Here is a 233,623-nt window from a genome sequence, read left to right on the forward strand (position 1 = left end):
AGTCATGACACCCTAAATTCTACCATAATATGTGCTCTGTGGGTTGGTCCTTCTACGTTCACAGACAATCTGGTGAAATCTCAGCGCATTCGGTTGTGCCGGTAATTTATAATCAAATATTTTTTAAACAAGTGAGCGGCCTATTGGTCGGACCACACTGGCGCGCTCGCTAGCCGTGACGTAACGATTCGCTTTCTCCGTGAGCTTCTAATATGGTAATTACTAATATTACTAATATAGTAATGTAATATTAAATATAATAATATAATAATTTTAATATAGTAATTGCAACGGCTGCATCTATGAGTGGCGAGAAAGCAAGTGTAGGTATTTTTCCTCTCACATTATTCTGGTCCTTTTCATTACGCCTCCCGCCCCGCCACGGTGGTCTAGTGGCTAAGGTACTCGGCTGCTGACCCGCAGGTCGCGGGATCGAATCTGGGCTGCGGCGGCTGCATTTCCGATGGAGGCCGAAATGTCGTAGGCCCGTGTGCTCAGATTTGGGTGCAGTTAAAGAACCCCAGGTGGTCGAAATTTCCGGAGCCCTCCACTACGGTGTCTCTCATAATCAAATGGTTGTTTTGGGACGTTAAACCCCACGAATCAATCAATCAATCATTACGCCTCCCAGATTATACACAAATAGTTGAAGTGCAATTAACGGCCGTTATACTAGCTCTGCGTAAACTTCCTGCAACTCATTCGACAGCTCTGATAGCGAGTGACTCGTATTCCCTGTGTTCATTTTTATCATCGTCGTCACCATCAGCAGTAATAGAAATTTTTAAATCATTAATCCCAGAAAACATTCGTCTAGTGCGAATGATATGGGTGCCAGGCCACCAAAGTATACTTATAAATGAGATGGCTGATTCACTCGCGCGAGCATCCCTTGATCTTCCGGTTGTGCCAATCATGCCTCTTGCAGATTATGTAACAGCAGCGAGGTTCAGAAAACTTTTCCTTCTTGAAGTATCATCAAAAATTACGATACCGAATCCAAATTTCTCGAACCTGCACTTTGCATGGAATAATAAATGATGTCTCACGCGTAAATTAGAAGTCTTCATAACAAAATTACATTGCCGTGTACCACCTTTTAATTTATACCTAAACTGGTCTGGTCCGGTGCCATCCCCTCTGTGCTCAAGCTGTAATGAACCCGAAAATATCGACCCTTTTCTTCTCACATGTCACCGTTTTAAAAATCAAAGAAAAAAACAGTTTCGAAATTTTGTTAAAAAAAACTAGGAATATCACTTACTACTCCTAATACTTTGTCCTTTGGGGCTGCTTCATTTGGACTCAGTGACAAGAACATCTGCGGGGCTCTCTGCGAATTCCTATGTAACACAAAATTACCTTACTGAGCCATTGATCAGCTCTCAATTTTTACTAGCCAATCTAACATTTAATATTTAACTATTACACTGTAATGACTCAACCATCAGAACAATTTTATATAACCATTACAAATCAGTTATTCAACAATTTCTGGGATTTCTTTTCTATACTTTTTTTCACACTGCGCCAAATTAATACTGCCAAGTCAAAACAAAGTAATCTTATTTCCCTAGCCTGAATAATCTTAAGGCTTTGACTCACATTAACTGTCGGCTTCTTGGCCAATCCCCCTTAGTGCGTGATAGCCAAAAAAAAAGGTTCAAGCAAGCAAGCAAGCTTCTGCGTGGTGTGCAGTACGGAGGGCAATCGTGTTTCATGGTCAGCTGCGCTTGCAATTGAGTTGTTTCAGCGTTGTGCAATGTGCCACTGAAACTGAATTACTTGCAGCGGTTGAAGCTATGCCACCGCGTCGCCCATGCTGCGCTGCGGGGTGTCAGAGCGTACAGAGCAGGGACAGTACTGTGTCCTTCAAGTTCCCTAAAGAGCTCGACAAACGCAAGGCTTGGAAGATAAACGTTTGCACGAAGGACTTGTGCGCAAGTGACGCATCTGTTTTATGCTCGGCGCACTTCATGGAAGACAGCTACAATAATGGTCAGCGTATTCTCGGTGAGTTCGGTAGACCAGTGAAAAAGCCGAGGCTGTGGCCGGATGCTGTGCCGACCGTGTTTTCGCACCGTCCCGTCCTCCAAGCTAAGCGTCTCCTAATCGTTAAGCTCGCTTGTCAACCTGGCACGCTTGAAATAAAGCTACTTGCCACAGCGGAAGGCCGTCAGCAACGTCTGCCACAACACCAAGGTCGTTGGCGTTTGGGTTTGCCCCGCCTTCGCCGCTTTCTTTGTCGCTCGAGCTGGTCGCTATGTTGTCGAAATCAAAATGCGCAGCGTACACGGAGCCATCGCCACTTCTGCTGCTCGATGAGTCATTGCCCGAATCTTGAGCTTACGATGGTGCCGACGACACGGAGATGGCACCGGTACCACTACGCAACTTTTTCGACACGTGTGGATCTCGCGACAAGCGACACTCGGAACACAGTGAACACCCTGACCACGTGCCAAAGGGGCCGTTTGGTAGCAGACGACGGCACTACTACCAACGGTTTGTAACGTCACGCACGCCACGGCAAATGGCAGTCGCCGGCGGTGGGCGGAGTTTACAGCCGAAGACGTCTACGGCGTATTTTGGGCTGAAAAAATCTTTCACAGTCCAGTTTTCACACGGGCTATATTAAAAAGACGTCCACCATAGGTAGATTCCACCGTCCACCATTTTGGTGGATTATGGTGCTGGAAATGTTGGTGACACATGGTGTATGGTGGCATATAGTGGAGCGGATGGTGGATGGCGCGCTCCAGCCAGCAATGCTGGAGCGCGAAGCAGCGTCAGAACCACCGTGACTAGCTGCCACTAAAGAAATTATAAAAATAAATGTATAAACAACCCGTAAAAATATATAAAAACCCGTGAAAGGAAGTGCTGCAGCGCGGAATCGAACCTGCCACCTTCGGACTCCCAACTGAGCACACCAACCACTTCGCCAAGCAGCCAGATGACAACTTTGGTGAAGAAGTAGTCAACTCACAAACTCACTGTTCAACTTCAGTTCTGTTTGTCACTTACTCGAGATGAACGGGATCTGCACCTGCTACTAAAATTTGCACATTCGATAAACACGAACGACTGCTGCCTGTAACGATTGCTACAGTGATAATGGCAACAACGCTATGTTTTTGTTACAATTTACAACCAGAACAAAAAAAAAAGCTCAGTGGACTGAGCAGCAGGTGGAGTTTATCGGCAGTTACTGCCAAGTTTAATATCCGTTTCTCGCTCCTTCCAAGGAGCAACCTCTCTTCAGGCTCTATGACGCTTCCATGCTCATTCGATAGACACACTCACACAATTGATTGAGATGTTTTTCGCGCAACGCACAGCACAGTCGTGCAGCGCACCGCTGTTGCTCTGTCGTAGGGAACAACTACATAACGGCTTGTCCAAAACGAATGCAGGGCGCCAGAAATATTACGCTATCATATTGGTTCAGTAAGCATACGAATTGACGAGTCTGCGTTCTCGCATAAGAGCCAGTGAAGCGCCGGCAAGTGTAACCGGTGGCTGTCGGTGAGGGGAGGCGTGCATTTGGTGGAAGTGCTACACATATCTCTGCGCAAGCGCGTCGCATCGATGTTTGTCGCTTCTTGCGCGGACACCGTACACAATAAAAAGGCTTCAGTTACGTTAAATGATGCCACAGCATTGCTGTATTGTCATTTTTACTCGCCAAAATTGTGTATTCTGAAACCCAGAAGTGCCGATAACACTTGTACAGGCTTGGTCGATAGGACTAACCTTTGGTGGAAATCATGGGGTGCTAGAACAGAAGGCTGAAAGTCACATTCGCTGGAGCTCGTCTCGACGCGTGTCGAAAGGAAAGTTTATGCATATTCGCCGGCACTTTGTTAACTTCAGCCCGGCTCAAGCAATACAGTGTGCAAGAATTCCCAGGGTTGCGTTTTCAGTGTGGCGACATCAAGTGACCGCTGTGTTCTGCTCTAACAATAGAAAGGACAATCGCGAACTGGAGCTAATTTATTGCTCGACAGCTGCGAGCCGATGTAAAACATTTATTTTCACTGTTCACAGTGACAGCTCTAGTCTTCTAAACATCACAACAAAGAAACACATCCGGATATCACACTGATGTAAGTACGGACGCAAAATGTAAACATATTCACGGCCGCATATTCTACGCTCCACAAAAATTGAAGCGTTATTGACACGACAGGAATCAAAAATAAACGTGCTAGAAGGCGTAATGAGCAGCGTTGGTTTCTTTTGACCGTAAACATATATCTCGGCGCATTCAAGAATGAAACACTACAAATAAGTGATTTCACGTACTGTCAAGTGCTTTTTCAACATGCCACTATCATCCACCAAGGTTCCATTATGCCATCGTCATCCACCTTGCTCTCAATGAAAGCCTTCCACCAAACATGTTTTGCCTCACCATCATCAGCCGGCATTTTCCACCATCACCACCATTGGCTCACCACCACGACCACCATCTGCCATCATTTTTTCCACTCTCGCCTTCATCAGTCATTATGCCCTCTACAGTTTCCACCATATCCATTGATATTTCCCCCATATTCACTATTCTTTCCACCATATCCACTATTCTTTCCAGCATATCCACCAACGATTCAAGCATCCACCAACCCAGGATTTTCAATAGGGCATGTACAAGCATATTCTACCCTCTACCTTCATTTTTCGCCCAAAACCGCAAACTGTTGGGTGACCATAGCATGACCCCTTTAATGACTCACTCAGCAGGTGTGTACCGACCGACCGACCGACCGACCGACCGACCGACAGACAGACAGACAGACAGACAGACAGACAGACAGACAGACAGACAGACAGACAGACAGACAGACAGATGGACAAACATACGTGCGGATGAACGGACAGACAGACGACTCACAGTTTATACCGATAAACCTTCCGAAGCTTCACCGCACTCATCATCATTTACTACGTGTATATATGCTGAGATTTTTTTGGGCTGGACGATATAATTGGCTAGTTAGTCAAGGACATGCTATGACCAAGCTAATTACGCTAAGTCATGGTAAGTCCGAGATAATTAAGCCACATCTGAAGAAAAAACTCCCAAGCATTTCCCCGAGGGTGAACATGGTCAAGTGCGAATGCACGGGGTGATGCTATGAGGGGTATTTATTAATTCGCACTATTATATTTATTAATCACACTATGGTGCCTTTATGGTGTAATGGTTCCTGGGAATCGCAATTTGATCACACGGGGGAATTTACGTTAACTCACTGGCGAATGCCAACGGATTTTAACTTTACTCCCCCTCATAGCATGCGAGCCCCGGACGAGCAAAGTCCAGGGCTCGCACCCTCTCCCGAGCGGCACGTTCACTGGCTCGAACGGCTTCGGGAACGTCCACTCGCCGTTGACGATTGCGAGCGGCGTCTTGACGCCGGCCTTCATCGCCCTTCTCCGCCTGACGCTTGCGTTGTCATTCCGCTTCTTGGGCCGCGTTCGCGGCTCGATGCTGACGCCTCATCTCGGCCTCGCGAGCGCGCAGTTCACCATCCGCTGCACGCTTCGCCCGCTTGTCCTCGGCCTCGCGAGCGCGAAGTTCGGCATCCTCTGCACGCTTCGCCCGCTTGTCCTCGGCCTCGCGAGCGCGCAGTTCGGCATCCGCTGCACACTTCGCCCGCTTACGTTCGGTCTCACGAGCCCTTCGCAGCGCCGCCTTGTCTTCCAACGTCGGCGAAACCACCGCGGTACCGTCACCTCCAATGACGGGTGCAGTGCTGGCATTCGGTTGTACTGCATTCGTTGTTGATGGTAGCGTTGCCTCCGGGACATCCATCGCACGACCCGCTCTCGACGGGAGACTGAGAGAGAAGGCGGGCGCGCGAGAGAGAGGGGTGCGCGCGCAGCTGCAGCGAGCGAGGAGAGCAGAGGAGCGAGCGAAGGGGGATATCAGCGTCGCGTCCGTGGCTTATTCGGTAGAGCGTCGCGCTGCGGCCCGCCAAGTTCTCTTTCTTTTAAAGATAGAGAGAAGACTGCGGACGCCACCGACGGCGGTGGATGGTTTGGGGTCGCTTATAAAGCGTATTCACACTTAATATTGTGCTAATGAAGTCGTGTAAAGCTAGAACCGGGCTAAGTAAAGCATCCTAGTTGATGGGCTAACTAAACTATGCTAATTAACATGACTTTGATCATGAGCAGGCTAAGTAAAACCATGCTAATCCTTACTAATATGATGACAATTAGTATCCTGCTAATCAGAAATGCGATAAATAGCTCGATACTAAAATGGCCTCGGTAATTGGGCTCGATAGAATTACCTTTTAAAAAAAGTCTTATCAATGAAGCCAATACAGCTCAGTGTATTGGTATGTAAGCCTCAGCGAATTAGTACAATCAAAATTAAGCCAGAACTGTTGCGGTCTTCACTTCGAAGCCGACCATGTACATTAGTAGACAACCAACCTAAAAAGGTGCAAGTAGCTAGATTATTACAAAGTCATCTATGGCTTCAGCTTTTCACTAGTAGTGTAAGCTCACCAAATTATTTTATATGCAAAGAAGCTTCCGCTTAACGTTCACCACATCAAACGCTTGACATTCACACCGGCAACATCACAGTCACTAGTTGAACTTGTACCTTCTCAAAATCAAGTAGTTTGTATCTGAGTTCACGCGTCAATCAGTTTGATTGGCAGACGCCCACGGCGAATATCGGATACGCCCACACTCTAAGACAAAAGGGTGTTAAAAGGGTGCATGGTTCGTCCTTTTGGGGACTAATTGGGCTGCCACAACCAATAATCCCTTCAAGGACTAACGGCACCGGATCTAACAGTCTCCACAGACGAGCTCAAGGGACTAACATTCAGTCCTCAAATTTGCATCTTAGTGAGTAACCGTTAGTGCCACAATTCACCTCAAAGGACTAACATTTAGTCCTCACATTTGTACTTTATAGGAAAACTGTTGATCCCCGCATTTACAGCTTACCGGGCAACCGTTAGTCCTGACAGTTGCACCTCGCCAGACGAATAGTTGATCCACTCAAATACTCCAATTGGATGAACATTTTATCCCCAGTTCAAATATTGTTTTTATTCATTTTCCGCCAGGCGTAATACTTTTTTCTCCTGTTTTTCTGCGCAGTGAGCAAAAAATAGCACAGAAAAGAACACCCAAAAAGTAGTTAGCCACATATGTGTGTTACAAGCTGCCACTCTAGCGTCGCCAGCGCGAACTCGGCGACGGGAATGACAGCAGGTTGGTTCGTTCCGTACGCAAGCAGAGACAGTGAAGAGATCAGAGACGTGAGAAAACAAAACAACTTTACTCTAGTGATAGTGCAGCACACGGGATCTAATACAACACTTCAATACAACTACAAATTACATCAACACTTGATACAAGTACATATAAAAACAATAAATCAGCTTACGCGAGAGAACTATTACAAACTACACAAACTAACACAACAGAACTACAGAGGAGAAAGTTCGAAGATATAAACAGGTGAAGGCATACGTGTTATGACCGGCAGCGTTGCGTCCCCGACGATCGGATGCGAGAAGTCCAAGAGAGTTCTGGCACGACTGCGATGTCGGCGGTGTTGCTACGCTGGTGGCTCCGGGAGGCTAGTGCTTGCAGGTGACTTCGAGCAGGTTGAGCTAACTCGAGGCGAAGTCCCGATGTCTACGTTGCAGATGTTAATATCGCGTCACAACTAGACGAACGGCTAAGTTTAGGTGGCCAGCCGATACAGAGCCACACTAAAAACTTCTAGAAGAGATGCTTGTTGATCTGTTTCTACACCATGTTGGTCAGCGACTAGTCTGCCTAGCAGGGCGAAATCCTGCGCTTAAATCCCCCTCGTGTCTCCTCACTCTCTTCCTTGGGGACAAGAGACCTCTACATGGGTCCAATCATGTGCGTCTAATTGATGGGAACTCCGCCCCAAAAATATTTTGACCCCACCCCTTTTTAATTGGTAGAGGGCCCTCAACTAGCGAGAGTGACAACCTGTCGGGTTGTTGTCATACGGCTTGGCCACCAGAGCGTTTCCCACGCTTTTCCCCGTGGGAACGGTCAAACGTTTGGCTCTCAGCCGGTGCGTCTCGTAGTCTAATCCTTGTTCGGGGTATACCGCGGTCTTCTACGACCTTGCAGACGCCGCCACAGTTACAAAAGGATTAACCGTCGGCGGCGACGTTCTAAGAGGAGCACCCCATTTTGCACTTCTCGGCTCCCTTTCATGCGCCGCCGTTCTCACGGTCAGTCGGGGAGTACGGCGCCCGTTAATTGCCGTGACGCGGTGTCGCCAAAAATGGCCGTCCGTGACATTGCCCCCCACTTTCATAATGTTATTCATAACATTTGTTCACACGGAGGGGAATTTTTCGACAACAAGGAACAAAACACCACCAACAAGGGAGACATGAGGGCTGTCCCTCTCATACACAACATAAATAGGCAGAGTGCATCAAAGTAACAACAAAAGAAAAAACAAACAATTGTTAGAGTACCAGCCTCAGTTACACGCAACAATATCAATGCGCCATACAAACAAGAAGAGGAAATAGCCGTGTACGGCAGCCATCAATACAGAATACACTGCACGAATGTATACTACGAAACAAAACGGAACAGGTGTGCTCCTTTACTGTAGGGCAATGTTTCAATGTGCATTACAACAAGTAAAACAACCAATGCACCAAGCAAAAAGAAAATAACTCAAAATACACTTCTTATACAATGAAATACGCACATACAAACAGAAGACAACCGTCGAAAGAAAAAAAAAACATGCTCATAGACCTCAAGTCTCAATGCGCGCAACGACAACTGTACCGGGTCACGCCAATCTTAATCAATTTACGAAATCATTCGGTTTATGCTAACATCTTCCTCAAATGCTCATTCATGTCACATCCCCATGGCAGTGGAGGCATACGATGCCACACTAAACCTTTGAAACAACTAGAAAAATGACACATTTTCACGGTTTTTACCTTATGCAAATTTTCGCACTCATGATTAAACTAATTCGATGCTAACTTTCAGCCTTTGGCTCGGCGGTTTCCCTTCTGAACAATTTACACCGCATCACGTAACTTGCAAAAATTATGACTGGAGTCTGCATCTGCAAAGCCACACTAAGTAACCATACTTAGCACGCACGTGCAACAATTCTTCAAACTGACCGCCCCCCTTTTCTCAATTAGATTCGCTTGAATCGCACACGATGGGGTCGCGTTCCCGGCGGCTTTCGAGCACGCCAGAGGTTACAAAAAGCACGAACGCCAGGCTGTGTCTTGCTGTCACGCCTCATTCTGCATTTCGGTCGGCTGCCCTCAGGAATGTGCAAGGGACACCAGAACCAGGGGGGGAGCCTGGGTAATAGTGTCTTTGTGGTCGCCCCCACGCAGTACTTAGCCGTTGTGCCTTTCCGACTTTGAACCTTCGGGCAAGGCCGCTTTCCCGAGGTCGTCGAAATGAACCGCGTCTTTCGTTCGGGTGACGCACCTCCTTTTCCTCCTCCAAAGCTGGCTCGCCGCTTGTGCCAGGCTGAACGCCACCATTGACGTTTCCTAAAACTGATTGAATGCCTACCCCTTCGTCTTTCTGGCGACGGGGTGGGACTAGTCCTAGGCTTAGGCGGTGCCGAACGCTCTCGCTTCTTTGTTTTTCGGCGATGTTTGCTTGCCTCCTTTCCCTCGATGTCATCATCATGTCGCTTCGGGACCTCAAAAGTTGGGAAGCTCGTTGGAGCTGGTGCTAGGTCTTCCCTCCCGATAGCGCTTTTTGAACTCTGCGTCACGAAGGACTGTCGGGCCAAATTAGCTTGGTCCACACTGATGAAGCCATCAACTGGGCCCTCTCCGACGGCATCGCTGCATTCCTGAAGCGTCGCGTCCTCGCTCTGATTCGCCACTGTGCTAATCATGCCTACATTTGACGATGTCGAAACGTACTCTTGAGGCACGAAGGAGGTTTGCAGCATCTTACTGGGCCCATTAGGGCTGCTGGCACTCTCCTCATCCACGGAAGGAGCGTCTTTCGACATCGTCTCTACCTCCAGACCGGCCAAGGCCTCGTTCTCAGCATACTCTACCTTGATGCCTTCTAGAATACGCGGGCCCTTTTCTGGCGCGATCTCTGGTTCTAGCACTTCCTGCCACACTTTAACGTTCATCGCTTTCCGACGCGCCTTGCTTTCAGACTGTTGTCTTTCTGTTTCGCGCTTTCTTTCAGACTCTTGTCTGAGCTGCTCTTCTTTTGTCCAGACAGACGTTCCGAATATCCGGAGCATCTCTGCCTTAACTACCTCGTTGTTCGCGTTCTGCTGACTGAGTCGCGCAACAGCTTCATTTGCCTCGCAAGGCAGAACCGTGAGTAGCCCTTGACACCATGTGTCTCGCTCAAATGAGTTTCTCGCCGGCATCGCCGTGCTCACTGCTGGATCGGCTAACCCTGCTACCCTCACTGAGGCGAATCTTTAATTGCAGTAACTGCACTTCCCGTTCTCCGGCTTCCCTTGCCGCTTCCCTTGCCGCTTCTCGTTCTTTCGCCCTTTCTTTGCGCTCTCTTTCCTTTTCTTCGCGTTCTCTCTCCCTTTCTTTTTCCTCTCGGGCCAGTGCCCGCTTTTCTCTGGCCTGCGCCTGTTCCTGCTGCTCCTTAATCCATTGTCTCAGTTCGGCGCCCTCGAGGCCTAACTGTATACCGTACGCGATCCGCTTATCAAAATCCATACACTCCGTACTGCAACTGTCACTATAATGCCACTATAAAAACAGCGCAATCATTGCAGGATGCAACCGCTTCAACTGTGCGGCTCTATCACAACGCTGTCCGCACGGTTCTCGTTCACCCCTCACTGTCTTACTCTTGTACGGAACGTCCTGTCTCGCGGACGCCAGTTTTGTTACAAGCTGCCACTCTAGCGTCGCCAGCGCGAAGTCGGCGACGGGAATGACAGCAGGTTGGTTCGTTCCGTACGCAAGCAGAGACAGTGAAGAGATCAGAGACGTGAGAAAACAAAACAACTTTACTCTAGTGATAGTGCAGCACACGGGATCTAATACAACACTTCAATACAACTACAAATTACATCAACACTTGATACAAATACATATAAAACAATAAATCAGCTTACGCGAGAGAACTATTACAAACTACACAAACTAACACAACAGAACTACAGAGGAGAAAGTTCGAAGATATAAACAGGTGAAGGCATACGTGTGATGACCTGCAGCGTTGCGTCCCCGACGATAGGATGCGAGAAGTCGAAGAGAGTTCTGGCATGACTGCGATGTCGGCGGTGTTGCTACGCTGGTGGCTCCGGGAGGCTAGTGCTTGCAGGTGACTTCGAGCAGGTTGAGCTAACTCGAGGCGAAGTCCCGATGTCTACGTTGCAGACGTTAATATCGCGTCACAACTAGACTAACGGCTAAGTTTAGGTGGCCAGCCGATACAGAGCCACACTAAAAACTTCTAGAAGAGATGCTTGTTGATCTGTTTCTACACCATGTTGGTCAGCGACTAGTCTGCCTAACAGGGCGAAATCCTGCGCTTAAATTCCCCTCGTGTCTCCTCACTCTCTTCCTTGGGGACAAGAGACCTCTACATGGGTCCAATCATGTGCGTCTAATTGATGGGAACTCCACCCAAAAAATATTTTGACCCCACCCCTTTTTAATTGGGAGAGGGCCCTCAACTAGCGAGAGTGACAACCTGTCGGGTTGTTGTCATACGGCTTGGCCACCAGAGCGTTTCCCACGCTTTTCCCCGTGGGAACGGTCAAACGTTTGGCTCTCAGCCGGTGCGTCTCGTAGTCTAATCCTTGTTCGGGGTATACCGCGGCCCTCTACGACCTTGCAGACGCCGCCACAGTTACAAAAGGATTAACCGTCGGCGGCGACGTTCTAAGAGGAGCACCCCATTTTGCACTTCTCGGCTCCCTTTCATGCGCCGCCGTTCTCACGGTCAGTCGGGGAGTACGGCGCCCGTTAATTGCCGTGACGCGGTGTCGCCAAAAATGGCCATCCGTGACAATGTGTAACTGCTTTCGCAGTGACGTCAACAACGAAAGACAAAAGTGAGACATCGAAATCCTTTATTTTTTATCCACACATGAAGTTTCTCCATTCTTTTAAGTGAATTCATGGTGAAGTGTACAAGTCCAGTCTCGTTGTCAAATCCTATTCACTTCTTGTAGAACTCCTCCGACGGAAGCGATAGATGACAGGCACTGCAGACGCCAGCGCACGCAGCCTTCTGCCTGTTGTGTTCCCATGGCTGCATGTACAATAATATAGTTAAAATAGTTAGGCACACGCCACAAAAGATAAAGATGCATGCATATGACAAGTACGTGCACGTTAATATAAAAACATGCGTGTAAAGTATGACACACAAATAACTTTAACTTCACATCTCACACAGTCATTCTGAAGCTACTCTGACGAAAGTGATGGATGACAGGCATCGCAGACGCCAGCGTACACAGCCTTCAGCACAGTGGGTGCCCACGGCTGCACAATAAGTATGTAAAATAGTGAGTCACACGTGACAGAGGATGCATACGAATGCATATGAGAAATACGTGCAAGGTGAAATAAAAACATACGCAAGATATGGCATGCTAATAACTTCACCGTGATGTCGCACATCGTCAAAGACTCATTTCGATCCCCGTAGCGCAACAGCTTAGGAGCGGCGGCCGCATCCACTACTCCGATATTTACCGTGCCACCAACAAGTCTTTGAGTCCTAAGCGAGCGACGTCGTTCAGATCGAGCAAGCGAACTCGAGACCAAACACGGCGCTGCACGCGAAGTGTCTGCCGCCAGCGAACTTCGAACAGGAGAACGAGCATACGCTTGGCCGCCGCCACGAACAGCGCCGAGCTGCTTGGAGTTAGCGCTGAAGAAATCGACGGTAATGTGGCCCTTTTCCACAATCTCGAGCGAGTGCCGCGCGCAAACGCGAGTCTGTCGCCGCGGCCAACGGACGCCTGGCTGCTTGCGACCGACTGATGGGAAAGCCAACTGTAATGGCGACCAATTTTCACTGAGTTCTGACGCTAGCGAAAGCCACTTCTATTTGGCGTTGCATAAGTCAGTTGCCAGACTTTGGGGTGGGTGCAGCCAGACTGCCACCAAATTTAACAGAGAAGTTTGCCCCTGTAGTTGTGGCTTCTTCGTGAGGGTTTGTTGTCGTCCGCGGTGCCTTTCGCGACTGCGCGCGCTACGTTGGCCGTTTTAATAAACAAAATGAACTTAAAACGAGCGTTCCAGAAGTCGGGGCGTGTTTTGTTGCTGTGTGCGCTGCTGTGCAATTAAGAGATGGCGTCTCAGTATTAGGGACGACGGCGAAAACTGAATAGAGTTGCAGCAGGCGGTGCGCTGCCCCCCACCCTTCTTTTTTTTTTTTTTACAGCTGATCGTGCCGCGTCAACCGCGTGCCACGACGGGGACGCTACGCTTCCCCAATCTGTGTCAGCACGAGACATATCGTTAGGACTCGTGGACATGTGACGAATAAACGTCCAAAGGCTGGCTAATCGGGGTACGTCGGATACGCTACAGCTATATACGCCTGGAAGGCGGCTTTAACGACGCGGTTGGAGCGAATTAAGCGCGACTCGTGCCTACCTGTAACTGGGACCCCGCATAAGCATTCATTATTTGGAATTTCGGTCGTTTGTGCTTATTTTTGGTAGGGCCCTAGAAGCGACGGTGGCTGGTCGGCGGGGTATATAGCTGAAGCATATCCGACGTACCCCGATTAACCAGCCTTGGAACGCTTATTCATCACATGTATATACGAGTCCAGACGATATGTCTTGTGCTGACCCAGCTAGGGAAGCGTATAGCGTCTCCGTCGTGGCACGCGGTCGACGCGGCACGATCAGTTGTGAAAAAAAAAGAAGGGGGGGGGGGGGGGAGGGGAACAGCACACCGCCTGCTGCGACTCTATTCAGTTTTCCCCGTCGCCCCTAATACTGAGACGCGATCTCTTAATTGCACAGCTGCGCACACAGCTAGAGAACGCGCCCCAACGTCTGCAAGGCGCGGTTCATTGCATTATTACGTCGCACACACACACACTCGCGGACAAGTTTATCGCACTCACGAAATACACGGCGGACGACGTGTCGTTAATTCTCTAACTCTGACACACAATCTTAATTGCACAGCAGCGCACACAGCAAGAGAACGCGTCCCAACGTCTGCAAGGCGCGGCTCAACCCATTAATTAAAACGGCCAGCGGCGCTCATGCCCTCGCAAAATGCACCGCGGACGGCACCAAACCATCACGGAGAAGCCACAACTACAGGGGAACATTTCTCTGCCAAATTTGGCGGCAGTATCGCAACACTGACCCTCCAAGTCTGGCAACAACTTACGCAACGCCAAACAGAGCCTTGCCCCCCGCAGCCACGCCAGCCCGTGCTGGTGCACTTACAGCGCGCGACATACTACAACCTAGCTCGTTACGAGAACCCGCAACGTGTTTTCGACGCTTCCCAATACAGTGACGAGGTCTCAGCCCAGTATCATCAGCCCGGAGCTCATCGCGGCGGCGAAGACAGGCGGGCACTCGATGAGCGAGCGTCACGGCAATGTCAGCCAATTTCCAGGCGGTCGCAAAGCACTGGCGAACTGCAGACGCCCAATCTGACCTTCGCGGTGCATTTTGTGCATGCGATATACAACACGACCGAGCCCGTTGCCGGCAAGCGCGATCCGCATTGCACACACAATAAGTAGAGTGAAACAAAGAATGATAACCTACTTGCGAGAGAATCCAGCGCTGATTTCTGCCCTGAGTCGGACAGAAGTATATATCCGATAGGCCTGCTGTCTTCTCGGCCCCCATGTTGGCCTTCCCAACTGTTGCTGTCGTGTGTAGGTCGTGACTATCTTGAAGCCAGAGATATACAGCGCGGCGTGGTGACGTGTCGAGACCTGCGCCAGGCTTCATGGGTGCGGTGAAACGTAAAAGCAGCAGCGCATGCTCATCCAAGCGTACACACAAGCGCCACGTCGTAATTCCTAGATCGTCGAATCCAGGTGGCCGTAAAGTCCCTCTATATATAGGGACCTTAGGCGGCCGTGGTCGAGCACTCCGAGCGCGACGCAACGCGAACCGTCACCAGCAAAATACGGGGAAAGACTGAGCCAGGAGAGAAGGAGGACGGCTAGTGTAGTGGCCTTGGCAACGCTTTTCGCACTGCCTGCATTCGCCGGGCGGTTCATCCCTTTGGAGCGTGTTTGGAGACTAAGTGGTCTGCACGCGGCACGCTTCCCTTTGTGGTTGCTCCTCAACGGTCTATGCGTTCATCGCGCACGCCTATTTGGCTCCGTTACTCCTTTTTCGGGTAATTTTGCCTTAGAGTCCACCACGTTTGCTCATGCCGAGGAGCAGTATTCACGTCGAGTGGCACGATTAATCTATCCGCTTTATCGCGCAGACAATGCACACAGGCACGCATAAATAAAAGTGATATCACACGCGGCTACGATATCTCGCGTTCAGTTTCACCGCGCTCAAGACATATCCAATCACAGCCGCATTGCCGACAAGATGCGAGCGCCCCTGGTGACCGCCTGTCCTTATATTTACCTGCAATACTTGAAAGAAGCTAAACGAGCAGCACAAGAGTGCTGCGTGTGCACCCTTGCTGCCTTCGAGTGTGTAAGTTTCCAAGCTGCAGATGGACTGCAGTTTCCTGCTGCAGTTTCCAAGCTGCAGTGCCCAGCCGTGGTGGCCTAGTGGCTAAGGTACTCGGCTGCTGACCCGCAGGTCGCGGGCTTGATTCCCGGCTGCGGTGGCTGCATTTCCGATGGAGGCGGAAATGTTGTAGGCCCGTGTACTCAGATTTGGGTGCACGTTAAAGAACCCCACGTGGTCAAAATTTCCGGAGTCCTCCACTGCGGCGTCTCTCATAATCAAATGGTAGTTTTGGGACGTTAAACCCCACAAATCAATCAATCAATCAAGCTGCAGATGAAACGAAAAAGCCTGTTCGAAAAAAGACATACTCCCACGAACACACCTGTGGTCTAAGGAGCGTGTTGAGTTGGCAAAAATACAGTGCAGCAATCACGCTAGCGTCGCTACACTTCTAAAACGTTGAGTGAGTGGTGGCGCTGACATGCTCGCATGCGGTGTTTCTTTGATAACCACCACAATTGTCCCACATGCGTTTCCAACGCCACGCGCGTTCGTCTCGCCATTTTTATCAACGATGTTACCACGCATTCCACACTGTCTTCATGCCACGGCCACCGCAAGTGAGCACGGAGCAAACTCGGCCGCCCGAGAAGTTCAAGCCATCCTGCATTGCACCCCTGCATGAATGAAAACCATCGTCTTCTATCAAAGCTACAGCCACTTCAAATCGTTCAATTACAGTTCGAAGCTGAAGAATGCTGTAAAAGTTCGATTGCGCGCGCAGCCAACCGTGGTCCAGATTCGTGTGCCGGAATGAAGACGCTCTAGCAGAGCAAGGACCTTATTACACCACGGCTTCCGAGAACGCTATAGTGTTGACCGGGCGTCACGCGACTCACCGGTTAAAAAAAATATTTTCGGATAAGTGAGGTGCTCAACCAATGACGCTAAAATTTTTTCAGCTTTTCGCGAATGAATGAATGGAATGAAAAATTGGCCCCATATCTGCATTTTTCACGGCAAATGTCGTCCAGAGACGATAGTGTTGCGTGTGGGGAGAGTGAACAAAACGTTTATTTGATGTTCTGTGCGAGAAAATTGGTGAGTTGTATTCTGGAAGTGCTGCTTTAGAGAGCCTCGATCCGTGCAGCGAAGGCGAACGAACGGATCGAGGCACGTTAGACACGAGCGCTATCTGGCAGTTATCTTCAAAAACGAAGGAAGGCGTGCGCGCCCACGGAGAAAGATGCGTGCCTGTCTCGGAGGCGATGAGGTGTAGAACGCAAAGCGACGGGCAGGTGTTACCATCGTGTTATCTTAGCGAAGCACTTGCCTTTTTGAGCATCGCATTGCACTGTCAGTGCAGCGTGATTAATTCTACGGTCTTTGGAATTATTTATGTGTGCCTTCTTTAGTATAAAGACACACATACAAAATACTGTCGTGTTGTTAAGGTGCCTCAGATATGCGCAATACCTGCTTTTTAATTGACAATCACACAAGTATTAATGGTGACACTTGAGCAATATTGGTGGGCGCTGTGGATGGGGTTGGCCGTATATGGTATCGCTTGGTGCCGTTTGGACTATCGTTGCGGCAGACAAACAAACAAATCAACATACATACATACATACATACATACATACATACATACATACATACATACATACATACATACATACATACATACATACATACATACATACATACATACATACATACATACATACATACATACATACATACATACATACATACATACATACATACATACATACATACATACATACATACATACATACATACATACATACATACATACATACATACATACATACATACATACATACATACATACATACATACATACATACATACATACATACATACATACATACATACATACATACATACATACATACATACATGCCCCGCCACGGTGGTCTAGTGGCTAAGGTACTCGGCTGCTGACCCGCAGGTCGCGGGATCAAATCCCGGCTGTGGCGGCTGCATTTCCGATGGAGGTGGAAATGTTGTAGGCTTGTGTACGCAGATTTGGGTGCACGTTAAAGAACCCCATGTGGTTGAAATTTCCGGAGCCCTCCACTACGGCGTCTCTCATAATCATATGGTAGTTTTGGGACGTTAAACCCCACAAATCAAATCAACATACATACATACATACAGACCAAAATTTTTGCGTCGCAGAACATCAAGAAAGATTTAAAAACTATATTTTAGTCCTGCAGGACGCGCGTAGCGCGCGTTTTTCACGTAGGGACCGACAGGGAGAACCTGCCAGCCGCTTCGTGGGTTTGCTGGACGGCCCATTGCTGGTCGGCGAGAAGTGAGCTCCTGAGGGACCTCATAGAGAAATATACTATATTAAGAGTGGCCACAGTAGCCTATTCACGGCCCAGCAAGAAAGTGTCTGACCAACCTATAGGTGGCATACTCATCCTCGCTTTTACTCCCTTTTTAAGTAATGTAATCATAAAGAAACATACTTACATAAAAGAGCGGACACTCCCGCAGGGCCCCGCGGCCCAGCTGCTGCGCTGCTTTCAGCGCCACGAGTTGTTAGTCACAGACGATAATGTCTTCAGCTTAAAAAAATAACATATTTTTTCCGACACTGCGATTTCAACCCGTACCCTCATGCTCCGAAGGCGAGTGTATTTATCACTAGGCTACTCGCCCAGTTTTCTCCATAATGAATAAAATTATCACCAGTACAGTACACACAACATACTTCACCAGAAGTCAGGCAAACACACACAAGCGTCAATAACGAGAAGCCACTCTGGAACGGGGTCAAAAGTCTCAACAACACTGCGCACTTGAGCAGCTGCTTCTCGAAAGACAGATCTCGTCGACTGTGGTGGCTCGGCGTGTCTATCCATCATGCGACTTTTCCATAGTGAATAAAGTCCCAACAACATTAACAGGTCATAAGGAGTATTATCCGTCAAACTGTTTTTGAATGGGAGGAACCTAATACCAAGAACTGTGATTGGAAGTCCTTTCCATAATGTTCTTTTTAGAATGTCCGAAAAATAAAAAGCGTCACGACAATGAATAAAACAATGCTCTATTGTCTCAGGTTGCTTTCAGAGTCTACAATTGACTGTCCAGGGTACGTATATTGATTTTTTATTCAGCCACATTTTCACTGGCAGCGTAGAAGTGTGCAGTTTAAAAACAATTGTTTTCGCTGAAGGAGATATCCACATTCTACGTACACAAAATAATACATCGTTACCAGGCAAAAGCGAATATGGCTTTCAATAAACAGGTTCGGCGACAAGGTTATTCACAAGTGCAGCAGTTAAATTTGTTCTGTCAATAGTATACAAATACTCTAAGCTAAACCTGGCTTTCAAAAAATTGACAGTATCAACAATTTCTTTTAGAAATCCGCGCAACGGCTATTCCTTAGCAACGTTTGTTGTGACGTGAATAAAAGGAAGGTGGTAACATAGACGGTTACGAAGAACCACTAAAAGAAAGGGGTGGCACACATCCTTGAGGTAAAAAATTACAAATCGCAACACCAACTGTTGCACGAACAAATGCACAAGGCCGAGGCCACCCCTTTCAAGCGGAAGAAAAATATTCTCTCTTCTCATGGGTTCCCAGGAAGAGTTCCAAATAAAGCAGACAAATATCCTATGAAAGTCTTGAATGTGTACACGAGAGCAGTGCAACACCTGCCGAATATAAATAAGCTTTGATGCAAGGCACGCTTTTGCTCCGGCAAAAATGGAAAGCTCCCGTACGTGTCATGTTGCCACCTTTCGGCGGATCGTAGTTATCGCAGCGGTCCAGTGTGGGCTGCTGTTACGATAGTTATCAAGAGGCACACCAAAGTATTTCATAGGAGACGCGTTTCAATGAATATTTGCAAAGACCGAAGGAGTTTCGGCCCACATGCCTAGCCAGAATCCACTACCTTTATCAAAATTTATGCTGGTGCCAGCGACTTCACAGAAACGTAAAGTAGTGTTGACTGCTTCATGAACGCTGGGTTTATCAGCGCAAAAAAGGCAATGTCATCTGCATAAGCTAGAACTTTAACTTCCTCAGCATCATATCGGTAGCCTCTTATACTAGACCTTAGAAGCACACTTAAACGTAATGTTTCGAGATAAATTTCAAAAAGCAAAGGCGAGAACGGACATCCCTGACGTACAGATGAATTTAACTCTATTATATTGGAAAATGTGCGATATACAATTAGCCTAGTTGTGCACTTCTTAAAACAGAGTGAAATACCATTGTGCATTTCATCACCCAACTGCAGGTGTCTTAAGAGCCGGAACAAAAAAGCATGCTGTACCTTATGAAATGCTTTTGCAAGGTTTATTTTAAGGAGGGCTACTCGGTCCATGCTACCATCAATACACTCAAGAACTGAACGTGCAATATGAATGTTGGTCTGTATAGAGCGACCGCGAATTACACAGGTTTGGTGGCCACCTACACGTTTAGTAATCACTGTCTGTAGCCGATTTGTCAACAATTTGCCAAATATTTTGTAGCCAACGTTACATAACGATATAGGCCGATATTCGTTAACTATCTTTAATGCGTCAGGATCAGCACTTTTTGGGATTAATGTTGCTTGGCCCTGATAGAAAGAAGGAAGAAGTTCACCACGGTCATAAGCCTCTTTAAAAAGTTGCTCAAGGAAAGGTATCAGAAGTTCCTGAAAAGCTATGGAAAGTTCGCCACTAAGGCCATCTGGGCCAGGGGTTTTGATTTCTGCGACGTTGTTATTGCAAATCTAATTTTTTCTCTGGTTATGGGCCCATCTACAGTGAGTCTATCATCATCTTGTAACTGAGGCATAAGGGCAATCAAGTGGTCAGTTTCTTTTCTCAAAATTCTCCTGAAGCTCAGCCGCGGTGAACAAACTTTTGTAATAATCTTCAAATGCGGCTCTTATTTCACATGTCTCTGTGCAAAAGGAACCCCGCGACTCAATTTGCAGTATCTGTTTAGAAAGTGCATATCTCTTTTAATCCTCGAGGGATTTTTAGTGGGTTCCTCTTCAGTTAAATGGGTAACAAGGGAACGAATCTTTGCTCCTCTGTATAAATCTGTATCATGTTATTGTATCTGTGCTCGAATCACATTTATCTCGTCCACGTACAATCCCGACTGTTGACTTTCAAAAGTATGGAACCTACGAAGTTAATCATAAAGATAACGTTTTTCAGCTTTTTTTTTTCTCTGCGCTATTTCACATGAAATACTAATTACCTGATACTTGACTCTTTTTTGAACCTTTCCCATTGAGCGAAAATTGGCAGCTGTCGACACTGTGTTACCTCTTGTACCGATTCTTTTCCTATTTTAACAAAACAATCTTCGCGCAACAACTGTACGTTAAGCTTCCATAGGTCCCCGTTTAGAGGGGTTTTAAGAAAATTTTCAGGACCCCAAAAACAGTGACCGAGCAATGGTCTGTACAAAATATCGGCTTTACAGCATAATTGTGAATGTGAGACCATAAGCTTAGAGATACATATACACGGTCAAGCCGAGCATGAGAGATGCCTTGAAAGTGCGTGAACCTCACCGACGAAGGTGCATGCGCTCCCACATCTATTAAATTGTGGTCATTCAATAATTTCTGCAGTAAGGTTGCACTTGCATTATAACGATGTGTTATAAATGAATGATCTCTCGCTTCACAAACACAAATAACGTCTCCGAAAACTATCAAAGTTCTCTCAGTGTTTAGCAGCGAAGAAGAGACCAAAGCATCTCTCCCCCCTCTCCCCCCCCCCCCCCCCCCCCCCCCTCCCCCCCCCCCCCCCCCATAACTTAAGGACTCTGTCGCTCAAGAAAAAGAAAACCAAAAATAAAGGTGTGGGAAAGACCTGTTCCTTCAAAAGCATACCAGGTTTAAAGCCAATTTAAAATAAATGAAAAGGGGTTTTCAATTATTACCCAAAGCGCAAAGTTTTTTAGAAAAAGCCAATTGGTAAAATGCATCCCGCGGCGCGCGTCACCTAACGTTTGTTCTTGTGTATTAGCCTGTGCTTGTATGTAAAGTAGCACTTTTTTTTTGCTTCCGCGAAAGGAATGCATGTACAGCACATATAAACCACATGAATATGCCTCTTTGTGCAAAACAAATCCAGAAAGACAACACTTTCCAGTCATACTTTACTGTTTTATTTGGGATGCATTATATGTACTCAGCCGAACATGAGGTAGAGCGGATATAGAAAATTTCACATATTAATAAAATTTCTTCTTTGCAAAAAATGTATGCCAAAGTTTGGCAATAATTGTCCTCCTGAAGAGGCTATTACACCATAGAGAAATATACTACATCAAGAGTGGCCACTGGAGCCTGTTCGTGGCTCAGCAAGAAAGGGTCTGACCAACCGATAGGTGGCATACCCATCATCTCTTTTACTCCCTTTTCAAGGAATGTAATAGCCTCTTCAAGAGGACAATTATTGCCCAACCTTGGCATCAAGTTTTCGCAAAGAATTTAGCGTCGCATTCGTACGCATAAAAACAAAAGGTAAGACATAATGACATCGTAGTTGTTTGCTTGATGAAAATGTGATACCAAATATAAACAATTGAAATAACATGTATAGTTGTAAAAACCATCTAATGAAAGAGGTATTTTTCTAATGTGTAAACTTCAATTTGTCATATTTCATATGTATTTTCAGTGGCTTGACATGATAATTTAGTTAGATGTGATGAACATCAGATTATTTTATTCAGCCACAGTTAGTGTTCAAGTGATAATCCGTTGTAGCATTCAAGCTTGCATTATTTCACTTCATGAAATCATTCAGGTGCTGCATTCTTCTTGCAAAATTTAGTTTCACTTATGCAGGATAATGAAACCCAGAAAACTGTGAAGCTAAGGAAAGGTACGGGGGACCTAGATTGTACCGTTGTAAATGTATAATTGTGATATGTATGTGCATAAAGCAAAGTGGACAGAAAAACAACTTGCCCTCAGCAGGGACTGAACCAACCTGCCACCTTTGGATAATGCGGGCAACGCTATACAACTTGAGCTACGCTATAGAGCATCAGGTGCATCATTTGAAGGTTGCCGGTCTGGTGCTTGTCGGTGGAAATCGCCATTCGTCCACTTTGTTGCTATGCACATATATATCACAATTGCTACGATACACTTAAAACAGGGCAGTTAACATTCCCCATACCTTTATTGGCTTACTTATCTTCTGTTTTTTATTAAGGTTGAGTTAAACAGAAAAACAAGCACTTTAATTGAATACCCTTCTTTTACTGATTACATAGTTGGCATGTGTAAAAATCAATGAAATAGGCAATTCGTCATCTCCCTTGGTGTTTTCAGCTCACATCTAGTATCACATCGATGGACATCTGTTACAATGGGCACATTGTGAAGAGCTGTGTACATGTGGGTAGGAAATAAACATAAATAGTACAGCGTACTGTTTTCATCACACTCTGACCTTGGTGTCGAAGAAATGTTGCTAGTATGGCTCTTGATTGGATCATGGATGACTCTAACTGCTTTTCATTACCATCCAGGCTACAACTGCTTGAAAAAAAAGGGAAACACTTGAGAATGTAGATGCCACATTGTTCATCTTCCTTTCCCTCTTCACTGTACACTGTCATGTGATTGCAGTCTTTGCTTGTGTGATTTGGGGTGAATCTTTCTAGGTAAAGGGAGCATCGAAACATGTCTGCGTGCATTGTAGGAATATTAGCTTTTATGCTGTCTCACGCTGTGTACTTTTCGTTATGCCAAGTATAATAAATGTGTGCCTGCCCACTGGTCTTCGTACGAGTCGTAATATTGCACTACCTGTAATTATCTCCCCTCCCATTCCCACTTGGGTAGGATGAGGAATCCAGCACAGATAAAGAAAAGAGAATTGGCGAATTGAAAAAAAATTTTAAAAAAAACTGGAATACATCGATATATAGAAGTGATAGGTATCTTTAGTACAAATGTCACAAAGCTGCAATTTACAAACAATTAAAGCTTACAAGCGAAAATCTACTTCAGGACAAAACTACTATGTAGCCTTAATATAAAATGTCACAAGGGGGGGGGGGGAGTTTGGACGTCGTTTGGGGGCCCGCGCATGAGGCTTGGTCCCAGTAGGTTGCTGAGCCCTGGTTTGTGGCACTGTCACATCGTGCCGGCGCTGCGCCCTTCATTAGATAGGCCCGCGGCGCTGTTCTAAAGGAGTCACGTTTCGGGGGGGGGGGGGGGGAGTGAATTGAGATGTGTCTGTCTGTCTCGACCTACATGTCTGTTACCTCGCGATCGATGGCCTGATCTTCGTCAGCGTGCCTACCTGAATCATCGGGTTTGAAATGTGTGCAGGAACGTCGTGTTCTAACAAGCTGAAGCGCGGGCACGTTCAAGCACGGTGATGTCACGCCAAACGCACCTAGTGCAGATGGGCTGATTAAGTGCTGGATTAGGCAGCTTAAGCGAATATCAACAATCGCGCAGGTTAAGGCCCCTCTGTAGCGTTTCTAGCATCCACGACAGCAACCATGCAACTCGTGCCACTACAGAACAGAACGTAACAGTGCACGTAATTCGTTTAAATTGAACCCGCATGGGCAAAAGTATACGCTTTGTGTCGTCTGCTGACGATAGTCGCCGCCGAACACCTCTGTTACACACTCTACCTCTGATTGATTGATATGTGGGGTTTAACGTCCCAAAACCACTCTATGATTATGAGAGACGCCGTAGTGGAGTGCTCCGGAAATTTTGACCACCTGGGGTTCTTTAACGTGCACCCAAATCTGAGCACACGGCACACTCTACCTCTGTTGCCTCTGTTTCGCCGAACGGTTGCCAGCACTTCGTGAACATCGCGTCGGCCCATCAGCGTGCTCATGGATTCCACTCGTGCGGCCCCGCCGAGAACGGCCTCCGTCTCCAGACCGGCTGAAAACCGAAACGGTCCAGAAAAACGGAGCGGAATCGGGCGTGCGGCCGTACCTCGGTTCGGCCTTACATTGTGCCATGCTTTATATACATGCGGGTACGGAACGGGCGAGGGTAACACAAAGATAACTTGACTGATCGCCACGTGCAGCACATCCGTAGCGATATCATCCGATACATGTCACACTTACTGTTACGTATATAAAGCTAGCAAGGCAGTGGCGTGTAAATTGTGTGGTTCATCGTATGCTTGTTATGTTTTTTAGTGTTATGACCTGCCACTTACAAACGTCATGCGGTCATGTTATGCAATACAAATGTTGGTAGAGATCCTCTTAACTAAACGGCCAGGAAACCACGAATAGATAGATAGATAGATAGATAGATAGATAGATAGATAGATAGATAGATAGATAGATAGATAGATAGATAGATAGATAGATAGATAGATAGATAGATAGATAGATAGATAGATAGATAGATAGATAGATAGATAGATAGATAGATAGATAGATAGATAGATAGATAGATAGATAGATAGATAGATAGATAGATAGATAGATAGATAGATAGATAGATAGATAGATAGATAGATAGATAGATAGATAGATAGATAGATAGATAGATAGATAGATAGATAGATAGATAGATAGATAGATAGATAGATAGATGTAGGTCCGTGGCAGAGATCACTGATGAAAAGCACTGTGAATTCGACCAACAAACTTGCGATCTCGGTGCGGACGCCAGATATGGAACTAATTCAAGCGCAATACCGCTGCAAGCAACTCCTCCCACGCTTGGGCTTTCGATAGCACTATCAGGAGCGCCATCTGCCCTTCTGACGGTGTGTCCCACCACGCCGTTTCTGTGTTGACACACACGGCATCCCCGCTGCTTCATTCGCGCGCGCTGACGCACGCAGCCGTTTCCAGCTCGTGAACTGAAGTGAACCGCACGCGCGCTGCTCAATCGCGTTCCGCACCCACGTCGGATGAGCGAGCGTGCGAGCCAGAGAGCGGCGTCAGATCGACAACACTGCCGCGTGACGTCACTAACATGAGCCCGCGAAAGAAAGCGAGCTCCGGTGGTGTGCCTCGATTTCCTCAAGCGCACATTCCTGGTGCATGATTCAAAGCGCTGGCCGGCCGGCGAACAAAGCGGCCGAGAACCTTCGGCTGCACGGTCTCCCACGCGTCTCCTTTGCGCCTCGCTTCGTTGTCTTTGGCGCCAGTGACGCGAAACTCTTTTCGTTTTTTTGTTGGCAGGACAACGCTCAGAAAACTACGACAGCCTCATGAACCCAGTAGCACTGCTTCGCAGCGTGGGATTGCTTGCAGTGTAGGATTACGGTGTCAGCTACGGCGCACGGCCACGCCGGCAGCACATTGCCGAGTGGCCCAGGTATTACTGTCCAATGCGAGGGGTGATAATAATATCTGGCGTTTTACATCCTAAAAACACGATATGATTAGGAGAGACGCCGTAGAGGAGGGCTCCAGAAATTTCGACCATATGGTGTTCTTTAACGTGCACTCACATCGCACAGTACATAGGCCTCTACCCTTTCGCCTCCTTCGAAATGCGATCACCACAGCCGCGAATGAACCCGCGACCATCGAGTCGGCAGCCAAGCAGCCTAGCCACTGATCCAACGAGGTGGACCATTGCGAGGGGTGAAGCATCGCGTTTAACTTTTTCAAACGAAGCCGATTAGCTATACAGATTTTGGTGGCGGCGACGATCAGATGAGTTGAAGTTTTATTTTTCTTTCATTGAGAGAGGGAAGCCGGTGCCAAATGATGGAATACCTGACGAAGGCCGCGCCTCTTTTGTACAGTATGACATCGTACACGAAAAGCCCGGCTACGGCTTGTGTATATACAAAAATGCAGCCTTCTAAGGTGCGCAGGCCGTATGTCCGCATTTGTATGCGCCATCTTTCAACGACTGACGCTCTCTGGATCGTGGGCTTGTCGACGAGAAGCCGTTTATGTTGTGCCATTCTGGTATTTTGTCAATGTCACACTTGTCATTTCAAATTGGCACTTTTCAGTGTTGCATAGATACGAACGCATGAGCGTTATTGTTGCCGGTAGCAACTGAAAGCTAAGCACGTTTACAGAGGTCCTATTCTCGGCATGCTGGAGGGAAAGCATTAGGATAGACATTGCTCAATGCGAAAAAGGCAGAAAGGAAAAATGAATGGAAGGAATAATGACAGACGGAATGAAATAAAGAAACAAGGATTGAAAAAAACAAAGAAATAAAGAAAGAAAGAGAGGAAAGAAGACAGAAAGAAAGGAAGGAAGGAAGAAAGGAAGAAAAAAAGAAAGAAGGGAAGGAATTAAAGAAGGAAGGAAGGAAGGAAGGAAGGAAGGAAGGAAGGAAGGAAGGAAGGAAGGAAGGAAGGAAGGAAGGAAGGAAGGAAGGAAGGAAGGAAGGAAGGAAGGAAGGAAGGAAGGAAGGAAGGAAGGAAGGAAAAGAAAAAAATTAAAGAGAGCAAGACAGAAAGAACGTATGTGGGAAAAAAGTAGTAAATGAATGAATGAATGGAAAAAGGAAAAAAAAGAAGTAAATAAATAAAGTCAGGCATACAGATGCCAAGTTTCATTCTCCCCAATGTTTCCGTTGGGGATGGGCTCCTACAATCTTAGTTCTTTTTCACGGGGATGCACTTTCACCGAAGTGACCAACTTGGGTTCGAGAAGACGACATTTGTTTTATAACACATGAGTGAGGCCTTACTTTTTCACATAGTCAATCAATAAGCCGTCTTTGTAGTGTCAAGTATTTACACCGACGCAGTGGTTTGTCCACCTGTAGGCTATATCTTTCTTCCGTCCACGGGACGCAAGGTCCAACTGAAACGAATCGTCTGGGAGTTGATATAGTATAAGTTCCTGCAACCATATGATGAGTTTGTGAATCCGAGGAAGGCGCAGCTGGTCAGCCTCGGTGGAATAGTGATCACGGTGCTCGGCTGCAGACCACGGGTTCGAATCCGGCCGAGGCGGTCGTAAATTGATGGAAACGCAAAGGGAGAGGCCCGTGCAGTGTGTGATGTTAGTGCACATTGATGAAAACCAGATGGTCGAAATTTCTGGAGCCCTCCTCTAAGATGTGTCTCACAATCCTGTCGAGCTTTCGGGGCGTAGAACCCCAGATATTCTTGAAGGCGCAGGGAATGCTATTTCGTGTCTTCAATTCAAGTGTTGTCGTTGCGAGAGAAATGGGAGGGAAGGAGGATGAAACACTACGCGCCACCCGTGGAAACTGAACGGAAAGCCTTGGCATTACACGTGCGATGTACCTTCCAGTTGTGCGACGCCGGCGGTCGCTTTCTCCTCAATGATCTTCGGCATTTGTGTATGTGGGCTCTCTGAAAATAATATTTAGTCCTGTAAATTAAAAGTAATCAGTGTTGCTAACATCTATGCTTTATTCGAAGAAATAATCTTCTGGCTTCGTATGTTTTGATCCCCCATGCCGTCGATTTCTTATCGCTCCTGCAAAAACCTACAATCACTTCGCTTCAAAAGATTTATTCTCATTAATAATATCTCCCACGTGTGCTCGAACTTTGAGAATTGACTCTTCAACATAGAAAAAGCCTTAACTTACCTGACACCTATAGTTGTGAACATTTCTGTCCGGTTCACTCGGGCACGTTATGTTTCTTAATATTACTTTTTTAAAGTGCAGAGCCCTTTACGGATCTGGGCTTTTATATGCTATTTTGCATTGTTGGATGTTTTGATCCTATATCTTTGTCGTCACTTGGCGTAACGCAGGCAAAGGCAGCTATAGCGTAGCCAGCTGTAGCATATTGAGTGCGTGTTCGCGCCAACAGAGAGCCTTCCACCTTTTCTTCTTCGAGGGCCTTGATGACGTCACTACTATGGCTCAGGAAACACGACAACGCAAACCCCTTGTAGAAGAGGAAGCAAGCGAGAAATTGAAATATATAGAAAGAAAAAGAAACCAAAATAGAAATAAAGAGAAAATAAATATAGAAAACGGAAAAGAAAGAAGAAAAAAAAGCGGGAACCGAAGAGATGCAAAGGAAGCTGCCCAGCTCTCCGCCCTTCCGTCCGGGTCTGCGTCAATATAGGGCGACTAGTGGATTAATTTATCATTATTTTTACTCTCTCTTCTGTAATCATTTAATCCCATTCTCCATCCTGTTAGAAAGTATCATACCAGCGGTATACGAACGCAGCAACTATTAAAGTCTTTTTCCCTCACTTGAACGCGTACCAAGGCACTTTTCCAAGCCCGAAGTTCAAGTTTCACGTTTTTATTAAGACTGCAGAAAAAAGAGGACAATAGAATGAGTGAATACAACGCAGGACTGTCCGTGCCCACCCTTTCTTGCTTTTTGTTTCACTTACGGCCTTCTCCACGTGCAACCAAGCAGCTCAACCTTCCACCCTACTGGATGTTCAAATTATAATCACGGCTGCTCGATATCGTCGAGATCGAATAGCCCGCTAGTAAACCTACCGTGAAAATTGGGGGACGCTTGAGCGTCGCCTTTAAGAGTTCAACGCCATAGCCAAATCTGGTCCCTAGTGGGCCCTTTAACCGCTAACTGCACACTGTTCTGTTACATACACACACGCGCACGCCCACACACAAGCACACAGTAGATCGTACTGGAGTGGAGCGACGTGCCCATAGAGCCAATGAGGAGGAGTATTGGACACGATGGTAGCACCGTCTGGATTGCGGCGGCAGTTGTGCAAAGTTTGGAAAATTAGTATTTTACTGACAACTAAAAAGTCTTTCTTATAATTGTTCAAACGGTTTTTCGAACAAATAATAACTAAAAATATTGTTGGTATAATTTATAGTAGCGTATAAAACGAAATGATTTTTAAAGCACCAGGGCGTTTTGGTATGGCGGCTGGCCGTTCGTATAGCAGACGACACCGTCGTCGTCTGCTTTTGCGTCAAGGCTGTACCCCGCTCGTTGGAACAGCTCCCTGTCTCAATTTATCTCGTTTGCATGTAGTACATTGCAGTAAACTACTTACTAGAAGCTCACAAGTATCTTGCATACCTTACTTTAGTAAGTAAGTGGTGCCGCATACAGGCCGAGCGAAACGACAACGCTGATCCCACAAACTTGCAGCAATAAATTGTTTTATTGCAAGTCAATCGATCTTTGCATGAAATAAAGGTCACGTAAGTAACGCTTTAGCATGTACAGAAGTGAACAATACGCATGCATCAGATAGCAGGTGCGTAAGTGCGACGCATAGCCACAACGCATATGCCTGGAGCACAGAAGCTGTCCAGCGCTGACTGATATACCCATCGCACTCTCCGAACACTTCACTGCAGTAAGTAAAGGTGTACCACTGTCATTCCTGCACTTCGGTAGCTGAAGGTGTCATAACAGTTTGTTGATAGTATTCGGCAAACTTTCTGTAAATAATATCAACGTATCTGTATGCCTTTCACGAGCAGTGCGGCCCGACTGTTTGTTTTCAGGTTCACTCTGCCAGCTAAAGTGGGTCACTTTCGAATCTTACACGAGTTCGCACTATTTGTGCTTATAAATGTTTAAAATATTTGTGAAGCAGTTCTTCAGGCGTAATATTCTCCAGTCTTACAAATAAAATGGTCCAAAAAAAAAGGCTTCGATGGTGTTGTGTTTGCCGTCGCCGGCGGTGCGCTGTCGTCGTTTCGATGGTGGCGACGTCTCACAGAACGGACGCGAAGCTCGCAACATGCCATGGGCCTGGTACCAGCGTGGGCGTGCATGGGACATACAGGTTTTTGATCTAAAGCAAGAGTCACGTGGCCTCTAATATACACGCCGCGCGCTCGCCATCTAGCAGATAGTAGTACATTTAGCAGCACATTATCTGGCATTTGCTGTTTTCTTGATCAACGCCTCTAAAAAGACATATGTTTTCTGCTAGATGGACATAGTTGTTCATTTTTAGAGTTGTTTAAAAGTTCCTGTGTGTTTTTAGCGGTGATGGCTGCACTATCCCGGCCTTTTTCGATGTAGTTTGAGGCTTCCCAAATGCGACTACAAATCGCCGAATGGGCTCGTTTTCGTCGTGACACCTGTCGAGCAAAATGCGCTAAAGGGGCCCTGAAACACTTTTTCAAGTAACCATTGAATGAATTCACTTGAAGATCTTACACCTCACGAATTCGACGACGCAAAAATTTTAAGAATCCGTCCAGTGCAGGTGGAGTTACAAAGGTTTGTCACATAATTGCACTATCTCTTCTCTCGTCCCGACGAAAGCGCTGGAAGCTAAGAAACAAGGGATGGCAGGAACAAAGAAACTACCGAGCCTCGTGACCTTGAGCATTGTTTTTTCCTCCGAATGCTTGCCTATTTCGGTGTGATCGCGCGCGCACGCCTGGACAATTAACGGCCTACAGCGGCAATCTCTGTAAATTGATTTTTCGCTCACAGACGTACAGACAATTTTTCTCTTACAACCAACCGACGCCGACGGTGGGATTTCTGCGACGCGAGCTCTCTAACGCTATCGCGTTAAAACGACGAGCGCGCTTCGGTATGCCGCCTCTTTCAGAACCGTCTAACAAGAGAGCGTGATATATCCATGGTCATGCAATAAACACAGTTCCTTACAGTTACAAGTCGCGCAAGACGTTGCTTCGAGGCGTTGAAACAGCGCGCGTTATAACCACGACAAGTTGTGCCGTCAGAGGTGTCGCGGCGACGACGCCTGACGCACGTTGGATCCGGCTTCCGCTACTCTATTTCGGGCTTCCGGAAGAAATGCGTGCGTTTCCAAAAGAAGAGAACTTTTGTTTCATGCTTCCGCTCGACACAACCTTACCATGTTCAGATTTCTTCGATCTTGCGACAGCTAGAGTTTGTGTGTGCGTGATATATATATATATATATATATATATATATATATATATATATATATATATATATATATATATATATATATATATATATATATATATATATATATATATATATATATATATATATATATATATATATATATATATACGGTAGAAAAAGAGGTCGACAAACGTGCGAAAAGACACTAGTTTTACTAACGTTTCGGCAGGTGGGCCTGCCTTCGTCGGAGTGAATGATTCATTCCGACGAAGGCAGGCCCACCTGCCGAAACGTTAGTAAAACTAGTGTCTTTTCGCACGTTTGTCGACCTCTTTTTCTACCGCATTTTCCACCGGATCCATTAAATTTCCCCCACCATATATATATATATATATATATATATATATATATATATATATATATATATATATATATATATATATATATATATATATATATATATATATATATATATATATCTGTGTGTGTGTGTGATGTAACAGACAATAATGCCAAAGAAATTATAGAGGAAGGTAGCGGTTCTTTACATTTACATTACCATTTGGTTCAATACCTTCCCCCATACTTTCCTTGGCTGCAGCCCCGCCGAGGTGGTCTAGTGGCTAAGGCACTCGGCTGCTGGCCCGCAGCTCGCGGGTTCGCATCCCGGCTGCGGCGGCTGCATTTCCGATGGAGGCGGAAATGATGTAGGCCCGTGTGCTCAGATTTGGGCGCACGTTAAAGAACCCCAGGTGGTCGAAATTTCCGGAGCCCTCCACTACGGCGTCTCTCATAATTATATGGTGGTTGTGGGACGTCAAACCAAAAATATCAATCAATCAATACTTTCCTTGGCATTATTGTTTGTTACATCTCATTAATATACTGTGTAAAAACCCGGAAAAACGAGCCCTGAGGTATACACTTGTGTCTTTTATACACACACACACACACACACACACACACACACACACACACACACACACACACACATATATATATATATATATATATATATATATATATATATATATATATATATATATATATATATATATCTTCCTCTTGAGAGATAGTTGCTATTATTTTTGTAGTTAGTTACTTCATTCTCGTGGTTCGGCTCCACGATTACTACCTGGCCTAAGTAGACGTACTCTTTTAGAACTTCAAGTGCTCTGCTACCTATCTCAAAGTGCTGTTCTCTATTGAGATTGTTGTACATTACTTTCGTTTTCTTCAGATTAATTTTAACGCCTACCTTTCTGCTCTCCTTGTCTAATTTGGTAATCATGAATGCCAATTTACTCCCTGAGTTACTCAGTACTGCTATGTCATCGGTGAAGCACAGGTTACTACGATATTCTACGAAACACGCGGTAAATAGCGTTGGGGAGACAGCATCCCCTCGTCTTACACCGTTCTTTATTGGTATTCTGTCACTTTCTTTACAGAGCATAAGAGTGTCAGTTGACCCGCTGTAGATGTCTTCCAGGATGTTTACATATGCTTCGTCGATGCCCTGATTCCACAGTGTCTGCTTCACTGCTGATATTTCTACTGAATCAAATGCCTTCTCGTCTAATATGAAGGCTATGTATAGTGGTTGGGTGTACTCTGAAACCCTGAACATTTTTCTATCACCTTATTGATAGTATGAAAGGTGGTCGATTGTTCAGCAGCCTGTACGAATTCCTGCTTGATCCTCCGGTTGATTGAATTCTACTGTTGTCGTAATCCTGTTATCAATTACTTTTGTAAATAGCTTGTATACGATGGAGGACAAGCTGATTGGCCTGTAATTCTTCAAGTCCTGGTAGTCCCCTTTCTTATAGATTGAGATGAAGTTAGCATTCTTCCAAGATTTTGGTACCCTCCCCACCCGGAGACACTTCGTAAACAGCATGGCCAGTTGTTTTTTAACAAACTATGTCCACCGTCGTTAAGCAGATGTGATGTTACCTGATGGCCATCAGCAGCTTTGCCTCCTTGCGTTCCATCCAAGGCTTGCCGGACTTCTGTCATTACTGCTGGGATGTCACCTGGGGTACCACTAGTTCTTACATTATGTGGTCGTGGTTGTCCCAGCTTTACAAAGAGGATTACAAAGAGGGTTCAACTCAAGTCGAGGACGACGCAGCGAGCAATAGAAAGGAAAATGATAGGTGTAACCCTAAGAGACAAGAATATAGCAGAGGCACAAACAAGGCACAAACAGATGTTAAGAATATCATAGTCTAAATCAAGAAGAAGAAATGGTCATAGAGAGGGCACGTAGCGCGAAGGCAAGATAACCACTGGTCATTAAGGATCAGACACTGGATTCCAAGAGAAGAAAAGTGAGTGAACGGGAGACAGAAAGTAAGTGGGCAGATGAGATTAGGAAGTTTGCAGGCGTAAAGTGACAGCAGCAAGCACACAGGACTGAGTTGACTGGCGAAACACACACACACACACACACACACACACACACACACATATATATATATATATATATATATATATATATATATATATATATATATATATATATATATATATATATATATATATATATAATCGTCACCATTGAGAGGGGAGTGAGGCCATTCAGAGAGGCGATTAAAGGAGTGCTGAAATCTTGAAAATAAATAGCTGTTTCTGAAGTGGTGAACGCCTTTGAAGTGTCGCTGCAGACGTCACCTAAGAGACGAGATTAATCGAGTGAACGTACTCATTTTATGACTACGCCACCATCTTTTGCAGCGGACAGAACACATAGATAAGCAGACAAAAAATTTGCCCAATCACCACGTGGTTTTCTTTTTTTGCGCATATATGGGAAACATGTCCTGTTTAAAACAAAAATAAAAGTCTTTTAGACTTCAGTTTAGACCACTCCTGTCGTTGCGCATGATACAACTTGAAGCGAAATGACGTCGGGGAAACAGCACTGACGAGACAAAGTTTTTTATTTATTTATTGCCTGATTTTTCGGTGTTATTATTGCCGAGAATAATTTAGCGAAGTGTTTTGTGACTTCTATTATGGGTAAAATGGGAGTGAAAAAAGAGAGCGGGAAGGAGTGGCACCATACTAGAGATATGTACTTAGACTGAGCGCCAGACAGGTAACCTGACCGAGTGCCTGGTCAAGGTACCTTTCTTCCCGTTACGAAATCTAGTAGGTGGCCGGAAGCACCACGAATCGAACCCAGTGCCTTCCGCCTTGGACGCTCAGACCATATGAACACCACCTGCGGTGGTCAGTTGTGTAGAGCTCAAAAGAGACGCACGTGCCGAGGAGAAAGAGAGAGAATGTTGCAGAAAGGGTAGCTCGAAGCGTTCGGGAAGCTAACGAGAACAGTATGTCTTCCTCGGTCTTCGCTGGAGATGGGTGCGGACGGGAAGTACGCATTTACACCACGCAGAGGGCCGCGAAGTGCATGAGCCGGAAAGACGGCTTTACTTCTGCTTCTGCTGCATGGACCCTTGGAATGGAAGGGAGGCAGAGTTTTAAACCGCGGGCTAGACACTTATACCGATTCGAGACATGAACGCGGTTTCAGACAAGAATAACACAAACGGTCAAAAGAACCATGATCCGCCAAAGTTCACTACCCTGCGCCTCTTCATCGGGGTATGGTGGAAGCTTGAGCTGATCGGTAGTCTCTTATATCGAAAGACGGGCTACAGCGCGAAATCAGAACGAATAGATGACGGCAGACTGGCCTGCCAACCTTTCATTTTTATTTCCCACGATTCTTGGAGGCGCCGACGTGTGAGGTACGGCGCAAATCGGACAAACATATTCATGTAGTGTTAGGTACAATCGGCGCAACGGTATGCCATGTGTGTATGTGTTGCTCTGAAGTCTTCTCAGTAGGGCACTGTCCTCATTGTTGATCCTCGAGTATCCATGCAATACACATACAGACATATCGCCTCCGCCGAATACCTGCGACGCTGTTCATGAAAACGAACCCCTTCTCGAAAGGTGGGAGGCCAAGCTCGCCTCGGAGGACCTGGACCAACAACGACGTCTCGTCGCCAGGGCCAAGGAGGCAGTGAAGGCCAGAGGGTTCATGAAATAAGGAGACCTTTCACCTAAGGTGGACGCGGAACCTACACCACTACAACATTTCAAAAAATAAACGTTTATTCCTCCTCCTCCTCCACATCCTCTTGGAGGCGCCGAACTCCACTATAAAACCAGCTAGCTGGCCAGATACGGAAGAATCTATCGCTGTAGCAAAAGAGCCAATTTTGAGCTAGTTGTTAACGGTTCATGCAGGAGCATAACAGAGGGGTGGCGTCAAGGGAAGGTACCAATATGGCGAAGCAGTGCACGACGTGGGGCTCCTCACCCTTTTTTGTGGACGCGACCGTTCTATAAGTAGTGAGACAGAACCATCCACAATTTTATCCAAACTTTCCACATCAAGAGATGCGAGGAAAGATGTGTGAATTACCCGTCTATTGCCATATCAGAGGAGTACTTACATTTGATTAATACACTGCACTAATATTTCGGTTCTCTTCCTCCACCCGCTCCCCTCCCACCTCCGGGATTTTTTTTGTTTTTGTTATTCAATTTTTCAGTTTTGGCACATTCCCAGTTTTTGTGCGTGTGTGTGTGTGGAACGGCGATAGCTTTTCGGAGTTTTTCTGTGTTTGTCAAATGAGACAAATCCTACCGTGCGATTTTTAAGATATATGTGTGGTATGTTTTATAAACTTCCAGAGGCGAGTGTGCGCCTGTGTTGTCCGTCTCTTCTCCAGCCACTGTTGCGTACAGCGCCCCACATTTTGCATTCAATGATTTTATTGGTGGCCTGTCAGACTGCGAAGACCTTCAAAAATTGCTTAGCTAAACGGTCCGCATTGTTTTTTTCGACCGACTAATGCTTGGAAACATATTTAACGCATATCCCCCTTACATTCTGACATCGTCGCCTCTCGTCGTTACTATTCAGTAGTACAGGCAGTAGTACAGCAGTAGTACAGTAGTACAGCCCCAAATTTGCGAGTGTACCTCGCACATTTGGGCTGTCTCGCGAAAGTTTGGCGTTTCGATCGCATTCAACCAGTCGACACGTGTATGCAATACTGTAAATAAGCCAGGTAGTGCTTGAATACTGCGTGCTCTCATAGTCTTCTTGGGATTAGCTTGTATCTAAATATTGTTAGGAAATAAAAAGAAAGTTTAGCCGTTGGCCGAGATGAAAAGCTTTTCATAAATGTGCGTCGTCCGTTTTAACTGTTGAGGCGAAAGCCGTAGACGTCCCACAAAACGCCAAGATTTACTGCTGACGTCATCACAAGTGATACCCACATCATCATCACTTCATAAAATCACCATGACGACACTTTTTGTGGTGTCTTAATGACATCGTCGCTTGTTGAAGGATGGTGAACCACGTTCGTCGCAGATTCACAATAGCGGCGGGGGGGTGGGGGGGTCAGTCAATTTACCGAGAACAATATTGACGAATGGCTTTCGCCTTTGAGTCTTCAAAGCAGAATGCATAAGGGACTCTCTCAGTTCTTTGTTTGATCAATACATGAATCATAATCTCATGTTTTATATAGCCGTAAATGATACTCGGCAAACAAAGTTCGCATGCCCCATCGAGGTGGCACACGAGTCGTAACTTGCTTATCCCAAGTCTACTAAAGTGCGTTCGAGCCGAACCGTCGACATCGCTGCGAACGCAGTACGGAACTAGGCGCCACGCCACTCAACGATGATAGACAGCAAGCAGGATAAAGTAGAGTGTGTGGGGTGCGATGATGAAATTGTTGAGCGAAGGCTGAAATGGGGCTCTGCCACGGAAGGGTAAACAAGGCGGCGCGCACAAGTTGGCGATGGTGTGACGTCATCGTAGGCGCTTGCAAGGGCGGGGGAGCCCCGTGCACAACTGAGCGCCTGGCCGTAAGCGCGCGCTGACTGTTCCTGCAGGGCCGCCGCCACCCACTCCTTGGAAACCACGGCTTCGTGCGCCGTTTTATTTATCTCTCTGCTCTACAAGTCGAAACAATAGAATCACTGGCAAACCACCTACAGTTGTGCTCTTTGTTTACACAGAAGTGGCCTATCAAAACAACTGTTGAACAAACTACTGCAGTTAAGTAGCGAAACTGGCCGAAGCCTGCCTGCTTTTGACGCAATCGAAGCGCTAAAACGAAATGCATTCTCCGCGGCCAAGCTCATCCAACATATTTCCGTTCTCCCGTATTTTTTTTTTTTCCAAGTAGCTAAACAAACACGAAGGGAACGGAAAAAAAGTTAAGAAAAATAACGCGTTTCGGTAGCATGCCAATTGTGTGGAGTAGTTCTAGCGTCCGAGTTCGGTGAACATGCGAGAGCATTCGGCTTCTTCATAATTACACTTGTACTCGCCAGTGCGCGCATCATTGGACACATTAATCACCGGAGAGTACTGAAATTATTGCTTTTCGTCGCTAAAATCTATGTTGGTCCATTTTACTTTCGTTTTATTTGTTCATTTGTTATCAGGATGCTTCATAGTTAGATGTTTCATCCGTAGATTACGATAATATTGCAACCTCTGAACCAATGGTAAGGCTAAAAAACATAAAATTTAGGGGAACCGGGTAAGCCCTACACGCCTCATGCATTTTCGGCTGTTTTGAGGTACCATTTTCTCCGTATATACAAAAGGCGTTAACATAAACTCTATATACCATTTCTTTTCAACTTTCCCGCTTTTTTTAACTGAAGCATATTTGTTTAAATCTGAAAAATCCCAGATATCAATTTTGAGTTAATTGGCATATATAAAAATTTGTAGCACAGAAACCATAGAGTATTTTTATTTTCTTCTGCTTCAGTAGTGGTGTGGATTCATGCAGGATAAAAGGGAAAATAAGCAACCAGTTATCTTTGAAAACAAAGGAAATAATAGTACCTAAGTAAAACAAAACATGGTTTTGAGATTATGGAGTGTAAAGCTTGGAAATAATTTAAAGGATTATATACTTTGTCACAGACACCATTCAATTAGTTTATTTAGTAGCTACAAGTTTTGTAATCCTTGCCAAAGCCAATTCTTGAGTTTGTAGCCACTCGTATTGGTGGCCTTGCTTTTTTTTTTTCGTGAGTTGTCATGCAGCTCTATCCGCATTGTATCGTCCATTGAGGTCACAGTTTTTCAGCAGGGTAACTGTAGTTTGGCCAGACTTTAATCCCAATTCAGAATTTTCAGTCGTGTGATACAACTATCATTAAATGAAAGAACATCTAACGTCGCAGTTCTTAAAACTGAAATATAGCTGTCTGTCTGTCTGTCTGTCTGTCTGTCTGTCTGTCTGTCTGTCTGTCTGTCTGTCTGTCTGTCTGTCTGTCTGTCTGTCTGTCTGCCTGTCTGTCTGTCTGTCTGTCTGTCTGTCTGTCTGTCTGTCTGTCCGTCTTAACCTGAACAATGACAGCAACGACTATGCAACGCAGTTCCCATTAGCTCAACTCTTTCACTGGGCAGTTTGCACGCGCGGCTACGTCTAATTGGATCACAAATAATATCATTGTCTATTAGAGCATACCAGCTTTCACTCTGCACGCAATTCATTTCGAACGATACTGAAAAAGCTTATAGGTTCAATTATGAATTGCTCGCTAATTCAACGTTCCGGGTTTTTTTTTTGCACCACCGGAATTAATGGTCATTTTCAAGAGAAATACATCAGTTGCCGCAAAATTTATACTTGCTGAAGACCTTCGTTACCTTCAGGACCTCAGCTGATCGACAAGCACGACAAAAACCAAGTATAATGGAGCTAGGAGCTGAAAGTGTTCTAGCCAATGTACTCCAACGACCAAGTGCGAATATAAAAATGCGCAGCGTCACTGAACCGCCTGTGAAGTTACCTGACAATAGGTTATAAACATGTCACTGTAGATAAGCGCTACGGCTTTCGTAGCACCAGGAGTTTCTTTTCTTAGAAAAATGAACCGTAATCATGGAGTGAAAACGAGGGAGATCACTCTAGCTCTTTCGTTGCCACGCCTACTCAAATTATTCACCAGTGATTGACACTTTTGGATCATAAATTTCGGCATGTTGAATTTGTTTCTCGCACACCTGGCACCTTCTAGTAGTTAGTCCGGTCACTTAACTTTCAGAATCAGTTGGAACTTACCCGTTCTGGCAACAAAGTCATTTTTGACAGACCTTTGCACGAACCAACATGCGTGTATTGTTGGAAAAGTGCGCTAGGCTGGCTTGGCAATTTGACTATGTTGAGCATAAATAATTGGCAGAAATTTATACCAGATATTCAACATAGAGCTGTTCCTAAAAGTCAAGGGAATTTCGTTCTACAAAAAATAATTACGAAGGTCCGCAACATGTTTAAGGTGTCGAGATGGCCTTTTCTGACAGTTTCCGGCAGCTTTGGTTTTGACTGCATCGTTATATCAGATTCGGGGTCGCATCTAGTGTCACTAGTCGCTCCTATTACATCGTCGTCACGCTCTCATCGGTGCCCACCAACGCTTCAAAACACATGCGGTGCTTGAAACTGCCTTACAACCCCGCCTGAATTAAGTGAGAACAAAATGAGTGCTCAAGGATGACAGCACCACAGCTTCCACTTTTATGGTGACGATGTTTTGCGTCAGCCTGAAACATCCACGGCCGTTCATGGATTTGTTTCGTTTACATCCTCAAGTTGTCTCCTCCACCACAAGCGCGTATAGCTTTAAACCTTTGTGCACAATCTTAAAGCTACTCTGGTTACGTGCGCGGTCCACACTTCGCTGGGGCACCGTGTGCTAGCGCTGGCTGTACAGCTTCCCCTGCCCCGCCGTGGTGGTCTAGTGGCTAAGGTACTCGGCTGCTGACCCACAGGTCGCTGGTTTGAATCTCGGCTGCGGCGGCTGCATTTCGGATGGAGGCGTAAATGTTGTAGGCCCGTGTGCTCAGATTTAGGTGTATGTTAAAGAACCCCACGTGGTCCAAATTTCCGGAGCCCTCCACTATGGCGTCTCTCATAATCATATCATAGTTTTGGGACGTTAAACCCCACAAATCAATCAAATCAATCAATCAACTTCTCCTAACGACAATAATGCCCCCGGAGCACATCTTGGCCCTGACTACAAAGCAGTGCGAAACGTGTTAGAACTGCGCACAATATTGTCCTTTTTTTAATACGATATGCGCGAGAATGCCAAGAAATATGCTTGTATGCATATATTGGAACCTATGCGGAGTGAGGTGGCTCATGGAAAGAGGTGATGCTAGATAAATTACCGAAGTTAACTGGACATCTCATTCATAAAAGGATTATCCACATCATGGGTATCTATCTATATTGGAACACCTAGAGACTCTCATGACAAGACAACAAAACTTTACTGAGAAAAGTGTACGAGTACACTTGTGTCTCACGGAAAACCAGGCTATGCTTCACCGCATGAAACGAGCAAGAAAGCTGCACCCTGGTTCTGATTTTTTGTCTATATGAAGAGAAACATTTTGTACAACATTGAATATTTCTTATACTGTTCCTGGATCATTAATCTACAAACTATATATTCTGAATTTTCTTTCACTTGAATATTTTGCCTATATAGTGTTTTTATTCCACTCTGTACCCGCTGGTGACCAAAAATTTCAAACTTTTCACATTTTTATTCATTCTAAAATATTTTGTTGCTCTACAAGACTTATTTTTCGGAAGGAGCATTTCATAGTTGAAAGTTTGGTATGCTGCAATGCATGCTACAGAGCTTTTCAAACTAGCAAAAACGATCATCCCGAGACATGTGTGAAACAACCATTTTCACGCGGTAACGAAAGTGCTAAGGTACGTGTTCACTCACTACTTGCATTCTGGAAGGTTAGTTTTCACCAATCAAAAATACATTTTTTTTTTCAAGAAGAGCACGAACGTATAAAATGTGCACAATCACATTTGGGGGTATGTTAAAGAACCCCAGATCGTAGAAATTTCTGGAGGCCTCCACAACGGCGTCTCTCATAATCATATGGTGGTTTTAGGACATTAAACCTCATTTATCAGTCAATCGATCAATCAAAATATGCACAAAGAAACACGGTTCCCACGTTGTCAAAAAAAAGATTTTTTTTTTTCAAATTTCGCCCAACCCTTTGTGCTTGAGAGTATACCATCGTATCGCCACATTTTTATCGCCCCTAGATTTTAATTTTTTGTTTCTTTTTTCAGTACCACTAAGCTTTAAAAATGAATATCAGATAACACGCAGATACACTAGTGAACAACCAAACTGCGCGATAGCATTAATGAGAACTACCAAACTAACTGTATCTTGTACTCTCAAAGGTTTTCGATTGCCTTACCCATTGTCACCACTTCAAACTATCTGCTCTTCGATTATACTCACTAACACTGTCGTGACTTCAAGAGTACCCGTCTCTGCACGTGTCAGCCGTTAACGATCGCAAATAACTTCATCGTAATTTTCAAGAAGTTTCTTGTTGTGAACCTTGATGCTATGATTTTCTTAATTTTCACTAATGCCGTTGCGACTAACATATCGTCGAAGTTATGACCTGTAGCATATAAATGCATTATGTTTCATAATATTAAACATGAGGATTCAGCACGCAAGATTCGTATAAGCAGAGAGAGAGAGAGAGAGAGAGAGAGAAAGGGAGAATGCAGGAAAGGCCAGGAGGTTAAATAGACTTCGTCCAGTTTGGTACCGTACACGTGATGAAGGAAATAAGGAGGGGTGATGAAAGGGAGATAGATAAAGAGAAATAGCGTGAGGCCAGATAGTTCACTATAATAAGGCATATAGTGTAGCGTAAATACAGGTTATCACTCAAGTCAGTGTCCTTCAAGGACTTAAAAAGAGCTCGTATGCTTTCTGGGCCGACGAGCAGTGAGGACAACTCCTAAAGACCTTTTCTGCGATGAACAGCCTATCAAGTGTGTTCAAGGCACACAAGAGAGTCTAGCGATGCTGGTCGATAGAGATCAGGAGCGCAACAGGTAACCCATGGTCTCCTCACACTCACAGTTGGCGCACGTGGGTGAATCCATCGTTCTAGTGAGGCAACTGTATGAGTCGGCAAATGCCGCACCGTTTCACAGTTCACGCAGCCTTGTATACCATAACCCCGATAAATGATTGATGGCATTTGTACCGGTAACGATGTGTTCAGTCTATCTCTATAAATGATGTAGTTGTTTAGTAGAGTGTCCAGTGATTTAAAGCGGCATCATGCGTGATGTGCTCAAGTTACGTATTAATGACTACGCTTGATGAAAATTTAGGCAGCGTCGCAAGCACAAGGGGCAGCGTCATCAGCAAAGTAGGTGGCAGATCAGCCTTAAGAATCATAAATGTAACCTTGTTTTATTGTACTGAATGTGCTCGAACTCACATCTTTCCTACGTCATCAGTAATTCTGTAGTGCCTCCAGCATCGCCATTGCAATATCGGGGTAGTAACCCACAGATACTTTGTACACCTTCACACACCAGCCGTTCGTAGTTCTAAACCTTCGTTTCGTGCAGTTACTCAAGAGTTTTTGACATCCTGTAGACACTGCCTTCACATTGGCTTATTCCGTTTTGTCTGCTCTAAATTGAATTGAATAGAGTTCATTCTGCAACAAAGTTGCGAGGAGGCCAGGCAAAAAGCTGCACTGAGCCGCTTTAAGAAAACCTGGCCACCTCACACACTGAGCGGTTGCGGTTTAAAGCATGTCCTATACCTAATGTAAAGCATAATAGCAAAAACAGGAAACAAACATGGGGAGAATTGTTGAAAAAGGTATTGTGCAAACATGTGAAACACAAGAAAAAAATTAGGCATTGCTTCCCCGATTTAGCCTCTTCATTATGCTTAGATAACACGCTTATGGTAATGGATGATGCTGCAGCGCATTCCACCAGTAACAACTATATATAAAACAAGTTTTTGTTGCTGTTTATACAATGCAGATGCTTCAACACTAATGCTATAACAGCAAGGTCCCTGTCATATTTGCGTATTAACTCTGCGTCGAGGCGGAAATACTTTACGGATACCAAAGTAACATTACAGATAGTTATTAGCAACATCAACAAAAAGTTCTTATTAACGTTTTATTCTCCAACTTGGTGGCAATGGGTTATGGAAGCCTAGCACTCGATTGGTGGCACGCCGAAAAGGGGCACCCAAACGGAGAGTGCAGACACAACTCAGCCGCTCGCGCCCAGACAACCGGCCGTGTACCGCGGTGACGCCTAGTTCACACTGGAGAATCCGCTTTCTGCAGCGAGCGGAACTCTCTTGACGCCGTTCGCACTGGACGTGCTCCGCTCCGCCGAATGGTGCGCCAGGGCGTGAGCGCGAGATGGATGCGTTGTCGGGGCTCCCAGACGCCGTGCCAGTACGTGTTGAATTCTGGTCGTGTAGACTTTGACCTTTCGCGTACTTTCACTGCTTTAAGCGCGAATGAGCAGGAAGAAAAGTACTGATTACTTTGCTGGCAAGCCGCTGTCTTTTAATGTATGAAGAGCAGAAATAAATCATCGACGCCAGCGGCGTTTGTGGGATCACCTTCTTTGCGAGGCCATGACAAGCTCGGCCATGCCAACTGCTTCCTCTTCCAGGAGATCGAGACTTAAATTTACTACACAGAGTGAACTAAATTCTATTTCGTTACACTCAGATACATGCACTGTGGGCTTGGCCGCCATTTTGAAAAGTTCCTTAACTTTCGCTCCTATTGGTTCGCTGTGAGCTGATCTAGCCGAAGACGCCACAAAAATCAGTCCGAGAGTGATCGCCGTGGAGGGGGCCCTCTCGGTGGCCGGAATTCTTAGTGTGAACGAACCATGATAGCATACGCGGACGCCGTTCGTGAGCTTGACTTAGTACGAACAGCTCGAGCAGTCGTTGTGCCAGCAATACTGTGCTATGGTTCAGAAAATATAACTTTGTCCGACTGCTACTCTCACTGGAAAACTGAGAGAATCTGTGAAAAGTGCACTGTATATACACTTACGGCGTCGAAGGGACAGTGTTGTGCTGTGATGGCGACTCTCTGGTCATTATGTTCTGGTTGCGTGCTGGATTTTGTGTGAAGCTAGTGAAGGCTAGTACGTCCCCTTTTATGAGTGAGTGCTTCCATGATACCATGCTGTCCACTTCTGCAGTAAAAGAAGGAAAAACAAATAAGCAACTGATAGCTGCGTCATTTTTATGGCGTAGTATGAATACGCCCAATCCGCGGTATGTGTACACGTGCGCGTTGATAAATCAAACGACCGTCGTAGCATACCACGTGCGGTGCCGCACTGATTGATTGATATGTGGGGTTTAACGTCCCAAAACCACCATATGATTATGAGAGACGCCGTAGTGGAGGGCTCCGGAAATTTAGACCACCTGGGGTTCTTTAACGTGCACCCAAATCTGAGCACACGGGCCTACAACATTTCCGCCTCCATCGGAAATGCAGCCGCCGAAGCCGGGATTCGAACTCGCGACCTGCGGGTCAGCAGCCGAGTACCTTAGCCACTAGACCACCGCGGCGGGGCGCCGCACTCCTATGCTTAGGTAGTGGGAGAGATTCCCGGTCACGGCGGCCGTATTTCGATGGGAGTGAAATACAAAGAACAACAGGAACACCCATGATCTTAGAAAATATGCACATGAAAAAACTGATGCGGTCACAATTAATCCTAATACCCACACTACAGCGTGTCTGGGCGTCGTACCTTATTTGTTGGCACATGAAACAAGGTATATGTAAACTAGTAGCGTAACTTTCATAAAAACCCATGTATCCAGTATCCGACGGCTCATTGTTAACGCCGTCATCAACGTATGGAGGGGACCGTACATTAACAGCTAACAAAAACTAAAATATGACATCATGCATTTGCCCTACATGGTGCCAAATCAATTTTTTTCTTAACTGCTGACCATTTACCTGCCGTTATAAATACGCGATTGTATCGTGCTTATGGCTCGCTAACTGCGTGCGCGAGCGAAAAGAAATAGCAACAAGAAAGATTCAGAAAGCAAAGTTGATTTATTACCATATTGTGTACTTGCAATATACACCGAAGACTTCGCATATCAGATTGTGACACAAATGTTTGCATAATATTCCAAAAACTCACGTTTCTCAATGGTGGAAAACCCCTGCAGTGAGACAGCAGCCTTGAGAATATCACTGTGGCAACCGCATAGGGCACCGCGTCTTGTTGCTTAGTGTGTCGCATTGACTCCGGCCGTGCGCAAGTGAAGGCGGTCGGCAGTCACACGAGCGGCTATCTGCGCATTCTGTGAGCTAGTTCAGCCAGGCCCTGGAAACTCAGCGCTAGTTTCGCTTTCAAAGAACATGCATGCTTTTAGCGGTTGCCGGGCATCTTAAGATCCAGTGGAATAAGGTTGATGTCAATGTTCGCATTTATTGGCTTTCACACATTTTTACAAATGAAAAAATTCAATGCCACTGTAAAGAAGTTTTCTTGTTTATATGTCTTTTCTCATTCTTTACTTTGACAATTTTAAATCAAGCGAGCATGGGAAAGGATTGACTTGCGTTTGTAGCGCTTGCCTCCGCTCTTTCTCACCCCTCACTCAGCGAGATTAGAAGTTGGATCGCGCTCAGTTATCTCACTCGATTGGCGTGTGAACTACACGAAAGACAGACTGCAAGTTGTGGCGGGCAGAGAACGGAAGCCGCAGTGAGCTAATTGATTGATATGTGGGGTTTAACGTCCCAAAACCACCATATGATTATGAGAGACGCCGTAGTGGAGGGCTCCGGAAATTTCGACCATTTGGGGTTCTTTAACACGCACCCAAATCTGAGCACATGGGCCTACAACATTTCCACCGCCATCAGAAATGCAGTTGTTGCAGCCAGCCGCAGTGAGCTATACGCTCGACAAGTCAACCATACGTTCATCGAAGAAGGCTTAGTTGGGCAACACATGTTTGCCGCGTCTCTGCGGTATGCTAACCCGAAAATTTCTAGTTCCGTGAAGGTTCTTCAGCGTCTTCTAAAGCCAACGGGTGAGCACAATGATTTGGACCATTTATTCATGCAGGTATTAATTTTACATGAGTACATATGATTACACCCAGTTTTCTGCAAGCCTGACTGGACTGACAGAAGTGCAGCGTCGTTTGACTAATTGGGGAAGACGGCAGCCAAGCTCCTGACGGGAAAATGCGTTTATTAAAATGCTTGAATTCGAGTTGGCTCAGCTGCATAGTTTTACTTTCATCGTATAGTTCAATTGATGTCAAGTAGTTAGAGGTTGCTTCCGGCTCGGGAAATTCTTGTAGCAGTGGTTTGAAAATTTGTGATTCTTTACCAATAATAGTGTCACGCAACTACACGTGATGCACTAAATGCTTCTAAAAATTATTACAGAGAATGTCGTGGAGCAGACGTTTTGACAAGCGAGCTTTTCTTTGCCTATCCAAAGCTGTTGCCTTGATGAAGACAAGTCAACCTGTCAAAACACTGTCTTCAGCGACGTTCTTTCTCGAGAAACTTCTGATCGCTTCAAGCCTCTCAGTGCCTCTGAACTTCAGTCTAGTTTGGTACTCTTGCTCTGTAATAAAACTATGCGCGTCGCCTTAACAAACGTGATTTAGTCAAATACGAGGTGTCCTACTCGTGATTGCTGATAATTTTTGCATTGGTTCGGATATTCTGGGTTCGACGATTGCTCATCATATCCGTGCGTCAGTTGTAAGTTAAAGCTGATTTTATAGACTGACACTTTCAGACTATGTGTATGTCTGTTTTTTTTTTCCAAAACGTGCAATAAAAAAGTTCATTTTATTTGTGCCGATCGAGTTTTGTCTGAGAAATCAGTGAGTTCAACCTTCACATTTGCTGAGAACATGAACAAAATCAAAATTTAACGAAAATATTTTAAAAAATTTACGAATAGCTACATCACCCGAGCGGCCAGCGGACCTGAAAGAAGGCACGAACGCATTCTGCTTGCATGCGAAGTGGGAAAGGAGGGCTTCCGTGGCAAGCCTCCTCCTCTCAATTTTCCTCCTTTCCTTCTTTTTCTAGACGCCACCAGTAACCTCTAGAAAAACATTTTTTATTCCTCATTTATTCGTAGTAGAATGCCCCGCAACCGCCAGTGGTATATAGGGCGCTGGTGAGGGTGAGAGCGAATACACGGGAGGTATAGGGAGTTGCTGCACCCTGTATTACATACTTCTAGTTGGGCGTACGTAACGAGTGAACGTACTCAACGTGGCTACGGGAGAGAAGTGAGCATGAGCAGTACGTAACGTGTATATTTAATGGATGTGTGCGTACGCCTTAAAGAAAAAAAAACGGCGCCCACAAACAACGATACGTAGTGCTATCTATTTGACACTGTTCCGAGATCTCCAATGATAGAGCAGCCAGATTCCGAGATGGCACAGAACGTAAAACCGTCGATCCAACGATTCAATATGACTTTGATGCCAGTGGCCGTTATCACGGCCGCTACCACATGATAACGCTAAGTATGCCACATGTCAATGATGATAACGCTAAGGCGAACTCAAAAACGGTTTCATTTTCAATATTATGTGTCTAGTTGAACGAAACGAATCACGATATGGTCGATACAATAAATTAAAAAAAACGTGTTCTTGAGTGCTTCGCTTGCAACGTACGCAAAGTATCATGCTGTGTTGTTCTCGCATTGCCTGGTTATTCTCGCTCCGGTACTTTTGATAGCCCTGAGCGAAGGATATATTTTTCTTGCATCTGAACTGATTTGCTGTTACGGCATGCAAGTTCTGACAACGAACATATATCGTCTCTTCAAGTAACACCTACTCAATTTATAAATATTCGCTCATGGTCGCCTGCCACGACAACAGTGAAGCGCCCGCACACGTCCTCTGTCCTGACAAGCCGCGCAAGAAGCCACTGCCTCTGAGCGCGCACAGCGCACTATGTTTGAGCCCAAGTTTCCCAGCTTCAAGGCTACATGTCATAGCTCGCTGTATATCTTCAGGGAAAGCCGTTTTCAACTGCGACACATCGCCGTACAGCGGAGTGAGTTCGATGTCGATTAACGGGTACAGTTGCGTTTCTCATCCACAGGTCCGATTGCGGAAAAGGTAACCTGACCACGACGACAACGAAATAACAGGAAGGCTGAACCAACGGTAAAACCGTGTTTCGAGATTTTTCCATCTACAGGGTACCACCACAAACCAGTGCATCTGAGGCCTGTACCACACAAGAAAACAAAAAAATCTCAAGACCACGAAGGGAGCTGAGCCTACTTTCAGGCTGTGCATCGCCCCATTGCCATTTCCTCCGGATTATAGCTTTATAGATTATCGCCCTCGTGGTGACGAGATGACAGAGAAAGCGCACGGCTTAGGTGATGGACTTGAAAAATTTTTCCGACGAAAAATTCGTGAAGCAAGAGAGTCTATTAGTAAAGTTTTCAGAACTCTCAAAACATTTTTTATAGCTTGGGTTCTTTCTCGCTTCATTAATCGTTCTTTTTAACGAGAACAACTGCGCGATGGCGCTGGAACTATCAAAATTCGCTTTCCGATCCAACTTTCGCTGACGTAGTGCACATACCTGCGTAAAACTTTCATCGATGGGTAGGTGGTGCGCGTGTTTTCTAAGGTTAAAACAAGCGCCCACGTACGCATCACGGTGCCATAACACTGCAGTTTCGTTATGTAACCGCGCGGTACCAAGAGCTCAGGCCCGAGGCAAAGCCGGCTCATCCGTCACAAAACCAAGTGCGCAGAAAGGTGTATTTCTGTGCCACAGCGACATCGGACTTTCCGTGCAGATGCGAACATTTCCCCGCTGGCAGTGCGAGAGCAGACATCGAGCGGTGATGGATGGCCAGGCGGCCTGCGCGGCATTAAGCGCGGCGCGGCGACACTGTGTATGCGCATACACTACTCGACAGGGCTGCATAACGCGAAGGCCCGAACAGTTTCATCTTGCTTTGTTGAATTCCTCGAAATAACCGCTAGTGTTTCATCGCACGGCTCTGATGTTTGTAGTGGTAAAGGCTTCTCGGAACTGTTATATGCAAGTGCACGTGGACGGACTCCACGCGGGATGAGGGCAAAGACCTTCTTCTTTAAGCGTCAATGAGAGCAAATAGCGGCGCTCATATAAACTGCATATCGTGAAGTAGTGTTATACACACTGTACATGGGCGACTTGCGTTGTTTCGGCGTTAATATGTACGTACTGGCTTGTCGAAGAGAACCATGTGTTCGCTAAGGGACACGTGTTTGCTGTAAGTTTTCATATCTGCGCGCTTTTGTCTGATGTCGAATAATCAGCCTCGGCGACTGCTTTCAGATATGGGGGCGAATCGCAAATACGCCTCTTTGTATCTATCTTGGGCGTTGAGATCCATCTGAAGCCCACATATTACTACAATGGTCTCCAGCATATTACAGATTCCCAATTACTCCAGCAAACACAAAAACTTGGCTGACTTAAAAACGACAACGGGAAGTTCTTACTTCCACAGATGGTTTCCAACGTCTGGGCTACAGAGCGCATATTGCCGTTAAACCACCACTATTAAATGAGACTATACGCGTTCTGTGGACTTAAAGTGCTCCTTAAAAGGAAAGAAACGATAAATACACTCTCCTAGAAGTGCAAATTCGTCTATAAAGAGACCCCGAAAACACCTAAAAAACTCCGCTTCAAAGCAGATTTACATATGCATATTTATACTTTATTGTAAGCTTTCACCTTTCCTTGCGCTAAAGAGCAGAGCATATATCCGCATTAGGTCCTGGATCCGAGCTACTTGATACGGTGACATGCTAAGGCATGGTTAAGCGCAAAAGATATGGGTGGTCAAGAGCCTGAGACAGGTAAAGTGCTTCTGTCTAAGTCTGGTCACCATCCTCTTTTGCGTTTCATATGCCTTAGTGTAGTCCGAGACCTTCCCTGTTTTCTTCCACGTGATCTATCTATCTATCTATCTATCTATCTATCCATCTATCTATCTATCTATCTATCTAAATTGGTGACGAAAATTTTGCACGACCCACAAAAACAAAAATCCGACAAGATTGGAATGCATCCTCAACGATAACGTGCTTACATTGCAGCGTGCCACGGACCATATGCACTTCGTCGACCATAATAATTTCATCAGTGATAACATAGCACGTCAACGTAAGTGATGAGCCAACCTGACATATTTCGGGAATGTTTCCAAATTATCAACACTCCCCACTGACATGGAAATAGGAGAAATGACATTGAAACCATTGAAAGCCAACGGACTTGAAGAGCACGGCAGCATTATCAAGAACACAGCAGTAATATCCCATTAATATTGTGTTTATTTTTGTTAACCATGGATCATTTTATTAGTAAGCTTACTTGAGGCTAACTCATAGTTACTTTTGCTCACTGTTTTCTGTTACCTTTTTGTTTGTATTCTTGCTAGCTCTTTTGCATAATAGCATTGGCCTTGAGGGTCCAATAATTCATTAAAAAGTTCTCAAAGATGATGCTTTGACTTAGCTTGTATGTGTGAAGAGACGCACCCCTTCCTGCAAAAACGAAATGATAAAAAGAAGACGCATTAAAGGTTCTCTTTCAATATAATAATACTGCCTATGAACGCGCCTTCAAATTTACAAACGCCCCACCACGGTGGTCTAGTGGCTAAGGTACTCGGCTGCTGACCCGCAGGTCGCGGGATCGAGTCCCGGCTGCAGGGGCTGCATTTCCGATGGAGGCGGAAATGCTTTAGGCCCGTGTGCTCAGATTTGGGTGCCCGTTAAAGATCCCCAGGTGGTCAAAATGCCCGGAGCCCTCCACTATGGCGTCTCTCATGATCATATGGTTGTTTTGGGTCATTACACCCCACGTTTCAATCAATCAATAAATCCGAATTCACAGAGCACATCGTTACCGCTCCGCTCTTTGCTGTTACCACCTATACTCCGTACACTCTATAATCCTCGACGTCACCTGCTCACGTCACCGGCGAAACGGATAACGATATACATGTAGTCACACTGTATGCAAGCTCCGGCTCCAGCTGCTCACGTTTACCGACGTCCGGGCGCGTGCACCGGCAGCATGCGTCCTACGAGCACGTGTCCTGCAAATGAGGCAGTCGCAAAGCATTGCCCGCCGACCAGCCGCAGGCGGTTCCGTCAAGCGGCTTCCCAGCGAAAGAGCACAGGATAGAGAGCTGATGGATGAGGCGAGAGCTGAGATCGCCGAGTCGGTCCTGCATTGGGCAATAAACGGGCTCCTGACGATAACAAGAATGAGGGGTGGCGATTTACAAGGGCGCACACGTGTTTATTCTTCTTCTTCATCATCGTCACCTTGTAATGAATTATTCGCAGGGTCTCTTGTCGGCATCCGCCTCGCTCGAATATTGTTATTGTTCATCTGCACCTATCAGCTGTGGCGCACACCCACTGTGGGGTATTGGCCAAGAATTCTGTTGTTTTATAAAATAGTAGGAAGTTTTATAAGAATGGAAGCTATATAACAGGAAGATAACAGATTAGATAGAACATTATAGCCCTCGTTCTAGTCTATACATCTATCAAAAAAAAGCAAAAAGCTCTCTGTCTTTTCTTTTTTCAAACAAAAGCAAAAGCCCTCTTCTTCTTAGTCGATGTATTGTACCTCCCGAGCACCACTCCGATGATGATGACGTAATAAACGTTTAATGTCTCGAAACAGTGTTCTCGAGCTCGTGAGCTCGCGCTCACCCTATAGGTTGGAGGGTCTCTTATTTCGGGAATCCTCTGGCCACCATCGCCTCCCGGGCCCTGGCGACGCGTGCCATCATAGATCATCTATAGGTTCCGTGCGGCGATCTCGGCCTCCCATGTCTCAGTTAGGAGGTTAATACGTGCGCTACGGGCACTCGAGTATTGGGTGGGCCAGTGTGTCTGGCACGCACGTCGCATATCGGGCAGTTATATATGCGTGCGAACTCACCCCTCCGAAAGCTTTCTGCATTTAATGTGATTTTGCGATGTCTCCGGGATTGGAGGCGTTGTAAGCTTTTTTCACCTCAACCTATTGTATGCATTGCCTCCGGCATCGGCCCACATTTGACCAAGCGACAACGTTAACGTCACCATGTGCTGTCATGATGAAGTCATGTGGTTTCGTCACCACGTGATGACGATTTTTCGCATCACTCATGCTAACGCCGCTGACATGGGACGTCGGTCCATTGTCACGTATGATGAGATATCCAACTCCCTCGTGTTAATAAAGTTCTAGCCACTTCCACTCAGTGAAACCGTCAGAGGCACCACTAGCACCCTTTTCGTTAGTTTTGGCAAGATTTTTATCCAAGCATTTCTCTCTCGTTTCTTTGTTGTTCAGGTTTAGGCCTGAGGATTCCTTGCGACGATATGCTCATTTGCGGCTGCGCTAGAATGATGCGATAGCGTTGCATTGCGTCCGTGGCCCATTCCAGTCCCCTACTCACCCAAAATGAGTGAGCGGTTCAAAAACTCTTTTTACTCTCACGGCTGCACAGGAACGCAAGCAGCGCCATCGTCATCACTTCGAGCTGAACGTCACCATCATTTCATTTCGTTTATTTTTTTTTTCACTCCCTCTTTTATCACGTTACCTATGCATACTACTACTACGGCAATGGCGACGACACCACAGGGAAGACTGAGACAAGTTCGCTACAACAACAACAACACCAATAATAATAATAATAATATTAATAATAATAATAATAATAATAATAATAATAATAATAATAATAATAATAATAATAATAATAACTTCTACTAGTACTACGACTGAGTCGGTGCAAATCCTAATGTACGCGTGAAGCAGCTGAGCAAGCGCGGACGGATGCCCAGCGATGAAAGAACGCGAACACCACCATCTGCGCAGACGCTGCTTCTAATGGAGACGGCGTGTGTGTCGGGCACAAGGCCGTCCCGTCTGCAGCGATGCGTGGCCCAAGCGCCGCGCGCCAGCTAGGTCGTCGCTGCGACAAGCCGATATCGCCGCGGCAGAAAACTGTCCAAGGTGTCGGCAGGTAGACACCGCCACGCGAATGCGTCATGCTCGCGAGGCATGTCTCGGCACGCTTCTTCGAGCGCGCGTTCCACACCGGCAGCCACTCTCTCTCCTTTGCGTGCATCGAGTTGCGAAGAAAGATAGCCATCTCGCACGACGGCGGCGTGAACGAAAAGAAGGCGCGGTCACTCATCCACGACGTCTCCATCAGCCGGAGAAAAAGCGCGCGCAGCGCGTGCTGCCGCCAATCTAACGGCGCTCGTTGGCGAGCCGCGAACGCTTATGCGGCGCCTTCAATGAATCGAAAGCTTAATGGCTGCTGCTGAGGGCGAGGTCACTGGTCCGAGCGGCAGCTGTGTTGCAGCCGCACTTCCATGGGGGGGGCGAAATACACAGAAAGAAAGAAAGAAAGAAAGAAAGAAAGAAAGAAAGAAAGAAAGAAAGAAAGAAAGAAAGAAAGAAAGAAAGAAAGAAAGAAAGAGCAATGCGCGTGTTATCTTTTAACTCAGGCGTGAAGTTCAAACCACCAGGCGGATCAAAATAAATTCAGACGCCTCCTCTACAACGTCACTCGTAACTCGTCATTGTTCTGTTAAAACAGAGCTTGCTGTGGGTAGGCTAAGGTAAACACACACTGATTTCCTTTTACTGCACGGTATGCCTTGCAGCAAAAGCAAATAGAGTACCTTAGTGTAACCATAATGTATTCCATTATAAAGGCGAAAGACTCAAATGTCTCACAAAACCCAAAAATTGTCCTTCGGCGACATCGGTGGTGTCAATACGAGTTTTTGGGGAAAAACATTATTACACCATTACGTTATCATCGCGCCACTGGTTGAAAAAATTTGTGTCGCCGGCACGTCATCACATGACATCATTCCTTCAAAGGTGGGCTGATCAGGAAGGCAATGAGAAACCAGGTGACATTTAAAATCTTGCGACATCTCTAATCCCGGAGACTGTGCGAATGCCTTGGGTACATAAAACTTCCGCAAGGGGGCCGACTGAGGCTGAGAAGAAAAGGGGGCCGGCCTTCACTTTCTAGTCTTCTTAGGTGAACGCATAACAGACCCTGCAAGTTTTTTTTTTTGTTTTATTAAGAAAGTTGTGTATTGTAGGGTTCATGATGGCTCTGCTTACGCAAGCAAGTAGGCAAGGGGGGCCCATCTTCCTCTCACTCCCCCCGAAATTCGTCCAGTCGGCCAATAACGCCAGAGTATATAGGCACAAGCTCAAGTATCAGTGTGCGCATTTAAAAAGATGAAAAGCAAACGCTACTTAAAAGAAAAACGCTTATTACAAAAAAAAAGAAAATAAGGGTTAGAATCTGGTGGGTCGGGCCCCTAGACCAGGGCTCTACTGGCCTCAGCAGCCCGTCGCGCCTGGTCCAATAGCGCCATGTGGGCCTCCTTTTCTTCGCTGGCAAACAAGGTCTCCCACTGATCCGCCTTGAATTTCTGCGCCGGAATCTGAGGCGTGTTAATTTTGACTGGCCAACTAACCAAGAACAGCTTACCAAAGAACGCTTATTCTGGAAGCACGGCAACGCTCGCCGAGAAACTCAGCATCCGGCACGTGAATCAACACCACAACAGAAACACCACTCACTCACCTGTCTGGGGTGTGAGCGAAACCCGTACAGGAAAGAAAGCATTTGAGTGACTCGCAGGCCTACATATTGCAATATGCTCTCTACATATTGCTAAAGACCGTCCACCGAGGGAGACAGCCAAAGCACTCCATGCGCGGAGAACTTGAAAAAGGGAACCTCAGTACTAAATGCGACAGTTTCGACGACCCATTAACCCATTCGAACCTACTCGCGCTTATGCGACCCACACAGCCCTTTGTCCGCTGCCTCTGTCTCCCGCCAGGCACCCGCGTTGCGGAAGACGTAAGCACTGTAAACAATTTGTGCGGTTGCGACATCTGCCTCTTGAATGAGTGTTTATGCAGCTCTCCAGTAATTTGTATATTGCACGCCGACGGATGCGCCATAGTCGAGCTTGCTCATCACTCTCGGGAAAGTAAGCTGCGACCACCGTTGTTATTTACGTCATTGTTTCGCGTTTCCGTTTCAGTTAGAAAATAGCAACGTTTCATGTATGTGTAGTGGCTTTTCGGGATGTGTAATAATTTATCTGGGGTGGAGTGCTCAACACCTACGAAAGCTTGCCCGCAACACGGTTTTACTTATTTAACGGAAGGTCTTATGAGAAAGAGCGACGGAAGCAATAGATCGCCGGACAGCCGAGCCGCACCAACATTGTGCGAGTTAATGCGTCACTTTTTGTTCTCAAGCTTTCGTTCTGCCGTATCGGCACTTCTTGGATGCACTCCATTGTGTTGACTCGCGTAAATGACCAAAGCTATCGTAGCCTAAGCATATGTTCGTTCTGTTCGATCACCGTGCAGGGGTACTTCGCTCAAACGTTCTTTATTTATTATTCACAGAAAGTGTAATGCGGCAATCATTTACTTGAGAAAGAACAAGCTGCGATCTAGAAGTTGCATTTGAAATCAAAACAAATCGGATCTTCACCACTAGCTCCACTTTATACACGGGGCTTGTTACGTTGGCCTGCGCGAAACTCCTATCATAATCGCCGGCTTGGCGATTCACTTCACCAAGACAGCAGCGCTGACGGTTCTCTCTCTTTAGCTCCCACGACGTCATATATTTACTTTTCAGCAGTTCTACTGACCTTACTACATAATCAAACACGTCTCCTCTGGTCGAGTGAACCACGCTTTTCTTTGAGCAACAGACTTCATTAACTGACTCCTCAAAGGCTGACCCTCTGTTCCTCCATCCCCGCGTGCTTGGGGGAGGCCAAGGAGGCTTCTGCATGATTCGTGTATGCGAGCACAGCGAAAGCTGTGAAGAAAGGGCCACATTCTTTTAATAGATTTGTCTGTGGAATCAAAGGGTGCCCCTTCGATTTCTCGAGTTCTCCCGATCTTGTGGGGTGTTGGGGCTCTTAGGTTAGGAGGATCCGACCACTGCCTCCAGTTTTTCGGGACCGTATCCGGTCGGTCTCGACTGGTGGCTGGCCCTCGTTGCCGGACCAATCCTTTGTAGTGAGGAAATGTAGTCTTGCAGGACAGACGGGTGTTTATTTACTTACCATGAGGATAGAGAAGAAGAAGAGGAGGAAGAAAAGAAGAGGAAGCAAATTATGTACAAAAGTCTTCGACTTATGTAGCGAGCTGTCGGACAACCCTGAAGCATCCGGAGGACGCAGCTTTCACGTTGGATGGCTCGATGACCCGGTGGCGAAGATGAGTGTCCGGCTAGGTGAAAAAGAAGAGAAGAGTGCCTTTGACCTTCAGGGTTGCAGGTGCTCATCCGTAACAACTTCCCAATGTCTTTGTACACGCACTGCTGGTCGCACTCCCTGAACCTTTGTTTGAGTGACGCCTCAGCTATTCAAAACATTCGACAGGCTTTTGGCACAATTATTTAACTGTGCCCTTTATTTTGGGTGTCACCCAAAAGGACAGCAATCCTAAAAAAAAAACATCTGGAAGCGTCTACAATGTCATTCGGCCGGCTGCGCCGATATTTTAAAACAAGGTGAGTTGAACGTCCTGATTTCGTTCCATTGTTTGGAGAAGCACTCTCCGAGATAGTTCGCTAATTTGAAGAGTTCATGGACACCTTCCATGACAAAGCAATAGCGTCCACCCGCTCATTGCTTCCATCAGCGAATCTGCCCGCCCTACTTTCTTATATGCTTCGCTGTTAGTGAAACATTACTAGGCCTCACAGAACGATTGTCTGTGTAATCCCAGAGCCAAAATATTGACATGAGCATTGCCTTGGAGCAGGTTGCCTTGGTCATGGCCACTGACTTGGTGCTGGCTAAGTTGAAAGAGATGGGAACTGAAAAGGTGCGTACAACTTGTATTGAAGGCTCCATAGAAGCCTATACGTTCCGAAAATGGTAGCTTATTAGCTGCTCATGAGGCTCTGTGCCATCTCTGTGAGGAGGGACCACTTCCGGCAGAACAAAAAATAAAGTGGATGTGATGCATTAGCTAGAAACAAGTGACGTCATTTTGTGTGCACCAAGTGCGAAATAAGATCTCAAATTACTTTTTATAGGCCCCTGATGGCTTAGGACTCAAGCTGATTGCTGGCGAGTCCTCCTGGAGTTTGCTTCAAGTCAACGCCAGCTAATCTCATATTGGCTCATGACTAGATAGTGATGATTAAGTGTACTACCGTTCACTTTGAATTGGTTTTACATGTAAACTTATTCTTCGAACATTTATTCAGCGTTCGTGGCATCTTCCGCAGATAGATTAAAGCAGCCAACAGCGTATACCTGCCATATCTGCAGCGTTCCTTATTTTTTTCACACATGCGCAGGTTGTTTAGCGTGCACAATGCTTCTGTTCTTCAGTTTCAAGAGGAATAACTGATGCCTAGTCACGCGAAAATTATGACATTTCAGATTTGTTCAATGGTCTCAATAACTCAAATATATTACGCTGCATACAATGGTAATAAGCACAAAAAAGTCTGCGGACACTACTTGTGTTATTTTTTTTGCATTATGCTCCAATAAATCACTGCTACGTATGCGAACGCAAATATGCAAATTGTTGCGTGACAGATAACTCGGTGATCTGCTTAGCGATAACGTGAATAATGGTAGGCACTGCCTGCCCAAGAAGGAATTCAGGCTGCCGGAATACTGATGAATAAAAGACCAGCGAGCACTGTATTCCAAATCATTGCCCTTGTTTCTTCTCTAGAAGACATGGGTCACCAGGCATACGTCTGTCGCTTCTAACCTTGCACAGCACATCTTTTCCGCGGGTACCGACGAAAGCACTAGGTGTTAAATGTAATGAGCATCGTTCCGTTGCCCTTCGGACACTTCCCGACATTCACCAACGATAAAACGCACCTCACAATTTCGCGCACAGCAGAGAACGCAAGCAAGTGAGGAACACTAAAACACGTGAGGGGGTGTGTCATCTCAGACGAATTTTACGAGCGTACCTTTCCATGCAGTGCAAGGGCTGCACTGAGTAACAATAGCGTGGGCAGAGTGCGCAAGGAAAAATATTTGCCGTAATAATAAAAAGCTCATGATATATTTCCTAATTACACCTACATAATATTGTTGGGAAAAATAAATGTCATTTGTAAAACACAGTGGTTGCGTCGACTTTGAATGAAAGTTGGTTTTTCCCTATTAGTGTTTGTTCCGTCCACAGATATAGTCATGCGTCAATCGCAGCTCCCATAACTCCCCATGCTGATGCCGCAAGCAATAGCTTCTGAACCGCTTTTCAACCGTACCTTCGCGGCCTACTTGAATAGACCTTGGAACTAACGCGGAGGCAGAATTCTACAAAATATTTTTTTATTTCAAGCAGAGCGGCGGAGTTCGGACTGAACTGCGAAATTCAATGGGTGGTAGGAACACAGAGATACCGGGCAAACTACGATTGTAGTTCTTCAGAAGAGTACTAATGGCGAGCATTGTTCATTCTTTACATAATAGGCCGGAAAGCTTCCCTCGAACGGCGCTTTGAAAACCATCGCAAAACACTGCAAAGTTTGCAATTTGTGTTGCCAAAGCATGCTTCCAAAGGCAAATTGGAATATATGCATCCGGTCTTCGATTTTTACCTGAGAGATATGACAACAGCTCATGTCCTTAAACTAAAGGATGAATGGGAACTCTGGAGGACTAAATGGCAAGCCATGCAAGAGGGTGAATTTCCCCGCTTGCGACGGATGCATTAAGTGAAAGTGACAAAGCCCTCTTCCCGAACATTCACACACTGCTAAAGATATTGGCAACGCTCCCAATGAGTACAGCTGCTGCAGAACGCAGCTTCTCGATACTGAAAAGAGTGAAAACGTATTTCAGGAACCGGACGGCTGAGGAGCTGCTTGATTTGATGGTGTGACCATAATGTCCCTTCACCAGATACAAGTCAGTGTCGACGAAATTATCGCTGTGTTTATGGAGAAACCACGACGTCTGCAATTTTAGCCTAAACCACTCTGTTCGGCCAGGTTACATGTTCGATTTTTTTAGCATTGACATTTACTATACATATGGTAAAACCATTGGCAATGTCAATCTTTAAGATTACTTGCTAAAATTAATGTTAACATTCTGCCATTCTTGTGTCAGGGAATAATGGGTGTTTTAGTTCTTTGTTGTCCAATAAAATTTTTTCCCGAATGTGTGTGTTCTTTGTTTAAAAATTCCTGCCGTAAAATGGCTCCCGTTCTTCTCGCAAGTCTCTTGTTGAAAGTGTGAGAAGCTCGGCAGAAAAAGCGTCCAATATTTTTTTTTTCTTGCCGCACATGCGTAACTGCATGTGCGGCAAAAACTTGTTCCCTAGCATTCTCCCCCTTTTTTATTTTTGTCATTTTCCCGTCACTGACTCTGCATGGGCCTTCTTGGTCGAGGTTATTTCGCAGAAAACCATTCTTTCTTGTTCAAATCTACTAGCTTTACTGCAGTTCAGAAACTTTCTATTTGCCATGAAAATACTTTCTTTCGAACAATTACGCATTGCCCCTCCCACACCCAGAAAAAATCCTGGCTATGGGCCTGCGCTGACGTATTCTATGACGGATATGACGTAGTAAAATATATATTACGATAGGGTGTTGAAAAAACTAGTAGGAAAAGTTTCTTAGCGGGGCTCCGAACTTGCGACCACCCATTTCGCAATGCGCAACACACACCAGTTTGCCACGGAGTACATGTTGTCTAGTCAGCTAACGGCGCGCCATTTGTATATACCGCATACCGTTGGCGGTCCTCAGATCTCCAACTTCATCGCGTTTTTGTCATCACTAGCCAGATGGCGCAACGACCTCATGTTGGGTGCCACTCGGGTTTCTTTCAGCGCGCGCCTTCACGGGGCATAGTTTCTCGGACTGAGCGCATGCTTATCAGATAAGACTCGTGACTCAGGAGAGCACGAAGGTCACTTCACTCGCTGCCCCGGCTGCGTTTGCTAAAGAAGCACGCTGCTCACATACGGTGAAGTAAAAATTGTGAGAGTTGTTCACGCTCGTCCTGTGTATACTTCTGCGTTCGTTTCGTGCATTGTTCTTTCTGTTTGAGCAGCGTGCTTCAAGTGTCGAGCTGAGACAGTTTTCTACGCACTTGTGCTGTGTATGCTCATTTCGGACGTGCTTTCTGCATGAGGTGCGCACTGTAAGTTTCCAGCTGCTTGCTATTCTTCGCATAAAATTGCAATTTGTTGCTGTGGCATTCCCTGTGATGAAAGAATGAAAATAAATGCTCAACTACCTCAGTCAGGACACGTTTCACTTTCGTGTTGTACGGATTTCTAAAAAGAGAGATCAGCCATGTTTTCTCTCTACTCTTTGTTACGTAAATGGCAATGCTAAAAAAAAGAGGAAAGATAATAAGAGCAAAACAAAACAATTAGACATACCAACCTTACGAAGTGTCTTTCTTTTGTTTTTGAATATCCAAGAGTGAATCAATCATAGCTCCTTCTTGAGTATTGGTATCGCGGCACCACAACGCAATAGAATGATGACTGTTATACACCACGCATTTTTTTTTACATGTGTCGAAACTTGCTTGTGTATGACTACGGCCAATATTAGTTGGCGTCGGGTAACTCATTCGTTTACGTTGCGAAATGTGCAGGCATTTTGTTTGTTTGTGTATACGGTTGCTGTCAAATTTTTAAAACCTGCTCGTTCCGCGTGAAAGTTTTTCAGCCTGGTAAGACAGTACACCCAAATACGTGGTTCGTGTACAACTTTTTTTAGTTATCATATTCCAAACACCGTTCGTTTACATGCATACACTCAATCTGCTGAACTTATAAGTTGGACTATAGTTTTACATTTGCACATCACATATTCAGCGGGAGAAGAAAATATGACGCAGAGGCCGAGTAGCCGGATGCAGCGTTATTCCTATCCCGTCATTTATCCTTTCTGCTCCACGTTATGGGAACGGTGGCCGTGATTGCCCCGATCCTACCACCGGCGTTCAAGTGTTACTTTTCGCAGTTATGTCGTGTTGAGTCTTCATAAAACGTTCTGATTTTGTTCGAAGCAAGTGGTCGGTCCATGTCATCAGACCGATCATCAGGTTTGAGCAAAATGTTGCCGACCGGATGTACACTTACATACAAGACTTTTGCACACAGCCAACGGTCCTAATCAAAGAGCAGCCGCCTTTTGAAAACACCATGTGGACTTCCGTGAGTGCGAACAGCAACGCGCACATCCTATCAGGGTTCGTATCAAGTATGCCACGCATGCACAATCGTGCACCACTCGCATTTTCGCGCAGTACCTCTGCGTAACGCTTTCGATACCTGTGACAGAGAAACGCAATGCTGCTGCAGAATGGGACGCGGAAGGCGCATACAAATAGAACGTACTAAAACATTTATTTCGCATCGTATCGAGCCAAAACCTCGATACGATGAATAAGCCCACCATAGGATGCCGATTTATTTGTGACACCATGGAGTCCTTGTAAGTGCACATAAATTTTTGTACACGACTGTTCTTGCCCTTCACCTCACTTGAAATACCACCGCAGAGGCAAGAAATCGAACCCGCTTCCCCGGATTTAACACGTTAGTGGCGAAGCTACAACGAAGGACAAAGCCTGATAATATATGCGTGTACTTCTCCACATAGATTCAGTGTTGCTCCGTGCGCTAGTCTGCATCGTTGCCCTGCTTCATTGCCGTCTTTTTTTAAACATATGGTGCAATAATTGGGGCAGCCATTGTCAAATACCTTGTGCGGCACGCAAGCCCGGCAGCAAATCAGCTCACAGAAGCGAGTTGTGTGTCCCTGAAGTACAAATAACTCACTCTGTCTTGTGATTGGACAGCCTGTATACGTCTCTATCGCGCTTCCTCCCATCACTTGCCTTTCTCGCACACAGCGCGATGAGATTTCACTGAAAAAGACGCGAAATGGTGTCTGGCTACTGCTGTGTGACCGCGAATTAGCCGCCATACTTTCATCGGCATCGGTAGTTTACGCGTACTACACGTACGTGAACTTCACTTCTGCAGGACACGTAGGCTATATGAGTGGGAAGCGTTGCGTTTGTGGGATTTCGTTTCTAAAAATGATTTACCGCGCATTAACTATCGAACCCCCACGTTTTTGTGCAAGCAGTGTCATTCTGCGATCGATCTTACTTTATATAGTCCTAGCCTCTGTATTTCTGCATGGTCTACATTGAACTCGGGTAGCGACCATTTTTTCATAATGTTTGAGCTTGTGTGTCCCGTGACTTCAGGGACCAGGCATGCAGTTGATTTCTCACATCAACTTCAATACATTTGAACAGACACTATGTGTGGTTTTATCAAAACAAACCAAGGACAATGAAGACCGGAATGTTATCATTTTTAGTGATGTTATAAAGCAATCTTTAAATAGAGCTACATTCACAGTACAAGTATCTAAGCAACGTTCTTTGAATCATTGGTGAAACTATGGTTGTTCACGTCATTACTGGCTAAGAAAAGCGGCGTAGCAAAAACTGCTCATTAATCAGTGCCCTAGAAACTCGAGTGATTATAAATACGCAGCTGGAATTTTTAAGCGAACAGTTGCCGCTACGAAGGATAGCTATGGTAGCCAACGTTCCGAATTCCTTTCAGAGTCTGGCCACAGGAAATCACTTTTCAACTTCCTTAAAGTCAAAAAAGCAATTCTGTCACGAACAAATATCAAATCGATAGTCTCAACGCCAAGTGAGTTATCTTCTCCTGAGCTGGAAAGCTGCTTCACGGCTGCTTCCTTTTACTACTCACGGTCTCCTGTTAAAAGCGAGGACTTTGAAGGGGTTAAAGCGTCAAAAATAACACAAGTAGTGAAAATATTGCCCAATTCTGCTTAAGGTACTGATGGAATAACTGAATCAGTAATAAAAATAAATAATCCATAAAGTATCACCTCAGGATTTACGTGCAATAGTTAACCACTCCATTAAAAATTCGTGGATTCCGCCTCGGCGTGGAGAATCGCAAAAATAATTTCTTTTATTACAGAAACATGCAGCCGGGTTTACTTTGGATAACATTATAGGCCTATTTCGCTCACATCTAATCTGGTAAAACTAATCAAAATAATTCTACACATTCGTATAGACAACTGATTGGACGGAAGCATGATTTTAATCTCATGCCGAATTGGCGGCTCCATTTGATGTGCCCATGTTTATTTGGAAATCAGGATACAACAAGCACGTTCTAAAAAACATGTAGCTGCCTTAGGAACTCTAGATATTGCTAAAGCTTATGACAGTATAAAACATGTTAAACTAATAAATTTGCTTACCCACGTAGGCTTACCAAATTCCTTCATTGCATGGCTTCACTCCTTTCTAAAAGATATAGAATTTTATTGCCCTCAATCTGGCGTTTCTTCTTCGGAGTACAAACAAATTAGAGGCTTCCCCCAAGGTTCGGTACCGTCACCATTATTATTTAACCTTTTATTGTGCACAATTCTAGAACAGCATGACGTATACAGGTGTATGTATATGCTGACTACATCGCATTTTTGCTTTAGCTGCAGATATACATACACTACATGTCAGATGATACAGTTCTATATGAACGCTCTGGACACGTGGTTGGATGACATTAATCTATCATTAAACATCTGGAAAACTGTAATCGCACTTTTCCTGCTAAGTGTTCCAGTGCAGATTTCCAAATTTATATACAGGACATTATCCAGCTGGTGAAATTGATTAAGTACTTAGGAGTGACATATACTGAAAACCTAAATTGGAGTCCACTTATAGAAAATACGGCATCTAAAGGAGCATGGGTGGTTGGGATGCTTCGTAGACTCAGCAGTGGACGATCTGGTTTACGTCGTGATGTGCTCATCAGGATATATTGTATTTATATTCGCTCTATATTGGAGTTTGGCTGAGTCTCGTTTTCTGGGGCACCCGCCTACAAAAATCAACCACTGCTACTTCTAGAGCGCGAAGCCTTACGATTATGTCTTGGGCTTCCCAAATTTGTCGCGAATAATATTTTATATTAGGAAGCATACCTGCCTTCTCTTCTTGCAAGGTTCCAAATACTAGCAGTTCGTAGCTTCCTAAAAATATATGCATCCCCACAGAGGAGGTCACAGTATCTTTTCATCAATAAGCCAACGTCATTTATAAATGCGAAGCATGTCTTAGCGAACTTCGGCGAGTTTAACCGTATCTGTCTATCTATCTATCTAGTCGCCTACAACTTTTAGCTCTCCTGGCCGTTTCAATAATCGTATCTATACCGAAATTCGTATGACATAAAATAACTGTATGACCAGCATAAGTGACTGATCATAACATGAAAGTTATGAAATGTGTGTCATGAATGTCATGATTTACATTTCATGGTCTTGCTACTCTTCCGGTAGTTTTGATCACATGACATATTGCAAAACTGATATAGTATGACATCACTGCATGGCGAACATAAGTGATCGACCCTAACGTAGAAATGATGACATGCGTGTCATGTAAGAACGTCACTACATGCCACGCTCATGATGTGCTCGGGGTCGTTTCCCTAGCTTCGCATATACCAAATTTGGTATTACGCCACGCGAACGGACGACGAACGTAAATGACACATCCAAACATGATAATCATTATATGCGTGCCATGTAACAACATGATTACATGCCATACTGATGATGCGCTCGCGGCCGTTTCGCTAGCTTCACATATACAAAACTTTGTGTTACAGGTCGTGAATGGATGGCGAAGGTATATGACTGGTGCAAACATGATGAAAATGTAATGCGTGTCATGTAACAGCATGACTACATGCCACGCTCATGATGCACTCGCGGCCGTTTCGCTAGCTTCACACATACAAAATTTGGTATTACGCGATGCGAACGGACTACGAGGGTAAATGACATGTCCAAACATGATAATCATGACATGCGTGTCATATAAAACATCACTACATGCTACGCTCATAGTGCGCTAGCGGTCGTTTCACTAGCTTCACAGATACAAAATTTGGCATCACATGACATGAATAGACGACGAAAGTAAATGACACGTTCAAACATGATAATCATGACATACGTGTCATGTAAAACATGACTATATGCTACGCTTATAGCGTGATCAATGCCGTTTTGCGAGCTTCACATATACCGAATTTGGTACTACGTGAGGCGAATGGACGACGAACACAAGTGCCAGGCTCAAACATTCTAATCATGACATAGACGCCATTTCCGGAATAATTTACATCTGCCTCGTAACGTTGTGCTGATATAAAAGTCACTGATCAACCTTCCTTATACGTGCTTCACCTATTATCGATTCTCACTGTACGTGGGATCTGCCAATTTTTTAACCAACAGTGGTCTGGACTAAGGTGCCCACAAGTCATCTTCATACGGAAGCTCTTGGAAACATTGCAATAAATCTTCGTGAAGTACGGATGTTAAGAAGACCTATTCATAAATAAAAATAGAATTTGACAATATATTTTCTAAGAATAGCAAAAATTTTTCCAGTAGGTACCTAAATGCCATTTTAAAAGACCACCTGGCAAGATTAGAATTAGAGATTGTAATAGCAACTGATGCTTCAGTTTGTGAAAAAGGGGCAGGAATTGTAATAGCATCTTCAGTGTTGAATTGGGCTTTTTCAATTCATTTACCTGATTTTACACCTATTTATCAAGCGGAAAACTTGCCATTCTCCTAGTATTAAGGAAATTGCCTCAATTCGTAACAGATGCTATCATTCTTACGGACTGCCTGTGTACTTCATTGACGGCGCCTAATATGTCTTATGCTTTATAAGTGTTTTACGCCCCAACACATGTACGAGTCGTTCGCTTGGTGTGGATACCGAGGCATGAAGGTTTAGCCTTCAACGAATAGGCAGATGCACTTGCAGTGGCCTCACATCATTGTCCCATATTTTCTATATTGCCGACGCTAGCATTTGTCACCGTGGCACGCTTTCAGCCTCAACATGTGGCAAAGATATAAAGATTTAAGACCACTAATTTCTTGGGAGTGCTTAGTCGATGCCGCCAAAGACGTTCGGATCCACGTATACCGTACTCTAAAAACAAAAAAAGAATATGTGTGACTCCCTTCAGGCAGGCCTGTCTTTGCACGTATACGACTCTCTTTGTATAGGAGCGTTAACTCTCCTGTGAGTCACACGACTCTCAGAAGAGAGTAACCCTTCAAAGAACGTTGCCATGCCTTGTTGAAAAGAGTCATATACATCATACAGTTTCCTAAATGTAAACTATAGAGGGAACTCTCGGGCTAGTGTCTATGGGAGTTGCAACGCTTCGCACTTCAGTGAGCATGGGAGTTATAGGTAGTACACAGATTTGCCTAGTCATCTTACTTTACGTTCCTTTTGGCTTGGCGGGTCTTGAAGTTGCTTTATTTCGAAACAACAATCGGCAAATGTTCAGCAGTTGCCCTTCGCCATCTTAATCTTTTTAGACTTACTATTTCAAATTGGGTCGCGAAGTTCAAAAGGGTTCCTTCTTTTTTTCGAAACAAAACCTAAACTAGCAATAAACAAAGCCACAAGTGTGATTCATCACTCGCAAGCATGAAGACTGGGCAGATGCGTGGAATACTTATCATTCCCTTGGTCGCTGAACTATCGCGGCGCTAGAGTCCCCTCTAGTTAATTTTAGGAAACTCTGTTGTATGCGTAGCATGCCAGAACTTTTGAAGAGTCATATCACTCTTTTTATATTTTCTTCGAGTAAATTTGCCCCGAAAAGAAGGCCAGACCTTTAAATAGTCTTGTCAGATAATAAAGCTATAGTGGAGTACATTTTTCCTCAATAGGTTATGCGGTGGAGTTACACCATTGTGGCCTCGTCCCACTTAACTCCGATCGGCTTCTCAGTGGTTATCAGCCCCGCCACCGTGGTCTAGTGGCTAAAGTACTCGGCTGCTGACCCGCAGGTCGCGGGATTAAATCCCGGCTGTGGCGGCAGCATTTCCGATGAAGGCGGAAATGTTGTAGGCCCGTGTGCTCATATTTGGGTGCACGTTAAAAGAACCCCAGGTGGTCGAAATATCCGGAGCCCTCCACTACGGCGCCTCTCATAATCATATGGTGGTTTTGGGACACTAAACCCCACAAACCAATCAATCAATCAATCAATCAATCAGTGGTTATCACTGCAGCGGCGGCACGCGTGCTGGGAGGCCTTTCTGAGTGGTAACATCCCTTTTGTGAACCAATCCCGGCCGTGGCGGCCGCATTTTCGATGGGGGCAAAAGTGGACATGCCAGAATTTGCCGCCTGTGAGGTGCCAGTCACAAGCGTGCACGCCTCGTGGTGACCAGTGCTTACGTCCAAGCTTCTAATCTTCTTACTGTGGGCAGCACAGCAAATGTATATTTTAACAGGGCTTTTAGAAGAATGTAAAAAATGCCAAAAAATGAATGATGGTATGAGTCGGCAGCTGGATCAACTATAGATATAGAGCGCGGACACAAATGCGGTGGTTCACTTGCTCCCTACACTTGAGTACACACTTCGGAATGTTCTGAGCTTCATAAGTGGGCCAGTGGTGTCTCAACAACCGTTCAGTGCCCTAGTTTCAGTCCCCAAACTACCAGAAACTTCAACTAAAAATTCGTATACGAATTTTTAGTCAACTTCATCATCATCATCAGCCTGACTACGTCCACTGCAGGACAAAGGCCTCTCCCATGTTCCGCCAGTTAACCCGGTCCTGTGCTTGCTGCTGCCAATTTATACCCGCAAACTTCTTAATCTCATCTGCCCACCTAATCTTCTGTCTCCCCCTAACCCGCTTCCCTTCTCTGGGAATCCAGTCAGTTACCCTTAATGACCAGCGGTTATCCTGTCTACGCGCTACATGCCCGGCCCATGTCCATTTCCTCTTCTTGATTTCAGCTATGATATCCTTAACCCCCGTTTGTTCCCTAATTCACTCTGCTCTCTTCTTGTCTCTTAAGGTTACACCTACCATTTTTCTTTCCATTGCTCGCTGCGTCGTCCTCAACTTAAGCTGAACCCTCTTTGTAAGTCTCCAGGTTTCTGCTCCGTAGCTAAGTACCGTCAAGATACAGCTGCTATATACCTTCCTCTTGAGGGATAGTGGCAATCTACCTGTCATAATTTGAGAGTGCTTGCCAAATGTGCTCCACCCCATTCTTATTCTTCTAGTTACTTCAATCTCGTGGTTCGGCTCTGCGGTTATTACCTGCCCTAAGTAGACATAGTCTTTTACAACTTCAAGTGCACTATTACCTATCTCGAAGCGCTGCTCCTTGCCGAGGTTGTTGTACATTACTTTCGTTTTCTGCAGATTAATTTTAAGACCCACCTTTCTGCTCTCCTTGTCTAACTCCGTAATCATGAGTTGCAATTCGTCGCCCGAGTTACTCAGCAATGCAATGTCATGACTGTCAACTTACCACCAGTTAAAGTGTTGCAGTGAACACTCATTACATCATGCCCCTTCACTCGGCAATGTCCAAAAACAATACGTTCTGCTCCTGTGTTATAGAAGATATTCAAAACTATAAAATAAGTAATGAGGACAATGCTCGCCAGAAGCCTTTGCATATGTCCTGGCGCACCGCGTGCATCGACCAGTGCTTTGTCAGATGCTGAGTTCCGCAAATGAAGTTCTCATGCGCTTAGATTCACAGAAACTTGTTGCCGGTATTTTCTTCGGCAACACATTTCAATTATATTACTGTAAGTCTCTTGTTGTACGTTTAAAATCCTTGCTGATTGTCAGTGATATACAGTTATTTTGTGCAGAACCACTTACTGTCTGCTCGCAAATACAAGCCTACGGGCGGAACCATCCTCTAGGTAAATCGCGATTCTCGAAACAGTCACTTGGATTCCTGCATTACCTCGTAAATGTGATATGCCTGCAATAACAACAACAATTTATGCCAAAAATACGGAGAGTGCATTCACGTCTAGATAAATAAGTGATTTTGGAAACAAACATACCCATCTAATTTTTTTTTACTTCCAAATCAAGAGGAAGGGGTATTTCCTTCTTTTGAAACATGACAAAAGAAAACTTAAACCATGGTCAGCAATGCAGCCAGAAAGATGATGATTCATTGCGCTAAAGATCTTAAACATAAAAGCTTTAGTAAACTCATGTTGAATTATCGGGGACCAATATCCTTTTGTTTTGTATATAGAGAAGGCGTCACGACTGATACTAATAGGTGGGTTTTTACGTACCAAAAGAAAGATACGATTATGAGAGACCACGTAGTAGAGGGATCCTAAAATTTCGACCATTTGGTGTCACTTTAACGTGCACTGACATCGCACAGTACACGATCCTCTGCCTTTTCCATTCCATCGAAATGCGACTGCCGCTGCCGGGATCGAACCCGTGACGTTCAGGGTCAGCAGCCGTGCACCCTAGTCACTGATCCACCGAGGCGGATCTCCACGGCTACCAGGATATATTGATCCTATGTTTAGTTGCGAAATATGGGCAATCAATACATGCGGGTTCGCAAAATCTTCTGCGATATTCGCCTAGCTTAACTTTCGATGTTTTTTTATTTGCACTTCGCCTGGCCTGAAGTTTGGTCGGTCTTGTGTGCTATTCTTAGTGTTCGACGTTTTGCGGTAAATAAAATTGTGGTTGCTCAGAGAAAAGGAGTGACTCGGTGGTAGCACAGGCACCAACATCTTCCTGACACCCTGTTGATAAATTAAATAAATAAATGAATAAATAAATAATAATATAATATAATTATTTAATTATTACATAATACGGGATGGTGACATAGACTTTTTTTTTCTTTTTCAGCCGAGTGAAGGAAGGAAAGAACAGTGGGTGAACGACTCGAAACTCGAGAGAAGAAACGGCATACACAGCAAGCACTGCGGTGCCGTTCAACGATTACGGTATGAGGCACATGCGTAATCTCCAGATCATCCTCGTTACCACCGCCGTGTACGGAGACGCAGTACGCACGCCGATTTGGCGCAACTCGTTTTCTTTTCCTTCTTTATCTTTTCAACTTCCAATCCTCGCTCGCATCGGCCCATCGGCAGCGCAGGTCGACAGCGCCTTGTATTACGCTGAAGAATATAAAGGCTTCCCCGTGTGTTCTCGGAACCAGAGGGAAAAGTACGCGTCGGTAAACAACACGGAAACTGCAGACGCCAGGATATTACTGTCGTTTGCGTCTCGGTGCCAGTATAACATCTCAGTGTGTTAGTAACGGAGAGGGAAAGTACAGTGAATGCGGTTTTGTTAGTTTATTTATTAGTGTTTTTTTTCTTGGCAATGGCTGTCGCTCATACATCCTCGCTGCCTTCACAAAATAAATAATAATAAGGAATGCTATAAGCCTTCATAGTTTGGAGTTGAGGCATGGCATTTGTTAATAAGTTTAGTACAATAGATGTGCGGTGCTCTGAACCTTTGTGTCTGGGTCGGTGACTGCTGTAGTAAGTAGCATCTCCGATAATAAGGATATTTTTTCTCACACCATCATTTGGTTTCCGGGTGCCCTCAAGCGCACACCCAGTCCCCATGGCCAACTAAACGAGGTAGCCCATGGCCGAGCACGCGAACTTACCATGCTAGGCAGCTTGGGGGATCTTCAAACTACTGCTTAGTGGTTTTTAGAGACGTTCTTCAAACTTTCAACAAAGTGGCAAAACATTACCTGGTAGGCAGAAGGGTCTTTCTCCTTCCTCATGTACAAATGACGCACGAAACGTACTCACAGGTACAGTTGAACGCGAATAAGCGTATCAGTTGTTACTTCGCTGTGTCTGAAAAGCGCGCTCTTTTTGTAAACAGAGAATGTGCAACAATTGCTGTCACCTTTGTGCGCACGGTAACTACAACAGAATTGTTCCGGCGCGGTGAAAGCCAAAGACCAGCCAAGACGTACAATCCTCCCCACCGCAAGATAACGTCGCGCGACTGAGCATCCAGCCTTTCTTCTACGTGGGGCCAAAGTACGCATGGAAGATGAGAGTGCGTGCCGCTATGTCGCGATGATGTGGCGACGCGCGCTCATTGCGCCATTTTGCTAGTAAAGCACGACTCCCCCCCCCCCCCAAGATGCCCGTTACCAGCGGGTAGATATAAATAGCTTACCATTTGAAGCTTGAGGGACGTGCTCGTCTGTGGCTCAGTGGTTAACGCCTCAGGCACGCATTTCGGAGGTCGCAAGTTCAATTCCACGAGCTGGAGTCTTCTTTAATTAGTTTTTTTTTCTATTTCTTTCGTTTTCAAGTATATAGATACGTATACATGTATGGTGAGTGACGCAACGCCCACGTCGACGCCGGCTGCAAAATCTAGCCGAGAGTGTCCATATAATTGCTATCCTAATAATAAAGAAAATCTTGGACAATACAATGGTGCCCAGTAGTATGTCCGCCCCCCTTACCCCCGTCCTTTAAGCGTACAACGTACTTAATGTTTACCAATTACGGACAATGCACTTTATTTTTACCAATTAAGAACCACGTGGAACAAAGCAAACACCAACGTAATCTATGCCGCCATGGTGTTTGGTGCGGGAATCTCAAGGTGAAGTCTCCACCCGCATTTTCTTTTCACATGTGCACCCACCTACCAATCTTATATATAGCAAGGTATATGTAAAGTGGTCGCGTAACTTCCATAAAAGCACATGTATCCAGCGGCTCGTTGCCAACGTCGCCATCTATGTATGGAAGGGACAACTAACAGCTAACAAAAATAAGAAATAAAAGACGACGTCACTACCGGAAGCGCTAGTGACGTCGTGCATGTGCGCTACATGGCGCGAAATTGAATTGTTCCTTAATTGGTGGTCTTTGAGATGCCGTTTTAGATACGCGACTTTATTGCGTCATATGGCTCACTAATTGTGTGCGCGCGAAAAAAAATTAATAAGAAAGATTGCGGGAGCAACGTTTTATTATTAGCAAAATTGTATACTGGCAATATAAACCGAAAATCCATTGTGACACAACTGCTCACGAGCCCAATAGCATAATAGTTCGGAAACTCACGTTGCTTAATCGTGGTAAACCATTGCAGTGAAACAGCAGCCTTCAGAATATTGAATTGCTTAGCTGTCACATTCACGGTCACAAAAGGCGAGGGCACGCCAGCCATGCGCCAGCGAAGGCAGTCATAGGAGCGGCTATCAACACATTCCGTGAGCTAGTTCAGCTCGGAAATGTCACGTCAGTGAGCAGAGCAAAAACAAAAAGAAACTCAGCATCGTTTCAAAGGGAACCCTGATGGGATGCAATGCATTGGCGTTGCGCGTGGGTGGCGTCACGTGTTGAACGGCTCTAACGCTGGTACTGCGGTGAGCGCTGGAAGATTCGTTTGAAGTGATGGCCGGGTTAGGCCTAATCGCTTCGGCGAATGTTTTGCCGGGTGAAGGAGCGTTGTCTTCCAGCGTCTTCTTTATCGCAGATTAACGAGACGAAAGAGTGTTGCCACTTATTTGCACTTGAGAATTGCAAGCGCTGGAGAGCGTGTTTCAACGTTTACGTTATGTTTCAACGCTTACGTTAGACGCGCGTCAGGTTTATTGCGCGTGAACCGACGAGTCGGCGGTGTAGCGAGTGGTGGTAGTGGCATGTGTTGCGGGTCAACGGACGAGGGGGCAGCGGCGGGCGCTGCGGCAAGCGCATGGCAGGTGAGAGAGAGAGAGAGAGAGCGACGTCAGTGCACACTGCGGCGTCAACGCGCAACTGTGGCGTGACCTGCTTGCCAACGCTCCAACACCTTCGGCGAAGGGAGTGCGTTGTGGCGCTTTCGTATGGACGCACGGACGGACAGCATTACACAGGCTAGTCAACGAGCTGCTTCGCATATAATAAATCAACAACGAAAGGTACGTGCGAAACCACCATGCAAGAGTCAGCGATGCCTCGTTAGCCCGGCACTGCAGCACTGAACTAAACACAAGCTCTTATTGCCGGGATACGTCCCCCCCCCCTTTGATGGTACACGACCAAAATTGAGGTAATCAATTTTTCAGTCAAGTGTAAGATAAACCATGAAATAAATTTGTAGGTAATTTTCACATATATAAAACTAAGACTATTTAAAAAGTCACAAATTTGCCACAAAGGCGAAGCAATGAACGTGATAGTAATGAATTCGAAGGTCATACACAGAATGGCAAGCAGATTGAAAAGCGCCCCGCGTTTTTCGCGCACAAATGGCGCACGAAACGTACTCTCAGGTGCAGATGAACGCGAATAAGCGTCTCAGTTGTTACTTCGCTGTGTCTGCAAAGCACGCCCTTTTCGCAAACAGAGGCTGTGCAACGAGTGCAGTGACCTTTGGGCTCCCCGTAACCACAACAGAATCGTTCGAGTGCCACCCAAACACCAGCCAAGACTTGTGATCCTCCTCACCGGGGGATAAGGGCTCGAGAGAGATCATCCAATCCACTCCCCTCCTCTCCGCGGGCCAAAGTACGCGTGAAAGATGAGAGCCGCCGTGCGCTCGTTGCATCATATTGCTGATAATGCCGAAAACACGATAGTTCTCCCCCGAAATGCCCGTCAATAGCGGTAAGTGGTAGATATAAATAGCTTGCCGTTTGAGCGTTGAAGGAGTTACCTCGCGGTGGCTCAGTGGTTAACGCCTTGCATTCGCGACGTGGAAGTCCCTCGTTCAATCTTGCGCGCTGGAGTCCGTTTTCTGGATTTTTTTTTTCTTTCTTGCGTTTTCATACTATACCTATACAAATACGGTGCATGAAATCGACGCCGACGCCAGCGGCGATATCCAGACGAGAGTGACCATATAATTGCTAGCGCAATAAAAAATGCAATGAGTTATTAGTTGGTTAATGTGAGCGAGCGTTGATGCCTGAAGCAATAGGTTTTCGACACTTTTCGTTTCAAGTTTCACGACCCATGTAAGTTGACCATGTATATAGTCTCGAGGAATAGTGCCATTTCCGGGATTCTGGAATCGAGCAATTACGCGAAATATCATTTCACCTGTGGGGACAGTTTGCTCTCGCGCTCAAGAACAATATTTCACACAAAGGACATGTTTCTAAGGAAGAAAAGGAAAATACACACTGTAATGTCACAGTGGTACAAGCTCTAGCCCACCTCCTCAATAGAGAAGGGAAGGCATGGACACTCTGTTGTTTTTTACGATAATAAATCGCGTAGACCAGCGTCGGTGGAAGGCCTCCTCTCCCAGCATGACTAGTTCTGCGTTAAGATGCATAAGCATTACGTTTCTTAGCCGATGTAGTAGGGGAAACATGGCTCTCTGAGGGCGTCCCCTCAGGGAGGCCAGTCCTCTTCGTTTTCATAAGACGAAGGCTCCGATAGCCATTAAGAGTACGACGAAATTATCCCTGTGGCTAGACTTCCACTGCATACTTATTTGGAACATTCTGGTAACCATGCGCCAAAAGGTGCACGCTACTATACATTCCTGGAAGACATGGTTCAGTATTTCAACGCGACCGCATTGCGGGCATGTGGCGGAGGGCGCCACGCCCCACGCCACAAGGCGGTCGGCCGTTGGTAAAACCTCCCATTCCCTAAGCCAGTTTAGGTCACGGACTTCGGAGGGGAGAGACGTGTTTGTAAGAGTCCAACGTCTTTTCGCCCGGCATTTCTGGCGTTGTTCCTCAGATAGGCTTTTAAATGTCATTAGTTCGTTCATGTCGGTAGGGGACATTTCTATAAGTTCTTGAACTGGAAAATCATTTCGCCATTGTTGCAAAGATTTTTTAACATGTGTGTAATACACCGGTGGCTGCTCAGCAGCTGGTCCTGTGTCGTTTGCTAAACCAAAAAGTCTTCTAGAGGTTCCTAGCAGATACACTACAAGTTGCCTGCCTCGATACGATGAGTTCTCTAAGAGTACCAGTCTCACAGACTACGAGTGTACTGTGACCGAAGACAAGAACACTGGCTGCATGCACTACGATGAAGTTCTTCCAAAAAAACCCCATCGTAGACCTGGCTTCATTGCAAAGTTTTGCTTTTTATTCAAGTCGTTTTGCTACAACTCAAAGCAAAATACCACAAAGAAAGTCATTAGGTTTACATTTCATCCTTTAACCAAACAACGTCGAGGCCTGGCCTACCCGTTGCTACGTGGGAACATCTGCGGCTCTACCACCTTCTGCAGTAGCGTTCCTCGGGGCCTAAAGAAAGCTCAGTGTCTGTCTGCCGTTAGGAGGGTAGTTCTTATTTGTACCTGTGGTGCCACTCGTACTGCTGAAAGTTACAAGTTCTCTGCCTACTTCCACTCACGCTAAAAGGTTAACCTTAGAGCTACGATTATGATATACACAATAGACTAGGGCTTCGTAAATGTTGGCTTTTTCGTGTTGTTTAACGTGCATCTAAGGTCAGGGGCCTTTAGCCTTTCACCTCCATCTAAATGCCACCGCCGGGGCCAGAATTCAATACTGCGACGATGGGTTGGCATTCGAGCATCATAGCAGACCATCCTGGCGTCTGCGAAAAGTTGATGTTGAAGCAAGTTATTGTCTCTGGGTAGTTTGGAAGCACACATACAACTAAAAAGCAAATATATATATATATATATATATATATATATATATATATATATATATATATATATATATATATATATATATATACAAATTGTTGACCATTTATAGAAATGTGAGCGGCCTCTGTCGTGTATACAGGAAAGCTTCGCTCGTGATTTTTATCGGAAACGTCTTAACCAAATAACATGCTCAAGGCAGTGTTTAGCGGTGCACATGAACTTTTTTTTTGCTGTTTTAGTGTCAACAACGCAGGCCTATTATTGAAATAACATGGTTAATGAAGGAAAACATTTCGTTTACGTTTGTATAAACGGTGTGAAACGAGTATTTCTCGCCTTTCAGTCAGATCAACGGCCAAGTGAGGTGATACTGCACTCCGCTACGGCGACTGGTCTCCAGGCTCATCGCGCCTGCTCCTTCAAGGAAGGACACTATGCTACACACTTGAAGTTAACCGTTGAAGCGTCTGACAATTAACCAAGTACGGTGAGGGTGGCTTGCGCACCGTCTGTGAGGTCCGGTGTTTGCGTCAACGGCAGGGTTCATCGTTACTACAGGTCACAACATTAGAACGCACGGAGACTGTGTTACTGGAAGAGATACTTTTATATAAAGGTAGAGCGCACTATATAAGCGTTTCTAGTACACTTTAATATAAGCGTCTCTAGTTAAAACCACCAAAGTGTCAGATGACGATGTAAATTAATACATGTCAATGCACTCGCTAGTATAACAGTATTAGTAGAAGAATACACTTTCCTAATACGCAACATTACGATTTCTTCATGTAATAGAACTTTCTCCTACCATATACATAAAACGGCTGCGGATGCAGCTGCCACTATTGCAATTATTAAATTGCCCGTGCTCCTATCTCAACCATGGTTCGCGCTGATACGTGAGAGAGCATCCTCGCGTATTAGGTGCGTGGTCTAATAAATGCGAGACTGTGCTGCCGTGGTACACTAAAGAGGTCCGAGAATGTTAGTTAATTCGGCACCCACGGCGAACCGAGTGCACTCCACTCTTCTGTTTCAATAGAGTTTTTCTCCTCCTCAGCCAACATTGAGCATGCCGTTATCCGAGCATCTCTCTTTTCAGCATGCAGCTTCACGGACGAGAGGATGTCAAAGTTAGTGCTCATTTCTCGGTTTATCTGCGAGAAAAACCAGCGAAAACTTAAAAGAACGACGAAGAAAGCAAAATCATATATGTGACTTTTTTAAAAGGGGAAAAGGAAGAAATAAGCGCAGTTCCGTTACTGCCTCTCTAAATGGAGGGCACCTCCACAGTTCAGCGCAGGGAAGGGGGGTAAAGAGGGATTAAAAGGGATAGGGAGGAATTAAAGGTATAGAGATCGAGAGAGGCGCAGGGACAGCCACATACGGAAGTAAGGAGAAGATAGGAAAGATAGACACGGTCACAGAAGTCCGAGGACGGGGCACCACTCAGCGAGAGCTCTTGTCGGCTTCAGGAGATGGCGTAGGGCGAGCCAGTCGGCCAAAGATGCGCTGTCGTCGGAGATCGCGGTGACACAACCGGTCTGCACAAAATCCAGCGAGCGAGAGTCAATGACACACATTCACCGGTAGTTTTTGTAGGTTTTCCCGCACGTAAACCTGAACTATGAACCTTAGTAGTTTTCCAGCAAATGGTCCCACAGCGCAGCACCTCAAGACTAAGGGGGCGGAAACACAATAAGGATAAGAATGAGATACCGAGGTAACAGGTTTGTCAGGGGTGACAAGTAAAATGGTCGAAAATTACATGTATTGTTCAAGGTACCAAAACCACCATATGAATATGAGAGACGCCGTTGTGGAGTACTTAGGAAATTTCGACCCCCTCCCCCCGGGGTTCTTTAACGTGCACCCAAATCTGAGCACATGGGCATACAGTGTTTTCGCCTCCATCGAAAATGAAGCCCCCAAATGGTCGAAGAAGAGAAAAAAAAGAAAAACGCACGGTGCGCCAGCAAGAGAAGAAATTGGAAGACGAAAAAGAGGTGCGCGTGTGCACACGGGAGATTCAAAGGCGGGCGGGTGTGGAAGGAGAAGGGTGGTAGGACGACGTAGAAGGCGGCGGATGGTCGAGGCAGCCTGGATTCTGCCCAGGACTGCAACGCGTCAAAAACCGCCCCTGTTTCTACCTCGGCGAACTGCCATCTTCGTGGCTTCGGTCGTCCAGCTGGCGGGCGGTGCCACGAGCGGCCGGGACAAGTCAGCGTCACGCCGCCGACCTTGAACGAGCCCGGGCTTGCGGACACTCATCTGCCACATCAGTGGCGCGCGGGCCAGGGAGACCTGGGACGTGCTCGGTGTACCTGCCGGCAACATGAGTTTCACCACTTAATGGGAACGACTTCCGTGTACCTCGCCTCGTGGACGGAGTTCCCTTCTAGACCAGCGGAGACGCCAGGACCGACCGTACGCGGTGAGCGACGGTTGAATGTCACCGTAGGCGGCCGGCACTGCACATGCAGTTCAGTCGGTAGTTACTGCGAGAGACGAGAGATCAGAGACTCACGTGGGACAGCGTGGTGCAAGGTCTTTTCAAGTATTTTCTGGGGAAGTTGATGTTCAGCATTAGTTCTATTCTTCCGAGTGTACATATATGGATCTGTGTTATTGGTTATTGTATCGTTAAGTAAAATGAATCGTGTTGTTTCGTCACACCATGTCACCTTTTGTGTCGATCCCGCTGACTCAGAACGAGCCGGGCAAAAAATATCAATATCGTGACAAGGTCTCCAAAACTGAAGTAAAACAATTACGAATAACGAAGAACGGTTGTAGAAAGAGCTAGAACAACTGCAATAGTTATCCCGCAAATAAATAATTGGGCAATGTAAAGATTAGTTATCTTAATATACGCAAGGAAATCTCATACATGCAGCGCACATATATTGCGATAAATTTTTCGATGCGAAGCAAACACCATCACGCAATTCAATATTATCATTGCATGCTCCAGGTTCATGGCATTTATTGTCTTAGTAAAACTTGTTGCTGGGCTAGTTGCTACATAAATTTGAGAAAAATGCAAACTTTAAAGCACTAAGAGCAGAAACAAAAAGCACGGTGGAATGGTGTCACTCACAACTTATTTTACTCGCAGGAAAAGCACCGAGAGTCCGATGGAGGCGGAAATGCTGTACGCCCATGTGCACAGATTTGGGTGCACGTTAAAGAACCCCAAGTGGTCCAAATTTCCACCTCGGCGTCTCTTATCATTATATGGTGTTTTTGGGACGTTAAACCCCACATATCAATCAATCAAAAGCAGCAGAAAATAAATAAGCCGCATCACACATGCACAAACAGCATTGCTTCACAAAATAATCACACATAAAACACGAGGATATTATAGAATCATTTCTAATCCAGCGGGACACTGCAAAATTCAAACTCTATCTAGCGCAAAACCATGGATGCGTCAGTAAAGCCTAGTTCAAACTGAAACATCCGCTTTCTACAGCGACCTAAATTCCCCTACCGCCGAAACGCAGCGTCGTTCGCACTGGACGCGCCGCGCGCCGCCGAATATGCCATCTACTACGGGGCGAACGCGGGATGGATGCGCTGTCACCCGGTTGTTGTCGCGGCTCGCAAACGCCACTACGCTATCCGGTGATGTATACTTCGGCGATTCTCGTACGCAAGAAGCAAGAAAAGACAGTACTGCTTACTTTACTGGCAAGTGGCTGTCTTGTAATGCACGAAGAGCAGAAAAATCACCGACGCCAGCGGCGTTGGTAGGTTCGTTTTGCTCTGCAAGACCGCAAGAAGCTCGGTCACGCCAGCAGCAAGCTCGGTCACCTCTTCCACGAAATACGGACGCGAAGTAGGCACAGAGTAGGTTAAACTCCCGTTTGGTTCAACATTCAGTTACGTGCACTGCGGCATAACAAGTGAGTAGGGCTAGGCCGCCATTTTTCAAAATTCCTTGACTAGCGCTCCTATTGGTCCGCTGTGACCGATTCGGCGGCAGACGCCGCAAAAATCGGTCCGAGAGCGATCGGCGCGGAGAGGGCCCTTTCGGCGGATCTCGCCGTCGCCGAACCGGATTCGGAGTACTTTCGGCGGCCGGAATGCTCAGTGTGAACGCGGCCTTACACGCAAATCATTTTATTTTTTATTTTAATAATATTATTCTTATCACTATTTCGACCCTGTAAGTTCAATTTATACCTCCCAGGCCAGACCATCTGGGTTTTTGACACTTGACGTCCCTTTTACGCTCCTTAAGCTTCGGCTTTTTTTTTTTTTGACTCCCACCGAAAGAACAGAATAATAATGAAGTTATACAGTATAGCTATAGCAGAGGCATAACGTCTCCACATGAAAGCCTGGGGCGGCATTTACGCCGGCTAACAGAGAGAGGTACGCCCTTGACGATGAAGAAGCTACCCATGCCGACCGATATTCACACAGGAGGTCATGGAAGAAAACCTTCACCATATGTGTACAGGCGTCATGGTGCTATGCCTCTGTCTGGTTCAGCAGCTTTGCCACCCCAGTCGCGGAACCTTGCGAATACGTATGTGACCGACTTCGCCAAAAACGATTGCCTTTCGCCAAAAGCGCCCATTGATTTATGACTAACTTGGCGAACTATCCTCCCCGTCAGTTGCCAATGTAACTGCGCTTCTAACCGCTTTATCCTTCACGCAGGAGACTAGCATGAAAGAAAGAAAGAAAGAAAGAAAGAAAGAAAGAAAGAAAGAAAGAAAGAAAGAAAGAAAGAAAGAAAGAAAGAAAGAAAGAAAGAAAGAAAGAAAGAAAGAAAGAAAGAAAGAAAGAAAGAAAGAAAGAAAGAAAGAAAGAAGTACACATAGTTACGTGAGAAGGTGTGCATAGCTGTATGTTCCTCTGCATTTGAGACGGCCTTACACTCCTGACGCAATAATTTATTCAGCACGTCTCTTTTTTCTTCCAGACTAACACTGACGGCATTTGCGTGCGCCGAATCGGTGATGAACTTTCTCAGTCCGTGCCTTTTGTCCCACGTATATACGCCGTTTGATACATTGTTGTCGAAGAGAGCAATTTTTCTCTTATCGTACAATTGTTCTATCCGCGTCCACCATTCTTTATTTTCTTTCGGCACCGGAATCCCAAGACACCATTTCCTCACAGCGCTTTTTTGAGCGACTGTTTTAATTATTTTATTATTGTTATTATTCTACCGTCGTAGTAACCAGTTGTGAAAGAGGGGCGTTTTAGATTATTTCAGTGTTTCCACGTGACTGCCAATATCTTTTGTGTTTTCCTTTTTATAGAAGACGTGTGCTTGGCTAGTTGTTTCTCCCGGCATGTTCGTTAACAAGTCAAGGTCGCGGCTGTTGCTACACCAATCAGCGCTGTTGAAGTACGCGCCTTGTCCAGAGTCTTCGTTGCAGCACACCTGGAGTGAATGAGAAATAAAACATTGATACATTTCTCTTGCTTGTGACTCTAGACTATAACGTTCTTTCCTGGAAGAATCCCACTACCCAGCAAAGGTGGTCAGCCACAAAAGGTGTGGCAGAAGAATTTGGGGGGGAAAATAAAAAGGGGGAGCCGGATATGCGAAAAAGTTATTCTATACAGAAGCAAAAATATTTGCGGTAATTTTGTTGCCGAGATTTTTTATTATTCATTCCCTTTGGTGCAAAGTGAGTGGTGACTACCTGACCTACCTTTTCCTAAATACAAGTCCCGGTAGACAGCTTGATCTCAGTTTCCCTTTACGCATACGCCCAATGCTTGTAAATTCTCTTGGGCGAGGTAATGTGGCCAAAACGCTGAAGTCATGATATATGTAACATATCTTTCGAGTTACTGGATGTCTGTTATAAGCCTTGTTGATGATACAGATGCTCCATATTTGTTAAATCAGACGCACCGGCAGGGGCAAATAGACGCACGCGCACAAGGAGAGGAGGAGGAGAAAACTTTACTCGAACAGAGGACGCAGGCTCCTGAGCCCCCTCCCCCCCCCCCCACGACCTCTGTGTGCTCAAGCGTTCATTTGGTGATGGCCCATGACGCTGGCAGCCCGGTTTGTCGCCATGGTCAGCTCGACCGGGTCGTTTGAACGCAATATTGTGGCTCCCAATCTCCCCGGGCATTTAGGTGCTATAGGGCCCATGGTAGAGGATGATGTGGATAACAGAAGCTTGAGACTCAGGGTGAAGAGTAGAGGCTGAAGCGAGAAAATGCGGGTGACATCGTGGTAAACTAAGAGGAGAGGGAAGAGTGGGAGTTTGTAACCTGTCGACAAGTTCCCGAGAAATCAACAAAGTGTTGTGTGTCAGTTTCTGAGGGACCTGTGCGAGGATAAGAATCAGCTACGGAGTACTGCTCATGATCACTTTCACCACCAATTTGGCCCGGAATGAAAAGGAATGCTTCCACTTCAACTTGGCGGTCGTCTTGAGCCGCTTACTTTGTCTAAATGCCGCACTCACCAATGGCTCCCTGTACCACCTTGATTTGACCGCACAACTACGTCGCGTAGTTGCGATACGTAATAAACAGTACAGCACTTTTTAGGGGCGAAGCTCCTTAAGGCGTGGGCTGTGCGTCCCCTGTAGCCTGTATGTAGCCACCTCTAGTTTAGTTCTTGCAGTGTTCACTAGATGGCGGTACCGTCTCCTGTATGTAGCCACCTCTCGTTTAGTTCTTGTAGTGTTTACTAGATGGTGGTACTTGTAGCTGATGATGAAAAGATGCAAGATGTTATAAACTAGAAAGCGGTACTTGTAGTTGATGAAAGACGCGAGATCTTATAAAATAGGAATGATGTCACATATGGCGCGTGTCATTTGTTGAAGGCAATCGTTCGATTTAGTGCGGCGACGTACGCTAGGGGGAGCGATGTAATAAAATCGAGTGGGCAAAATGTACAGAGGATTCATGGTTTACCAGGTTTACCTCCGGAGCTTCGCCCACTCATCATCATTCACTTCGTGGATATGGCTGAATTTTTTTCCTCTAGAAATTAATGGCTACTGAAAATTTCTTGTTGTCAAGCCGTGGTAGTCTAGTGGCTAAGGTACTCGGCTGCTGACCCTCAAGTAGCAGGATCGAATCCCAGCTGCGGCGGCTGCATTTTCGATGGAGGCGAAAATGCTGTGTGCCCGTGTGCTCATATTTGGGCGCACATTAAAGAACCCCTTTTTATGAAAGGGAACGCGTGAGCGCGTGGCCTGCGCTCTGCGGCTACCTACAGCACCATCAGCCGACAAATACAGACAGCGCGTTCTCTTATGGCGGCATCGCCTGTTGCGAGGCCAGAGAGGGAGCAAAATTTAGCAGCTCTTGTCCAAAGGTCATGACTTGTTCCGTTTGCTAACAGATGATACCAAAAGCGGACGCACTTTCTTTAGGCCGTCGGCTGATGGTGTGCCCACGGCCGCAGCAGAGCGCAGGCTGTGGCGCTTGCGCGTTCCCTTCATAAAAATTGATACTGTACAGCTTCGGAAAGTCACGTCTGGCTATCCGGTAGATGTTATTCTTCTTCGAAAATTTCAATTTTATGGTATAAACTCCAGAGGTTGCACACCGAGAGTCAAGAGAGGAGTGCCATATTGAAGAGATATTCAACCAACTTTGGCCACCCGGAGTTCTGTACCGTTGATTGGTATATAGATTCGAGACAGTACGTTCTTTACTAATGTTACGGATGTGATGGGTTCATTTACACTGAAAATGCCAGCGCTCAACCGTCACTGCTGAATCACCATCACTCGAGAGCGTCCTACCTCCTCTTCTTTCTCGATCTTTAAGTCCGCGTTAGATTTTCCTCCGGGCAAGACGAAGCCCACCAAGTGAGTAGAAGCGATCGATTGTTCCTTCAATCGGGCAATGTGCACAATTTGCGTCTTACGCTAACGCCGGTTCTGAGCTGTCACTTTCGCAACAACGTAAGTGACGTCACTCAAGCACTGAGTAATGACGAATGGTCCTGAGTATACTTGGAAAAAAGCTTCTGGCAAAGTCCCTTCGTTCGAACGGGCGTCAGCAGCCAGACGAAATCACCCGTAGCGAAAGTCACAGGCGGGTGTTTTGCGTCGTAACGGTCTTTCGCGCGAGCGTGTGCGGAAAGAGTTCGGAGCCGAGCAAGTCGACGAGCTTCTTCGGCGCGCCACCAAGTCTGCGCGACACTGGCGTTTTCGTTCGTCGAAAAAAAGAAGTGTGGTGTCAAGGAAACTTTGGGGATGACGAGCATAGAGAAGAAAGAAAGGCGTATAACCTATGACCTCGTGTTTCGCAGTATCAAAGGCGTATGTAACAAAAGATAATACGGTATCCCAGTTCTTGCGATCCGCTGCGAAGTGCATTGAAAGCATGTTGATGATGGTACGATTGGTGCGCTCAGTGAGGCCGTTGGTCTGAGAGTATTATGGCGTGGACTGCCGATACTGTCACCCACAAAGCCGTAGCAACTCTTCGACATTACCGGTAAACTGCCGGCCGCGATCACTTATCACCCCACGAGGTGCCCAGTGACGGAGTAAAATCGAGCGCAGAAGAAACCATGACACATCAGATGATGTGGCTGAAGCAACCGCCATCGTTTCAGTATACCGCGTCAGGTAATCTACGCACACAATAATCAAGCGGCGGCCAGTGGTAGACTTGGGGGAAAAGCCCAGTAAATCTATGCCGACATTTAGAATGATCATGTCGGTGGCTTTTGGCAGACATCACAACTTGCGACGTAGTGCTTGGGGGTCTTTCAGAGTCGAGGCCAGTAAAAACGTTGTCGGATACGGTGAAGCGTTCGGGCAAATCCAAGGTGCCCAGATGTGATGTCATCGTGCATGGCTTGGAATACCTCAAGACGCAGGCATTCTGGCATGACGAGGAGTAGTGCGGAACCATGGCTGGAGTAATTCTTGTGATATAGTAGGGCGTCATGAGTCACGAATGGCATGGCGCGTTTAGAGCTATGAGTCACATCGATCATTGGTTTCAGCGAAGGGTCACGCTGTGGCTCGTGACGGAAGACGTCCAAAATTGGGAAGTTATTGCAGCCAGGTTGTTATCGAAATCGTCATCAGCAGCACCCACAGTCGGAGATGGAAGACGAGATAAGCAGTCGGCATCTGCGAGACATCGACCGCTCTTGTAGGTCACAGAAAATTTATATCCTTGAAGCCGTAAGGCCCAACCATAGCCAACCGGCCAGCTGGATCATGTAGTCCGACAAGCCAACAAAGAGAATGGTGATCTGAGACGATCTTGAACTGCCGGCCGTACAAATAAGGTCTGAGCTTTTGGACGGTGAAAACAATCGCAAGACAATCCAGTTCGGTGACCGAAAATTTCTTTCCGCCTTAGTCAAAGTACAGCTTGCATACGGCATGACGTGTTGGCGGCTGTCGTGATACTGAACTAGCACGGCACCAACATCAATACCACTAGCATCTGTATGCAGTTCCGTAAGTGCCTCTGGGTCGAAATGGCGAAAGAGGAGCCCGGAAGTAAGCAAATAATTCAGCTGCTCGAAAGCAGCCTCACACTCAACGGTCCACTTGAATGCGGCGTTTTTGTGGAGCAACTCTGTCAGAGGATGAGCAAGCTGGCCGAAGTCTTGATAAACCAGTGAAAATAAGAACACAGGCCCATGAAGCTACGGAGATCCTTCACAGACGTTGGTTGCTTGAAGTCTCGGACAGCATTGATCTTTTGCGGGTCTGGCCGTATGCCATCCCTGTCGACTAGATATCCGAGCACAAGAGCTTTACACTCACCCAAATGACACTTCTTTGCGTTTAAAACGAGACCAGCTTGTTTGACGCAATCTAGAACAAAGCTAAGCCAATGGTTGTGCTCATGGAATGTCTTGCCGAAAATAATTACATCATCGAGATAACACATACATATCTCCCATTTGAGACCGCGAAGGATGGAGTCCATGAATCGCTCGAAGGTAGCCGGGGCATTACATAAGCCAAACGGCATAACGTAAAATTCAAATAACCCATCAGGCGTGACAAAAGCAGTCTTCTCTCTGTCAGACGGATGCATTGGTATTTGCCAGTATCCAGACCATAGGTCGACAGACGAAAAGTATGTGGCTGAGTGCGGGCAATCAAATGCATCATCGATGCGTAGTATAGCAGATAGACGTCTTTCTTTGTGGCGGCGTTGAGACGGCGGTAGTCGACACAAAATCGCCAAGAGTTGTATTTCTTTTTTACCAATATAACAGGAGCTGGCCGGGGACTGCTTGACTCTTGAATAACCCTTTTCTGCAGCATGTCGTTGGCCTGATCGGCGATCACTTTCCTCTCTGACGGGGATACGCAATAGTGTTTCGGGCGTTTCGGTGTACCACCTCCCATGTTGATGCGGTGGTGCATACGAGATTCGGTCAACATGGAACAACGCTTCTCTTGAGCGAAATCAAGACTCCCGCGTAGCGTGTAAGCACCTCCTCGAGAGCATCCTGCTCGGAAGAAGGCAACGACCTATTCATCATGCGTTTCATCTCGGCTGAGTAGTTGGGCGCAGTCTGACTGATGACTGGAGACTCTGAGACCATTGTGACGTCAACTGTGCCCTACTCCTCAGACGTTCCCAGTTTAAATCCGGCTGGTAGAACAACAGGCTCTGAGGCTGCGTTGAGCGTCCACAAACAAGCATGTTTGCCGATCGCTGTAAGGACAGACCGCGGAACCAGCACATTCTTCTTGATGGCGTTTGTATGATCGGACTCGACAAGTCCAGTGCAGGGTCCTGGGTGGACGTGAGAAGAGCATACGGGAACAAACATTGCTGTCCGACCAAATATCGTCATTTCTTCAGACAACGAAAGCGCATCGATGGGGATAGTCGGAAAATCGTCAACTATGGCAGCGGGCAACGTACTTTGTAGAATAATCTCTCCAGTTCCACAGTCAAGCGTAGCGCCGCATTCATGAAGGAGATCTATCCCTAAAATGACGTCATGAGTTGCGTGAGCCTGTACACTGAATTCAACTCGGAAATTTCGTCCACCAATCATGAGTACAACTGAGCGAATACCAACAGGGCATAACGCTTCGCCTCCAACTCCACGAAAAGTTTCTTTGCGATCCCACGCGAACATTTCTTTGTGACCCAAGAAACGATGCTTGAAACGAAGACTCATAACTGAAACAGCAGCACCAGTGTCTACAAGAGCAAGAGTATCTACACTGTCTATACACACACGCACTTTGTTCATCAATATCACAGCAGAAGGAGGAATTGGCGAAACTGACCGTCCCGCGACCGCACCTCCATTGGCCGCACCAGCTAGTTTCCCAGCTGATGCGAGGAAGGCGACCGACGACGTGGAGACGGCGACCTGCGGGAACGTGTTGGAGGTGGCGTCAGGCTTCGCTCGGAGGCGGGGGACTCGCTGCGAAATTCGTTAGGCCATTGCTGTCGGGGACGGTGGTCGGCTGGGTGAGCGGTCCAGGTTTTGTGCGTACGAGGCGCGTACGTCGGAAAACGTGGTGGCACAGGCGTTTTGTGCATACGCGCCGGGTACGTCGAAAAACGTGGCGGCGCAGGCGGCCGGCTGGGACAGAAGCGTGAAATATGCCCTGGGAAACCGCATGTGTAGCAAACGGGGACACGTCGGCTTACATTAGCAGGAGCAGAGGTGGCAGAAGTACGCGGAGACAGGTTGTGCTCTACAGGAACATTTCGTGATGACGCATAGTAGTCTTCTGGTAGAGGCCTGGTTGACGATGGTCGGAGGTCTGCAGCGGCACGTCGAGATGATGACATCTGGTGGTGGCCGTGACCCGTCGGGGAAAACGGAAGCCGTGGGATGAAATCTGCAGTTTCTGTGCGCGGTCGGTTTTCGACGTGGCGCTCTCGCATCCAGTAGGGAGGTGGTTCGGGGCACGCGGCAAACGAGCATTGGTGATGAGCGTCACCTGCTTGAAGCCGTACGAGATCTTCTGGAACTACCCGACGTACGAGTAAGGGAATGTCTTCGCAGGCGGCGACGTCCATACTTGCAACAGTGGGAACATTGTCCAAGCGCCCGAACTTGGGTAAAATTCTCCGGATCTTCGACGCCTCGAATGCGCGACACTGTTGCCTGAAAATAGAAGGCGTGTTCAAGCTTTGTTTTGTTGTGAGAAAATTGTACACGTCCTCGGCGATGCATTTAAACAAATGAACGACTTTGTCTTCATCAGACATATTTGCTTTGGCAATCCCGCAAAACTTCAGTACCTCTTCAAGGTAGGTTGCGGACGTTTCACCGGGCAACTGAGCCCTACATGACAGCGTTTACCAAGTTTTCTTTTTTATAGAAGTCGTATCCCCAAAGCAGACTTTCAGTTCCATCCCAATCGGTGAGGACATGTTCATGGTTCTCAAACCAAAGCAAAGCGGTCCCGGCATGGAAGAATACTACATTCACGAGCTTCGCCGGCGCGCCCCATTCGTATATAGTAGCGGCTCACTCTGTTGTAGTGTTTGCACCCACATTCTCGACAGTGATGCACGAGAGGCCCAACCGCTCCTTTGCGCACCTTATTCTGATGCTCACTTAGACGGACATTGATAGGTGCGAACCTTTTTTCAATAACACCGTGGTGTTGTATCGAGACTCGGGCATTGACTCTAGACTGACTGTCGAGGCCACTGAGATGAAGAGGGATGATTTAATTGTGATTAGTGCTTCTTTGGTTGCCTTGGCAAGCAAGGAACTGCACTGTTTGGAGTGTGCGCATAAGATGATGCGCACCTTGGCACTTCTGCAGACGCTATCGGTGTGACATCTAACACAATCTTTACGTTGACCCGTGCAGGCGTATATGCTCTGGGCTCGTGTTGGCGCGAATGAACTCTGCATAGTGATAGCATGATTGTTTTCGATTGTTCTTTCAATCTTGTCTTGTTTTCATGTTTTTTTTCTTTCTGGCGGATATATATTTGGCGTTTCCTTCCATTATAAATTCAGTTCAAAGTTAACACTTGTCCTGTGATGGGTTTGTGTGGGCCCCGGTGCTCAAACGACAAGGGATGCAATGTAAACAACGACATCACGTTTTTTGTGACATGGACACACATATATGAAGGGTTTACACTAACATAAATGATCTCAAAATCCTTTGCGGCGCTATTGTCCCTCCGCGTCCTTAGCCTCAGCACATGGTTCCGTGACCCTGACACCACGCGGCTATTCAGCACAACACTGCACGTGAGCCACTCACATGTCGCTGTCGACGAGATGGTCCGAAGTGTCGCCATGTCACCTTGAGGTTGTGGTGCTACGGTGTGGTTTTGCTATCACGACCGTCGCTGGGCCGGCCACTTCGCTGTTGCGTGGCTTGCCAGATGCGTGCTTGACCACGTCTGGAACACCGGTAGGCCAGTCCCGCAGCTAGGCCTCAGCAGGCCTGACTCGGTTGCTCGCGAAGGCACCAACTCACTCGCGGGTCTCTATGGTGACGCTTGCACCGTCGTCGCCCCGCGTCGCTCGTCGCCCAGGTTCGCCTTGGGTCCACCCGTGAGAGGTTCGGGGCCCAACGGACTGATAGCCGTCGCAAACCTCGATCTCTTCTGCTGTCCGACTGCCTCGACCCACCTGGCTTCTTCTTCTTCTTCTTCTTCTTCTTCTTCTTCTTCTTCTTCTTCTTCTTCTTCTTCTTCTTCTCGTAATCTCATGGCTCTTACCCAACGCAGGGCATTGGCTGAGTGTTAGGAGAATTTTTTTTTTGTTTCTTCGCAATACTACTCGTATATGCTAGGGAGACGTTACACAACAAACAATTACTGAATAATAATATTTAAATGTTTAAAAGAATAAAGAATTTAGCTCTATATTCTTTTAGTCTGACTGATAAATTCCTCTATGGCGTAGAAAATATTCTTGTGATTGTAGCCCAGAGTAGAGGTGCCGAATGATAGAACTGATTCGGATATTTCCAGACCTAAGTTTCGAAGAGGTGGTGCTATGAATCTTCTTCTCAATGACGTATACGGGCAACAAGATAGAAAGTAATGACTGATTGTTTCCTCCTCCTTACAGAAGATACACAGAGGAGACAACGCTTGACTTGTTCTATGCAGGTAAAAGTTGAGGGAGGTAACCCGGCAGCGAAGTTTGGTTATGACCACTTCCATTATTCTTGACCGCGATAACTCACTTTCTCAGGGAAATAATAGGTGCTTATATCCTGGAGAAGCTGTCAAGACAGGGTCTGATAAGCATTTTTTGAAAGTTAAGGTGCGGAATCGTGCAATTGTAATGTATATTGTCGGTGGGAAAATCGGAATGATTGGTATCACAAGCGCCGCCTTTGCTAAAGAATCAGCGCTTTCGTTTAAAAAAAAACCCTTGTGTCCTGGTACCCAAATTAAGTGGAGACATTGTAGGTGCGTGGGAACTAGTATTCTGAAAAGCTTTAGAAGAGACGTTTCACCAGATGCAAAGAGAGAAGAACACACAGATCATGAGTCAGTGATGATTGCTACTACTGCATTTAAAGTGGGTAACTTTTGGAGAGCTACTGTTATGGCCTTAAATTCGGCTATAAAAACTGGGATAAAATCCTGCAGTCGTAACGGAAAATAACAGTCAATTTGAGGGCAGAATATTCCTATGCCAGCTTTTTCCTCAGTTTGCGATGCGTCTGTTGCAATAACCACATTCGTTGGCAGATTATTTAGATGATCTTGTAATAGTCCATTTAAAACTCTGTGAGGTAATAATTTCGCGTGTTTCGGAAAGTATTGTGGTATACAATGTCTGTAAATTTAGGTTCCATGGTCAAAGGAAGACCATCTTGAATTTGTATATTCAGGGAATCAAGTAATGTTTGTGCAAATATGATTAGTGGCTTGCGGAATCTAGGCCAGTGCTTGGAGAAAAATATATTGGGATTGGAGATGAAAATTATTTGAATATGGTTAGACAGTGTTTCGTACAACCGCAAGAAAGTCTACACCGTAAATAGGTCAAATCAGTTTAACAGGGGTGATTTTCTCGCTTCCAGGTATACTATTGCATTTGCAGATATTTTGGAAGGCCTAAGCACATCCGTAAAGCCTCTCACTCTAATAGGACTAGTGGCCGAAGCTGGTATGCTGGCGCACCGGAAAAAAAAACACAGCTGAATTCTAATACCTGTCGTACGTACATTTTGTAGACCATCAAAAGTGCTTTTCGTCTCATACCCGATCTGCGGCTGCTCAGCCTGCGCAATACACCCATTGCCCATGCTCCTTCTGTTGTAACATATTCAATATGAGCTTGCCAGTTTAGTTGTTCGTTATATATGACTCCAAGGTATTTTAATGATTCCACTTCCGGTATATCTTGCAGCTTGTAAGTCAGAGATATTCTCACCGGATCGTTAGCCGGAAAAACCAGAATAGCACACTTATTGGTACTAAGACTTAACTGCAGACCATCCAACCACTTCTGGAGCGTTCTCGTTGTCGCCTTCATCTTCTTCCCGCTCCCTCATGATGGGTGCCACCGTGCACCACACACATTTTCGTCCTCATTTCACCTCTAGATCCTTGTTGTACTAAAAAATGTCCTCCACTTGTGCCCTTCGTTCGTCTTACGTACGTGCCTTTAGCGCTTACAAAGGTTATGGATCAGTACCAACTTTAGGCCGAACCCAGTGCCCTCTACAATTTAGCATCCACCGAAAAGCGACCGCCGCGACTTGGATCGAACGAGAGACCATCGCGTCAGCAGCCGAGCACCCTAACCTCTGATCTACCGAGATGGACGAAAAGTGACTTATACACATGGACTATATGGCATTCAGCAAAGTAATAGTGTCTTCAACCGCGAACGCATTGGATGTACCAGGAATAGATGTTCTCGCTAGAGATTTCAATTTCACAAACGCTGTTTCAAGCTCTTCAGCTCTTAGACATGGGTCAAGTCGTTTTCTTTCTTTCTTTTGTCGTGTTTCTGCGTTCAAGTACCCCAACAAAGAATCGTCTTTAACGACCCTGAGGTGCGCGACTTAACGTGCAGCGGGACGCTCAAACGTAGAAACGCTCGGGCCAAGCTTGATAACCACATCATCAGTCCTCTGGAGATCCCATACATGTATAGGAGCAATTAATTTTCGTTTAGTAGAATCACTTGAGCATAAAGAAATGAAACCGGGTGAAGAAACAGCAGGCCTCACGCGGAAGACCAACGCACGTCTTCGAATATCGCCTGCGATTCTACTGTCTGTCCTCTATCTGCACCATAGATAATTAAATTACACTTAGAATTTTAATGAGTACATCACTACTTAGTTTTATCAAATGTTTAAGTGTCATAAAATGACATTGCAAGATTACAACTCGACGAAGGACATTAAATTACCATTACTTTTCAAAAGTAACAAGATCACTTTCACGTTGTTTTACTAACTGTTCACGGCTCATGAACTAACTCTTGTAAGCTTAATTTATTCCAGCACATATACATTGAAATATAATTGAATATAGATCAAACTTTCTAAAGTTTCGAGGATCCTAGACTTCCAGCAACGTTTTTTAAGGCCTCGACTTCGAATTCTGCATGTTTTTTATCAGCCTGTCAACGCTTGAACTGTGCCAATGGGCTCAAGTTATCGTTGCTATTTTTCTTTCTTTTCTTGGAATTTTTTATGTCATAAAAGAAGCGGACATATTGATTCTAGGCAAGGGTAGTTGGAAAAATAGTGGGTAATTTTCTTGAAATTACTCGCACGAAGCAACGCAGTGCATTACTCACTACAGCAAAAACTAATATATTAGCTGTAATTTCAGTGCTGCCAAACCTAAGCAACAACGTGACCCTGTATAGATAGATAGATAGATAGATAGATAGATAGATAGATAGATAGATAGATAGATAGATAGATAGATAGATAGATAGATAGATAGATAGATAGATAGATAGATAGATAGATAGATAGATAGATAGATAGATAGATAGATAGATAGATAGATAGATAGATAGATAGATAGATAGATAGATAGATAGATAGATAGATAGATAGATAGATAGATAGATAGATAGATAGATAGATAGATAGATAGATAGATAGATAGATAGATAGATAGATAGATAGATAGATAGATAGATAGATAGATAGATAGATAGATAGATAGATAGATAGATAGATAGATAGATAGATAGATAGATAGATAGATAGATAGATAGATAGATAGATAGATAGACTGAATAATCATCACCACCAACTAGAACCAATCCAAATGGCCTACGTTAACTATATCCTGTATGTTGCCATTTCTTCCATTTTTTATTTTATTAGCGTGGCGGTATTACAAGCAGATACGAAAGAACAAGATATGGGTGTTTAAACTACTAAAATGTGTGCACTTCACTCATTCAGGATCTCGGCGTCTAATTTTATCTTATCCGATCGCCATTGCACCAGTACTGAGCCGAACGTGTTTATAACGTTCGTGATATAACGAACGTGTGATATATATATATATATATATATATAGATATATATATATATATATATCTATATATATATATATATATATATATCACTACTGCTTATTTTTCACCCACTTTTCTTTCTTCTCATTTACATTACATTTGTTCCAATAACTTCCCTTCTACATGCCTTGGCATTATTGTCTGTTAGAACTCATTAATATTGTGTCAAAACACGGAAAAACGATCCCTTAGGTATACACTTCTTTCCCATATATATATATATATATATATATATATATATATATATATATATATATATATATATATAGTGAGAGCGACAGCGAGTGATGATGCGTACGCGGCGGGGGTATATAGCTATATATGAACATCGGGAAAACCTAAAGGGAGCTGTGTGAGTCATCTTGTCGCCAACACATGCCTGGCGGTGACAGGTCACAACAGAATCTTTATCTCTCTGTTGCAACTGAGCTCCGCTCGCGTGCCGGTACAACGGGCGCGTCGTATCGGTGCCGCGTCGCTGTCACTAGCTCCGGCAGGTAGAGGAGGGGGCGGAAGAGAGGACACAGTCAGTAGCCGGCAATCCGTCGTGTTGGCGTCGTCATTCAACTTCCCTTTCTTTATCTTTTTTTTCTGATCCGCTGTGAGTGCGTGCAGTGTGCCTCTTTGCTATATTTGCCAAATGATGAGCCGTAAGCGCGGGCACACCTTTAACCACACTTCCTTCCATCTCCGCCGGTGCTCCCATTTAACGTCGCGAGAGACGTCTTCTTTGAGTAGGTCATATGGATGCGCGGTACTCCGGATATTAGTGTCGCTCTTGGTAAGGCTACCATCTGGTTTTACCGTTGTACCCCCCCTGTATTGCAACCTTGCACAAAGGTGTAGTGCACGAATAAAAGAAGTGCAGCAACATGTGGGCTCAGCGGGGGCGATCGGGATGCGGTAGAGCGGAGAGATGCTGGCGGGGAAAACGGCCGCTCCGCCGCGGCGGCGCTGCGGTCGCCGTGCGGGCCGCCGCGGCATGCCCCGTCCAGTCGGCCTCGCAATGCCGCCCAGGCTGCTAGCATGACCCGGCCTCTGCCGCTGCTGCTGCCCGTGGTGCTCGTGGCAGCGGCCGCCTCGGGCGCGCGCTGCCCGCAGGACCAGGACCGCTGGGACGCGAGCAACAAGGCGCTCACGGCGTCGCTCGTCTTCCAGGGCCGGCTGCTGTCCAAGTCGGTGGACGCAGCAGGCAACCTCCTGGCGCGCTTCCGCGTCCAGAAGGTGCTCAAGCCCATGCCGACAGCGACGTTGCGCCGACGCCAAGAGGTCGTCGTCGCCCTGGTCAAGAGCCGGCCGCCGCCCACGCACCTCAATCGCTCCGCGTCGCCGCGCACCCCGCGTCGCGATGCGCTCCACAACGAGGCCCTGGCACCCCGCCGGCGGACCTTGTGCCCCGTGTCCGTGCCGCAGGGATTCGTGTTCAACGCACGTTACCTCGTCTACGCCAACCCGATCGCCGGCCGTGCCGCACGACGGCTGCTGCTGCCGGCGGCGGCCAACTTCTCGGCCGCCGCCACACCTGACCACTACACGCGCCGCGCGGGACGCGCCGTCAAGAAGGTCGTCTGCAACGGATGCGGTGAGTGCACGCCCTCATTCTGCTCAGCAGTTCCGCGCGAGCTTCCACGTGCTGAAGGCGTTGTCAGTTGCTCCCAATGAAGACCTCCGAAGGCACCCACTGCTCGCATGGCTGTATTTCCGTGTCCCCTCTCGCTGGTTTCTCTTCGTTTATTCCTCTCCGGCGTCGTGACACGCGATCCGTGAAAGCTTTCCGCTGGGGCCCATGTGCACCTCGCGCGTCTCTATACCCAGCGCGCCAGACTCGCGGTCGCACGTGCATCTTGATCGCACGCCGGTCAGGTTGCTCGTTTTCCTCGCTCTGCTTCTTCCTTCTTTTGTTTTCTACAGGCGCCCATCCGTGTCCTATCGGCGTACACGACAAGTCTCCCAGTAGAAAGATGAGCTCGCACACAGCAGCTCAAACTTCTCTGGCGCTAGCCTAAGTTAGAACTTCTAACTTAGGCTAGCGCTTGTCGCGAACTTTTTTTTTCTTGTCCCCGGCTCCTCTCTCTCTCTCTCTTCTTTTTTTTCATTTATTTGCTACTTGCTGTCTTTGCGTTGGCGATGTATTGACTTTTTTCTCCTTTTCTTTTTCATGTTGCCTTTTTTTTTGTTCAAGTTTGTTCTTTGACTCTTCGATTTACCTATTCGTTATAGGGGAATTGAATGTTGCATGAAGTTTTAAACACAACGAGTTCGTTGTTTTCTCGTTGTCTGCATGTCTTTGCATAGAAACTCTCACCAGCACTTCGAATCCTTTGGTGCCTTTCGAACATGCTAGGTTTTCATGCTAATGAAGCAGTTTTTCTTCTGCTGCGGCTATGTCTAACAGCCCCCACAGCACTTAAATATACGACGTCGATGAGATCTCATTTTCATCATCATCATGATCATCATCATCATTTTATTATTATTATTATTATTATTATTATTATTATTATTATTATTATTATTACTATTATTATTATTATTATTATTATTATTATTATTATTATTATTATTATTATTATTATTATTATTATTATTATTCTGTTGTTGTTATTGTTCTTGTTGTTTAACGGTGGATGGCGGTGGCTCGGGTACGGGTTGAACTACAGAGAAACGGCCGCAGTTGTTGCAGCGAAAGGGCAAAGCTGCAAAGAGGAGTCGCGTTGGCGCAAAACAAATGTGGCGGGTCATCCCTCGAGATCGCATCGTCTCCTTAAAAGGACGCCGAACGCTGTCCTCGCGTCATCGGCTATTTCTTTCTTTCGCGAGCGCCGTCGCGTAACAGCGCCGCTTCATCAAGCCCGCAATTTGTGAGTTCCCCCCTCCCGACAAGCGTCCGCGAGCGGCCCTCTTCGCCCCCTCCGCGAGATGTGCGCCGGACTGCACAGAGACGGAGAGCGCATCACGTCGCTTTCGAGAAGCGATAACAGGGGCGAGTCCTTACCCGCCGCGTGCGAATTCCTGACGGATTAGCGTACACTTACACACGGGCCACGAGAATACTCCGCGCCCAGAGAAGAAGCACTGCTTCACTTTGTTCGCAAAGATAAACGTCGTCGTCGAGGAACGCTAAACAGATGCTGAAAGAATGCGGTAATGGCCACTGCTTATTTAAGCAGAGAACGGCGCTTTCGGCGTGCCGCCGCGATGTTACCGCTCGCCTATGTAGTCGATCTCCAACAAAAGGTATACACAAGCGCTGCGCAACGCGCTGGAGGAACGACTCTTTAAAACTGTTCCGAAAGAGGGCTGACTTTGAACGCAACCGGCGTTTTTCTCCCCTTTCTTTCGTTTTCATCTCAACGCAATGTTCGCTTTTTTTTTTACAGCTTTCCTTAATGCTTCCGAGCAGGCCACGTTCTTGATTGCTCGCGGGAAGTAGATGCGCGATTGATGTTCACGACCACATTAGGCATTTGCACTTCACCAACTAGCGACCCCTGGTCAGGCCCGCCGAGCCGCTATAGCCAGCGGAGCCTTAGAAAAAAAGCCCCACCCGCGATGATCCGCTTTTTTTTTATTATTAAATGTTGTTTCTCTTTCTCTCTGGCCGTATCACGGCTGAAAAACAAGCAGACACATTGTTTTCAACTTCATTACCTTTGCTCTTTTGGATGCGTACGGGCCTTTGACTTATGGCAGTTCAGTGTTAGATTTGTTGTATGTGTACTATAAAATATTTACTTCGAAACACACGAAAACGGCGCAGCAATGTGGGAAACTGAAAGTCTATCAAGGAACTACTTCACGCGTTCACTGCTACGGCATTCAGAGGAAGCCGACGCAGCCTATATGCTACACTGGAGGCGAAAATGCTGTAGGCTGGTAGGCTCAGATTTGAGCGCACGTTAAAGAACCCCAGGTGGTCAAAATTTCTGGAGACCTCCACTACGGCGTCTGTCATAATCATATGGTGGTATTCGGACGTTAAACCCCACAAATCAATCAATCGATAGCTACATGAGTACCTCCGATAGCAGGGCTATATTTGACAAAAATGGTTTACGATTAAAAAAAACAATGCTCGCCAGAGAATATTCGATCCATTCGTGCATATAGTCGCACATGCAAATATCAACGTGGCCGTTGGCGAAAAAGCATCCGATGCCGCGCTTTTTCCTTCTCCGCACGCTCGTCCAAAGACTGGAATCACCGTCCCTCCAATGTCGTCTTCATTTCAGATCCTGACTTGCTTGTTTCACCAAATGAAATTACTTCATTGATGATGCGGGAAGTGTATATTGTACTTCATTTTCCTTTTGTAAGCTCTGTATTTCTCATCGTGCCTGCAGTTCAATTCTGTTGTATCAACCTAACATCGTATTCGCGCATGTATCGCCGCTGTTAATAATACCGTGTTATTTTTATTTTTTTTCTTGTTGTATGTATACCCGACTCCCTCCTGTAAAGCTTTGTTCGACAGAGGATAAATAGCATGAAATAAAAAAACCTACGCTAAACTAAAATCGTCCAGTAAACTAAGAGTATATTTAAAGTACAGGCTAACACCACAGCACCACGAGGACGTGGTTTTACACTTGATTACAATCTGCGTTACTCGGAATATTGTTGCAGCAATGTTTTTCGTCCCGAAGTCGCAAATGTTCTTTGCATTTCTCGTGTTTTCTAGTACCGAGACCCTAGAAATATGCGATGGAACGCGTGAGAATTGTTCTGTTAGTGCAATGTTGAAGTGTTCAGTGAGGCAGCATGTGCAATCGGTGTGAAATCTTTCATTTAATTTACTTTTGTGTGTCTGAAAGAAAACGGGAGCCGGAACTCACATGCAAAAAAAAAATGTGACGTTACTCAATTTTATGAAACCAATGAGCTTCACAACAATTGTTGAGCAAACGCGTCGCATCTGAGTATGTTGATACATTTGGTATACCATATATGCATCGAAATGTATACATCAAGTACGTTGTTACATTGTATACACTTGGAAAAGGGAGACCACCATTGCGGTGGTCAATAGGGGATAACATAAACGAAGTAAATGCTTTCGCTGAAAATGAATGCTCGTGTTGTCGTGCGGGATCTCGCGCGATAACGCGCGTTATCGGATGATGGGGAACGCCGCATCAGCTTCAAGCACCGGTGGGAACTATTTCGCGTCAACTGAAAAATATCTAAATACCACAGCGATTTCTCGCGTTTCACCCCCACCCCTCTCTAACTCGCGATCTCAAGTCTATTAGCGCGACATCATAGCCACAAGCTATCTGATAACGTAGGCCCGATCGTGTTGTCTTTTTTTAAGTAAGTTTTAAGTGGCGTGCAACTCATCTATTTCCTTTGTTGTTACTGTTGTAGTCTATCATGTGTTTTTTTTTTTGTCTCTCAATAAAACCTCAACGCAGTCTTGAAGCCTCGACAATGGATAAGGAATGAAATGGAGCTGCTGACGTAGTTTTATGGGCGTGCTTATAACTGAAATCCAACTTTATTCATGACATCAGTGTTAGGATTGCAGCGTATTATCACAAAAAATTACATTCGTAGCGTCTTTGCTGTCGACGGAAGGTACATTTCAGTTTCATACGTTAAAGTAAGTTGACCGAGATAAATTTTAAGGTGAAAACCCACATCTTCTCTTTCATAACAAGTTATTTTTAAACAGTATTCTCGCGAAAAACTGCGCTCGTTAGTCTGATATGGCTTCTTGCGCACAAATGTCAAACGGACTCTCAGCTGCAGCATGGCCGACTACGCACGTGTCACTCCTTTTTGAACTGTTTATACCGCAGTCTCTCTCCACAGCAATTCATATATAACGTAAGAGAATGTAAAAATAAAATAGGACAGCCCATGTCCGTTGGTCGTACTTCTGCTTAATTAAAGATGATGAAGACGGCAACGAAAACTGGTCCCTGTAGTTGGCGGCGTATGAAGCCTCCTCGTCAAAACGAGTGATACGCCAGCTGCCCCGCCGTCACGTTGCTGGGAACATGATATAGTATACTATGTCTGCACTCGTCCAAGTACAAAAGCTTCTACATTTTTTTTGCATGCGGCCATTATTGCTGTGCACTCTAATACAGCGCGGGAATTGATCAGCTCCGCAAGTGGGCATCGTGGGCCCCCTTTTGAACAAATCTCATTTATAAGCTTTGTCCGTTTTTTTTTTTTTTTTTTGTCGTTTATAGCAAGCTGTGAAATCTCGTGTGGTGACCGTTCGGCTGCTTGTTCGTTCCCCCATCGGTTGTTTTTTTGCCGCAGAACAACTCGAAAATAAATGCGGCAGCGAAAACGGTGTGACCTTTGAGACCGCTGGGAATTAATTACTGCGTGTTAGCGGCGCCCCGCTGGTCAGGAGTGCATGCGGCGAGAATGCACAAAACAAACGCGATCATGTAGACTTTTTCCAAAAAAAAAAAGAAACCCTACTGCGCATGTGCGAGGGAAACTCTTTTCTAGACTGATGGCCTCAAGCACGGACTGTCAGAACGAGTTCTTGTTTCTATATACTGAACCGCTGTCTCTGAGATTCATCTCTCTTCTTTATATTCAGCGCGAAGTTTATTCAGTGGCATTTTATGATTCAATAATCACGTGCTGCGTGTCAGGCGTCGCATTCCCGCTAGTAATATTTTAAGAACATCTCTGACACTCCCTTCGCTGGAATGCATGGTGAGAACAGCAATAAATATGTTTATTGAAAATAAATGAAAAGCAAGTAACATTGCAAAAAAGCCTGCTTTACAAATTTGGCAGATTTCCAAGTGATACAAGCTCGAACGAAGAAATTTGGACTATTTTTAAACTCATGCAACGGAAACCAGAAGGCCGTGATGCGTGCTAGATGTTGGTAAAGTTAGTTAGGAATTCGCTTTGGCGTTTTCGTGTGTGCCACCCTCTGTTCCGTTATCACGCTGTTTACACTACTAGGAATTCGTGTACATACTAACCGTGCTTCGCTACATTGACAAACACTGCGTCATCTGACAATCTTGATAGTTCTAGTGACGCACAGCGCATGCGTTATAGCGTGTACAGAATATCCGCCCACACGTGGTACGGCTTGGGAATTAATTTTACCGAAATAAGAATTTCCACATGTGTACGAAAACGCCTGGACTGAATGATGGGGTTGGTTTGCCAGTGCGCTCAGTCAATTTGTCAAACTTTTCACTGTATCCCCTTCATTATGAATACTCCCGAATGTGCTTTCTGCTCGTGTAACGTTTTTTTCTTTTTGCTCTTTAGTTGGGAAACAATTATAAATACTGCGCGCCTGTGCATTTTGTGATAAAAACGCTGGTTGCGAGGTTGTCTATGAATACTGAAACGAAGTAGATTTACAAACGAGCTGTTGGAAATAACGACAGACGGAACTAAAGATACCACATGGCATGAGACGTTTTCTGCGCCATACCAACTGGTTGTTTCTCTTACGAGGCCGCTCGCGCAGAAATGCGCTCATTGCACGATAACGGCTACGCTTTCCTTCCTTCTTTCTTTCTTTCTTTCTTTCTTTCTTTCTTTCTTTCTTTCTTTGTTTTTTCTAAAAAACCTTAAGTAATCGGCCCTTGTTTGTGCAGTTTCGGCCTAATGTCGCCTGTTGGTACGCTAAATAAACCCATCACGTGCATCCAGAATTCGCGATTTATTTGTAAAACAAAATTCGCGTGATCGGTGGCGGACATGAGTTGGCCTTCACTGTGCTGCATTTGTACTAGGTGGCAGAGCTTATGAGCCTCCAATTTTTTTTTTTTTTAGGTAAAGTTTGTACGGGCGCTCCGTTTTGGTATAGAGTGGTCAAAAACAATGTGCAGACCCGTTCAATGCTGGGCGTCCGTTTGCGGAGTGAATTTCTTTTGTTTATTTAACAATTAAGAGCAGTAACGTAAGTAATGGTGCTTTAGTTACACTGAAACTGTACTCTGCACTTCAGGTCTTCATTGCTTTCTTTTCCTCTTTATTTTTTTCTCAACATTACATTTGTTTAGAAATGACTGCATTTTCTTCTCGTATTTTGTAAAGTTTATGTCCCGTAAAGTGTCTTTGTACGGATAAAGACGAGGTTGCTTAACAAAAAAAAAAACGGGAGGGACTGATTGGTTAGGAGTCGACGATTGTGACAACTTTAACGAGGCTTTAGCGAAGATGCACACGACACCCGAAAACGAGAAACGGAAGAGGATCGATATGTGGAGTTTAACGTCCCAAAACCACCATATGATTATGAGAGACGGCGACATTTCCGCCTCAATCGGAAATGCCGCCGCCGCAGCCGGGATTCGAAACCGCGACCTGCGGGTCAGCAGCCGAGTACCTTAGCCACTAGACCACCGCGGCGGGGTGAGAAACGGAAGAGGAGAAATGAAGGAAAAAGCGAACTGGATAAAGTGGGTGACGCGTTAATGCGCAGATCCTGCGTATTGCGGCGCTTATCGTATTAGTCAAACGTCAGAAGGAATTGGGCACTGAAGGGGACATCCCAGGCCTTCATTACCCCGTGTCAAACATGCTGTGTTCCTTTCCGGCTTCTTTCTTGGAAAGTATATCGGGGGGGGGGGGGGGGGGGGGGGCGTTTTCGTGAACTGTGACTTGCCAGACAGACTCAACAGCACATTTGGAACGAATCGGCTACGTTGTACTCCCTCACAGCGGGTAGTGTACAACTCCTGCAGTTGAATCCAAGATAGACTCTCTTCTCTGTAGAATTCGGAAGTGAAACAGCCAATTGAACTTCATTTTTTAGCGCTACAAATGAACGTGTTTAAGCGATTATTGCAGTTATTCAGAGTGTTTTTATTTGCTTTAACATTTATTTCCCAGTAATATTTTTTTCGGGGTCGTTTCTAGAATTGCTGCATGCGGCAACAAAAATTTTAGAAGAGAGAAAGAAAAGGCAGGGAGGTTAACCCGTTTGCTAACTTATGCAGTAGGAGGAATCAAGTCACAAAAAAAAATTTAACGCAAAAAGAAGAAAGTGATGCTCCGTGTTAGACAACCCCACGCGGTCAAACTGTCGGAGTCCGTCAAGTTACGGCGTGCCTCTTAATCAAATCGGGCTTTCGCGGTGTAAACACCCGGATACTGTTATAACAAGTGATGCGCGCGCACTCGTACATGCATTCCACGCGCAGTCACAAACGGTATAGACGATCAGCGCATACTCCCTGCACAGAGTCCATAATGCTCTACCCGCGGGATTTGGAATTGGCACCTACGGTTGGCAGCTGCATGAGAAGCTCCTCCGCCGCGTCTTTGTGCAGTGTTGCGGTGAAGACCTGTTTACCGGATCGGGACGCTTGGCAGGAGCGGCAGGTCGGCCGTCACTTATTGTGCCCCCGTGTGACAGACTCCCCTGGCGCCTGCATGACGACAGCAGTAGCTGTCGTGACGCCCCCCCCCCCCCCCTCCCCTTCCGCACCCCGCGGAAGCGGCACATAACGCACTGCACCGCCCTGCGTGAGGCTTCACGCAGGGCGTGGTACTTCGCTAGTGCGTGTACACTTCTTTTTCTTTTCTCCGCGCAGAAAGTGGTGCGAAAGGTTTTGATTGGGCTAACGTGTTACAAAGAATATGGTACACTTACGTCTCTTCCTGGCATTGCCGAGTCTGAGGCACAGCCCCGGATCGGCTAGGCGGATGTATGAACCCGCCTCGCGGGCATTCCGAGGGTCGAGTCGAGGGCTGCGCCAACGATTGAATAAGCGAACGATACATGCAGGAGAAAGTGAGCGTCGGGTTTGACCGTGCCGATAACGTTTTGTGGGCCGCATTCACAAAACTCCTCGTTCCTGTGTGCGCTTTTTCTTTGGTCACTAATAACTTTCCCCGCATTGTGGTTGGCTGAAATATTCTCCTAGGAACATTTTTTTGTTTTTTGTTTTTTTTTTGCGGAAGATGTCTTTGTAGATACGATCCCTCGATATTGGTACTGCTACTCTCAACCAATCTAACTTGGAGCAGTTACGGCGTCAAACAATCAACAGTGGCGCAATCCGCAGACGTTGATTGATTGATATGTAGAGTTTAACGTCCCAAAACCACTATATGATTATGAGAGACGCCGTAGTGGAGGGCTCTGGACATTTCGACCACCTGGGGTTCTTTAACGTGCGCCCAAATCTGAGCACACGGGCCTACAACATTTCCGCCTTCATCGGAAATGCAGCCGCCGCAGCCGGGATTCGATCCCGTGACCTGCGGGTCAGCAGCTGATTACCTTAGCCACTAGATCACCGCGGCGGGGCATACCGCAGCGATAGTAGTATGAGTCATGTGACCGCTACGCACACTTGGCGATGATTTGCTGGGCACCCGCGTAGAAGAAAACAACCTTGCTTTCGAACCGCAGCCGTGTGAATACTTAACACTGAAGCAGACATGCACGCACGGAAGCTGAGATGCGATTCTCCTTACGAGCCCTTCCGTACTGTTTATGAAACTATTCATGCAGCAACCATCGAAGAACACGACTTGGGGATCTGGTAAAAGCAAAACCCTGCCACTGACAAAGGTTATGCGCATACCATCACTATAAGAAAGAAAGAAAGAAAGAAAGAAAGAAAGAAAGAAAGAAAGAAAGAAAGAAAGAAAGAAAGAAAGAAAGAAAGAAAGAAAGAAAGAAAGAAAGAAAGAAAGAAAGAAAGAAGACGACTTCCTAGCGGTCGCATAGTTCCTCGTGCGCAATGAGTACTGTCAGCTCCTATACCGGACACCGGACATGCACTAAGTGAAACGGAAAGCATGCCCGATTACTGCCAGCGCGTCTTCGCTCGAGTGCAATAAATTCCATCGCTTGAGAAAGAGGAAGGAAGAAGAGAGCACGGGTGGGAGTGTCCGTCAGGGAGATAGGTGATCTGCGTATAGATATCTTGCCGTCGTCTCTCCTTCACACCTCGTTCGCGCGAAAGGCGAGTCTCGTTTCGAGAGACGATACACAGGGAGGCGTGAGCGAAAATGCGAACTGAAAAGGGCACCGCGGGGGGGGGGGGGGGGGGGGGGGTCAGTCGCAGAGGACTACTCTCCTTCCTTTCTCTAGACGTCCTCTTCCTTCCTTAGGCTTTTAACAGCGTTCGCTGTTTGCTAAGTGGCTCGGACCGTGCGCCGGAGCACGCGGACCGAGACCGGAGACATCGTTCGTTTTAGAGAAAGCAGCCGCCCGCGGTGGAGAGGTGGAAGAGGGGGGGAAGCGTTGGCTCGGGCCCGATGGGGGCCTATCCGGAAATAGGAACTCGCGCGCCAGGAACCACGCGGTCGAGCCCCGCCGAGCGCGCGCGCGTCGCGCGACGCGACGCTGCTTTGCTCCCTGCAGCGGCTGATGGGTACACCAGCACCGGGCTCTTCGCACCGTCGCTCCATTTTCCGACTCCGGTGCGAGAGAGAAGGCGGTCGCTGCAGAGCAAGCTCATGGCCATCGACATCAGCCGCGTTTGGCAGCAGCAGCAACGAAAAGGGCGCGGAGGCCAATGTGCTCGGTGTAGCCTGCAGGAGACGCGACGAGAGATTGAGGGAGCTTTTAGTTGCAGTAACTTCTCTTTTCTGCTTCATTCTTCGTCGTTTTTTGACATCAGGTTTCGTTCGTGTTCCTTTGATGTTTTTCGCCGCCAACTTCCGAATATTGCGTCTTTCTCACTAGCAAAGGTGGCTTTGGATAGTGGCACGCGTTCAACGGCGCTTTCTCAAGGGCCTCCGTTTCCCATCATAGTGGACGGATGTCGTGGCCGACAGAAAGATTGAGTGAAGGGAGTGTAGCCTGGCTGTGTGCGGTGTCGCTATACTTGTTGCTTTACTTCCTCGTTTCCTAAAGAGCACTGTTGCACCGTAATTTCTAGCACACGTGATGCAGCGTCACTATGAGACAGATGCATGTCCGCCGTCTTTGCGCAGCACATGTCTGTACGGCTACAGGAAAAACTACAAGCGCCCACTATAAAATGCATCTTGCTAGAACTTCGGTTTATTAAAAATGGGAAAAGCAGAACAAGAAAAAAGACAACAAGAAACATGCCGCCAATATCTCTCTTTTTTTTATTATAGGCTATGACGGCTTGATTAAGAAAAGTGCGAAGTGACGCGCTTGTTACCGCAGCGTTCATGTGGTCGCTTTTTATAGAGTATATTCCTGTTATCTGCAAATATATATCTGACATTTTTTCGAGATCCCCATGATTTTATGCGAAGCACACCAAGGCAGCACGCCCAACTCTCTGTGGATTTTTTTTTTTTTTAATGACCAGCGCACATACACGAGCTCGAGCCTTTTCACAAAAGCTTACAAGACCAAAGTTTCTCGTTTCTTATTTAAAAAAGAAATGGCTAACTGAACAGTGTTGAAACCCATAGATCTGTCAGCGAAATGGCTATCAATAACTCAGCACCATGATATGGTGGCCTATATAGCTGGTGCCCACTCATTTTATCATTATTATTTTTTTCTTTGATTCGCGTAAAAAGACAGCACGAAAAAAAAAAAAGAGCAGGCACGGTGCGACTTTCAACTAAGAGCCGAGTCGCGTCTGTTTGCTTGTGTTGCAACTTCGCGCAAGAAAAAAAAAGTGATTCGCAATCACAACACTGACGTAGCAAGCGAAGTGCAATATTATGTGCCTCCCCGACATACGCGCCACGCACGATAAATCTTGTAATCTTAACATCTCACCTTTCACGCGGGAACCGCGTTCGGAACAAAACGAAAGATTCCTTTGGCGTGCTCGCATTGTTCTCAGTGTAATTGCTCAAATCCGGGTTTTTTTTTTTTTTTTTGCCGCGTCTAAACCTCTTAGTTGTCTATGACATGCATTTCACGATGTTCCGCTCCAACTGGGTCCGTACTTGCCGTCTTTTATAGCAAATACCATATCGTGCACGAACGAACCCGATGTTTACAGCATCCCTTCTCGTATAGCTAGCTCGCTTTGTACGAGCCCATTCGAAAGCTTCCGCTATGCGCTCCGTGAAAGTACCGAGCCGTGGCACGGAGTGAAGGGTTTACGAATGAACGTGTGCTGAAGGAGGGAGGCAGGTATGCTGCTTGTTTTGTAGACAAGCCGCTTTCTTGCAAACAAAGAAGAGAGTGATTTTTATCTTCTTCATGCCGTGGTCATCGCCGTAGAGTCTATACCGTGCACGCGTGGCAAAAGCGAAATGCGATTTTGTACGTATACATATACGTGTCCGTTCTCATCCCCGGCTCCCTTTGACACGTCCATCTCTTTTTTTCAGAGTGCGGGTACACAAAGTTATTTCGTGGGTGGACGTTCCCGTCGTGGGTCATGCTTCCACAGCGAAGCGGCAGCACTTTGGTGATTACAAATTCTCGGGGAGTAGCTATATATACGTCACGAACGTGACGGTGAATACGGCCTGTATATCGGGAGGTGCGAAAACACTTCAGCGACAGCGCGCGTCCAGCGACCCTTTTGAGTGGGATCGTGACGACGTCTGAAATTACTCACTTTATTCTTTTTGTGTAAGCTGCGGGTGTTGCCCAGGTGTGCCCTATCGCGTCTTATACAAAGAAGATGGGCCCCCATCTTGCCAATTGTAGTGGATGATTAAATAGAGATGCATGCAAGCCTAATTTTGGATGCAGGGCTATAGTGTGCGACGTAAAAAGAACCTCGTAAGCGCGTTTTCCAGTTGGGCATCCGGCTTCACTAGCGATATGTCCTGCATCACGATAGGCTGAAATAATTTCTTGCGTATTTTTTTTTTTGCGTAAGACGTTTTTGTGTAAGAAAATTGGGCGACCCTTAAGCTTCGCCTGTAAGAGTTGAACGTGATAGCTATATTCTATTGCTAGTGCGTACTTTTTTTTCATGTTGTATTGTGAAGCATGTACACAGGATGCGTGTGTTTGTAAAGCATAAAAGTTGCTTCAACTGCATTTCCAAGAAGAGGAAGTTATTTTGACCTGTATTTAAAAGCAGAGGCGAGGCTGTGTGGTCGAATGCCCGCTTGGCACTTGAACGACCCGCGTTCAATCCACACTAAGCCGCCGAACTTATTATTATTTATTTTATTCGCATCTCGATTTTTTGGTCACAGCCAGTGAAGCCAACGCCGGAATTTCTGTGAAACGAGCTCTTTTAACGCTACCGCTTTAATATGTAACTAACCAAAGAGAATTCCTGTAAATGACCAAAGAGAATTTTTCAGGCTGCTTGATCTCATTGTACACAAACAAATAATGAGCGCTGCATCTTAAAATTGTGCGTGAGCCATAAGCCATGAGAAATTGGTTGTGTTTCTTTTTTATTTATTTATCGGGGCTGCTACGTGTACTGTTACAGTCCTATACTCCAACCAACCACGGCCGACCCGTGACGTGAGTCCCCTAACTCTTCCCAGTGGTTTCAAATCAATGTCTCGATCATGCATGCCAACATTTGCGCTAGCGATGCACTCGCATTCTGATGGCCTCACCATGGCAACCCACCCACACATACATGCCGAGGCCAGTGCGTTATACACGTTGCAATAAGCATTTTTCGGCAGGATTAATTCCATCTTTAGGTAGGTTATAGCAGAGCGAGTGGCTATACGGATCGTATTTCTCACTTCGGACTCGTGTATTTGATAACCTAATAATTATTAAAAATATTTCAACCTCCTCGAGCGATTCACTTGACTCCGCCAGCGGTGGCCCGGTTCTCTTTTGTCGCCATCGCGCGAGCTTCAGATTGCGACGCACATGCCTTGTACATTACTGCAATTGTGTGGTTTTGTATAGCACCGTGAAGGACACGAAGATGACCTGCGACGTAATGCAAGTATGGTCACTAAAAAGAGAAGAAAAAAATATGAAGAAACGCATACACGGCCCGCTCTGTTGCCAGTAAACGAAGCGTTGCCCTTCCCGGCATTGCAAATCTTACAGCGCGCCGTACTGCGATTTTTATCGCATGTCGCCGCTAAATAGGTACTTTGGATGACGCGGCGATGTTTTCTCTCTTTCTCGCCTTATCGCTGCTTAATGGCCCGAGCATTCCTTTTTAGCTGTTTTCCCAAGCAGCAAGCCGCATCATTAGCTCCACCTTTCATTGGTCGCTTTTAAAGTAAGGCTTGTTCGGACATGACGAAACAGACCTGGGTATTTCCTCAATCAGTGCGAAATCGCGGCAGTACAGAACTGTTGAGGAAGAAATGGGGCGGTAAACAAAATTACAAACGAAAAAAAAGGGGCGAACTCATAGGGAAACTTATGCGGACCTGGGAGTCTCAGTGGCGTGCACCACTAAAAGAAACAGCAACACAAAGGTGACATACGCACAACAACAACAACAACAATAATAATAATAATAATAATAATAATAATAATAATAATAATAATAATAATAATAATAATAATAATTAATATTATTATAAATAATTTTAAATAATAATAATAATAATAATAATAATAATAATAATAAAACACGGAGACGACCAAAATAATGAAGTTGTGGTTTTACTATTAATCTTTTTGTCGTCTTGTTTTGAACCTAAGTCAGTTCGCAAATACTTAAAAACAGTTAAAATAATAGCAGTTCGTTGCCTTACATGCAATGGTGGTTCCGTGTATACGAAGTACCTTTGCGGAGCTGCAAAATTACGGCAACTATACGTCCACTAATTGCGAAAAAACAAGTAGGGGGGGGGGGGGGGGATCATAGCTGCAAAATAATGTCAGAAAGGAAAGTAAAAAGAAAGAAATTGTTGGCGTTTTATGGAGATATACTGGGGCTACAATGAGATTCAGTGCACGATAGTATTCACAGCTTCACTGCTCGCGAAAGGTGGTCCTGCTGTACCCGGAACAGCCGAGTGTTATACTTGGACTATACAGCCTAATTTCCGGCTAACATGTACACTTCCTTGTGTGAGGCATACCACACCGGCGCACAAGCCCAGAAAGGGCGTGCTTCACACTTCCACACTCAACAGGTGGCGCTTCCATTAATTTCGGAACCACCGATGTCAAGGTGTCACTGCAGATCCGCGTTGTTACCGGTGAGTAGGACTGAAGGAATCATGTATACTGTCTACAGCACAAGTTTACTGGACGTGAAATGTTCGATAAAGCTAGTCTCGCTCTGTCCAGGAATGTGATTCCGTAATAAATGTTTCATACTTCACTTGGCATTCCGACCTATAGAGTCACCAGCTTGATTATACAAGCATTGAGCACTGATATAGCAGAAATAGGCATTCGTTGTGGATCCAACATCCCGCAAACTTTCGCTCTTGATAGTACACATAAGTACGGCCTCTCGTTCATGTCGTCTGCATCGGTAGACTGAATGGTTTATTTCAACAACCCTGTTTAAGGCCAGTTTGAATGCCTTATTTGAGTTTCACACTCCGTTAACGCCTTCGCGCCTAAGAACTAAGCAACACACTTGCGTCACGGCGATCGCATTCCGTTTTTTATATGCCTGGAAAACCGTGCTGAATATTATGCCTCTTTAAGTTTATTGGCATGCTCTGTATATTATACCCGCTTCTGCGACGTTCTTATGTTCACAAGAGCATATCACGCTCAAAATCTTTGTGAAAAAATATTTCCGCCAATCACGATGCGGCACTCGTGATTAGCCGGTGGACCGATGAGAAGACGTACTTGCGAAAGAGAAGCATGGTGAGTTCGGCCCCATGGGTAAAGACAATTATGCCTCAATGCATCGGCATATAAGGAAGGTGGTTTGGCCTGGCGTCAAAACGGGACTCTGCGAGACCTGGAAAGGTGTAGCTCCCGTAACGCTCATTGGGCGTTCCCCTATACGCGTCATACTTCTCTGGCAGGAAAACAAAAAAAAAACAAGAAAGCGTACGTAACATATTGTGCTGCTTTTATCATTATTTTGTACGTTTTGTTTCTTCCTTGTGCTCGGGCGATGCTTATTCTTCCCACGTGGAAGTTTTTTTGTTTTCTTTTATGCGACTGCCACTCGTAAAACGCCGGGTTCGGCGTTGAAGCCTCTCGTATTCCAGTCTGCGTGCGTGGGCACCTACAGCTCCGCCAGCCTTGTTGGGGGGCGGGGGGAGTGCCCGTTTGGGCACGCTTGATGGGATAGCTCGGAAATTGGCAATGACGGCGACCGTTCAGCAGAATTTACTTTCCAATTTGGAAGCGCGAATCAGCCGCTTTTCTGTCTCCGTATTTTTTGAGTTCCCCCAAAAAATGAGGGGTGAAAGAAAAAGCTCCCGAAAATGCTAGAGAAGCTTCGTCGCCGGCGCGCTGACTACAGGCGCCGCCGTTCGCTCGCGTCTTTCCGGTAGCGACACAGGGCGTGTGCATACTACTCTGCAGTCTCATGCCGCCAGGTCCCCGGTGCCTCCAACCCAAAGGAGCACCCGCTTTTTTCGACCGTTTTCTTTTTATACCTCTTTTTTTTTTTCAAATTGCTTCTTTTTTTGATTTCGTTACTTGCGTTTTTCTCGCTCTCTGTCTGCCCACTTTCCCCGGGTCGCGAGGAAGCTATTTTTCGTCCCGCCGGCCGCAGAGCTGTGCGCGAGGTGTCTCTGCCCCAAGAGGCTGCAAAAGACGCGAATCGATGTGCGTCTGCCTGTTTCGCAAAAGAGGGAAAGATATATAACAAAAAAGAAATAACGAGTGGATAGAGAGCGTCTGTCGACACTTATAAGCGGCGGGCGGCGAATGACCCTGTGCTCAGGCGATCGCCATGTTTGTCTCAGCGCAAATCACCTCCGACGCGGTTGATTTGTCGCTGTCGCCTCGGGTGGCTCCTCCGCACAGACGCCGGGGGTCACTGCGCAATTTTCATTGAACGACGACCGTCATTAGCAGCGCGGGAGAGACCTCTTCTTTGAACCTCGCTGCAGTATAGAGACGTTATGGATCAGCGTGTCTGTCGGTCTGGTGAAGACGCCGTCAACCGGACAGCCTAGACTATACCACTTCATCTTCCCCTTTACACACACAGAACGCTTTCTGTTCTTTCTTTTTTTTTTTCGTTCACTCATATGGCGTGCGACTGATGGATTTCCTCGTTAGCGAAATGAAAGCAAATGAAAGCAACCTCATGTAGACGGGCTCTTCTTTTGCGACTCTGTTTTTTTAGTTTTTTTTTTTAGTATGTTTTAGTTTGTTACGCTATACATGAAACGATGTCTCCGTTTCTCCTCAAAGTGGTAGTCATGCGATCGTTGTTTCTTTGCTAGTCACTGGGAAACAATTTTGATGTAGCGACGAAGTGATCGTACTGCTAAATTATTTGATTTATAGATCTATTTTTCCTTCGAGTTTATTATTTTTTTTAACATTTCGTATATCGGCCAAGCAAGGTAACGATTCGCCGCGTTTTTCAGTGCGGCACGATGTTGTTGGTCTGATTCTAAAGGGCGATGAGCTGAGGTAGATGTAGATTCAAAGACTTTTCGCTCACGCTCACTTTGGGGATTGGATGAAAATCAGATAACAAAACTAAGACATTAAAAATTTAGCCCACAAAGTATTTTTGTATTGTTAAATGATAATTCGTTTTACTGAAAATAATGTATGGGCAAAAATATTTTGATACAATTACTTGAATAAATCGCCACTCGCATGTATTTCTCTTCAGTTTCTCAAGGTATGTACACTCACGTGTGCCAAATTACTAGTCGGCTATCGTGCATACAGCGTGTAACAAGTTCAGCAGCTGGTGCGAGTATTTCCTCAGAAAAAAAGCAGGCTTTGGTAGTGGATGACGGTGTGCGGGCCTGTTCACGTATTTCTGAGCCCGTAACAGACAATGATGTATGCATCGTGCACGAGAAGCACATTGAAGACATGGCAAAACAGTTCTTGTTTTTGAGACTACAAAAATCTGTTCCCTCAGTGAGTCTACTGCTGTTTGCCATGTAGACAACGTCAGGTGCACATGCTTCTTCATTTTCATTTAACGAAAAGCAATGAAAAAAGTCTTTGCTACTGGAGAGTTTTGTTTAACTTGAGAACTTGGCGAAAACCAGGACGGACCGCGAAAAATAGAAGACAAGCCGCAGCAGTTAATCAGCGCTGAGGTTTTCGCCTTAAAAGCTATGTACCAACTATAGGCCGAACAGGATTTTTATTGAAGATACTGGAGAGGCGGTACTCCGGAAACACACGTGTGCTACGGATACATCCGACTCGCCTGTGCCCAAATCGAACCGGAAGCCCCCTCGGGAGCACGTCCTTGAGGGATGTACTCGCTTGGCGTATAACTATCCGAAGCGAAGTTCCCTTGGGAGTGTCAACCGTGCTTAGCACATCCTGCGTAGTTCCTCGAAGATTGTACACGCGCCAGTAGTCGCAAGTGCTGCTGCGAAGTCTTCTCAACGGCTCGGGTTCGCCACGCCGAGGATGACGCAGCGGGTGTGCCACAACCGGACCATCGTCCGCGTTGGCGCGAGTTTGAAGCCGGGCATCTGGTAATGGCGCTGTTCGCGCCAACTGTGACAGCAGATGAACACGCATCCCGGAACCGGATGGAAGGGGGGAGGGGCGGTCAACGACTCGGTCACCACCCGTCGACGTGTCCAAGTCAGTGCGCTACACACATCTGCGGACGACGTGGCGCGCGGCAAGCGAAGAACATCGCGCTCTGTGCGATGCCGCGGAAGACGACGCCTTTGCGGTGCGCATGTCTCCGCTCGTACTTAGCGTTGTCTTTACGGCCTCTTACTCGATTATTTATCGCTTTGTCCTCGGTAGTAACTACTGCCCTCTTAATTTCCCCGTTTTTATAGGCCTGCTGGCAAGGCGGATAACGAAGCCGCTGCCGTCGCCCACGGACGCAAGCGGGGGGAACAATAGACACTGATGCACGAACGTTCATCCCCGCTGGTCGGACGGAAGGGAAAATCAAAATGACCGAAGATGGTGCCCCCGCGCTTGCTACGGACCTTCGAAAAAAAAAACAAGAAAGCAAAAGCAAAATAAAGAAAGGCTTGTACGAAGAGACTACAAAATGGCGGCGTTTTGAGTGGAGCAGCCGACGGGTGATATATTAATTGCAGCGCCCTTTTTTTCTTTCGCCCGCCACCGCGCCTTGGTCTGCTCTTTTTTTTTTTCTTCGTTGTATCTTTGGTACCCCCCCCCCCCCCCTCCGAAGGTTATACCGAAGGGGTGTGGAAGAGGAGGTCTTGTTTCTGCACTCTGGGGTTTCGGTTTTTCTTTCACGGCCGCCATTGAGACCCGTGTGCCGCATTGCTTTGGTGGTTATTTATCGCGCGGAGCGGTTTGTGCCACGTTGAAACATTAACGCTACCCCGGGGCCCTCCGGATACATAGCCAGATAGAGGCGAAGCGCGAGCGTTGTAAATCTAGCGCCATCTGCTGGATCTAGAATCAATAACACACGAGGGCTGCCGCCCGCCGACATGCATGCCCCTGACGTTTCGGGTTCGTCCACCGGGCGGCATGTTCTTCTAGAAGGGAGCCGCTTCTTTCCCGCTGTTTTGTGTGTTCGGCCTTTGTCTCCTGCCGCTCGTGCATACGTTAGAAGAGGTTCCCCGTCTGCGACTCGGCGCCATGGCGCAGCACCGCCGGATGCCGCTCGCAACGGCCTCCTCTGACGTCACCAGACCTGATCCACCTGGCGTTTTGTGCTTCGAACGCCCGAGCACGGACATGCCGGCGTCTGAGCATGCTCGTTTTCTTTTCTGTTTGTGTGACCTCGAGCGAAGTTGGCGCGTGGTCGACACCTTGTTTGACAGCTATGTAATGGGCTCTCACGTATCGATCGGGATTGTGTTGTCGCGGTCGCTAGTTAGGGCAGACAAACAGGGGGGATCAACTGGGATATGATGCGATAATACGCGACTGCGTGGGGAGCTGCTTACAAAAGTCCGTTTATTCTTGAATTGCTTATCAGTGCTGGCTCCGATGGTTGGTAACGTCAGCTAGTGTTCACCACGTTGGCTAGTTTGGTGACTTCTTAGCAGAGCCGTATCCGGGATTTTATTTGGAGGGAGAATGTCTGATCTTCGATGCGTATCTCCATCTGTGTGTTCGCATGTGCGCGCACAATAAAGTTGAACATTTGAAGCGAGTTGTCGAATTCCACCCACCCAATTCCCCCCCCCCCCCTTTTTAAAATGCCGTCTATGCCTAAGCTTGTTACTTTAACGTCTATATACATACAAGGTCTTGACTGGTCAGAGGCGTACCGCGTCGAAGAGCCCATGAAATTGCGACTATTACTGGACTGACACGATTAATAACACGTTTTTCTACTGTTTACAAGCTGCTTCTTAGCTATAGTGTACATCCGGTATTACATAGGCCGAAGTTCGTTATATTTGTCATTTAAACATGTTACACCAATGCGTTATTAGTATTGAGTAGCGCTGACTTCATGCACGTCTACCGAATCTTGCGGTATCGCGAGTTTGCGTGATAATGCGGCGATTTCACGGCACATTGCTTCGCGTTTTAACGTTGGCTACATTCGGCAGGACCATTTGGTTCAATTTTAAGTTTTTAGTTACGAAGCGCTAGCGGCAAAAATAAAGAAAGAAGCTTGGTGGCGCTTACGCGGACATTCTGGAATGCATACGAGGTGCGCAGCGGCAAACTTGTGAGTAGCGTGGCAAGCCGTAGAGGAAAGCACTCGCCGTATCTCGTTAGGAACTTTGACGACATAGTTAAGTCTCCACTGCTGACAGGTCTCCCGGGAGCCCACATTACTTCCTTCACGCGCGCATTACCGTCGTTCGCGTATACTCCCGTGGAAATGCCGAGAAACGGCAGCGCCGTCTAATTTGCGGGTACACACGGCGGTCGGGGGAGTGCCTCTTTAGGCGATGCCGAGGGAGAAAAAAAGAAGATAGCACAGGCGCCGACACATCAAGTGGCCACCCCTCGAGCGCGCCAGAGAAGAGGCCGACCGGTAATCCCTCACGCGGCTTCTTCGAGCCTTAAACGCGGCCACCCAGGAATGTTTGGAGCAAGACGAATCGCTTTCGTTCCGGGGCGTGGAAGGGGATTTACCCCATCCCACCCGCAATGAAGTCATCTGGGCACAAAGAAGTGTTTACTTAACTGCGCTCACCACCGTGCTCGCCGACACGCCAACTGTCGGCGCACCGGTAATAACCGGATCGGAGTTTCCGCTGCCCGCGTCTTTGTGCCGAAAGATGGGAAGTCGCCGACAGCAGCGCCGAATGGGGTGCGCCCGGCATTTCCGCGTGTATGAGCACACGAGTTAGCAGTGCGCTCACGCGAGTGCGTGAATACATCCCCCGGATGATGGCGGCCGGGCCCCTCCGCCGCTTCTCCGCGTCCCATTGGGAAACTTATTCGCCCGCTCGCTCCGGCTCGTCGCTCAAATCGTCGCGAATCGAGAACTTGGCGAGCGATCAGTGCCATATGAACTGTAAAAAGGGGGTGTGGTCGTTACCCACAAGAAACATGTCCGCATCATCTTAACATGAAGGAGGCGGACTTTAAATGAGAGTGCCTCTCTACCTTCACTCCGGGCCGAAGAGCACGAATCCGTTATACCGTTTCGTTTTGCGCAGTTGCGATGATATTCTTTTGTTGTCGTTGTCCTAGAAATTATTTGCTACGAGTTTGTTAGTATCAACATACTCCGTACTGATAAATAATTAATCAATAATAATTATGTAGCCCGGCAGACGTCGCAGAGTAAAAGACAAGTCAGAAACGTTCAGAACACTCGCGAGGGTAACAAAAACATACAGAATACATATTCTTGAATCTGCATGGAATGCATATATGTTCTTATGGTGTATACGCGTTCTCTTACGCAATGGTGGATGTACATATACATTTAATGACTTTAAGAGCAAGAGAAGATGTCCCGCGGCGATGCGAAAAGGCGAGCGCAAACACTTCTCCTTACACCGACCTGTGACGCCGATCTGTAATTATTGTGCTGTATAGCGTCTGACTACGTCTGCTCTTCGGAACTGTTTGCTCTCGCCTGCCCGCACGGCATATTTATTTATTTATTTATTTATTTATTTATTTATTTATTTATTCATTAAAACAAAGCGGAAAATTTTGCAGTGGTCGACGCACGTCCAGCAGTTCATTGAGCGTAATGGTGGACAACATCTGCGCGCGCTATGGTGATGAAGGCATAGCGTAAATGATGTAGGCAGGTGAGAATTGCAGTCTATTCTTGGAAAAATATCGTTGTATGGAAAGAATACTAAAGTTTAAAAATCAAATTCTTCCGTAGAACGCCAGTGCACGACCTTATTGTGCGCGTGTTATTTATGAGGACATATGAAGGCTAACAAATATGTTAACGCTTGTAAACACGTAAACATAGCTGGTGGGTTCAGTACATTCAATGGGGCCGTACAGCAATTACAGCGACGTCTTCGTCCCTGAATTTTCAGCGCTATATATGGGCTCGCAATAACACTAACCCGAGCTAGCCGGTACGCATTCATTCTGAAAAACACTCGGCGTGCAAACACGGGCTCACTGAATGCCATGCGTAAAGCGCGATGTTTACCCTCTTTGAGTTGTGGCGTCACGAGTTGCTGCCCGGCCGCTCAGACATTTATTCCAATAGGTAGAAAACGTGCATGTGGGCGCTTCGTATAGCGCAATCCACTCCCCCCCCCCCCCCTCTTTTTTAGAAAGCGAGTTGCCAAAACACCACCTCTTTTCGAAATGTTTATTGTCGCAAGGAATCGCTTTGCCTCCTTTTGTGCTGCTCCAGGAAGCGCGATCTAACAATTTCCCGTTGTTTTCGACAATGCTCCTTTCAAATCCGGCTAGTTTAAGCGCATTCGGGACAACAACAAACGAACAGAAGAGCAACTCGGAGATAGATAGATAGATAGATAGATAGATAGATAGATAGATAGATAGATAGATAGATAGATAGATAGATAGATAGATAGATAGATAGATAGATAGATAGATAGATAGATAGATAGATAGATAGATAGATAGATAGATAGATAGATAGATAGATAGATAGATAGATAGATAGACAGACAGACAGACAGACAGACAGACAGACAGACAGACAGACAGATAGACAGATAGATAGATAGATAGATAGATAGATAGATAGATAGATAGATAGATAGATAGATAGATAGATAGATAGATAGATAGATAGATAGATAGATAGATCCCCCAGATGCCGTGCCTCACAGTCATGGAAGTTTTGGCACATAACCTCCAGTAATTTAAACATCTTAGTAGAGTTTGTTACGTTGTGAATATCAGATGCGTCTTATCTAGTCATCTCCAGCATCACTATCACCTTACCTGGATTCACGTCATACTCACGTCTACTCACAGGTATTCCAAAGCAGTGTCCGTGATACACCGTTTCGATATTTATTTATTAGAGGCCTGAATTACGTAGGGGGTTACCTTGACCTCTCCCCCACCAACTCTTCCGGGAATGTTATTGATAAATAAAGGTTATGCTGCCATCTCTTCCGAGAAAGATGACCTTACTGGTTTGCAAGCACCCAGAATTCGTTTTCAAGTCTACTACGTCAAACGGCGTCAAGAAGAGCAGAGATTGCCTGAGATATTGGTGTTAAATCCATTGACACCATGGTCGAAGAGGCTAGTGCGAGGATAATGGACTCATGAGATCGAGGCGTGAGTCTGAGTCCGGATGAGTAGTGTTTTGGTGAGTTTGAGTCTGGTCGAGGAAAACTTTCGTGAGAGTGAGTCGGAATCTTCAAAAGCTTGCCACCATAAGTGAGTCTGAATGAGCTCCACAAGGGCTGCCAACCTATGATTACATTACAAGCGTCACATTACGGCATACGTCATTTCAAGGTCGCTTGCGATTCAGTTGTGAAAAAGGATGGCACCGCATTGATGCGGACGTCACCAGAGCCAGCAGCGTACGAAAGAGGAATGTACTGCCACACGGCTGGACATTCGGAGGGCCAGTGTTTTTTAGGCAGCCTGCGTTGGCTATCGGTCGCACCAGGTACGTGGCTGCCGAAGACCCGTGGCATCCGAACAAGAATGTAACCGAATACAGGCATACGCCAGACGCATAGCCCAGCAGGGCCGACACGGGCTAAGAGGAGCAACACCATGTGGCCGGACGCAATTGCCTGCGGTGCCAGGGGAGCAGCCGCAACTCAGTGTGAACAACCAGCAGCGGCTCTTTAAAATACGAACTAGGAAAGCTTCCCCCTCCACCCATTTCCCATTCCAACCCCTTCAACCTTCCCCATGCCCCTTCTCTTGTCTCGTGCTCGCGGCCGATGCAGAAACCGGCAGAGCGTCGTCGGCGAAGTTAAAACGTGGAGAAAGGCCTCCGGCGAGATAAATAATTCGCCACTGGGCCGCCGCCGGCGCTACACCTCCCCCCCCCCCTCTCCTTTCCCGAGCTCCTTTTTGCTGCTGCTTCGCGGCTGGGTGCGAATGGGTTGTCGACAAGGATGCCCGTGGCACCGCCAGACGGGCATCGAACGGCACGAGGAATGCAGCACCGGCGGCGGTAGCGGCGCTGAAAAGCGGAGCGCGCGCGCACACGGGGCGCATGCAGAATTGACCCCCCTCACTTTCTTGCACATTGGCCACCGGCCGCTCTCCATTGGTGGGATCTCGAGGCGTGCTCGCGTATCGGCCAATCAGGAAAGCGCTTTCCACCCCCACCCCCCTCCATAGCCAGCTCGTGTTCTTCACGTAGGTTCCTCGCTGCCCACCAGCTCGGCGGCGTAGCCCTCCTGTCAGTTCCCCTCCCGCGCGAGGAACGCTGCACAAACAAGCCGATCCACGAGTTAAACGGCGCATCTTGAAAGAACCGAAAGAGCAGGCGCGCGGTAAGGAGAGAGGGAGATTCGTTTCGTGTATGGAAACAAAGCTTTCCCGCTGCAGTGAGCATGACCTCTTGAAGCACATGTACTGATGGAAACATCTGTTCTGCTGACGTTACTACACTTCTCGCAACGTTGTTTCCTGTATACGAGAGGTTAGCCCTTGTCTCTGACGAAAGAATGCGCGACGAGGGGCTCATGGAAGCACCTTTTGAGATGGTTCCGCGCTGTGTGAAACAACTGAGAAGAAAAAACAAAACAGATGCTCTCGCCACGCCGTACATTGGTGCTTGACGTCAAAGTGATGCATATTGTTCCGCTTGTCGCGATGATCATGCGCGCGATATCTGGACCTTTGCGAATTGCGTTCTGTCACATTTGTATGCGTTCGAATGCCCCTTCTCGGCCATGTTTGGAGCACACTGCAGAGAATAACTTTTATTTGCCACCATGTCATATCCTGCGTCTGCTGCCCATGTCTAACGTCCAAACCTCACTTTACTCAACTACCAAACGCAAGGCGATTGATTGACCAAAACCACTCAAAATATCAGCGGTATCTGGATGACATTCGTTCAATCGGCTTTAGGGAAATCGGCCAGGGGGCCACTGGACTGGGGTCCTTTCAAAGCCCACCCCCATTTTTAAACAAAAATTTCTTTCCCTTGAGAGATCCCGCCAGCCGTCGAGGTAAAGTAATAAATTCTAAAAAAAAAAAAGAAATCGAAAAAGCCACTATCCAATGAACATCAACATGGTATAGAGGGCTTCAATTACTATACTTACTTAAGTAGTTTAATGTCATATGCGCCTTAATTTTTCTTAATCAGACTGATTGCAGATCGATTGAAGATAACCCCTGACGTTAGCTTTTAGTGATTATGCAAAAGTGCCACGACGAACGCTCAGGAGTATGGTGTTGTACGAATATGTTGTAGAATTAGCTTTTTTAGTGCTATGCTTGTCAATATGAAACACCACAGAATGCCATGAAAGGTTGAGTAGGGAACGATCTTTAGCATGAACTCTTCAGTCTGTAATCAACCACTAGGGAAATGCGGACGGTGGTGTCTTCAGAGTGTCAAGGTAGGATCAAACTCCAAAATACCTAGCTAGCGCAGGCTGAGGAAGGTCAAACTGAAGATCGATGGAAGGTTTTGTGGTCACGTGAGACGAGGGCGAGGGTTCATGAAAGCTCATTTGTTGCTCATCAAGTCTCGTCATTTTTGTATTCTCTCCGCCACTCCCACACAACTGACTATAGTGATGAGAATTGGTGTCAGCAAAGATACTGAGTAATTGGAATTGGACTCTCTCTCTCTCTCTCTCTCTCTCTATATATATATATATATATATATATGGTGTGTCCCACATAATTTGAGCCAAGAATTAGCCTATAGGTATTGAGGCTATTTTTATTTCTCCCCATACTAATTAATTATTAATATTTAATTACCAATTCCTTAATTATATGATGGAACCCCAAAATATAAACCCTGAGATGCAGAGCACTTTCAGAAACCACTGACAAAAATGTTTCCTGTACGATACGTCTAGCGCTAGTATTTTTTTCGCGCTGTAAAGAAAGCCTATAGCAGCACTATAGCAGTGCACTCGCGGTCCGTCACACGGCTTCTTTTCACGTTTCGCGGGCTTTCTTTACAACAGGGAAAAAATAATAGCGCGAGACGTATCGTACAGGAAAAAATACGTCGGTGGTTTCATATTTAGGGTTTCCAGCCCATAATTAAAAATAGGTGATTAAAAATTAATAATAATTAATATAGAGGGAAATAAAAAAATAGTTAGAGTACCTATACAGGCTAGTGCGAATAGTATGCGTTTGGTTCAATTCGCCGCCTAAGTGACTTTTACTTTCAAATCAATGGCTCAAGTTATGTGAGACACCCTGTATATGCACGGTGCGTCTCAGGTGCGAAACTGAGCAGCGGAAGTCTCGCTGTATATTCCGCACACATACATTGCAAACTCACGTGCTTCAGCGAACTTTTTTTTTATTTCATCCATAAGATGGTGCGCGTAAAATTGACAACCAACCACTGTGGTTGAATCTAGAGAGAGAGAGAGAGAGATAAAGATGCAAGGAAAGGTAGGGAAGTTAACCAGACACACATCCAGTTTGCTACCCTGCACTGGGGAAGGGATGAAGGGGAGAATCTAGGTGTCCAGTATGCAAGTGGTGCCACAGTAACCGGGTATCCGCTATTAAAGAAGATGACTGATGCAACAGAAAATTAATTCTGACGTATAGTGTACATGTGTTATTTTCGTCGCCCTATTTACTTCTGTTTATATCTTTTCACGCACATGCCACGAGATACATACCGAAATTATAAACATGTAGTCTCTATATTCATTAAAACAATTTATGCAGATTAATGGAGCTTTACGCTACAATAAATCAGTCGACAGCGCTAAAGTTAGTCGCCCTTCGAAATGCAAGATTAGGCTCGATATGTGCACCCATGGCGGGGAAAGAGGTTTCTGCACCTCTAAATGACATCAATGTAGCAAAATTATTCACAGCCCTGTGCAAGGGCGAGTTAGGACAGATGAATTGAACGTGTTCTGGGTATATGATGCGAACCGATTGATCATCAAGAGCGTGTGCTCGTTGAAACAGACCATAAGAAGCGAGAAGGGAAGAGAGGCTAGGCGCGCATTTACAAAATGCGAGGATCACTCGGCCGCGTACATCGGATGATGAATGGAAGACACGAATAAAGGGTGAGGAAGGCACCGCAGCCACTGAGCCATGGTCCAGTGCGAGCGGCGTATCTGAAAGCGCGGGAAAAAAAAAGGGGGGGGGGGGGACGCAAGCCCGTCACAAGGTCGGGACACGGAGCGTCTTTTTCCTAACACCGAAGGCGCGCGGATGCAGCACCTCTCCATCTCATCGCGTCGCGTACTTAGCCTCTTCGTGGAGCCGCTTAATCCCCGGCCAGCGCTCGGATAGATAGAGACACCGCGGGACGTCTCGGCCTGCGTTATTCCGGCGCGCTTTGAGCGAACACGCTTAACCTGGCCCGACAAAAATAACGGAGCTGGCGCGATATATGCCGCCCGCCCGAGATCCATCAAAATGACGGCGCGGAGGTCAGAAAGGCAGTGCGCGCGGAATCCGCGGCAAGGGCGGCCCCTTGCGTGAATACGAGGTTATGTCAATACGGGCGGAGGAGGGCGAAATAGAGCCGTCTGCCGCCGCCGGCCGACTGGCGAAACAGGCTTGCCGGCGCAAAAACAAAAGTGGGGAAGACCGCTAGCGAGGAGGGAGGCCCGACAAAATGCTGTTCTCTCGCCCGGGGAACACGAAAAAGATGACGCCGCGGCCGGGTCCATTAATCACTCAAAATTACGATAATCGGCCGATTGGATCTTCCTCGGTGGTCCGGCTCGCTTTCGTGCCTGACCCCCATCGGTGGCCGAGGAGGAGGGGTTGCGCCGCTCGGCCGCCACTCAGAGCGCCCCGGCGACAAGCTGGCCGTCGTCGTTGAGAGGTCGACTTCGCGCCAGGTTTCGCACCGAGTGGCGGCTCCGAGTAACCGCTTTGCAGAGTCTCAAGAGGACCGCGGGGATGAAGGCCGCCCTTTCTTCGTCCACTCGGGATGCACGCGGACACCGCGTTTCGACCCCGATGGCGAAACTTTCGGCACGCTTCGATCAAAGCTTCGGAGCAGGCGTCTGTCAAGAGTATACGGTGACCAACGTTTCGTAATCGACCCAAAACACACTAAACGTGTGGGTGTGGACGTCCCTGCTTCTGCTCCCAGTGCAAGATATATCCAAATTATAAAGACTGACGTCTCTGTAGAGTATAAAAAAAAAAGTAGTCATTGCAGCGTTAAGCTTATTGGAACCCGATAGGTGTAATGACGCATAATCCGTGTTCTCACGTGAACAAACGTATACCGGGGGGGACAAACGAGACTGTCTCGACAACGCGCGCCTTCAACAGTATCACCAGAAATTTCAGAAGGTCATGATTGGACTTTCTGGTCATTCTAATCAATAATTCCGCATTGCTGTGATAGATGGGCACGCAAACGATAAGACAGTGCCAGACAACAATAGCCGTGAAGACAAGAAGAAGGAAAAGCAAACCTTTCATAGCTCTGTCGCAAAAGTTTCTGTCTTTCCGGGATGCGCGGGAAGACAATGCCCGCATCTGTGCGCTTTCTTTTGTGTGTGCCATCGCACTAAACAAGTGCAGTTGACAAGGGTCAGTGCGAGATCGCACGTACGCCCTCCTAAATATATTTAGATGTGTTTCTTTCTCTTTGTTTTGTAAGTAAACATCATAAAAATGTTAAAAAAACAGCAGATCTCATGCATGCACAGTGAAGATTGATGTAATGTGAAGCAGCCGAGGAGAAATTCATGCTGTACATGACACGTCCGTCATAATTTGCCCGTTAGAACCGGTCAGTCAAGTTCGTCTACAGTCACATCGCGCGACACAAATTTTCCCGTATATCAAGGCAGCGAAACAGCCGCGAGTGCGCCATCAGCATGGCATGTAGGTCATGCCGTACATGACATGTATGTCATCACTTTCGTGTTCCCACCAACCATATATGTTCGTCATACAATCGTGTCACGCAATACCAGCTTTGGTGTATATAGCAAGCTAGCGAACCGCCTTCGAGCGAACCTTCAGCACGGCACGTAAACCATGATGTACATGCATGTAACGCGTCTCATGACTCACGTTTCCACCTGTAATTTATGTTACAGTGCCATCGCGCATGAACAATTATGGTGTATATCAAGCTATCGAAGCGGCCGCGAGCGCATCATGAAAGTGGCATGTAGGTCACGCCGTGCATGACACGCATATCATGATTTTTATGTTACCGCCCGCCATTTATGTTGTTCATACAGAAATATATATATATATATATATATATATATATATATATATATATATATATATATATATATATATATATATATATATATATATATATATATACTTCAGTATGCGCCACTGCACAGTGCCAGCGAACCTTCGTAGAACCAGTTGATACTATGGCATGCATACTGGCGGCTTTTATTGCGTGTAACATGTAATTAACAGCTCATCCCCACTTTTCTTTCTTCCTTGTGGCTTTTTCTTTCTTTACCTCCTTTTCTCTTTCTCTCTTTCTCTTGCTCTTCTCTTTGTATTTGCTTTCGTATTAAGTGAGTCGTGAAAGTGCTTCACTTGTCTCGCCAAACCAAAACAGCACGCACTCAATGGATGCTTTCGTCCTCCATCGTGACGTATAGAACGAAAAAAAAAATCATGTTGACGCAAGGCGCAATGACGAAAACTTATCGGTGCCTATAGGGCCCGATACACAGGATACGAGAAACAAGGATGTTCCCGCAGCTTTTGACGTGTCACGTCGCCTCTTAGCGCTCGCCAATGGCGTATATAAACGCCTGTGTCGCATGTGTGCGTGCGTGCGCGCGGGCTCCTGCCAATAACCGACGCGCTGATGACGCCCGCAAAACAAGCCTAGAGTGACTTTGATGGACGACGCTGACAGCGGTGTTTGTCCGAGGGGCGACCGCGCTCGCTGCCGCAATCCATCAGTGGCGGTACCTCGCTTTTGACAGGGTTCACGCGTCTTCGGAGTGGGCTCCGTGGCTCGCACCTTTCTCACGCCGCCCAAAGCCCCCACGCCGCCGGCGGAAAAGCGCCGCACCGTGGCTGCTCGTGCAGGCTCGGCCTAAGCTCGCCGACGTAGCCGTGGCTGGCTCCGAAAAAGCTATGCAAGGAAACAAAGAAAGAAATAAAATGTCCTTTGCCCTGTGGGGCAAAAGGATGTCAAGCTAAGCTTGGCGGGCCTGTGCACCTGACCTACTTCTGTTTATCTCTCTTTCTTTCTCGTAGCACGATTCTCTCTCCTGTTTACTTTCGCCATGCCTGCAATCGGACCTTCAGTCAACGTGCATGGCAGAGCCACACTGCAGACCGCGCAACATCGATGGCCTATAGCACGTTCACATCCAGGCAGCAATAAAACGTGGCAACGTGAAATGACAAGTGACCTCGATAGATCACGTTTCAATATCAGGAACGGTCGATGGCCATCAAACACACAATTGATACAGCAACATTTATTGGAAAATGGCGAGAATAAATACGCATGTGACCCGCGCACCTTTGAGGGCCGCGTTCTTTGCCCTCGCCGGCGCCAGACTGTGCGCATGACCGCATCACGTCCCCGAATTCTCTAGGTTATAATAACTTCTTCCCTACAAATGTTCTAAGCTTAAAATTGTTGTTTGAGGAAAGGCAGCACTATGTGTATGTGGAGTCACAAAACAGTCAGTGATGTCGAGAACTGCAGAGGGAAACACGACCTCCTCTATAAACTTACGGCCTGCTCATCGGTGCCACCCCAATGGAAGCGTGTGGGCCCGAAAATGGGCTTGCAGAAACCGGAGATACCGCCAGGTGCCACCACGACTTACCCCCATTGCAGACGACGCGCTGTCGTAGTGGTGCACTCGTGTGTGCGCGTTTCTGCAATTTGTTATCTTATTTATAACGCGCCGATCGAGCAACCCACAGATTTAACGAATCGAAGCAACATTTCAGCTGTGAGAAGCACTATGGCGGTTGGCTCCGGGATGTTCATTACAGGAACTCAATCTGCGTGAGCGCTTTTGTGCCCTGATCTAAGCGCAGGCGAACGCGAGCAATGTGCGATACACCATCCGTGTGTATCTCACCGGTGATGTCACCAAGCTTTTATTACTGGAGCAGCAAAATGCAGCTCATTAAGTGACAACAGCTTTTGTCGCGCTCCATTTTTGTAGAGGGAATAATGTTTTCTATTGAAACGCGAGTATCAGTCTAAACCATGCGTTATAACTGGCTAAATGACTTTGAACTGTTCCTGTTCTATTTACGAGATTTTAGCATTGACGCTGTCAAATCTAATTGATTGATTGATATGTGGGGTTTAACGTTCCAAAACCACCATATGATTATGAGAGACGCCGTAGTGGAGGGCTCCGGAAATTTCGATCCCCTGGGGTTTTTTAACGAGCACCCAAATCTGAGCACACGGGCCTACAACATTTCCGCCTCCATCGGAAATGCTGCCGCCGCAGCCGGGATTCGAACCCGCGACCTGCGGGTCAGCAGCCGAGTACCTTAGCCACTAGACCACCGCGGTGGGTCCCTGTCGAATCTAAGTGAAATACGTGAAACGATATTCCAGTTGATCGCCGGCCGCTCGACTTGGAGAATGGAACGCAGCAGTACACCATTATGAGAATGTGCTGTACCTTTCGTACCCTAACGCTCCCGACTCCTGAACAAATATCCTGACAAACGCTAATTTTTAAATGGCACAAAAACGAGTCAACGCACGCACGCACCACGCAGGAAAGCGCTTTGGCGGCTGCAGCGATGAGGGTTGGTTGTGGCGCTATGGCGTGCTGCGGCATTTTTGAGAGCTAAAAAAATTAAACAAGCAAAAGCAAACCTGGCGACATGGGGAGCGGTGGCATGAGCATGTCGTAAGTTTATAGAAGTGGACGTGGAGGGAAATAACGAAAGTATAGACAGGTTATAAAGGATATACTCTGGTTCAAGATAAATTCAAAAGGGTAATGTCAAAACACAGAAGGAAGGAGGGAATAAGGACCTGTTATGAGGGGGGAGGAGGTCGTGTACACTAGATGGCGCGACGGTAATTGGCTAATTTGCATGCAGAATTAGTTGCGCTTATCAAAAGCAGGAGTAATTTCAAATATCTGACCGAGGCATCCATCTTCCAGAAGTTTTAAAAGACGATGACGACGTTAATGATAATGTTGTCATGGTGCTCTAATTATGCTGAGCGATGGCTGATGAAGTTTTCCGGTTTTACACCATTACAAGAACGTAAATCTGGGATAGTTGGTGATAGTTCATTTTCGATAACTCACAGCGCAAGAAGGATGCAGACGAAGTATAGGACAACACTAGCGCTGACTCTCAACTGAAGATTTATTAAAGGAAAGGCACGAATATACACACAGGTTAGGCCACTTCGACAGAGCAACTATACGCATGTGCAGCAGAGTGATTCACGTGATAGAACTTTTTCAGGACACGTGGAGCATCCACGCATGCCAAAAAACAAGTCCATTTTTTCTGACTATGGCCTAGATAGGTTTTTCTTTTTTGTTTTTCTACCTCACAATAAATCTGCAGTGGCGAGTCAGTGCTCGTGTTGTGCTACACTTCGTCTGCGTCCGTCTTGCGCTGTGAGTTATCGAAAATGATTCCATCATTACGAAATGCGGCAAATGGTCCGCCTTCCTCACTTGAAGTCATTATGCACAAAGAGTTTTGTAGGCGCCCACTTCTTATATCGCTTTTCTATTGTCTTTTTTGTGATGACGTTTTTAGCAATGCGCGCTGTATGTCTCTGAACTTCGTTGACTCGATTCCGAGTTTTGCTCATCAAAACTCTTGTATTTCTTAACCCTCGGGCGCTTTCACGAGGAACATTGTGTTTCTCCATAAAAAGATGGCGTATGGTCAGTGAAGGTTCATTTGTAGTGCATTTTATCATACCACTAAGATCTAGGCCCGTTTTGACCGCCCCTTGACGGACTCCGATTTAAAAAAGTAGCCTAAGCATACGAGTGCTATCCAAGTTCATGTATGCGGTGGTCGCGATCTGGAATAGACACCGCGTGTTCTTCAAGCAGCAGGCAGACTATAGGGAAGTAGCTCGACATGTTTTTCGAGACGTGGTTCAACTACCTTTTGTGTACGCTCATGCGCAGTTGTGTATGTGCACGTGCAGAAGTGAATGCGAAACATAGAAATCTTGGGAGAGGTGTGGTAAACCCCGTAGCCCTTCAGCTACGCCAGTAAGGCAGACCATTTATATATAGCTGGCAGTGCACATACCCCTAATCATGTAAAGTGATGTTTCCTCCTTACGGGTCAATAAAAGAGAGCTGTCCGCTAAGTCCGTGACACCTTCGACGCCTTCGCCTTGCTGTTAACACCAGCGTCATCCCCAAGCCAAGGTGCGTGCGGGTCACCTCGCTCGATGACGACGGGAGCTGAACCGCCAAGCATACGCATGTGCCACGAGTAGAAGTGACCGTGTTTCCATTTCTTCCACGTGCGAAATCGCGTAGTTCAGCCGCTTGGCGTCTCCCGTCACAACGACCCGTCATCGGACAGCGCGAGGCGCGTCTTCCGCGGCGAGCGAGGCGAACAACTTGGCTCGGCGCAAGGTGGCGCGGATAAGCTGAAATGTATACATTTTGCGCGGCGCGCAATGCGGCCCTTTTAGAAAGCGCGCCACCGGAACGCGCACTGCCTGACGTGCCGCGGAATTGAAAGCAGCGACCGCAGGCGGGGCGTGGCGCGTCGTCGGACAATCCGGCTGGCTACCTGCCACCCGGCGCCGCAGACGGCTGAATAATCTCCGGCGCGTCTCGACCTGTGGCAACGCCTTGTGAGGCCCATGTGCGTGGCCTTGAGAGCGGCGGCGGCGCGGCTTGTGTAATTCTTTAAAAAGTTCTTCAGCAGGACGGCGACACAGGGAGGCGGAGGAGGATCCCTCTGCGAACCATCCGAGACCGCGCTATACTCTGCCACCGCCGGGAATCGCCGAGCCCACCCGCACCTATATACTGTACACACGTCCCTGGATCATTGGCACGTTGATTCCCGGAGATATACCAGCTGTCAGAGCTGCCCCGTTCGCGTTGAGGGCCTTCGCTGACAGGACACGGTCAACGATTCAAATCTCAAAAGCGATTGTGTTTGCTGAGAGGATATTGTATAGAAAAAAAAACAATCTAGGGTCTTAAACATGTGCCTTCTTCATGATCGCTGTTAGCAGGTTGGTTGGCGCGACACTGCATGGGTACATCTATATACTCCCAGGTCGACAAAGTTTCTCACAGGCGATGTTATAGCGTGCTTCAGTTTCACGCTAGACCGCGAACTATATGTTAAGTCGTTTAGCTCTCCCCTTCCACTGGATCGTGTTGGATATTATCGCCGTACGCAGGCAACGCCTTCAATAAAGTTCACTCAGCGATACACTGGAACAGTTAGTATTCATAGAACCGGTCACAACGAAGCACCAGTAACCCACCGCGGTGGTCTAGTGGCTAAGGTACTCGGCTGCTGACCCGCAGGTCGCGGGATCAATTTCCGGCCGCAGCGGCTGCATTTCCGATGGAGGCGGGAATGTTGTAGGCCCGTGTACTCAGATTTGGGTGCACGTTAAAGAACCCCAGGTGGTCAAAATTTCCGGAGTCCTCCACTACGGCGTCTCTCATAATGAAATGGTGGTTTTGGGACGTTAAACCCCACATATCAATCAATCAAGCACCAGCGTGTTGCCCACTCTGACGATTAACAGCCCCTTTCCATCTTCCTTTCTCGTGGTAACTCCTCCACAACGGCGCATCGTTGTGCCCTTCTGGTTGTATATAAACTCACTTTGATGTTGCTGCCTCTCAGTTGCGTTGCGGTTCTTCCTCCATTTTCATCAAATTCTGAATGGTGGAGGCAGGTTGGGGGAGCGTAGGGCCCTTTACCAGTCCTTCACACCGGTGCACTGAGCCAGCGCTAGTTTATAAACTATAACGGTTTGTATATATAACGAATTTATTTGGAAAAAAGCTGATATATATATATATATATATATATATATATATATATATATATATATATATATATATATATATATATATATATATATATATATATATATATATATATATATATATATATATATATATATATATATATATATATATATATATTGCCGCTAAGCAGTACATGGAAAACAAACGGATCATTGCACATAAGGGCCGCCTGTGTATTATTAGGCCCACGTTGCCTTATACTACATTAACAAAAATAAAGGGTTGGCGGGGTGGGCGGCTTCTATAGATTAAGTGGGTGGAAGAGAGCGGGAGCTGTTTTGCCGTTTCAGTGAGTGTGCGCGGACCAACAATGCACGAATACCTGACGCAGCGCGAATGTTTATTTCTGCGTCCGTTGCGCCGACAAGCACCGCGTCACATGACATGGTCATAGGACGATTTGAGTGCTACTTGGACTGGCAATTTAAATGAAGGAGCTATCGCAGTCATTGACAAAAAATGATACTAATTATCATCGTTTAACGTCCGCGTGGTCAACGCTACGCGCTACTCAAGTTCACGTATGAACGCAGTTCAGTCAACTGGACTGTTAAACGACGCTGCTCCGCCGTGAAGTCCGTCTTAATCGATTTTTCAATTGGGACACTAACAAAGTCAGCCCTGAGAAGAACAGTCTAAACTTTTCCCCGCAACTCGGGACTGTCACTATGGAGGCGACCTTGAAACAAGGACCCCTAAGCACCGGGCTAATAATCCCTACTGAAATTCACACTGTTCCTTATGCATACGCCCAACACAACTTGAAGGCGAAGGCCGTTCACTGGGGCTATTTTTGGCGCGCACTTCATGCCGACGTTAACCAAGTAAATTACAGTAATTGACTGTCACGAACGTCACTCTTGCTAATTAACTCTCCCTAACTAATTAAGCTCTCAAATAACTTGGACTATCATCAAATAATTACCTTTATTTCATTAACTTTCTCTAATTAACGTTGACTCATTTAACTTCCACTATTATTTGCCACTCATTAAGTGACTAATTTTGCATATTATCATACATATGCACTGTCATGCTGTCACTAGCTTTTGTGCCGCATTCGCTCCCCCAGACTTCAGCGAGCGAAGTCTCACGAACGGTTATTTTTTTCTTTTGTACTCTCTTAGCTTCTGGCGCGGCTCCACGGATGCTTCCCATGACGTTTTCTTTTGTCGCATAAGAACAGCACGATTTCGATTGGCCCCAATGTTCATTACAAAGGCAAATGAGTGAAACGAATCAAATAAAGCGAATGCTATAGCGCCATGCTTCCACAGGAGATCATCTTGATTATGCCCTTCTTTGCATCGTTGATTTCGCGCTCTCGCGAAGACGAAGTATTTTTTTTTTCATTTCTACCAACTTTGTTTTCTTCATATTTTTAGTCACGTGAACGCTACACCCTGATATAAGACAATCCCGAAATAGCAAATTCTCAATGGGGTTGTAGACCCCATTGAGCGAGAATTAGTCACTTGGATACGCTTAAAAAACATTGTTGTGCATACACATTGAATAATATACCTCAAAACACCACAAATAATCGTCACTATACACTTCCTAAACGTGCTCAAGGAATCTGTGACACGTTTTTTTGCAGTATGAAGGTGCTAAAGCACCACTCGTGGTTTAATTAATGAGATCGGTTATTGAATATAGACACAGAAAGTAATTTTTTCAAGTAATTTTTCAAGAAAGTAATTTTCATGGCCGAGTTGAGCTTTTCGGCGCGAGGGACTACACCTTTGAATGCGAATACATCTCGTTATTCGTACGAACTCAAAAAGGAGTGTCGCGGTTTTGGTTATAACGTCGTTGTACGGTCGTCACTGGAACAGCCGACCTTTCTCAAGTTCTTCCATCCTTGCAGTCGTTACGTGCCGTGATTTAATCGTCAACAGCATTTATTGCTTTGATCACGATTGATTGATATGTGGGGTTTAACGTCCCAAAACCACCATATGATTATGAGAGACGCTGTAGTGGAGGGCTCCGGAAATTTCGACCACCTGGGGTTCTGTAACGTGCATCCAAACACTGAGCACACGGGCCTACAACATTTTCGCTTCCATCGGAAATGCAGCCGCCGCAGCCGGGATTCGATCCTGCGACCTGCGGGTCAGCAGCCGAGTACCTTAGCTACTAGACCTCAGCGGCGGGGCTGCTTTGATTTACGAGTACATGACGTTATCAAGTGTCACCGCGGCGACACTTGCCTTAATTCTTTGTCACTAAGTTTTAAAACCTGAACACACTTGTTTTTCCTGTAAGTTTATGTAAACACTGGAGGCCATGCCATATCGTATTCATTGCGACCTAACGGGAGCTTATTCTCAGTGGCGCGCTCACTTCGAACACGTTTCTTTGCTCGGTATAGTTCATGGTTCGTCAACTTCAGGAAAACATTCTTGACGTTCAGCGTATTATTCCCATCTAAATTGTAGCCACGTCTCAGAATATACCCGAAGTTGCTATACAGGTTGCGAATGCTGATTCTGGCGTGACATTTTTCTATGTATCGTTCTTTGCATAGTGACCCCTCCCCCTTCTCCCCGGCAACTCGTCTAGGCTCCGTTTCACCCCGTTCTTTTGGGTGGTCGACTTTTCCGCTAATAGTCCTATGCATACGGTGGATATCTTGCGAGAAGTCAATATACCTATTGAAGCGGGCTGACTGAGTCAAAAGAGATATGACAATTTGACTGTACGTTCTGTCCTTTGATCTTTTCGCCCAACCCGACAGATTTACTTTCCCTCTCACCCTGCCAGAGAGAGGAACGATCGCCCGACCGAAGCAATGGGAATTCGATAAAAACGAGTGCTTAACCGGTCCTTGTTAAGTTTGTCCCCACCCCCTACGCTCACACACCGGTGGTATATGACAGCTTTTCCGGGTACGAGCAAATACGCACAGTGTGGAAAGAAAGAGCGGCAGCCGAGGAAGCGGCCCTCATCCTAGTCGGCGGCCGCGGCGGTAGATTAGGGGCGCATCGGTTTGTTCTTTCCCAGGGCAAAGAGAAGGGAGGGGGCAGTCCATAATGATCCGACTCGACCGCTGGCTTGTTCGCCGACAGAGTGGATACAGCCTTGTTTGTCCAGGCGACGGCTGCGGTGGTACCCGGTCGCACGCGTGCGATCGGAGTGTGTGTGATGCGGAGCGAGAGGGGGGTAATGACGAGAGGGAGGGTGGGGGTTGTAAGCCTGCTCGACTGTTCACATAGCGAAGCAACAGTGTGTTAGCGCGCGCACTGCGAGATGCACGGTCGATAGAAGCCAGGGGGGGAAATGGCATAAAACGAACGCCCCGCGCGGCGGCGCAAGGAAAAGAGAGAAATAACCCGGAAGGTTTCGAGCGGCCGGGGCTAAAAAAGACAACTTTATTTACGGCCCCGGTAAAAAAGACGCGCGAAGAAAACACTTGAGAGAGGATTTTTTCTTTTCTTTTCATACATACGTACCTCTCATTTCTCTCGCTTTACGTGCTCTCGGGGACTTCGGCCGAGACACGGAGTAGATGATGCGCGCGCGCACGGAAGGCGTGTCCGGCAAACACACAGCGCGCATGGACCTGAGTTGGCGAGAACGGCTTTATTGCTCGGGCAGGTGCGGCGGAATCGCACGCACTCCACAGAGACGTCAGCGGGTACTTAGCATTTTGAAGCCTAACGACAACTCGCACGTATTATTACGGGGTGAGTTATGAGAGTCAGTCGGAGGCGGCAATCAGGGGACCGGTAAAGGGAAGCCGACCTGGCGGCGACGCGGTAGGTCGCGAGCCCTGGCGCGGCAGACCACCACCGCCGGGCCGAAGAAGACGAGGATGATCGCGGCCGCCGCAGGCAGAAGCCGGCTTCTCTTTGTTCGCCCGGGAGGCCCTGTTGTCAGGAAAGGGGGAGGGGGGGGGGAGAGTGTTTGTTTTGCCGGCGCGTTTTCTCTAATAGCGGTGGTAGCCAAGCCCGGGCGCGATGTTAATTAACTTTTCGACGGACCTGGGTGTCCTGGGTATCGCGGCCATTTTCGGAGGTATGATTTTCAGGAGGGGTAAGAAATCATCGCCACTCGCCTTTGTGTGCTCAGTGTGGAGGTTCCGCTCTTCGTCGGCAAGAGTGATGGAGTGAGGAAAAGGGGGCGGGGTACTTCCTCCTCGCCGAGGGACATCACTCGGGTCCTTACTTATTCGGCGGCAACGGTTCTACACGCACCCCCGCGAAGCGGCAGCCGTTGCCCCCCTCCCTCCTTCTCCCCATTCGTATAACCAGCGATCGTCGTGCGAAACTTCGGGGGCCTGTGATTTTCAGGACCGCCGGGGGGAGGCGCCGCTTGCGGTGGGCGCGCCCGCCAGTGACACGCGGTCGCCAGATTAATTGCGGCGGTGGCCCCGGGCTTGTTAAGGCACAAGCCCCCCCCCCCCCGCCCCCAGCTATTCTTTGATTTTCTTGCGAAAGGACAACACCGAGACGAGCGCGTGAGCTGATCTACTAATTCGCCAGAACAGCGCGGAATCCGGTTTCGAAGACCCGCCGCCGCGGTAACGGCTGCACATTCACTCCGTCCGGTTTCCCCTGCTACATAAAAGCAAAGTGCCGTTACATGAGGTCATTTCGCTGGTCATTGCGACCTATACTCCCGCGGCCACTGGTGTCGCCTATGCCTTCTTCCTTTTGGCGTTGCAGTGTTCACCTTCCCGTATAATAATGCCTATTTGGACATGGTGGAAGCTGGTTACGATTCGCACCAACTTCCTATCGTGTCATCATTATTGGTTCTAAGAACAAGTATAAAAAAAATAGTGCAAAGGGTTAACTGCCGGCCGACGAATTCGCACCCTTCGGCAACATTGATTCTTTATATGAGGTCAACTACGTGAAGGTCGCGTTGATATATGGCCATCCGAGACACGAAATCCGCTCGGAAACTCTGGCTCATGGTTTCCTGTGCCTCTCGACTCTTCAGTCTCCACCGAGCGCCCGCCAGTTAGTCCTTCTTCGTTTCATATGAGTACAATTAATAGTGTAGACGTTCCTTTTAATGCTGCCCTTTCTCGTTAGTTTTCAAACAAGCTTAATTCAACGTGTGGTCAGAAGGCGTCCAAGCTCTGCCACATGCACCGCCCGTATTCCTGAATACCTCATACAAAACCTCGAGCGACATTCCACAGCAACTCAGCAAGTTGGAGTAGACGTAATCGAGAAAACGTGCGTACCGTCACACCCATACAGTACATGTTTATACACTTATACGAGAAATTTTAGTCGTTTGAGTACGCCCTTCGCCGCTGATGCAAGAACGTTCTAACGTTTTTAGACGAACTGACAGACGTCGCGGCACTATGTAGGAATTGGCTCACAACTGCGACTCGCAGGAGTACGTATTAGCGACAGGAGTACGAATTACCGACAGCATCGGACGACAATTACGAGTGATTGTCTTTGTGTGTGCTCGCGTCTGAGAGTCACTGATTTAAGAGGAAAGGGCCATCACAAAGAGTGACGTCCTGTGACATGTGCGAGCCAATCGAACGCGGTCATTCGCTTCGCTCACTTGCGCAATGCTTGAGGCTGCCTGTCGTCAGAATGTGGTTGGGCGTTCAGCTTTTCTGCCCGCAAATTAACGTGAAGTCGCGCCCTCAGGAGGTGAGTGAAAATTTATTACAGTAGCATAAAATTTATTCGAGGAAGTAGTAATTACCGACAGTCTTTCGAGAGAATATCCGCTTATTTTGAGCTAGCGCTTTTTTTTTTTTTGCCTGGCTTGGCCTCCTTACACCAGATATACATTCGCAGGTCATAACCATCTGCCGTTACGGTTTGATCAGACTGCGAGTTGTATGGTCGGTTTCGACGAGTTTCAAGAGCATCGCATCCGACTGTGGTTCAGTTAGTAGTGTTTAGGTATCTACGCTCTGTACCGTAACCTGTTTTCCTTCACATCCCGCATACGGTGCCAGGGACGCAAACAAGCGGAGTTGTGTCCACGCAGTCCAATTGCATCGAAATACAGCCAGGTATCATTAAATCCCATCCTTTTTCTTTATTTATCACAAACGTGTGTGCCAAAACAAATGCGAGAGTGGAGCAGATAATTAATGCGCAACGTTGATCAGATGATTGAAATCCTTCCGATTAACGCATATACAGAGCTCTTCATAGAGGGAGCGAAGTCTCGTCAAAGCAGCCCCCGTGCCCCTACACCGAAACTGGACGGGTCTTAAAGACAACAAGCTTTGTAGAGGATGAAGAAAAGCAAGTGGACTATGAAGGCGGCGAGTCGGTGCGATGCGAGAGTTGGTGAAGAGAGAAAGTGATGACGGGATTCTCACAAGTATACCTGCCTTCAGTCCCCTGGTTTCCGAAGACGGCTGGGAAGCAGGCTGTTCATAATGCAATGGACCAATGGTCCTCGGCGGCCCTTATTGCCTAAAACCTATGCGGCGAAAACCCTGAAAATTAAAACGTTGACAGGACAGGTCCGACTAAGTTGAGATATGACATCCTCCGTATAGGTGATTAAGAGGAAAGCCCCCGCGCCCCTTTTCTGTGCGCACGCCAATGAGTCCATGTGCGCAACCAGTCATCGCAAGTGCCTGAAAGTGCTCGCGGTGCGTAGGAGGCGCCCGAAAGGACGTGCGATATGGCACCGCACTCGTATAAAACCGCGCCGAGGCGTCGCTGCATCGACAGCCAATGATTAGCGACAAGCTCGGACGGCGTGCGCCAACGAGGAAGGAATCTTCTTCTCTCGCAGTGACAGCCGGTCCGCCGGGCCCTCTGTCGCCACCCGACCGTGTTGCACGAGTGGAATGCCGAGCGGTGCGCATACAAGCGAGCAGCCTCGACCTTAGCACGAAGAAAGAGGGTGGATATAGCAGCCCACAGGACGGCGGCGTTTGTCGGCGCGTCTCGACCGCCCGCTGCGGATCGGGCGAGGACATGTCGACGCCGGAAGGCCCAGCGCCGTGCATCGGCGGCGCACGCGTGCGGCGGCCACATGACGTCGGACCTGTCGCTATTAGCATTCCCGTTCTTCTCGAGGCCTGCGGACGTCCGGGGACAGCGTGCCTCGCGGGTCATGGCCGCCAGATTCGCCGGCGACTAACGCGACGGACCCGACGCGCTGAGGCGAACAAAACAGCTCGGGGTAAACGGGCGTTCGCGTTGACCGATATCGGCCGAGGCACTCCGCAGCAACGCGTCGCGAAGTAACACGTACAAGCGGGCATGAGGCATGGTGGAAACATCATGATCTCGGGCGTGAACTGCTTGTCTGAACCCGGCTACTCGACTTCTTGGCCGCAGCTGCTTCGAGGCTCCGACGGCGGAGTCGCCTTTTCCACTGACATAACCGCGCGCCATCACAGTGTCGGAAGACTGCAACGATAGGCTTAATATTAAAAGCGCGCTTCGTGTCAAAATATAACAAATTTCACTGCAGATCTGCCTGTGGCAAAACATGTATACATTACTTAACATATACGTGTACTGTACAGTACGTGTTAGAACGGGCCTCTCGTGTGATTTCATTGATTGATATGTGGGGTTCAACGTCCCAAAACCACCATATCATTTTGAGAGACACCTTAGTGGAGAGCTCCGGAAATTTCGACCACCTGCGGTTCTTTAACGGGCACCCAAATCTGAGCGCACGGGTCTACAGTATTTTAGCGCGATTGGATCCCGCGACCTGCGGGTCAGCAGCCGAGTACCTTAGCCTCTAGACCACCGCGACGGGAGGCCTGTCGTGTGATGCAACTCTGTAAGCAACGGGCTCGGCGCACTGCGCGCGTCTGCAGAAGGGCGAGACATGATGCGCCACCAGTCGTCAGCTGTTCTCGCCGCTGGTTAGAGCTCGGTGGGCGTTTCAGTCGACGGCGCAAGTGGATCAAGCACCGGCTGCAGCTCAGCTGAGGAGCCCAATTGAAGAGCAGGCGCCCGCGCCTAAGGTCGCACGCGCGGTGGCAAAACCAGTCTCGTCCGTCGCGCCCAGCTGGAGACAAGGCCAGCCGGCTCCCTCCCCCGCAGCAGGCGGCCCCGTTGGGCACAGGAGCCCTGGCAGCGGGGAACTATACTGTGTGCCCTCTCTGTCGTCGGCCCAGCAAAAATAAGCCGAGAGTGACAAAAACGAGAATAAGGGGTGGGGGATTCTTTTAACTTGTCCCGTTGATTAGTCCTCCCTCCCACCTTAGGTGTGCATTCTAAGTCGGGACTCGTTAAAGGGACACCCGAATTTAATTACGTGCTTCACTGACTCTCATTGCTTGCCTTCTGTGCCGCGTGCCTGCGACGTATTCTGCAGATGACACATTTCATGCCATAACCTTATCTCCTCTCCCCCTTGCTTTGGCATCATGCAATCGCACTTTCGCTTTTGCTCAGAAGGTGACACTGCGTTTGATCCACAACATGCTGAGGGAGAGAGAGGAGGAGGAGGAGGTCAAGTTTAGTGGTATCTGGAGAGGTTACCTAGTAACAGGCCTGGCATGCTCTTTCAGGTCAGGTTTTGCAAGATGAATGAGACAAAGAAAACATAAACAGTATAATGAGAGTGTTCGTTGGCACAGAAACGCAGTAATAATAATTTAATAACAGATATTGTAAGAGACGCTCCAGAGCGAGATCACGTTACCCTTTTTTGATTGGCCTTATATTTAAAAGAACGGGTGCATTTAAGGCAGCGTTATGAGTAAACGATAAATGTTGAACTTTCTCAAAAAAAAAAAAAAAAACGCGAAGCTCTCAAGGTATCAATATGAAAGCATGCTTGCTTATTTGTGTTCGTTGTTAATCGGACTTTGATATTTCTTTAGGCTTCGTTTAAAAGGGTCCATGATTTGGTGACCTGTTGCGTATAAGGCCGTATAAAAACGCAGTCCACCCATCGCCTTCATGGTGGATAGATTTTGAGGTAAGCGTTTTGTTGATCATTCGTCATTTTTTCACGAACGAATGCCATATCCGGTGATTTTTGCCAGTGCTCACAAAGCTACCGGTTTTTTAGCTGGAGCCCAAGGTGAGCAGCAAGAAAACAAGAATATGTCGACTGCGTTGAGTGCGAGAAATCTTCCGATCTTCATATTTACAACCGATCTTGATGAAGTCAACAGGTTCGGCTCCTGTAACCTTTGTCCCCGACTAGAACAGAAGGAAAAGAATATTGGGGGGGAAAAAATGGTGTGAGCGTACGAACGAACGAGACAACTATAAAGAATGAAGGTCGACGAGAGGGGGGGGGGGGGTCGTTAGCAGATTTTGACCCTCCTCGTACTTCAGGACGATCTTCGAAAGCACAGCAATGCTCTATTTTTTTTTCTCCTTTTTTCTCGCACGGCATCTCTTTCGAGCGACGGGTCCCAGTTTTTTTCTGCCGACGAAGCGCGAGACGCCACGTCGCTTTATTCGCCGCGTCTCGTAGTCGCGCCCGAACGCTGTCCTCTGGGCCCTGTGCATTCGGTTCCATCCTATTCGCAGTCGCGCAGGTATATACTGTTGTGTACGGCCTCCTCCGTCGAGCGTGACGATTCCCGTGACGGACGGATGGCGCTGCGCGAGTGGAGAGAGAGTCAAGCCTTCGCTGGACGGATGCACACGCAACGCCGAGGTTCGAGCCTCGAGAGAGGAGGAGAGGCGTCTGAAATAGCAGCGGCGCGGCGTCTTCCTCCCCACCGTCCCCGGGCGGCACAGAGTTGGCCCCGGGATCGGGTTACGGTGCTTCTCCCGCGACGGGCGTCGGGACGACACCCCCTGCGAGTCGCCATTGTTCGCTTCCTCCCGCTGCTGCACGAGCGCGGCACGCGACGACTACGTGCCGCACGTGCACCGCTGCACGCCGGACAGGGCTGCACGTACTCACTAGCGGCGCGTCTTCGTCGTTTTCTTTCCACTCAGAGTGGAATAAACAAAAGAAAACTTCAAAAAAAGAGAGAGAGGGTGAAAACGTGTCGCCAACGTCGCGGCTCTCAACACGCTGTCCGATCACGATGCGTGTTTAAGATAACGCACGCTCGTTCATCCGTGCGCACGCGCAGGACCAACGAAAACGCGATCTGTTGGCGTGGCAAGCGTTGGACTATACCGGGTGTTCAAAATTAAGCTTTATGATTTTTTTAAAATTAGGCGCTCGAAGGCACGTGAGAACCACTTGTGCAAATAAGTTAAGCGGCCAGGGGGACAGAAAGTTAGATGATAATTATCGCTGTCAGCAGCCCAATTAACTAAAATTTAATAATTAACTTTTTACTGGCTGCGGTAAGTTGGCATGTTTATATTGAAAAAATGTAGGCAGTGGTGTTTGTACACAGTTTCAGTTGGAAGATTTTTTCTAGCACGCCTGTGTTCCGAGATATCCGGCTCCAAAGTTTAATTGTCTTTCGCACGATTACGCATGCAAGAGGGTGAGGGTCCGCGCAAAGCTCCTCCCTAAAGTGACGCATCTGTTGCGTGTGGTGTTTAGTGTGTGAAGAGGGTGGAAGCGTAGGCATAGGTGATAGCAATTACCCTTGCCCTCTTCGGCCGGCGAAATCAAAAATCGAAGAACGCTTGCAACCAGTGTCGTAACACGCAACTGCAGAGCCTCTAACGATAGTGGCAGATACCATGCCGAGATAATGGTGCGAGCGGAGAATCTGGATGCCAGTGCGCGTGCGTAATAATCACTAGAGAAGCATGCGTGGTCGTTGCCTGGGCTACGCGAATAGCGTGACTGCTGATGTCCGAGTACTGTAACTTTTATTGAAACAAGAGCAACAACTCCACCAATAATAACTGAAACAGTTTTATCCTTGCTAACGCATATTTCCTGCTGCTACATAAGCATATTTCGGTCATGCACAAATCTCATCGAAACTCTTCACCTCTCAAGACGTCAATGCCCCAAAAAGTGTTCAAAATGCCTGCCTTCGGCAGCAACGCAAAGCATGAACCGCTGTCGCGTCGACTCGATGACTCGGCGCAGTACTTCTGCAGGAATACTCGCACAGGCAGATGTTATCCTGTCCTTCATGTCATTAACATCGCTGGGCTCTGTTACGTAAACTCGATCTTTAACGTAGCCCCAAAGGAAAAAGTCGAGCGGAGAAAGGTCAGGTGATCTTGGTGGCCAAAACATCGCTCCTGCGCGCCCAATCCACTGTTGTGGAAAACGTCTGTCCAACCAGTTCTTCGCCCTGGTAGAAAAATGTGGTGGTGCTCCATCGTGCTGAAACCATACTTGGCGCAGGTCATTCAGGGAAAGACTGCAGACAAGATTATCAATGACAACACCTAATATTTCTTCTGTGTACATCTTTCCGTTCAAGTTGTCCTCAAAAAAGTGAGGTCCGATGATCCTGTCCCCGAGTATGCCGCACCACACATTCACACTCCAGCGAACTTGATGCTTGTGCTGCCTCAGCCAGTGTGGGTTTTCTTGTGCCCAATAATGGGCGTTGTGAAGATTAACACTTCCATTTCGGCAAAACCGAGCTTCATCAGTCCAAATTATTCTGTGCAAAAAGTCATTTTCTTGATCAGTTTTGATGAGGCCCCAATTGCAGAAGTCAACTCGCCTTTCAAAGTCCGCCTCATTTAGGTCCTGATGAAGGTAAACGTGATATGGATGGAACTTGTGCTTTCTTAAAACATTTGTGACTGTTCCGATGCTGCGACCGCACTGATCGGCAATCTGTCGGATGCTGAGCTCTGGCATCGAGGTTACGCACGCGACAACGTCGATTTCAAAGTCTTCATCGACGATTGCCTTCCTGGTCCGTCTCGGAAGGTGGACAGAGCCTGTTGTGCAGAAGCGTCGAAACAGGTTTGTGAAAGTGGGCCTTGTTGGAAGGGGACGGTGTGGGTGGCGAGACGCGTAAAGCTCCATTGCTAACGAAGCGTTGCCATTCATTTCAGCCATTGCAAGCACCACGTCTACTTTTACTTTGGTAGAATACCTCACGCCAGAAGCAGCCATATTAGCTCGAAAGGACTCCACGTGGATTTCCTTGGTAGACCTTCAATGCAGAGACGCTGTGCTCTAACCGGAGGCACCCTAGTGCAGGACGGTCCTGCTAACGCGTTCACAAGAAGATGTCTCAGTGTGATCTAAAGTCACGAAAAAACGTCGCGAAAAATGGTCTCCTGTTATCGCGTTCATCAGGATCATGCGTAAGGCTCATGGCGCACCGCGCTGTCACATTTTGATTTCGCCGGCCGAAGAGGGCAAGGGTAATTGCTATCACCTATGCCTACGCTTCCACCCTCTTCACACACTAAACACCACACGCAACAGATGCGTCACTTTAGGGAGGAGCTTTGCGCGGACCCTCACCCTCTTGCATGCGTAATCGTGCGAAAGACAATTAAACTTTGGAGCCGGATATCTCGGAACACAGGCGTGCTAGAAAAAATCTTCCAACTGAAACTGTGTACAAACACCACTGCCTACATTTTTTCAATATAAACATGCCAACTTACCGCAGCCAGTAAAAAGTTAATTATTAAATTTTAGTTAATTGGGCTGCTGACAGCGATAATTATCATCTAACTTTCTGTCCCCCTGGCCGCTTAACTTATTTGCACAAGTGGTTCTCACGTGCCTTCGAGCGCCTAATTTTAAAAAAATCATAAAGCTTAATTTTGAACACCCGGTATAAGAACGCGCTAGAAACACGCGCGGACGTCTTATCTTTTTATATTTAATGACGGAGATGGGGTGAAAGTTCGGAGGGGGGCGAGAAGGGGGAAGGGGCAGCCACACTGATCTGGGCCGTGCGGCATAACTTCACTCGCTACTGTGCGAGACACAATAACTTGGCGCGCCGGCTCTAGTGTTTCACAGATATGTGGAAAGAATGTAGTGTGTAGCCCTGTTACCGTAATCTACGTTGCGAAATACGTGAATTTTGACGCGAAACGTTTTAGTCACCAAGTAACAATTCAAATTGGTAAAAATTGAAAATAAGGCTTGATAAGGTATTCCTTCTGTGTTGTCTCTTATATAAATAGCAACATATGCTTCGGAGAAATGATCCTTTATACTTTCGTTTGCGCTTGTTGAATGGGTATTTTGCAATAGACTATCTCGTGTATTTGACAACACATTCCGTATGCCTTAATGAGCTGATATGCATGTATTGAAAAAAGGTGGCAACACTCTTTACCGTACGCTAGTAATTGAGAGTATAACATCAGTTTTAAAGATGATAGTATTTCTTGGGTACTTCACCATAGAAATTTTGGTCTGTCTGACTTTCTTTTTGTCTGTGACACGATTCAGCCATCCGTGTAAAGCTCAAGCATTTGCTGAACGCCCAGCCATCTTGAATTTGCAGCTGCCTTCTCATTTGCTAAGGAGGAAACAACAAAAGGGAGAAGGCAGGGAGGTTAACCAGAAAGACACCCGGTTGGCTACCCTACACTGAGGGATTAGGGAAGGGGACAAGTAACATTGTCAATTAAAAAGCAAATCTAACGCATATCTGAAACACCACCTCAATATGTAACCATTAGGTGGTGTGTCCCTTTACTGTAAAATATATAGATACCTAATTCTAAAGGCCCTATAGTGTTTCTTAACCTGCGCTGAATATGCGACGCTACGCCACCTGGCTGGACAGAAATGGTACGAGAACACCATCACGGGAGGTCGCGGATGAAACCAGGATTCAAGTAGTACGACCGGAAGAAATATATATATGTCTTACGACGACATCTGCAGCGGAGAACGTAAATACGCGGCTTAATTTTTTTTTTCCTTTTTTCAGTGACCTTCACGGTTTCTGAACATTTAGCGTAGAATTCATGTTCCACCGGAGACATGTGTGGCGCCCATGCATGATGTCATCGCCATCGTTGCAGTACACTGCTACACTTTCCTCGTACGAACGTGAATGCTCGTTGTGTCCGCGTTCATTAGACATCCATGTTAAACTATACTGGTGGTCAGCGGGATCACAAACAGACTGCCACTGCGCAAGAGAACTTAGAGGCATCTCAATTATTGCCCACATTTTAGTTATTATATTCAGTACATGCGTTGGTCACCACGCGCTAACACAAGTGGATAAAAATGAGCGACGGCCGGATAATTTCTTCACGTCTAATCTTGCATTAAGGTTTTAGATGCATGACCTACGACATGATTGTGAGGCGAACGCCGTAGGCGCTGCAGCCTGATTGAAGACCTGGTGTCAATGCTAATCAACGTACACCTATAATCGAGCCACAGTGGTATTTTTGCTTTTCGCCCCCGTAGAAGCGCGGCGGCCGTGGCCGCGGGAGTCGAACCCGTGCCCTAGAGCTCATTGACTGCGCGACACCTTTCCTGCACGATGGCGTGATCGCGAAAAAAAGTCATTCCTACATATCCGCCTTCTTTATCACCAACTATTCGGGAAAAAAAAAAGTTAATTTAAAAACAGGCCTCGGTGCGCTTCAAGGGAAATAAATCATATATCACAGAGAAAACACTCCGTTTTCTATATTCCGACTTCCTAATACATGCAGTGTTTCTTTGGTCTTTCAAAGGTGCCTTACGATCGCTTTTGTTAGCGATGCCACACTTCTCATTTGCTTTCGCATTCGGGTTGGTAATTGCAAGACGTGTTCCATCAACTCGGCACACGCTCTTGTATATATATATATATATATATATATATATAGAACTCCCGACTTAAAAACTGTATAACTTTAGTGGTCTGTATACTGTTCTGAAAACTTCTTGAACAAAACCAAGGTTTTTATGTAGTACACATGGAAACGTACCGCTTTGAACGTTGTCATACGTCGCTACACCGCCAAATTGGCAGCGTGTGCTTTGTTTTTTTTTTTTAATGCACATGCTAAAGAATATCTTCACCTGGTGGTGCTAACCCTATTAGGTTAACCAAGGGCATCTTTAGATACTGTAGTCGAGTGTCGCAACAATGAACAACTCGACAACGAAACAACCTTGCATAACGAATGTATTCTTGTACGTCCCGGTTGTATCGAGATGCATATATACGGTGCGTGGCCTTCGTCAAGATGCTCTCTAAAAGGTCCCGAACACTTCTTTATGAAGAGCGCGGGAATGTACGTGCAGGTGGATCAATTTTACTTCATTCATACAGGTGTGCAGCCGTGTGTGTCCAGCGAAAGCGATATATCCCGAATCGCAATCGCCTCCGTCCACCTTGCTCAACGTCCGACGCGTACCATCTACTTGTGGGGAGAACAAATGCTCTCGTTGCACAAGTGTAACGGCATTTCGACGGAACAACGGATGACCACATAACCAAGAGGAGGCCCGTCAGGATCGTCATCAGATTGCGTAACCTGAAAAAAGAAAAGCAAAGGAAAAAAAGTAAAAGAAACGAAGTACAGTTCTTTCGATGACCCCAAGTGGGCAGGGCTGAGCAGGATCTCGGCGAATGTGAACCCGAGTGAGGTCGGACTGAGTAAACTAATGTAGCGGAAATACGCATCAGATTAAGATTTGAGGGATTTCCGTTCATTTTGTCCATCTACGCCCAATGATGTAGAAACTGAAAGACGAAGGAGTACTCGCTGAGTTGCACTGCAGGGGGTTATATACGAGCGCTATAGAGTGGGCGTTGGTGACATTGCCGACCGAGAGCGCCCCGCGCGCACAGCCAACGGCGCACCTGCCGTGACGCAACATTGCGTAACCGGGGGGTTGACGGATCGGCGCGCAATGGAGGCCTCCATGACGTCTGGGGAGAGCCCTTGGTTGGGTGACAGGAACCAGCAGAAGTGACGGCGGCGGCTTTCCAGGGAAGCTTTCCCCGTGGGGGTGCTTTGACCCAGCGACCCGGGCCGGCGGTTGCAGAGCGCGCGCTTTGGAACGCGGGTCCGGGCGCCTGGCACTTGGCAGCCACCGAATGGGGTCGTCCAATCGGCGCACGCCATCGCGAGCAGCGCACGCTGCTTTCGCGGGCGGCACGTGCGGCGGCGCCACGCGTTTTCGGCCGTCAGCATGCTGAATGAACTGGAGCACCGCGGGCTCGAGGCGCTTTCTCCTTTAGTGATGAATCGCGCCACCTGCTTGTCCAGGGTGCAAACACCACGCACTGTGCAACGCGACGTTGGGTCGTAAAGAGGTCACAACTCACTCGCATTATTATCATTTTTTTTCTATATATTTTCTCTCTCTGCTAGCCTTCGGCGCTGCCGTGTCAAGTCGGTGACGATTACAGTGTTGGCGGTAACGCGTTACAAGTAACGTCGTTACCGGTAACGCGTTACTTTTTTTCGGTAACATTGTAACGTTCTCATTGCAATTTCGTAACTGTAACGAGTAACGTCCGTCCGTTTACATTTTTCGGTAACGTGAGTTGCCACGTTACTCGTTACTTTTTCATTCCGAAGGTGCCACATTCCCAGAAATCGCCCCCGGCGAATTCTTTTGTTGCAGCATCCGACCGGTGTCGCCTATACCAGGTATTGACAAAGAAAACGTGGACAGAATTTAGTTTGAGGAATGTGTGTGTGGGGAGGGGGGGGGGAGTATCTTTAGCAGGCACCGATTCCCTGCGTGGACATAAGACGGTATAGCGCACTGTGGCTCGTCTTGGAAAGGCTGGCTATCCTGAGACATGCTGCTTGCTGTGACCGAAAGCATATACAGAGCTCAGGGGCACGTACGACGTGCTGCAGATAATATACTTGTTCGTCGAAGCTACCTGAAGGCAAGCGAAGCCACTTTAAACAGTCGTTTGCTGCGAACAAAATGAATCTTTCCACAGCTACGCCAAAATCGCTTCCAAGCGGGCGTCCGAGAGCGCCGCCATGTTTATGTACACTCCGTACATCTACCCTACCACGGTAAACTGAAATCTGAAAAAATACCGCGCGTACGGGAAGCGGTACGGGCGACGCACGTATCTGCGCATGCGCACTTCGATTCCGGTAACACAGTACACCCGGTATCCCGGTAGGGCCGGTATACTATAACTCTCTATTAGAAAGTTATAGTATATACGCTGTCCACAACGAACGTTTACTGCAGGGTAACGCCATTCCCTTAACCTTCGCTGTCACGTTAACCGTAAACTATAACTGTCTAATTCTGTACCGGCACAGAGACAAAAGAACTCGCGTCATTGACTCATCGTATGCAAGCTGCTGACATGAAACGTGAGGGTCGCCCCTGCGTGAGCAATCCCTCAGTTTCACCACTAGAGAGTTTTATTACTGGGTACGCGGGCGTCCTCCGTATCCAAGAGGTTGGGGCGGTACTGGTACTGCGCATGAGCGACGCCCCAAGCTCCCCAAATCGAGCTGTCGAGACTTTCTCGGCTTGCGGACAACGAAACTGCTCACAGCGACCCGCCTGTGCTCCAGCTTGACGGAGAAGAACTTCTTTGGCTGTACGACGTCATCGCCGACTGACGAAGAACTGTCTCGGTACCTTTTAGCACCCCGGGACTTCCCGCTGAGTGGACTCAAGGAAAACTTTTCACGCATTCATCAGCTCTTCCTAAAAGTGAACACAGGAGTTCCATCTAGAGCGTCCATCGAGCGGCTGTTCAGTGTATGTGCGGACGTATTCACGAAAAAGCGAGGCAAGCTGTCCGATGACAACTTTGAAATGCAGCTGTTGCTTAGTTTCATTGTCAAGTTGTACTGGAAATACTATGTTTCTAGTCAACTTGTTTTGCAAATAAGTTTGACTTCTGTCTCTCTGCAAGTGGAGCTACGTTTCTAATGAAAAGCTTCCGAGTGAGCGAGGCTGATCTTTAACACTTTTACATAAACGCTTCCAATTTTGGTGGTAAGTAAACCGGTTAAATTGAACAAGAAACGTTTATGCGCAAATATATTCCCAGGCGACTAAGCCATTAAAACAATTTTTTACTACTACAAATTTTGCGCGTTTATTTTGCCAGCAGAAGCATGCTGAAAGAATTGCCGTAAATTTGTTGAGAGTCCAGGGATGCGTCCTTAGCGGAGAGCGTTTATCCTCACGAGAACAGATAATTGGGCTACTTTGTGGGTATTCATGTAAAGGAGTTGATGATTGACGTGTTGTGTATGATATAACACTGAGACAAATAGCTTCACCATGTGCTATAGTGTCCGAAGCCATCGCATGCAACTATAGAGGCAACTAACTACAAGCTCTATGACATTGCGAAGGTTCAGTGCATTTGTACAAACAATTCTAGTTAAATCAACATTTTGGGTAAAATCGTCGTTTAACTTAGAAACTTTGTGTGAAAAATAAGTGAGCGCAATAAAATATTCTTTCTGGGGGTTCCCGCAGCCAAAAGAAAATGAATATTATTTAACATAATATCTGAGTACCGGCAGAGGTCCGTTACTTTTTTTCGGTACCTGTAACAGTAACGCGTCCCATTTTTTTGTTGGTAACCTATAAGGCGGTAAGGCGTTCCTTCTTTGTTGGTGTAACAAGTAACGTATCTAGCTACTTTTTTTGTCGGTAAACAACACTGGTGACGAAAGGGTTAAATCAATTTCCGCTTTCCCCATTGATGCGTCTCCGCTTCGGAATGATAATTTCTATTTTGCAGTGTGTTTTTATTACATTTTGTAATATAATAATTCATGCACTTGCTGCCACCCCCTTATGTATTCAGGGCAACGTCCCAGAATTCTGCATCATTTTCCATTATTTTCTCCGTGACTGCAGCCGATTCGCATCAGAGATACAGTGTCAGAAGGCGGCATGCATAACGCATCAAACACGAATTGTGCTTACAACTTCGCCGTATTCTGGGTCCACGGCTATAGTACACGATACCATGGCAAATACCTGTGCGTTACGCGCGTGATGGGAGCTCAGTTGACGTTCAAGTCAACGAGCCTAAACCGAACGTTGTAGACAAGTGCGTGCGTGCGTGTGTGCGTGTGTGTGTGCGTGTGTGTGTGTGTGTGTCTGTGTGTGTGTGTGCGTGTGTGTGCGTGTGTGTGTGTGTGTGTGTGTGTGTGTGTGTGTGTATTCGCGCGTGTGTGTGAGTGTGTGTGTGTGTGGAAGTAATGAGAGAATACTCGAAAAAAATTCGTTATCCTGTTAAGCGTATACATATAGCGACTTCATTTATGGCTCATTTCACACGTGGTTTCAAAGGGTAAATTTTCCTCGCTTGTCTTCATGGTTTGGTTTAGATCGCTTAGTATTGTGTTTATTTTTCTATTTATGTCCATTGGAGTACCGCAAATTCTTCCATAAACTTATATGCGCGCGCTTGAGCGCATGTTCATGTGCGTGCTCAATGTGATACTTTGTTATGCATACTTATAGCGCTAAGGGCGTCATATAGCAGACGGTGGAGGCTCCACACGCAACACTTGGATGTTGCCTCATCATTACAAGAGGCGACGCTCAAGTTCATATCGCTATACCATGCGATACTCCTGCATATGTACCAGAATTTGCTGCTGGGCTGATGGCAATGTTTACTTCCTCAGCGAATGTCATCCACGAGTGAGATAAAGTACAAATTCAACGTTCGAAGCCCCTATCAGCCGTCACATCATCTCTTAATGTGCATACAGAAAAGGCAGTGCACGCACGCACCACAGAAAATGTATGGCGGTAGCAACTTGTACGAGCAACTGCGAAGTTAGAGCGTTGTAGAGGCGCCTGAATGCGCATACACTCGGCGTCACGTTTTAATTATCGGCCATAAAGGTACAATCACTTCGGCTGCGTATAGCAGGCATTGCATTGCGACGATGATTAACAGAGTACGCGTCATCAATACCTTCTGGGCGATCGCCTATCGAAGTCTATACAAATGCTTCGAAGCTATTCGACCATTGTAAAATACCACTTTTTTTACACACTTCCATCCGATTCCCCATCACCCTCCCAGATGTATACGTACAAATTACGCATTCCAGTCGGTTCGATATATGTTAGGGCAACTGTTACTCTTGCGTACCTATACGACGTTAAAGCTCTATTGTTTCGACCTGATAACGTGACGCAGCGCACGCATTCTCGACCGCGTGGCGCACATGCCTCCTTTCTCCTTCCCAAACGAGGCTTCGAGCGTGTCGTCGCAGCTGGCGCCTTCTCGGGGTGGACAGGGCGCGCCCTCGTCGTTACGTGCTTCGCGAGGGGGGCGCCGTGTATTTTGGACCGACCTCAACCCCGAGCTACAGCTTCAATTTGGAGCCTGGCTGGCGCGGCCCGCCGGCGCCCCTCTATCCCGCGCCGACGATTGGGACCCCCGTCGTGTCGGGGCTCGACTCCCCCGCTTTCTCACAGGCGACGCTCTCTCGGCCCACAAGGATGCGCGTCTGACAAGTTCGGTCGCGTCACCGATAGCAGTGCAACATACCGAAACAGTGCAGCAGCATCAGCCCTATGCGCCAGCCGCAGTGTAAAGGTCTCTCTCTCCCAGGTCTCGCGAATCAAGCGGGTTCTGTGCTTGCTGCGGCCGCATTATCGCCGCAAACTTGTTAATCTCATCTACCAACCTGTATACCTCTTACATAGCATGTCAAGAAAGCCATTCTATTACATTTAATGATTTTGCCTACGCGCTACGGCCTATCAGTGCGGGGCCGGGTTACCATCGGCCAAATCACTCCGCATCCTTAATATAAACTCACAGGGCTCCCGTATACGCACTCGCGACTCTTAGGCGAAATCCATATTTTTCTCAGTCGATGTCACCAATACATCGACGTGGCGTCAATACACGAGCTCACGTGATGACGTTAAAAGTAGACGTCATCACTTGATGAGCAGTCTTGACATGCTCGCATTTGGTAACTACTAGAAAAAGCCGACAGCAGACTAAGACACGCTGCGGTTCATTCCTGGTAGCACAATAAATAAATGACGAAGTGAAGTGCCCTGGCAAAGTAATGGAAGAAAAAAACTGTAAAATATGGTCCACCAGTTAGGCGCTTCTTATAAAATACCTGCCTGTGCATTCCAAAAGGCCGAAGTGTTTCTGCTTCAAAGCACCTCTATCGGTGCCGTGAGGGCCGTCGGTTGCCTTGCGCTGTCGTTTTTCCGAGGGAGCGGTGTTATTTGCTTCTGACTGCGTTTAAGTCGAGAACGAGATGAAACACGCCGATGTCGTGGCAGCGACCGACATGCAGCCGGTACTAACATATGTCAGGCCGCCCTATGTACACGCGAACAAACACTTAAGCCTGAGTGAAGAAATAGCGCGAAATGTGTGAGCCCCCCCCCCCCCTTAATACGCGTAGGGTGGGTGGACGTACTGTGGGAGGGCCACTTACGTGGTTTTCGGCCTAAGCTTTGAGTAAAGCCTTACAGAGGCGGCTAGCTTTTTTTGAATTAAGTACACAACCACTCCTCACACTTTGCTATACTGTGGCATCGGAATCTGTCAACATGTCTCGCGGATGTAATCCTTGGTTTATCTTCCGAAAATTGCCCCGATTATTGTGGGTACCTGTTGCTCACAAGTGCGTTATCATCATCCGTTTGTCTCTCTCTCTCTGTTCTCATCGTCACCGTGTCTTATCATCATCATCATCATCGAAAGTGCGAACGTGCTCTGCCCGTTCGCTTCCGAGGCCTTGCGATACCCGCATTATTATTATTTCTGTTTGTTTCTTTTTTTCAGCACACACACCACTTGAGCTCGCGAGGTTTGAACGTGAAAGCCCTCGTTTTGCCCCTTTACAAACTGAGCTAATCTTCCTCCACCTAAAACCATACGGTCCCTTCGTTCGCTCTGTATTGTCCCTTCAATCGCGACCCTGTATATAGTGGTTACCGGAACTCCTGTTCACTAGTCTCCTCCCCCTTCTTTATTATTATTTTTTTCTTTTTTAACTCTTCGTGGATTTCATAGCTTGGACGCCGCTTTCCACCAGAGACGTGCTTTGGAAACTGTCGCACTGTGAACACGACTGTACATAGGCGTTCTACTCTCAGAAAACATCAACAAAAAAAAGTTTGAGAAGGGTAGGACACAATAAACACTGGCGTGGTACCTATCTTTTTTTTTAGTGTTGTTTGCTTCTGTATACCTCGTGCGCTTTTATTTCATGAGGAAATGGAAGCAAATATGCTTGATTCTCACCCTCGAAGGTGAAGGCTGTCTCGAGGTTACAGCATGATGCACTTGTTAAAACTGCACCCTCGCGGGGTAATCATTCATTCTCTCTTCCCGATGTAATTCCTGCCTGCACGGTGGTCAGCACTGTCGGTGGGGCACGTGTTAGCTCTCTCTGCTATTGGCGCCCCGGCATAAACCGGCCTCATGTACAGCTGAACGAATAAAAGAACGAGCTTGGACGTCATACTAGTTTCACCAGGCTGCGCCTTGTTTTTCGCAACTTCTCGCCCTTCGAACGGGCACAGGAGAAACGTGCGTGTTTTTTTCGCGCGTTCTACACGTAATGGGTCTTCGTAGAGAGAGACCGGCCTGCACCGAAGCCAAGCAATGCGCGCGAACGGAGAAAGTTTTCTCGCCGAGGACGCGGATGAAATAAAAAATACGGGGGAGGGAGTGGACTGCGCACTGCCAAATGTTGCTCTTGGCAACACCTGTATCGGCTATCGGCCGGCTCCCTTGCGCCGGATTAACGAGGCACAAAGCGGAGAAGCTGCTGCCAGGCCGCAGTGGAGCTCTCATCTCCCTGCGGCAGGCGTCCAAAGGCCAAGCTTAGCGTGACGTCGCTCCAAAACGGGGCAGGCCACCGGAAGACCCCTTCCGAAGGCCGCCGCGGAAGAGCGGCTGCGCGCGCGAAGGCCACTGTCCTTGGCTGCTTACGCAAAAGCCCCGTGTGTCGCTCTTTGGTCACACTCCCCCTCGTTCACTCTCTTCCCCCTTTGGCAAGCACACCGAAAGACGGCGGCCCCGTGGAGACGCCGCGCAGGCTGGCGACGTCGCGTTCCCTGTTTCACCAGCGCTGCCGAAGCGCGGGGACCGGCCGCCTGATCGGTGTGCGCACGAAGAGCGGCCGAGCCAGGAGTAAGGCACCGACAGACAATGCAGTGCGCACTAGGGAAGCCCTCTTGTAGCATACACTCGGCATCGGTGGATCAGTGGTTACGACCCGAGGGCCGTAGGTTCGATTCCTGCCGTGGTGGTCGCTTTTCGATGAATGTGAAATGCCAGTTGTCCGTGTGGTGTGCGATGTTAGTGCACGTTAAACAGCACCGGGTGGCCGAAATTTCTGGAGCCCTCCACTACAGCGTATATACGCATCTCGGTTTAGGGCCGGAGAACCGCAGATATTCTTGCTTTTCTATTACAAACTTTCAGTACGTCGGCTTCCCTTACAAGATCGCGCGATGTACAGGTGTATGGCTAGCCCTCGCTTCTACAAAACACTCTTAGTTTTGCGAACTTCAGCTGAACTCGGTCGTGAAAGGCTCTGCATAAAAATAATGATGTGAAGACTCTCCGTATATATTCACGTCAAATGCTCTCATCGGTGGACGATTTCGCCTTTTTTGAATTTGTCTGGCGCTGATTATGAGTCAAATAAATAAAAAGAAAACACCGCTGATCCCTTTCTCTAGGAATCGGTATTACGCGAAAGTGAAAGGTGTCTTCACAGCGGTAGTCGAGCGTGTATTCTGCATCATTTCCCCACAAGGGCGAAGGAGTGGATGCTACAGCAACAAATTGCAAAGTCACGCGAAGAACGACAACCAGCTCGGAACTTAAACTTCGCACCTATAGAGCAGACGTCACGCACGAAATTAGCATGCACAGGACCTGCGCGGACTAAAAACTGTCACTGCTCGACACTTCTAGCACGCTGTTCAACCAGAAAGAGGCATGAAACAAACGCACAAGCATACACAGGACAAGCGCGAACTGTCACAATTCTCACTTCTTCGTGTGTTGGCAGCGTGCTCCTTTCGTAAACGCTGCCAGCCCCGCCGCGCTGGTCTAGCGGCTAAGGCTCCTGACCCGCAGTAGGTGGGATCGGATTCCGGCTGCGGCGGCTGCATTTTCGATAGAGGCGAAAATGCTGTAGGCACGTGTGCTCAGATTTTGGTGCACGTTAAAAAACCTCAGGTGGTGGAAACATCCGAAGCCCTCCACTGCGGCGTCTCTCATAATCATAAGGTGGTTTTGCAACGATAAACATCACATATCAATCAATCAAGTCTACAGCATTGGTTACGTCAATACGTTTTTCACAAACGCTGCTGAATCCATTCACATGCTTTGGTGTCCAAGCTTAAGGACATGAATCTAAAGCAAATAAAAGCACTAGTTCGTAGCTAACGAGCTACAGAGCGCACGCCGGTCACTTGATAGATTCTAGAAGGAGGGTGAATGCTTTCGATGGTACAGCCTGTGCATCGGCTCCTTTGGAGTGCATGGTTGCTAGCGACGTTGGAAAACAAATGCACAACTTCGCTACATAAAGGTAGCATATACAGGGACTATACGCTTAGAGACGCCAACCTTGAAAGCGCGCCCAAAGCGAAACCATCACGCCATCTATATGCTGGTGACCAAGACACGTTAAGTTACGGAACTTTGAGGACCGCCAGACGGTATATATATAGTGTGTATAAATAGGTTGCCGTTACCATTTCATTGACAACGCGCGCTCCGTGGCCTAGTGGTTATAGCCGCGCACTGCGGATTGAGAGGTCGCTGTTTCGACGCCCTGTGACAGAACTTTTATTGTTCTTTTCTCTTTGATATCTGTTTATATTTTGCGTCATATCCGTGACCGAAATACGTCAGCGGAGCCGTGGTGGGCCCTGGCATAAAACATTGATTGATTGATATGTGGGGTTCAACGTCCCAAACCCACCATATGATTATGAGAGACGCCGTAGTGGAGGGCTCCGGGAAATTTCGACCACCTGGGGTTCTTTAACGTGCACCCAAATCTGATCACGCGGGCCTACATTTCCGCCTCCATCGGAAATGCAGCCACCGCAGCCGGGATTCGAACCCGCGACCTGCGGGTCAGCAGCCGAGTACCTTAGCCACTAGACCACCACGGCGGGGTGGCATAAAGCATTTCCGTGATAACAAAAAAAAGAAGATAGTGAAAAAGTGGAAGGGTGTGACTCCAGCTGTTCACTCGGCGCTCCGTATATTCAACGAATTACAGCCCTCGTTGGCCTTTGAGAGTATACGGGATTGTGACTCATTTTACACGCAGAACGAACTATTTGAAGCGGCAGGGCATGTTAGCTGTCCGATGACGACGTCATCGCCGCCCATGTGCCCTACAGTTGTCGCTTCAAGATTATCGCTTCAACGACGAAAACCCGTTGGTTGCGGTACTTGGTGTTTCTCAAGAGATTCGCGTGGCTTTTAACGCTGACAACCACGTGAAAAAGAAACAGCGGAAGCGTATATCTACAACTGCTTCCTGCCTGCCCATTGCTGTTTGCACGTACAGCGCGCCATCACGTGAACCGGGGACAGGGACAGAAGCTCCGCACGCGGCGACGTTGCGCGTGCGCTGCACCACCGCAGACAGCAGCCGTGCAATCACGTACCGCTTGCGACTGATTTCCGGTGGAAGCGGGTGTTGCCTGTGGAATGAAACAAGCTGGCCATCCTTCATTCCTTCCAAAAACGCGTGACGTCACTTTGGGGAGAGTCACGGCCCGTCGAAGCACATCGTGCACGCCGTTCTTGAGTATACGTGTTCGCGTACGCATAACGAGTGGGAAAATATAGAAAGAAGAACCAGAAAGAGCTATTTGGTGTGGTTATTTCTGGGAGAGCTTCTTTCTTCTCCCCTCCTGACTTCTCGAAACACTAACGGCTTCTGTTTGTTTTCACTTGGAGTCACACGATAAACAGACGGCTCCCGGACACGAACCTTAAAAAGTGGCCGCACATCACTGCGTCTGAAGACGGATCGTGGCGGATGACTGCCGCGGACCCCTCGGCGCCGTATTATATATGCGGTGGACGACGTCTTGTCATAGGGCCAAGTGCTTCGACGACGGCGCCACACGCATCTTGGCGAGTCGCGTTTCCGGAAACAACGGCAGCACTGCAGAGCTGGCACCACGTCTGAGCCGCTGGCGCGGACCACCGTCGCCTATCGCGCTCGGCGTCGTCGGTAACGGCCCCCGTTGCGCCGCGGTAGGCAACTTCCTCGACTGGTGTGGATGTGTTGCCGAGACGAGAGCTCCCGTGTGCGAGGCTCGATTGTGGTACATGTCGTTCACTGGGGTTGCCCCCAACGCTCCAACACGCCGTTTGCTTGTGTTTCGTGGTGGGGCGCAAGTGCAAGTGGTTGCACCTTGCGTGATCACGGTCTATGGCGGGCTGCTGAATCGCCCCTGGGCGCTCCCCACGTGGAAGCTCGCGTAAACAAACTTCTGCTTTCGTGGTTGTGACTAAGGCCGACGGCGTGACGCACAAATACAATAGAAATTTATTCTTATCTGGTTCCTTTTTTTCTTTGAACCACGGGAGAGTAGTGTTCATTGGTGAGTTATTTTTTGCTCGTGTTTCATCAGATGATTGAAGCTGCTTAGAGCTCATAGATATTCCCCAAAAATGAGCGAAAATTTATATAAAGGGGGGAGTCTTCGAGGAAAGTTCAGTGAACTAAATGCCGTTTTTTATTTATTCCATTTACCGCTGCTTTATTAATCTATTCTTGACAAGAAGATAATGAAAGAAAGCAATAGAAATCATCTGAACTTGTTTAAATATCGGCTGAGTGCCCTTTGACTCTCCGCGACATACTTGCAGGCCCTCGTCAGTACACAATAAGAGGTCGCGATTGTGGCTGACAAACGGCGGCATACACAGTACTCCCTGTCATAGTGCGCTTGTACTTTTCTTTCCCCGTCGCTTGGAAGAAGCTTATCTCAACCACATACTGGTTATCTCTCTATTCTTCGTCTTCTTTATCCATATTTATCAGTATTGCGCATTCAGTCGGACAGAACACCTCATAACAAGAAACACGACTTTTCGACCGCGCTTCTCCATCAGTTCACGCTCCGTGTCCTGCGGTCGGAACCTCAGCCTACGTCCAGCGAAGTGAAACACTGCGAGCCTCACCGAATACGGGCTGCCCCCCCCCCCCCCTTAAAGTACGGAGTCCGTTGTTGTGCCGTCGTGCGGAATGCCGAACCTTTCCCTCGTCGTTTTCCAGCGTCTTGCCTCAGCAACACCCCCTTAGTCTCGTGGACCAATGGCTCCGTTCAAAGCGCTTGTCCCTAATGGACCGCACCGCATTGTGCGCTGGCCTAGCCTGTTTACACGCCAGCTTACGCAGCCCCATCCTCGGCGGCAGGTCGCCACTGCCCTCAAAGGGTCCGCCGCAGTAGAGCGACAAAAACACCGCTCCGTCGAGCCGAACCAGAGATGGTCGCAGGGAAAGGAAGGGAGTCTTGAAAGAAAGAACCACGGATTCCTGGGAAAAACGCAGCGCCGTGCCCCGTGGTACGAACTACGTGCGCGCGCGGCATCCATCACAGCGCCCTGCCGACTCCTCGAGTTTCGTCCACTCGACAATGGTCGCCCACCGGCGGCGAATCTCGCATTGTCACCAACGTGGCGGCGACCCGCGCACACACACGCTGTGTGTAGCGGCGTCGCTGCCGATACGCTTTGCGAGGTGTGAAAATAAAGATGCACACAGGAGGAGAGAAAGGCTTCTCGAGAGACTCGAGCGGCCGCTAGAGAAGCGCTACTTTTTCTATTTCTTTCTTCTTCGTTTTTTTTTTTAAGTCCTCGAGAAATTGAGGCTCTTGCAGCCAAAGAAGTTCTTGCTGTCACTTCCCTTCAGTTTACTCTTCTCCTTTTCAGCGCTCATCCAGCGGCGCTGGGTGATCTCTCAGGGGAAAAGCGTGCCGTCTCAAACGGGCCGCATGCAGCGTCGTCCTCAATGGCTCAGCATGCAAAAAAGCTTCGCCAGAGGACGCATGACCTCGGCAGGCGTCGGCAGCGCCAATTTAGTCATGGGGCCTCCATGGGCGCAGGCCTGCAGTTGGTACGTTGGCCGAAAGCCGACCGCTGATGCACTGATTTCGACAGAGTGTACAGTATACGTGCTTAGACAGCTCTTGTAACGGGCCCGGAAAGCAGATTAACATCACAGCAATAAAAAGGATCGGATATCGAAAAAGCAATAGATAGATAGATAGATAGATAGATAGATAGATAGATAGATAGATAGATAGATAGATAGATAGATAGATAGATAGATAGATAGATAGATAGATAGATAGATAGATAGATAGATAGATAGATAGATAGATAGATAGATAGATAGATAGATAGATAGATAGATAGATAGATAGATAGATAGATAGATAGATAGATAGATAGATAGATAGATAGATAGATAGATAGATAGATAGATAGATAGATAGATAGATAGATAGATAGATAGATAGATAGATAGATAGATAGATAGATAGATAGATAGATAGATAGATAGATAGATAGATACGCTCAAAGCCGCCGAAGTTCGTTAAGAAATGATTCGCATTTAAAAGCGCAGCAACTGGCACTTTACGCAAGCGTCAGATATTCCACAGAGCTGCTTCGGCATGATGCAAATTATTGATCGTGGCCACAACCTTTTTTTTACTATACTCACGTTATTATCCCGCCACTTCGTGTCCCCCAACGTTTGGAGTTCCGCAACTGAGATCTCTCAAATGACTCGGGTTGATAATGTAATTAAAACTCTCGCCGAATTTATTTTGTTTTTGTATGTCTGCTCGGTTGTTTGAAAATGCGAAAATAGCAAAGAAAGAAGAAAAAAAACAGACAAGAGCGCATAATGATACCCAGCAAGAAAGCACAACACGCGCACGCGACCCCATTTATTACTGCACTGTTTTTCCAAACACAGCTTCGGTGACAGCGGGTTTGGCCCGTTTGTTTATCGGCCGTCGACGGCGTGCCATCTTTTCCCGCCGTGTATGTTCTCCTCCCGGAGAAGGGCGTACTGTTGCGTGTTTCCGCTAGGCCCTCCCTGTTAGGTCCAAGTTGGGCTCCCTCCAAAATGAGAGGGGGGAGGATAAAACTCTCGATCAAGAAACAGTGGAGTCCGCGCAGCAGGGACAAGCGGCGGCCAGCCGCGCGTTCCGAGGGCGTCATTTGTCAGGGCGAGGTGTGCATCGGGTGTAGTTACGGCGAAAGATGTTGGACAGCGCACAATGCTAGAAAAGGGCGAGGGGTGTTCATTTTGGCGAACCCTTTCTCCTGGCACGCCGCTACTGCCCACGCGATGACCCCCGTTGGCGGACCGAGGTGGCCCGAATAAAACATCAAACGGTTCGCTTTGTTCCAAACCGACCCTGCAGAAAAATCGGTCCAGTAGGAGGAAGGCGGCATCTCTCTCCTCCATCCCAGTGCCATTGTCCGGCATTCTCTGCGACGCTGCACCCGCCCGGGTCCCTTTCTTGTCCCCACGAGCGCGGGGCACGTCTTCGTCCCTTGCGGTCGCGACGCAGTTTTTCTTGCCGCCGTCTCCTCGGGTTTCAAAGGGCCACACCGAAGAGGTGACAGCGGCGGCGTGTGCGCCCGAGAAGACGCGACCCGCTGCGGGACTTCACGTGTGTCTCCCCGAGCTGCTGGACCATTTCGGTGCACAACAATCGGTCGTCCGCGGCGTGTTCCAGGAAGAGGTCACGCCGGGCGTTCCTCCTGAGAGGAATGGGGTGATGTCCGGGAACTGGACCGTGTAGATACTCCTTCAAAAGGGAATGCGGGTGGCTTAATAAGGCTGTTCTCTAATAGACAAGCTCACCATTGGTTCGGAGGGCGGCACTGTTTGAGCTCGGTACTCGCGCCGCAGCAGTGTTGTCCCTCCGACCAGTATTGCTGTTGACAGTTCAACAGGCCGAGGTGTTGCTCTGTTATGAAGGAAGGCTCCCGATGCTTTTCGGAGCGCGGCTTTGTGCCGCGTCAGTTGAGCGCGCCGAAACTTTGAAAAACGTTTTCCCTCGTCGCATTCTTGTCGTGCCCTTCTTTTCTCGCCCGGAAATTGCTTTTAGTGATCGAGGGTGTTGCCGAGCGCCCGGGCCTTTGTTAGAGCGGCACCGCGGACACAAGATATGAGCTGCCTTCAACGGCCGTTCTCCTGAGCGTCTCTTCCTTTTATTGGTCTTTACTTTTTTTTGCAGGGTTTGTCAAGAGTTGCAGTGTAAAAGCGGTGTAACAGTACTTATGTAGGCTTTGAACACTGCTGCCCATGTAAATCGGTATGTTAGACACGTTACTGCAGCAAATGTAAAAGTGATGCTTAAAGTAGACATCAAATGTTTTCACGCCACGGGAAAAGAGCTGGCCAGTTAGGTTTGTATAAGCGTCTTACTTGTATATAACCATGACTTGGGGGAAGGACTATGATGGCTCGTCGCACAACGCCACCGTACAAATGATATAATTATAGTGTATGAGTAGTCATAAACAGTCATGGTTCAATCTGGGGTTTACTGCGCTATACAGGAAAGCGTTGAAGGGAACAGTGCCTGTAGCGTTCGCATGAAAACTTGAAGCCTCATTTATTTCCGACATACAGGATGCTGAGTATCGTAAGCCGCTAATGAACTTGATTAAAATTGTCTAAGCTCTGAATCCTTTTTACCCATCAAAAACGGATGCGAGAGGCGTGTAGGGGGAGGGGTTAATTCAGGTACATAGACACCTTCCCGACCGTGACGCTCTCCCTCCCTAACCCCAGAAACTCAGTACACCTCATTTGGTACTGCGCAACTCCAGAATCGGCCCTTGCCTTTGACCCAGAGACGATGTCAGCTGAAGAGAGAGAGAGAGAGATAAAGATGCAAGGAAAGACAGGGAGGTTAACCAGACGCACATCCGGTTTGCTACCCTGCACTGGGGAAGGGATAAAGGGGAGAAAAGAGGTTGCAGAAAGATGAGAAGGTACACACAATCACGAGCACACTCGGGGAGCACACACAGTCTACAGGCGGTCGCTCAGGTTTGTTGACTTAAGGTAAAGTAGCAGTGCTTTAGTTGCTTTCTGCGCAACTGAGGCAGATGCCCAAGGTCCTAGTATCTTCTGCACACAAAATGGTCCGGGGTCAAGTCGATTCAAAACCATCCGGAGCTGGCATCGCTGTGTGTCGTAGCAAGCGCAGCTGCACAGGACGTGTTCAATGGTCTCTTCAGCTCCGCAGTAGTCGCATGTAGGAGTGTCTGCCATACCAATGCGAAAGGAGTACACCTTTGTAAATGCAACACCCAACCAAAGGCGGCATAACAGTGTCGCATCGAAGCGGGAAAGTTGTGATGGTAGCTTTAGCTTGAGCGAAGGATCCAGTTCATAAAATTGACACCTTTGGAAGCTGGTAGACGACCAGAACGTGCGTGTGGGATCTCGAGCCAGCAGGTAAAGTTGTCTTGCTGCATCATTCCTTGATAGAGGAATTGGGACTACACGGGTTTCTTCATGGGCTGAGCGGGCTGCATCATCGGCTAATTGAGTGTCAGCTGAAGATGTCGCATTATGTCATTATATGGCGTCGCAAAATTTTTAGATTTGTGACGTCACTGTGCAACGCCATTAGTGACGTATACGTCACGGTTCTTGCGCCCTCATTGCGTTTCGCTCGAGGGACCCTGGCAACGAAACACCTAAGGCTTTCTCCCTCAAAAAAATAAAAGAAATTGCACGCAATGTGAAAGTTTCACAATCAGTTTTCAATGAAAATATCTAAAAACTGGTCCAAGTACCTTTCAGTGATGCGTGTCTTGTATTGCACATCCTTAGAGTTGCCTTGGCGAAGCTGTAACCACCCTGGCTGAATGAGTCGGTCATGCCGGTCGGCAATCACCGAAAGAAGCTGCCCAGACACGTCGGGCGCGAGTAATATACGCAAGACCCACCGCGGCTGTAGCGAAGAGGCAGCGTGCGCGCGCCAGACCATCGCAGCTGGCCGCCTTCCAATACGGGGCGCGGCCCGCTGAACCATATGTTTGTTGTACGGGTTGCTTAGCATGGCTTTTAATGGGCTCTAGTGCGACCTTGAGTTCGCGTGAGCGGCAAGGACGCGCTCCATTCTGTCATTGTGTGCGCTGTGCTGTTGCGCCCTGTTGTTTGTACTAGACGCTTGTCCCATAGCGATGTCGGCTGCGCGAGACATCACTGCGATGACGGACGCTTCGCGGAAGTAACTATTCTTGTGATACGCAGCCATACTTCTCGCTCTGAAAAGAAAGAGATACATAAAAAGATAGCCACAATCAAGACAGAATGTCGCGTAATCTAATCGATGACTGATGAAAGAATAGCAGGCTTATTGCAACGATGAATCAACATTTGTGTTTAGCCTTCGTTCGTTCCTATATTGGGCCTGTTTCAGATTGAGACGTCCGTGTACATTCGCGCTGGTTTAACACAGTCATTTTGCCACCTAATCTCGTCGCTTTCATCTGCAGGCAGCTGACTCAGCCACATCATTGATTGATGATTGACATGTGGGGTTCAACGTCCGAAAACTACCATATATGATTGTGAGAGACGCCGTATAGTGGACGGCTCCGGAAATTATCACCACCTGGGGTTCTTTGCCGTGCACCCAAATCTGAGCACACAGGCTTATACAGCATTTTAGCCTCCATCGAAAATGCAGTTGCCGCAGCCGGGATTCGATCCCGCGACCTGCGGGTCAGCAACCGAGTACCTTAGCCACTAGACCACCGCGGCGGGGCACTCAGCCACATCATATTCAACACCTTATACGATGGCGCCATTTTTATGTGGCGTATACCTCACAAATAAATGCATAAATAAATGCATAATTAAATGCATAAATGAGTAAATAAATTAATAAATAGTAAATATCACGCTCTCTATCGCTAGGTGACCGCCGTGAAGAAAGCTATGTGAGTTCGCGTATGTGTGGGTTGCGGGTATAGGGGGGAGGGTGTTGAGGGTCAGCAAGACAATTTCCAAGAGCTGAAGCATATGTGGACTGGCAAAGTGACGTGTTTCTTCTAGCTCCCAAATGTGATGTCGTCGCAATTGTATATATCTTGTTGCGGCTGTTTCCTCTCGCTTGTCTCGCGCATCACCGCGGTCATCTAATGCGGCCGCGCACGGCGCCTGGATTCGGTTCGAATGACATGTTTGTTGCGCCTGGCTCTGGTCGTGTGCCAGTGTCCCCCCACTACGCTGAGAATAAAAAGGAAGCGGCGGGAGCAGAGTTTGTTTGGAATAGGCGGCGCGTGCGTTCGTGCGAGAAGCAAAAAAGATGTTGTATACGTACGACAGCCGCCGCCTACATAGGCAACACCTTTTTCCGTGTTTTTTTTTTGTTATTTTTTAGACCTCGTATCTTTGACTTCTCGTTCGGCTCCGACCTGACACGTTGCGTTGGCCGTATACAGCTGGCCAGGGCGACGATATATTGCCACCAAAACCTGTCGTCAGTGACTGATGACACTATATATATATATATATATATATATATATATATATATATATATATATATATATATATATATATATATATATATATATATATATATGGAGGTGTAGTGCGTAAAGTGAGCTACGAAATCGTCCACGCTCTGAATATGCGGAGTATACGACGGGGCACAATCACAATGCTGTTCCGAAGCCATGATTCACCACCTTGTGTGCGCAGTGCCAGTTCTTGTCTGGACGGTACGACGTAACCCATTGTCTTGGAAGCTCGATCAATAATATCCTCGAGACCGCCGCGAAGTGACCAATGTACCAATACGACGAATGTTGTATCATCTTTGCGTGGTCATAAAGTTAGAGTTTTAGCTTGTCCAGAACGTATCATTATATGTAGAATATTATACAATACCGAATACAAAGATGCGAACAGCGTTCTAGCTCAATTTAATTGAATTGACTTTAGATTAGACTTGAGTTATACTCTATAGATTGGGTGTGATGCATGGTATCCCTGTTATGTGGCCCACACAATAAAAGACATGGTGCAAGCAGCCAATAACTCAAAACGAATCGTGTTCTGCTTTTCAGTGACTTTTAACACGCAGTCACTCTTTTTTGTGTCCTTGATTGGATGGAGAACACCAACTTCAGAATTCAAAAAATACTATACACGTCTGTGTTCGTGTTTATCGTTTGACAGTGTCACCAGATGCCGTTGCTATATTTGCGTGCGTGCGTTCACGTATCTGATGTTCCGCATTGCCGTCAACATTGAACAGCAATGACACACTGTATGCAGAAAACTTAAAACTCTCCAATGCCTGATGTCAGTGAAGTGGTCTTGGAAGGGTGTATAGAAAAATACAGCAAGAGGCAAGAACGAAGAGAATTTAACCAATCTGACACTTCACCGTGCCAAACTCTTTAACGCATTCATATTGATTGATGGTTATGTGGAGTTTAACGTACCGAAACCAATCATATGATTATGAGAGACGCCGTAGTGGAGGGCTCCGGAAATTTAGACCACCTGGGGTTCTTCAACGTGCACCCAAATGTGAGCACACGGGCCTAAAAAGCATTTTCGGCTTCATCGGAAATGCAGCCGCTGCAGCCGGGATCTGATCCTGCGACCTGCGGGTCAGCAGCCGAGTGACTTAGCCACTAGACCACCGTGGCGGGGCCAATGCGTTCATACACTTGGCGTTTTTGCACAATGCCTAGAGGGACCGACCACTGGCCGGAACGTTTGATTAGATCTCAGTGAAAACGAAAAAACTATGAATTATGACAGATTCACGCATTTTTTTTTCATGATGCGAGATTGATTTATATTTTTAAAACACATTCTAAAGGGACCAAAAACCAGTATGTCGCGTATCCTCGCGGAACAGCTTTGAAACTGGATCATCGAGTCGTTCACTTTGATGTAAATAGTGTGGTGCTTCCATGCGCACCACTGCATGCTCACGGCGTCTCTTTAAGGCACTATGTTCGCATAGCTGCACACCTTGTTGATCCCGTGCCTGGTGAGGTGGCGAATGAATAATGGTCGAGGCGATTGTAACACGTAGGAAGCGTGAAAACATCCACTCGATCGTTGCCCAATCTTAAGGTGCGATTTTACGCTTCCGCTGTTGAATATTACATAGCCTCTCGCCTGGCATTACACATGTATGGAGTCTACTTGTAATTTCAAGTGCTCGCCGTGTGGTAGAATGTTTGTTAACCAGGCAGAATGCTTAGGTTAGGTTTCTGCTCGAACCCGCATGTTTCACTGTTGACACTTTGATCGTTCACTTTCCTTGGTTATGGCGAGCTAGGAAAAGTTAGAAACGATGATCAACGCAGGAACGGGCGTGTGAGAACAGCGCTCTAAAAGAGTGGTACGTTATACTTTAGAAAGCACTTAATCGGGGAAGGAAAACAATTAATTCTTCTGAAAGTTTTTATCTCTTTCTTTTGTCACTGTCTGGATCGAAACAGTGTCGCATTATTATTATTATTATTATTATTATTATTATTATTATTATTATTATTATTATTATTATTATTATTATTATTATTATTATTATTATTATTATTATTATTATTATTATTATTTCAGTAACGACATTTATTTCATATGATGAACTACATGCCTCATAGCAAAGAAAATAATAACCATGTGAGCTTTGTGTTGAGCTTTCAACGTTGAACCCGTGTGCTCAGATATGGGTGCACGTTAAAGAACCCCAGGTGGTCGAAATTTGCGGAGCCCTCCACTACGGCGTCTCTCCTAATCGTATAGATGGTTTCGGAACGTTAAAACCCCCGATATCATCATCATTTCCTCGTTCAGAAACTCTGTTTAGGCGCCAAACGTTTTGGACACGGCGCACGTTGCAAAGCTGAGTAGCGTTTGGCGACCCTTGGCGATCCTTCCACTGCACTCCTCTGTCACGCGCTCTGAATAACGAGAGGGGAGAAGCGTGACGCGTAGCGCTTCGAAAACAGCGCACATGCAGGGGGTCTGTGTCGGTCCCGGTCCAAACGCTATGCCCCGGTAGTACATGCGACAATGAAGGTGGGCGCGCTTTTCAAACAAGGCAAGGGCGCGCGCCTCGGCAACGGTGTGGAGGCTAGAAGCATCGGCGCGCCGCCGACGCGGCGGGGCGCTCGCTCTCTCCTCCGCATCTTCTTTCACATGGTGGCTAACTGGGCTCTCCCCCACTCAGCGGCTTCTTTCGGGGCGGGCAGACCACTGCCTCTTCTTCTTCCCTTTACTCTTCTTTCCGGATCTGGCAGACTGTGTGACGCCGGGTAATTACGGGTCAAATACAGATTGCGTGCCGATACCGCGATCCCACTGCCGCTGCACAGGGCTTCCTCTTCTCCTTCTCGGCGTTTGAGAAGCCGTGGGCCACCGCGGCTTTTGTGCGGTGCCGATTGTGCGCCGCGCGTCTTCATCGCCACCGCTGTTCGCAGATTGCCACTCGACGCTTCTTCTTCGTCGTCTTTTTTATTAACCTCGTCTCTTCTCGTTCTTCTCGAGAGGGAACGTCTTCGATCATCGCCGCAGCGTGGCGAATCGCCGAGGCATATCTACGCACGCAGAGCGCGTGAGAGAGCGAGCGGTGATGTGGCTGCGCCACATGAGCGACAATGCCATGTGACCCATCGTGAGCGGATGAAAAACCACGCACACAGGGAGGTCGGCTGGCTTGATTAAGTATATCGCCACCAACTATGAAGCACGTAAATGCTATCTCTGCAGAAGGATACGCCCGGTTTTATCCTTTAAAACTTAGACACGCTCGTCGCGACCAGCTGCTAGAGGGCACAGGCAATGTTGCGGTTTTCTCGCACTCTCTCTTGTCGCTCCTTCATCTCATATTTCCAGGACAAAGCCAATGTATCTCTCTTCTAACTCTTTCCTCTTCGGCACCCCTTTTTTTTCGTGGTTTGAAGGGCTGCTCCGCCTCTACGTTATTTTATCCATACTGTTTGCTGTAATCGTTACTCTATTCATTACTGATCGATACGTGGGGTTTAACGTCACAAAGCCACTATATGATTATGAGAGACGCCGTAGTGGAGGGCTCCGGAAATTTTGACCACCTGAGGGTTCTTTAGCGTGCACCCAAATCTGAGCACACATTCCAAATCTAGAACATTTCCACCTCCCTCAGAAATGCAGCCGCCGCAGCCGGGATTCATCCAGCGACCTTCGGGTCAGCAGCCGAGTACCTTAGCCACTAGACCACCGCGGCGGGGCTGTATTCGTAATCAGTACGCTGCTGTGCTCGGGACGTCGCTTCCAGCCGCACTTTTATCGAGGGCGAACTGGGGGAGTGTTCTTTGAGTTACCTACGCTCTAAAGAACCTCCAGTCTTCAAAGTTCGTTCTCAGGAGCCTCTACAAGCATGCGGGCCTGCTTGGGGCGCCTTAGTTTTGGGCGTGTAAAGTCACATAAATGTATTTATTTCATATAATCTTGTGAGCCTAATGTCTCCTTAATTCCAACCCATTGTAACAGTGTAGCTGCGGGCTATATAATGAAGGAAGAAAAAAGACTTCAGGAAAAAAAAGCGGCCGGAGAAAGATAGAGCATATATATAAGGAAACATATTAATGGTCGCGAAAGAGCCAGCTCAAACTGAGATTCTTACTGAGCATTATGGCGTTGTCATTTCTAGCCCCAGCTTATAGCACGTCGCAATTAAAGTGGCGCGTCCACGCATAAAACCATGAGATCACGATACCACTCAGAAGGCGCTCGAAGAAAGCGAACGATTGTCTTACGACGTCTAAGACCATCGCGGATGCCCTGACGCAAGTGCAAGACCTATATGCCCACGAAATTGCCGCGGCTTTGTTTCGTTGCATCTGTATCTGTTCGATGACTGCGAACACAAAACGTTGCCTGAAGTTGTATAAGCCCTTACACCGGCTCTCATTTCTTCTACACTGCAAGTCGGCCTTCGCTGCAGTGTACTGACCTGTTATGGACAAGAGCAACAAGAGAGAAGGCAGGGAGGTTAACCAGGCACATGGCTGGTTTGTTAGCCTACGACCAGCCATAAGGGGGGGGGGGGGGGGCTGATTGCACAAGGCGATTCGCACAGGCCACACGTCTAATACAAGTGTGCAAACGAAGTATTGTACTGTGCCTTAAGGGCGAGATTAATTGGAGTAATAATTTTAAAGAAGAGTAGAATTTTTTGCGAAGGGCACCGTCGTTATAAGTACACAAGTTCTAAGCGCAGATAGGCTGGTAAGATTGGGTTAACATTTATTTACTTACTTATTTATTTATTTATTATTTGCCAATACTGCAACAGAACGAAATATGTTGTCTGCGTGGTCGTAATCACATTCATCATCCTGCGTTGCACTGGATACGACGCAGCATCTGCTTACACACGAGTGCGTGACTCTCACTGTATATGGAGAGTTCGCTGCATTCTTTAACAGAACTATACTATACAGCCTTTAGTGGAGCCGTGTGCTGGCACTTGTCCAACCACGCAAAAAAAAAAGATTCCGCACTGAACTGGATCGAGTTAACGCGCTGTCTCCGAGAACGACGAGTTGTTGCGCAAACTGAAGCGATATGCCGCCCTCTCGGTGATGCAACTTTCACCCACCTGGCTGGATCGGTGCGGATTCCAGCCGAACCGTAAATTCGCGCGGCATCTTCTCGCCTCACTTAGCGCCAAGAGACGGCAAGATAAAGCGGCAGTCAAATATAATATATGCAGGAGAAAAAAAAGGGGTATTGCAGCCATCTAGTGTAGAGGTTGCAGCCAGTCTGAACACAAGTTACGCACTTGTAACGTTGCACACACACACACACACACACACACACACACACACACACACACACACACACACACACACACACACACATATATATATATATATATATATATATATATATATATATATATATATATATATATATATATATATATATATATATATATATATATATATATATATATATATATATATATATATATATATATATATATATATATATCAAGAAGGGCACATCTCAGGCAATGCGTAGCGCTTTGTTTTTATTATATATCGCTTTGATGAAGTCATGCGTCGCTTCATTTTGCAACGCACGCCTGCATACTCGATCGCATAGGAATTCCAAGAGGTGTGTAGCCTTTGCTTAGCACTTGGTTTTGGTTCACTGAATCTTTATTTATCTTCGTCTCCTTGTGAACTGGTGGTGATGACACGATGGTGATCTGTATACACGTACAAGAAACGTGAGAAAAAAAGGTCGCCAAAACTTATGCGCGCAAGTGAAGGGGGGTAAAGCACAAGGCTGCTGAGTAATCGTATTCAAGCGTCTACTGGTGAAATTTCGCTGAGGAACGTGTGAGACAAGCTGCGAAACTATTTCAGTCGCGCTCAAAGGTCGACGAGGCGGTTGCACCGGAAATTTATCCGACAGTGGTTTAAGTATCATATAACTAAAGCCACAATTCCTTCGTTTCAATGTCTCGCCTTTCCCCGAAATATGTAGCAGCTTTTTTTTTTTTTCGCAGACATTTGGCTGAGTTGGAGCTCTTGACCCGTGCCCATGTTACTGAACATTGAAAACCTCGGATGTGTGCACAACAATGCGATCCCATCACGCTTATATCCACGTGCATGTTTTTCTTCGTCTTTGAAGCACCTCATCCAGTACGTGCCGACGGTCATTGGCATCGTCGCAGTGGCCGGTGGCGGCTGTATACGACGGCCACCGAACCTCCTCGCACTGTGCAGAGCGGCGTCCTCAAAAAGAGCAAGCAGAGGATGCGAGCCCGGGCACGACGAGCGTGCTCGCGGCGCCGGGACTCAAGGCGGCCGGCGCTGCCTTCTTCGCCGGCGTGCAAGAGCAGCATCGCGGCAACGTCCCGGCGGCTACAAAGTATTCGGGGTCTCCCGGAGCGCCTTCAAAGATCGAGGCCGTGCTGCTGCCCCTTTTATTTGGACGACGCGCCGCTCGACGGGCCGGCCAACAGGATCTCGGCTCATTAAATGCGCGACTCTGGTGGTCAGGAAATTATGATAGGCCGCATACCGGCCGGGGGACTCTCCGTCGTATCCTCCTCGCCCGGCTGACATGTGGCCGGCTCGCCGCAAACCTCGTCGTCGGTCGCTTTGTGCGAGCACGCACGTCCCTCCCGGGCGTGTGTCTCTGTTTGGCTAAACGGAGGCCTGTCTCAGCAGCCGCGTCTCTTCTTCGCCGCCGCCGAAACTGGTTCTCCTCCTCCTCCCGTGCGAGATGTCTTTATTGCTGCGCTATCGTCCGGCCCCAGGTGATGCGGCCACCGCGCGCGGCTCCCCGTTAGGCGGTCGTCCCGGGGGGCTTATCACGGCTGCCCTCCACTTTGCGGACGAGAGCAGCCGCGCTTTCTTTTTGACTCTTCTTCCGGCGATGATACGCTTCCTGAGACCTTTGGGCCTGTTCGCACCTCAACCGAAGAGGGCCGCGATCACGGGGACGGGATCGCGGGGAGGCTGCTGTGCGAAAAAAAGTGCGCCAAAGCGAAACCTCGAGAACCGCGATTCCGACCGGCACATCAGCGGTGAACTGGCGATCACCGCCGGAAGAGCCCATCTCTCTTATTATTGTTTTTTTTTTTTTCACAACGCTAAGCTTGCTCAATGTCGCGTCTAAGAGCACACCTCTCCGTCCAGGTCAATCACGGTAGAAAACGGGTGCACTCGAAACATGGCAGAACAAAGAGCCCGACAAAGTGAGTTATGTGCATTACATTTTGGAAGTGTTTACGTTCAACCCGCGGAGCATATCGAACAGGGCATGCTTTCAGTGAAGCGCGTGTGAACGATGCAGCCCCGTTTAAGCGTGAGCACTAACCACAAACAAAACACGGTGACAAGAGCTGCGAACGAGTTCATCCATGCTTGCTCTCTCATCTAGTTCGTAGGCGTGCACACTCTGTCATCCCGATTCAACAATCGGACACCGAGTGTGTCCCTGCGTGCAGCATGGGGCTCTCGGTTCGGCATCTCGTCGCAGGGCAGCCAGGTCGTGGCGCGCAACCAGACACGGCGACGACCGCGCCGCAGTCTGGTGGGCGCGGAGGAGAGTGGACCACACAGCAACACTGTTTTTCAAGAGCGCTTGGGAGGGGCAGCAGCGCCGCCGCTCCACAGACGCAGACAATTTCGGAAATAGGTTTATTATGCCTCACGCGGCTTCTCTCAAAGTCCACTCTGCGAAACCTCGGCTGCTGCTGCTGCTGTCGCAGATCAGGGCCAACGGAACAAGTTCCGGGAAACGGAGGCTCCCCGCGCAGCGAGCTCTCTCTCTGCGATGCAACGGAGGGGCCGTGCCACCATTGACAGGACGCGCGAGGGTGTGTGTATTAGAGTGCTCACGAAGCAGCCGCGCCGTCAAGGTGTCTTGTCCTTTTTTTTTTTTTTGCCACAGTACGACTGACGAGGCTCGTTTAATTGTGAAGAGGGAAAGGTGTCAATCCTTTCACGCACGAGCTCTCGAAAAGCTCCGATGAGCATTTTGACGAGGAAAAAAAGGCAAGGACATCCAGAATTGTTTGTCAAGCGAGCGATGTCAGCATGAGAAATCACGATGAATTATTGGAATGGCACGGGCTAGCGTGGGAAAACTAGGCAACACACAGATCGCCCAGTTGTTCATTTGTGTATACTTGATCACATTTCGCGCGTTGTTCATGGCACATGAAGGCAATCCGCTTCAAGAACGCAGAACGTATTGTAATACCGGGTGCCGCCGAAAAAAAGCGAACGTCCCTATAACGTTAATAGGGTGGGACTGAGCGCACTCAGGAAGCATTAATTAACGGTCTGAGGATCGACTCGGCACTTTTCTTCAGTACACGTGGATGCACCTTTTTGTCAATTAACACTATAATCTACATCCGCACTACAGGTGGCCAGCATAGGTTATCGCGCGTACGCCGCTCCGTCCGTTCGTGTCGCTCCTTCCGGGGGCAACCGCCCTGTTCATGGTGCGGCTGTTTTTTTTTTCTTTTCTTCTTCTCCGTCGCTGCTTCTCGGCTGTCCCTCGTGCCTTCCATCAATCACGGCCGCCGGCGTCGGACACCGCGTCGTCCAGCGTGCCTGTGGAATTCGGACCTCTCCTCCCGCGGTCCATCGCCAGGTAGCCAGTCGTCCGCGTACAGAGGGCTCGCTTCGAGGCTTGACTTGTTGCTTAGCTCGCTTCTACATTAGCCCGCCCTGGCGGAAGCCCTTGGCCGATGCAAGGTGCTATACCGAACGAGAGGCCGGCGCATGGCGGCCCGGTGGGCTGTTCTCACTCGTATTATTACGACGTAGAATGTGGCCCGTCGTTACACGTTCAGCTGCGTCATGCCGCACAAGACGGATTGCACCAGCTGCTACCGATGCCTAATGTGTGTAACGTCAAATGTAAGCGTCACTTTCTACTGTGGTCGATATCGCAAACGTTCGACTGCCAGCCTCCCACATGTTATGGGCATCTATACCATAATCCAGAAAATGGAGACTCATGGAAGACAACGCATATAGTACAAGCAACGACACAAGGTACATGCGGAAACACCTATACTTTCTCTGAAGAGATCGTGCCCCACCGCGGTGGTCTAGTGGCTAAGGTACTCGGCTGATGACCCGCAGGTCGCGGGATCGAGTCTCGGCTGCAGCGGCTGCATATTAGATATAGGCGGAAATGCTGTAGGCCCGTGTGCTCAGATTTGGGTGCATGTTTCCGGAGCCCTCCACTACGGCGTCTCTCATAATCATATGGTGGTTTTGGGACGTTAAACCCCAAATATCAATCAATTACCGTGTGGAGTAATCAGCTCAAACTTTCCGAGCTTGTTACACTTTGCCGAACTGTTCACAAGCACTACTATTAGATGCAGTTAGGTTCACTTCGGCGCCAGCGACTTCCCTGCCCTTTAAAAGCCCCCCCCCCCCTTTTTTTTTTTTCACGTACTCTTAAAGTATATTCTTTTTCTTTCCTGTCTGCCATCAAATCGGTCTCAACTTCAATCATTTAGGAACACGCTCGATGCAAGAGATCACTTCGTCGAAAAAGATAAATGAAAAGAAGAAAAAATGCCCAGTAAAATGGGCTGCAAATGATGCCGCTATCAGAGACAGCACCGCTTTATCGCTGCCATGGTGCGCACTTCTTTTTTCGACGACTTAGCCGGCGGTTATTTACGTTTTGCGGCGGCCGTCAAATAAAGCCGACTGCTGCCGCGGCATCGCCTAGCTGGTGTCATTTTGGCTCTTCTGTATTCAGCGCCAGCGTAGCAATTACATAGCGCCACCGGTATAACAGAAAAGAGACCCCGAAGGAAATATAGGGCACGTTTTGTGGCAGCGGGGATTTGCCCGGAATCGCTTAAAAAAAAAAAAAGAAACGTTTCCATTTGCGTATATGCGGACCACCAAGGGAAGCACCTTTGCCTCTGATACGTAAACTGGTTTTGCCGATGGCCGAGCTGTTTTGTATCTTTGGGTACACCTTATTTCTAGCATCAAAACAAATTATACAAGATTGACCGCGGCGCTCGACTGGTGCCGGGAGATGAGGCGAGAGGGGGGGGGGGGAAGTGCGTAGGAAAGTCAGCTGAATATCTGCACTTTCGGGATATAAAAGTGAAACCGGGAGTCAGGAGCGTGTGCCTTTAATTGAAATCACGTGACACGGAAACGTGCTAAACGTGTACTTTTATGATTGCTGCATTTGTTTCTTTGTATTTTTATTAGCTCGTGCTATATGTGTGTGTGTGCGCATGTGTGTCAAATCCTAACAGACAAAAAGATAACTATAACTATAACTATATATATAACTATATATATATATATATATATATATATATATATATATATATATATATATATATACATATATATATATATATATATATATATATATATATATATATATATATATATATATATATATATATATATATATATATATATATATATATATATATACACTTTTCTTTCTTTACATTTACCTTCCAGTTCGGTCTAATAACCTCCCCTATACTCCCCTTGGCATAATTATCTGTTATATTTCATTGTTTTTCAGGGTCAGAACCCTGAAAAACAAGCCCTTAAGTATACGCTTCTTTCCTTTATTCATTAACGAGGGTATCGTACTGGCAGACTTGGTGTCTTAGGTTGTATACAAGGGACTATTGGTCAGCAGCCAGCTCGTAATAAGTTCACATGCTACGTGACGCCACACAGGCTCATAAAAGAGTGTGCCACACTCGTCGTCATGGCTACAGATGGCGCTGACTGACACTCTTACGTTAAAATTCATATATATACCCAATAAGTGGTTGGGAGAATAGCCGCCGTGGTAGTTCAGTGGTAGAGCATCGAACGCGTTATTGAACGCCCGGAATAGCTTGGGCCGTGTAGCATCGAACCGCTGCTACACGGCCAAAGCTAATCCGGTTCGAGCTTGGCTCGGATGAAATGCATCAGGTGGCGCTTGCGTGCCGTAAAATACGTCTCTCACAAAACTCGGCGTACGATTTATCTATATAGGCATTTACCAGCAATGTTACTTGTGCAAAAACCGCTCAACCGTCAAAAACTTTGCGTGCCACAAGAACAGTAATTTCATACATCCATCCTTCGAGAGAGTTTTCCTTGCACTTGCCCGTATTGACTTGTGAGATTCTGAACCTTCGCTTATATTTCTGCTGGCCGCCCGCTCGTGTCCAGTCGCAGAGCAGCGTCAATCTCGTTGTACGCTCCAGAGTTTCCCTTCTGTCGCCTCAAGACTTTCAGTCTTTCCTGCCAGTGGTCAATTACTGTGAAAGCCTCTTCATTCGACCACGAAGTGCGCGTACGTTGTGACGTAGTCGAAAGGCTTGCGACACTCATAATCAGTGTGCTCCGAGGTCCTCCAACAGCTCCGACCGTGTGCGAGAGTTGAACTGAGCGCGGAAGGCAATGGTCGTATGCTTGTTGTCTGCTTCCCCCCTTACTACATGCGGTCGATACGAATCGTAAAGTATGCGATATTTCAGATGTTGTTACAATTAACAAAGTTTACAATTTGCTTTTTTATAAACATCCAGCTATTTTCAAGCGTTTTTATGAAATGCGAAGCATTTCTTAGTGAACGTCGGCGACTTTGAGCATATCTATCCATCTATCTATCGATCTATCTATCTATCTATCTATCTATCTATCTATCTGCCAACGACTTTTAGCTCTCCTGACCGGTTTGATGATGGGATCTATACTAATTTTTATTGCATAACATGACTGTATGACGAGCATGATTTATATGTGGGGTTTAACGTCCCAAAACCACCATTTGATTATGAGAGACGCCGTAGTGGAGGGCTCCGGGAATTTAGACCACCTGGGGTTCTTTAACGTGCACCCAAATCTGAGCACACGGGCCTACAACATTTCCACCTCCATCGGAAATGCAGCCGCCGCAGCCGGGATTCGATCCCGCGACCTGCGGGTCAGCAGCCGAGTACCTTAGCCACTAGACCACCGCAGCGGGGCCTGTATGACGAGCATAAGTGGCTAGTCACAACATGAAAATCATTACATGTATGTCATGATTTACATTTGATGACCTTGCTGCTCTTGCGGCGGTTTCGTTGCAAAACTGGTATGGTATGAGATGATTGCATGGTGAACATAAGTGGCAGGCCCTAACGTGAAAATAATGACATGCATCAAAACTACACGCCATACGCTCATGGTGCACTCGCGGTCGTTTCGCTAGCTTCCCATATACCATATTTGGTATTACGTGACATGAATAGAGGACAAATGTATCTGACTGGTTCAAAGGAGATAATCATGACATGCGTGTCATGTAAGAACATGACTACATGCCACGCTCATGATGCACTCGCGGACGTTTCGCTAGCTTCACACATACCGAATTTGGTATTAGGTGGCGCGAACGATCGACAAAGGTAAGTGACACGTCCAAACATGATAACCATGACATGTAAAACATGAGTACATGCTACCCTTGATTGCTCGTGGCCGTTTCACTAGCTTCACATATGCTAAATTTGGTATTACGTGACGTGAATGAATGGGGAAGGTACATGACACGTACAAAAATGCTAGTCATGACATGCGTGTCATGTAAAACATGACTACATGCTACGCTCATAGCGCGCTCGTGGTGGTCTTGCTAGCTCCCCATTTAGCAAATTTGGTATTACGTAACATGAATGTATGACGAACACAAATGCCATGCGCAAACATGATAATCATGACACGGAAGTCATGCACGGTATAATTTACATGCCTAGCGCTGCTGGGGCTGGTATTGCAAACGATAGGGGTGCCGTCGTTTCGCAACTATAAACATCATTCTTGCAGCTTGTTCAGATACCTGAGTGCGCATAACATTTCTACTTGTGTTTACTGTGTACTGCATTCATGCGCCTCGTAACGTTGTGGTGGTCTTAAAGTGACATATGAACCTTCCTCATTCGTGCATAGCATATAATCGATTTCCACTGTACGTGAGATCAGTCATTTTTTTTAAACTATATATATGCTCGATTTTCTCGTCTATTGTGATTTCAACAAGCTCGGCTAGGGGGGTCAGAAAACAGCAGAATAGCGATTTTTCATGCAGATCGCGACAGTCTTGATCCCGATCACGCCTGATCGCGATTATAGGTGTCCGTGTAGGAGTGCTTAATCTGGATCGACACTGATCCCGATTAAAGGTGCCCGTGTGACACCGGTATCGCATAAAAGATGGGCGCTCATCCTTTTGAAACTCGGTAGTGTACCGGCGCGAGACCTCTTGGCAGGAGGCTGGAAGAGACGACACGTCATCGTCCCGGGCAATCAAGTGGCTCGGCGCGTGTTTCATCGTCGGCGTGTGTGGCAGCGTATATGCGCGAGCACTCACCGGGCTCATCCTTGAACCCGCGTGGCCGAGGCATTTTTCTGGCCGCGGCGTTGGTGGGCGCGTTCCCAGGGGCGAGCGAGGGGGCCCCGGGGTGCCGCCGGCTGACCGGGCCCTTGGGTGGTCGGGCACAAATCACGCGGCCGCTGACAGGCCCCCTCGAGCGGCCGGCCCCACCGCAGACGTCTCTATCCCCGGCCTCGTTTCACGGATTTTAACCTCCCGCGCTTCTTGGCGCTCCAGTGGGCGCTCCAGGTATACGGCCCGGTCACGTGCGCCGCTTTATTTTCCCGCCGCGTATATCTCCCCACTCAGCCCCCCTCTTGAGAGAGAGCTCCTGTTTGCGTTGGCCGGGCGGGTCGGCCTGTTAGCGAGGTGATTCGCGGTGCGCGCGTGAAATCGCCTTGTCGACGCGCGCAGGGACCGCTCTATTAGTTGCCTAATAGAGATTTCAATTATTCGATCCCTTTTTGTGCCTAAGCGAACTACAGTACGGTTGAGCACGAGCTCGCGGGAAGTATTCCAAGTGCCCTTTCAGCCGACTGAGGCGCCTCGTGTGGTCGAAATTAATTGCGTACTCCACGCCATCTTACGCAGTACATGCCGCACATAGCTTCGGTGAGCCAAAAGCTGAAACCATGTTTTAACAGGCCAGAAAAAAACATCCTATAAGGTATATGCAGGAGGAGCGCTGACATGCAACTGTAAGTAATTTATGAAAAAAGCCCTCGTCCCATTCGTTGTCACTTTCGTTGTTGTATTATTGCGCTGCTCTAATTATCCCCAGTTAGCTGTCAACGGACTCATTCAAATCGGAGGCATGTTATTAGGAAACAGTTTACAATGCGACTTTAACAAGGTGATTGATTGGGCTGGTTGGTGCTGCATGGTAGACGAAGAAAGTGCTTAACAGAGCGAACGACAGGAGGGGATAGAAGAGACGAGAACAGAACGGGTTGTTTGTTCTCGTCTCTTCTATCCCCTCCTGTCGTTTGCGCTGTTAAGCACTTTCTTCGTCTACAATGCGACTGCTAAGAAATCGCGACACTGTCTGAGGAACTCCCTGTAGCTCGTATTTGAACTGGCGCCGATAGCTCTAAGCATTCTTGTTCGGGATTGTGTCTGCCGTCTTTATATAGCATATAGGGAAGCTATTAAATTACACTTCTAAATGTAGCCATTTAATCGTGCGTTCAAAACCCCACTTACTGATTACAGAGCCGAAACGTGTCGTTCATGATTAATTTATATGTAGGGTTTAACGTCCCAAAACCACCCCATAATTACGAGAGACGTTCTGGAATCTGGAGTCTTTTAACGTGCCACTAAATCTGTGCACACGGGCCTATACAGCATTTTCGCCTCCATCGAAAATGCAGCCGACGCAGCCGGGATTCAATCTCACGACCTGCGGGTTAGCGGCAGAGTACCTTATCCACCACACCACCGCGGCAACGTATAGTTCTGGTATGTTCGAAAAAATTTTGCTCCTGAAAACCGGGCATAAAACATAAAAAATTGAGAAAGACAATTTTATGACATTTCTGGCCTACGTCCACGTATATATTTTGGTGTTAGGTGCAAAGGAAAATAAGTAAATACAAACAAATAGCAACACACACAAAAGAAACGGTATCTTCGCTGGTTTACGAGCTTTGCTTTTTTCTTAATTCCATTTCGACCATCATGACGAACGAGACTCCTCATTGATTCGACGTTACGTATATATGCCCCATCGATGCAATCGCAAATTTGGCTTTCATTGTTCTCGGGATTTGTTTATATCGAGCGCCCACAATGAACATAGCGCAGACATTTTGCTTTCGCGCGTCACCGACGACGAGCTCATTCACCCTGCGTCGTGGACGCGGGCTTCGGCGGCTTCGAGCACGCGCGGGGATTTTTTTTTTCTCGTCGGCCGTGCACGAGAAGGAGACTGCGTGATCGCGCTAATAAATAAAAGGACTCGCGGCCAGAAGTAAACAAGAAGCGGGGAAGAAGACGAAATACGAGCACGCAGCTTTCTTCCCAGAGCATCGTGCAGGACGACGACAGAGGCTGGCGTCGTCGTCACATGTTGCCCTTGCACCATGTCGTGACAGCGCGCTGTCGTCGTTCTAATTGCGCCGCGACGCAAGCGCTCAGCAGCCATTGTGTTCGAAGCGGAACCCGGAGGTTCCTCGACGGAGCGGCGGCTGCGCTCCGCTGCCCTGTAATTACTGCTGCGGCCGGCGGTGGTCGCTGCCGAGCCCCGCGGCTTCTCTCCGTTTGGCCGAGCTCCTTCTGTCGGGTAGCGGCGCACGTGTGGCCATATGCCGCTGTCTATGCGCGTTCTTGGGCAGTATACCGATGTAATATCGTGAGCAGTATGGGCTAATGATAGAAGCTGCAGGTTTAACGTCCCGAAACCACGATATGGGGCGCTCCGGCAAACCGTCCGACCATGTGGTGTTCTTCAACTGACATCGCACACTACACGCGGGCCTTTAGCGTTTCGTCTCAATCGATGTGCGGCCGCCGGAATTCAACCCGCGATCTTTGGGTCAGCAGCCGAGCGCCGTACAACCGCTACACCATCGCGGCGGCCCCAGTATGAGCTGTACGTAACATCGAATTCACCTTGAATGCAAACACTATGTGAATCATTCATACCGCGCACATTAAAAAAAATTGGCACCATTTGCTATCACACATCACTACAAAGACTAACATCAGTACACCCGTGTACTCAGATTTGGGTGCACGTTAAAGAACCCCAGGTGGTCAAAATTTCCGGAGCCCTCCACTACGGCGTCTCTCATAATCAAAAGGTGGTTTTGGGACGTTAAACCCCACAAATCAATCAATCAATCAAACATCAGAACATTTCAAGAAGTCATTCATAACATTCTACCAACCAACCCTTCTAAACGTTGAAGTGGTTTCACTCAGGCATATATATATAGTTTGTCATCTTATCTAAGGCTCTGCACACTTTACTTTGACGTTGTACTTTTTCTATCTGTTACGAAACTGTACTTTTTGTTCTTTATTTTAGTATTCACTGCCAAGCAATCGTGTGATTTATTCGTCTGTGTGCTTTTTACATAGCACGTAAACAGCTCTATTTTTGTATATTACTAATTATTATTTTTTGTTCGAACCTGTATTTGCATACACATTGCATCGGTATTAAACACCCACAATGCCATATCCTCAACCCGCAGGCCTTTAGGCGTAACTTGCACAAATAATCTTATTTATTCGTTTATTCGACGGCACTACGTAATGTACTCGCATGAATATAGCGTAGCGAATTGCCAGAAACACATTCTCTTCTCTATTCATGGCACGTTTTCTCGTACCTTTAGCCGGTATATATACCGGCTAAAGGTAGCCGGTATATATACCGGCTAAATTGCATTTTGAAGGTCGTATACGACCTTCAAAATGCAATTTCAGCGTTGCATCTCATATTGCTCTCGACGTACGACTTCCATTCGTGGCGGACATATATTGCTCTGCACTGTTAACAACAAGGGCGCGCGTTCGATTACCGGTGACTCATTAAGGTGAGTCCGAAATCAAAAAGCGCCCACGTGCCGAGGTGCAGGAGCGGGTGAAATAAATAGCCCCTGCATGGTGATCAACTTTAGTGCGGAGTATCCCTCTACGGTACGCAGCTCGCGGTAACAACACTGAAATTTCGTTAACTTAGCGCTGCACGACGGCTTTGTACTCTCTACAATCATTTATATATGTATGTCCCACATATGTACAAAAAAACTCTCGTCATAGTGAAATCTCGTTATTATGAACATATACACTGTGGCACTGCGTTTTTACGCAATGCTAACATGCCGAGGCAATGGGTACTGATAGAACGGCCACCTTACGTTGTGACTGTGGTGCAACTCTTTCAACGAAATGTCGATTATACAGCCAATTCCTTGTCCTGATGACTTGCGCTATAATGAGGGCTTACTGCACGTTGCAGTCTTCGAACAAGCTATATCATTCTGCTTGTATGCAGGCGTGTCAAGTTCAGCCACACTGCAGTGCTCAAAACTTGGCGGCGCCCCAACAAAAACCTTTGCGCACATTGTATCTTTGCAGCGTGCTGTAGACGGCAGCGTCCCCTAAAGCCATGGTGGTCTATGAATCGCGGACTGCATGGATTCAAGGATGGTCGTTAGCTTGTTACCTCGTTTCACCAGCGGGACAGTGCTCCGTTAGAACATCCGCGCATGCTGTCTCACTGTGTCCTTTACTTTTGTACTCGAGCGTAGCCTCTAGTCGTATATCTAAATATGTATAGGTATATTTAGTCGCAACGGACGTTGAGAAACTACGCACCGTGAACACTTCAAAACCACTGCGCAGATGGGGCTGGGGCTTTATGTATACATCTACAATATAACCCGTTCAGTATAGACCATTTTACCCCGCCGCGGTGGTCTAGTAGCTAAGGTACTCGGCTGCTGACCCGCAGGTCGCGGGATCAAATCCTGGCTGCCGTGGCCGCATTTCCGATGGCGGCGGAAATGTTGTAGGCCCGTGTGCTCAGATTTGGGCGCACGTTGAAGAACCCCAGGTGGTCTAAATTTTCGGAGCCTTCCACCACGGCGTCTCTCATAATCATATGGTGGTTTTGGGACGTTATACCCCACATATCAATCAATCAATCAGTATAGACCATTTCACGTAAAACATTAGGCAACGGGCATAGTCAGTTAAACGAATTTGTTCTTCTTTTTGCATCTCGTGAGGTTACTTGAGAAGGTCAGGAAACGTCAAATGTACCATCCAATCGTTTTCATGCATATGCTTCTATTGCGAGTTTAGTTGTTAAGGATATAAAAAAAACAAGGACCCAACAAGTCGGCCCCCGAAACCCCATCCGTAAAATAATAGTCCACATGAGCACTTGTCAGCTGCCATCTGACTATATCCGATGAAATGCCAGGCTTGGACGACAAACGCTGATCTCTTGCCTATGCACGTACACTCTTGTCAGCAGGCGTACGGCAGAAGCCACGGTGACTGCTATGCACAGCGGTAGACACTGTCAAGCCGATTGACGCTTAGACACCTCACGGCCAGGGTTTCTCACATGCAGTGATGAACGTGCGAGCGTCCAAATAACTTTTGTAGTGGTCTCGGTTAAATGTATTTTCAAGCCCATTCACCCGTTCCTATTTTTTTGCCCTAACTGCTTTGTAGAGTATATGCTGCCTCTTCGTGGGACTATTCGAGAAGAATGGGTCATAGTAAACTAGATGTTGAGAAATCGCTTGTCCCACCGAGATGCCGTTGAGACAGGTAGGGAACAGCGCCGGTGATAACGCCGTCGGGGAAGTTCGTGAAAAAATAGGCGGCTGCCACAACCGGCTTATTCTCCACCGCCTCTGCCAAGACCGAAGGAAAAGTACACTGTGGAGATGGTCTCTTCTGTTTCTATGATTGAGCAGTCAGTGTTGCATGTAAGCCCCGATTGTCAGGGAAGTGCAGGATTGTACTCAATGTCAATTCCAGACAAATAACCAAAGGAAGATAATGAGCTAGGGCGTCGCCATGGTTCCGTTACATACTTGCAGATGCTCTGTACACGTCCCGCAGAACTATGAGGGCACCGCCTCCTCAAGATACGTTAGATAGTGGACGGCCCGAGTTTCGTGCTTGACAATTGAAATCATTAGGAATATCAGTATCCATGAACTGGGGATATTTCAGAAATGGTCATGTCTTGCATTCTATCCTTACATCTGAACGTTTTCGCAAGTCGGCTGCCACCTTGACCTATCAGTTTTAACGCGACTGCTGTCCACGAATGCCTTCGAGAACTGGTGTACTGCTTGACGAACTTTTCGACGCGCCCGTCCACCACAGCGTGTTTGTTCCCTTGTGGTTCAGTAGATCTCGCATGCTTTCTCCGCGCAATACCAATCACAATGCCTAGAATACGCACCTGAAGCTCAGCGATCGGGATCTGCAGACCTCAGTCAGCACAATGAGGAGTCAAAAAGCACTCTCGGGTGAAGCTCCACTGTTCTTCCTTCTCTCTGTTTTCCTTCTTTTTATGGCTCCCTTCCACCAGTAGAGGATAGTGAAGCGGACATGCATCTCGTTTAATTTTCTGCATTTTCTCCTCTCTTTCAAACACACACACACACACGCAGACGCACACAAAACGAGTAGCTTGCTCCGTAGTGAATTTTGCCTTAAACAGGTATGCAAAACTCAGACACACGATTTCTCACTGCGATATTCGTAAAAAAAATGATAATACGTACAAGTAAGCATAAGCACACATTGCTCAAAAGGCAACTCTATACGAGAAGCATACTTAAAGAACCACATACAACATGCAACATACTTAAATGACTACACGACAATGGCATGCCCACATATCTCTGGCCTCACAGCCACCGTTTTTTAAATCCATTTAGGCTATCGTTGTCTTCGTCAGTGTGTTCCACACCAACGTGAGTATAGACAAAAAGCAAAAAATACATATGGCCGCCAGTGTCATCATATGTGGTAGGCACCCGCATTAGCCAGAAGAATTAACTAACATGAAGTTGTCCCATGTTTTCTTCTCGACGACGGCACTCTTTAAATGTTCTTTGCATTACTTCTTGCCGTGCCTATTGCAGAGCTCTTCGTTATATACGGCACATACTAGTTTCAAGGGTGACCTCGGTGCGGTGTGCTGGGAGGCCGGATTGCGGCCAGCGTCGTCGCGCATATTGCCATTCTTCGGCGCTTCGTTTTGGCGCATTGCGAACACAGGAGCGTGCGGAGCGAGTGTAACGGTCCCAGCTGCGGCCACCGGCGGCATCCTTCGCGGCGCATGTCGGGGCACAACAGTTGCCTGATTGCGGCAGCGCGCCTCTCGCGGGTGAAGACCTTGAGATCGCCGAGGAGGCATAAACAGACCGGTTCAACATTGCCGCGGGACCCGAGAAGAGACAGATGTCTGGCAGTAAACTGGGCCTTAAATTAGGCGGCAAAAAGGGCCCTTTTGGGCCGAGGTGCCATGCCGCCACCCGCGCGACGGGTTGGCACCCCGCCGCCACAGCCGCCGAGATCCGGTTGGGACGCCCGAGCGAATCGTGAATTGTAGCACGCCATTGTGTGTGCGCCAAGCGGGCGGGGGACGGCCGCCTTCATCACGGAAATAGACTGCCTTCCTCGTGCTCTCATTAGCAAGGCGCACGCCGGCGGCGGCGAGACGCGCCCACGGTGTATCGCACGACAGCGGCTACCGAGCGCCAGAGCTGATTGAGACGAATGCCCCGTCGGCCGCTGAGCACCGGTGTCCCGGGGAAGCGCCCCCCCTTGCACGAAAAGAAGAGCCGTGTATTGATGGAATTGACACTGTATGCGAGTAGAAACTCTCGAAACGTTCTCCGACAAATGAGGCAAAATGAGAAGGCGCAGCCGCGACATCCGTATGGGTGGTGCTCCGACCGCGTATTGCCAAGACTCTGCTATAGCCTCGCAGAGCTGTTCCTGTGACTGCGTACACTCAAGAGCCAGTCTCAGTTGGGCACTCTTGCTGTTAAACAGCGTGGGTATACAGTGGCCTATATAGAAGCCGAACATCGCGAGATAAGCTGCAGCGAGGACGCATTATCACGAAAACACGAGAATGTGTCAACTGATGGCGCGGAAGAGACACAGATGTGCTCAAAGAAAACCGTTTACAGTGCCGCACCCATAACGTCCATATACAAGTGGACGACGGCTATGCGACGGGAGTGAGGAGGGGGCTTGCCCTGGTGGTTCCCGGGTGGTGGCGCGTTGCACCTATCGGCCCCACGGCTTCCGCGCCACGTGCTGGGGCCCGGGCTTGCCGCCGGCGCCGGGGAGACCTCCGCGCACGCAGAGAGCGGCGGTGGTAGCGGCGGCGGCGGCTGCGACCGAGCCAGCCCTCCAGGGGCACTGGGGCTATATTTAAAACCCCGGCACGGCCAAGACTAAACAAGGTTCTTCTTCGACTGCTCCCTTTTGCTTGCTTGGGTGACGTTGAATTTTATCTTTGTTCCCGCGCAGCGAGAGACTCGCACCGCGGTCCTTGGGAGAGCACGGTGGTGCGCGCGCCTTTTATTCCCCCGGTGGCCGTGGCCGGCCGGCGAGACGGGGCACCGACAGACGACAGCCAGGCGCAAGGGGCACCACCTGGGTACTCGCGCCTTTTATCTTTCCCGGCTATAAAGCAGCGGCGGCGCCCAACGAGTGACGTGCGACCCGCATGCGTTGTTGCCGCCGGTGACGGAGGACTTGTCGCCGACACGCGGTTTATATATACAACGCCACGCGCTCGGATACGGTCGCGCGATAAGTTCTAAGATGACGTAATTGCTTGTTCCGTCACGTTTGCTCGGCATACACCCCGCGGCATCACAGCGCCTTGTTCGAACGGTGGGCACTTGTGTTGCGGAGCCGCGACCTCGTTTCAGACATAGAAGAGTGGCACGGTACACCGCTGAAGTGACAATGTCGACAATGAGAAAGAAAGCCTCTTGTTCATGTGGTCATTATACCTGGCAGCACGTGCAAACATGAGCCCTCAGTTCCGTAGCGCACGAATTGTGATATGTTGTCTACTGTTTAAAAACGCAATTTTAAAGCTATGCGCGAGAACCGTGTTGATTCACGTAAAGCTAAACTTTTATGCGCGAGAACCGCGTTGATTCACGTTAGTGTCTTCACTTATACATGTACAGTTGCCCTGTGCACTTCAGCGAGTAGAGCAAGAGCTCTGGGTGGCTCATTGTTGGGCCCATATACACACAAAGTTGCCAGCGCAACTTGCGATGAAAGCCCGTGCTGTCACGAACATGAAGTTCCACGTTGTCGGATGGACGTTCACGACGCATGGCGTGATGCATCGTCCGACATTTGCTCACAGGGTAGACTCTTAACGCGCAATCTTCAAAATACGTGCTGACGAATCTGATGCACCTTTCTGATTTAGTGTGGGAGAACTCTTGGGGCACCAACAAAAATATAAGAACAAAGCCGGTAGGTGTCCCTGTAGGCTTCACACTTAGCCACCGCAGCACGTATATCTACTCCTTCATTGTGCATTCTGTTACAGTACTTCAAGAAGGGAAAAGATGTTGACTTTATGTACTTTTGAGATGACTTTTTTGTATTACCTGCAACATTTTTGTCACGTTCCATGTCTCAAACCTGTACAACGGACACAAGTCACCCGTTATGATAGTCCAAGCATGCGCTTCGCATATAATTACGCGAAGCGCATGTCTTAACAAGCCCTCGTCATTCGTTCACCTCCACAAAGATAAACGTGCACATATCTCCCTTTCTTCATAATTCTCTTAAAAGCGTTACGTACGGTAATAATGTTTCGTGTACAATGGTACCGTAATCCGCAGTCGTTGTTTTCTTCACTAACATCGTCCCTAGAGCGCTGAAGCTGCCAAGTTAATACGGACTACTCCACACTTAGAGCTGTGTGTCGCTCCTGTCCCCTCGCATCTCTCTCATCGCAATATTGAATGTACAGATTTTTCATTCCTAATTTTCTTCTCCCTCTCTCTCTTTATTTTCAATTGCAAGGTTCGTTGCCGCACTATTACCAAATGTAGTCTTATGAAATCCGCTTTTATCGAATGTTAGTCACATGATCCCTCTTACTCAACGTTGCCTTTCGCTTTGTGTGCAAAAGCTGAACCTTACGACTGACCGTTCACACTTGCATAGATGTCGGTTTGCTGCTGCGTTCATTACATTTCTTAAGGCAGTTTAGGCCTTGGTGTCAGTTAAGGCATTACAGTTAAGGCCTTGGACTCAGACTTTGAGTTCATTGCATTTTCACCTTGATGTTCGTTAAATTTTTAAGGCGAAGACATTAGCGTTCTTTACATTTATGATGAAAGCCTTAGCGTTTATTACATTTCTATTGGTAAAAGCCTTATATGCATCAACAAACACGAAATGCGACCATCGGTGGCGTCATGCACACGAACGAATGCCAAACAAATACACCTTTGGGACTCCAGCATGCGATTTCATCGTGACATCACAAACGTTTACAACCTCGAGCATCATTGCATCGACCGAGAAGGAAGAGGTGACTTTCGACTTTCAGTCGGCCTGGGCGAACGCATGAGATCCCCGTGAGTCTCTTGCACTGACTGCCGCCCGTGGCAGTAACTAGAATGAGATAGAGTTCAGGAATTCAGAGGAAATAAGTAAGCTTCGACGAAGCTGCGTCTGCGAAGGCACTTGTTTCTTGGGGCTCCTTTCACCTAAAGCGGGCATCTCGGCAGTGCACATTTCACTTGCCCTCTCACTGAGTTCAGGTGCATGACCCGCAGGACACTGCAAACCAACAGTGAAGCACGCTTCTCGTACTCGAGCTGAACGCATAGTCCGGGTCAAGCGTGCGCCGGTGCTCATGAAACGACGTTCTGGGTTATTTACGCAAAACATTTTTTTTTCTCTTGGTGCGTAGCAGCGTAGTTCACTGTATTAAGCGAGAGAGGGTGAGAGAGATGGTGTGGTTAGGAAGGATGTTAACTTGTAAAAATAGTCTACTCTTCTGACCCTACGCTGGCGAGAAAGAAAAAAAAACATTTGAAAAAAAATGAGCGCATCGACTGTGGTCAGCTAAGGGGTGATTATCTCCAGGTTCTAACTCTGGCCACGGCGCCTGTGCTACAATGAAAAAAAAAGGGGGGAGGGGAGAGGCAAAAAGAAAAGAAAGAAAACAGAACGCTAGCATAAAAGTCTTGTAGCTAGTCAAACGCTAATATATCAACTATGGTGTCATAGTGATACCCTATTATAACCTAATTTGACTCGTAGCTCAGCCTCCTAGAAGAACGAAAGTACTGTTAAGTTGCTTATGCATACGAACGCCTTTCTTTTTTTTTCTTTGAATTAACTGTTACGTAACGCGTAAGTGACGAAGCGAGCAGCAAGGTTACTCTAAAAACAAAGTGGTATGTAGCGCGACCTTGTTCAGCGAGAACTTCAATGCTTGCGTGTGCGATTGATGTGTTTATTTTGTTTTGTTTTTTTAAGTGCAGTTGTCGTCGATATTGTTAGGTGAAGGTACACAAGATCTTGTGCATGACTTAACATTAACGTTAATGGTATGCGGATGCATATGAACAAACACGTGTGGTAGGTGAGATGCAATCATTTCGCAGACAAATCATGAGACGACACATTGTGTTCTTCACTTGCGACGGAAATCAGACGTGCGCAGCATAAGGTGCTGCCTGACGTGTGACATTCAGCCTCTGGAATCACGATAATAAAAGCAGCTGAGCACAGTCGCCCTCGAGCCACGTGATTTCTGCACGAAAGAAAAAAAATATGAAGGAATTGGGAGCTGGAAAGTACAAAGAAAACGCAATGTGAGAAGGCTCAGAAGCTTGAGTTCGATGCGTCACAAAGCGTCGTCAACGTGGCGCTTACATCTACCCAGCCACAACGTGCCCTATTTAATCCACTACCAGGGAGTGACCAGAGCATAGTGGGGTTATACACTATTTTCGTTCCGTCGGACACCTGCGCGGGCCGGACGTGGCGAGAGGGTGCACTCGCGAAGGCGCAAAACTTGCGTGCGTGTCGTCTAGCCTGTCCGTTATGAAAGTGGAGCAGTTTCGGTGTACCCGCTTTATAGGTTTCTCCTAGGAATAAAGCCTGACTCAGCTGCTCCTCTCCTGCTCTTGTTGTTCTTTCTTGTTACTGGCTAGTCGCCGCTGCGAGCCGCGAGGAAGGGGGGTCTGGGTGTAGAGCTCGTGCGCAACGCTCAGACCGGCAAGGGGGGGGGGGGATGTTTTTGTCTCCCCGTCGTAGGGGCCTGTGGCGGTGGTTCTCGCTCAGACGACGCGGCGGCTGAGGTGCGTGCGAAAGCTTATGCTAAATTTGACGAAGCATTCGGCTTTCTTTTCTTTCTTCTCTAGCGCTGGCGAGTTTTTTGGTCGTCTGGCGTGAGAAGTGAGCGCGAAGGCAGCGAGGGAGGGGAAGCCCTAAAACTGCTAAGGTCATTGCACCTGGAGAAAGAGGAGGCCGCGCGGAAAGGCTTTAACACGCCCTTGGGATGTTGCCTGCTTTCTTTTGCCGGCTTTGACAAATTGTTGACGACCTTCCAAAAGGCGAGCGCCCAGCGCCGTCTGCGACTGCGAAGAATGCGTCACGTCGGGGGAGGCCCAGCTCCTGTCACGCGCGCCATCTGTCTTTGCTGCGCGCAACTGATCTTCTTCCCCCACTTCTCGCTCATTATAGGAAGAAAGCCTGTCCTTGCGGCCTCGCGCGCTGCCAGCATTACGCCTGCCGCGCACGCGATTCCCTTCGCTCGAGCGGCGGGCTAGCCGACTCGGAATACGCGTTGAGGCCGCGTTCACACTTGGGAAGTGAAGAGAAAACGAAAACGCCAGAGCGGCCAGGAAACCACGACCGTGTGCGTCGATACTGTTCACATTCGTTCTGCCCATCCTACCGCCGCTGCCGTGGCTACCTTGACAACTATTTCGATTTTGCCTGTTTTCTGAGAACTAAAGTTCGTGTTCTAGTTATTGACACAAAGTAGTGAAAAGAAACACCTCGCACCTTTTTGAACGGGAGATACGCCAGCAGAAACGACATGAGCGAACGCACCAGCAGCGGCGGCGCGGTTTCAACCGGCTGTACACAAAAGCAAGACGTTTTGGGGCATGCCGACTCGCAGCCTCTGCGCCGTCTACTTCGAGAGTTCTCGGCGATCGTAATCTAAGTCAGGCTCTCGATGAAGGTGTCCTCGTTGAGGCCATCAAGCTTCGTCGTGCTGCACTGGTAGTTAGCGATTTGAGCCGATGCGAGCCACCGCCGATGCCTGTGCCGCCATGTTGAATATGCGGCCGGCTGGTTAGGTCATGTTTGATCTAGCGAAGCCAAGGCTGTGAAGCGAAAACCGGATCCGATTTCGCGTGGCGGGAAAATCAGTTTCGGACCGATTCTTGCGCACCGGCAGCGCGGCGTGGTTTTCCGGCCGTTTGGGCGGCGGAACGAGTCAGTTTCTGGAGAGTTTCGCCGCTTTCGCTCTCTTCGGGGAAGTGTGAACGCGCCAGTCACTCAGATGAGGGGCGAAGTTTCCCGTCGCCAAAGCGGTGATTGAAACTTGTGCGCGCACGCATGGTTTGTGTGCGTGTCAGTCGGGTTCGCGACTAATAAGCGATACCTCTGGCCGACGACTCAAGTCCGTACAACTTCTAGCTCGTAAATTCAGCCACAGCGCCCACGCAATGCATAGGTACTGGGAGCACCCCAATTGCACCGAGCGAGACGTCATTGTGCGAGCCAGCGCACTGTCAAAAAATAAAAGTGTGTCATGCTCCGCATTCGAAAGCGGGGAGCAGATAAAGCGACAAGTCGTCGCAAAAGAGAGACAAGTTGCACTCGCCGGGGTCCGAAAAGGCCGGCGGCTTCCGCGCGCACTGTCCAGGCGGCGTCAGTCGGGTCCCGCCGCCGCGCAAACATTCTCGAGTGCGGCGTGTCAGAGGAGTAAAAGAGTGGGGATAAACATGGTTTCAGACATCGTGAAGGCTCCTTTGAGAGGAGCGCGGTCCTCTCGTCTCGGTGAGCCGGGTTTGTTTTTCTCCCCCCCTTCACTTTCCTTGGCGGCCCTCCTTGGGAACCCACTGAATGAGCACAGTGTCATCAAGTTTTATGGTGTTGCTCGCCGCCTGCTCCACATAGGCGTCGCACGCTGCTGTGTTGGCCGATCGATGGAGGCTCGCTGGCCGAAGCTTCTCTGCATATTCCATCTTTTTTGCTCCATACACTCCTCCCCCCTTCGGTCTGGACGCCGGGGTCGTCGACCCTGGCGCGAGCCCTGCGTTCGTCGTCCGCGGGGGCCCTGGCTGCTGCGGAAGCGACGCACGGCCCCGTCGCTCCTTTTACAAAGGCCGTCGTCGAGTTTTTACGGCCTCTTTCCAGCCTTCTCTACGGTGGCGCGCGTGTGTCTCTCGTCCATCGGCTGCGCGTCGTGCAACTTGCCGTGCGCGCCCACACTCGCAGGCCGCTTGTTTACGCCTTGAGTAGCGTCTTCTCGCCCGCCTAGAAAGACGTCACCGACGGGACCCCGCCGCCACTCGGCTGCTGTGGAAACGGCGGCGAGGTCGGCTTACGTGGCGCAGCAGTTTTTTCTATTTATACGGTACTGTGCATATGTTCCCTGATCGACCTGTAACAGGCCAGGATAATACAGCGATTCTTTCATTTTCTTCTTTCCTTTTAGGTCTTTGTAAGTAGACCGAGAGCATCAGCGCCTGTATGTTATTGCTCGTGACGTATCGGCACACTGCGAGCAGTGAACAAAAATAAATAAATAAATAAATAACTTTTGTGTATTATGTAGAATCAATATGAATAATTTCCGACGCTTTACATGCAAAGACCAAGATAAGATTGTGAGGCACGCCGGGGTAGGGATGCTTGATTGGGTATAGTTGGGGAATGTTCAATTATTATTTCATCTTTGTTATTCTTACTTATTGAATGAAGGAAAAGCGTTGCCTTCAACGCCAAGCGAAAGCCGAGTAGACACGCCCTTGACTGAATTCCAAACGCGCGATCCAGTGCCTACATATACGGGGTGGCCAGGGAACGATTGTGCAGCACGAGCAGTCGTTTTTTTTTTTTTTAACTAGCAGACGCTGCCGGCGTCGGTCTTGCGAGGCCGACGCAGGCAGCGTCTTGGCACGACACGTGACCATGCGCACTGGGAGTGTGGACGGTGCCACCGCCGACGCCGAAGCGCGACATCGTGCGACTAAGAAACGCTGCGCATTTAAAAAACCACCGTTACGAAATTCGACAACATGGCGGAATTTTTTCGGTGTCCAGAACGCTAGAGTTGCTTAATGTCATAGTTTGCCGACCGTGTTTCGATAATGTGCTGTTCTGCCCGGTTGAGTTGTCCGCGGCGGCGCTATGGTGGTCACGGTGCTCAGCTGTTGCCCCAAAGTCACGTGTTCGATGCCGACCGTGGCGGTCGCATTTCGATGGATGCTGGACGTTGGAGGCTCGCGTACTGTTCGACGTTGGTGCACCTTGAAGACCACTGGGTGTCACTTCTAAAACTTGTTAATTCCCGTTTGCAGGCTTCTAAAGTATTGACATTTTTTAAAACTACTTCCTTAGTTCCTTGCAACCACCACCACACCTATAGCAGATACCAACCTCTCGAGCCTCCCCTCAGAACTCGATTTGCATTTGCGAAAGTTTGAACAACAACGTAATGGACGCTTTTTGAACTCATTTCACGAGCCGTGTTTCCTACTATGACTTGAAAAGCAAAGGTGAAAAAAAAAGCTGGCGTAGAAAGGACAAGCTCACTTCTCCTGTGTACGTCTTTCTCTTTTATTTTTTAATCGCCATTCATTCAGAGTAATGCATCTTTATCAACTTGCCGCACTTGTCTCTTACCATACTTAGGTGCATGGAAAAGATTTACTGATTAGATAAGCAGATTAGCGTACTGCGAATTCGATAGGTGCGCGAAAACAAGATTGTGCTATACCTGATGAAATTAGAGTCTGAAACACGATGATAAAGCAAAAGACGCTAATATAATTCATTGATTGATTGATTGATTGATTGATTTGTGGGACTTAGCGTCCCAAAACCACCATATGATTATGAGAGACGCCGTAGTGGAGGGCTCCGGAAATTTCAACTACCTGGGGCTCCGTAACGTGCACCCAAAAACTGAGCACACAAGTCTACAGCATTTCCGCCTCCATGGGAAACGCAGCCGCTGCAGCCGGAATTCGATCCCGCGACCTGCGGGTCAGCAGCCGATTACCTTAGCCACTAGGCCGCCACGGCGGGGCGACGCTAATACAAACGCAGGAAGGTTATAGAATCTCAACGCTTATTTTGTGCACGTATGACAGAATCCAGAACCACCCAGTATTATTCCATGTCTAGCATCGTAGTCCGGGTTTTTGTCGCGTTTTGCGCGCGTATATCAGCATTTCGTTTAACGGAAGCCACAACATGCTTCAGGCGCGCGCGGTGGGGCGGCTTGCAGTTGTATCGAAGTGCGGCCGCGCTGAGTTCATCCTGTTTTCGCTATACGCCGAAAACGAAGAGGGGCGCAGAGGAAAATTGCCGAGAAAGAGATGACACGAACAAAGAGGACCGACCGCCGAGGGTGACGACATGCACGGGGCACGATCGCTGCCTGTGCACAGCGATGAGCGATCCGTGCGAGGGCGTTTTATGGCTGCCAGGGCGCATTGGCCTTGTTCGCGCGATGCGGCCAAGGTCACGGGGCCAGCGCGACGGCTTCGGGGGAGGACACTGTGAATCGAGAAAGATAAAAAAAGAAGAGATACAGGAGGGGAAGAAAGCAAAAAAAGAAGCTGTCTGGGCTGGGCGCGCGGTACTGGGCATCGCCTTTTATGCTCGTTTCGGCGCCCTTGCAGTGGCTGATTGGGCCCGAGTATTCGGCTGCCGTCATCTGACGCCGTAGCCACACGGAACGTATTTCGGACGCCGCTTGGCGTCTAAGCGCTCTGCGGTTACGCTATTACACGTTACACTGTACTGTAAATGCGTACCGTGCAAGTATTTTTAATTTATCAGTTAAACAATAATAATTGCTCGGCTTTTCCATCCTGAAACACCGATATGACAGACGCCGTAGTAGAGGGATCCGCCAGTTGCAGTATCTCTCTTTGAGCTGAGCGACACAGTGAATACGCAAACAAAAGTTAAAATTGTTTTGCTCGCTCACCGAGGCACACGACGCTTTGATGGTTACTAGAAGGAAGAAGTGCCGCAAAGTATCCGTGCATCAAGCAAGTGCTGACGGCGCGAATGCAGAACACAAGTCCAGGAGAAGAAATGCTGTATTCATTACGTAATAGTTTTTTTTTTAATCCAATTGCAGCTGGAGACGTCTCTTCTGACTTACCTTTGCCGTTTGACTGTTTTGATCTGCTGTGCTTAGTTTAACATGCGGTCCTCTGTTCGGGGCAGTTCGCACTGAGTGTCTGGCGTGTCATCTTTGTGAAAGCAATAAACACTTAAATTTTTTAAAAAAGAAGAAAAAGACACGCAGTATATCTTTTGATAAAATGGGCAAAAGCATCCAAGTATTGTAGATTTACCACCGTCTCAGAATGACACGGCAACGAGCAAAGTCTGCTTCGCAAACGCATTCACCCGTCTTTTCGAACAACGTGTTGCTCAACCTGCTTACGCAACCACGGTTGTAAAGCATATCTTTGCCGCCACCCATTCGTACTTGTCTGATTAGGTTTTTCCTTGCGTGCTAACTGAGTCGAGACACTCGTGATGGCCGTTTCGCAAACGGCCGTGACATTGAGTATACGCGAGCGGCCTCCGCTTGCGCAACAAGTGTCGCTCCTTAGTCGAACCGTGGCTTCCCATGATGATCCCAACGGTGCCCCGCATTCCCTTGTACGAGAGATCGCGCAACCATTGCGACACTGCCGGCAGTTTGAAGCGTCGCAAAATGTGGATCGGAAACGCCGGTCCCGTTTACGGGCCCATAGCATTTCGTCCGTATCAGTCTGCGACTTCGGATAGGAGGAGACAAGGGACTTAGCTGGATTTCATTAAGGGATAGCAACACATACAGACGGTCTCGTCACTCAGACCGAAACGCCGCTTCGCAATATCTTTTCTGCTGCTTTGCATTGGCGGCCGGTTGTCGTGCGGGTCCCTTTTTACATAACTGCGCATCTCGCGAATGTCGCCTCGGCGCGCTGCGGCGAGCTCTGTTGGGGTGGTTGCGAAAGAGAGTTCGTCGGGAAGACGCCGCCCTTTCTCGGCGTCCCATCGAGACGGCGAGTCCGGCGAAGCTGGCGGCGGGGCTCGCGCGGTTGTTGCTCCCGGTGTCCGGCCTTGGGTCCTCGGCCTTTCGCTCTTTCTTTATGCCCCTTCATTTTTTTTTTTTGTTTCTCGCCGGCCGCAAACGAAGTCTGGCCACTGAAACGACCTCGCTATACTAATGCTTCCTCAGTCGTCGCGTGCAAACCGCTTCGTCTGCGAAGAAAGAACGGTCAACCATTTCTTCTTCTTTTTTTATCTCTTTTTTTTTTCGAGTGTCTCTGCACTTACGTCGTATAACCCCATTTCGCAGCGCTGGATTACCGAGGGTTGCAGAGTGTTGGCGTGCTCCGCCGAAATTGAAAAGTTGGACATTGCAGCGCCACAAGTGCAACCTCTTCCATTCATTCTTTTTTTTTCCTAAGTTCTTTACGGGCCACGTGGGGAAGCGTTTCGACATAGCGCGCCCTCTTAGCAACCCTCTTTCAATAACCATATCTTGAACGAGGATATGCGGTGATTGGACAATAGCCGCAACGGACGGCTATTCGCATCCGAGGTGATCAAACGCATTCGAGGCGCTGTTACAGCTTATATACCGTCTCGCAGCCCCTGCCAGAACCACTGACTTTTGCGCCTATACGACACTGATTTAACGAACACGAACACCAAACTACGCTCGCTTTATTGCCTAACGGGAAAAAATATGCGCTTTTTCAAAGGGTCACATTCTAGCGAATGCAATTTGTGCTGATGCGTCCCAACTCTTGCCAAAGCTTTGGCGCTGAGTGACTCGTCGTTCGTGCACATGGTTCAATGGCTCAGACAAATGCCGTTATAAAGCTTGCGCACAGTCGTGGAAAACTTTTAATATACAGCTGTGTACACAGACGTGTACTTGTACCAGAAAAAAAGTGTAGTCTATAACTTCCAATAACGTTAGTAGCATCTCGTCAGTCATTCCGGATATTATATAGCCCGCACGCATAGGCGTAGTGGACATGCATTGTATTCATTGCGAAATTTCAGTGTTTATGCTAGCTTTTATTGCGATATCGTTACAAGCTATGTATAAGCTCTTTTTATGGAAATCAATAATCTTTATGCGGCTTGTGTATTTCGCATAACCCGTTTTTGTCCGAATTTAACGTTTTCTGAAAACGACAGCTCTATGCCGTCCCAAGCTGTTCCGCATATAAAGTCGAGTTCAATAGAGTCATTTCAAAAGAGGTGCACTTTGTAAATGGTCAAGAACAACTGCGTATTTTACAACATTGCCTTCTACAATTCCGACAATTGTTATCGTCATATATTAACCCGTTCACTTAACAAATGTCTCAAAATCTGGCATAGAAAACCGTACATGAAAATTTTATGCGGTAAGTGACTTGCTGAAAAATCGTAAGTAGGAGATTTCTGTAACCGACGTTTCGACCAGCCGACTTTTCTTCGAGGCTGCAACTGAATAAGACAAGTCCGCTGGTCGAAACCTCAAAACCTTAGCTTCATGGCACAACCTCATTCACGAACTCTTCACCGCAAGCTTCCATCTTCCCCTAACATCTGCTTTTTCTTTACCGCTAAAAAAAAGAGGCTGTTCAACCTGTTCAAAAGGGATTTCTTACATTTATTGGTCCCGCACTAGCTGTTGTCTTTTTATTTGCTTATTTTACAACAAATATAACTTTAAAATGAAGCGACGTTTTACTTGGGTCCAGTGTCGGTTCGCGTCAAAGATAACTGTTTACGATGAAATGCGTAAACAAGTATCCCTCGGTTAGACGCGCGCATGTACGTGATTGGCAGCAGAACTACCATACATCAAAGCATGTGCAGACAAGTTTTTGCGCCTACTTATTTTTCTTCCCACAGGGCGCCTTTTCGGTTTATAGTCGGCGTTTGTGTGGTCTGGCTCTCTTCTGCTGCGCCCGAACGCCTCACCCTATTTTCAGATGAATTCCTCCCGACCATACTCCAACTTTTTGTCGTTGCAACACTTTTATCTCATCTCTTGGAGCTCTGTCTGAGCTCCGTTGGGGAACCTCCCCGTAAAGCGAAAAAACAACAACAAAAAGCTAGCGCTACAGCATAAAGAAAAAGCAGGTTGTGTGTAACACGACTGCCGAGTGCTTGAAGCTGTATCGCGTGTAGAAAGCGCAACATCCACCCGTTGTCGTTTTCTTCTTTCGAGTTTTTATCGTTTCTTCCGTCGTTTAACACGAAAGAAAAAAAAAGCGAGTCCCGCACAGAAACTCTGTCAGCAGCGTTATTCCTCTCCAGCAGTTTGCACTCATCTTCCACGGCAATCACTGTGACCCGAAAAACCACTGGCGCCGCGCTCACTCGACTGCCGACGCGGCGTTCCGCTTCCGTGACACTTTTGCCCCGGTTTTAAAGTCTCGCACGCCTCTCCGGCCGCTGAGCTTTCCTTTCTACCCTCCTCGGCACCAGCCCTCGCTTATCTTTTTTTTTTCCTTCGCCACCCTAGCCGCATAGCAAAAACCCGCCCGTAGAGGCGGGTTTTTGAGCCAGAGCAGAGCTCGATGAGAACAGGCCCCCTTGTCGCAGCGAGGAATTCTCGATTCCCAAGGCTTGGCTTCGAACCAAGCACCCCCCTCCTCCCCTTTCCCTTCCATCCACACTACACCAGTGCGCGCGAGGCAAACAAGGCGGCGCGGCTCGGAATTTTCGCGTATTCATTTTTTGTCTCCTTAGCTCTCATATCTTCTGTCCCTCTCTTCGCGCACCTCCCTACCTTTTCTCTCTCTTCATTCCTGTCATTCATTTGCTCCTGTTCTTTCTTGAAACAATTCTCTCCTAACTCGCGGCATCTGAGAACCGTTGTGCCATTTCTTGCCGTTTCCGTTTCCCCGCACGCCTCTAGCCTTTCAACCCCCATCTTGCTCTTCCTCCGTTGAGTGGTGAAAGTGGCGTTAAATACGCCTCTCGAAGCGCTTACTTCGCATTCGCCTGTCTCAAACACAGCGTTATTCTTGACCACCGTGAGTTGTTCTTCGCTCTTGCGGTAACTTTTTCTTTTTTTCCTCTTCCTTTCTTTTTCGCGGTGTTTGCTCCGCACTTAAACGAGTTAGCCAAGTATCTTAGTCACCTCTCTCTCTCCGTCAACTGCTATGGTTAAACCGGTTAAACATGGCCGTGAAGGGGTTTTTTTCTCCTTTTGTATGCTTGAGTATTTTGATTAACAAATGTGTTGACATTTCACAGTCAACAGCGCCATTCGATATGCAAATACATAAATTAAGTAACTACGCCGGCAGTGCTACTTCGCCTGTGTACATTGCTACCCAAGGAGAAGTACCCTTTCCGGAAAAAAACGAGATCATTTGCATGGATTCTTTAAACTCGTCATGTCCTCGCTTGGTGTTTCAAAATATGATGACAACACATACATACATACATACATACATACATACATACATACATACATACATACATACATACATACATACATACATACATACATACATACATACATACATACATACATACATACATGTAGAAAGTCAGCACCATTGATTGATTGATTGATATATGGGGTTTAACGTCCCAAAACCACCATATGATTATAAGAGACGCCGTAGTTGAGGGCTCCAGAAATTTCGACCACCTGTGGTTCCTTAACGTCCACTCAAATCAGCACGAACAAGACAAAGCAAAAGAAACACAGAAATACATACAAACTTGCACGTTTCTGTTCTTTTTATCGCAATTTTAACCCAGATTCCATCCTACTTTTGAACCTGATTTCAAGTTATCTTTTTTATTATTATTTGCACTGGCTCTGAACTACTAGTACTGCAAAATATTTGTTCAGGTTGTTTAGCAACATGCTTTGAGTAAATGTATGAAAATAAACAGCCCACGGTACATAACAACATACACACGTTATGTTGGTGGCCGCAAACCTGTAAGTACACCATGTTTTTTTTGTTTTATTGTTTTCATCGTTTACAGACTAAAAGCGTCCGTGCACATGTTCTTTTCAATGCTTATTTGAAAAGCAAGGAGACTAATGAAAGGTCAAATGAAGTGTGTGTGTGTGTGTGTGTGTGTGTGTGTGTGTGTGTGTGTGTGTGTGTGTGTGTGTGTGTGTGTGTGTGTGTGTGTGTGTGTGTGTGTGTGTGTGTGTGTGTGTGTGTCAGATCCACCAGCGTCTTCTTATAAGGCTGAGCAACTGCGCGCGTTACACGAGCATGTGCTACGCGATGTCATTGCAGCAATGCCACGACATGTATTGCATGACAGCGATGGCATGACAACTGGTCGCGGTTAGGAAATGTGCCTATTCCTGCAACACAAAAGGGAGAATGGCACGGCGCCGTTGGACTGAGTGTACCAAAAGGAAAGACCTTTCCAGAGTACCGACACTACTGAGCGCCTATCGGGGTACTGTTTCCCCTTAAAAGAAACCGATTGGTGCTTGGCGGCACTGGGGTTCGAATGCCTCCCGCACACCGATGACGTGACGCGCGTGCCAACTGTGATTTAAGTGGCAGTTGACGTGGTCACAAAATATCTAGGCAAACATTGTTTCTAGCGGCTATAGCCTAACGAGCAGAGCAGCGTGATTTTATGGTGTGGAACCCAACGTTATTAGGTGGTACCTAGGTGCTCGTTATCATTATTGGGTGCGTAATTTTAGGCGCCTAAATTTTTATGGTGTTCTCTGTTATTTGATATTATTATTATTATTATTATTATTATTATTATTATTATTATTATTATTATTATTATTATTATTATTATTATTATTATTATTATTATTATTATTATTATTATTATTATTATTCGTAGTAGTAGTAGCAGTAGTTGTAATTAGTAGTAGTAGTAGTAGTAGTACAGCTACCGCAACACTCGTGGTATCAGAAAAAGATTGGTTTGTGCTAAGATACTTGCGTGGGTTTATCTACTGCAGCTCATTCTGTCCATCCGTCTCTCTTCCTCGATATAACGTTTGCGCGCTAAGAGCGACCGCTGTTAGCATGCGAGCAACTCATTTACATTTACTTCGTATCTCTCTCCCTCTTCTGTCTCACACTTTCTACTTTCACCACAAACAAATAGAAACGAGTGTACATGTTTTTGCGAGGGTGGAGTAGAAAGCAGTAAACGAGGCAGGTATACTCCTCGCCGTTGAGTTGTGCGATAGTTCATAATCATCATCACCACCACAACCACCACCATCATCATCATCATCATTATCAAAACGAGTCTTCTTTCCGGACAGTGGTCTTGCGTCAAGACGATCGAGTTTGGATTCGAGAACACGTGCAGTGAGTCTCATAAACATAGAGAGTGAGAATTTATTATAAGGCAGAGAGGTCGGCCTGAGCTAGTTCGCTCTAGCCTGCTAATCTACACAGGTGATAAGGGTAGGCGGAAATAAAGAGGGATGAATGACGATGAGAACAGGAAGAGGTGGTGCTTATGTACAGTAGCCACTTAGCATCCTATAACATAGTACCTAGTCCAGTGCTTTTGATAAAGTCTAAAACAGCCATTCTAGCAGTTTTTGACACTGTTTGGTCACTCATTGCTGACAAAATGTAGCTTTCACCGAGTGGTGTTCGTCCGATGCTTGCCAACATTGAAGTCTAACAAAACAAGATGTGTAGTCACATAAGATGTGTTAAATGGCCTCCCCACTGTAAGTTGCATGCCGCACTGTTGGTCATTCCTATAAGATGAGAGTATACATTCGTAAATGCCACTCCCAACCACACGTGACGTAACAAAGTTTCATCTCGACAGGAGAGTCCGGATGGCAAGCGAAGTCGCAGGTTAGGATCAAACAAATACACGCATGCGTTGGAAAAACCCTCCGTGTTTCATTGTGGAAGCACGGTTTCGTGCATGGAAAGGGCCACGAAGACCCTACTGAGCTACCTGAAGGCGACCGAACTTCACGAGCGTCCATGAACTACCAGCGCGAGTTTGTGCTGTGTATGTTCTCACTGACTGTTCATTTCCTTTTCCTTCTTTCTCTAGTTCTTTGTCCTGTTATTTCACTTTTCCTCCACCCCACGTGCCGGGTAGGCAACCAAGCCTAGCTTGCTTAACCGCCCTGCCTGTCTCCTTCATTTCTTTCGCTCTCTCAAAACGAGTCAATTTCTTATTGTCAGAGAGGCAGCCTGTTTGCTTTTGCAGCTATGAGTTATCTCTTCGTCTCACGAGCTTTCTTTCAGGTGTGATGTACGCCGTCCGTTGCAAAAAAATGGCAGGCGGCTGTTGTGCTGCTGCCAAAATTCACTCACTCCTTTCATGGAACACCAGCCTTTCTTTTTTTTTCAACTTTTTTATGTACGGGATAAACAGCCGGTCTCTACAAGTTCTGCGTAGTTAATCAATTTGTATTTTTTTCTTGCAGGGGTGGGATGGGGAGGAGACGAATGTGACAGTTATAGCCATAACGGAATGAGTCAGACGCTATCACCACTTACGAATTTGGTAGGAAGCTTACTGGCGGGTATACATAGCAAATCTCTATCTCTAGTTCCGCTTATTTTCTATAGTATCGCATGGCAAGTGTCCAGCGGCCATCGAATGACATACATACATACATACATACATACATACATACATACATACATACATACATACATACATACATACATACATACATACATACATACATACATACATACATACATACATACATACATACATACATACATACATACATACATACATACATACATACATACATACATACATACATACATACATACATACATACATACATACATACATACATACATACATACATACATACATACATACATACATACATACATACATACATACATACATACATACATACATACATACATACATACATACATACGCGCACGAACACACACACGTGCAGCCCAATTTTCTCGTATACTCGTGGCTGAATGCTTGCTATAGCTTTGCTGATGCTTAAGGCACGCGTTATTTCTTTCGGTCTGCAACAGCCTTTCATATTGTACGACGTGACGATTCATTATCGCTTATGCCTGCTAAGTTTTAGTTTTACTCATTGTTGCAAAGTGCCTGGATATTGGATATCGGCGTTTCTTAGTAATTACGTGGCCATGTTACACACTCTCTCCCTTCTGCAAGGTTTTAAGGACCGCTTTTTTTTTTGTCGCTTTGGTATTTGTTATTTCTGTTACTGAACGCCATATTTTGTAATAGCATTATTCAATGAGATAATAGTATCAATATCTATCAATAATTGCGACTATAATATTCAAAAGCGGTGTTCAATTTCAGCGAGGAGAGCGAGCTGAAACACACACACGTACACACACACAAAAGTAATAAAATCTAGAGTCGACGGTTGGAGCTAAATGTTCGCTTCATTCGTTTCTGGCTGACTGCCGCCTCTGCTTGTTGGTTCGCCGTCTGCGCCACAGCAGAGAGGCGCGCCCATTTTGTTGCCTCTTATAAGCCGCTTGACGGATCGGTTCGAGCCCAGCTCGAAGACAAGCGTTTGCGTAGAAGCAGCACCAATTCGGGAAGTGCCCTGCAGGCTTGCTCCAGAGGAGGCCTCTCTTTCATCTGCCTCACATTTTGACGCTGCCCTTCTTTTTTCTTGCCTGCTCTCCACCACTGAGCGCCGAAGAGAACCGAGACGTGGTTCCAAAAGCGTGCGGCGACTTCCGAGTCAGGAAAGGTCGTTCGCTGCGCCCGAGCGTCGCTTCCTGAATATGGAGGCCTCCCCGAAAACGCGATAATCCCGCGTTCTCTCGCGCTCTTCCCAATCCGGCAGCGCTTTAGAAGGCGAAAGCACTACTGGCTTTCACCATTTCGCCTCGTCCTATGGAGTAAAAAAAAAAAAAAAATGCGTTCGTCCATGACGACTCGATCTTCTTCTTTTCTTTCCTTCTCACTCTATTGTGTTGGTCGGTGGCTTTGCGCCGGCTCCTGAATCTAGTGCCCTGGAAGCCCTGTTCACCGCCGGCATCGGGCGCACCTTCGACGGAGCGACGATTTCATCCGGTGATATCATAGTGACGTCACGATTACATCGCAAATTTTGGCGAACTGTGCCTTCGTCATGACGTCGTATGTCGACGCCATCACAGTGATTTCGCGCACCGCTCGTGCCGAGCCCGAGCCCGCGGTAACTTTTCGTTCACTTTCGAAGAGGCGTCTATATGATTGATTGATATGTGGGGTTTAACGTCCCAAAAGCCACAATATGACTATGGGAGACGCCGTAGTGCAAGGCTCCGGAAATTTTGACCACCTGCGGATCTTTAACGTGCTCCCAAAGCTGAGCCCACGGGCCTACAGCATTTTCGCCTGCATCGAAAATGCAGCCGTCACTGCCGGGATTTCATCTCGCGACCTATGCCGGTCAGCAGCCGAGTACTTTAGCCACTAGACCACCGCGGCGGGGCTAAGATGCGTCTGTAGGCTTTCCGCCTTAGTAATGCCAACCTGACGAAACTCCCAACAAGTATGGGAGTACCGAACGATCTCTGTACGCGAAGTGTTGGAAGCAGCTTTCAAATCGTGAGCTGGTCTGATGTTCGAGGCTGTTTTGCTACGTGAACATGCCGGTATCAAGGTTGACAGAGTTACTGAGACAAGAAGCTGCGCATGCAAGCTTCGCTGCCGAAAAGCGTGGCTCGTGTAAAAGTGCGAAAATATTCGCCTAACCGCGACACACTATGTCGCAACACGACAAGTGAAAAGGTGCTCCGTGAGTGCTCTCGCTTGATACCTAACGCGAACCTTGATGGTGCCTGCAGTATACTCCGGCGCAAACCCCATCGATGTCATTTTTAAGAGCATTTCTCGGTAGTTATATATATATATATATATATATATATATATATATATATATATATATATATATATATATATATATATATATATATATATATATATATATGGAAAGAAGCGTATACTTACGGGTATAGGGGAAGTTATTAGACTGAACTATAATTTACATGTGAAGAAAAAAAGTGGGTGAAAAGATAATTTGCCGTGAGCAAGAACCGAACCTGCGACCTTCTACTAACGCGTTCGATGCTATACCACTGAGCTACTTTCAAGGGAAATAAAGAGCGAACGTGAATTCAATAAGCAAAAAAAAGAAAGGGGGAATTTGACTCGAATTCTCTAGATTGCATATATATATATATATATATATATATATATATATATATATATATATATATATATATATATATATATATATATATATATATATATATATATATATATATATATATATATATATATATATATATATAATGTTACCACATATGTAATTTAGGTATGTGCACCTGTGTAGCGGAGAACAGGGTGGTGGCAGAAGAAGAGGACGCTCGGTTGGTGGCAAGAGCTCGCTGGTGCGCGTTCACTGCTGTATACCGTCAAGTCGACCGTTACGTCGGCTCTGCATGAAACCCTCTCGTAGACGTAACAATATATCGGCTAATTTTTTTTCTCTTCCATAGGTGACCTGTAGTTGGTAAGTGGGAAAGGGTAATGGAAAGGTTTGATAAGAACAGCGTTAAGTGTGTTCGTTTGTACTGACAAAATAAAAATCACAGCATATCCACGGAGTGAATGATGATGAGTGGGCGAAGCTCCGGAGCAAAGCGTGAATCCTCCGTAAATCATGCCTAGTCTATCATCACGTAAAGACGACGAGCACGCGCTGCAGCCGTTTTCCGGGCCCTCCGCAACACCGCCTTGTCTTCGTCGCTCATGCTCGATGCACGCAGCCTGCCGGAGAAAAAAAATTGCCCGCAGCTTCCCTCGGAGGAACACTGAGGAGGATGCGGAGCATATAATTGGTTAACGGGATGTTAAAGTGCGACTTACTTGGGTCGATGGCTAAATTGGTTAACGTGGTTGTGAAATGGGGTGTTAAATTGCGACTTACTTGGGTCGATGGCTAAATTGGTTAACGTGGTTGTGGGAGGGGGTGTTAAATGAGTGAACACGTACACACGTATGCGAAAGGGCGGCGCTGGTCGAAGGGACGTCGATCATTGTGTTTGTGGATTCGTTGGAATTCATTTCACCGCGACCTTGGACGTCGACGCGCCGTACAAACCAACCGACGAGCGGCAACTGAGCGAGCGAGCGCCGACCTTGAGCATATATACAGCTCGACGGCGCATGCACTGTCAGCTGTTGAATGTTCTCGAAGTGCGACGCCACATGCGCGTCCACTGGAGAATCAGGAGAATTGTAGATGTCGAACGCGGTGTGTAGAGGAGGAAGGGTGCACAGATGGTGGAGGAGTGAAGCACGCGCGGTGTGTAGAGGAGGAAGGGATGCACAGATGGTGGAAGAGTGGGCGACGGCGCGACGGCGCATGCGCGCGTCAGCTGTCGAATGTTCGAGAAGCGGTGCGGACGGCGCACTACAAGGCGCGAGTATAAGATGCTTCCGCATCTAAAAAGAAGCGCGCCAAGAGCGAATGTATTTTAACGCAATAGCGAACGCGGCCTCCTATCACACGATGAGCACGCATCTGAATGGAGCGAGCGCCACAGCATCATCTAGTAAGCAATCCAAGTACTAGTAGTGGCCATTTAGTGGGCGCTCCGAGTACTAGCGCTGGCTACTACGGCGGACAAGCCCACACATTAGGGAGCTTCGCCCCCCAAAAAAGTTTGCATCCAATGAGCTTTGTTCGTTTCTGTTTGCTAATAAGCGTAGCAGAAGTGACACCACTGTACTTGATTCACTCAAGTGCTGCCACAGCATGACTGGCGACGATGCATGATATAGCGAAGAAGCTTTGCAACAAACCGTGAGGCCTCTACGGCTGAAAATTATGTTATAGACCGATGGCGAGTGAATTTGCCACCTAAATGATTCGTTCGTGCGTGCCAAAAAGAGGGACACAAAAAAACACGTTGCACTGGTGTGGAAGTCAGAAAAAAACGAGAAAGCAAACTGCTGTACACCATGCCGCTATGGGAGTCTCCTGATGCTTTCTGCTTCGTTTTTTCTTCCCTCCAGCCAGTATACAGGCCAAGCCCTGTATACGTCTAAAGCTGTTTACAAGTTGTGCTAACGAAGGCCGACCTGTTTCCCATCATGGTATACTTGGCGTTCGCTTGGCACCAAAGTCGGCTGCTCTCGATCGCTTGCATGCTTGAGCCGACAAGCTAAGAATAAAAAAAAAAGAGTACGCATTACCCTTTTCAGTGAATCCTGGCTTGCGACGTTTATGACTCTCTTTAAAGGGACGCGTGAACTCGCTTTTTGGTGTCCCACGACCATCCGACGAGAGTATAGTGATCTCCAAGGAGAGTGTCTGTTTAGAAACGATTTCTGTGGAATCCTGCAAAGAGACGTAAAGGCTAACAAAGGGAAAATAATACAACCACCCAATTGTGGCACGAAACCACAAGTAAATCCATACGAAATTCTCGAAGCTTGTTAATTACCAGAAAATTTGTCCTGGTCCGGGGTAAATGGCGTCTCTTGAAATAAAGGTCAGATACGTTACTAGTCAGGACTCTGAAGAGAGAGTCAAATGATTTTCTTTTCTTTTGCTTGGAGTGTAAAAAAGCGTTCCGTGTGTTGCGTTTCCCCTTCTTCAGCACTTGCCGATGGCAAAACTTAATGAAGTCCCTCCCCTACCCCCTCCCTTTCACAGATCATGATACCCCTGCTCGTTCTAAGCCTTCACGCACGCATGGTTTTCAACACGCCTTGTCCCACTCTCGGCGCAGTGCTAAAGCCGGCGCAGGCCAAGTGGCTGCGGTCCACGTCGCGGGTGGACGCGTACCGGCGGTTGCAGCTTCGCTGCAAGCTCAACGGGAACCCGATCCCCTGGGTGCAGTGGTACTTCATGGGCAAGCCCGTCACGCCAAACTCCAGGGTGCACATCGTCACCAAATGGTGAGAAATGCGAGGCATGTCTCAGCCCCGCTTTGACTCGGCATGATTTTCTTCGAGGACGCTGTTCTGAGCTTCGGGAACGCTTGCAGTGCCGCGTGATATTGTCAAAGGACCCCTAAACCACTCTGCATTCAAAGGCTAGTTTTCTTCTTGCCTTCACTATTGTTCCTACAGGCTCCTCCTCGCCACCTATTCCTTTATAAAACACCAAGACACCATCAGCGCTAAGTGTTGATTCTATCAGAATTTCGCGCTCTTCGGCTACACGCAGCTGTCCTCGCTTGCGCATTCGAAAACACACACAAAGAAGTGAGATCAGTTGATCGCGCACATGCAACAACGCTGAATGACTGCTTGGAAAGAGGGGGAAGCAGACAAATTGAGAGTTAAATTTACTCATGACGTCACGCGAATAAACTTCTGATGTCACGAATGGTATGGCAAAGACGGAAAACGCCAGGAAAGAATAACACACTCATCCCTTGTATTATCGGAGGATGTTTAGGGGCCTTTTGAGAGTGGTGATATGTTCTACATGAAGGGCTTCAAGTTTCCACCCCACCCCCCCTGGCAAAGAAGGGCGGTGTTCTAGTAGTTAAGTAGTCCAAGCCGCAACGCAAATTGTGTGTGGCTGAATGTTGCCTTGACTATTCCGATTGACAAGGTTCGGGAAGCGTTAGGACCACTAAACGCGAGTAGAAGACATTTCGCTTCAATCTCAAAATAATCCGCACGTGCCAAGCAAAGATGATCTAGCTGTGAATGGCGCGGTCACTTACGAACGTCACTGTTGGAATACATATTGCTAATTCCAAAGCGCACGCAAGTCAATAGTGGTTTCGTCAAAATAGCCCTCACCTACTCATTTTGGGCAGAATTCAAAAAGCTTTTATGTTCGTCTTCAAAAGAGCATTCTTACGCTAAAATTCTTCGTGAGAAGAAATCCCAGTCACTCCTAATGTATTATTAACGAATGGGGCATGGTCATTGTCAAAGATCAATTACTATATAAAGAAAAAGCGTTGCGCAATCGGCCCTTCGTTTGTAAGTGCTACATTCAATTAAATATTCTTTATTTATCAGAACAAAATACTCTTTTCTTTCTTAACTGGAAGAGAAAGTATGAAAAACTGAAGCAACGTATAGTCTTGTCTGGTTCACAGAAGTTCTAACCCTACCACTTCTATACGTCCTAAAAAAGCTAAAAAGAAGCAGTATAGTTATGCATAGCTCTATAAGAAACATCTGGGTAAGTATATAGTAATAGTGTCCAAGAGATAGCTGCTTATCGAGTGCCATTCTAGAAGGTTCGATCTTGCGATAACCTGATCTGACTCCGCTTAGTTGTAGAACGAACTGACTGTACACCACGTGGAGGTACTCGATATCCCTGATAAATGAACAACAACAAAAAAAGAAGATCGGGTTGCCATTTATGGGCTATTTTACGAATAGGTATTCGTGCCGCCATGTTGGGCTATTATCCTTGCCATTCTGTATCAGTATCTATACCAACTAAAAGAACAGTGCAACGCTAGACGCATCCGCATGAAAGCGGTTAAGTCGATGCATTCGACGTTTCATGACCTTATCAGGTCATCTCGCGATGTATGCCTAAGAAAGATGAAAAAAAAAATCACTGCCACATCCGCAGAATGAATGATGTTAGAGAAGCTTGCTCGTAGGTGCATGGGACGTATCTTGGCGAGACCATTTCTGTAGGACGGCTTGTTAACGAGCCGGTGCCTGATGGGTACGTCGAAGGCAGTATTGTTGGGCACGTTCTCAGCCCAGCACTGCACAGTGTTGGCCACATCGATCGGCACGTATACCGTCCCTTTATTCCGTACCAGCCGCTGCCGTGAGTCTAATGCCTAACACTCATAAATGGCAGACGTGGAGCTATCAGGCTTTTTTCAACGGGGTTGAGAGCAGGCAGATGAGGGGGCTTTGGGGGATATCGGTACCCGAGCGTAACATTCATCGTAGAAACTTGTCACGTGCTGCCATGCCTACGAAGCGAGGAGAGCGAGTGGATATAGTCGCGAGAATCCTTCTCACCCTGCCGGCCTGTCTGACGGCTTTTTTTAAAAAAGACGATAGTCTTTCTTGGGGTACTTCGACGCAAACATTTTAGTCTGTCCATCTGCCTTTCTGTCTGTCTCTACATTTGTCTGTTTGTCCGCAGTAACGATACCCCAAACGGCCAACCCCATCCACAGCACCCACCAATATTGCTCAAGTTTCAGCGTTCAGACTTGTGCGATTGTCAATGAATAAACCATTATTGCACATATCTCAGGCACCATAACAAGTCAATATTTCGTACGTCTGTCTCTATCCTAGAGAAGGCATACATAAGTAATTCTAAGGACCGTAGAGTTTATCACGCTGCGCTGACAATGCAATGCGATGTTCAAAAAGGCAAGTGCTACCACCATCTCGTCTTAGCAATGTGCTGGAAAGCACATTGCTAAGACGAGACGGTGGTAGCACCTGCTTGTCGCTTTGTGTCCTACGCTTTATCGCCTCGAAGACAGGCGCGCATGCCTTCCTTCGTTTGCCAAGATAACTTATAGATAGCGCTCGTGTCTAACGTACCTCGATGCGCTCGTTCGTTTTAGCTGCACGGATCGAGACTCTCTAATGCAGTGCCTCCAGAATACAATTCACCCATTTTCACCCATGTTCATTATCTCCGGACGCAAGACTATCGTCTTTCTATGACATTCGCAGTGAAACATGCAGATACGGGCCATTTTTTCCTCTCCTCCCAGCTCTGTAGCAGCGCGCTCGCGCACGGCCAGACCGACCACCACTGACACCTTCCTCTTTTCCTCTCTTTCACATAACTTTCTCTCCCCCACTATCCATCCCCCATGTGGCGTTGTTCAGGTGATCCTGAGAGAGACAGTCATAACGCCACATATTTTTCTTTTCACTTTCCTTTCTTTCAAAGCCACTTCGAGGAGGCGAGCGCGCGGGCCATCGAAAACCGACGCCTTGGGTGGCGGCGCGCCATCTAGTGAACATTGTCAGAATCACCGGAGGGGTGACCTAGAACGCGACCGCAAAAGTGTACCCACTGGCAACACTGGTGTACACGCCCGCAGCCGCCGTACGACAAGCCGCGAGCAAAAGGAGCAAGCTCCTAAAAGTTGCCCCCCCCCCCCTCCCGTAAAATCGTCCACACTCGCTCCACTTTCTGAGATTGTGCCACCACTTGAGGAGACAAACCTCGATGCATTTGTAATCTGCTTCGTACACACACTCTTGCAGGCGCCGGTCTCGGCTGGAGATCAAGAGCGCCCGGCGGCAGGACTCGGGCCTGTACGAGTGCCGCGCGTGGAACGTGCTACGCAAAGAGCCGTCCACGGTCTCCGTAAGCGTGTCGGTGCGCGACCGCTACCCACCTCCACCGCCCACGCCGGAGCCCACGAGGGCCACGGCGTCCACCACGACCAACGGTAGGCAACACTCTTCTCTGCATGCATTCGCGTGATAGCTGAGGCATATCGGAAGAGCTCGGTTTCAGCGAGCTGCAGGCTGGAGCAGCGTTGCTTGGACCTCGCGCGCACTGCAGCATTCTGCTTTCTTTGTGGCCGTAATGTTGGAGTTCTGTACGCCCCAAAGCCACGATGTGATTGTCAGGCATGCCGTATTGGAGGTCTCCGGAAATTTTTACCACCTGGGGTTCTTTAGCGTGCATCTAAATCGGGCATCTCTAGCATTTCACCTCCGTCGAGCAGACGCCACAGGGGTTCGATGCTGGGACCTTCGGGTCAGCAGTCGAGCATCCCAACCACTTGACCACCGCGTCGGGTCATCGGCGTAGTATAGGAAGCAGGCCTCTCTTATCGATCTTCAATTACGCCTGTCTCTATACAATTCCTCGGGGTCATTAAATGTTCTCTTATAAGGGTATTAAGAACGTACGGTTTCGCAGAGGCAAAATGGCTAACAAGCTGTTCGGCAAGACCGAAAACATGTTTGATGTAAAGAAACGCTGCGACGCCATGAATTTTGCAGCGTAGCCTGGGGTTTAGCAAATTATTTATTGGTTAAGAACGACTACGTTTTATTATCAAGGAATCGATGACGACCAATTTCCGCGTGTGCGATGTTAGGGCACGTCAACGAACCCCAGATGGTTTGTGTTTCCGGAGCCCTCCACCGCGGCATGGCTCATGATCATGGCGTGGTTCTGGCACCCCAGATAGTATTATAAATGACCAATTTTAACGAATATTTTTGCTGCGTCGAAATGACTCAAATACGAGAATAAAGCACCTCAAATTCGGGGCGTGACACGCTGGTATCACCGCGGAGATTTAGGCTTCGATTCGGCCTACATTTAGCCATATGAATATTATCGATAAACCATTAAAATAGCTCGAAACGTACCAGACGTTTACAACGGCACCTACTACAACAACGCTATTTGTTGTTTGTGTTTTTGTAGCTGTTTTGTACGTTTGGCGCTAGTGAAATAATTTAATATTTACCGACTAGCGCAGGCCTCTAGGCCTGCAGAATAAATATAGATTTCCAAACAGATATTTTACGTTTTTAAGTTTCAGGGTTGAGTGATTTCACTGCGGTCTGTTTTATCGCTTAACGCTACACATTAGCGTTATTGAGGTCCTAATCAGAATGTTTAGGGGATTCATGTGTGCTTGAGAGGGGAAGGCCCGAGATCAAAAACATTTTGTTTCAAGAAAGCCGCGGCTCCTAGCTTGTCCATTGAAACCAGAAAAAATACCGATATGCTAAAGCTCTCAGTCGGTTGAACTTTGCTTCAGTTTTATGCTGTCGATGTACAATCTAAATGTGTAGTTTGCACGCCCACATTGCATGCGCACGCAGTGTCAACTCGATCACTTGTGAGCTGTTTCTTGTGTTTTTTTATTATTTTGTCCCTATTTCTTTTAATTTTTTTTCTTCCCAACTTGTTAAAAATTTCAAGCAATGAAGGTTCTCGTACCGAGAAAATCGATGACAAAAAAAAACTAATGCAAAGCGATTCGTTTTTTACAGTTCATTCGTGAGACCGTAAACAGGCATCTGTTAAATTTCGGACTGAGCGGGGTGCGTCGCTTCAACACATTTAGAGAAATTCGGACCTGACATAAGTGGATGTGCATTTGGACGCATTACGGCTGCTCAAACTGTAAGACGAACCGGGAAGCTAATATACCACAATCTGGACTCGTATATACAAACATTCAATCTGATTAGTGTTCTAATAATCTTTGGTTGCCCATATTCGAATATGCACATATAATCAGGCGTTTCTAAGCTTTCTTCTTTTTTGTAAGATTCAAAACAAACAAAAAGAAATATTTTGACGTGTCCTGAAAAAAAAAAGAAACTGCCAGAGATTTAAGGTGAAAATTTCGTCACAGTGCACTTTCATAGGTACGCAAAAGTAAAAAAAAAAAGGTGGTGGAAAGAAAACCACATATGAAGACGGAAAAACCATAAATCGAGCGATACAGGGGACTACACTTTCGCAAAAAGTCCGTTTTTTCTAATTACTTTCTGTCATTCATGTCCTAACGCAACTATTAGGTCGATGTTCGTAAACAGCGGACATGGGAGGGGGGGGATACCTTCCAAAATCAAATATTTTTCGTCTTATCATAACATCAACCGCGCGCGACCTTTACAGCCTCACAATTATGCTGTTGTGCACGACATTCATGCATGCAAACCGCTTCGAGAAACTGCTCAAGTTGCTTCTGTGTCTGCGCCACAGTCATTGCCCGTGCATTTACGTCGCATGAGAGCGCCGTGTAGCATGTCCTTTCGCGACTGCTTCCACAACCGGTGCATGCATCGCCGCACGGCCGAGGCATTACACTGCTCGGCATTGTTAGCCGATTATGCGTCCCGATACGTTCAACACTGCGTGCGTCGCAATAACACTGCACGTAGCGGCTACAGGTTTTTTTTTTAATGTGTTTCAGAACTGAGGACATTTCGTATATGCATAAATCTTGTACATTGTTTCTGAAACACCGTCCTCTTCACACTGCGCTTTAGTTAGTCACTAAACGCCTGTCCGCGCGTAACAGCCTTATCGTTTATGAATCAGCCGCAGTGGCACGTACGGAATTTTCATGCCATCGTTTGCGTACTTAATGGTTCCAATTGGCCAAGTACTGCTAAAAACAGACGACAAAGCAAAAGTATGCGATGCAAATCGAGCACGTTGTCCTCGGAAACTCAAAAAAATAAAAAAAGAAATGTGTGCGACGCAGCGCAGCTTGACACGCAGTCGGCTAACAGTGTGCAGGTGAAGGCAAGGACAAATAAATAAAATGCAGATAGATAAAAATAAAGATTAATAAAATGAAGAGGAGTAGGACGTGTTGCGTGCATTCGCTAAAATTCTTGGTGGAGTGTGCCCGCACTTGACGCCGTTGCAAAAAAAAATAGAAAGGTTGATTCCGTGATGCAAATACGCAATATATATATATATATATATATATATATATATATATATATATATATATATATATATATATATATATATATATATATATATATATATATATATATATATATATATATATGTATATATATATATATATATATATATATATGTATACATTCTAGAGAATTCGAGTCGAATTCCCCCTTTCTTTTTTTTGCTTGTTGAATTCACGTTCGCTCTTTATTTCCGTTGAAAGTGAAGCCCAATTGCCGAATATAATGAAAAAGACCTAGAACGCGTTCCCCGTAAATACCTTAATTTGTTTCTGTGTCAGTTAAGGCGGAACTGCAGAATCATCGTTGGTCACAGTGATCTATGCTGACTTCGATGACCGTCTCGCAATCTGTTCGTGAGACGTCATCGGAATACGGGTATGAGGATACCAGGCAGACTTCTATAACCTATTGTTGAATTCCAATGGTAGATACAGATCAAGTTGTTCTGCTCTGAGCGGAACTATGACATTCCTATGGTAGATTTGATTGATTGATTGATTTGTGGGGTTTAACGTTCCAAAACCGCCATATGATTATGAGAGACGCCGTAGTGGAGTCCAATGGTAGATTTGGAGCGTAAATTGTGTGTTCCAATGGCCTATTGAGAGCAACCGCAGATCACGGATTGCTCCGTGGATCAAGAATTCTCGCTCCGCCGAAATTGGCGGATTTGACCGAAAACTCAAGAGACGTATTCTCTGCGCCCACCGTTCATCCAATCAGCGATAGATGTCAGGAAAACGCATTGCACTCCCTCGCATCTTCTCGTGCTCCCTCGCTAGATTTCCGCTCACCAACAGCTCCCGTCGAGACGCGCGCTTTCCAATCGCAGATTTGGTGATGAGCAATCCCGCTCGGATCTGCGCGCTCCATTCGCAGTCCGGCCCAGCGCTCGCGATCTGCCATTGGAATTCAACATAAGTGGTGTCACGTTTAACGTAAGCCAACGTTAGAACTAATCGAAATCACGGAAAGCTAGAACGACCACTTTGAAAATGGCGCTGAGAGTTCAACATACGGCCACGGCGACGCCACACTCCATAGGAAAGATGCTCAATCAAAGAAAAATAAAACGCCCCAGTAGTCAGGTTCGTACAGGCTAGTTGCACTCTTGCGATGTGATCTGTTCTCAAAATCTTAAAAGCTCGAGCGCGAAGTAACGAGTTCAGAGTTCAGTCACGGCAAAGTCATGTACCAGTGAGAACGCCGCGTGAAAACATTCGCATTTCGTTCAGTCTAGGTTTTCAGTCAATGCACCCTCGAAAGCATCGCCATCGTGGCGCTATACGCGGGCACACTCCACCAAGGCGAGCGCACGTTTGCATTGCGCATAGGAGGTGAGAAAAACGGGGGGGGGGGGGGGGGGGGGGATTAGTGTGTAGGTAAGGAGCGCATGTCCCGCGTGGCCTGTGCACGTGCGCCTGTTGCCGCCTCGAAGATGCTTGCCTGCACCGAGCAAGAAAAAGAGCAAGAGAGCCTGTCGGCGCAGCGCGAGTGCCCACTGACGTTGATTCAAAAACGCGCCCCTTTTGCTGTCGTTCGTGGCGTAATAGACTCTACACTATGGCCCTTGAAAGGACGGCCCTGCCCGCTGGCCTCCTACTGCCTCAACGGAGGGACTTGCATCTTCTACGAGGCCGTCAAGGAGCCCGTCTGCCAGTGAGTGTGTGTTTCTATAGGGTCACCAGAGGGCGACGCTCTGGCAGCCTAAAGAACTGCCAAGGCGTTGCAAGCTGTATCTATTGTGCGTGATGTGTGGGAATGTGTACATTGGCCTAGTTCGGTAATGGTACGAGTCGTAAATTTGTTCATGATTTCAAATCGAAATCAAACCTTTATTTGTCGCAAAAAAATATACACGCATTGGGGTTAGTATATACAGAATGAGGTATACCATAGCACAAAGCTGAAAGGGGACCTCCTACGTATTTACGTACTACCTTCAAGGGGACCTGCAACACTATTTCGGCATGGTCAGAAAACGCTGTCGAGGCTTCTGGGAACACGCGAGCGAAACATCATAGAGTAACGCGCGGCCTGTAATTTACAAATAACTCTCGAATTTCTCGCTCTTCCCTCGACAAATGACGCCATAAACCCGAACGACCGTGCCTTAACCCAACGTCCACGGCCACTGAGCGATTTGAGCAGTAGAGGTTCTTGAAGGAAAAGGGAAGAAATAAGCGCAGTGCCGTTACTGTCTCTCTCTATGGAGGACACCTCCACAGAACCGCGCAAAGAATGGGGGAATGGGAATTAAAGGGACTGCAGAAAAAAAAAAGCAAAAGGCAGGCGATTTGAGCATAATGAGATGAAATCGGGTACCGCGGCCGTCGCGAGATGCCGCTACGTGCCCGCGCTCGTATACCACTCGCGATCACACCGAAAGTAAGCCACGCGTCCGGGGGGAAAAGAAGTGCTCACGGTCATGACGCGCGCTGACCAAAAGACTCGTCATTTTGCCCCCTTGTCATTTCAGTCCGATCCCTGCGTAGCTTTAAGCGCGCTCGCTCCTACGAAAGGAGAAAGAGGGCGCTTGAAGCGCGCTACAAATCGCTGTAACTACGCTCTTGTACTTGAAGGATTCTAAAAATAGTTTTCGATAGTCAGTTCGTGAGGCAATAAACTCCTTAAATGAAGCCATTCGTTGATTACTTGGTAAAGTGTCGCAGGGCCCGTGTAATGAATATGGGTTCTCCACTGCTGGAACACTATATCTTGTTAGCAATATTGATTACCTAATTGGTGAGAATTAATTCACCTGACTGGCCAATGGCTTTCGCAACTAAAGATGGAGCCGTGCGGCAGCCGCCCGGCTCATGACGTCAACCAAGTGTGCGCACCAACTGGCTTTTGAGAACGTAATGCCACTGCCTTCTAAAGCTATATCCGACTGTGGCTGGTAAACTTGTAAGAAAATTATGCAGGCTAACCGAAAGAACTGTCTGACGGACCGTCTGCCACGTAAATTGAACATCGCCATAAATAATTAGATGAAGCATAAAGTTTCATGGCGGGCTTGCACGCGTGTGAACCCGGGTTCAGAAGGCAATAATTCTGTTCAACGCTTACGAAATGCGAATCTGTTTGAAAAATATGAATGCGTTGTATTTCGCGGTACTGAGAATAAAACGCCCTTTGCAGGACATGTGAAGTCGATCTGGAAGATTGTTCCCACCGAAACGATTCCCAAGTTCGCGAAAAATTTCATGCCTAACATGCGTTTCGGGGGCGGCGGAATGCATGTGTCATGGTGCCTAGTGTAAACGCGAAAGAATATACCAACTAAAAGAAAAAAATATATATTACTGACGTTTCGGCACTTCGCACATTGTTTACAATAAAAGCCATCAGAATGGCACAGCGTATTTAAGTACGCCTAAGAACGCGACGTGGATTGGCGTGTCCACGTGGGAGGTAGTGGCCAGAAACTGCACCAAGGTGGCCAATCCTTCTTTGGTGAGGGGTTGCGTTACCGGCGGTGGTCACCGGTGAGGCCGCATCCCAGGCCTCTTTAATGCAATTCCATCATCACGCGGATAACATTTTTTTTTCTAATTCGGTGGGGAACTGCTTGGCACCGGGATTCGAACCACAGACTTCTTGCACACGAGGCTGGTACTCTAACCACTACGCCATCGCTGCAAGAATAAAAATGGGGTGGAGCACATTCGACAATCATTCTCAAATCATGAATGCTAGATTGCCACTATCCCTCAGTAGGAAGGTATATAACAGCTGCATCTTACCTGTAATTACCTACGGAGCAGAAACCTGGAGAATTAAAAAGAGGGTTCAATTTCAGTCGAGGACGACGTAGCGAGAAAATGGAAGGGAAAATGATAGGTGTAAACCTAAGGGACAAGAAGAGAGCAGGGTGTATCAGGGAGCAAACGGATGTTAAGGACGTACATCATAGTCGAAATCGAGAAGGAATGGTAGGGCACGTAGCACGAAGGCAAGATAACCGCTGGTCATTGGGGATAACTAAGGATGATACATGTATTGAGGATCACACACTGGATTCCAAGAGAAGTCAAGCGGGTGAAAGGGAGACAGAAAGTTAGGTGGGCAGATGAGATAAGGAAGTTTGCGGGTATAATGTGGCAGCAGCAAGCACAGGACCGAGTAGACTGGCGGAACATGGGGGAGGCCTGTGTCCTGCAGTGGGCGTAGTCAGGCTGATGATGATGATTAAGTACATGACTTGAAGCGAGAGTACGTTGCTGTTTAGCGTATGCGCAGTCATCTATGGTGCCGTTCGAGACGCTGACGAGCGCTAGAAAGACTCCACGCCGAGGGTACCCAAACAATGTTTTAAGGAAGGATACAACCTAAAATAAATCTCCGCGCTTACGCATCACTTGAATGTCAAAGGAGATCCTGTGTGATTTTTTTAGTTCGCATCTGCAAGGTGTGACATAAATCGGTAGCAACGGGCGAGAGAGCGTCTGCGCGTCTCGGTCGTGCGGCATCAGCGTTCTAAAAAGTGGCTTCAAAGAAATAGCGCATGTTCAAGCGGGTAGCGCGAAGGAACAACGACACCAGCGATGATGATGATGAAAACATTTTATTATGAAAATTCAAAGAAAACGGAGATGGTCCCTGTTCCAGGACTCCTAAGGTAGCCTCTGCGATAGCCCAGGCCCTAAGGGCCCGGAAGACCTCGGGGGCGCCGTCGCGAAGGGTGCGCCTTCCCACTGCTCTGGGGTACGGGTGGACCGAAGGATTGGAAAGAGGGGAGGAAAGTAAGCGGCGGAGACACAAGCGAGGAAAAATTAAAAGTACACGAGATGCTTGTGTCGTAGTTGCTTTGCGCTACCTGGATGTTTTAACAAACTAGCCCAGCTATCCGCTATGGTTATAGGTGTTCTTCAGTGCTCATTATCGTCGCCTTAAGATTTGACAAAGTTTCAAAGAAGTTCACACCTCTGCTCGCTTTTTATGGGGCCTCTTGTCGGCTTGAACATTTCAAACGAACAAGCGCCTGCGTGGCGCAAAAGCGGTCCAAGTTTAAAAGATAATGCCGTCTTTTCGCGTTACTTGAGCACACTATTCTGCACTTTTATACCACCAATAGTTTTAAATATCATTGCTTCGTATGAGCGGGACAACATATAGCAGAGGTTTCACAAAGTTGTCAATATTGATCGGCACAGCTTTCTCAAATCAGTCTATTAAAAGACAAGGCAAACGAATGACTTCGGGTAAAATCTGAGGCGACGGTACAGTTATACGAGTGCTGAACGAGGTTCCTATTCCCAATACATGTAGTGTAACGTGAGCTCCTGCCGTGAACCCAAAGTCCGTGGTCATTGGCTGATTTGAGCATCGTGAAGCACGGCCTCCGAGATGGCCACCATCTCGAAGGCCATGTCGATAGCTTTATAGTTAACGCGGCCGCCACAAGATGCTGCGCGCGCCCTCGAGCACACCCTCGCGGTCACGTTAGAAGTAAGCCGCGCGTTCGATGAAAGAAAAGGAAGCGCTCAAGGTCACGACGCGCACCGACAAAGAGACGTCCCTTCTTTTCTCCTTGTCATACCTCGCTTCCAGCCCCTAACCACCCCGCGTAGCTTTAAGCGCGCTCGCACGCACGAAAGGAGGGAGAGACCACTTAATGCGTGCAACAAATCTCTGCAACTCCGCTCGTATTTGAGCGATTCAAAAAATTCTTCCGGTAGTCGGTTTGTGAAGCAACAAGCTTCTTAAATGAAACCATTTGATTATTTTTTACTTTGAAAGGTGTTGCAGGGCCCCTTTAAAATATTTTCTAGATGCATAGGTGTTGCGTGGCGCCTCCTGCCTATCGTCTTATTATATAGCTGGTAACTGTGGGCACAATACAGCAACACAGTACAATGCGATTGCAGTGTTGTACCATTGCTCCGGCTTTAAAGGCAGTAAACTCTGCCACTATAGTTTTGAGTAGTGGAGCAGAGCAACCTTTCGCAAATGTTTTTCAAGGACTGCTAAGCATGTTTTGGTAAATTACATCATCAGAGCTAGTTGGTGGCTTATTGTCAAAAAACTAGATCATTAGTATAACAAGTGGCAATTTTAGGGTGGTATCAGAGTGGTTTATGCAAGAAAGCTTTAAGCAAACTCGATGTGGGCCTTCAAGCTTTTCTTCTGACAGTTTTGTGTATTATTACTGCTGTATATAAACAATACAGATGTGAAAATCGTTATCACTGGTCACTTTTCAACCCAAGGATATTGTTACCAGTGCAAAGTGGATTTATAATTAGTCATGAAGCTACACAGAAAATGGCTGTAATCATTCATTGAACGGATAAGCACACAAACTTGCCTAATGAATGACTCCAGATAGACACAATGTCAAAATTTGTGTTTAAAATGTGTGCACTTTTTCTTTGCTACAGTAGTGAAGATGTGCTTATATTGTTTCATCATCTGATAGGCAATGCTACATTGTATATACATAACTATGAATAACCAACGTGAATAGCTATACGTCTCAAGGAGAAGATAAAAACTTGTAGCATATAGACGAGTAACCTTTTGTATCAGTGATGCAGTTTATTTATCAGCATGGTTTATCCTTTACTGACATTCTGCTTGTTCTTTACTTTCAGATGTGCAGAAGGATTTATCGGGCAGCGTTGCGAAAACAAAGACACTGCGTCGCTGAAAAGTGAGTTCACGCCTTTCTTTACCATTGTTCATTATAAATCATTGATGTTTGTGGTGTGTCCAATAGCAGAGCATGTAATAACAGATTTGGCTACACCCATGCAAGCACAGGAATTTCGTTTTCTGCTTGAAAAAAAAAAGTACAATTTTCTTTAGGCTGAATTGTTTTTTGAGTGGCTATCAGTAAATGCTCTTATCAGTTATATGCACAAATCTTCATTCAGCAAGCATTTCTTGGTGTTCTGTAAAGGTAAAAAAGACTAATAACATCTGTAAATGCTGTCTTTTTTTATTCTAACAAACACTCAATTTGCCTGTTAACCACTTAGATACTGAAGGTGAGTGAGGCACAAGCTAGAGAGAAAAGCAGCAGAATGTAGCATTCACGTAGGAAGCTTAAAGCTTAGCTAGGTGCTTTGTCCTTTTCTGCTTTAATGGCTACGTTGCCTTCTTAGAAGTGCTCTGCTCATATGTAGTTATTTTATACATATGCATGCTATAGCAATCCTGTTTTTTTTCCTCACGCATGCTCACACTGGAGTTTGAGTTGTTCACATTTTTCTCTATATCTCAACCACTGACATATACACTCTAAAATAAGAGCGAGTAAAACAGGTTTCTTTTTGTCCCACAACAATAATCGTCATCTATATTGCGTTCCATCCTTGCGCTATCACCCCGCGCCCGGTACATTCCGGTCACGATTGACATGCCCATTATCAGGGTTACATTGCATTCTCGATAGGAAAGTGGCCAGTGCCGAGTTTTCAAGAAAGGAAGCGCACGCAAGCCTGATGACGATTATTTTTTGTGGGACAAAAAGACACCCTTTTAACTCGATATTTTTTTAGAGTGTAAGCAATGTTACCTATGTATGACTGTAAGAAAGCAATGAGATTATTTAACAGTTATGAGCTCTCTGATCACATATGCTGCCAAACTGCTCTTGAAGCACCATTTTTCCAAAGGGCAATGGGAAAAAAAAAAGATCAGATGCACCTGTACAAAAAACGTCCAGTTTATATGTCCTCTTCGATGTGCCCAAAGATTTACTGTATGAATACATTACAAGTGCATTCACATCAGTCTGTTGCTGCATTTAAGCCACTGAACATGTACCTATGCTTTTTTTGTCTCATATAATTATTTTAATGATGATGAATTAAAAATGCGCAACCACGGTTACTGACTGCATAGTGCTGAAAACACAAAATGCAATGCAAACGACAGGGATTAATGCAGTTTAAGTTTGATGTGTGTGTTACACATCTGTGTTACAAAACCTGTGTTACAAAAAAAAATGGATATACAGAAGGTGTTTTCACACAAGATGATTTTCTTACAACTGTGCTCAGTTTTACATACTATACACGAAAAATATACATATACCAGGCGATATACCATTTATGAAAACTAATTTTTTTCCCCATCTTTGGATTGCTTTGGGTGCTTTAGAGCATGCTGTGTGGCAGCGTCTAATGGGTGACAGAGCACTCTTACTCCGTACCGCTTTTATCAGTCTGCGGTTACTTGAAGAAGATACATCTCGGAGTGCCACATAGCCTGTCCCCATAGATGCTTTCCTTTCCTTGCGTGCTTTGTGCTCGCACTGTGGACATGTGTTGTCTTTTTTGTGTTTGTTTTGTGTAGCAGTATCTATAGTGCTTGCTTTTGAAGCCAAATGTGATCCACTTCATTTCTGCGTGCCTCACTGTGATTCCCTTTTCCCCAGCAGCGCCTCCTGAATTCGATACGACGATCCAAATGATGCAGTCCTACTGGGTCCGATAGGCATCGCCTGCTCTAGGAAACTATTTATACATATATATATATATAAGTATATATATGAGATGGTGTGTGTACATAGACTATTTAAAACAAGCAACAAAAGATTCACTGGAGAAGAAGAGCCAACGAAAAATCAAAACGCTTCGAAATGTAGGTCGCTTTCTTTTTATGTTTCGTCTGCGCTTTTGTTGAGTGCCTTGCTTTGCAAACATCACTTGTTTTCTTGTTTTGTCGATTATGCTAAGTTATGTTATTGAGCATGCCACAAAATCTAGGTAGAATGACAGAGCTGGATAGATACATAGATTTGTGAGGTTTAACGGACTGACAGAGCTACGAGCATCATTCTGCAGGGGCACACAAATGCCAGGATACAAAGACTTCCATGCAGTTTTCTTTATTTCGTCCATCCTGAGACATCAGAGCTAACAAAGAGAGCACTCAAATCTAAGCTAGCACTCACGTAATGCCCGGTATGTACATAAACAGTAAATCCTGCTAATTTAAATTGCTAAGTTAAAGCATGTTCTCACTGATTATGACTATCACAACAGGGCAATGCCCACTCAGAAGGCTGGCGATGTTATGACAATAGTGCAAACCTTGGACAGTGTGCAACAAATTGAAACATCACTAAATAAATGTTCTATGTACTGTGTTTAAGCAGGACATTTTACATCATTTTCTACAATTATAAATTTTCAAATGGCAGAAATTCATGCTTGCTTTTGTAATCTGCACAGTGAACAGCTGTGTGGGGCACAATGTTGTATCATGTTCAAAACTTGGTTCCTTAAATGCCAAGGGTTAATGTACGCGTGAATGTCCTGTTCTGCCTCATGATTGAGTTCAGTTGAATAAATGTGGTAATAATTTATGTTAGGCAAACTAATTGGCCTCAGTGATTACTTGTGTGCACTGGCATTACAGTGAAGCAGTATGGATTCAAAGCTGCAGCCATGAGACTGATACTTCTCTCTTTACGCCAGCCCTTTTTTTTTGTTGTTGTTGAGTTTTCTTTGCATCATGCTATTTAATGTTCCATATACTACTCAAACAGTCTATTGGAAAAAGAATCATGTCTAGCACTCAATGTAGTACATATAAAGCCAATACAGGTAACCTCCATTAATAATATGCCATTGTGCCTTAAGGTTTTCATCTTCTATAAGCCACTTTCTAACTAAGTAAGTGCCGTCCTTCGCATAACACAACTTTTAAACAAGAAACGGTATATGTCACTGTGACTGCAAGTTCCCACACATCCCTGCTGCTTTATTACTTCTCTAATACAGCACATTTTTGCAGCATTTTGTTTTTGTATACAATGACAATAGAGAATTATATACAAGGCATTTATTTTCCACAAGCTTATATTTGGCTAATGAAAGCAAGGAACATTGGTACAAGCTGTGAAGACTCAGTCGTTTGTTATCAAAACATATGTGTATTCGATGTGCTCTGCCAACTGTGATTGCTCACGCTAATTGTGCTTCTTTGTTTGTGCCTGCCGCCGTTTCCTTCGGAAAGGAACAGATGTGGAAGCAATGATTGAACCATAAGCATTGTGTAAGTGATATTTGGCGTACATGTTAAGCATGCTTCACTTATCAAATCTCACACTGATTCAGACATTGTGAAAATAGAGGGCTTGTGTGAGACCCAAGTGTGCTGCAATGTGAAACCAGCAGGCCTGAAAATTTTATGCAGTAAAGCTAAATGATGCTGCTAACTGCGATCAGGCAGTATATTACTGTCTTAGAACCTATCAAGTGGGCTGAATATGTCCAAGCTGAGATCTACAAAAAGTTAAAAACATAAAAGCATTGGTGCATGTCTTTTCCGTTGCCTTGGTTAAGGGGAAGTTATTAGGCCAATTGTAATGCAAATGTGAAGAAAGAAAAGATATGCGGTGAAATTAGGATCCGGAACGAACACACGGCACCCGAAATTTTTTACTTAACCGGACTGGTGCTGACCGGCCCTCCAAATTATCCACTCAGACGTACATTAAAAAGTACGGGACCGCAGAATATTTTGAATTAAGTGGGATTTAGAAATAACCAAGTTTGAATTAACGAGATTTGAATTAATGAGCATTTTGATAACAGAAACAAAAATCCCAAAGGTAACAGAATAAAAAAATGGAATGAGGTTGGCATTCTGTTTCTTTACTTTTTATTTTTCAAGCCCAATTAAAAACTGATTTTTGAACTGTTTGTTAGAATTTTTCTCATTACATGCTCACAAAATCAAACATTTGCGAACTCCTTTACCAATAAGTACGAACTTGGCAATGCAGTTGAACACCTTTATAAGAGACATACACTGGGCAGCCATTCTTGTCCTTTATAAAAGGTGTCTGTTATAAGCAGGGCATCACGTATGCATTTGCTTATCAACCCCAATTTCAATGTGTGCAGCCACACTGGTGTCTTTTATATCCAAGTGTGTGTTACATCAGTGGCTCTTATAAAGGGGTTGCACTGTACAGCACTCAACTATATTTACCATGTTTGAATATTATAGTTTTATTAATATAGTGGGATTCCTGATGATGGTTTATGTCCTGCTTAAAACAACAGAACATTTGCATTCCTTTGGCATGCTGCTGAAAGAAGGGGGACTATAGTTTTGCCTCCATCTGCTACCTGGTGTTTCCCTGAAGCATATGGAAGTACGGATAAATTAGTTAAATCTGTGCTCAATATAAACATTGAACCAAAAGTAATTTTTTTCTTAAGGCATACTCCGAATGGTACTATAGAGTGCTGAACTAATATTGACAGGGGAAAAAAAAAAGTAATACGAAGAAGTGCCCTTGGGGCACCGATAAACCTCTCCACACTACATATAAAGCATTAATAAATATTCTGAGTATGTCACATGCAACATGGTACATCAATATGTTTAATAATATGGGATATTGTTAAGATATAACCTTAATTCATAATTTTGCAGGTATGGCACTATATGCATTTTTTCCCTTTTTTTTATTCACAGCCTTACAGGCAGGGAGTCATGATTATATAGTATTTGTGGCCATTGTTACGGGGGTGGTGCTATTCCTGGAAAACTGCTTCCTCATCGCCTGGACTGCCAAAAGGTAGAAATTTTTTTTTCTGTCTTTCTCACGATCTTTGTCTTCAGTCGGTAGTCTAATTGCTCACTGAATAAATAAGAGTCTGATCTGCTGTGTGCCGAGTGCTACCAACATTGTCACCTAGCCACTACCACCATCATATAAAACTGAAGTTATCTTTAGCGACACCTGAAATCGCTATTTGCACCTTAAACAGTTGGCGAACAAGTTGGAATGCAAAAACCAGCTAAAACAGCATGCACATTGAGTCCTTGATGATTAATTAATATGTGGGTTTTAATGTCCCGAAACCACCATATGATTATGAGAGACGCCGCAGTGGAGGACATCGCAAATTTCCACCACCTGGGGTTCTTTAACATGCACCCAAATCTGAGCACACGGGCCTACAGCATTTTCCCCTCCATCGAAAATGCAGCTGCCACAGCCGGGATTCGATCCCACAACCTGCGAGTCAGCAGCCGAGTACCTTAGCCATAAGACCACCGCGGCGGGGTGCACACTGAGTCCTTTCTCGAGCATTTTCAGAAAAAGCTAATTAAAGGCACAGAAGGCTTTGTCAGCATCACCATGCTATTTTGCTATGACTAGTTCTGCAATCACGTGTAAAGCAAAAAATACTTCGTCAGAGAGTAAATTTATCGCTTTGTTTTTATGCCATAAAACTTGTGTATGAAAATGAGTTCTGCGAAAACCTGCAAGGTGGCGAAAGGGTTATGAAAGGGAAAATAGACAACCACCTATTTGTAGCACGAAGCCGCAAGGAAATTTATATGAATTTTTTGGAAAGAAAAAGCTTCTTATTGTAGTTACCCGAAAATTCATCCTGGTCCGAGGTTTAAACTGCGAACCTTTTCTTTCAGAGAAATCTGTACTTGTGGCTTCCTGCTACAAATTCTCTTCCTTGACCTCTCATTCGGCCACCTTGCGGCCTTCAGAACAACTCATTTGCATTGCTAGTGTCCATGTTCTTCAAGTTGTCAATGAATTTGCCCTCACGCTGGCAATCGTTAGCTGCCTGGTTATCTCAATTGGTAGAGTGACCACCCCAGAGAAGTGTTGGTCCGGGTTTGAACCCCGCACCAGGACAAATTTTTCAGCTTCCAAGAAGCTTTTCTTTCTCAGAAATCCATATGGATTTCCTTGTGGCTTCAAGCTACAAATGTGTGATTGTCTATTTTCCCTTTCAGTATCCGTGTATATGCACTACAATTTGCACACGGCTAAATGTACCCATAGTGGTTTATACATTGGTCTACGCTTCCCAATTTTCACAAAAATGCACTTGGCAATTGAAGTGTAGATGTTGATTGCGCTCATATCTTCACTGTGAACTGACTGCGCCATAGTAGCAAGATTTACAGCCAAATTGAACATTGATAGTACAGTGTCACTGAAATACGCTAAGTTAAATAAGAAACGCACTTATATTAAAGTACAAGCCTTGTATACATTGTCTTGCCTCAACCGAGTGTGCTTTCATTCTCTTCAGGCACACGAACTCACAAGAAGACAAGGCTATCGGCCACATCTGAGCAGACACCCAAGTGTACCCAGAAGGTCGTCAAGCTGCCAGCACTGGTAGGTATATAGCAGCCGTTGGTGTGTTTCAAAGAGGTCTTCCAGCCCTACGACTTTAACGTGAAAGCTTAAGTAAAAGCCCTGCAAATGCCCATATGTTCATTTAGATATCACCCCACAAGATCACAAAATTAATCAAATACTTTTCCTGGCTTTGTAGCCTGTTATTTCTCATTAATGTTGTGTCTAACAAAGAAAAAAAACAAGCCATTAAGTTTATACTTCTTTTCCACAAGGTAAACATGGCATTACAAAATATATATGGAAGCCAAGGCACACGCAGGATTTTCCTGCGTAATGTATGCTTGCTAGAAATGCACCGCATCCACCGAGTACAGTTTTTGCTACTTCCGAAGATGGGAACGAAAAAAAATTGGGGGACCCTTAAGCTTCGCCTTCAAGAGTTGAATGTGATAGCGAAATCTGGCCCCTTGTGCGCCCTTCAACCGCTAAGTGCATACTTATATGATTTGTTACATACGCACACAAAAACGCACACAGTAGATTGGACCAGCACGCGCTAATATCGCCGAATGGACTCGTTTTCGTTGTGACACCGGTCGAACAAAATGCGTTAAAGGTGCCCTGAAACACTTTTTCAAGTAACCATAGAATGAATTCACTAGATGAGCTTATTGTTACAAATGTTTGTCGCATGCTGCAATTGCAATATCTCTTTTCTCGCCCTGACGAAAGCGCTGGAAGCTATCCAGAGAGGGGTGGCAGGGCAAAGAAACTACCACGCCTCGTGACCTTGAGCACTTTTTTTTTCTTTAAGCGCGCGGCTATTTCAGCGTGATCGTGCGCACACCTGTGGACAAGTAGCGGCCTCCCGCAGCTATCTTGGTAACTTGATTTTTCGGTCAGAGACGCACAAGACGATTTTTCGCTTACAACTAACAGGGCCGACGCCGGTGGCGGGTTTTCTGCAACACAAGCTCTTTATCGCGTTTAATAGCACTTCAGCATATAAAGGCCAAGCAGGAGTTACTTGTACTACAAACTTTGCTATTTTATAATTGCAGCTGATTAATGTACCTAAAAATGATGGGATGGGCCAGTTGGAGCTTAAAGGAGCTAGGTACTATTTATTTCCAGCAGTTCTTTTAACTCATTACAAGTTCTAGCTTCATACAGTAACGCAGTGTAAGTGAAGAACATTCCAAGCCCAAAGATTACCGGAGAAAAAAAAAGGCCTGCAATGCATGAAATACTAGTTTACAACTTACAATAAAAAAACTTCATCTCAATTATACTAAAAACAAAGTCTAATTACTATTTAAGTGCGCTGCCATAGCCTTGGTGTTTGAGGTGGTTTGATAAATCATTGCAATTTTATTGCGAGTTATACACCTTCGGCATACATGTAACTTGGACTTGACAAACTCTTGTAAGAACATTAATGCAGTTTTATGTATCTCAAGAGCCTATCTAGTTACAGTTGTGACCACACGAACATTTTCATGGTGACGCAATGCCTAGATCAGTCCTGCTGGCCAGCTCCAAGAGCTTTTTTTCCTGCTAAACTCCTGTTCTCTTATCAAGCTTATATCTCATATCAAACAGGCTCCCCTCATTTCTTTTTGTGCTTGAATCAAGCATACAAACTATAGCCATTGTTTTCACATAGTACTAGTACTAACTAGCTTCAAAATTCACCACTGAAAATTACTAGCACAACTGATTGCCGATCAACAATGCAAATGTGCGGGACGACAGTTAAGTCATCAATAAATTCAAGCACCTGCTCAACGGAAAGTTGTAACTTGGAAAAAGAGAACATTGAGCTAGTTTGTAGGGCATCATCACATACAAAGATAGGCATTCAAACATGAATGCAGGGGAAAGACACCAGTGTTTTCAACTCCACTTTCTTTGTGTCTATGTTTGAAATCCTGGCTACTTCAATAAGAAATAGAGTTCAATTGTAAATTTCAACCTTTCTAATAGTTGGGCTAATAGATTGTGTTTTGCATCAACATTGTATATGCAGGGGTGAGACAGCTGAAACTAAAATGGGAGCAATTTTCGGAGCAGCGAAATTTCATTTTTGGAGCAGAACCTTGCCTTGGAGCAGTTAGCGACATTTATTATGTTGTCCTGGGAGCTTAAAAATACCAATCTTTAGCAAGGTGGGGGCACCGGTGCATATATTTGATTGGCTTATAATACATATAACACTGAAACAGATTTTGAAGAAAATTTTTGATTTGATTGATTGATTGATTTGTGGGGTTTAACGTCTCAAAACCACCATATGATTATGAGAGACGCCGTAGTGGAGGGCTCCGGAAATTTTGACCACCTGGAGTTCTTTAACGTGCGCCCAAATCTGAGCACACGGACAGATTATCGCTTGGTATGAGCTACACTACCTTTTTACATACCACATGACCTATCTAGCCTACATGTGAAATATTTAAAAAAGGTTTTGTTGAACTCTAGGTTCCCCAGAAACATCTAAAAAAATGCATCAGATTTAAAAAGAATTTAAAAATTGTGATTGCATAAGAATCTTAGTTAAAGAAAAGCCTGACATCATAGCATCAAGAGCTTTTAACAGACAACAAAAGCACACTGCACTGCCGTTCGCAGCCAGCTCGTGCAAAACCACCTTCTAGAGTGCAGCGCGAAAGCCAAGAAACCTCGCCTCATCGACTATCTCGTAAAGCACGTGCGTATGGCACTAAGTGATAAGCAAATAATAGTGATAACACCTCTCCAGACGAGCAACCACGCGTTATTATTACAGTACATGTTGTCCAGTTCTATATTTGTTTAATATACTATAGGTCATCAACGTCGATGTAGAACTCCCAATAATACATCAACTTGCGATTGCTGCCTGCGCCGCTCCATGATTCGCGTTAAGTGCTCACGCAGCGCAGGTAAAAAAATTCGTGTCCAGACAAACGAACTGCTGAACATAGGCAGGTTTTCTTGCAAAAAAAAGAAGGAAAGAAAGAAAACTAAGTCACACTGCCGCCGACCGAAACACAGATCGAGATAACCCTAAAGCTCATGTAGCCCAGGGCAGGCACACATGCAGCGACACCTCTTTGAGCGCTCATTGCGAGTTTCGATTACAAAATGGAGCAGTGGCAAATCACCATTCATGAATACAGTGCCAAGTGATCGCTGAAGCGTAATGAGTCACGAATAAAACCCCGAGGTTCCCATTAATGTCGTTCACATTGGTTTGAATGCGTGTTTTGTCATCATGGCTTCACATGTAACCAAGTGTCTCTCTTTACCTGCAGACACCAATGTGCGTATTTTGCGTGTGATGGCTTTTTTAAATGCAAAATGCAATGAGAACTCGCTTGTCTAAATAAATTAGTAGCTAATGGGTGTAAACCGGGAATGGGTTGCACACGTTCTGCCGCTCACAGAACCCATTTTGAGAACCCATTTGCACGCGCCAGAGCATCCGGGAGACGCGTCGGATGCAGAGAAATGACTACACGTTTACAGTTACTCGCTCACAACAAACACGTACTCGTAGGTGACCGCACGCAGCAGCGTCGACATAATAGCCACAGTGACAAGAGGAACGCGCTAAGCACAACAAAGAACTGGAAAGTCAACCTCGCTATGCTTGCCGCCTGACTCGGTAGTTTTCGCTAGCCGACAGTGGCACCAGAACACATAGCCGAGCTAGTAGAAGCAGCACACTCGATGCACGGCAGCACATTTTTGTGGGGTCGCACATCATTGCAAAATTTTAAAAACTATGGCGGCACTATAGAAGCCTTTGTCACCACAAAAGTGCCAAGTGAAAAAAAAAATAAAAAATTGGGTGCGTCTTATTAGTCAAACTCGCACTTTCTTCCCCACTGAAGCTGAGATTGGCATCAAAATTCTAGCTTTCGAAGCTGTTTTGGAGAAGTTCAGTGCACTTTTCTCGATTTTTATGCATTTGAAGCAGCTTGGCGCAAGAAAACAGAAATGTATAAAAAATGCGCAATATGCGCATCTGTTTCACCCCTGTATATATATATATTCATTTTCACTGTCGTGTTACCATCGCGTGTAAACTCCTGGCACTGCTAACAGTTAGAGCCCAAGCATAACCCTTTAGAATTTTAATTACCCCATATGTAATACCCACAAGGGCTCTCTAGTATGTGAATATATACTTGTTGCAGTAAACAAACAAATGCTGAAGAGCCACTCATCATGTTGAATGCCATCTCAAAAGGCTCTCATGTTCACAGGCTGGCCATTCGGCAGTTCCAAGAGTGCGTGACGGTACCACCTCTTGACAAGCAAGCCTCATCGAGGTTGTCACCGAGGCGTTTTGCCGTGCAGCCGCAACGGCAAGTCGCAGCTGCTACTCCGAGGCCAGCATCTGGACAGTCAAGGGGCAAGCAGGCTTCGACAATACAGTGATGAGGAATGAGACCAGTCTCTTGCTGGCAGCTCAGCGACAGCCACAAGCGGAGCATTCCAGTGCCATTCGTGCAGTTCGGCAGTTCAGGAGCTTGGACTCATGTGCCGGGACAAGTCTTTTTGACGAAGAACTTGAGCATCATGTGCGAAACGTTGTCAGCGAAGTACAGCATGCGTTTGTCCATGCCAGTACCAAAGAAATAACTTGAACAGCATACTGCATTTTCTTTTTCAATGTTGTCGTCCTTGTCATCGAAAGCTGTGCTTCGCTGACGACGTCCGTGACTCCCCCCTGTACCCAAACCCCTGCCCTACCTCCGTTCAACGGTGGTAGTACGTTTCCGGGCTGATTTGAGGGATGGCCCCACCAGCTCTCAAGAAAAATGTATTGTGCTTCAGCAGTTTTCTTGTTTTCTCTTCTCGAATCATGCCATTCCTGCATTTATTACTGTCGTGTTTTTTTCGTTTGTGCAGAGTATCTTTTCAACATGCTGAACAAGTGAACTGCCATTGATCTTTTTTTTCATCATTAGTTTAGATGCGTACACCAGCTTCTGAGATGCAATGAATTCTGCATGTATCGCGTTGCCTGAAGCCGCAGGCGATGGCGTATTGTGGACTATATTTATTTAGAGAATTCAGCAGCTCAACAAGCTGGGGATGTGACTTGCATTTTGGGAAAGCATTATGTTAGATCTTTACCTCAGTAATGTTTCGTCGCATCAACTTGATGTGGCAAAAATACGCTTGAAGTCGTTAGCTTTAGCACAGCATTGTGCTGACTGCATGTTGCTCGCTCGTGCTGTGTTGTGATTTTTCTTTTTTTAACTTATGAGTGATGAGTGTCTGATAGGCTTTTGTACTTATGTGGGCCTAATGTACTGACTCTCGTATGAGAGAGACCGCTATAGTTGTTGCATATATACACTACTGGCATAGTCTCTCGGTGGCACCTTCTCTGGTTGCCGATGGCTTTAGAAGCTCTGAAGGGACATTTTGCAGAGTCTGTCGGTGCAATTATGTTATAAGCCTGCTGGGCGGCATTTTATTCTCTGCTGTAGGAGACATTGTTGACATGCACAATGACAGTACTCTTCCCTAATTTTGGCAGCCAGCACAAATAGGGGTCCTGCACACAGGGATAACAAGTTAACATAGTTCTTTTCCAAATACATTCACAAAAAGCAAGTAATCAATATATTACTGACTAGCTGCACTAGATTGGAACATACACCATTTTAGTGACTACATGAACAGTACATGTAATGCTAGATAGAATGCACAAGCCCAAGCATCTAGTAGATAACGAAAAGATTATCAGTGGACAGAAAGCAACTAATCAGAAGCATTAAGATCATGAAATTAAAGCAGTAGTGGTAGGGGGCTTCCTCACGCAACTGCCTTTTTTCAGCAAACAGGATTGCGTTTTGCTCGCTGCATACTGCTTGCTTAGTGTAGTTCTGTCTGTCAGCAGAATTGTATTTAGGTGAAAATCAAGAGCTGATTAAAAAAAAGTAGTGTTACAGCCTGGTGCCACCTCTACATGGCGTGTTCATATTGAACAGGCTACAAGTACTTTGCAGTGGGCAAGTATAATATAAATGGTATACAGAGCGCGTTGACACCTTTCTATGGCAAATACATTTTTAACTTGTTGTAACTCCCACATATTCAGCCACGACAGTACACTACCTGACAAAATCAAATATTAAAATGTTAAATCGTATCTTTTGATTTGAGACGAGAGAACTATCTTGAATGTTAAAGGCTGAATATTTGCAAAGCCCTATCACTAGGCCGTGCTCATTCATCGCACATGATACAAAGCACACAGTGACTGCAGAGACTGAATGCACCACTTCTGCCGTTTCATAAGATCCCATCCCTGAACAACTTCGTGGCAGCCACATAAATACTTCTGAAGTGGTCTCAGTGGACTGCTCAAGGGAAAGCACACAATCAATATTGAAGTTCTTCATTCAGATATTTCCTTTGTTTGTGTTGCACAATCAGCAATAAGATTAGTTCAAATATTACTAAACATGAACAGTACATCTGCGGAAGCAAAAAAAAAAGTTCCGTTGTTCTAGAACATTACAGAGCAGCAGACTTGAAATACCACGGGAAGGACTGCAACGGTCACAAAATTTAACAACAGAGCAGGCAATTGCAAGCAACTGCTACCCTGGAACCTAGAGAAACACCTACATTGGATGCTATAACCTACGACAAGCTGCCAGAATGCTTTTTCTTTTGAAAAGATTTGCAAACCTCTTTGGTCATTCAGCACAACAGTGTACATACTCGAATGACTGCAAGATGCCTGAACTGCTCCGATTGGGCTTTGCAACCTAGAACAATTGAATCGCATTTTCCTAAGTTTATTTTAGCATGTACGGCCCCTATAGTACAGTTTAAGCACTGCCTAATTAAGTGTAGCCTCCTCTACCACAGCTCATCCTACATGATGTGCCTGGCTCGATAGCTATGTACGGCAAAATTTTGCCAATTAGACTAGTGAGTTGTAGAATATGTAAAACCAAAATATGCGTCTTTTAGCTGCCACTGAGTTGAGCCTTATTAGCATAATTTCACTCTAAATAAGGCATAGATTCAGAAGCCACCGGGGGACCCTGCCACTGCCAAAGTGTGTACACGATAAGCTTCTAGAGTCACACGGTGGCCAGGCAATGCCACAAGCTTCTAGATCACTGTTTGTGAGAAAACAACATGCCGTGTTATGGTGTATGTAAGCACAAGTGCGTGGCCTTGGTCATCACAATGCAATGCTGAATTCAGTTTTGTTTTCACAATTTCGCTTTGAAAGCAAGACGGTAACTGTCGAAAAATGGCTACAAGCTACATCTCATAACAGATGTGTCCTTCATTGTAACTGCAACAAGCTCTCATAACCAAAGAGTGTGTGGACTGGTTTTGCAAAGTGTTTTCGCTAATGCACAAGGATATGAAAACCAACCCGGAGTTTACAAGTGCTAAGCATATTGAACAAGTGTCCAAACAGCAGTATACGAGCAATAGATTAGACCCCCTTCTTTCCTGTGGGACCTCGGGTTACGGTGGAGTAGGCTTTGAGGTTCCCCCTTCACACAACTTGGCCGGCGCTCTTTCTTACACCTTGATCTCATTTAGTTCATTGTGTCTATGTAATGTAGTAGTGTGTCCTCCCAATTAGTCAGTCCATACATACACCGACAGCAGCAGCAGCTCGGCT

At 46.8% G+C, this 233,623-nt stretch overlaps 1 protein-coding gene across 3 annotated transcripts; it reads left to right on the forward strand.

Moving 5' to 3' along the window:
* Nucleotides 1-94,520: 94,520 nt before the first annotated feature.
* LOC119161006 (uncharacterized) lies at nt 94,521-225,977 on the forward strand. Of its 3 annotated transcripts, none has more exons than XM_037413309.2 (9): nt 94,521-95,094; nt 206,207-206,375; nt 209,655-209,842; nt 214,424-214,529; nt 219,470-219,528; nt 221,260-221,465; nt 222,846-222,884; nt 224,319-224,421; nt 225,911-225,977. In XM_037413309.2, exons 1-6 carry the CDS (start codon nt 94,539-94,541, stop codon nt 221,316-221,318), a joined length of 1,137 nt encoding a protein of 378 aa, XP_037269206.2. In that variant the 5' UTR covers nt 94,521-94,538; the 3' UTR covers nt 221,319-221,465; nt 222,846-222,884; nt 224,319-224,421; nt 225,911-225,977. The 3 variants fall into 3 exon arrangements, with proteins under 3 accessions (XP_037269206.2, XP_037269205.2, XP_037269207.2); XM_037413308.2 differs by having other exon boundaries at nt 222,852-222,884; XM_037413310.2 differs by lacking the exon at nt 222,846-222,884.
* Nucleotides 225,978-233,623: the final 7,646 nt, after the last annotated feature.

Source organism: Rhipicephalus microplus, chromosome X, assembly GCF_043290135.1.
Source record: "Rhipicephalus microplus isolate Deutch F79 chromosome X, USDA_Rmic, whole genome shotgun sequence".
Taxonomy (NCBI): Eukaryota; Metazoa; Arthropoda; class Arachnida; order Ixodida; family Ixodidae; genus Rhipicephalus; species Rhipicephalus microplus.

Coding starts and splice junctions, on each gene's coding strand:
- LOC119161006 (XM_037413309.2), top strand. CDS start 94,539: ATGACCCGGCCTCTGCCGCTGCTGCTGCCCGTGGTGCTCGTGGCAGCG. Junction 95,095..206,206: donor GGTCGTCTGCAACGGATGCG/GTGAGTGCACGC, acceptor CTCTCGGCGCAG/TGCTAAAGCCGGCGCAGGCC. Junction 214,530..219,469: donor GTCAAGGAGCCCGTCTGCCA/GTGAGTGTGTGT, acceptor CTTTACTTTCAG/ATGTGCAGAAGGATTTATCG.